At 35.8% G+C, this 214336-nt stretch overlaps 1 protein-coding gene and 1 non-coding gene across 4 annotated transcripts; both read left to right on the plus strand.

Annotated features, from left to right (window-relative positions):
* Positions 1-45940: 45940 nt before the first annotated feature.
* KIFAP3 (kinesin associated protein 3) lies at positions 45941-195901 on the plus strand. Of its 3 annotated transcripts, XM_020874136.2 has the most exons (22): positions 45942-46193; positions 47117-47229; positions 73691-73822; positions 81476-81630; positions 84587-84642; positions 85214-85355; positions 92112-92211; positions 93478-93602; positions 95436-95534; positions 100544-100722; positions 109554-109716; positions 132143-132243; positions 139855-139963; positions 141157-141269; positions 141714-141879; positions 142500-142625; positions 146397-146495; positions 148269-148354; positions 159142-159331; positions 167607-167706; positions 191580-191648; positions 195446-195534. In XM_020874136.2, exons 2-21 carry the CDS (start codon positions 47150-47152, stop codon positions 191623-191625), a joined length of 2367 nt encoding a protein of 788 aa, XP_020729795.1. In that variant the 5' UTR covers positions 45942-46193; positions 47117-47149; the 3' UTR covers positions 191626-191648; positions 195446-195534. The 3 variants fall into 3 exon arrangements, with proteins under 3 accessions (XP_020729793.2, XP_020729795.1, XP_020729794.2); XM_020874134.2 differs by lacking the exon at positions 191580-191648 and having other exon boundaries at positions 45941-46193; positions 195446-195901; XM_020874135.2 differs by lacking the exons at positions 45942-46193; positions 47117-47229; positions 191580-191648 and adding an exon at positions 55870-56136 and having other exon boundaries at positions 195446-195901.
* Positions 53125-53232, plus strand: LOC139037632 (U6 spliceosomal RNA). Its single transcript, XR_011490507.1, has one exon. It is a non-coding gene; the product is annotated as a U6 spliceosomal RNA (small nuclear RNA).
* Positions 195902-214336: the final 18435 nt, after the last annotated feature.

Below are 214336 nucleotides of genomic sequence, written 5' to 3' on the forward strand. Positions count from 1 at the left end.
GAGGTGATGGGACCAGATGCCATGATCTTAGTTTTCTGAATGTTAAGCTTTAAGCCAACTTTTTCACTCTCCTCTTTCACTTTCAGCAGGAGGCTTTTTAGTTCCTCTTCACTTTCTGCCATAAGGGTGGTGTCATCTGCATATCTGAGGTTATTAATATTTCTCCTGGCAATCTTGATTCCAGATTGTGCTTCTTCCAGCCCAGCCTTTCTCATGCTGTACTCTGCATATAAGTTAAATAAGCAGGGTGACAATATACAGCCTTGACGTACTCCTTTTCCTATTTGGAACCAGTCTGTTGTTCCATGTCCAGTTCTAACTGTTGCTTTCTGACCTGCATACAGGTTTCTCAGGAGGCAGGTCAGGTGGTCTGGTATTCACATCTTTTTCAGAATTTTCCACAGTTTATTGTGATCCCCACAGCCAAAGGCTTTGGCATAGTCAATAAAGCAGAAATAGATGTTTTTCTGGAACTCTCTTGCTTTTTTGACGATCCAGCAGATATTGGCAATTTGATCTCTGGTTCCTCTGCCTTTTCTAAAACCAGCTTGAACATCTGGAAGTTCTCAGTTCACGTATTGCTGAAGCCTGGCTTGGAGAATTTTGAGTATTACTTTACTAGTGTGTGAGATGAGTGCAATTGTGTGGTAGTTTGAGCATTCTTTGGGATTGCCTTTCTTAGGGATTGGAATGAAAACTGACCTTTTCCAGTCCTGTGGCCACTGCTGAGTTTTCCAAATTTGCTGGCATATTGAGTGCAGCACTTTCACAGCATCATCTTTCAGGTTTTGAAATAGCTCACCTGGAATTCCATCACATACACTAGGTTTGTTCATCATGATGCTTGAAATCTGTACTGGGTATCTTCTCACTGTCCTCCTAGTCTGCTCTCTGCTGTTCTCACATTACTGTGTGTGGTTGGAGACTGGGCTGTATTGACCATAATAGTGGATGTCTTGCCTTCTGGCTTCTTGTTGAGTTCTGCCAGTGGGTGATACCAGCAGAAGGGTGGAGGAGAGTGATTCAGTGTATTTATTCCCCTGGCACCCTCCCTGTTGAGATGCCATTGGCTGACTGCTTCATAAGGTGAAAAGTCATGGCTTCTGTCTTGGGGTCTTCTCATACAAAACCCTCTCCCAGTTCTGGTAACCGCTCCTTCCTCATGCTGCTTCAGACCTCAGGAGAGTGATACACCAAGCTGTCTCAACCTCTCGGGTAATGCACTATTCCTTGTAATTTCTCTGTACCTAACTTACCACACCTTTGGAAAGAGTCACTTTATTAAGCTGGCTCAAATTCTCAATTTGTGGATGTCATATATTTCCTGTAGGGACAACTACCATTTTAACTCTCCACTACTCTTAACAGGAAAATTCATAAGAACTCTTACTCTTTTGGCCCATACCATGTGCAACCACTGGCTGCCCACCATCCCTAAAACACACATACACACCCACCCACCCACATACAAATGAGCACATTATGTTTGCTTTTTTTTTTTTCAGTCAATAAGTCATGTCTGATTCTTTTTGCGGCCCCACAGATAGTAGCCCTGTAAGGTTCCTCTGTCTGTGGGACTTCCCAGGCAAGAATACTGGAGTGGGTTGCCATTTCCTTCTCCAAGGAATCTTCACAACCCAAAGATCGAACTCCCGTCTCTTTCTTTGGCAGACGGATTCTTTATCACTGAGCCACCTGGGAAGCCCACACATAGTATGCAGCTTCTAAGATGGCCCCATATATTCCCACCTTATGATTGATTTTCACATGTCTCTCTCTCTCTTCTTTCCTGGGAAAAGGATAGACTTACTGACTCACTTCTAAAGAATAAAATACAGTGGAAGCAATAGGATGTCACTTCCAAGATTAGGTTATAAAAAGACTGTCCTGGACATTTTCCTTGGCTCTCTTCCTTGCTTATTCTCAGGGAAGCCAGCTGCCTGCTGTGAGCTGCCCTAATGAGAAGCCCACGTGATAAGAAACTGCCTCAGTGCAACAGCCCAGGAAAAGCTAAATTCCACCAACAACCATGAGTGAGCTTGGAAGATCTTTCCCAGCAACCCGATAAAAAACACTGAGCCAGCTAAGCCACACTCAGGTTACTGACTCACAGAAGTAAGTGCTTCTTTGAAGCAGCCAAAATTTGGAATAATTTGTTACAATGCAGCTGTGCTGTCCTTCGTCCCTCAGTTCAGCTCAGTTCAGTTGCTCAGTCCTGTCTGGCTCTTTGAGACCCCGTGAATTGCAGCACGCCAGGCCTCCCTGTCCACCACCAACTCCCGGAGTTTACTCAAACTCATGCCCATCGAGTTGGTGATGCCATCCAGCCATCTCATCCTCTGTCGTCCCCTTCTCCTCCTGCCCCCAATCCCTCCCAGCATCAGGGTCTTTTCTAATGAGTCAACTCTTCCCATGAGGTGGCCAAAGTATTGGAGTTTCAGCTTCAGCATCAGTCCCTTCAATGAACACCCAAGACTGATATCCTTTAGGATGGATTGATTGGATCTCCTTGCAGTCCAAGGGAATCTCAAGAGTCTTCTCCACCACCACAGTTCAAAAGCATCAATTTTTCAGCACTCAGCTTTCTTCACAGTCCAACTCTCACATCCATACATGACCACTGGAAAAACGATAGCCTTGACTAGATGGACCTTTGTTGGCAAAGTAATGTCTCTGCTTTTTAATATACTATCTAGGTTGGTCATAACTTTCCTTCCAAGGAGTAAGTGTCTTTTAAGTTCATGGCTGCAGTCACCATCTGCAGTGATTTTGGAGCCCAAAAAAATTAAGTCTGACACTGTTTCCACTGTCACCCCATCTATTTCCAATGAGGTGATGGGACCAGATGCCAGGATCTTAGTTTTCTGAATGTTAAGCTTTAAGCCAACTTTTTCACTCTCCTCTTTCACTTTCATCAAGAGGCTTTTTAGTTCCTCTTCACTTTCTGCCATAAGGGTGGTGTCATCTGCATATCTGAGGTTATTGATATTTCTCCTGGCAATCTTGATTCCAGCTTGTGCATCTTCCAGCCCAGCGTTTCTCATGATGTACTCTGCATATAAGTTAAATAAGCAGGGTGACAATATACAGCCTTGACGTACTCCTTTTCCTATTTGGAACCAGTCTGTTGTTCCATGTCCAGTTCTAACTGTTGCTTTCTGACCTGCATACAGGTTTCTCAAGAGGCAAGTCAGGTGGTCTGGTATTCCCACCTCTTTCAGAATTTTCCACAGCTTGTGGTGATCCACACAGTCGAAGGCTTTAGCATAGTCAATAAAGCAGAAATAGATGTTTTTCTGGAACTGTCTTGTTTAGTCTCTCAGTCATGTCCAACTCTTTGTGACCCCATGGACTGTAGCCCACCTGGCTCCTCTGTCCAGGCAAAAATTCTCCAGGCAAGAATACTGGAGTGGGTTGCCATTTCCTTCTCTAGGGGATCGTCCCAACCCAGGGATCGAACCCAGGTCTCCCATATTGCAGGCAGATTCTTTACTGTCTGAGCTACAGAGAAGGCCACAATGCAGCTAGTGGAGAGCTAATTCACACATTGTCAGTGGAATTCTTTTAAGATTTGGGATCTAACCATGATCTTTCGTTCAGTTTAATGTATGTGTTAACCTTTTAGTGGGAAAGGAACTAAGGATACCCTTTGTTTGACTTAGTTTTCTTCATTTCCCTGTGCTTCTATATTCCCATTTCCCCTCTCTCCACCTCAAGGGGCAGACATTCAATTTCAATGGTATTTTTCCCATCCCTGACTTCAGGAATTGACTAAACTGCAATCTCAGTTATCCATTTTCCCCTTGCCTCAGTGTGTGGTTCATGGATGGGTATATATCATCCTGTTCTGAGCCAATGTTGTTCCCCCAGCTCCAGTTTTCATGTGCAAGTAGGCACATTATCTAAATCTGTTATTAATGCCAGCTTGAGCCAGGCTTTCTGTGCTAGCAATATGGAATCTCATCTAGCACAAATATCATCCTGCCTCATTTTACTCAATTCTCATGAGGACAGAGATAAAGTAGATGATATTAAACAGAACAGGGAAACTTCAAGTGAGAGTATTTCATGGTATTAAGAAGGAAGGCTCTTCTTAACTATAGTTCAATATATTTGACTCTAAGTTAGAAACCCATTTCCACCACTTACATATCTGGAAAACTTAACAAATTCTTAGTCTTTCTGAGCCTCACATTTTTCTTGGGCAATATGAGGGTATTAATAATAATATACACCTCATATGATGTATACTGTGAGAACTAAATATACTCCATGTAAAACACCTCAGTGCCTGGAACACACTCCATGTTCAATAAGTGCAAGCTATTATCATTACAATCTTCAGAGGAAAGTTGATAAGTTATACATCCTAAAAATGCTTCCTGTTGTCTGGCTCTTTTAGGGTTATATTTAATGTGACGTCTCTTACTGTGAAATTTCACTGTATATCCAGGAGACTTAAAAGTTGAAAAGAAAAGAAACCCAAATTAAACATGCTGTTGGAATTCATTTATCTATCCTTCAGAATTTTCTGTTGTTGTGGGAAAAACTAAGCAGCAGAAGAAGACAACTCAGGGAAGCTCCTTCGTTACTTGACTTGTCAATGCATCTAACAGAAGGCAGGTTCTTAACCTCAACATTTTAGTAGTGTTTTGATAACAGCTCAGATATTGAAAAGGTTAGAATGTATGGTCCTAGGAGACGGCTGGCAATCACTGACTCCAGCTCCTCAGTATTCTTTATTTAGCAATGTTACTAGAAATTCCTCCATCTTTCAGTTCAGTTCAGTCACTCAGTCATGTCCAGCTCTTTGTGACCCCATGGACTGCAGCACGCCAGGCTTCCCTGTCCATCACCCACTTCTAGAGCTTACTCAAACTCATGTCCATCGAGTTGGTGATGCCATCCAACCATCTCATCCTCTATCCCCTTCTCCTCTTGCCTTCAATCTTTCCCAGCATCACGGTCTTTTCCAATGAGTCAGTTCTTCACATCAGGTGGCCAAAGTATTGGAGCTTCAGCTTCAGCATCAGTCCTCCCAATGAACATTCAGGATTGCTTTCCTTTAGGATTGATTGTTTTGATTTACTTGTAGTCAAAGAGACTTATTAGCATAAAAATAGCTTTAAAAGATTTCTGAAGCAGAATACAGAGCCCCTAAACAGGTCTTTTCACATACGTTAAGTTGATGTAAGATAAAGATAATATTACAGTAGAAAAAAGATACTTTCAATAAGACCCCTGTTGTTGGCACAATTGGGTCCCCACCTCATATCCTACACAAATCAGTTCCAGGTGGATTGAAGACATAACTGTGAAAAGCACAATTCTAAAACTCTTTGAACAAGTTACAGGAAAATATATTTATGATACCAGGGTAAAAGAAAGATATTTTTTAAGATGCAAAAAACAAAAACATAAAGAAAGAGAGCTAATTAATTTGACTGAATTAATATTATAATAATAAATTTCTGGCCATCGGAAATACATGAAGAAAGTGAGAAGTCAATGAATAAAAAGATAAATGCTTAGGGCATCTATAATCAACAAAATTTGTGTGATAAATCCTGAATAGTTCCTATAAATGAATAACAATACCAACAATCCTATAGAAAAATGGAGATTTAAAAGTATATTGTTGTTCAGTCCCTAAGTTGTGTCCGATTCTTTGTGATCCCATGGACTGCAGCATGCCAGGCTTCCGTGTCCTTCACTATGTCCCAGAGTTTGCTCAAACTCATGTCCATTGAGTCAATGAAAACAAAAAATATAGAGACATAGAAAACAAACTTATGGTTACCAAAAGGGAAAGAGTGGAGAGGAGGGATAAATTTGGAGTGTGGGAGCAACAGACACAAACTACTATACATAAAATAGATAAGTAACAAGGATTTACTGTATAGCACAATAAACTATATTCAATATCTTGTAATAATCTGTAATGAGAATAATTTGAAAATATAGATACATACACATATATAACTGAATCACTTTGCTGTATACCTAAAACTAACACAATATTGTCAATCCACAATATTTCTATTTTTTAAAAATTCTAAATATAGAATTGGGGCTAAAACAAGACTGAAATAAAAGTACCTGGCTCAACATTCCCAATTCCAATCCAGGGAGGTAGATCTAAAAGACTAAAATAATAGGCCAAAATCAGCTGAATTAAATTTAGGATAAAATCAATATATTTTATTGTATACAGGTTTTAATGAAAATTAGCACTGAGAATACAGAATGAGTAATTATTGCCTGATAAATTCAGTGTATCTTTGTACTAAAATAGACTTTTAAGTAGACTTTAAGCTTAGAATGAGACTTTAAGCTTAGTGTGAAAAATGGTAGAAATAGGTTTCAATGAGCAGACCACCAGCTCTCACATCATTCTATACTTATAACCTCATATGAAGTGTTTGCTTCCTTATCCTATTGTGTTTAAAAAACAGGTACCCAATCAAGATTACCTCTGATTATAACTTGGAAATCATTAAGAGAGTTTATTACCCTATATGGGGCTTCAGCTGATACAGCAGTAAAAAATCCACCTGCAATGCAGGAGATATAGGTTTGATCCCTGGGTTGGAAAGATTCCGTGGAGAAGGAAATGGCAATCCACTCCAGTATTCTTGCCTGGAAATTTCCATGGACAAAGGAGCCTGGCGGGCTACAGTCCATGAGGTTGCAGAGTCAGACATGACTGAGCATGCATCATATACATTACCCTAAATGTGCTTAGAATTTATGGTTCGAGAGGAAGTTTGGATAACTATTTTCATCCACTGCAGTGCTTCATGTGGTACAGAAAAGCCATCCATTGGATGTATGAACCAATTAGATTCAAGGCCAACAATCAGATTTCAACTTAACAGTCATTATTAAACAAAAATGTGGCTTAATGTAAATGACCTTCACAGCTGAAGAAATATTTAAACTCATAATTTTCAGGTTAAGTCATACAGTTAAACAGACAGAAAGGCTGGAGTAGGCTCCTTCCTCTTGTACTGAGGAGGAGAGAATTTAATTGGGAGGCTTGGTTCTAATTAGGGGTTTGATTCCCCAAGCATTTAGATTTAAAAAAATACATTCACATCTCTAACTAGGGGAAATATGCTCTTACCTAAAACATCTGTGTGTGTGTGTGTGTGTGTGTGTGTGTGCGTGTGTGTACTTTTATCATTTCTCATTTATGTTAATTTAAGAAATTACAGGGCTTCCCAGGTGGTCCGGTGAAGTCTACCTGCCAGTGCAGGAGATGTCAGTTTGATCCCCGGTCTGGGAAGATCCCGCATGCCACGTGGCGGCTGGGCCCACAAGCCACAACTGCTGAGCCCACGCACCCCACAGCCCCGTGCTCTGCCACAAGGAAGGCACGGCAATGAGAAGCCCGTGCACCGCAACTGGAGAGTAACCCGGGGTCCCTGCAGCTAGAGAAAACCCAAGCACAGCAACGAAGATCCAGCACAGCCAAAAATAAGAAAAATTCTTTTTTTAATTAAAAAAATTATAAAACATTTAACTTCACATTCTCCTTTTAAAAGATAACAAAGCTTGATTTCACATAATTTCCATAATACAATATTTCAATATGATTTCCAATAGCTAAAAGTGCACACGTAGAACACTACCTAGGCAAATTAACTTTTGCATGTTTTCCCTATTTAAAAGATATCAGACAATTATTAATAAAAGAAAATCAGATTATCTTTTTGTAATCTTAAACAATTAAGAAGTATGATGAAGTCTCAGGTTGCTATTTTAATATTTCAGTTTTCCCTTCAGTGTCTCAACTCTTATTTTCCTTTTCAGTAGAAAGGAAGATTGAGGGAAGAGAGAGAAATGTGAGTTGAAATGTAAAGAGAGTAAGCCTTATCAGTTCTACTCAGTCTCTGTAGATAGGGGCAGAGGATGATAAGGTGAACAAGCAGGGAGGCTCTGGCCTTCCCCGCTCACATTGGCCAGAGGGGTAGATTATAATTTTTATATAGAATTCTGCATAGATTTTCACTTGAAAATTCAGTGTTCGGCCCCATCCTTTCCTTTCATCCTGTGCATGTGTGCTAAGTTGCTTCAGCCGTGTCCAACTCTGCAACCTATGGACTGTAACCCGCCAGGCTCCTGCGTCCATGGGGATTCTCCAGGCAAGAATACTAGAGTAGGTTGCCTTGCCCTCCCCCAGGGAATCTTCCCAACCCAGGGATGGAGCCCGTGTCTCCTGCGGCTCTTATATTGTACGTGGATTCTTTACCGCTGAGCACTAGGGAAGCCCTCCTTTCACGCCTCTGCTTTAACTGATATCTTGGCTCTTGCTCAGTTGTCCTTGGCTTTCTCCTCAACAATATTTTCATATGTATATAGCCTCTACAATTACCCTATTGGGCATTTCACAAGCTAAATTTTGGGATAAGTATTCTATTCTCTTCTGTTTTATGGAGAAGGAAATGGCAACCCACTCCAGTATTCTTGCTTGGTAAATCCCGTGGACAGAGGAGCCTGGCAGGCTACAGTTTAAGGCATTGCAAAAGAGTCAGACTCAACTCAATGACTAAATAGCAAACTGATTTCAGCTGAAACTGAACATGTATCAGTAGCAGGTATAATTTTTTAAGAGCTGTAAGTAAAAGAATATGCTGTCCAACCCACAATATGTAATACAAAATAAAGTCGCCTCTGTTCTGTCTCTCAATTTCAATCTCTACCCCCCTCCACCCTCTCTTTTTCTTTCTCTCCCCAGTGTCCTGCCACCCCTCAAGCCTGGAAACTTGTATTCTTGGTGTCCTTTGGATAACCCGGCATTGATAACAGAGCTTCTCAAAGTGTGAACCTCACCCAGCAAGCTTCAAAAACTTCTGGGGCGTTTATTTGTTCCAACTAAAAGCTGGAAAAATAGATGCTTTCTTCTCTGCCACTGTTATGTTTTTTATTTCCTCATTTACTGGATTTTGAAAAATTTGAGATTTACAAAACAAGCATTCATGTTACCATCAAATGTTAACAAATGCTTTATTATGCTATATAAGATTGAGATTTGTTTGTCTTTCTAAGAATCAAGCAGTCCCACAAATACAGTTGGGAGCTCTTCCCTACCAGGATTTCTCCACTGCCTTTCTGAGAAAGTGGAATTCGCTCAGTTGTGTCTGACTCTGTGCGACCCCATGGACTGTAGCCTACCAGGTTCCTCCCTCCATGGGATTTTCCAGGCAAGAATACTGGAGTGGGTTGCCATTTCCTTCTCTAGGAGACCTTCCCAACCCAGGGATTGAACCTGGGTCTCCCACATTGTAGGAAGATGCTTTACCATCTGAGCCACCAGGAAAGTCTGCTTTTCTCAGAAAACACATGACCATTTGAGGTATGCATTCTTCCTATCTAGGTGTTCGTATTTTCAGTATATATGTACTTAGCCATAAATTGTCTTGCTAATTTTTAAATGGATACAAGTTGGTATTCTGCAACTCACTTTACTGAGTCAACTATATGTTCTTGATATTTTATCCAGGACCTTACATATTCAGTGCACAATGGGGAGAGGGGGAGCCAATACCCACACATTCATTCATTCATTCATTCATTTTAACTACAATATAGTATTCCATTATATAACTGTACCACTTTTAATCTTTCCCTATTAATGAACATTTAGGTTGCTTCCAATCTTTTACTTTACCACTATTCTTCTAAAAGTCTCCTGGTGCACAGGTGTGAGAGTTGCTTTAGAGAGTGTGCTCTAGTCAAATTTGTGGGTTGTAGATTATGCACTTCTTTAACTTTGCTACACATTGCAAAGCTGCTTTCCAATCTGAATACACACATTTATCATCCACCAGCAGTGTGAGACTGTCAAATCCCCTATATTCTTCCTAAACTTTGTGATACTAAAAAGTTTTTCTAATTTGCTTTTATGGGCATTTCACTAATTTTGTTGTTTAGTTGCTAAGTCCTGTCAACTCTTTGCAACCTCATGGACTGCAGCATGCCAGACTTCTCTGTCTTTCACTGTCTCTTGGAATTTGCTCAAACTCACTGATAATACTAAGGAAACATTTATAGAACACATAAATTATTCCAGGCATTGTTCTATATACCTCTTTGAGAAGGTTCTTCTTTAAACTCCCACCCTATAAATCAGGAAATTGATGCATAGAGAGGTTGTATAATATGTTCAAGGTCACACAGTTGATAAATTGTAGGATTAGGAGTTTGAACTTAGGTAGCCTAGCTCAAAAGTGCATTCTCTTAAGTCTCTGCATCAAATTACGAAGGCCTAGGAAGTCATTGCTAAGGATGTCAGGGCATTACAGGTCCTTCCTTCTGTTTCTAGGGTGTATGCTAAGTCACTTCTAGGGTATATGCTAAGTCACTACGCAAAGAGTCAGTTGTATCTGACTCTTTGTGACCAGATGGACTGTAGTCTGCCAGGTTCCTCTGTCCATGGGATTCTCCAAGCAAGAATGCTGGAGTTTCCTCCTCCAGGGGATGGTCCCAATCCAGGGATCGAACCCACATCTGTTATGTCTCCTGCATTGACAGGTAGGTTCTTTACCACCCAAGCCACATCGGAAGCTCATACGTGTGTATGTATGTGTGTGTGTGTGTGTGTGTGTGTGTGTGTGTGTTTGTGTATCCCCTAGATGCTCTTCCCAGGTGATTCTAGTGGTAAAAAACTCCCCTGCCAATACAGGAGACATGAGACATGGGTACTATCCCTAGGTCGGGAAGATCCCCTGGAGGAGGGTGTGACAACCCACTCCAGTATCCTTGTCTGGAGAACCCCATGGACAGAGGAGCCTGGCAGGCTATAGACTATGGGGTCTCAAACAGTCAGACACGACTGAAGTGACTGAGCATGAATGTGTGTGAATATATGTATATTTAAAATATTACTGTGTTTTCTTTTTGTCTCATTGCTGGATGTTCCTTCGCTGTGATGGGAGCAAGGGGAAAGAAGAATGAAAAACAAACAAACAAACAAACTTTCTTCTTGCATAAGCAGATGTGATGACACTGACCAAAGATGATGGTGAAAATTTATCCACATACTCGGGGTTGGGGGAGGCTGAGGCCAGACTGCAGTTAACCTTGGATGGAAGTACATTCCAATGCCTGGAACAGCCTATCATGAAGAGAGAGGAATCCATTCCTTTGCTGCCAGTTGTCCCATGTCCAGGGAAGTCGGAGAAAAATGTTACAGGTCTTGCTCCGGATGCCCCAACCACTGCCCACCCACTATGACTGAACAGAGAAATGCACGCTGGGAGGGTCTGGCTGCCCTGTGCTCCCAATGTGGGCAGTGGCCCCACTGGACTGTGGAGTTGTCCCAGGCTCTGTATGAACCAGTGCCAGGGAACTGTGTTTGGACTGTACCCCACCAGGCTCTTCTGTCCATGGGATTCTTCAGGCAAGAGTATTGGAGTGGGTTGTCATTTCCTTCTCCAGGGGACCTTCCCCACCGAGAGATCTAACCCCACATCCTGCAAATCTCCTGCATTGGCAGGCAGATTCTTTACCACTGAGCCGGAAGCCGTAGGGTCTGTATAATAATCAGCTAATCCCATAGGATGCCATGGTATCAATTCCAAGTTTTCATTCTGGCTTTGAGTTCCCTTTTTGTTTTTGGTGCCTAGAAATTTCCACATCATTTTTAAGTACAAGAAAGTATTTTAAATTTTTAGTTGTTGTCTTAGCTAAGATTGCTATTAACAAATTACCACAGACTGGGTAGTTTAAACATAGACATTTATTTCTCACAGTTCTAGAGGCTGGGAAGTCCAAGGTTAAGGTGTGAATTGGTAGACCCATTCTCTATTTCCAGTAATTACTATTCTACCATTTAATCATTATTATTTCAATTTTCCATCTCATATTATTTCAATGAGGTTCTTCTGTGAAAGAAGAAAAGAAATATCTTCAGTTGTACAAGCTGCCCCAGGCCCTGGGAAAGCAGACATGAAATGGTTGAGATGGCCAAAAGTTGTCACTGGGGACTAGGGATTAGAACCTGGTCAAAGCAGCAAATAAAAAAAATTTAAAAAGCTCTTAAAGGAATCTGACAAGGGAAGCTTAAATCTTATTTAAAGGGTTGGATTGTACTAAGCCTTGAAAAATTCAATCCTCTGGGGGACTATATCTCACTAAGAAAGCTCCATGTAAGTTTATCATGTATCCAACACCTAGACATTGGACCTTGGAGACCACTAGGATAATATTTCCTCTGGATTAGCACTGAAGCTTGGAAGTGACATTTGTGCGAGGCATACTTTAAACTCCAGGGCTTTTCTGATTACAGAATGATAATTCTGAAGGGGAAAAAGTGCTTACTGCAGAGAGAAGTGACCATGATTTATATGTTTTGGACAGTCTTCCTTTTTCACACAGAATAACTTGTTAGACCAAGTATGTTTTGCTTTTACTTTTGTTTTTAACTAAAGCTGTCTTTTGATTGATATTAAGGGGAGAGCATATTCGTTTTAGTGTGTTTTTATATTTATAGTTCCACCATTCCAAAAGAATGATTGTATAAATGCTAGTTACAGGTGACACTGGCAATTAAGCTGTACATACACCACAGAAACATTACTATGAAATGCCAGTGTTAGGCCAGGGTAACCTCTGAAGCTTCACTGACTGGTCCTTCTCTGTGCAGACTCAATGGATCACTCTCCAACTGCTCTGGCTCTCTGACGAAAGCCAGACAAGAATAAAGTGAGCCTGAAATGCTGTCCTTCCTTTACTGTTGGTGCATCTATCAAGATCTCTGGAATCATTGTAAAAATCTCCTATCATTCCAGTTATAAAGGGTGCTTTGAATGAATTAAATATCTAGTGACAGCCAAGGTCATAAACTGCTTGATTCTCTTGGGTCATTTTTCTGGGCTGATTTTAATCATATTTTGGCCAGCGTGTTATGTTTTGTGCAGTTGTGAATACTGATGGATTCAGTGACATAATTTAAAATAATACATCTCTTTATTGTCACTTGCATGTATATATCCAGGGTACCTAGAGAGTAAGACAGACAGACTTGCATTTGAAGCCAGATGGAGCCTTCTAACTTTTGTTCCATTTCTTAACTGCCCAGGCCAGATCCCTAATTGACTCATCTCTTTTATAAATCTGTGAAACTTGCCAGAGTGGGACTGCATAACAGATTATGACTAGGTCACAGCAAATCCATCACTTCTGGTAGAAAAACAACTCCTAGACTTGCTGACGAGGTCAGTAAAATCATCATTATACAGGGAATTCTTCCCTCTCTAACCTAAAATGAAACTTGAAGCCAAATGTCAGAAGCCAAGTATCAGAGGACAATAACTTTTTTACACCTCCACATATTCTATAGAAAGATTTAGAAACCTGGTGTGAAAAACTTCCTGGCTTCACTTTGCTAATCCACCCTGTGTTCACCTTGCTTTTTCTTTTTTTTTCATCATTCATTCCCTATTCCTAGGCTCACCTCCAACACTTCTTTTATCTGGATTTTGAAAGTTTTTATTAAGGTCTGAAAGGTATAATATGAAAGTTCCACACACAATCAGAGCAATCTAACCACATTTTTTAAAAGTTGGAGTACACACACTTTTAGAATTGGTGGTTCTTAAAGTTAGACAACTTTAGAACCACATTTAAAATCGACTTTAGCCGAAGTGAGCCCAGAAAAATATAAAATTAATATTCAAGTACAGTGATTGACATCAAGATTCTAATTTTAAAGGGCCACATGAGGCAATTATTAAGAACTCAAGGAAGACCAACAGAAGAGCAGATATACAGACCTGCTGTGACTTTGTTGAATGTAGTGCATGTCACTAGTTGGAGAAAGCAAGTTTTAAAGTTTAGAGCACTAATAATCTGGAAGAATCATGGAACATTGGTGATTCAATAGGATCTAATATAGAATGAAAGTCATGGCTAAACAGACAATTTTACACCCATGCATCCATTTTAAAACAATTTTTGGATGGAATTTCCTGGTAGCTCAGGGGTTAGGACATGGCCCTTTTGTTGCCAGTACCCAAACTTAATCTTCAACTGGGAAACTATGATCCTGCAAGCTACACGGCACAGCCAAAGAAAAAAACTTTTAGTAATGATTTTTTGATCACCTACCTTGATCACCTACTAGGCACTGAGGTCAAATACTGAACAAAAATTAATCTCAGTCCCTTATCCTCATGAAGCTTAGAGTCTAGCTCAAGCAATAGAAAGTAGCCAGGTAATCACAGGCTTGTGAAAGCAAACATCTCTCTGGTGAGTGCTAAGGAGAGAGCCTCCCAAAGGTGGAGATGGTCTCTTTAGGGAACACTGCCCTGAGAAAGTCACCCCCGAGCTGAGACCCGAGGAATAAGCAGGAGTTAATGAGAAGGGACGCCCACTCCAGTGTTCTTGCCTGGAGAATCCCAGGGACGGGGGAGCCTGGTGGGCTGCCGTCTACGGGATCACACAGAGCCGGACACGACTGAAGTGACTTAGCAGCAGCAGCAAGAGCAGATGCTTCTCATTAGAGTAAATTGGACAGTGTTTCTGGCTTTTTTGTTTTTATTTTTAGCATAACTAATCTATTTAATAGTTTTTAGAACCAGGACTAAAAGATATTAGAAGAAGCAGTGTGAACTAGTGGTAACTGTTTTCTCCCCCTGAGTTTTACTGAGGTGTTGGTGATGGTGGTTTAGTAGCTCAGTCCTGTGGGTCTTTTTTGTGACCCCTGACTGTAGCCGGCTCTTCTGACCATGTGATTTCCCAGGCAAGAATATGGAATGGGTTGTCATTTCCTTCCTGGGTCTCCTGCATGGCAGGCAGATTCTACACCGCTGAGCCACAAGGGAAGCCCTTATTGAGGTCCAATTGACCAATAAAAGTGGTATATTTTTAAGGTGTACAGTGCAATGCTTACATATACATATATGTTGTGAAATGTTTATTAATTAACATATCCTTCACCTCACAGTTATCTTTTTTTTATAAGAATGGTTAAAATCCACTTTTTGCAAATTTCAAATACACAATAATTTTTTTCTTTTTTTCACTGTGCTTCACAGCTTGTGGGGTTTTATTTCCCTGATCAGGGGTTGAATTCAGGTACTGAATCCTAACCACTGGACCACCAGGTAATTCCCTACAACACAATTGTATTAACTATAGTCTTCTTGTTATATATTTGATCACCAGAATTTATTTATCCTGAATATCTGAAACTTAAATTTTTTATAAATAAAAGGAACCTGCTCAGGCCCCTTGCCTGGTCCTGTTTCTAGGCTCTTTCCTCCACTGTTAGATGTGGCTTTGATCATGGAGATAATTAAGCAAAGAAAAGAGGGAAAAGCATTCCAAGAAGAGGGAACAGCTTGTACAAAGACCCTCTGACTTAGATTGCAAGAAGCAATCTGTGCAGAGCTTTATAAACTGTGTCAAAGACTTCTGCCAAACCTAAAAATGCAGAAAGCCATTTAGCACACCTTAAGCAGAAGGGAAGAAGGTGGAAATGGGGCTAACATAACCAGGTTTGCATTTTGGAAAGATTATTTTATCTACAATATGGAAAACAGATGGAAGGAGTAAAATGATGAAAAGTTTGATTGTATATATAACCTCTGCCTCAGAAATGTTTCTAAAATGAATGGCCTCTGTCATATTATATGGAAGAAGACTATAATCATCAGTCCTGTTTATTCATTCGAATGACATTTACTGTGCACCAACTCTTTACTGATTTAGAACTGGGGCTGTATGCATGACACAATAGATGAAGTTCTATGCCCTCCTAGGGCCTAGGAAATAGACAAAATATAAAAGCAAATAATATAGCTTGTTAGAAATTGAAAATGCCACAAAGAAAGAAAAACAGAGCAGGATAATATGATCTGGAGTCAAAAGAGAGGAAAATGACATGTAGTTTTAAACGGGATAATCAGGATAGTTTTCCTTCACCAGGTGTGTTTTAGTAAAGACTTGAAGGAAGTGAAGGCATCCGCCTTGCAGATGTCTGGGTGAAGAGCTTTCCTGGCCAAGGGGCAGCCAGTGAAAAAGTGGTAATGTATCTGGCATGTTTATATAGCAACTGGGTGGCCAGCGTGCCTGGAGCAGAGTAAACGTGGAGGAGGACAGTAAAGATGAGAACTGGGATCACAGGGCCTGGAAGGACACTGGCAGTGCTCTGAGTGAGGGCAGAAGTCATTCTAAGGTTTTGAACAGAGAGTCTCATGATAGGACTTCTTTTTTAAATTTATTTTTAAAATAATAATGTTGTACTTACTGTGTTACAAGCTTTACAATGTTGTGTTGGTATCTACCATGCAACAATGTAAATCAGCCATAATTATATATACATCACTTCCCTCTTGAGCCTTCCTCCCCTCCCCGACCCTAGGTCATCACAGAGCACAGCCTGGGTTCCCTGTGCTATAGAGTGACTTCTCACCAGCTGTCTTTTTTACACATGGCAGTATATATATGTAAAATAGTATTGATGAGCCTATTTGTAGGGATGGAATGGAGATGCAGATACAGAGAACAGGCTTGTGGACACAGTGGGGGAAGGAAAGAGAGACAAAGGATGTCTTTTTTAAAAGGATCACCCTGCTGCTACGCTGAGAATGTACTATAGTGAGGCAAGACTGGAAGCAGGGCGACTACTTAGGAGGTTTCTGCAATAGCCAGATGAGTGATGATGATGGCTCAGACCATTAACGGGGCTTCCCAGGTGGCTCAGTGGTAAAGAATCACCTGTCAGTTCATCAGATGTGAGTTCGATCTCTGGGTCCAAAAGATCCCCTGGAGGAGGAAATGGAAATCCACTCCAGTGTTCTTGCCTGAAAAATCCCATGAACAGAGGAGCCTAATGGTCTACAGTCCATGGGGCCACAAAGAGTCGAACATGACTGAGCACGCACACACCACACCACAGACCATCACCAGACTTTTGAATGGCAGCAGTGGCAGCAACATAGCAATAACAGGAAGATTTACAAAATTGTGAAAAAATATTATTTCAATCCTAAAATATGAATATTCCACCAAACTGTCCGTTATGACATGTAGGAAAAACAACAACATTTTTTTGACATGGAAGCAGGTACTAAAAATTACCTCCCATGCACCATTTTACTAAAAGAAGATACTAAAGAACGTACTACACCAAAATGAGAGTGTAAAACCAAGAGGGAGACATGTGATTGTTGATGCTATATGAGACAAAACTCTAACAATTTTGACTGTATAAAGAACACAGCAGTATCATGGAAGTTTTTCATTTATGATCTTTTTCTAGCGCAACAAATAAACTTCAGAAGTATTTATAGTTTTCACCCCAAAAGACATGTCCATTTGAATATTATTTGAGTAATATTACTGAATATTATTATTATTCAAATCTTATTTTCAAGTCAAAAATTAGTAAATAAGACAACCAGTCAGATCTTCAGAATTTGGAAGAATATAGTATATATAATAGGACATAGCAATAAATTCTATCTGGGTGTCTTTAAGATTTTTTTCTGCAAATGACACTTCTAAGAAGTTTTAAATGAATAACATAGTAAGCAAATTTATACTTAAGACTGGACAAGAGTATAAAAATTGAGATTTTTGTAAACTTCTCTGATCGTCATTTTACCAGGGTGAGTTTTACAATATGGAGATTATCTCTCTTACATAAATGTGAAGAATGAGGGAGCATTTTCTCCTGTTGGTTTTCCTCAGTTTTTTTCATCGTTAGGAAGACCTGAAATTTTTAAGGTTAAAAATTGAAATTGTACTAACACTAAAAAAAAAAGAAATTAGCAGACCCCTGAAGCTCAAAGTTTATATTATAAAAATTAATGGGCAGAATGTGATTATTGAAAAAAAAAAAAGAACAATGGGGCATGAAGTATTTTGAATCTACAGAATCAAGGAAAATAAGGAATACATGATCTAAAAAAAAGAAAGCCTCAGGGTTCTAGTGAAAGAAATCTCCAGAAGAGCAGTATTCTGCAGTTCTAGATAATCACCAACCAGTTTAGAGCAAGACAGTAGAGGTCTCTGGGAAGAAATAAATGCCTTACCTGATATCTTGGATATAATAGGAAGAGACCAACAGAGTATAGGGAGAAATATGTAATAGGTACATAGAACTCTAAGGAAATAGAAAAGGAGGTTTTTAATATTGATTCCAGAGAAAATCAAAAGTTATAAAAGAATAAAAAGTGTAAGTTACTCTAACTCCATAGGCTTCCCCAGTGGCTCAGCAGTAAGACTCTACCATGCAGGAGATGCAAGAGACACAAGTTCAATCCCTGGGTCAGGAAGATCCCCTAGAGGAGAAAATGGCAACCCACTCCAGTATTATTGCTTGGAAAATCCCATGGGCAGAGGAGCCTGGTAGGCTACAGTTCATAGGGTTGCAAAGAGTCAGACATGACTAAGTACACATGCATACTATAACTGCATAGCATAGCTATGAATATTATTCATAATACTGAATATGGTTTTAACAAAAATTATGATTTAATGGTTTGAAAAATGTAGAAGTGAAGTGGGGATAAGAGGCAGGGGTGTAAGAAACCTAAATGTTCATTTTTCACTATGAGTATGTCAGTACATAATATCTGAAACTGGACAATATCAATAAATAGAAGAGAAGCATATTATTTAGAAATAAGCTGGTAAATGCAGAAGAAACAGCTAAAAAAGTAACTTTGGGGTAGTTGGGCTGAGGCTGGGGACCAAGGGACCTTTAATGAGCACCACTATCTGTCATCATGATCCTTCAGCTCTCAGGGTCTAAGATGATGCAAAAACTTAAAGGCTATACAGGTCAGGTTTGTGGTTCATCAATGCAAAAAATATACTTAGGATTGGGGAGGGGATTAGTACGGCAAATTTGGGCAGGTGCTTGATGACCTTATTTCCTTTCCTTTCCCATGAAGTTTCAGGGAAATGTGGTGGTAGTTTAGTCACTAAGTCATGTCCAACCCTGGCAACCCTACGGACTATAGCCCACCAGGTTCCTCTGTCCATGGGATTTTCCAGGCAAGAATATTGGAGTGGATTGCCATTTCCTTCTTGGGGGGATCTTCCTGACCCAGTGATTGAACTCAGGTCTCCTGCCTTGCAGGCAGATTCTTTACTAACTAAGTCACTAGGAAAGCTGGCAAGTTTGAAACAAGATAGGATAAGGGACAGACAATGTTACCTGGAGGTATAATCAAGTTTTAAGGTTTGGATGTAATGTTAGTTTTACCAGTGACCTACCTCCTTGACTCTGTACAGATCTTGACTGGAAATCTGAATCAACAGGTTTTCATCCTCCCTGAAGTTGACCTACAGTTTTCTGACCTTGGCTTAACAATTCACCTCATTTGTCCCATTTTCTGATTTTTCTGTGGTCCTCTTCTTGCCTTAACAACTCTGCTCTTATCATTAATGTTCCTAACTTTGGCTTGGAAAACTGATATGATTTTCTGCATTCTTGATTTTCCTCCAGTTTGCTGCATCTGTCACTTCCTTCATACTAATCTATTTCTCAGGCCAACCTAGTAACCTGAACTTGATTCTTTGGTTGCCCCGTCTGATTCAGGATTTGGTTAAGAACTCATGACACTATTTCTGATTAATGCTGCCATATGTTCCAGACTTTTCTCCTGACTGCAGTGTTACTGTGCCAGTATTGGTTGGCTACTTCTTACAAGTGCTAGTGGCCAAACCAGGCTTATGCAGCTAAACCAGATGACTGGACAAGTTAGATCAGGTGCTGACAATGCAGAAATTAAAAATAGAATGAACAAAGCACAATAGGACACCCTTAGACCTAGACAGATCCAGACAGAGTTGCTCTTTGAGTCCCTCCACCCCCTCTCCATAGCCAGGGGAGAAACTTGCAGAGGAAGAAAAAAGTCCAAAGAAAGAGCTGGAAATGTCATAGCAGGACTTCTGCTTTCAGAGGAATTCCCTGAGTTTATTTTAGAGTTAGGAGGTTTAACTCTCAGGCTTCCCACCGTGTCTATAAACCTAACTTTGTGTTGAAATTTTATAAAACAAAGGATTCTTAAGCCTCTGGATAGTGCACAATCTCTCTAAATATCAGTACCACCTCAAAGTGGATAAAATTGTTCTTGCCTGATTAAATTTCAGTAGATTAATATTGATATACTCATATTTGACATTAGCAATTCTTTCTTGACTTTCTTTTACCGTGTTGGATTCAATAACCCCTGAACACATTAATTAAAATAAGTCTAAAAAAATAAAATAAAATAAGTCTAAAAAAAGGAAAGAAGAGAAGGAATAAAAGAAGCAATTTAATGATATACTGACTCTAGCAGAAGGAAATACACATAATTGCTTATTCCTTCTTAGAGAGTCCTTTTAATGGGTGATAATTCTCATCCCTTCTTGGAATAACAACAAAAAAAGAACAAGACAGTAGTGAAGACAATACTTAACCATTTCTGAGCATGTAAAGTGAAGTGAAGTGAAGTTACTCAGTCATGTCCAACTCTTTGCAACCCCATGGACTGTAGCCCACCAGGCTTCTCAGTCCATGGGATTTTCCAGGCAAGAATACTGGAGTGGGCTGCCATTTCCCACTGCATATGGGAAATACATACATATGGGTAGGTGCTAGGTCTTTATACACATTAATTCAATTAATTCTTATATCAACTCAATGAGATGGGTAACATTTATTAATGAGGAAAGTGAGATTCTGAGCCATTAAGTAGCTTGCCCAAGGTAATTTATCTGCTAGGGAAAGAGATGGGACACAAAACAGACCAGATGATGCCAGCAACCATAGTCCTAATTTCAAAGACATACATGCCCTTCCCAGCAATGTTGGGAATAAAAAGAAATGATCATTCCAACTGTTAGAGGATCAATGAGGATTCAGATGATGTTCAAATCCAAAAAGAAATGATCTCCCCTCCTCTGTCATTCAGTCAGGAACTCAAAATATCTCACAGGAAATCAAGTGAGAATTCAGTTCTACTAATACTTTTTTGAGTACCTACTAATATCAAACTCTTTACTAGGATTTGGGATACATAAGAATGAGTTAAGACAGGCATAATATCTGCTTTCAAGAATGCTGCAGACATTTTGGAAGTAAAATAATATATAATAGCTATTAACAAAAGGGCTTCCCAGTTGGTGCTATTGGTAAAGAACATGCTTGTCAATGCAGGAGACCTAAGAGACATAGATTCAATCACTGGGTTGGGAAGATACCCTGAAAAAGGGCATGGTAACCCACTCCAGGAATCTTGCCTAGATAATCCTATGGACAGAGGAGCCTGGCTGACTATAGTTCATAGAGTCACAAAGAGCTGGACGTGACTGAAGCAACTTAGTTAGCACACATGCATGCATTAACAATGAAGAGGAACAAAACTCTGTGGGGAGGAAAAGTAAGGGTATTTTATGGCCTAGAACATAGAAGCTCTTGATTAGAAAATGAAGGTTGAGCTAACATGTAAATGATAATATGAGTTAACTAAGTAATGGCTTCAATCTGATATCACAAGATAATTTAATGAACTAGAATCAGAAGACTGACAAGCTCTTCTCAGGAGAGACAGCACTCAACTACTGTGTCTCCTTTGACAGAGCAGCAGAAAGAGAAGGACATCAACCCAGCCACGGGTAAAAAGAAAAGAGTTGAAATCTTAATAAATATTAAAAGGCTATGTGTGGGCTGGCATGATAGTGGAGAATCCTGAGAGTCCCAGGCAGGAGGAGAGTCTGAAATATTCATCAAGTGAGAAAAAAGTTCACAGTTCAGTTCTTTTCATAGTCCTTAACTGAGAACTCATGCAAAAGACTGAGAGCAAAAAAAAAAAAAAAAAGACTGAGAGCAGGCCTGGAGAATTGAGAGAGTCATCTGCTAAATCACACACATGCAGGGCACCCCTAAGGCTGAGGACAGAGCAGAAAGACTGAGAGAAATGCTCTGTGCTCTGGCCCCTGCGCTATGTACGAGATAGCAGCTGTCTGCTGCTGGAGAAGAAAGGAGACCAGAGAGTTTCCTCTGAGGCCCATGCAAGCAGAAGCTTTTGAGTCAAGGGCAGAGATGGAAAACCAAGTGAAATCCTCTCTGCCTCCCCACCAACTCTACACACACACACTCTAAGTCTTGCACCAAACACTAAGCAACAGCAGTGTGAAGCGAAGGGAAGTAAAGGAGCATTGAATGAGATTCCATTATGAAAACACAAGTACCCACGTTTCCCTAAATCTGAGGGAGAAGCTGAAGAACTGAGAATACCCTTCTGGGTTGCCATATATGTGCTAAATTGTTTCAGTCTTGTCCAACTCTTTGCAACACCATGGACTGTAGCCCATGACTTCTCTGTCCATGGGATCCTTCAGGCAAGAACACTGGAGTGGGTTGCTATGCCTTTCTCCAGGGAATTTTTCCATCCCAGGGATTGAACCCACATCTCTTACATCTCCTTCATTGGCAGGTGGGTTCTTTACCACTACCACAACCTGGGAAGCCCATGGGTTGCCATAGATGAAGCAATAGAAGTCTAATTCTGGAGAAAAAGAAAGATCTTTGAGAGAGGACTACCTTTTGGTGAAGACTTGCTAAATTTTGTGAACTGAGGTACATATTTGGCACTCCATGCTTTATAGTAAGGCAGCATCAGATGACAACTGGGAAAATGTGAAGGCTATGTTTCCGTGAACATACTTAAAGCACTCACAAAATCTGGACTTAATTCAGTTACAGACTAATCATTTCATGATCTCTCAGAAGAAAACAAACACATTTTTCAGAGAGTAAATGTTTTTTACCTTACAATCTACTATACTTATACTCAGAGTGTCTTGCATTCAATCAAAAATTATGAGACACAGTAAAAAAATATGAGAAGATAACCCATCATGAAATTACAAAATAGAGCAAACATAGAGATGGCCCAGATAATCATGATGGTGTGATCACTCACCTAGAGCCAGACATACTGGAATGTGAAGTCAAGTGGGCCTTAGGAAGCATCACTACGAACAAAGCTAGTGGAGGTGATGGAATTCCAGTTGAGCTATTTCAAATCCTAAAAGATGAAGCTGTGAAAGTGCTGCACTCAATATGCCAGCAAATCTGGAAAACTCAGCAGTGGCCACAGAACTGGAAAAGGTCAATTTTCATTCTAATCCAAAAGAAAGGCAATGCCAAAAAATGCTCAAACTACCGCACAATTGCACTCACTTCACATGCTAGTAAAGTAATGCTCAAAATTCTCCAAACCAGGCTTCAGCAACACATGAACCGTGAACTTCCAGATTTTTCAAGCTGGTTTTAGAAAAAGCAGAGGAAACAGAGATCAAATAACCAACATCTGCTGGATCATCAAAAAAGCAAGAGAGTTCCAGAAAAACATCTATTTCTGCTTTACACTATGCCAAAGCCTTTGACTGTGTGGATCACAATACACTGTGGAAAATTCTGAAAGAGATGGGAATATCAAACCACCTGATCTGCCTCTTGAGAAACCTGTATGCAGGTCAGGAAGCAACAGTTAGAACTGGACATGGAACAACAGACTGGCTTCCAAATAGGAAAAGGAGTATGTCAAGGCTGCATATTGTAACCTTGCTTATTTAACTTATATGTAGAATACATCATGAGAAATGCTGGGCTGGAAGAAGCACAAGCTGGAATCAAGACTGCCATGAGAAATAGCAACAACCTCAGATATGCAGATGACACCACCCTTAAGGCAGAAAGTGAAGAAGAACTAAAGAGCCTCTTGATGAAAGTGAAAGAGGAGAGTGAAAAAGTTGGCTTAAAGCTCAACATTCAGAAAACTAAGATCATGGCATCTGGTCCCATCACTTCATGGCAAATAGATGGGGAAACAGTGGAAACAGTGGCTGACTTTATTTTTTGGGCTCCAAGATCACTGCTGATGGTGATTGCAGCCATGAAATTAAAAGATGCTTGCTCCTTGGAAGGAAAGTTATGACCAACCTAGACAGCATATTAAAAAGCACAGACATTACTTTGTCAACAAAGGTCCGTCTAGTCAAGGCTATGGTTTTTCCAGTAGTCATGTATGGATGTGAGAGTTGGACTATAAAGAAAATTGAGCACTGAAGAACTGATGCTTTTGAACCGTGGTGTTAGAGAAGATTCTTGAGATACCTTGGACTGCAAGGAGATCCAACCAGTCTACCCTAGTCCTGGGTGTTCATTGGAAGGACTGAGGTTGAAGCTGAAACTCCAATACTTTGGCCACCTGATGCGAACTGCTGACTCATTTGAAAGGACCCTGATGCTGGAAAAGATTGAGGGCAGGAGGAGAAGGGGACGACAAAAGATGAGATGGTTGGATAGCATCACTGACTCAATGGACATGTGTTTGGATAAACTCTGGGACTTGGTGATGGACAGGGAGGCCTGGCGTGCTGCGGTTCATGGGGTCACAAAGAGTCGGACATGACTGAGCGACTGAACTGAACTGAACTGAGAGATGGCTCAGATGTTGGAATTATCAAACTGGGATTTTATTTTTTTTTAATTGGGATTTTAAAATAAGTATGATAAAAAGGTTTTTGAAATATAATGAAGAAATTGACAACTTATATGAGCAGATGGGGAATTTTAACAAAAAGATTGATATTATCCAAAAGAGTCTAATGGAAAATCTAAACATGAAGAAAACAAAATATTGGGGATAGAGAATACTTTCAGTAAGTTTATAAGCAAAATGGACACAGTAGAGAAAGGAATCATGGAACAAACTCAGAAGGATGTATTGGTAAATTCTATGAAACATTTAAAAAAGAAATAATATCAGTATTGTACAAAAAATAGAGGAGGAGGGAACACTTAGAAACCAGCTTTATGAGGCTAGTATTACCCTGATACTAAAAACCAGGCAGAGAAAAATGTAAAGCAAAAAAGAAATAAAAACTGAGACCAATATACCTTATGAACATAGATGTAAAATTCCTTAACACAACACTAGCAAATTGAAACCAGTAATACATGAAGAGGATAATACACCATGACAAATTGGATTTGGCACCAGAATGTGAAGTTTATTTAACATTTGAAAATTACTCAGTATAATTCACTACATCAGCAAATTAAAGAAGAAAAATCTTATTATTATTTCAGTAGATGCAGAAAAGGCATTTCTCACATTTATGATAAAACTTTCAGCAAGCTAATAATAGAAGAAAATATCTGCAACCTTATAAAATTCATCTACAAAAAGCTTACAGTTACTATTTACCTACCAGTGAAAGAGTAAATCCTTTTGCCCTAAAAAGAAAACAAACCCTGTTTACTAAACAAAACAAAAATGTTCACTTTAATCACTTATGTTGAACTTTATCCTGGATCTTCTAGCTTGTGCAAGAAGACAGAAGAAAAAAATAATTGAAATTGGAAAAAGGAAAAATCATCTTTATTTGCAGATGACATGATAATACATGTAAAAGCTCCTAAGGTAGCTCTAAGAAAATAGCTAGAAATAATAGGTGATTTTAATAATGTTTTATGATACAAAGTCAATATACAAAAATTGAGCATTTCTATATAGTAGCAATGAACAAAAATTTTTAAGCAGTACCATTTATAATAACATCAGGAACTGAGACATGAGTGGGAGCCAGTTTTGCACTCTCAGGCTACTTTTTTAAATGCTGCCACTGGCTGGGCATGATCTTGAAATTCTCCCTCCAACCTGTTAGTGCCAGAGGGCACACACCACTGAGAGCCCTGCCCACTCCTACACCTTGGCTGAACCTCATAGTCGGCCCGCACCCACCAGTGGTCCACAGCAGCAACTGCAGGTCCAGCAGCCTGTTCTGAAAGCCAACCACACAATGGCATGCAATAGCAGCTCTGACCCCACCACAACAGGAGGACAAGCATGGCCCATATACGGGATCTCCCTGGAGCACCCAGCTCCGGTGGCCAGGCAGGATTTCACTTCTGAGACCCATAAGACCTCTTCTAAAATATGCTACTTCTCAAGACTGGGAGAAACAGGATTTACAGAAAGCACAAAGGACGTACAAGCTCATGAAGACATTCTCAACATCATTTGTCATTAGGGAGATGCAAAATAAAATGACAATGACATTGTGGTTCTCATATAACAATGGATAAAAGAAAAGAAATTTACATCACATTTTGGAGAGGAGGAGGAGTAACTGGGATGCTAATACATTGCTGCTAGAAATACAAAATAATGCAGCCTCTTCAGACAGCTCTTTGGCAGTTCCTCAAAAGGTTAAACATGCATCTACTATGTAACATAGAAATTCTATTCCTGGGTATTCAAGCAAGAAAAATGAAAACATATGCTCACAAACAGCCTTGCTTATAGCAGTTCTAACACTAAAGGCCATAATATGCGTGCATGCTAAGTCGCTTCAGTCATATCCAACCCTGTGGACCCCGTGGACTGCAGCCTGCCAGGTTCCTTTGTCCATGGGACTCTCCAAGCAAAAATACTGGATTGGGTTACCATGCCCTTCTCCAGGGGATCTTCCCGAGCCAGAGATCGAACCCACATCTCTTATGTCTTCTACATTGACAAGCGGGTTCTGTACCACTAGTGCCACCTGGGAAGCCCTAAGTAAAGGCACTTCATACCTAATCATGTGAGACACACAAAACTAGCTGTCATCTGCCATTCTGAATGCCCCAAATCCATGAAAGCCAATTTTTTAAGACCTGATGTAATTTGAGGCTTAGTCTTTATTATCTCAATGTATATGAATAGAGAGTATTAGCACAGATCTCACTGGGGATTTTTTCCCCTTTTTATTTTGGTTGAGGTATAGCCAATTAACAAACAAGAGAAACTAAAGGCAAAGGAGAAAAGGAAAGATACACGCATCTGAATGCAGAGTTCCAAAGAACAGCGAGGAGAGAAAAGAAAGCCTTCCTCAGTGATGAATGCAAAGAAATAGAGGCAAACAATAGAATGGGAAAGACTAGAGATCTCTTCAGTAAAATCAGAGATACCAAGGGAACATTTCATGCAAAGGTGGACACAATAAAGGAAAAAAATGGTATGGACCTAACAGAAGCAGAAGATATTAAGAAGAGGTGGAAAGAATACACAGAAGAACTGTACAAAAAAGATCTTCATGACCCAAATAACCATGATGGTGTGATCTCTCACCTAGAGCCAGACATCCTGGAATGGGAAGTCAAGTGGGCCGTAGGAAGCATCACCACGAACAAAGCTAGTGGAAGTGATGGAATTCTAGTTGAGCTATTTCAAATCCTAAAAGATGATGCTGTGAAAGTGCTGCACTCAATATGCCAGCAAATTTGGAAAACTCAGCAGTGGCCACAGGACTGGAAAAGGTCCATTTTCATTCCAATCCCAAAGAAAGGCAATGCCAAAGAATGTTCAAACTACCACACAACTGCACTCATCTCACACACTAGCAAAGTGATGCTCAAAATTCTGCAAGCCAGGCTTCAACAGCACGTGAGCCGTGAACTTCTAGATGTTCAAACTGGATTTAGAAAAGTCAGAGGAATCAGAGATCGAATTGCCAACATCCACTGGATCATCAAAAAAGCAAGAGAGTTCCAGAAAAACATCTACTTCTGCTTTATTGACTATGCCAAAGCCTTTGACTGCGTGGATCACAACAAACTGTGAAAAATTCTTCTTGAGATGGAAATAACAGACCATCTGACCTGCCTCCTGAGAAATCTGTATGCAGATCAAGAAACAACAATTAGAATTGGACATAGAACAACAGACTGGTTCCAAATAGGGAAAGGAGTACATCAAGGCTGTATATTGTCACCCTGTTTATTTAACTTCTATGCAGAGTACATCATGCAAAATGCCGGGCTGGATGAAGCAGACACTGGAATCAAGATCACCAGGAGAAATATCAATAACCTCAGATATGCAGATAATACGACCCTTAAGGCAGAAAGTAAGAAGTCAAAACATAATTATTAAGATCTCATAAATAATTTTTAAATAAAAGGAAATTTTTATTGGAAAAGTATCTTTTAAGAAGATAGACTGGATCTGGTATTTTCACATACATAATGTATCTATAAATAAACAATTGACTAGTACAATGAGACAGAAAAGTGAAAGTGAAAGTCACTCAGTCGTGTCTGACGCTTTGTGACCCCGTGGACTGTACAGTCCATGGAATTCTCCAGGCCAGAAAATGGGAGTAGTTGCCATGCCCTTCTCCAGGGGATCTTCCCAAACCAGGGACCGAACCCAGGTCTCCCACATTGCAGGCAGATTCTTTACCAGCTGAGACACAAGGGAAGGGAAAGAATACTGGAGTGGGGAACCTATCCCTTCTCCAGGGGATCTTACCAACCCAGGAATCGAGCCAGGGTCTCTTGTATTGCAGGCAGATTTCCTGATAACTCAGTCAGTAAAGAATCTGCCTGTAATGTGGGAGACCTGGGTTCGATCCTGGGTTGGGAAGATTCCCCGGGAGAAGAGAAAGGCTACCCACTCCAGTATTCTGGCCTGGATAATTCCATGGAATCACAAAGAGTTGGACATGACTGAGTGACTTTCACAATGAGATAGGGCTGATCAAAATTTTATTTGTTTTAATAGGTATAGACACTGAGAAACAGTCTTCATAGTATGAGAATGAAAGTATTATTAAATTATATCTAACATTTTATTTATATTTATGATTTTTATGTCAAAAATCCTGTATGACCTATTCTCTTTTAATTAGATATCAGCTAATAGTTAAATTATATCTTCTTTCTGCTTTGTTGAAAACAAAGAAGTGGAAATTTATTTGCAAATACAACTGTAGCCTACAAGCAACCATTTATCAGTACCACATTAATATTTCAAATTGTCCTATTGGAGCCACAGAGGTTTTTTTACACCTCAGAAAAATGTATCATAGTAATATCTTAAATGGGATATCCTGAATGTAAAGTGGAGAACAAACAACTGAGAAAAAGAAGGTGAGAAGGTAATACTTGCTCCTTCAAAACAGGTACTTTGTCTAGGCAGATCAATTTGGGGGACAGGTTTATACATAAGTCAAATGTCTGGATATTTATTCCTTTAACCTACTTCAGACATTTTATTTCTGAGAAAGTCTTTACCACCCAAGATTTGTGTACCTTAGTTTGAAAAGTAGGATAAAAGATGAAAGTCAGAATCAAAATCAAGTTTGAAATAGCAATAATAAAATCTTGTATTTGGATAGGAAGTTTTAGTTTACAAAATGTGTTTATTGCCATTATTTCTATTTACTCCTTCAACAGTCATATGAGATAAGTAAGAAAAAAGCACAGAACAACAACAAAAAACACCTCACCATGTGGAAATACATTGCCTTTAAAAATGTGTTAACAACAGTATTTGAAAGATTTGTTATTTTATTCCTTCTCCTTTATATTCAGATAATATTTTCCAGTGACCTTCACCTAAACAAGCTTTGAAAGGAGTATACATAGTAACACTTCTGCACTTCCACATTTAGTTTTCATTAAGGCCTACTCTACACACACATAAAAATATTAATCCACAGGTAAATCTTACATAGAAGGAAAACAATATTGTACACCCAATCTTTCTCAAGATTTAAGTCATCATACCTGCTAAATTTTAAACCTCCCTGTTGTAATAAATTTTTCCTCATTTCTTACTATAAGTATTAAGACAATGTCTGGAAACAAAAACTTGTCCAATAGGTAAATTTAAAGGTGAATATCTCAGTAAATCTGATTTTCTTCAGTGAAAGTTCCTGCCTGACATGTTTACTTATTGATAACTTGTATCTTGATTTGGTTAAGTGTCTTAATTTTATAGATCCCTCCATAATACTTCCACAAGGAATTTTTTATGAGCATGAGAGATAAATACACTCACACTTTAAGTCCCTGAAAAAAATGAAATGATTCATGAGTGATTTGCTTCAATCTACCCTGTATTCAGTAATACTAGTAAAATTGGTAAGTGTTGTGGGCATTGATATCGTTATATATGCACTCAGTCGTGTCCGACTCTTTGCGACTGTATGGAGCTTAGCCCACAGGCTCTTCTGTCCTTGGAATTTTTCAGGCAAGAATGCTGGAATGGGTTGCCATTTCCTCCTCCTCCAGGGGAATCTTCTTGACCCAGCACTTGAACCTGTGTCTCCTGCATTGGCAGGCTGATTCTTTACCCCTGAGCCACCTGGAGAGCCACAATCATTAAATACAGGCATACTTTAAAATCAAATCTATTGCATGAGACAAATGCTCGGGCCTGGTGCACTGGGAAGACCCAGAGGGATCGGGTGGAGAGGGAGGTGGGAGGGGGGACCGGGATGGGGAATACATGTAAATCCATGGCTAATTCATTTCAATGTATGACAAAAACCACTGCAATGATGTAAAGTAATTAGCCTCCAACTAATAAAAATAAATGGAAAAAAATAAATAAATAAAATCTATAAAATAAACTAAATTTGTGCTAGACTGGCACTGATTTGATTTTTACTCTGTTGTGTAAAACCCTTATGGCTAAGAGATAATCATATGTAATTCAAATCTTCAGCACCACGGCCAGCATCTACTTAGTCTAAAAACTTCTGCTTAAGCTAGTAATGAAAATCACAGGTATCATTTAATTTCAGAGATTAAGGAATCCTTAGGTCAAAAAATCAACCATCCATTTAATCCCTGCTCCTCCTCCACTGCCATCCAGACTCTCGCTTGAATGACCAGCATCACCCTATGGTTATAGTAATATATACAGTTCACTTTGCTAATGCCATTAACACAAATGAAACAAAAAAAAAAAAAAAAAACAAGGCTGAAACAGTCCTATAGCTCTGAAAAAGAAAGTTTATTCTTAATATATATAACTTTATTTTAGTGTCCAGTATATGCTGGTTCAATTGATTTACTGACTTTACTTATTACTACATCCTTCCATCAAGTATAAGTATATATTGTTCTAAGTTTCTGGGAACTGAAATGGGTTGAGAAGGGAGAAAAAAAAATTTGAGGAAGACACAAACCTTTATCTCAAAGAATTCATATTTCAGTGGGTAATATTCACGAGGATACAGTAAACTCCAACACTATAATACATTCTATAATCTAGACAAAATTATTAGAGGAGATAGAAGAAGGAGCAATTCATTCTATTTAAAAATCAATCACTAGTTCTTAGGAGAGTTGGAAATGAACGATGAGTCAAAATGTTAAAGGGAGATAAGCAAGAGAAGAGGAATTCAGAGAAAACAAACTACATGAGCTAAGCTATAAAATAGTGAAAAAACATAGTAGTTTTGTGTTTTAGAAACAGTCTCATATAACTGGAGAAGAGGCTATGTGGTGGGTGGACTGAGAACATAATGAGAAGCCAGAATGAAAAATTCTTCAGATGGAATGCTAATGTATTGAGGTTCAATTCTGGCAATTCTGTGTGCAGAGCTGGGGAAGAAATCTGTATGATAATCAATCAATATCCTAAATAGTAAACATTAAATAAATTGAGAAATTACCATATCAAATTCGTGTTGGACACGTTGGAGGTATTTGAGTTCAATATCTCTCAATTAAAAGGAAATTTTTATTATGTTTAGCCAACATTTCTCCAAACTGAATTTAGTCATAATGAGATGTTTGGTCAAATGGGAAGAACTCACACTGAAGAGATCTGTGGAATTCCAAGATTATTTAATTATAGGGTAAAGAGCTATATGAAGTAGGGGCATATTTACTATAATTTAACCAGAACTGGAAAGTCTCATGCCCACCAAAATAAATACCCCCTAAACAGGTGTCTTGGTGTCAAAAATAACATGATTAATTCCTTTGGTATATCCCTCAGTAACATTTTAGTATTATAAAACTATAAGAGACATATTCTTAATCATGAGATAAGTGCTGGAAAAGCATGAAGACAATCCAGTATGCATTAAAAGTTAGGAAGAAAAGAGATTATAGCAGAAGAATACGAGAGACAAACTTTATATTATCTGTGTAGTGCCAGCCCTGAAAATATATTTGTTGTAAAAAATAAATATGTTAAGAATCAAAATCCAATAATTCCAAGAAACATTTACTAAGAAGCTACTGTGTTTCAGGAACTGAAATAAAATACTTTCATAAGGACTTCCCTGGTGGTCCAGTGGTTAAGAATTCACCTGCCAATGCAGGGGACACAGGTTCGATCACTGGCCCAGGAAGATTCCATATGCCATGGAGCAACTAAGCTTGCATGCTGCAACTAAGCCCCAGCACCACAACTACTGACCCTGCTTGCAAACTGCAACTTCTGAAGCCTGCATATCCTAGAGCCTGTGCTCTGCAACAAGAGAAGCCATTGCAATGAGAAGACTGTGCACTGCAACTAGAGAAAGCAATGAAGATTCAGCACAGTCAGAAATAAATATTTATATTATAAATAAATAAGCAGAACTCTTCCTGGGCCAGCTGGCTCAGATGGTAAAGAATCTGCTTACAATAGAGGAGACCTGGGTTAGATCCCTGGATCAGGAAGTTCCCCTAGAGAAGGGCTTGGCAACCCACTCCAGTATTCTTGCCTGCAGACTCCCATGGATAGAGGAGCCTCGTGGAGTTGCAAAGAGTCAGAGACGACTGAGTGACTAACACTTTCATGATCGTAAATAAATAAATAAAAATATTTTTAAAAAACATTAATAAAACATGCATACTTTCTTGAGGAATTTACTCTCAACTGGGAAAGACAGCGGGTGAAAAGATAATTTTGACGTGATTTGGAGTGTGCTGTTTTTAAGATAAAAACAGGATTCTGTGGATACTTATTCTAACTCTAACAGGAGACTTAGGAAGTGCCTCATGAGGAGGCAGTAATAAAACTGGTTCTTAAAGAGTGATTTTTTGAAAGATTTTATTGGAGTCTAGTTGATTTACAATGTTGTGTTAGTTTCAGGTGTGCAGCAAAGTGATTCAGTTATGTATACACTTATATTCATTTTTATGTTCATATCTCATATAGGTTATCACAGATTATTGAGTAGAGTTCCTTGTGATATACAATAGGTCCTTGTTGGTTATCTAATATATAGTAGTATGTGTGTGTTCATACCAAGCCCTGATTTATCCCTCTCCACCACATTTTCCCTTTGGTAACCATAAGCTTGTTTTCAATATCTGTAAGTCTGTTTATGTTTTGCCAGTATTCATTTGTATCATTTCTTTTAAAAAATAGATACCACATATGAATGATATCATATGATATTTGTCTTTGTCTGATTTACTTAGTATGATAATCTCCAAGTCCATCCATGTTGCTGCAACTGCATTATTTCATTCCCTTTTGTGTCTGAGTAATATTCCATTGAAAATATGTACCACATCTTTATCCGTTCCTCTGTCAATGGTCATTGAAGGTGCTTCCATTTGTTGGCTACTGTAAATAGTGTTGCAGTGAATATTGGGGTGCATGTGTCCTTTTGGATTATGGTTTTCTCCAGGTATAACTCATTGCAGTTTTGATTTGCATTTCTCTAATGATTAGTGATGTTGAGCATCTTGTCATTGGCTTTTTTGGCCATCTGTATGCCTTCTTTGGAGAAATGTCTATTTAGATTTGCTGCCCATTTTTTTGATTGTGTTGTTTTCTTGATATTGAGCTGCATGAGCTGTTTGTATATTTTGGAGATTGATTCCTTGTTGGTCACTTCATTTGCAAATATTTTCTCCCATTCTGTTGGCTGTCTTTTCGTTTTGTTTATGATTTCCTTTGCTGTGCAGAAGTTTTTAAGTTAATTAAGTCCCATTTGTTTAGTTTTGTTCTTATTTAAATTACTCTAGAAGGTGGATCAAAAAATACATTTTGTGATTTATGTCAAAGAATATTTTGACTATGCTTTCCTCTAAGAGTTTTATAGTGTCTGGCTTGCATTTAGGTCTTTGATCCATTTTTAGCTTATTTTTGTACACAGTGTTAGAGAATGTTCTCCTTTAATTATTTTACATGTAGCTGCCCAGTCTTCCTAGTACCACTTATTGAAGAGACTGTCTGTTCTCCATTATATATTCTTGCCTTCTCTGTCATAGATTAATTGGCCATAGGTGCACGGGATTATTTATGGGCTTTTGATCCTCTTCCATTGGTCTGTACTTCTGTTTTTGTGCCAGTAGTATACTGTTTTTATCGCTATAGCTTGGTAGCATAGTATGAAGTCTGATTCTTCCAGCTCCATTTTTCCTTCTCAGGATTGCTTTGGTTTGGGGGAACTTTTGTGTTTTCATATAAATTTTAAAATTTGGAATGATTAAGTGAGAACATAAATTGGGGGTCCTGATCTGATGAGATTGGTGCTAAGAGAAGACACCAGAAAGCTCTGTTTTATCTCTTCTCAGATGCATGTATTGAAAAGGCCATATGGGGATAAAGTGAGAATGCAATTGTTTACAAGACAGGAAGAGATTCCTTATCAGGAACCAACTTTGAATTACATTGATCTTGAATTTTTAGCCTCCAAAACTGTGAGAAAATAAATTTCTGTTGTCCAAATCACCCAGCCTGTGGTATCATAATATGGAAGTCCAAGTAGACTAATGCAGCTTGTAAGTAAAAAAATTAGCACATGCACTCAAGTCTTCTGACTCCAAATTCCAAGATTTAACAGTGCCAAGTATTTTAAAATCTAAGAATCCAGCTACACAAGAAAAATGCACATGAAATAAAAAGGAAAAGACAACAAATGGCAAAATGTTCAATGAAATATAATCAGATGTAAGGAAAGTGGTATTATTATAGATCTTGGATGTGATAGTTGGACTGTGAAGAAAGCTGAGCACCAAAAATTTGATGCTTTTGAACTATGGTGTTGGAGAAGACGCTTGAGAGTCCCTTGGACTGCAAGGAGATCCAACCAGTCCATCCTAAAGGAGATCAGTCCTGGGTGTTCATTGGAAGGACTGATGCTCAAGCTGAAACTCCAGTACTTTGGCCACCTCATGGGAAGAGTGGACTCATTGGAAAAGACCCTGATGCTGGGAGGGATTGGGAGCAGGAGGAGAAGGGGATGACAGAGGATGAGATGGCTGGATGGCATCACCGACTTGATGGACATGGGTCTGAGTAAGCTCTGGGAGTTGGTGATGGACAGGGAGGCCTGGCGTGCTGCAAGGGGTTTCATGGGGTCACATGGGGTCACAGAGATTGGACACGACTGAGCAACTGAACTGAACTGAACTGAATAAAGGATTTAAGGATCGATATAATTTTGGCTAGATAATAAGATTATTAAGTGGAAATCGTGGAGAAAATAGATAAGAAGGAACAGAAATGAGCCTGGAATATTAAGGCAAAAGGTCCTTACACTCCATGGGAGAACTGGGATCTGAAACATGCTTAGTGAGGTTAGACTAGCTGTGAGCTTGAGGTAATAGCAGAGCCTCGGGCAGGCCCAGCAGAAGTTCATTGCCATTGAAACCATCTCCAGTTCTGAGGCAGCTTTGAAGTCTGGGTTATGCCTGGCAGGACAGAGCACCTTACCTCCAAGCCAGGGGCCTGGCTAATGTTCAACCACCCTTAATTCAAGATACTCCTCTGTGACAGGAGTTTTATGAGAGGATACCTCACCAAAAAGGAGTGTCTAATAATGTTAGACATGGTCCAGAATTAGAAAGCTTTTTAGTAGTAGGAAGCAAAAAGAGCTAGGGGAAAAAAAAAAGGAATCTATGATAGGGATGGGTGCCAAAATGTATTACAATGCACTCAGGACTGAGTTTAATCAAGTGTGGTGAGGCTAACAGACTAGGAACAACTGCTACTGGAAAAAAAAATGGCTTATCGCTGTAGTTCCCAAGAGGCAGGGGCATCCCATGGCCTGCAGGACCACACAAAGAAGCACTTGGGTCAGTCAGGAGCAGAGAGGAGAAGAAGAAATTATGAGGCAGAGTAATTATGAGGTAGGGGTTTTGAGAGGAGGAATGGGTAAGTACACAGTGGATAGTTTAGGATCACATAGTTTGAATAACTTCAGTATGTTCTAGGCTATAGAGGTGATCCCTGGTTGCATGCTAAGCCACTTCAGTTGTGTCTGATTCTTTGTGATCCTGAGGACTGTAGTCTGCCAGGTTTCTCTGTCTATGGAATTCTCCAGGCAACAATACTGGAGTGGGTTGCCATTTCCTACTCCAGGGAATCTTACCCACCCAGGGATTGAACTTGTGTCTCCTGTATTGTAGGTAGGTTCTTAACCACCAGCGCCACCTGGGAAGCCAGATCCCCAGTTATCTGGTACCTAGTCATGGGGACACTACTTGCTTGGTGTGTAAGAATTTGTAATGGATGTGGTTGGAGGTTACAGGCTCTGGTTGGTTGGTTTTCATATCAAAGGTGTGCTCACAGGCAAGTTGTTTGCCATCTCTAGGAACTAGAGAACTGCTGGGAAGGGCAACACTTCCCATGTTCCCCAAGGCACCCAAGATGTCAAATATAGGAAATTAAAGCTATGACTAATATTCAAAACACTGTCCAAAATGTGTAGAATGAAAAAGTGAACTGAAAGAATAGGAAAGGAGTCAGGAGGTGATGTGAGTCTGATATCTGGATCTTGTAATACTTGATTTAGCCACTTGGATTCAGAAATGTAGACAGATGATAGGTAGATAGGTAGATGGGCTTCCCCAGTGGTTCACTGATAAAGAATCCACCTGCAATGCAGGAAACTCAAGAGACATGGGTTCAGTCCCTGGGTTGGGAAGAGCCCCTGGAGGAGGGCATGGCAACCCATTCCACTTTCCTTGCCTGGAGAATCCCATGGACAGAGGAGCCTGGTAGGCTATAGTCTAAGGGGTCACAAAGAATTGGACATGAACAAAACAACTGAGGATGCATGCAGGTAGATAGATACGGTTAGGCCACTGAAGATGGTTGCGCTCTTGCTCTCTGATATCCCTGCCTGACTAGTGCCTGCTTCACATACACCTATTCATATGACTGACCATCCTGCATACTTGCCCCAAGCTCCAGCTAGTGATTACTCTTATCAAAGGGGCAGTGAGGGGCATGCCTCTCTACAGATTTCCCTGGTCACAAATAAACCCATCTGACATCAATTCCCCAATAACTGGTAATCCTCCCTTCCCCCCCACCCCTCCCCGGGAGCAAAGACTGCCACTATGTCCTGCCTACCATCTATAGCACAAGGTGAAATGTTGCTCCAGAACCTTGCTCTAGACATGAAAGCTCCCCCATCCATTAAACCACTGATGTCTCTGTTGCTGATTATGGGTTCTTTCTTCCATCTTGAAGCTGGGCAATACAGGCCTTGCAGGCCTATGGGGTGCAGCCCAACAGAGAGAGGGTTTTCCCCCTCTTTTGTTTTAAAGGGGCTACAACATAACCAGGCTGCATTTGGCAACAGCCTGTAGGTTTCTTAGGTAAACCAGAAATAGATTCAAATAACTGCATTTTTGGAAATTTATGAAGGCATTAAGGCCTAAGAATATTGTGCTGGGTATGACCTTACCAAATCATGCCCTTGTGGGTTGAAACAATTAATGTACCTCCAGATTTACAGTTATGATATTCAGATATCAGCTTACTTAACTTTAAGTCTCTGGCCCAGTAACTTTTAATGTTCTGAACTTTTAATTCTGAACATTAAATATTTAAAACAGACATGATTCTGAACCACATTTCATTAACAGGCTCTGTTTTAAATGAGTTTCTTTGTTTAAGTAGTGCCACTTTGTGCTCGAGTTGTTCAAACGCTATTTAAAATCCCTTGAACCTCAAATGTATTATTATGTTGTAATGCCAATCTCATTTATGGAAATACATGTAAGAGAACAGAAATATTTTAGGTCATTCTTTCTTTGCTTCCCCAGAGGGAGCTGAAAGTGCTTCTTTAGAGCAAAGTGACAATTTCTGATACAGGTTTATTTAATCTTTAAAAAAAATTGCATAGAACAATCAAACATGAGCGTTAATGAGAAACATATGTAAGGTTCCAAATATTCTGTAAATGAATGCAAAGTAACGTTCCAATCAACAAGGGGTCAAGTTTCCTTGGCTGTTTCCGCACATTTGAAATCAGAGAGCATGAGAGTGTGAGTGTAGGTGCATGACCATTCATGATTCCTTGTGTATGTCTGTGTGTGTTGTGAAAGGCCTGCCTCTGCTGTAGCTCCCAGCAGCCTAAAGAAGCAATCTTTTACATGAAGCAAGACACACTCCGGGATATTAACACTCTACCATTTCCAAGGGCCTCTGTTCACACCAACTCCAGAGTAAACACCATGAAAGAAGGAGCCTCAAGCTGCTAAAAAGCACACAAAGCAACAAGGAGAAACAGTTCCAAATCCCATAAAAATGGAAAATGTTTCAAGAACAACTGCTCATTTGTTCAGAGAGTGCCCACAGAGCAGGAGGGTAAATAAAACTCAGTACCTGTTAGATTTACAGGCAAATAACCATTATCTACTATGTGTAGATGAGTGAAGGATAATTTTATGCAAACCACAATAAGTAAATTCAAACAGTAAGAAACAAGCCTGCACAGTAAGAGCAGGAAGTTCAGAAAATAAGGAAATGGCATTTTCTGTTGCTGGATCACCAACCTGGGAAATCCATTATAGAGCCAAAGACTGGAAGAGGATTTTATAAAGGCATTGGCTTGAAATAGAGCTTTGAATCCCTTTGGATTTGTGTGGTGACTTCATATAGGCAAGATTTTGCTCCCCAAGATCTAATTACTAATTGGCCTTACATCGTGGATTATGGAGAATTAGTATATTGGGAGTTATTACATAACAAAGTGCACTGTATAAATTCCCTGGGAGCATTCATGGTGTATCCAATTTTTGAATGAATCAGTTTCAATCAAGTATCATCAGAAGCCAAACACCCTAAGCAAAGGAGCTTGGGATTTTATGGACGTGGGTCCCAGGACAGTATACTTTTCAAATCAAAGTAGTGCTTTTATAAAATTTTTCAAGAGCAGGACATTTGACTTAGTCAAGTTTAAAATCTCCTTAAATTCTGTAGATTTTAAGTTTGAAAGTGAATTCAAAGTGTTTTAGGTTCAGATTTCAATTGTGTGTGTGTGTGTGTGTGTGTGTGTGTGTGTGTGTGCTCAGTCATGTTTTAACTCTTTGCAACACCATGGACTGTAGCCTGAAAGTCTCCTCTGGCCCATGGACTGTAGCCTGAGAGTCTCCTCTGGCCCTGGGATTTTCCTGGGAAGAATACTGGAGTGGATTGCCATGTCCTTTCCCAGGGATCTTCTCAATTTACTTCTCATCAAACGGTGGTTTCCTGGGTGGAGGTGAAAGATGAAAAAGGAAGTTTTTAAAGAGTTACATAAAATGCTTGTAAATATATTCATTAAAATAAGAGCATCAATTTAATTCTAACAAACCATGTTTTAATGAGGCATGTGTCAAAGAATGTGACATTTGTATATCTCAATTGAAAAGTATGTGAATGTAAATCCATGGCTAATTCATTTCAATGAATGACAAAAACCACTGCAATGATGTAAAGTAATTAGCCTCCAACTAATAAAAATAAATGGAAAAAAAACAAAAACAAAAACAAAAAAAAGAAAAGTATGTGAGCATAAAACCAAGAGGAAAATGTTCTTAGAACAAGACGAACATAGGTTTTAGTGAAACTAATTTTATTTAAATGGTTTTGCTGAATTAAAAGCTCCAGTGACTTCACATTATGGGTTAGATGCATAGCATATCAAATAAACTTGCAGAGGCTTTGAAGTCAGACATAACTGGATTTAAATCTATGCTCTGGAGGGAATGAGAAAGAAGTGGAGGCAATGAAGAAAAGAAGAGAGGAAGGGAGAGAAAGAAGTGGGACAGAAAGAGCATGCATTGAGCAGTTTCTCTGTACCACGTCCTAATCAAGATGCTTTAAAATACGTTTACTTTCTGCTGCTAGTTGTGTGATCTTAGGCAAATATTTCTTCTTGAGCCTCGGAAAGGACAAAGGTTGTGAGATTCTAGGAAGATAGTAGTGGCAGCATAGATTTTTAGGTCCTCCCGGATCACCACGTTAAAAAGACAGCACCTAGATAGCAAAAAATGGGCTTCCCTTGTAGCTCAGTCTGTAAAGAGTCTACCTGCAATGCAGGAGACCTGGGTTAGATTCCTGGGTTAGGAAGATCCCCTGGAGAAGGAAATGGCAACCCACTCCAGTATTCTTGCCTAGAGAATCCCATGGACAGAGGAACCTGGAAGGTTACAGTTAATGGGGTTGCAAGAGTTGAACACAAGTGAACGACTAAGCACACAGATAGCAAAAACAAAAATTCAACAAACTGGGTACAAGGCATGACCCAACCTCAAAATAAAAGCAGGTAGAGACAAACTACCAGTAGCCGCAAGACCTGTGTGTCATTGGCATCTGTGTGGGAAAGAAAAACAGTGGAAAATAACAAGGCATTTGATGATCTGAAGAATAAAAGAACAAAGAAACTCCCAATAGATAGTACCTGAAAAGTACAATGTGCCAGTTTGAGAAGAATGGCTGAAACTGAGAAAGGTGTTGTTCCCTCCAGCATCATGTGAATGTAAAAGACCTATTGTCTGTTTCACCCTAGATATACATGGTGCACTGGGAAGACCCAGAGGGATGGGGTGGAGAGGGAGGTGGAAGGGGGGACTGGGATAGGGAATACATGTAAATCCATGGCTAATTCATTTCAATGTATGACAAAAACCACTGCAATGTTGTAAAGTAATTAGCCTCCAACTAATAAAAATAAATGGAAAAAAAAGAAAGAAAGAAAAAAAAAAAAAGACCTATTGTCAGTTCTTTAAAGGTGAAGGAGTCTACTGTCCAGGAATGCTCACACTTGACGTATCATGGCACAACTCTCTATATTGAGGAGACACTTGGAATGCAGGCATGATTTAGGAAGAAAGAGACAAAAAAGGGAGAAGAGACAGACAAAAGTGGAGAAGCAGAAGAGTGAAAATCTCAGAAAGCAAGATGCTATTTTATTTAAATCACTGTGTGCATATAGCAGAAGGGGAAGTACTATGAAGTTAGAAAATCTACTACTACTTTCTAAACATTCAGGAAAAATAATTTTATAAAACATGAACAACTAAAAATGTATCTAGTTCAAACCCATATAATCACAATGAAATCACAGCAGAAAGACATGAAAGAAGAAAATAAAAGATCAAAACTGTAAATTATTATTTCATAAGAACCCAATCTATGTTAATGATATAAAACATGAAATAGTAACATAACACAAAAGTAAGGTAATACAATTCAAAACATAATTAAAAATTATAAATATTTAAGAAATGGAAGTTCTACTAGAATACATGAGTAAATTAATGCAACAAACAATTGAAATTTGAACATCAAGAGGAAAAAATTAAATTATAATGAAAAGAGATGTGACAAAATGAATTTAAGAGAAAATGACAAATATTTAAGATAGGTAAAGAAGTTGCAGTATATGAATATTAGGAATCTCTGAAAATGAAAACCCAAGGAAGAGAACAAAACAAATTTTAAAAATTATAATTCAAGAAAATATTCCTAATATTTTTAAAAAGGATATGAAACTACAAACTGAAAAAGTGAAGTGAAAGTTGCTCAGTTGTGTACAACTCTTTGCAACCCAGAATTCTGAAGAGCCAGAATTAACCTTTCCCTTCTCCAGGGGATCTTCCCAACTCAGGGATAAAATCCATGTCTCCTGCATTTCAGGTGGATTCTTTATCAGCTGAGCCACAAGGGACACCCAAGAATACTGGAGTGGGTAGCCTATCCCTTCTCCAGGAGATCTTCCTGGGCCAGGAATCGAACCAGGGTCTCCTGCATTGCAGGCAAATTATTTACTAACAGACCTATCAGGGGGAAGCCCTACGTATTGAAGAGTAAACCATATAACTGACTCTATCGTTGCAAAATAGCCAACATCAAAACATGGTCCAATAAAATTACTAGACCTTGTGAGAAGAAATATTTGGACTTTTAGGCAAAAAATATGTGTGACTTATAAAGGACAGAAAATTACATTAACAAACATTTAATCAGCAACACTTTATGCCAGAAGAAAATAAAGTAACACATTTAAGACATTTAAGGAAAATAAATGTGAGCCAAGGATTTTATATTTAGTCATACTGAATTTCAAGTATAAAAAACACAGACAACTGTCAGCAATAAACAAGACCTCAAGGAATGTTGTTTCCATGAGCTCTTCCTAAAAAATATAGTAAAGATATACTTCAGACAACCAAAATGATCACAAGACATTGAATAAAGACTGGAGAACAACCTAAAAGAAAAGGACAATCTCCCAAGGCTGAATAAGAAATAGAAAATATGAACAGACGAATTACCAGTAATGAAATTGAATAAAAAACTTTTTTTAAACGCCCAACAAAGAAAAGTATAAGATCAGATGTCTTCACAGGTGAAATTTACTGAACATTTTAAAGATGAGTTAACACCCATCCTTCTCAAGCTATTTCAAAAAATTTCAGAGGAAGGAATGCTTCTGATCTCATTCTACAAAGCCAGCATCACCCTGATACCAAAATCAGCAAAGACACACAAAAAGAAAATTACAGGCCAAAATCCCTGTTCAATATAGATGCGAAAATTCTCAAAAAAATATTAGCAAGCCAAGTCCAACAATACATTAAAAGAGTCATACATTATGATAAAATGAGATTTATCCCATGGAACCAAGAATGGTTTAATATCAACAAATCAGTCAATGTGATACACCTCATCAATAAAGCAAAGAAAAATCAGACAATCATTTCAATAAATGCAGCAAAAGTTGTGACAAATTCAACATTCATTTATGATAAAACTCTCAACAAACTGGATGTAGAGGGAACATACCTCAACATAATAAAGGCCACATATGACAAACTTACAGTTAATATTATACTCAACAATGAAAAGCTAAAAATATTTCCTCTAAGATCTGGAACAAGACAAGGATACCCACTCTCACCATTTTTATTGAATGTAGTACTGGAAGTCCTAGCCACAGCAATTATACACAAAAATAAATACACTAATAAAAGAAATTCAAATTGAATAGGAAGAAGTTAAATCGTCATTGTCTGCAGATGACACAATACTATATATAGAAAATCCTAAAGACACCACCAAAAAACTACTGGAACTAATAAATTAATTCATTAAAGTTGCAGGAAACAAAATTACCATGCAGAAACTACCAGAGAAAAACAATTCCATTTACAATTGCATAAAAAAGAATAAAATACCTAGAAATAAATCTAACCAAGGAAGCAAAAGACCTGTACACAGAAAACTATTAAATACTGATGAAAGAAATTGAAGACTACACAAATGCAAAAATAAAATGTGCTCATGGATTGAAAGAACTAATGTTGTTGAAATGACTCTATTTCCCAAAACAATTTACAAATTCAATTCAATTCCTATGAAAATACCAATGACATTTTTCATAGAACTGGAGCAGATAATTCTAAAAATTGTACAGAAACACAAAAGATTCCAGATAGTTGAAACAATCTTGAGAAAGAACAAAGCTGGAGATATCACACTCCATAATTTCAAACTATACTTCAAAGCTACAAAATCAAAAAAAGTATAGTATTGGCACAAAAACAGACACATAGATCAATAGAACACGATAGAGAGCCCAGAAATAAACCTAAATTTTTATGGTTAATTAATCTATAATGAAGAAGAAAATACAACAGAGAAAGGGCAGTCTTTTCAATAAATGTTGTTTGAAAAACTGGACAGCCACATGCAAGGGAATCATGCTGAATTACTTTCTCAAACCACATACAAAAATAAATTTAAGATAGATTAAATATCTAAATGTAAGGCCTGAAACCATAAAACTCCTAGGAGAAAACACAGGCAATATACTCTTTGATAACAGCCTTAGCTATGTATGTTTAACTAGGTCTCCTTAAGCAAGTGAAACAAAAGCAAAAATTAAAAATAGGACTACATCAAACTAAAAACCTTTTGTACAGCAAAGAAACTATCAACAGAATGAAAAGGTTACCTACTGAATAGAAGATATTTGTAAATGATGCGTCTGATAAGTGATTAATATCCCAAATACAAAGAACTCATACAAATTAACATAAAAACAAATAACCTTATTTAAAATGGGCCCTCCATGCCACTAGATAGTTTTTTAGTACAATAAGATAGATTTATCCTCAGGCCAGCAGCAACCAACAACATAGAGACAAAATAAATGTATACGGAGGTGGAAGTAAATAAAGGACTATCAGCAAGCCTCCCTCTTGTCCACTACTCTCTCCATGAAGAATACTATTATTTAAGAGGAGAAAATGCAAAAGCCCCCAATCCTCTTTACTCTAGTGGCCTACGTGCAAACAGTTAAATGTAGAACTGACTTTGTTGTTTAGTCGCTGTCATTTCTGACTCTTTTGCAACTCCATGGACTGTAGCTCTCCTGGCTCCTCTGTCCATGGGACTTCCCAGGCAAGAATCCTTGAGTAGATTACCATTTCCTTCTCCAGAGAATCTTCTTGACACAAGGATTGAACCCAGTTTCCTGCCTTGGCAAGTGGATTCTTTACCATTGAGCCACTTGGGAAACCCACAGAACCTACTACTTTATGAAAAGCACCAGTAATTTTCATTTTATCTGGTCGTTTCCCCCTTTGTCTATAGATATTCATTCAAAACTTGTTTACTAAACACTTCCTATTGCCTGTTTTACTTTTCCTTTGCTTTGAGTAAATTGATCAGCAAAATGAAAGAGTAGAGTATATGTTCCTTTTAGTTTATATTTGACTTTCCATTTCAGGCTTTTCATATTTGTTCAACTTTAATGATATTATAAACTCAAATGTACTGGCAACAGAATTACCTTGGAATCAATCCTAGCCCAACATCTCAAGGGTTTAAAAAAGAAAGGTATTCTGGGAGCCATGAAAATATTTTCATAAGGTAAAATAAAACCAATCTTGTTTAAAAAAAAATGTTTAGGTTGTTAATGTTTCCTTTGTTCAGATGGAGAAATTTTTACCAGCATGTCCACTTGGTTATGGGGGAGATTATTTGATAGAATTCAGACAAGATAACATTTAAAGTAAAATACACATTACCATGTCCTGAGGAGACAAAATTCTGGTAAGTGGACAAGCAGCATTTTGTTTACATCGTTTTTACTTTATTTTGTTTTCGTGATTGAACAGTAGCATCTTCTACTTAGAGTAATGCTGACATACGCTCAACGGACTCATCTGGAAAGAAAAAGATGTTCATATGCCAATGAATGGAAAAGGCAGGGAGAGGATTGATTTGAGAGAAATATTTTACAATTTGTCAAACTTGGAATAGCAACATCTTATTTTTTTACCTCTCTCACTTAGAAAAAAAAAAGTAATGTGGACAAAGTATTGAAGTATGAACTGAAGCAAAATGAATTTCAAGTACTTTTTGTTACTAACACACACTGGAAAGACTCTGACCTTATTTCAACCATTCCCCATGGTCTTTGATATGTATCTACTGCCTTCCCTGGTATGGTAATGGTTACTTAAAGGGACATCAATTTGGCAGGAATTTTTCCAAATCAGAAAAAATTCTTTTTCCATTATGCTATTATTTTTATGACACATGCTGTCTACACACAAAAAGAAAGAAAAACAAAAGTAAGAGAATGAGGGATAAAGAAGGAAGGAAGAGAAAGGGAAGAAAAGGAGAAAGAAAAGAAAAGTTAAATGTTTTACAGTCAAATACATATTATTTAATTTCAGCCTTATACTTAAAAGGATGGAGTTATGTCACTCATTGGAGCATCATATGTTTCAACCCAGGAAGCACAAATTAATTTCTTATCCAACTTTAAAATTGTTGCTAACTGGCCGTTGCTAGGAACTTATCTGGAATGAACTGGCAGTTCTGGTTCTGTTCTTAGTAACCCAGAGGGTATGTCATAAACACTTTGCCCTAAGTGCTCTGAACATTTTCTAATTCTGCTTCTAAGGTTTCACAGGAGAGGTCTGATTACTAATACAGCCTTTGCCTGAATTTATCCAGCCTACTAACTAGTTCAGCTCTATAGTGTTTCTGGAACATATAATATGCACTAAACAAATGTGTATTTAATGAGAGAGAATTCAATTAATATATCTAACTCAAGTGAAACTTCTGTCATAGTGAAAGATCATGGAATTGAAGCAATAAATTGAAAAGCGATGCTGTGGCATATTCTCTATAGAAAAAAAAACCTAATAGGTAAGAGTAGTTTAAAATAATCTAGGACAAATACAAAACAAAAAAATTTGATGTGGAATGTAGATGTGTGGCAAATAAGGCTGAGACAAAAATTACTTGTTCCCTGATTGCCTATTCATATATTTGAACTCCTTCAAGGTAAGGTCTGTATTTCATTCTCCTTATAGCCTCAATTCTTGGTTGCATGCATTGTGCAGAACAATTAAGTGTGTGAATCCACAGTCATCTCCTCAGTTTCTACAGAGGTAAATTATAGTTCTATCATAGAATGTGTTTTTTTGAAATGTATTCATTTTGTGTGTATCTGTACTGGAAGTAGATACAATTCTTCAAGTCAGGAACTATGTCTATTCATTTTAGCATACTCGAGTTTAAAGTAATGCCTGCTTATAACTTTTGGTTAAGTTAACAAAGCCAGCTGATCTGGCTGGATACACTCAGATCCTCTTCTTCCCTCAACATGTCGTGCACACATCTCCAAAAGTACATACACAAAAGCAGGGAACTTCCAACTGAATATGTACATATATGACTACATGTACAAATTAACAAACACAGTTGTTTGTGTGTGTGCATGAATATGTGTGTCTAAGTGTGACAAAATACATATTCTATTTATACTGGACAATATTCATTTTACTGCATGTCTTTAAGAATCATCAGACTGACATGTATTTTAATAGTTGATACAACTATTTTCTAAAAGTATGGTTCAGGCTGTAAGAGGACATGGGGGAGAAAAAAGCACAAAGATTTATTATTTTCCCTGTGGGCCACTTCCCTCCCTGTTCTGACCCATGGAGAAATCTAATGATGTCATAGATGTTGTCTTACATCACATTAGTTGAAAACAGAGGTTACCACCATCAAAAAGAGAATGTATTTTAAAGGGTCCTTGTAACTTAAATCTCTTTTGCATTAAGATGTGCAACGTGAGCTCAAATTAATTTGAGAAGATGACTGCATTAATAGCCAGTGGATGTGGATTCTTTGGGCCACAATGGCCATTTGATGATATCCCAAAGGCAGTCACAAGGTAAGAAATGATTTTCTCTGAGCTTTTGAAGTCAATCAGTATTGAAGTTTAAAAGCAACTTATATGGAGAATAAAAACTGTAATTCTTACGTCTCTGTTCTATGTTGCTGTGTGGATAAAAATAGAACAATTAATTGCTAAAATAATAAATTTTGATATATAATTTTTCTATATCAAAATGCTTTCATGATTTCTGATGTGTGCAGAGAATATCCAAATACCATATTCTCTTACACCAGGTTTTCCACAATTTTTCCCCTCCTGAATTTTCCTAATTTACTTTTTACTGCTCTCCCATTTGAACCTAATTCCCTAACCATCTCAACTGCTTGCATTTACCTAAATATACAATGATATTTCATATGTTTGTATATATACACTGTGTATATATTGTATGCATGCATGCATGCTAAGTCGTTTCAGTCATGTCTGAGTCTTTGCAACCAAATGGACTATAGCCCGCAAGGCTCCCCTTCCATGGGATTCTTCAGGCAAGAATACTGGAGAGGATTTCCATGCCCTCCTCCAGGGGATCTTCCCAACCAAGGGACTGAACCAGCTCCTCTTACATCTCCTGCATTGGCAGGCAGGTTCTTTACCACTAGTGCCACCTGGCAAGTCCTTTGAAAAATGGGGATTCTCCAGGCAGGAACACTGAAGTGGGTTGCTATACCCTCCTCCAGGAGATCTTTCCCAACCCAGGGATTGACCTCAGGTCCCCCACATTGCAGGTAGATTCTTTACTATCTGAGCCACAGGGAAGCCCAAGAATATTGGAGTGGGTAGCTTATCTCTTCTCCAGGGATCTTCCCAACCCAGGAATTGAACCAGGGTCTCCTGCACCACAGACAGATTCTTTACCAGCTGAGCTACCAGGGAAGTCCCCACATATTATATAGATACTGCGTATAAAGTATTGCCTTTCCCTAGGATATCTCTATTATGCTTTTCTGGTAAGCAATTTTTTATTCATTCTTTGGGAGCTCTACCCTAAGCTTCTATCCGCCATTAGTGGATCATATTCTTCTTGTGTCAACATTTTACTTGTTTCATGCTACCATTATGACATGTCTCACCATGGTAAAGTTATTTGTTTACATACATAGTGAATATTTCATGTGCTTCTTGAAAGCTATAATTATATTTAATAAAGCAGGATTTACCATTTATTAGTTAGCATTATGTGTTAAGAACTGTGATTAGAAATGTAATTGGAAATTCATGATTTTATACCTTTTGAATCACTTATAAACAAATCATGTCCATAAAGTCCAGTAAATGCAGTAGGAGAACAGAGAAACACCTAAGTCTGGATCTTAAGAAAAGCTTCTAGAAGGTACAGTTTTACAGAAGAAGAAAACTGGTATTACAAAGAAGGCTTCCCAAAGCAATGCTGCTCAACTCCTGATGAATATAGGCACAAAAATTCTCAACAAAATACTAGCAAACTGAATTCGAAAGTACGCTGAAAGGACCAAATAACCATGCTCAAGTAAGATTTATTCCTAAGCTGCATGGATGGTTCAATATACACAAATCAATAAGTTTATATCACATTGATAGAAAGATGACAATCATATGATCATCTAAATAGATGCAGAAAAAGCATTTGACAAAATTCAATCCTTTCTAGATACAAATACTCAACAAACTAGGAACAGAAGGAAATTATCATATTTAAGGCCATCTATGAAAAGCCCACTGCTAACATTACACTCAACAGTGAAAAATGGAAGCTTTTATTCTAAAATCAGGGACAAGGCAAGGATGTTCATTCTTGCCACTTCTATTTAACACAGAACTGTAAGTACTAATCAGATCATTTAGGAATGAAAAATAAGTGAAAGTCATCTAAATAGGAAATGAAGAAGTAAAATTATTTCTGTTTGCAGATGACATGTTTTTATATTAAATCCCTGAAGTTTCCACAACAATCTATTAGAATAAATGATTTGATAAAGCTTCAAGATTCAAAATTGATGTACAAAAATCAGTTGTACTTTTATATCCTAACAATTAACTATCAAAAGAAGAAATTTAAAAAGCAATCCCAATAATAACATTATTAAAAAAGGTAGAAATAAACTTCATGGAGGTAAAAATCACATACAATGAAAACTACAAGACACTATAAATGAGAAGAAAGAAGTCAAAAAACAAGGGAAAGACAACCCATCTTAACGGATTAGAAGATTTAATATTGTCAAATTTTCTATACCATTCAAATTTACTTAAAGATTCAATCAAATCTATCAATGCGAATGAGATTCCAATAGCATTTTATTTTACAAAGTAGAAAAGACAATCCTATATTTTATATGGAACCAAATGGGCCTCAAATAGCCAAAACAATCTTGAGAAAAAACAGTATACCTAGAGGCATCTTACATTGTGATACATACACCAATGGGACAGAAGAGACAGCCCAGAAATAAACCCACACAGACATTCTTTATTAGAGTGAGGATGTCATCTCCTATTCTTAGTTTTCTGATAGCTTTTAAAATCATGAAATCTGTCGAATTCATTTTCTGCCTCTGTTGACGTGATCATATGATTATTTACCTTTATATTTTTAGTATGGTAAATTATTGGATTTTCTTATGTTAAATAACCTTGAATTTCCAAGTTAAACCCCATTTTGTCACAGTGTAGTGTATTTTTTAGTATATTGCTGATTTGACTTACTAGTATTTTGTTAAAGATTGTTACATGTGTGGTCACTAAAGAGATTTGTCTGACTAGGAAACCATAATAATGCCGACCCTTTCAAATAGTTGGTAAGTATTCCTCCATTCTTTAATTTCTGCTTGAGTATGTAAGTTGACCTTATTTCTTAGATAGAATTTATCAGTAAAGCTGTGCCTGGAGTGTTCTTTGTGTGAAACATTGTAATGAAGTTTTTTATTTCTTTAAAAAACATAGAGCTTTATCAATTTCTATTTCTTTTTTCAGTGTTAGTGCTGTGTATCTTTCAAATCTAATATCTGTTGCTATCTCTCTGATTAGTTTGGTCAAGCTAGTGAAAACACACACAAAAAAATGAAAAAGATATTTGAACAAAGACTTCAACCAAAATACAAATGGTAAATAAGCACATGAAAATATGCTTATACCATTAATTATCACAGAAATACAACTCCAGTCAAATGAGATATCCCTATACATCTGTTACGATGACTTGATTAAACAAATTAAAAACTTGATAATACCAAGTGCTGGTGAGGATGTTGATGGAGCTATCTGAAGTCATACATTGTTGATGGGAATGCAAAATACCGCAATCACTTTGGAAAACAGCTTTGCAGTTTCATAGAGTTATTCATATATTTGCCATATAACTGAACAATTTTGCTCTTGAGTGCTTTCAGGAGAAAAGAAAACTTTAGTTGACACAGAAACCTGTGTGTAAATATTTATAATGGCTTTAATCATTGCTCCCAAATACTAGAAACAACCCAAACGTGGTGAATGAATGACCTGTGATACATTCATTCGGTGGAATATTACCTAACAGTAAAATAGAATAAATTAATGAAACACTATATGAATGGCCCCCAAATGCTAAGAGAAAGAAACCAGACTTAAAAGGCTATATCAACACACTTACATTTAGGTGAGAGTCTGGAAAAAGGGAAATTATAGGAACAGAAAGCAGATCAGTATTTAACAGAGCTTGGTGTTGGGGGGAGAATAGGATGACTCTAAAGGAACAGAAAGGAACTGAAAGGATGATGGAATTGCTCTATATTTTGAGTATGAGTCATGTGCTTGTCAAAACTCATAGAACTGCACACCAAGAATGTATCTTATTCTATGCAAATTATACCACAGTTTATAAAACACCATACATAATCTGCAATTTACTTTTTCATTCAATATAATGTTTCTAAATACTCATTCATGTTGTCTGTATAGTTCTAGTTCATTCTCTGGTTCAGAGAAATCTGATGCATAATATTGCATCATGTGAATATTTCAGACATATTTACCCATTCTCCTGCAAAACCATCTTGGAGTCCTTTTTCAGTTTTTCTTTTTCTATTATGCACAACACTGCTATGATAGTTCTGGAACAAATCTCATTGTGTACATATGCTAGAATTTTCTGAGTTATATAACTATGGGTAGAAATGCACAAATTTAGAGAATATCTTTATTCAACTTTACAAAACAACAAAGACATTTTATTCTTAAGTGGTAGTCTCAATGAACACTCATACCTTAAATGTTGACTACATCATTTCCAGGATTTCACATTTTCACCAGCATTTGGTATTGTCAGACTTCTTAAATTTTGCACCCTTGTCAGTGTAACATTGTATCTTTTTATGGTCTTAATTGGCATTTTCCTGGTTATTATTGAGATAAAGCATCTTTTCATGTTCTGTTTTACTTCCTATTCCTAATTCTTTTTCTCCTTTGTGCATTTTCCCATTGAGTTGTTTGTGTTTTCCTTTTTGATTTATAGCAGATCTTGAACAGTCGGTTTAATCTTTTATTAGTTTTTATGTGAGGCAAATAGATCACATCATTTTTTAACTTATCTTTTTCACTTTACTTATGGTGGTGTTGTTGATAATCAGAAGTTGTCAAATTTAAAGAAGTGAATTCATCAATATCTTATTTTTAGTGCTTTATGTATCTTGTTTTAAAATGTATCCTTAACTGAATGTCATAAAGATAATTTATATTTTCTTCTGAATGTTTTTAAAATTTTCTCTTCTACACTTAAGATTTATTCAATGTGGAATTAGCTTTTGAATATGGCATGAGGTAGGAATCCAGTTTGGGTTTTCCTGGTGGCTCAATGGCAAAGAATCGACCTGCAATGCAGGAGATTCAGGAGATGTGGGTTTGATCCCTGGGTCAGGAAGATCCCCTGGAAGAGGGCATGGCTACCCACTCCAGTATTCTTGCCTGGAAAATCCCATGGACTAAGGAGCCTGGCTGGCTACAGTCCATGGGATTTGCAAAGAGTTGGACACAACTGAAGCAACTGAGCACGCATGCATGCAGAGATCCAAGTTAATTTGTTATATATGCATAAATAATTGCTTCAAAAACATTTTTTGAAAATGCATTTTTCCAAAAATACATTTTTCCCATAATATCTGAAAATTCACTTCCATCATATTTCAAGTTTACTTATGTGCATGGGTCTTGTTTTCTGTTTCACTCAGGTTCTCTCCCTATGTCAATTCTATACCTTGTAATTATTATTCTGATTTATCTTGATATCCAGTTGGGTACATTCCCCACTCTTTGGGATCATCTTCTTTATTTAGTTATGCATGTGATATCTCTTTACCTGAAACTAATAGACTGCCACATATTTCTTCAGCAAAAATGTGTTTATTTGGGCTCAGCAGACCATTGTAATTTGTGGTCTGAAATTGAGGTGAACCACTTGCAAGTGTCCATTAGACAATGCTTTTATAGAGAGAAAAATTATGGTGGGAGGGCTATAGTAAACAAAGAGTCCATGACTTTTCACTGACTGTGACCTTGCCAGGAAAGAGGTGGAATCCTTCTTCTGTCAAGCTCAGCTATCAACAATGGCCATAAGAGCTCCTCATTCTGCTTCCCAACTCTATTAAATTGAGATTTTCATTTATTAGTCTTCTATGAAAGTGAAAGTGAAAGCCGCTCAGTTGCGTCCGACTCCATGAGACCTCATGGACTTTACAGTTCATGGAATTCTCCAGGTCAGAATACTGGAGTGGGTAGCCTTTCCCTTCTCCAGGGGATCTTCCCAACCCAGGGATTGAACCCAGGTCTCCCACATTGCAGGTTGAGCCACAAGGCAAGCCCTTTTATAGATATAGATTAGTCTTTATAGATAGAACAATTTTAGTTAAATTCAGGTTAATTTTCATCAGGAATACTTAATAGGTGCTCGCTTCGGCAGCACATATACTAAAAATTGGAACAATACAGAGAAGATTAGCATGGCTCCTGTGCAAGGATGACACGCAATTTCGTGAAGCGTTCCATATTTTTAACCACTACAACATTGTAAAGTAATTAGTCTCCAGTTAAAATAAATTTAAAAAACTGAATTTGCATAAGGAAAAAAAAGAATACTTAATAGGTGATCTCGTGTGCTTCCTATTGCATATACTATCAGGGACTATGACTGCTAATGATACCTCATTTACTTATTTGCTTAAAATGCTGATATTCCCATTGTAAAGTAACATATTTTCCCCATTTATAATTATCAGGTAATCTGTGGGTGAAATTTCGCCACATTTTAGATTATTTTATAATAAATCAATGAGGTGTATTATTTCTTGGCATTCACAAAATAGTAACTGTCTATCATGATATTGCTCCAGTACTAGCAGACATTTTCCGTTAAAAAAAAAAAAAAAGCTTTCCCTCATTAAAAGGAGGTAAATTATGGTTTATTTCCAAAAGACTTGGATTAAATGCTTAATTATTTCCTTTAATTACAAATTTTCAGAGTAAGGATTTGATGTAGTCATTACCTTCAATGAAAGTGAGGTTTTGTTTTTCTGTTTTTCTATGAGTCACTGAGTATCATTATGGACTCCTGGATTTTTATTATGTGTTAAATCAACCATGTAATTATTCCTTTTGAGGAAAATTGCCTCAAAATTGACTAGTGTCTTTTGGACACAATCCCATTAATATTTCTTACCCAAGAATAAGATGCCTAGGCTCAAGAATAAGATGCCTACTGTTCCCACTATAGCCTGACAGTTTCTCTAGTTCAGCCCCAATTTCAGTTTATCTTCTTATTGATCTAGTTTTCAGTTCTTCCTGCCTGGCCTCAGGGCATTTCTTCTAGTTTTTTTTTTAAATTTATTTTTAATTGGATGATAATTGCTATACAATGTCATATTGGTTTCTGCCATACAACAGTGGGAATCAGTCATAAGCATACATACGTCCCTTCCCCTTGAGCATCCCTCTCTCCTCTAGATTTTTGTTGTGGTTATTGTTTCAAGATCAGATATGCATTTTTTTCAACTCCAGATATTTATTTGGTGCCAACTATGAGCCAGGTGCTGTCCTAAGGATTCAGCAGTAAGCAAAGCAAAATCTCTGATCTCAAGAAGCTTACATTGCAAGAATGTGCAGGAGATGCATGTTTGATCCCTGGGTTGGGAAGATCCCCTGGAGAAGGAAATGGCAATTGACACTTGTATTGTTGCCTGGGAAATCCCATGGACAGAGGAGCCTGGCAGGCTATATAGTCCATGGGGTCACAAAAGAGTCACACAGGACTTAGAGACTAAACAACAACATACATTTTAACAGATACTGTGATATGGCAATATTAGATATTGTGGAGGTTTTAAGGTAATCTACCTATAAATGATGATTTGTAAAATTTTTATCAGTTATGAGAATGAATACTTTTTTTTGAGAATGAATATTTAAAAAAAACAAACAGAAAATAGGAAAGAACTGCAGTATTCCAAGTATGAAATGATTGGGCTAGTAGGTATAACTGAGAATGGAAAAGAAAGCTGGATTGCAGAAATATCTTGAAGGAAGAAATGATAAGATTTTTAAATAGCTTAATAAGAGGTCATGATACAAAGAAAGCTGTCTAAGTTAGCTTTATAACCTTCCCTGGAAGACTAGAAGAATGACTGAAACACTGATAGTGTAGCCTGTGTGAATGGGTGGGCAATACCATCTCTTACTGGTAGGGACTGTGTCCATACTTGTATATTCCGTGTACTGCATTGCATTAACTTAGTGCATGTGAAAAAGACAGTAGGACAGCGGTGTAGACACAGCCCAAGGTGACTGAAAATACAGAACTAGAGTAAGTGACAGGATTGCAGGTGAGGAGTAGAAATGCCTTCTTCATATCCCTCCTTTGATTCCACATATAAGTGACATCATATGGTATTTGGCTTTCTGACTTCATTTACAATGATGAGAGTGGCACATTATATCAACTCTATTTCAATTAAAAAAAAAAGACAAAACCAAAACAAACAAACAACAGAAAAACGTCCCCTTGTCCTATGGCCTGAATTGCCAAGAGCTGCCTGTCTCAGGGAAAATGAATCCAGAAATATCCAAACTTCAGAATAGTTAGTTGAAGTTGTAATTTCAGGAGCTGTTTTCGTGGGGGGTGGGGTGGGGTGGGGGGAGTGCATTCTAGATTTAGGATATCAAAGTGGAAGAGACAGAATTGCCCTTTGATCAAAGTTGATATTAATTGTATTCATTTTGTACAAGGGCTACACTATGGGCACAAATTCCAACTTATCAGCGCAATCAGTGCTCTTCCCTTTCCACCTTCCTTTTCCACAATGCCCCACGTACATGCCTTTCTTTACAGGTTCTTAGCCGAGGGCTGGACTATTCAAGAGCATTCTCTAATTAAATGGTTAATGGATTTCTTCTCCCTGTTTTGAAGCAAAGGACCAAAAATTCCAATTCGACTGCGCGGGATGACTCTTTCAATTCCCATCCTCAAGGGGGCGGTGAGCACGGAGGCACCCTTTAACTAAGCACGCTGAAATCTGCCGCAAATACTTTCACGTTCAGCTCCAGGGTGCGTCAGATTAGTCCCAAGGGCCAGCCCCGCATACTGAGCCTGCGCATACTGGCTCCGCTGGAGCAGGCGCATGCGCCTTGAGGCGGAGCGCACTCGGGCAGCTGTGGGCGGGTCTGAGTAGCTCCAGTGTTTGGGGGCTCAGGAGTGGTGGGAGGAGCCGGTGGCCTCACCGAGGTAACCACAGCGTCGTAGCTGCCCCGCCTTGCAGGCCTCAGGACTGTCATCGCCTTTGGGTGTGGGGTGCTTTGGCCGGCGTCCCCGGACATAGCCCGGCCGGCCTCTCTCAGACACCCCCATCCTCCCCACGCCGCCGTCGCCGCCGCCATGCAGGGGGAGGACGCCAGATACCTCAAAAGGTGACGACTCCCCAAGGGTCGGTCCCTCCCCTCCTTGCTCGAACCGTGAGGATATTCTTAAGAGGTTCTTGGGTTGGCCGTGAAGTGTCACTGGGCAAAGCCAGAGGCTTAGAAAAGGGATGGGAGACAAAGGAGAAATCACGGAAAGGGAGGGATAAAGGTGAATTGAAAAGAGGAAGGGGCCCTTGTGGGGTGCGGTTTTCTCCAGCCTTCTTCCCTGACTCAGCGGGGCCCTGACAGCATTGAAGATGGTTTCCTCGATACCTCACATTGTTCATGGGAGAGGGGAGAAGGGCGGAGTAAACTGCGTCTTCCTCTTTCCCCCCATCCCATTCTCCGACTGTTTCCCCTTTCTAGATAAATCTTGTGGGTGCTGGCGCCTCTTCTGTGTTCTCCAATATGGGGTTCGCTGCCATGGGGTTTTGAAATAATGAAGAGGAAAGAAGTGGTGGCTTTTAATTCATGGAAGGCTGGATTGAGATGCTGATTATCAGCCTATTTCTGCTCTCCTCATCCATTTCGTCCATTTCACTGCCATGTATAGTGTAATTTTTGTAGGAGGTTCGTTAATTATAAAGAGATTTGTTTGGAGCATGACATGAAACTGGCATTTCTTTAGTTTAAAAATGTTTGTAGTATCAATTACTCCTTAAAGAAAAATGTAATCTCCGATTATTTGACTCAGGTCGTAGATAAGATCATCCCTCAGGAAAAAAAAAAAAAATACCTTTCATTGGGCCAAGAGTTAGTAGTGATCCAAGAGAAAAAAAATTTTAATAAGAACTCTGCATTTTTAGCTAAGGCTTTATCACTGATTGTGTAAATACCCTAGACAGTCACATGTATTTTTTTAGACTCAGTTTCCTTATGTAATCGTGGGGCTATTATTACTTAATGAAAGATATAAGAGCCAAATATAAAAATATTTTTAAAAGATAAAACATACATGTAAGTGGCATCATTTCAATTCATAATATACTTTTACTAAATATATTTATCCTGGCTTGGCGGGCCCTAATCATCATAGAATGATCTAACCTTTAGTAGACTCTTAAAAGTGATTGAAACTATTGTAAAATCAACCAACCAACCAACTGCATTCACCTTCTTTGCCGGCCTAAGGCATATATTGCCTGTCTGTCACATTGTATGGAAATATATCTGAAATTGTTACATAACCAGGGCTTACCAGTAAACATTTCAAAAAAAGAATATGTAATCATAGCAGGTATACAGTCAGCATTTATTTCCTCACTGAATTTTGCTACATCATTCATTTAAAATATCTTGATTGAAAATTTTGTGAAAGAAGAAAACAAGAAATTCTCCTTCACCTTTTAAATTCCAGATTCTTCCAGAGCAAAGAGTTGCTATTACATCATTAGCTTATTTTCACGTAATTGTAGTTGTGCCAGAAGATAGTTTTCTTAGAATTCTTGTACCCTGTGGTCCCTTAGGCATCCTATGACTTGTAATTGTCAACCCATTGCTTACTTTTATATGATGGGGAGTCCAACAAATAAAATCAAATGAGCCACTCTGATATAATGTTTGCAGTAAAATAAGGTCAGAATCTGGAAAGACTGAAATATACACTTCTCCATTTTGTCTAATTTTGACAATATAAATAAAAAGTTTGCATTGCCTGCTTTCAGTTTAGAAATGTGCATCCAACAAATAATCATATAGACTGGATGGCTTATAATATTTTACAGAACATTCCATTTTAATAATTGATTCTCTGATAGTAATTACCTGTATTCCTTTTGTAATAATTTTACTTTTGTTTTTAACGAGAGGGCAGTATGTTTTCAATCTAATTGATTCACTCTAGTTTAAATTAGAGTGATTATTATAATTTCAGTGGTTACAATAGCTATTTCAGATAGCTACAATAGTAGCTATCACTGAGAAATTTCTGGTCTCTTTATATTTACATTTATGTAATAAATTAGAGAATAAAAAATTGGGCTTCATTTTTCTACTGCCAGTTAGTATTTTCATTTGATAATGCTTAATACATACTTACTAAATACTTAGTGCATGCCTAGCATTGTTCTGGTCACTGAGGAAATGATGAAATAGACACAGTTCATATCCTCAATCAGATATGCACACAAATAGATAGTATAGTTAAAATCTACTGGGGATTAAACAATTTTTTTGACTCTTAAAACTCTTTAATGGCTTTCCATTGCTCTTATAGCACCTACCTTTTCAGTTCCGTCTCTCTCTGTTCCCCTCTTGCCCCCAACATTTTCAGAAATTATTTCTTTTAGATCCCTGTATGTTTCAGTGTAAGATTCCAAGTTAGATTTCAGTTCAGTTGCTCAGTCGTGTCCAACTCCTTGCAACCCCATGAATCGCAGCACGCCAGGCCTCCCTGTCCATCACCAACTCCCAGAGTTTACCCAAACTCATGTCCATCGAGTCGGTGATGCCATCCAGCCATCTCAGCCTCTGTCGTCCCATTCTCCTGCCCCCAATCCCTCCCAGCATCAGGGTCTTTTCCAGTGAGTCAACTCTTTGCATGAGGTGGCCAAAGTATTGGAGTTTCAGCTTCAGCTTTCCATAATACCCAATAAATTGTCTTTTCCCACTCTTAACTACTTTGTTGTTATTGTTTGTCTTTCTCTTTGGTCTATAAGCTGCAAAAGGGTAAGAATTTTTGTATATATATTCATAAAGGATATCCATATATTAAAAATATGTTCTGTTTTGATGGTGTCTTTGTCTTTGGTATCAGGATAGACTAGCCTCAGGATGAATTGGGAAGTGTTCCCTTTTTTTTCTAATTTTGGAGGAGTTTGAGAAGGATTGGTGTTAATTTGGTAGAATTTACTGTTGAAATTATCTTTGTTTGACTTCTCTTTGTTGGCAAATTTTTCATCACTGATTCAGTCTCTTTACTTATTTGGGGGGAATTCAGAATTACTATTTCTTTTGAATCAGTTTTGGTAGTTTGTGAGTTTCTAGTAGTTTGACCATTTCATCTAGGTTATCTTCTTCGTTGGTTTAGAGCTCTTAATCTCTATGAGGTCAGAGATAATAGTAGTAATGTCCCACTTTAATTTCCAGTTCTAGTAATTTGAGTCTTAGTTAAACTAAAGGTTTGTCAATTTTTTTTATCTTTTCCAAGAACCAACTTTTGATTTTTTTAATTTCCTCTGTTGTTTTTCTTTTCTCTATTTCTTTTATCTCTGTCTTTATTATTTTCTTCCTTCTAATAGCTTGGTGTTTCATTTGCTCTTTTTCTAGTTCCTCAAAATGTAAAATTAGATCATTGCATTGAAGTCTTTTTTAAAAATTGATATATAATTGACATATACCATTATATTAGTTTCATTATGTACAACATAATGATCTGATATTTATATATATTGTCAAATGATTACCACACTAAGTCTAGTTAACATCCATCACTACACAATAACAATTTTTTTCTTGTGATAAGAACTTTTAAGATTTATTCTCATAGCAGTTTTTATGTTACAGTATAGTATTATTAACCATAGACACCATGCTATACATTGCAACCTCAGGTCTTATCTGTTTTATAACTGTAAGTTCATACCTTTCAACCACCTTCACCCACTCCCCACCCCCACCTTTGGCAACCACCAACTTATCTGTATTTATGAGTTCACTAGCAAGTTTTGTTTTACTTTTAGATTTCACATATTAGTTTGAAAATATGGTATTTGTCTTTCTGAATTATTTCACATAGTATATTGCTCTTAAGATCTGTTCATGTTGTCACAATGATAAAATTTTCCTTTTATTGCTGAGTGTGTGTGTGGAAGTGTACAGAGATGTGTGTTGTGTGTGTGTGTGCGTGCACATGCTTGCACACTCAGGAGTGTCTGACTCTTTGTGACCCCATGAATTGTAGACCACCAGGCTTCTCTCTCCATGGGATTTTCCCAACAAGAATACTAGAGTGGGTTGCCATTTCCTTCTTCAGGGGATCTTTCCAACTCAGAGATCAAACCTGTGTCTCCTGCATCTCCTGCATTGGCAGGCACATTCTTCACTACTGAGCCACCTAGGAAGCCCATACACTTATATACATATATTTTATCTAGTCATCTACTGATAGATACTTAGGTTGCTTCCATGTCTTAGCTATTGTAAATAATGCTGCCATGAACACGGAGATACATAATTCCTTTGAGTTAGTGCTTTCATTTCTATCAGATAAATACCTGGAATAGAATTGCTGGATCATATGGAAGTTCTATTTTCAATTTTTTGAGAAATCTCCATACTGTTTTCCATAGTGGCTGAACCAATATAAATTCCCACCAACTGTGTGGAGTTTCCTTTTCTCCACATCCGCTCTAGCACTTATTTCTTGGCTTTTTGATAGTATCTGTTCTAACAGATGTGAAATGATATATATTGTGATTTTGATTTTATATTACTGATGATTAGTGATGTTGAACACCATTTTATGTAGTTAACTATTGGTCATTTGCATATGTCCTTTGGAAAAATGTCTTTCATATCCTCTGCTCATTTTTTCCTCAGATTGTTTTTTTGACAAGCTGAGTTATTTTGGATATTAACCCCTTATCAGGTACATGATTTGCAAATATCTTCTTCCATTTGGTAGGTTACCTTTTCATTTTGTTCATAATTTTCTTTGCTCTCTAGAAGCTTTTTGGTTTGACGTAGTGCCAGCAGTTTATTTTTGCTTTTGTTGCCTCATCCAAAAAAAAAAATCACCAAGACCAAAGGCAGGGAGCTTCCTGCCTGTATTTTCTTTGAGGAATTTTATGGTTTCAGGTCTTATATTCAAGACTTTAATCCATTTTGAGTTGATTTTTGTGCATAGTGTAAGGTAGCAGAGCATGAGTGCTCAGTTGCTTCAGTTGTGGAGTCTAGCCTGCCAGGCTCCTCTGTCCATGGGATTCTCCAGGCAAGAATACTGGAGTGGGTTACAATGCCCTCCTCCAGGGAATCTTCCTGACCCAGGGATGGAATTCTCATCTCTTACGTCTCTTCCTTTGGCAGTGAGTTGGCTTCCCAGTTAACTCCACTGGTAAAGAATCTGTCTGTGGTGCAGGAGGCCCTGGTTCAATTCCTGGGTCGGGAAGATCTCTTGGAGAAGTGATAGGCTACCCACTCCAATATTCTTGGGCTTCAGACATTAAAGAATGTGGCTTTAGACATTAAAGCTACAGACATTAAAGAATCCGCCTGCAATACAGGAGACCTGGGTTCAGTCCCTGGGTTGAGAAGATCACCTGGAGGAGGGCGTGGCAACCCCTCCAGTATTCTTGCCTGGAGAATCCCACGGACAGACGAGCCTGGCAGGCTACAGTCCGTGGAGTCACAAAGAGTCTAACACCACTGACTAAGCACAGCACAGCACCACCTAGCAAACCCATAAAATAGCAGTTGTTCAGTCACCAGGTCATGCCCGACTCTTCACGACTCTATGAATTATACAGCATGCCAAGCCTCCCTCACAGTTTCATTTTTTCGCATGTGGCCATATAGTTTTCTCAACAGTATTTATTGAAGGGATGGTCTTTTCCCAGGTGTATATGCTTGCTTCCTATGTTGCAAATTGATTGGCCATGTATGTGTGGCTTTCCTTATGGGCTCTCTATTCTGTTCCATTGATCTGTGAGTCTGTTTTTATGCTGATACCTTATGCTGTGATTACTGTAGATTAAATAGATTAGAATTAGGACACATGACACTGCTAACTTTGTTCTTTCTCAGATTGCCTTGGCTATTCAGGATCTTTTGTGGTTCTATACACTTTTAGGATTTTTTGTTCTATTTCTGTGAAAATTGCTATTGAGATTTTCTTGTATTTTTAAATTTATTTTCAGCTGGAGGGTAGTTGGTTTACAGTATTGTGTTGGCTTCTGCTATACAACAGCATGAATCAGCCCCAAGTACACATATGGCCCCTCCCTCTGGAACCTTCCCCCATCCTCCCTTCACCCCATTCCGCTCCTGTCAGGTGTTGCAGAGCAATGGACTGAGCTCCCTGTGCCCATACCGCAGCTTCCCGCTGGCTCTGTCTCACACATGGTAGTGTGTATATTTCAATGCTACTCTCTCAAGTCGTCCCACCCTCTCCTTCCCTCACTGTGTCCAAAGTCTGCTCTCTATGTCTGCGTCTCTATTTCTGCCCTGTTGATTGGTTCATCGGTAGCATATTTCTAGATTCCGTATATATGCATTCATATACGAAATTTGTTTTTCTGTTTTAGACTTACTTCACCTGCGTAACAGGCTCTAGGTTCATCTACCTCACTAGAACTGACTCAGATGTGTTCCTTTTTATGGCTGAGTAATATTTCTTTGTATATATGTACCACAACTACTTTATCCATTCATCTGCCTGCCAATGGACATCTAGGTTGCTTCCATATCCTAGCTATTGTAAATAGTGCTGCTATGAATATTGGGGTACATGTGACTTTTTAGTTATGGTTTTATATGCCCAGTAGTGGGATTGCTGGGTCATATGGTAGTTTTATTCCTAGGTTTTTAAGGAATCTCCATACCATTCTCCATAGTGACTGAATCATTCCCACCAACAGTGCAAAAGGGTTCCCTTTTCTCTGTACACTGGCCCAACATTTATTGTTTGTAGATTTTTTGATGATGGCCATTCTGACAGGTTTGAGGTAATACCTCATTGTAGTTTTGATTTGCATTTTTCTAATAATGAGCCATGCTGAGCCTCTTTTCTTGTGTTGGCCATCTGTATGTCTTCTTTGGAGAAATGTCTGTTTAGGTCTTCCTCCAAATTTTTCATTGGGTGGTTGGTTTTTCTGGTATTGAGCTGCATAAACTGCTTGTATGTTTTGGAGATTAATCCTTTGTCACTTGTTTCATTGGCAGTTGTTTTCTCCCTTTCTGAGGATTGTCTTTTCATTTTGTTTTATGGTTTCCTTTGCTGTGCAAAAGCTTTTAAGTTTAATTAAGTCCTACTTGTTCTTTTTGTTTTAATTTCCATTACTTTAGGAGGTGGGTCAAAGAGGACTTATGCTGTGACTTATGTCAGAGAGTGTTTTGCCTATGTTTTCCTCTAAGACTTTTATAGTTTCTGCATTGAGATTTTGATAAGGATTGCATTTTAATTTTTAGATTGCTTTGGGTAAAGTGGACATTTTAACAATTTTAATTCTTCTAATTCATAAGCATGGACTATATTTCCCTTTATTTGTGTCTTTTTCAGTTTTTTTCATTATTGTCTTGCAGTTTTCATCTCCTTGGTTAAATTTATTTCTTAGGTATTTTTTTCTTTTTGATGCATTTGTAAATGAGAGTGTTTCTTCATATCTCTTTCTGGTAGTTCATATTAATGTAACGAAAGGGAACTAACTTACATATGTTGATTTTATATCTTGCAACTTTACTGAATTTTACTAGTTTTTAACAGTTTTTTTGTGGCGTCTAGGGTTTTCTATGTAGTATCTTGTCATGTGCAAATAGTGATGGCATTTCTTTTTCCTTTCTAATTTGGATGCTTTTTACCTCTTTTTCTTGTTCAATCATTTTGGCTAGCACTTCCAACACTATTTGAATAGAAGTAGCAAGAATTGGCATCCTTGACTTGTTCTTGATCTTTCAGGAAAATCTTTCAATTTTTCACTCAATATAATGTTAGCCATGGGCTTGTCATATACAGCCTATATTGTGTTGAGATTTGTCCCTCTATAACCACTTTATTGACAGTTTTTATCATAAAGGTATATTGAATTTTGTCAAATGCTTTTTCCATGTTTACTGAGATGTTTATGATGACGTTCATTCTTAATTTTGTTTGGGTGTGTTACATTGATAGATTTGTGTTTTGTTGAGCCATCCTCACATCCCTGGAATAAATTTCATTTGATAATTGTTTTAATGTATTGTTGGATTTGGTTTGCTGGTATTTTCTTGAGGATTTTTGCATCTATGTTCATCAGGTTATTTTTCTCCCTTAAGGCGTCTTTGTCTGGTTTTGGTATCATGGTAATGCTGGCCTCATGAAATGAGTTTGGGAATGTTCTTTCCTCTTCAGTTTTTGAGAAGAGTCTGAAAAAGATTGGTGTTGATACTTTAAATATTGGTAAAACTCATCCATGAAGCCATCTGATCCTGATCTTTTGCTTGTTGGTAGGTTTTTTGCTACTGATTTAATTTTTAATCAGTCTATTCTGACTTTCTATTTCTTCATGATTTAGTCTTGGGGGGAGTGGTATATGTTTCTAGGAATTTATCTATTTCCTCTATATTGTCTAATATGTTGGAATATAATTGTTAATAGTTCTTGAGATCTTTTATATTTCTATGATATTAATTATAATGTCTCCTCTTTTATTTCTGGTTTTGTTTATGGACCTATCTCATTTGATTGCACTTTACTCTACTACACTTTGCAGATATTGCATTTTTATAACTTAATGTTGTGGCAACCCTGAGCCAAGCAAGTCTGTCCAGTACCATTTTTCCAATATCATTTGTTCACTTCATGTCGCTGTGCCACATTTGCTGCTTCTCCCAATATTTCAGATTTTTCCATCATTATTATATATGTTATGGTGATCTGCAGTCAGTTATCATTGATATTACTACTGCAAAAGATTATATCTTGCTGAAGATACAGATGGTTAGCATTTTTTAGAAATAAATATTTTAAAATTAAGATGGGTACATTGATTTTTAAACAAAGTGTTATTGCACACTTATATCACAGCATAGTGTAAACAGCATTTATGTGCATTGGGAAACAAATTTACATGACTTGTTTTTTAATGATACTTAATGCTTTATAATGATACTTGCTTTATTGCAGTGGTCTAACAATGAACCCTTAAGATCTCCAAGGTATTTGTACACCTCTGTCTTTCCTGGTTAGCCTAGCTAAAGGTTTATCCATTTTGTTTACTTTTCCAAAGAACCAGCTCTGAGTTTCATTGATCTTTTCTATTGTCCTTATAGTGTCTATTTCATTTATTTCCCCTTTGATCTTTGTCATTTCCTTTCTTTTACTAACTCTGGGTTTTGTTTGTTACATTTTTCTCCAGTAACTTAAGGTGTAAAGTTAGGTTATTTATTTGAGATTTTTTTTTTTAAGATTAATTTATTTTTGGCTGTGCTGGGTCTTCATTGCTACGTGCAGGTTTTCTGTAGCTGTGGTGAGTGGGACTACTCCACTCTTCATTGCGGTGTAAGCCATGGCTTCTCGTTGCAGTGCCTGGGCTCTAAGTGTGCAGGCTTCGGTAGTTGCAGCACATGGGCTCAGTAGTTGTGAATCACAAGCTGTAGAATGTTGGTGTAGTAGTTGTGACGCATAGGCTTAGTTGCTCCGTAGCATGTGGGGTCTTCCCAGATCAGGGATGGGATCCGTGGCCTCTGCATTGGCAAGTGGATTCTTAACCACTGGACCACCAGAAAAGTGGTTTTGTTTGTTTGTTTGTTTTTTGATTCTTGATGTAGGCATTTATCTCTATGAACTTAACCTCCTAGGACTGCTTTTGCAGCATCAAGTTTTGTTTTATGTTTTATTTCCACTTTTATTTGTCTAAAGGTATTGATTTCTTCTTTGACACATTGAGTGTTCAGTATTATGTTGCTGAAGTTTTACATTCAGTATTATGTTTCTAGATGTGTGTGTGTGAAAGATAGCCTGGCTGTGTAGAGTAAAAACTGGCTAATGGTTTTTTCCTTTCACCATTTTGATTATATTCTGCTACTTCTGACCTACAGAATTTCTGTTGAATATCTGCTGATAGTCTTAAGTGGGTTCCCTTGTATGCCACAAGTTGTTTTATTGAATTTAAGATTCTCTCCTTGTCTTTGACTTTTGACATTTATAATATGCCTTGTTGTGGCTTCCTTTGGATTCATCTTATTTGAAACTCTCTGGGCTTCCTGAATCTGATTGTCTGTTTCCTTCAGATTAGTGGAGCTTTCAGCTATTATTTCTTCAAATAAGTGTTCATCCCCTTTCTCTTCTCTTTCTGGGACCCATATATTGGAAATATTGCTCTGCTTGATGTAAGCTTATGAATCCCTTAAGCTATCTTCACTCTTTTTTTCATTATTTTTGCTTCTCTGGGTGCATTGCATTGCCCTATCTTTGAGTTCACTGATCTTTTCCTCTGTTTCTTCAAGTCTGCTGTTGAATGCCTCTGTTGTATATTTAAGTTCTATTATTGTATTCTTCAACTCTGTAACTTCCATTTGGTACTTTAATATTTTCTGTCTCTGTTGAAATTCACACTTTGTTCATCCATTCTTCCTCTGAGCTTGGCAAGCATTTTTGTAACTACTTTTTACTACCATATAAATCACTTATTTCTGTTTCATTACAGTCTTTTTCTGAGGTTTTATCTTATTCTTTCTTGGAACACATTCCTCTATTTCTTCATTTTCCTTGACTCTGATTTGGTTTCTATGCATTAGATAAAATCCACCTCTCCCATTCTGGAAGGAGTAGCCTTGTTTAGGAGATGAACTTTTTCATTCAGCCATGCCTAACTCTTGGTTGTCTTCCAAACCTTTGTGATTATACAAGTAGCCTACTTTATTTTGAGTGCTCTCTCTGAGCTGAGTCCTGGGATAATAGCCAGTTAATAATGTGTGTGGTTTTTTTTTTAATTCCTTTCACTAATGTCCCTTTGAACTCATGAACATTATGATCACTTTGGTGGCAGCCACAAACACACTCCAAATATGTGTACAAACCCCCCTTCGAGAGATACTAGCACTCTAGTGGGACAGAGTGAAGGCTCAAAGATAGCATCTGCCCTCCCAGGTCTCTAGAGAGGATGAGAGTCAGCCTTAGGTGTGGGTTTAATTAGAACCCTTGCCCCCTAAATTCATGACTGTGGAGCTAAGCTAAGAGGTCTCTTTCATGGAAACATTGGTTTCCTCAGTCCGTTGCCTCTCTGCTGTGCCTTGTGAGTGGTAACCAGTTAAGAATTCTTTATCTGTTATGCCCCTGTATACCTGGGAATGTAAGCCCTTTGGGCATCAGAGTCAGGTGATCTAGAGGTGTCCCTGGGCAGCAGTCTGAATAATTGGAGCACCAGACAGGGGTACAAGCTCCTTTTTTTGGGGGGGGAAGGTAGATACTGGTGATCTGGAGAGCATAAAGATGATACCTACTGGCTTCCATCCTGATTATTTCAGTAGACTCATACGTTAAATTAGATGCCAGCCCCTCAGGCTAATCCTTTAAGATGAGCAAATAATCCCTTTTAACAGAAAGTATGGGCACTTTTCAGTCAGGTACTTGTGCACTTGGCTTTAGGGTGAGTGGGCCTGCATGCACAAGCCTTTTAAGAACTGTTTCAGTACTTTGCTATGGCCTTTTGGGTCTCATGGAAGCTAGATATTTTGGGAGCTGGTATCTCAGGTATAGGCCTTAAAAGTTGGGGTGCCAGATGCAGAGTTCAAATCCTTCACTCCTCAGGTGAAAAGCTCAGGTTTGTGAGTTTTTGCCCAATTGTGGGTCTCTATACCAGAGGTGGATTTATGGCAAGACTGTCTCTCAATCTTTCTTATTTGCTTCAGTGTGGGTTTTCTTGTTTGCTCACTGCATAGACATTGCTCAACTAGGGGTGTTTTTTCAGAGGAAATTGTTTCATAGATGATATAGACTCTGTGGGAGGAGGTGAGTTCAGGAGCCTGTTACATCACACTTTGTTTATTTGTTTAAAGAAATAAACATGATCGTTTTCTTTCTTTTTTAAGTTTGTCTGTGCTGGGTCTTAGTTGTGGCATAGGGACTTTTTTTTTTGAAGTCACAGCATGCAGGCTCTTGTTTGCAACATGTGGAATCTAGTTCCCTGAGGTGGTCGTTTAGTCGCTAAGTCATGTCTGACTCTTGGGACCCATGGTCTGTAGCCCACCAGGCTCCTCTGTCCATGAGATTTCCCAGGCAAGAATGCTGGAGTGGGTTGTCGTTCCCTTCTCCAGGGTATCTTCCCTACCTAGGGATTGAACCCATGTCTCCTGCATTGCAGGTGGATGCTTTACTGCTGAGCCACCAGGAAAGTCCCTAGTTCCCTCGCCAGGGATCAAACCTGGGCCCCCTGAATTTGGAGCATGGAATATTCACCACTGAATCACCCTGGAAGTCCCCCTGCATCATGGTCTTAAACAAAAGCATGCAATAAATCCTTTTGACAGGAATAATTTTTCAAAAATAAATACCTGTTTGTTGAAAAATTAAAGGCTAAACTTTTGTTTCTTGAGAAAATTAATGATGAATATGGAGCGCAATGTTAGTGTTTGTTTTCTATTTTAGGAATCATAATGATATCATCATCCATATGAAATCTAGAAACATCAGGATGTACTTTAGAAGTCAGTAATTAAGAATACTTTGCCTGAATGTGACAGTTATCATATGTGAAGGAAGATGTCTCTTGTATCAGTCTGTGAAGCCTGACTTCATATTGAGATTTAAAAAGCACAACTTTTTCTAAGTCAGTTTATTGGTTTTAGTTCTCTTGTACATGTAAAAATAACAAAAACAGAAAACATGAAAATCCTCCATTAATAGAAGAAATTTGCAAAACAGTTAAAAGTTATCAGTTTAATATCAGTGTCATCAGTTCAGTTCAGTCACTCAGTCATGTCCGACTCTTTGCAACCTCATGGACTGAAGCACACCAGGCTTCCCTGTCCATCACCAACTCCCGGAGCTTGCTCAAACTCATGTCCATCAAGTCGGTATTGCCATCCCACCATCTCATCCTCTGTCGTCCCCTTCTCCTCCCGCCCTCAATCCTTCCCAGCATCAGGGTCTTTTCAAATGAGTCAGCTCTTTGCATCAGGTGGCCAAAGTATTGGAGTTTCAGCTTCAGCATCAGTCCTTCCAATGAATATTGAGGACTGATTTCATTTAGGATGGACTGGTTGGATCTCCTTGCTGTCCAAAGGAATCTCAAGAGTTTTCTTCAACACCGTGGTTCAAAAGCATCAATTCTTTGACGCTCAGCTTTCTTCACAGTCCAACCCTCACATCCATACATGACTACTGGAAAAACCATAGCCTTGATTAGATGGACCTTTGTTGGCAAAGCAGTGTCTCTGCTTTTTAATATGCTATCTAGGTTGGGAATAACTTTTCTTCCAAGGAGCAAGCATCTTATAATTTCATGGCAGCAGTCACCATCTGCAGTGATTTTGGAGCCCCAAAAAGGAAATTCTCTCACTGTTTGCATCATTTCCCCATCTATTTACCATGAGTGATGGGACTAGATGCCATGATCTTAGTTTTTTGAATGTTGAGTTTTAAGCCAACTTTTTTCACTCTCCTTTTTCACTTTCATCAAGAGGCTCTTTAGTTCTTCACTTTCTGCCATAAGGGTGGTGTCATCTGTGTATTTGAAGTTATTGGTATTTCTCCTGGCTATCTTGATTCTAGCTTGTGCTTCATCCAGCCCAGCATTTTGCATGATGTACTCTGCATATAAGTTAAATAAGCAGGGTGACAGTATACAGCCTTGACATACTCCTTTCCCTATTTGGAACCAGTTGTTATTTCATGTCCAGTTCTAACTGTTGCTTCTTGACCTGCATACAGATTTCTCAGGTGGCAGGTAAGATGGTCTGGTATTCCCATTTCTTGAAGAATTTTCTATATTTTGTTGTAATCCACACAGTCAAAGGCTTTGATGTAGTCAATAAAGCGGAAGTAAATGTTTTTCTGGAACTCTGTTGCTTTTTTGATGAGCTAACAGATGTTGGGAATTTGATCTCTGGTTCCTCTGCCTTTTCTAAATCCAGTTTGAATATCTGGAAATTCACGATTCATGTACTCTGAAGCCTGGCTTGGAGAATTTTGAGCATTTTTAACTTGTGAGATGAGTACAATTGTGTGGTAGGTTGAACATTCTTTGGCCTTGCCTTTCTTGGGAATTGTAATGAAAACTGACCTTTTCCAGTCCTGTGGCCGCTGCTGAGTTTTCCAAATTTGCTGGCATATTGAGTACAGCACTTTAACAGCATCATCTTTTAGGATTTGAAACACTCAACTGGAATTCCATCACCTCTATTAGCTTTGTTCGTGGTGATGCTTCCTAAGGCCCACTTGACGTCCCATTCCAGGATGTCTGGCTCTAGGTGAGTGATCACACCATCATGATTATCTGGGTCATGAAGATCATTTTTGTATAGTTATTCTCTGTATTTTTGCCACCTCTTCTTAATATCTTCTGCTTCTGTTAGATACATACTGCTTCTGTACTTTATTGTGCCCATCTTTGCATGACATGTTCCTTTGGCCGCTCTAATTTTCTTGAAGAGATCTCTTGTCTTTCCCATTCTGTTGTTTTCCTCTATGTCTTTGCATTGATCGCTGAGAAAGGCTTTCTTTTCACTCCTTGCTTTTCTTTGGAACTCTGCATTCAGATGGGTGTATCTTTGCTTTTCTTCTTTGCCTTTAGTTTCTTTCTCTTCTTTTCTCAGCTATTTGTAAGGCCTCCTCAGACAATCATTTTGCCTTTTTGCATTTGTTTTTCTTGGGGATGGTTTTGATCACTGCCTCCTGTACAGTCTCACAAACCTCCATTCATAGTTCTTCAGGCACTCTGTCTGTCAGATCTAATCCCTTGAATCTATTTGTCACTTCCACTGTATATTTGTATGGGATTTGATTTAGGTCATACCTAAATGAATGGTCTGGTGGTTTTCCCTACTTTCTTCAATTTAAGTCTGAATTTGGCAATAAGGAGCTCATGATCTGAGCCATAGTCAGCTCCTGGTCTTTTTTTTGTTGTTGTTGTTGACTGTATAGAGCTGCTTTAGATGTTACAAATAGTAAATCAGGTAATTCCAATAATGGGCTAAATTATTTCTCACTGATTGATGAATTCCAAGTATTTGGAAGTTCATTCTCTTGATTGTTAAATATCTGTCATCATTATGAATGACATGTTAAATTCAGTTTGGAAGTTTGCATTTAAGATAAAATTATTCATTTTATGGTGATAATACAAGTATATATTTTGATGAGGCGCATTGCTATGGTAAAAGCAAATTACTTATAGACATAATTCTTGATTTTGCCCAAACAAGCTGGAATATTTTACTAACCAAAATAGAATTTGAAACTATGGTCATCAATTGAAAAATGTTTATATCATGCATAAATACAGAGTGACTGAATTATAAAATATTTTGAACCTTTAGAAAAACTACTTTGTAAATCAGCCAAGTGTACTGCAGTGGTTTTGACTGTTTTGTGAGGGAATCCTGTAAATTTTGTGCAGTGTAAGTTAGAAATAAAGAATCAAGGTGTTCAACAAATGGGAATATCTGGTATTTGAGTATATGAAGTATTAAAGACAAGGTTTTTTTTTTTTATTTACTTACGGCTGCACTGGGTCTTTATTGCTACGCGCGGGCTTTCTCTAGTTGAGACGAGCGAGGACGTTTCTCCAGTTGTAATATACAGGCTTCTCAGCGCAGTGGCTTCTCTTGGTGGCGGTGCGCAGGTTCTCAGCGCTCGGACTGCATTAGCTGAAGCGTGTGGGCTTAGTGATTGCGGGTTGCTGGCTCTAGGGCACATGGCCTTCAGGAGTTGGGCCCGTGGGCTCTAGAGTGTTCACTTTCAGTAGTTGTGGCGCACAGGCTTAGTTCCTACACAGCATGTGGGATCTCAGATCAGGAGTCTGACCCGTGTTCCCTGCATCGGGAGGCAGATTCTTACCCACTTCGCCACTGGGGAAGTCCTATGGTAAATTGTTAATGTATTTTTAATACACACTGTTTATAACATGAACTTAGCTTGTAATATGTGTATTTTATATATTCATCAGTAGTGCAAAGGGGAACAGGGGAGAAGTTTATCATACCCATAATCTCCATCAGCCCTCATGTTGATAGAAACAATTAGTACTTGTATCAATCTTATGTCAGTTGCTGTTAAAATATACTTTCAGCCCTACCAAATTGCTACCTTAAGCCTTTTCTTTAAGGAAATTCTAGAGCTAACATTCTCTGGTTATATGTTATTTACATTTAGATAGGAAAATATCTGGATGTATATGTGCTAAAATCGTAACAATTGGTTTTTCCTGTTTTTTTTGGTTTATTTTTTCTGTTTGCTAGTTTGTGTTTTGTTTTTCTCTACAGTAAACAAATTGTACTAGTGGTAAAGAAATAAATAAAATTAATTAGTTTCTTTAAAATCCATGTACAAAAGAAACCCCCCAAACTGAAAAGGAATAGTGACGTTCTTTCAGCTATTTGATTTCCTTGGGAAAGGCAAAATATCAAACCAAGGGAAAACCATTATGCTTTTGTGTCAGTTGTTAATATGTAGAAGACCCACTTTGAAAGTGTAGTATGAGGTTGTTCTTAGGATCTGCAATTATGTTTTATCCTTATGATTCTCTTCAGTTGAATATAGTTACCCCCTCCTGTTTAAGTTCAGTACTGGGGTTGCTGAACTGAAGTGAAAAATTATTTTAAAATTACATTGAAGTATGCATAATAAGCCAGTTAATCCTACTCAAGAAAAAGCTTTGAGTTTCTGATTATTGGAATTTAAGATGTTGTCATAGTTCTCTTCCTTCCCATTAGGCTAAAAGATCCCACCATGCAGATAACCAGCTCTGATTACAGTGAGAAATTTTACTTGCTTCTATTGCAGTCTCTTCAGTCTCTTTTAATAAAACTTGTTTTATCAGCTGCTAAAGTGACCAGTAACAAATAGTGATTAATTCATCATTGTGAGAACATATATGGACCTGGAAGATATTATGATTAGTGAAATAAGGCAGAGAAAGACAAATACTGTATGTTTTCACTTATAGGTAGAATATAAAATAAAACGAATGAACAAGTATAACAACATAAAAACAGACACTGAGGATACAGATAAACTAGTGGTCACCAGAGGGGAGAAGTGTGAGAGGAGAGCCAAAATAGATGAAGGGAATTAGTAGGTACAAACAACTTACAGTAAGTGGCAAGGATGTAATGTACAGCACAGGAATTATAGCTTGCTAATGTCACTATAATTCTGGGCATGTGACTATAGAATATAACCTGTAAATTCTCTTTTGTTACACAATTTATGCATGATTTAGGTACTAATTCAATTTATATAATTATGTTAATTGATAACAGTATTATTTTGCAATTTGGATAATTTCTTCATGTCATTCTGTGATACAGTTAATGGGTTAACTATTGAGCAGGTTTGTTTTTTTTTTTTAATATAAATTTTGGGGCAGCTGCCTTTGGTTTTAGATTGCTGACTTTCAGTTGTTATTCTCTCCAAAACCATCTTAATTTTGTTTTTTATTCAGTGGCTATTATGCATGATTCTTTGGGTAAATGTATTTTTTTTCAGAGCTCTTCATAAAGGTACTTTCTGCAAGACCAAGAATTATATGTATAACATAGAGTTTATAAAATTGGAGAAAAAGAGTTATTTCTTGGCCCAAGTTAAGAGTAAATCTGATTTAAATGCATGTGTTAATCCAACACACATGCTTTTGGAACTAGGAACTAGATAAACACCTTCTATGTTTTGTGAGCTTTTAATGTAGCTATGCCTGTTTTTCTTTTATAGGAAAGTTAAAGGAGGAAATATTGATGTACATCCATCTGAAAAAGCACTTATTGTTCAATATGAAGTGGAAGCTACCATTCTTGGAGAAACGGGAGATCCCATGTTGGGAGAACGAAAGGAATGCCAAAAAATGTAAGTTTTCTTCACTTGTGCATATTTGAAAGTAGTAAACCTTATACGTAGTTTGTAGAAATCTGATATTATTTAAATTTGCGCAGATAATGAATGACTATGGCATTCTTCTCAGCCTACATTATCTTAGTGAAGCAGACTATATTAAACCATAAATACAGAGTATATTCCAGAGAAAATCATGTTTATGAACTTAATTGGAACCTAATGAAAAATGCCTGTTCTTATTAATCCCATTTAGTAAATGCATATAATAGAATATGACTTGTGAAATCAATTATAAGAGATATGTTTATATTAGACATTTTAGCCTAATTTAGCAAGTTTATATTTTAGCTGATACCATATTGTTCTTTCTTCCCTGAAATTACAGAAAGTTATATGAATTCTAGAATTCAGAAATGGGACATGTACCTTGAATTCATCCCTTAAAAATCCAGACCTCTGAAAGATGTTAATAGTAGGACAAGTGCTTTCTGACTCAGTGAATTGACCTTAGATCTCCCAGTATTCTTCACACTTTCCTTTCTGCTTTTGTAGAACTTTCAGGAGTCCCTTGGGAACTGGCCTTTTTCATTATCTTCAATTGTGCTGGCAGTGATCTTGCACTCCTGCCATAATTTTGTGGAAATAGAAAGGGTCTGAGATCACCTAATATTGTTTCCCAACTTTCTTCCCTGCAGAAAAATATTGGACTTGGGAATTAATTAAAAAGTTAGTATGTTTTGGTATATTCAGTGATTAAGTACATAGTGTAGAATATAATGTAGTTAAGTATAGTCAGGATACTAGGAGTGCATGTGATATTATTTAGCTCACTGAGAAGCACTGCAGTTTAAATGCATAGCAGTGGTCCTCAACTGGTTAGAATTTTTTCCTCAGGGAACATTTTGGTTGTCATACTGGAAGGTGCTATTGTTATCTAGTGGATAGAGGCTGAGGTGCTGCTAAGCATCTGCTATGCACAAAATAGCCACCTACTAAGAAAAAACTATTTGACCCCAAACTTTAATTGTGCTTCAGTTAAGAAACTTTATTGCACAGCAGCTTGAAAAGAGAAGCTACCTACTGTCTTAAGATCTCTAGTCTTTCTTCTTATTTGGGTTAGGACACTAAATTTCATAGATAATTCTTTAAAAATAAACAAGTCCTGAGATAATCCACTAGACTGAAGAGGTACACATATGTATACACACATACTTAATGCTGTAGATTTTAACTCACATGCTCAGTTTTTTGTATTCTCTCACACTGTCTTCCATTTGTGTGTTTGCTGCCTAAATTTTATGCATATTGAAAAAATGTGAAATCTCTTGATATTTTTATTCATTTGATTTCCAAAGAAAAGCTAGCAGATTAGGGGTCTTTGCCTTTAGAACCTCACGCATCCACATTTCATAAGTTAAATTTAGATTTTAGTTTCTTAGTAGTGTGGTAGTTTTAGAAAAAGCAGAGGAACCAGAGATCAAATTGCCAACATCTGTTGGATCATTGAAAAAGCAAGAGAGTTCCAGAAAAACATCTATTTCTGCTTTATTAACTATGCCAAAGCCTTTGACTATGTGGATCACAGTAAACTGTGGACAATTCTGAAAGAGATCGGCATACCAGACCACCTGACCCGCCTCTTGAGAAACCTGTATGCAGGTCAGGAAGCAACAGTTAGAACTGGACATGGAACAACAGGCTGGTTCCAAATAGAAAAGGAGTATGTTAAGGCTGTATATTGTCACCCTGCTTATTTAACTTATATGCAGAGTACAGCATGAGAAAGGCTGGGCTGGAAGAAGCACAAGCTGGAATCAAGATTGCTAGGAGAAGGGATTGGATGGGGAGGGAGACAGGAGGGGCGATCGGGATGGGGAACACATGTAAATCCATGGCTGATTCATGTCAATGTATGGCAAAAACCACTACAATATTGTAAAGTAATTAGCCTCCAACTAATAAAAATAAATTTTAAAAAAATTGCCAGGAGAAATATCAATAACCTCAGATATGCAGATGACACCACCCTTATAGCAGAAAGTGAAGAGGAACTAGAAAGCCTCTTGATGAATGTGAAAGAAGAGAGTGAAAAAGTTGGCTTAAAGCTCAACATTCAGAAAACAGATCATGGCATCTGGTCCCATCACTTCATGGGAAGTAGATGGGGAAACAGTGGAAACAGTGTCAGACTGGTTTTTTTTGGGGGGGGAGGCTCCAAAATCACTGCAGATGGTGATTGCAACCATGAAATTAAAAGACGCTTACTCCTTGGAAGGAAAGTTATGACCAATCTAGATAGCATATTAAAAAGCAGACATATTACTTTGCCAACAAAGGTCTAACTAGTCAAGGCTATGGTTTTTCCAGTGGTCATGTATAGATGTGAGAGGGACTGTGAAGAAAGCTGAGCGCTGAAGAATTGATGCTTTTGAACTGTGGTGTTGGAGAAGACTCTTGAGAGTCCCTTGGACTGCAAGGAGATCCAACCAGTCCGTCTTGAAGGAGATCAGTCCTGGGTGTTCATTGGAAGGACTGATGCTGAAGCTGAAACTCTAGTACTTTGGCCACCTTATGTGAAGAGTTGATTCAATGGAAAAGACCCTGATGCCGGGAGGGATTGGGGACAGGAGGAGAAGGGGACGACAGAGGATGAGATGGCTGGATGGCATCACTGACTCGATGGGCATGAGTTTGAGTAAACTCCAGGAGTTGGTGATGGACAGAGAGGCCTGGCACGCTGCAATTCATGGGGTCACAAAGAGTCGGACACAATTGAGCGACTGAACTGACTGAACTGAGTGTAGTAGTAGTCTTATTCAACCAGTGAGAATTGGTTGTTGTTATTTGGAATGAGAATAAGTGAGAATGTTGTTGTTGTTTGAAAATCTGTAGGCTCTCAAGACAAGGGATATATTCACTAGAGAGTCAGCCACCTGGAAAGAGTTACTATAGACTGACTATAGACTGTTTATAGTACCTTAAACATCAGTAAGGAAAAAAACCTCTGTAACCCAACTTTGTGATAGTCATCCTTGGTCACTCAAGATTTGGAGAGGAGTCATATCGTGAGACCAAAAGGAGAATATGGTTTGTTAATAGTTCAAGAGGATTTATCAAGGATGGTGGCTAGGGTGAGGATTTTGAGGGAGAAACTCATATAGATTGAGATAGATGTGAAATTAAGTCATCATTAAATTTCATTGAATATAGTGGCAGTCAGTGCTATGATTCAGCTCCAAAAGATGTATTTCGTTTTCCCTTATTGGATAAAGGAATATATAAGCCCACCTTCAACAGAATCCCTGTTTTCTGAATATTTCTGAGAAACCTACGGTTAGGATCTGAAAATAATATGCACATTTTTGGTGAGTTGTTTGTGTTCTTAATAGACATGGAATGCCTAATGAAGATTATGTTTTTTGATTAAAGAAATAATCAGTAAACACACAGCTAGTCATATATATTTGACATTAAACCCTAGTCATATATATATATATATATATATATATGTGTGTGTGTGTATTTTGTCTCTTCTAATAAGGGAAGGATTTAGGACAAAAATGTACACACTAAGAGAAGAGAGTTTTTCTATTACTTGGAAAGATGATGTTGAATTAGATTGTTTATATATATATAGTAGAAAATAAACCTAAAAATGATTTTAAAAGGTCCGCTTTATTAAATCAAAATACTATTACAGACCTATTTAATGTTTGAAGTCTAAAACACTGGTAGCACTAGACGCTGGTAAGGATGTAGAACAACAGAAACTCACTCATTGCTAATGAAAATATAAAATGGAACAGCTACTTTGGAAGGCATTTTGGCAGTTTCTTTCAAAGCTAAACATACACTTACCATATGATCCAACAGTTTTGCTCTTAGATATTAACCCAAAATGAGTTGAAAATTTATCTCCACACAGAAATCTGCACATGAATCTTAATAGCAGCTTTATAACTGTCAACAGTTGGAAGCAACCAAAATATCCTTCAGTAGGCAAAAGAGTAAGCAAACCATGTTGCATCCATATAGTCAAGTATTATTCAGCACTAAAAGAAATCAACCATCAAGCTAGGAGAAGACATAGAAGAACCTAAATGTATATTACTAAATGAAAGAAGCCAGACTGAAAAAGTTATATATTGTATGATTCTAACTCTGTGACCACCTAGAAAAGGCAAAACTGAAGTAAAAGTAGATTAGAAGTTGTTAGGGGTTATGCCGTGGGGAAGGGGAGAATATGTGGAGCACAGGGCATTTTTAGGGTAGTTGAAACTATTTTGTGTGATACTTTAATGATAGATACGTGAAATTAGGCATTTATTCAAGCCCACAGAACTATACACTACAGACTGAACCCTAATGTAAACTGTATACTTTAGTAAATAGTATATCAAAATGATTCATCAGTTATGACAAAGTTATCACAAGATGGCAATAATAGAAGAAACTGTATTGAGGGAGGGTAGTGAGGACATGGGCTTCCCTGGTGGCTCAGAAGTTAAAGCGTCTGCCTCCAATGCGGGAGACTCGGGTTCAATCCCTGGGTTGGGAAGATCCCCTGGAGAAGGAAATGGTAACCCACTCCAGTATTCTTGCCTGGAGAATCCCATGGACGGAGGAGCCTGGTAGGCTACAGTCCACGGGGTCGCAAAGAGTCGGACACGACTGAGCAACTTCACTTTCTAGTGGAGACATACATGGTAACTGTACTTTCTGTACTATTTTTCTGTAAATCTAAAACTCTTCTAAAAGAGACTAATTAGAAAATTTCCAAAATTATATTTATAGAATTTCTGTTGTGCCTGTTCTCAATCAGATTTATGGAAACTCAAGATTTTCCAGTTTCTTGTTAAAATTAAACATGGAGAGGTCTTTTGAGAGTTTTTCTCAGAATGAGTTCTCATTTATATTTCTACTTTCTGATGTGCAGCTAAAATTATACAAAAATATTCAGTAGTTTAAAAGACTTAAAAGGTAGGAACTTAAAAAACCAAATGTTTGGTTTAATAAAAAGTTTTGGTTTAATGAAAATTTTTTTAGAGAAAAACTAAAATAAAGAGACACAGTACTGCTAGGATTCTTGTTGCAGACAATAGAAACCTCACCAGCAAAGTCAAGCATAAAAGGAATGTATTGAAAGCTATACGGTAGCTTATAGAATCCCAGGAGGACCAGATTTGGGGATGACTGTATAACTGGGAATAATATTCAAATCACTTTACTAGACTTCTTTCAGGAGAGAGCATCTGTATCTGAATAATGACTTCAAAGATGCTGAGTGCAGGACATTTTTCTAAGGTCTCTATCCCTGTTGCCTTTTAATATCTTCAGTCTCTCCCAAACTTGGCCATCTTCAGTTCATTCGCTTAGTCGTGTCCGACTCTTTGCGACCTTATGGACTGCAGCACACCAGGCTTCCCTGTCTGTCACCAACTCCTGGAGTTTACTCAAACTCATGTCCACTGAGTCGAGAATGTCATCCAACCATCTCATCCTCTGTCGTCCCCTTCTCCTCCTGCCCCCAATTCCTCCCAGCATCAGGGTCTTTTCCAATGAGTCAGTTCTTCGCATCAAGTGGCCAAAGTATTGGAGTTTCAGCTTTAGTATCAGTCCTTCCAATGAATATTCAGGACTGATTTCCTTTAGGATGGACTGGTTTGATCTCCTTTCTGTCCAAGGGACTCTCAAGAGTCTTCTCCAACACCATGGTTCAAAAGCATCAATTCTTCAGTGCTCAGCTTTCTTTGTAGTCCAATTGCCACATCCATACATGACTACTGGAAAAATCATAGCTTTGACTAGATGGACCTTTGTTGGCAAAATAATGTCTCTGCTTTTTAATATGCTGTCTAGGTTGTGAATAACTTTTCTTCCAAGGAGTAAGCATCTTATAATTTCATGGTTGCAGTCACCATCTATAGTGATTTTGGAGCCCCCAAAAGTAAAGTGTCTCACTGTTTCCATTGTTTCCCCTTCTATTTCCCATGAAGTAATGGGACCGGATGCCATGATCTTAGTTTTCTGAATGTTGAGTTTTAAACCAACTTTTTCACTCTCCTTTTTCACTTTCATCAAAAGGCTCTTCAGTTCTTCTTCTCTTTATGCCGTGAGTGTGGTATCAGTCCTGAATATTCATTGGAAGGACTGATGCTGAAGCTGAAGCTCCAATACTTTGGCCACCTGATGAGAAAAACTGACTCATTTGAAAAGACCCTGAAGCTGGGAAGGATTGAAGGTGGGAAGAGAAGGGAATGACAGATGATGAGATGGTTGGATGGCATCACCAACTCAATGGACATGAGTTTGAGTAAACTTTGGGAGTTGGTGATGGACAGGGAGGCCTGGCATGCTGCGGTCCATGAGATTGCAGAGAGTTGGACACAACTGAGCGACTGAACTGAACTGTGATGTCATCTGCATATCTGAAGTTATTGATATTTCTCCTGGCAGTATTGATTCCAGCTTGTGCTTTATCCAGGCTAGCACTTCTCATGATATACTCTGCATATAAGTTAAATAAACAGGGTGACAATATACAGCCTTGATGTACTCCTTTCCCTATTTGGAACCAGTCTGTTGTTCCATGTCCAGTTCTAACTGTTGCTTCTTGACCTGCATACAGATTTCTCAAGAGGCAGGTCAGGTTGTCTGGTATTCCCATCTCTTGAAGAATTTTCTACATTTTGTTGTGATCCATACAGTCAAAGGCTTTAGCTTAGTCAATAAAGCAGAAGTAGATGTTTCTTTGGAACTCTCGCTTTTTCAGTGATACAACAAATGTTGGCAGTTTGATCTCTGATTCCTCTGCCTTTTCACTAAGCCATCTTCACTAGCCGTCTTCACTAAGAAGTATTTCAGCATGGTGGCTACTTTCTTAGGTTTCTCTTTTTGAATCTAAGCCTTGCATAAGTGCGTCTGCTTGCAAGAGTCTTTTGCCACCAGTTTGAGTCTTCACCCTGAACCTAATTTTTTGTCCTTACAGCTCTTTTTGGTGTCATGAATCCGTGTAAATTGGCAGTTGTTTCTAGATTTTGAACAACCTTTTCTTACTCATCTTGCAGTGAATCTCCTGGACTAAATTAAAAAGGAGCAAGAACCTGTTTTATTTTTTTTAATGTACTAACAAATATAACTATATTCATTTGTTCCTCAGCATTCCTTATATAAGTTCTAAAATGCATGCTACTTTTCTTTTTCTTCTGCATAATTTCTATCAGAATAATCAAATCTGAATATGTTAATATTGTGTTCTGTCCTTAACAGAAAACTTTGACTGTGAATATGGTCAAGAAAATGATTTATTTATGTCACTATGGATTTTCATATCTAATAATAACTGAAAACTTTCTATAATGTAAATATATATATATGACATCAGAAAGACTGTTTTAAAACTGGTCTCTGGATGTGCTATCCTACCTAGATGAATCAAATGTAGACTTTACCATTCCTTTTGTTATCTCATTTGTCCAATTTGAGGAAAATCATTGTTTTGCATTTTTTTCTAAGTCAGGCTATATCTTATGCTTTATTATATGTTACCAAAAGAGACTATGTCAGGTACATTTAAATGTTTTATAAATTAATTATTTAAAAGAAGTATTATTTAAATTGTTACTTTAATAATAACTGAGTTGGAAAATTCTGATTTGCCTGCAGCATCCGTCTTAAGAGTCTCAATGCCAACACAGATATCACTTCCCTGGCACGGAAAGTGGTTGAGGAATGTAAACTCATTCATCCCTCAAAGCTAAATGAAGTAGAACAGCTGTTGTACTATCTCCAGAACCGCCGTGATTCAGTGTCAGGAAAAGGTAAGTAAAAGAACAGCTAACTTTTTAACGCAAAACCATAGCAAAAACCACCACAATATTGTAAGTAATTAGCCTCCAATTAAAACAAATAAATTAATTTAAAAATGAAAAAACAAAACAAAAGTTGTTTGACTATAGTTTGTACTTTTGATATTTGAAAGGTGATGGTTTTTTTTGTTGTTATTGTTAGTGCTATGACTAAGTGAATGAAAGAATAAACAAACATACTGGTTTCCTACATTCCAGGCTTCCAAAATGATCTATTTTATATTTTGTGTGTGTGTGTGTGTGTGTGTGTGTGTGTGCGTGTGCACACACATGTGCTAAAATAAGGAATAAAAGCAAATATCTATCATATTGATTCTGGAATAATAAAAGGGGAGAATTGAGGCCTGGAAACCTGTTTTCCCCATCCAAGCAACTTATTTATATTTTCTATATTTCTTATTGACAATTAATTGATAATTTGGATTATTGAAGTATTTAAATGTTAAAATATTTGTGATATGCATATGTTTTATGAATCTTTCTTAGGAAAACTTACCTTTTCATTCCTAAACATCTCTATTGTTACTATTCTATCTTTAATTGCCTCATAAAAGAATAAATTCATTAAAATTAGAGCTAAATAATGATTATTTATAGAAGACATTTTCCAATGTCCAAGCTCAAAACAAAAGTACAGGTATTTAAATGGAAAGTTATCTCAGATTAATCAGTGGTTACTTATTCCATTTCGTAGTATTTATTAATGGATAGTCCATGGTGTCGCAAAGAGTCGGACATGACTGAGCGACTTCCACTTCACTTCACTTATTAAGTTTACATATATCTTTCTTTTATCATTATGAGTTCTAGAATATGGCACCCTTGACATAGCTTATACTTCAGTTTTGATTGTATTGAGTAGACAAAATGAAAGAGAAAATTTATTTGCAGTTTTTAAAAAATTAAGCAGTTGTTTCTCTCCATCCATAGCAAATAAAATGCCTTGTGCCTAATATGTACTTTTATTAGTTAGCCTTGTATACAGTATATAGCACACATTATATGATCAATATATATTTGTTGAATGAATTGAATAGCTGTGAATTTATTCAAAAGCAAAAATAAGCATTTCAAACTTGATTGTTTCCAACTGCTTAGCTGACATTCAACTCCAACTACTTAGCTGTATACCTATTAATTATTAATAATAAGTGCTATAAGGAAAATATTATTAAAAATTTTTACTTTGTGATAGACTATTTCTGTAACAGTGTTACTGGATGATAAGAGATAGTATCTTCAATAAACTAAGTTCAAAGTGAGAAAAGTAAATCCTGTGCTTTTAAGATGTGTATGTACTTACTGTAGGTTGTATAATGTAGTTAAAATTAATCTTTCTTAATGCTAAATTAATATAATTCTGAGGACAGTTGTAATAAAATAACGAAATATCTTTAATGAGAACCCTTTCACTGAGTTTTCAAGGTAAATCAGTCTTCTTACGTCCTTCCCCAGAAATTAGAGTAATATGAGGAAATTTCCACATTATCATAAATTAAAATCATTGTTTCTCTATATAGATACTGATGTTTGGAGACATATATGAAATGCTATGCTATAGTGTATCTACATTTATTTTTAGAAATGATTCTATGTTCTTTCTTTTTACTTGATATTCACTATTTCAAAGCCAGAAACCTAGCCCTAAAGGTGGTTGAAATAAAATTATAGTAGTTTTTGATTATGTGATTCTTTACCAAGTCTTTTTTTCTTTATTTATTAAAACTATTGTTGTATTAAGTTATCTGTTTGAAGAAAAATCTAGCTGTTGAGAAAACATAACTTTGTTTAGAATGGCTACCTTCCTCCAAAAACAATCAGGATTAGTTCCTGTTATATGTAAAGCATTTGCTAATTTTATTTTATTTTTTATTTTTTTCCATTTATTTTTATTAGTTTGAGGCTAATTACTTCACAACATTGCAGTGGGTTTTGTCATACATTGACATGAATTAGCCATGGAATTACATGTATTCCCCATCCTGATCCCCTCTCCCACCTCCCTCTCCACCCGATTCCTCTGGATCTTCCCAGTGCACCTGGCCCGAGCACTTGTCTCATGCATCCCACCTGGGCTGGTGATCTGTTTCACTATAGATAATATTCATGCTGTTCTCTCAAAACATCCCACCCTCGCCTTCTCCCACAGAGTCCAAAAGTAATTTTAGAATCAAAAATTTAATATTACTTGAACTTATTTTAATGTACAGTCATTGCTTAGATTTTTGATCCAGACTCAGATCAGTGAAGCATTTTTTATATTTTCTTTTAAGAATATGAAGTTCTGCTATTAGTCAAATAGTTCAACATAACAAATGACTCAAAGTTATGTTCAGCACCATTAATGCCTCTCTAATCCATTTGGGAGCAAGTGAGGATTAAATTAGCACAAATATTAAATATTTGCCTTTTAATTTATGGTCCTAATTTTGTTTAAAAAATCAGCAACTGTATTTTAGCTTCTTAACTTTACCCAGGTTCTTTCTTTTCCATTTTCTTTGTTAATTTTAATTTTAGTCTTTTATTACCTAGTTCATTCATTTTTGATTTTCCTATTCTCTCCTTAAATGTGAATTAGGATAAAAAAGAAAACTTAAAATAGACTTTTTGCTTCTTGTTGGCAAGTCTGGCTATTTACATACCTAACTGTTAAACAAGGAGGAAGCTAAATTGCTACCTAACATGACTTGGAGATTATTTATAGATTTTATTAAACTCTCCTGGATATCCTCATTAGAACAAGTGTATTATAGATGAGCATTTTTTATACATTGGAAAAAGATTACCTTATAAATTACTCATTTTAAGATCCCCAGTTTGGCTAGAATTAAACTCAGCTGCTGAAAGTAAAAATTAGCCAGAAATCCAAAATCCTGGTTATTCTCATTAAAACAAAATCTTTTTACAGAAAAAAAAGAGAAGTCAAGCAAACCTAAAGATCCACCTCCTTTTGAAGGAATGGAGGTAAGACTGTATTTTTATCTGATAGAGAACTGATTGTAAGGTAATGCTTTTACCGTCAATAGTTCATACAGTTATATTAGACAAGTGTGAAATTTTTAGAAATGGTTGAACTTAAAAGTTCCCAAAAAAGATAGAAAACAAATATTTAATACAGGAAAAAATTATTGGGTGTGTGTTTTTTAGACAGTCTATTTTGATAAGTTGTGAAAAGTATTAGCTATTCTTATTGCAGTGTGTTTTAAAATATTGTTTAATATATTATGGTAGATACTATTTTAAATTACATTTAAGATACTTTATTAATATAAATAGGCCAGTTTTAGAGTTTGTGTTCATCCCGTTTTTATCATATGGTTTATGACTGTTTTCATATTGAAGTTCCATCACCCAAAGATCTAATCAGTCTCTCCCTGTACAAAAAAATTGCTACTGTGTACAAAAAGATTGCTACTATGAGTCCTTTGAAAACTTGTCTCATTATCAAGGGCAGTGTATTGATCCCAAAATATCACTCACTCTGTTGAGTGCTTCTGTTCTTTTAGAGTACTTCCTTCCTCTTCCTTTGTTTCAGATTGATGAAGTTGCTAACATTAATGACATGGATGAGTACATTGAGTTATTATATGAAGATATTCCTGACAAGGTTCGGGGTTCTGCTTTGATTCTACAGCTTGCTCGAAATCCTGATAACTTGGAAGAACTACTATTGAATGGTAGAATTTATAGACTTATATCTATAAATAAAGTAAAAAATTATTGTGAAATATGATTTTTAAATTATTATAATAGAGAGGTAAGCTAAAATTATTTATATCAAACTTAGGAAGGTAACTATTTTCTAGCTCTTTATTACTTCCCTTTTTACTCAAATTTCTTAACATGTGGGCATAATGTTTAAATATCCTGTGGAGAATGGACAAATAATTTAAACAAGAAAAATAAGGTCTTAAAGGTACTGAGTGTTTATTTTCTTCTATTCTGGAAGACTTTATTCTTTCTATTAAGATATAAAATCAGACCTTTGACAATTGCACATGTATGCTTTCATTAAATTACAGTTCCAATAATTTTTTAAACAGCACAGCCAAAAATAGTACTCTTGTAAATTTCATTTAGTTTGACTTTGATGCCATGCGTTTGCTTTTTAGTTTGACTTTGATGCCATGCGTTTGCTTTTTTCGCTAGAAGTGCTAGGCAATAAAGAAAAAGGAGATACAATACTCTTAAAACTTTCTTTCTTGGTTATACCACTGAAGAATACCACTATAGAATTATTATAATTTTCTGATTATACTTTTGCCAAAATTAAAATATAGAAGATATCATTATGATCTGATTTCCATCACATGATAATACCTTTTTATCTATTACCAAACTCCTTTTATGGAGGTGGTCCAGTGCACATCAGTACTTTGTAGCTTGGACAAAATATCCTGGGATCTGTCCAGAGAGTCATAGGATATTACCAATATTCCAGTTAGGAAATTTGTACATTCTAAGTATTTTCTAAATTGTGCAACTCATATATTCATATATTCTTTTTAAGGAATTAGAGTATTACAGATAAAACCCCTTTGACCGTTACTCTATAATCTGTTAGGAATTTGGAGTTCATTCTTCCAGATCTTTTCCATATTTTTGCACATATATATGTAGAGGATTTTTTCCTGTGTTAAAATAAAGAGTGAATTTTTATGTTAGTTATATTTCTTACTTGGTAATTTTTTCTCCATGCAGTAATGTTTTGAGATTACATGCATATAGCTATATACAATGTTAATTAGTTTTGAACTACTTTTGATTATTGTATTTTATGAAGTTATATACATATTCTTTAGCCATTCCCCTACTGATAGTTATTAGGCTTTAAAATTATGTCTTAAAATTTCCAAATTTTTTAATAGGAAACTTCAGTGAACATCTTTGTTCTTATTTATATGCACAAAGCAGGGATTTTTTTAGTGTGTGTACACAGAAACAAAGGTTATACAGAAATACAGGTTGTAATGTCTTAAGGATATTGTTGAATTGTCCTCCAAAGTGTTTATGCCACTGTATTTCCAGACCCATGGAATATGAAGGCTATAAAACTTAAACATTTTTGCCATTGTGTTGTTGCTAACAAACAGTATCTCTTTGGTTTAAGTTGTGTTTACCTGTTTTCTAATGAATTCGATCTTTTTCTCATGTCACTAGACTTTTGGAATTCCTACCCTGTGGAGTTTGTATTTATACATACATGTGAATATATGTGTATTTATGTATAAATATACATCCTTTTATATATATATACAGTCATCCCTCAATATCCACAGGGGATTGATTTCAGGGCCTGCCAAAGATACCAAAATCTGCAGATACTCAAGTCCCATAGTTGGTCCTCCATATGCTTTTCTTCTGCATCTGTGGATGCAACCAACCATGGATCATTTACAGGTTACCGTTGAACAACATGAGTTTGAACTGCCTAGGTCGACACATGCATACGTAAATTTAAATCCATGTTCAAGTATAAATGGACCTGTGTCCAGTTCAAACCCATGTTGTTAAAACCCATGTTGTTAAAGTGTCATCTAATGATATATATCCTTTTTCTTTTAAGTACTTACAAATAATTACTTTCAGTCTATGTCTTTTTTTTTTCCTTGACATATCTTTTCCATTCTTTAACTGTCACCCTATTTGTATCTTTGAATTTGAAGTGTTTCTGTTGTAGATTAGATATAGAGTTGGGTCATATTTTTTTTTTTACTATATTTGAATAATCTTCCTTTTGATTGGCATGTTTATTCTATTTACCATTAAAATAATTACTCATAAAGTGGGATTGTCATCTAACATACTGTTTGTTTTCTTTTTATCTTGTTTTGATCTTCTGTCTCTCCATGACTGCCTTCTTTTATGTGAAATATTTTCTTGTATTCCATTTTAATTCTTTTGTTGTTAATTTACTATTATGTGTTTTCCTGAATTAATTTTCTTAGTAGTTACCCTGGGATTACAGATACCAACTTCAATTTTAAAAATCTAGTTTAACTTAATGCCAATATAATTTTAATAGTCCATAAAAACTTTTCTTCAGTATACCTCTGTTCCCACCCCACATCTTTATACTATTAATTCATACTTATTACATCTGTATATATTATCAGCCTGTCAGCAAGAAATATAATTATTGATGTATGCATTTTAAAATCCGAAGAAAATAATACAGTAAAAAATATATTTACAATTCTTTTAGATACAGAGAGAGTTACCTTTACTGGTGTTCTTTATTTCTCTGTGTGGATTTAAGTTACACTCTAATGTCCTTGTACTTCAGCCTGATGGAATCTCTTTTGTATTTCTCATAAAAAAGGTCTGCTAACAACAAATTCTCAAAGGTTTTTTTTTTTTTTTTTCTTTTTTTTAGTAATTTGACTATGTCATCCCTCTGGCTTTATGTCTCTGTGGTTTCTGATGTGAAGCCAGCTGTTAATCTTATTGAGGACCCTTTGAACATGTTGAATTGCTACTTTCACTGTTTGCTTTGCCTTTGGCTTTTGCCAGTTTAACTATGATGTCCGATGCTTTGTGACCCAAGGACTGTAGCCCACCGGGCTCCTCAGTCCATGGAATTCTCCAGGCAAGAATACTGGAGTGGGTAGCCATTCCTTTCTCCAAGGGATCTTTCTGATCTCGAGATCAAACTCGAGTATTCTACATTGCAGGCAGATTCTTTACCATCTGAGCCACCAGGGAAGCCCTATGGTTAAGTGGTGGTATCTTTTAGATGATCTTGCTTGGAGTTTGTGGAGCTTCTTGGATATGCAGATTATTTTTCATCAGACTTAGAAAGTTTGGGCCATTATTTTGATAAGTATTTATTCAGCTCTTTCCTCTGTATATACTTTTCTCTTGGGACTCCCATGTTAGTAAGCTTGTTGATGTCATATATGTCTTTGAAGCTCTCTTGATATTTTTCATTTTTTTTTTTCCCTTTCTGTTCAAGACTGGATAATCTTAATCAACTTGCCTTTATACTTGATTTTTTTCTAATTCTCAACTGTAGTTAAGACCTTGTAATGACTTTTTCATTTCAGAGGTTGAACTTTGCAACCTCAGAATTTCTGTTTGGTTTATCTTGTATTGTTTGTATCTCCTTATTGATATTCTTTCGGAGAAGGCAGTGGCAACCCACTCCAGTGTTCTTGCCTGGAGAACCCCAGGGACGGCGGAACCTGGTGGGCTGCCGTCTATGGGGTCTCACAGGGTTGGACACAACTGAAGCGACTTAGCAGCAGCAGCAGCAGCACTGATGTTCTTTGGTGAGACAGCATTCTCATACCTTCTCGTATTTCCTTTAATTCTTTAGACATTATTTCCTTTAGTTCTTTAAATATATTTATAGTGACTTAAAATAATTTAAAATCTTTGACTCATAAATTCAAAATTTGAGCTTCCTCATGGATTGTTTGTATTCAATGCTATATTTTGTGAGTTTGGGATAGATATACTGTCCTTTTTTTCTTCGCATATATTGTGTTTTTGTTATTGTTGTTGAAAGAATATTGTAGCAACTCTGGAAATCAGAATTCCACTCCCTTCTGGGCTTGTTATTTTTACTGTTTGTTTTTTTAATGATTTTTCTGGGTTAATTCTATAAAGTCTGTATTATTTGTCCACTGAAGCCTCTGCTCAGTTAGTTTAGTGGTAACTAATGATTTGATAGAGATTTCTTTAAATGCCTGGAACCAAGTGTCCTAACCTTTGCTGAGGGGCTCTGGGTATGAACGTATGGGCAGGAGGATGTCTTCAGTGCTCAAGCAAGTAGTTTACAAACCTTAGCCTTTAATTGCTGCTTGAATATTGTGTCAGTGTTGGCTAGAGATGAGAGATTAGGCTTTTTTAGGGCTTTCCCTGATATGAGGACATTCCTACACATGTGCCTGACCTTCTAGAGTACCAGGAATATGTTGGAGGCTTGCAAAGACCCTGTGAATATCTTATTTCCCAGTTTTTCTTTTCAAAGTTTCTTGGTCAGCCTCTTGCTAATTCTAGTTGGCTAGGCTGCTGCACGTAGCTATAATGTTGCTACTAGTAGCTTACAGCAAATGCCCTGGTACAGTCTCTGAGTCAGGTTAAATAAAGCCAACCCATAGAAATGGAGCTTTTCAGCAAGCATCCTGGTGTATCAGGTATTGACAGTTCACCAGAGTGCAGACTTGGGGGAGGACCACACTGTTCTCTCTCCTCCAGTTGCTGCTGGCCTACTGTTTTTCACAAATATGATGCTCTTGGTTTTCAAAGTTTCCACAAAGTTGCATGGAGGGGATGGAATTAGGGCAAGTTGAAATGCCAGAGTTCACTGTTTTTACCAAGTCAGCCTATTTCTCAGGTAAATTCTTCTCAAATTGTCACAAAACTACTTAATTTCCAGATCTAAAAAAAAGTTGATTTTGAAAAGTTTTACCAGTATTATATTTGCTTATGGAGGAGTGGATTTTTGGAGGTCCTTAGTCTACTGTTCCAGAAGTGCTTGGCCCCGAAATTCGTTTTTGTTGAAAGTGAGCGATAGAGGTGTAATTTTATTTTATTTTTCCCATGTTGTATAGCCAGTTATTCTGATGTACTTATTGAATACTCCTTCTTTTCCCAAAGATTTGAAATGCCCTTTCTATTATTAATATAGGCTGGCCATTCTTTATTCAGTAGATACTTCTTGAAAGCTTATTCTGTGCCAGGTACAGCTCTGATATTATTCATAGGGGTGTTTTGATGCTCTATTTTCTTTTCTATTGATCTATTTGATCATTTCCATTCCAATATCATACTATTTTTGATACATTTTGTTTTGTACTTTGACTAGAGTTTTAGAATAAGTAGGAGGCATGTTCCAATGTGTTGATTTTTTTTTTTAAGTGTTGTTGCTGGCCTTGTACGTTTTATTATATATTATTTAGTGATCACTTTATTATATTCTCTAAGAAAATCATAATGAAATTTTAATTGTGATTACATTCAGCTTATAAATTACTTTGGGGTTTTTTTTTTTTATATTTTGTAAGCTTTCTATTTTCTTCTGGTTTATTTCTTCATTACCTGTAAATAATTCCCATAGCTGTAGTTTTTTTGAGACATTTTTCTATTCCTCAGTTAAGAAGAAAAATGTTAAATTCAAGACATTATAGCACATCATTTTCCAAAGTGTATTCTAAGAAGTACTGAATCCTCTGGATTAATAATGATGAAATGCCTTTGGTAATACAGGATTAAACAAAGCTAAACCAGATTCTTTATTAAGACTTTTTAAAGCTTTTACATATTATCTATTTATTTGACTTCAGAATAATTTTGTTCAAGGCCTGTATTATACTAGTGCTCTGATAAAGGAATATAAAAATATGAATATGAATAGTATCATGAAATGCTACTATAGGATATTTTTCAGTTTGTAGAAAAAATTCCTCACTAAATAGATTACAATATATAGTGAATTCTTATTGTTCCATAATGTGAATGGCCAAAAAGCTCAAATAAACTACTTTCATTAGCATAATAAATACTGATAATATAGTTCATAGTATATCCTGCATGCCTATTATAGAAAGTTGAATTATGATCTCTATATAATACACAGATATTTCAATTTTTAATGATTTTAAGTCAATCATGAACAATACTAATTTGAAACTATTCGCATTACTTTATGTTTACTTAATGTATAGTAATTCTCATTAATCAATTCATTAATTTGCCATTTTAAAGCAAAAGGCCTAACAGGGATGTTTATCAGTCTAGGCTGAAGTTTTGGGGAAGATTTTTTTGCTCTATTTATGCTTGTTAGCATCAGCTTAACATGACATTAAAATATTAGACTTATTTTTCAGTTTATAAGTTTTGTTTGATTATTAATTTGCTTCAGTGAAGCTAGTGCTATCCTGCTATAAATTGCTCATTAATTTTTTAGACTTAAGCTAGTTTTTTTTCCTTACAAATACATTAAATCAGATTTTAAAAACCTGGCACTGCAGTTGCAAATGGAAATGAAAATTTAGAAATTAATGGTTCTTTTCATTATTTCTTGTCATTAATAGTACTCTTATTTTGTTACTTTATTTATTATAAATTATTTGTTAACTTATTTATTACTTTATTATTATATTTTATTTTTCTGTTTATGATAATAGACTTAAAGTAGCATGTTGTGAGTTTTAGTATTTAAATTTTTTTTTTTTTTTTTTTTTTTGATTTTTCAATATCAGTATTGCAATGTAATATGTATAACCTGATGCTTTAAGCCATCAAACAAGTGCAGACTTTCTTTAAATTTTTAAAATAGCTTTCTGTGTTGGGAAGAAGCATCCTACTTTTTGTCCCAGTTCTATCTTAGCTTTATTATTTATTGATAAGTAGACATTTAATACCAAGTACCCTTTCTATCAGAATTGGTTCTGAGTGATCATTTTTGTTCGTCCCCTTTTCTTTAGATACTGCCCTCGGTGCATTAGCAAGAGTCCTGAGAGAAGACTGGAAACAAAGTGTTGAGTTAGCTACAAACATAATATACATCTTCTTTTGCTTTTCCAGGTAAGTGTGAAAATTAGGAAATAAAAGTTCTGATATATCTCTCTCTCTCTGTCTGTGTCATTGCTTTGAATAGTAGATCACTAGTTTTGTCAGTCTCCTATGTGTCTAACAGTGCTCTGCCTCTCAGTTTCTATTTTCCATCCTCTGTCCCCTTTGTTGTTCTGTCTTTCTTTCAGTCTACATTCACTAAGCATGTGCATGTGGAGTAGGATAATATAATGGTATAAAGTTTAAGAGTTATGGGCTTTGGAAATAGACTCTCTAAATTTGAATCCAAATCCTGCTGTTTTTAGCTGTGTGGTCTTGGTTACAGTACTTAACCTTTCTATGCTCGGTTTCCACATCTGTAATTTTGGAAAGTAATAGTAGCAGCCTCTTCAGATAGGTATTAGAAAAAAGCTTGACCTAGAGTAAGTGCCAGTAAATGTCACTGTTTTATATACAGTTGACCCTTAAACAACATGGGGTTGAACTGCACAGGTCCACTTGTATGTAGTTTTTTTCACTAAATATGTACCACCATATTGTATGAATGGTACTAGTTGAATCTGTGCAGAACCACCAGTATGGAGAACCCACTATAAGTTATATGTACATTTTTGATGACCCAGAGGGTTGACACCCCAGTCACTGCATGATTCAAGGGTCAGCTGTGCTTGTGTACATCCACTATATATGTTTACAGATGCGTTCCTGTTATGTATTCATGTATATCATTTATAGACATTTATTCTTTAGAAGGATGCTTATTGAGGCAATGTTAAAAGTTTCTGACTTTTCAGAAATTCTAGGGAATTTTTGCCTCTGTTCTAAAAATGTGCCAGCATTAGCAAATAAGTATTTACTGAATAAGTACTTGGATGAGTAAAGTGCCTAGGAAACATAAAACGTGATTGTTAATACTTCATTAGTTTATTTCCTGGCATCTATAATAGTACTGTTATATTACTAGTTTTGTTCAGTGGCAGTCTGAAATTTTATTTTGAGGATATCTAAATAGTTAAAATGGTGGTTAGTTGCAAAAATGCATTTTGTTCAATTTTTAACTTAAAAATAATTTCATTTCAAGTAAAGATTGTATTTTAAAATATATTTAAAGTAATCTCACAATTTCAAGTCTTCCTAGTATACTCTAGATATGTTCATTTATTAAAATATGTATATCAAGTCTGTTTTACATTGTTTGTACCAGTGTTTATCCAAAACAGATTTCCTGAAGCCTCAAAATGTATTCTTTAAATACATACTAAAAACTCTTCTTTAAAGCTTTTCTCAGTTTCATGGACTGATCACTCACTATAAAATTGGAGCTCTGTGTATGAATATCATTGATCATGAATTAAAAAGACATGAGCTTTGGCAAGAAGAACTTTCTAAGAAGAAGAAAGCTGATATCCTTTGAAGCAGCATTTCACCCTACTGCTGTTGCCCAGGAGCTTTGGATAGAGGGGATTTTGTTTTGTCACTCACATTACCTGGAAAAATGCAATAGTGTATTGAAGGTTAAGATGAAGATTGAAATTAACAGAATGAATATATTTTCACATATAGTTTTGATCTTTTTTACAACTTTGGTTAGGTGATAAGCTAGAGGAATAAATACTAGTTGTCCTGGATAACTGAATTTGTGAGTTTCTAAGTGGCTGTGCTATTATGTCCCCTAAGACCATTTAGTAAGCTGAAGTCTGGCTCACAACTGTTGGCCTATGTAGTTCTCTCTGTGAAATAAGGTGACTTTGATTGGAATGAGTGTGACTTTGGTGAAGAACATAGTTTTAAATTCTATTTTTCTAATTAAGTGCAAAAATTCTTTTTAAAAATACATACAGATTTGAGCTGCCTGTAGAATCATAGAATCCATGAAAGGAACCTTGAAAAATAATCAGTTTTAACCTATCATTCAATCCTAGAATCTTTTCTGCAACTTCCTTACCAATGGAGTATTAGTCTCTTCTTTAACATGTCACTGCTTATTCTTTAACTCATTCTGTGTTTTAGCATTCTGCTTACTATAATACTCTTTCGCCTAGCGTATCAAGATCTACTTCCCAATAACTTCTATTCTTTGATTCTAGTCTTTCATACTGAAGCAATGTAGAATAAGGATATATATTCTCTTCAATATCCCATTTCTTATATTTAACAATACTGAGCATATTTTCTCTATAACTATAATTCTTTTTTTTTTTTACAACTGTAATTTTTAATTGAAGGCCCAGACTAATTGACATGTCTTCATATGACATGTTTTACAGATGAACAAGCTGTATTGGTCACTTTCTTTTGAACCCAAAATTTATTGATCTCTTTTAAAAACTAAAAATATTGTTTCTGTTGTGCCCAATATCTCGTGTTTTTACCTCCCCTTGGTAGGATCCCCAAGTCACTATAAAAATACAACCCCCCCCACACACAGATTTGACTTTTCTTAATTAGGATCTTTACGGGTTTAGACATTTTCTATGCGTGCTCTAACTTTCTGACATCTAGATTGGTATTGACTTAACCCATGTGGATAACTTAATAATCCTAGAGGCCATAGGTAATTTCTTGAGTCCCAGGTTTACTGAATGTACCTAAAATTTCCAAAAATTGAGGGGAAAACTCTGTTGTCATGCAAGTAGCATTCAACAAAGGGGATGTTTTTTAATGCTTGGGAATCCTGAAGTCATACTGCAGTAATTGGTTATTTCTGCAGGTCTGCAGGGGACTGTCTGGGGTTATAACATATAATTTTAAAGTGTCTTTCTCTCGCTTTGGAATATTTTACTTTTGTATGTAGTCTGAAGAGGGTGCTAACAAGCTTTAGATCTAATCTACATCCTCTGAATATACTAGACATCTGTCTGAAGTAGAAATCACTATCCTTATCAACTGAACCATTCTTCAAGCCTGTAACCTTTTTGGTTCATAGACCCACTTTTTAATCTGGTGAAAGTTGGAGACTTGTGCACATTTATAAAATGCATACAGTTTTTGAGGATTTATGTATTTGGTGAAGCCTAAACATATGGTCACCCAAGGTCTGCAAGCACATCCTTGAACCCTAGGTTAAGAAGTTCTAGTCTAACACAATTATTGTGCAGAGTAGAATATTTTAATTAAACTCATGGTTGCAGAAAATAACTGGATAAAATTGCACATAAAATTTAATGGTTTTTCAAAGTGTTTTTTGGTAGGTTTTCTTTGCTTCATTGGATATGGATGATCCTTAACTTGTTTACTTGATGAAGACCCTGAAAACCAAACCTTGAGAAAAGATTATGAAAAAACATTTAAAAAATACCAAGGGCTTGTGGTAAAACAAGAACAGCTGTTACGAGGTATGAATACCTAAGCAATGAGAATGCAACAGAGTGCTTACTGTACATTTAGTTTGTTTATGTTTGTTAGATGAATAAAGCTAATGTCAGAATAATTGAAAATTCTATGAATCTTAATGTGCTACAAAATCTTCTCTTTAGCATTGATATTAATGTTTCAAATTTCACTCCACTATCTTTCCACCAAAAGGTCCCATCCAGTTCTTAAATGTATAAATTATATTCTTGAAATTGTTTTGATCAGAGTGGATTTTTTAATCCATTGTGTGACCTTTTCAGTAATAAGAATCTTGTCTCTCAAACCCTTCCATATGTTTCTTATATGGTGACAATTTTGTTGCTTTCCTAGGAAACTGATGTAAAACTTTTCAAGATATATCTCTTTAGTAAAAAAAAAAAAGTCTCCTCTTTCTAGGGTTTGTTGACAGATTTAACAGTTTAATAATATGATTTCTCAGCCATTGATAAGATGCAAAATCTTGTATCATTTATAAGAAATTACTGCTTTGTAGCTGACTATTGATTTTTCACCCAGCTTTTATTGAGATATAATTGACATATAACAAACATTGTGTAAGTTTAAGGTATACAGTGTAATGATTTGATACACATATATATAGCAAAATGTTCACCACAATAAGATTACTTAACAAATCCTTCATCTCACATAATTACCATTCTGTTGTTGTTATGGTGAGAACAGTTAACATCTACTGTCATAGCACCATTCAAGTATACAATACAGTATCTTTACCTGTGGTCACCATGCTATATATTAGATCCCAGAACTTATTCATCTTATAATTGAAAGTTTGTATTCTTTGAATACCATCTCCCCATTTCCTCCACAATACAGCTTCTGGTAACCATCAATTTATTTATTTTTGTGAAGTCAAAGTTTTTACATTCCACATAAAAGCATATAAGTGAGAACCTACAATCTTCCTCTGTCTGACTTACTTCACTTAGCACGATGCCCTCAAGATCCATCTTTGTTGACTCAAATAATCAGAATATCATCCCTTTTTATTAACAAATAATATCCTATTCTATATATATATGTTACATATAACATATGTAAGTAATATACAGTATATATTTCATATGTATTATCAGTTCAGTTCAGTTGCTCAATCGTGTCTGACTCTTTGCAACTCCATGGACTGCAGCACGCCAGGCTTCCCTGTCCATCACCAACTCGCTGAGCTTGCTCAGACTCATGTTCATCAAGTTGATGGTGCCATCCAGACATCTCATCCTCTGTCATCCCCTTCTCCTCCTGCCTTCAGTCTTTGCCAACATCAGGGTCTTTTCCAATGAGTCAGCTCTTTGCATCAGGTGGCCAAAGTGTTGGAGTTTCAGCTTCAACATCAGTCCTTCCAACGAATATTCAGGACTGATTTCCTTTAGGATTGACTGGTTTGAACTCCTTGCAGTCCAGGGAACTCTCAAAAGTCTTCTCCAACAGCACAGTTCAAAAGCATCGATTCTCTGGTGCTCAGATTTCTTTATGGAATATATATTTTATATAAATGTGTATTTCATATCTACTCTATCTATTCATTTATCTATAGACACTAGAGTCGCTTCCACATTTCAACTGTTATGAATAATGCTGGAGTGAACATGGGAGTGCAAATCTCTCTTTGAGATCATGATTTTATTTCCTTTGGATGTATACCCAGAAGTAGGATTGCTGGATCATATTGTAGGTCTATTTTTAACTTTTTGATAAACACCATGCTGTTTTCCAGAGTGACTGAACCCAATTTATATTCCTTTCAACAGTACGCCAAGGGTTCACTTTTGTCCACATCTTGTCAGCATTTATCTGTTGTCTTTTTGATAATAGCCATTCTGACAGGTGTGAGGTGTTATCTCAGTGTAGTATTGATTTCATTTGCTTGATGATTAGTGATGTTGAGCTTTTTTCATGTGTCTGTTGGCCATCTGTATGTCTTCTTTGGAAAAATTTCTATTCAAATCCTTTGCCCATTTTTTAATTGAGTTTGATTTTTTGATGTTTAGTTGTGTGAGTTCTTTATATGTTTTGTATATTAATCTCTTATCAGATATGTCATTTGCAAATAACTTCCCTCATTCAGTAGGCTGCCTTTTCATTTTGTTAATAGTATCCAATGGTGTATAAAAAAGCTTTTTAGTTTGATGTAGTCAACTTTGTTTGTTTTTACTTTTGTTTCCCTTGCCTGAAGAGACATATTCAAAAAATTATTGTTAAGGTTGATGTTATAGAGCATCTTACCTGTTTTCTTATAGGAGTTTTATGGTTTCAGGTCTTATATTTAAGCCTTTAATCCATTTTGAGTTTATGTATATGGTGTGAAAAAGTAGTCCGGTTTGATTCTTTTACATGTAGCTGTCTAGTTTTCTTAACACTATTGAAAAAGCCATCTTTAGCACTTGTATATTCTTGCCTTCATTGTCATAGATTGACAATTATTCTTGCACTCTCTACTCTGTTCCATTGATCTGTGTGTCTGTTTTTCGTACTGTACCACACTGTTCTGATTACTGTAACTTTGTAGTATAGTTTGGAATCAGAGTGGAATATCTCCAACTTTGTTCTTTGTCAAGATGTTTTGGCTGTTTGTGGTCTTTGTGTTTCCATGTGCATATGTGTTTAAAATTGTATTTTATTGTTGGAGTGATCCCTTTATCATTATGTTGTGTCCTCCCTTGTTTCTAGTTATAGTCTTTGGCTTAAAGTATATTTATATAAGTATTGCTCCTCCATTTTTCTTTTAGCATTTGCATGGAATAGCTTTTTCCATCCTCTCACTTTCAGTCAGTTTGTGGCTTTAGATCTGAACTGATTATCTTGTAGGCAGCATATGTATAGGTCTTGTTTTTATATACAGTCAGCCACTGCATTTCTTGATTGCAGCTTTTAGTCCATTTGCACTTAAAGTAATTATTGATAGGTATGTAAGTGGCTCAGTGGTAAAGAATCCACCAGCAAATGCAAGAGATGCAAGAGAAGTAGATTCAGTTCCTGGGTCTGGAAGATTCCCTGGAGAAGGAAATGGTAACCCACTCCAGGATTCTTGCCTGGAGAATGCCAAAGACAGAAGAGCCTGGCAGGCTACAGTTTGTAAAGTCACAAAGAGTCAGACGACACAACTCAGCAACTGAGCATTCACATACATACTTTTTGATGTTGTTTTGTTTTGACTAGTTTAATTATATTGTGCTTTGGTGTAGCTGGGCTTCCCTTATAGCTCAGTTGGTTAAGAATCCGAATTCTATGTGGGAGACCTGGCTTCAGTCTCTGGGTTAGGAAGATCCCCTGGAGAAGGGAAAGGCTACCCACTTCCAGTGTTCTGTCCTCGTGAATTCCATGGATGTATAGTCCATGGGGTCACAAAGAGTTGGACACGACTGAGTGAGTTTCACTTTCACTTTGATGTAGCTTTCTTCATGTTTCTTATTCTTGGATTTCACTGACCTTACTGGGAATGTGGATTTATATTTTTTATCAAATTTTTAAAATTACCAATTATTATTTATTCAGGGCTCCAGAATATTCAGTTATATTAGGTCACTTGAAGTTGGTTCCATAGTTCACTGATATCTTTACATTTTTGCTCTTGTAGTTTTCCTTTGTGTGTTTAATTTTGGATAGTTTTTAGTTTTGTCTTTAATTTCAATAATCTGTTCTTCTCCAGTCTCTAAACTACCATCAATTCAATTTAATATACAAATCTCAGGCATTGCAGTTTTCAATGCTAGACATTTGATTTAACTTTATATCTTCCATGTCTCTACTTAACTTGTAGAACATTTGAAATACAGTTATATGACTTTTAATATTCCTGTTCCATAATTATAACTTTGGTGTCAGTTCTGGGATACTTTCAACTGGATGGTTTTTCTTCTCCTTATAGATTGTGTTTTCTTGCTTTTTAAAAAATAATTAGTTAATTAATTAATTTGACTGTGCTGGGTTTTAGTTGTGACTCATGTGATAGTTGGGGCATGCAGGATCTAAGTCCCCACCAGGGATTGAACCGATGCCCCCTGGATTGGGAGCTTGGAATCTTAGCTATTGGACCATCAGGGAAGTCCCTCCTGCTTTTTTTAAATGGTTAATAATCTTTGATTGGAGGTACTATGTGAAATTTCCACTGGTAGGTGATAAATGTTATTTTATTCCTATAAATATTTGTGAGCTTTATTTTGAGGCATAATTAGATTACTTGGTAACAGTTTAATCCTTTTTGGTCTTGCTCTTAAGATTTGTTAGTTTGGACATGAGCGGCATTTAGTCTAAAACTAATTATTCCATACTACTGGGGCAACACCCATATGAATATGAAAAATAGGTTTTAGGATCCTTAAATTCAGGCTTTCCAGGTGGCAGTAGTGATAAGGAACCCACCTGCCAATGCAGGACATGTAAGAGAGGCTAGTTCAGTCCTTGGGTTGGGAAGATTCCCTGGAGGAGGGCATGACAACCCACTCCAGTATTCTTGCCTGAAGAATCCCATGGACAGAGGAGCCTGGTGGACTATAGCCCATAGGGTCTTGGAGTTGACATGACTGAAGCAACTTAGCATGTACATCCTTAAATTCAGCTCTGGCTATACTGTACATTTTTTTAACATAGCAACCCTTGGGTGTTGAAATTTTACCTTTTTTTCCACATGTATAAAATTATTTTTCTCTATTTTCCTGTTTTATTATTTTCTAATATGTACCTTTAATTGATATTTGATTACCATGAAACTTTCAGCTTGAAAATGTAGGAATCATTGTCTTATTTTGGTTATTGTGTCTTTCTCAGCATCATAAAAATGTTATTATATATATGCTGTATTTATTATAGCATATATATCAATGTTAATTTTGTAATGAATAGCTAGTTAAAATTTTCAAGATAACATTATCTTCTTAGAACTACATCTGTCACTTTAGTGAGTAGAAATGATTTATTAAATTGTTGATTCAATGTGCCAGTTATTTAACTCTCATTTATTTTATTTTTCTAGTTGCTCTTTATTTGCTTCTGAATCTTGCTGAGGATACACGTACAGAGCTGAAGATGAGGAACAAGAACATAGTTCACATGCTGGTGAAAGCTCTTGATCGGGACAATTTTGAGCTGCTTATTCTAGTTGTGTCATTTTTGAAGAAACTCAGCATTTTTATGGAGAATAAAAATGACATGGTAACTTATGTTGAAACAGTCCATGTTCACCATTTTCAAATTAGAATCTTTTAATAAAAAGTAAACACATTATCCCCCTATTAAGATAATTCTAAATTAAAAAAATTACAATAGCAGTAATTCACTTAAGTGGCTTCATTAGGAAATATATTTCATATTCCAGATAATTGAACTTTTCTGAATAAAATATTTTCCTAATATATTATACAGAATGAATCTTTCCATATTATACAGAATGAATCTTTCCATATTATACAGAATGAATCTTTCCATATTAAACATAATATATAGAAAGTAATTTTAACTTTAGATTGTGATTCAGAGTTATCTGGCCTTATTATTTTCCCCTAAATTCTTTTTTCTCCTGCATTTCTGGTATTAGTGTGTGGCAATATAGTTTAGCCCAGCCTCCTCCTTATTTATTGTTCCAGTCGGTAGCTGCAGTCTGTTGATTCTGCTTGATAGATCCCTTGAACTATCCTTTCATTCTGTTACCAGAGCCATTGTATTAGTTAACGCCCTCTTTATTTGTACCGTCTTCATTTCCTTTTGTATCATTACAGTAGGTTCCCATTTGCCATCTTGTATTGATGCAGTTATTTTTGATAAATGGTACAAATTGATCATACATTATTTCTCCAGCTTAAAAGTATATGTAATACAGAAAGATGTAAAGATGGAATAGGGAATTCTCTGGTGGTCCAGTGGCTGGGACTCTTCACTTTCACTGCAGGGGTACAGTTCTATCCCTGGTTGGGAAACCTAAGATCCCATATGCCACAAGGCACAACAAAACAGTAAATAAATAAAGACAGAATAAAAATTATCTGCTTTTTTCCATGTCATTAAAGAGTCTTTGTAAGAACGATGTTAGGTTGAAGAGATTATACAATAACCATACCTTGCCTTCAGATGCTTAAGTTGCTTATACTTTCAGCTATTATAAATAAGACTTCAGTGGACACATTTGTACATGCATTTTTTTGTCTATATTCTGTTTGTTTTCTTAGGATAGATTTCTAGGAGTGAAACTATTGGGTCATTGGCTTTAACTTGATTGGAAACTTTTAGAACTATATGCTGTTACAAGTCATTAGGAGACTGTGTCTCCTTCAGGTAGTCTAAACATATAGTATTTCTACCTGTTTTTTTTTTTCCTTCTTTTAAAATCTAATAAGCTAGGAAATAACTTATGCTTATTGAATGACATGGTGTACTCTTTGAATACCTGAGACTGATTAATTAGGTTTATTAAATGTCTTGAATTCTGATACTTGAAATACGTGAAATTTTATTTTACCCAAAAATATTTAGCATGCATCATTTTCATCATTAGTTTTGATGATTATTGAAGATAGCTGTGTGTGATACTGTTTTAGGATTGAATTTACTTAAATTAATCAAAAACATGTTGTTTATTTTCATTGATCTTATATTCTAGAAAAATATGACATGGTGATATATTAATATATACTCCTGAGTATAGTTAGAATGTGTCTAAGTATTTGTTTCCCCTTGCTGTAAGTTGAAATATATTCTTCCATTTATGTGTTTGAAATAAGTTCACCTTTAACAAGTGTGCACAATTCAAATTGAGTTGCCATAAGTATGTATCTGCTATACACTGCTTTTATTTGTATTTAGATAATACTCTTCTTCTTATGTATTTATTCTGTCAAAAGATGATCTCAGAAACATAATGAAAAATCATTTTCTGGTAAAATCATAGATTCAGAAGATACAATATAAATTATCAAATTTCACAAATTATTGGGGAGGAAAAATTGAGGATCAGAAAAGGTAATTCATCCAAAGTCATAAGAATAGTTTGATTGGCAGGAATTTTAGTGTACATGATGTGCATTTCATCTTTCATTGTGGAAAAGAATTCATTTTTCCTAAGTGTATTATATAGAATCAGGATTCTTAGAGCTCAACTAGACCTAATATCTATGTCTGCATTTGTAGATTAACTCTTAATTATAAAGATGAAGTAACAGAGAGTTAGAGAGGTTAGATAATTGGCTCAAGGAAACATCACCAGGATTTGACTTTCTACTCTTCCTCTCTGCCTCCAAGACAAAATTCATTTTATGTTACTTTTTAAAATAACATTTTTAGCAAGATGAAGTATAAGCAATTTTTAAATGTTGACTTTCAGAAACACTGAAAAATAATTACTTAAATGCTGAAATAAATTTGCTTATAAGTGTTTGATAAGCTGTCACTTTGCATAGAATTTTTAATAAAAGTACTAATTAACTATAAATTTCATTTTAGAGGCATCAAATTGAGAGGGCATTATTGAGATAAAATTACTAAATTTAGCTTTGGGGATTGGGCTTTATCAATCAAAAACATGATTAGAAGACTGTGTTTAGTTTGCATAAAAAGACCTTTCAATTAATTATTTAAATTGAGTTTTCATTTTTAATATAAATACAATATGCTTAAAAGGGACTAAGTCATTCTAGAATATGAATTTAAGAACAACATGGTGTCTAGTGTTTAACTATATGATTGTGCTGCTTGGCACGTTTTACATTTCATTCTGTGCAATGGAAATACTAATTAATTAAAAAAAAAACTGTCCAAGTTACTTTATTAAGTTTGCTATAACAACCAGTGTGTATTGTGGCTTTTTTGAAAGAAAAATATTACTTAGTATAATTAGTAACAGATGAAGCCTGTGGCAATTTTATTTAAAAAGAATGGAGGGGAGGGATAACTGATCTGTGAAGTGTTCATTTTACTGTTGAAATGAACTAATATTGACCTTGCTTTTGGGGGTTATGTATTTTAAAGGAAATTTAATTTGCATAAAAAATCTTTCAATTAATGATTTAAATTGAGTTTTAATTTTTTAGTATAAATACAATATGCTTAAAAGGGACTAAGTCATTCTAGAATATAAATTTAAGAACAGAGAGGATATATATTCCTTGGGTTGCATATCTTATTAATTTTTGAGCCTTGTTTTTGTATTTTGAATATAAGTTTTATCAATTATGTTTTAGAAGTATTTACTCCCTTTCTATGGTTCATGTTTTTATTTTCCTGTGAGGAGCAAAGGTTTTAATTGTTAGGAAATCCAATATATAAAAAAACTTCAATGGATTATATTTTGGTGTTGTATCTAAGAAATCTTTACTTAACTTAAGGTCATGGAGATTTTCTTCAAAAAGTTTTGTAGAGTTTGTGGTGGTGGTGGTGTTGCTTTTGTTTTAGTCTGTGATCCATGCATTTTTAGTTAATTTTACATATGGTGCTTACATATGATTAATTAACTTTACATATTAATTTTACATATGATATAATTTTACATATATATCAATAGCCATGTTTTGAATATGGATTTCTTTTTTTTTTCTTTTTTTTTTTTCATTTATTTTTATTAGTTGGAGGCTAATTACTTTATAATACCGCAGTGGGTCTTGTCATACATTGACATGAATCAGCCATGGATTTACATGTATTCCCCATCCCAATACCCCTCCCACCTCCCTCTCTACCCGATCCCTCTGGGTCTTCCCAGTGCACCAGGCCCGAGCACTTGTCTCATGCATCCAACCTGGGCTGGTGATCTGTTTCACTATAGATAATATACATGTTTCAATGCTGTTCTCTCGAAACATCCCACCCTCACCTTCTCCCACAGAGTCCAAAAGTCTGTTCTGTACATCTGTGTCTCTTTTTTCTGTTTTGCATATAGGGTTATCATTACCATCTTTCTAAATTCCATATATATATGTTAGTATGCTGTAATGGTCTTTATCATTCTGGCTTACTTCACTCTGTATAATGGGCTCCAGTTTCATCCATCTCATTAGAACTGATTCAAATGAATTCTTTTTAACGGCTGAGTAATATTCCATGGTGCATATGTACCACAGCTTTCTTATTCATTCATCTGCTGATGGACATCTAGGTTGCTTCTATGTCCTGGCTATTATAAACAGTGCTGCAATGAACATTGGGGTGCACGTGTCTCTTTCAGATCTGGTTTCCTTGGTGTGTATGCCCAGAAGTGGGATTGCTGGGTCATGTGGCAGTTCTATTTCCAGCTCTTTAAGAAATCTCCACACTGTTCTCCATAGTGGCTGTACTAGTTTGCATTCCCACCAACAGTGTAAGAGGGTTCCCTTTTCTCCACACCCTCTCCAGCATTTATTGCTTGTAGACTTTTGGATAGCAGCCATCCTGACTGGCGTGTAATGGTACCTCATTGTGGTTTTGATTTGCATTTCTCTGATGATGAGTGATGTTGAGAATCTTTTCATGTGTTTGTTAGCCATCTCTATGTCTTCTTTGGAGAAATGTCTGTTTAGTTCTTTGGCCCATTTTTTGATTGGGTCACTTATTTTTCTGGAGTTGAGCTGCAGGAGTTGCTTGTATATTTTTGAGATTAATCCTTTGTTGCTTCGTTTGCTATTATTTTCTCCCAATCTGAGGGCTGTCTTTTCACCTTGCTTATAGTTTCCTTTGTTGTGCAAAAGCTTTTAAGTTTCATTAGGTCCCATTTGTTTATTTTTGCTTTTATTTCCAATATTATGGAAGGTGGGTCATAGAGGATCCTGCTGTGATTCATGTAGGAGAGTGTTTTGCCTATGTTCTCTTCTAGGAGTTTTACAGTTTCTGGTCTTACATTTAGATCTTTAATCCATTTTGAGTTTATTTTTGTGTATGGTGTTAGAAAGTGTTCTGGTTTCATTCTTTTACAGGTGGTTGACCAGTTTTCCCAGAACCACTTGTTAAAGAGGTTATCTTTTTTCCATTGTATATCCTTGCCTCCTTTGTCGAAGATAAGGTGTCCATAGGTTCGTGGATTTATCTCTGGGCTTTCTATTCTGTTCCATTGATCTATATTTCTGTCTCTGTGCCAGTACCATACTGTCTTGATGACTGTGGCTTTGTAGTAGAGTCTGAAGTCAGGCAGGTTGATTCCTCCAGCTCCATTCTTCTTTCCCAAGATTACTTTGGCTGTTCGAGGTTTTTTGTATTTCCATACAAATTGTGAAATTATTTGTTCTAGTTCTGTGAAAAATACCGTTGGTAGCTTGAATATGGATTTCTAATTGTCCTTGCACCATTTGTTGAAGAGACTGTCCGTTGTCCACTAAATTGCCTTTGTACCTTATTGAAATGCCTTTGTACTGTTGTTGAAAATCAATTGCCCTATGTAAGTGTGATTTTATTTTTAGATTCTTTTCTGTTCCACTAATTTGCTTCTATGCTTTTGCTGATGCATGTTTGTCTAGATTACTGTAACTTTTGCAATAAATCTTGAAATCAGTTAGAGTGAGCCTCATAAGTTCTTGCTGCTTTTCAGAATTGTTCTGGCTACTTCAAATTCTTTATCTTTCCATATATACTTAGAATCAAGTAGTGTGTTTGTTAAAGAAAACAAAATATCTTGGAATCTTGATTGAGATTGAATTGACTCTATTGGCAGGATACAGTGTGTTAACCATATTAAAGTTCCCAATCCATGAACATGGTATAACTCTCCATTTTTTTAGGTCTTTCTTGATTTCTTTCATGATTTTGTAGTTTTAAGCATACATATTTTGCCCATATTTTGTTAGATCTATACCTAAGTGTTTTACCATTGTAACGATAGTTGCTAAAAAAGAAAGTATCAGTTTCCTGACTGTTGAATGATAGAATATAGATACATAATTTGTGTATTGACCTTCTTATGTCTTGAGCCATTGCTAAATTCATTTTTTACTTGTGACTTTTTGACCTGCCCACCTCTGGGTTTACTTATTCTGGCATTAGCTATATCAAATCTACTAATGAGCCCTTTGAAGATTTCCTACGTATGTGTTTTAAAATTTAATTCTTTTTGTGTCATTTTTTTCTGCGAGATACTCTGTCCATTTACATGTGGTTTTCATCTTTTCCAGTAGGGTCTTTAACATGTTAATCATAGTTATTTTAAATTATCTGTCTAGTAATTATACAAGTCATATCTGAATCTGGTGCTGCTGATGGCATTATCTTATCAGTGGGTTTTTTTCTTGCTGTTTTGTGTATCATAATTTTTTTGTTGTTGAAAGCTGGATACTATGTGTAGATTAGTAGAGAGTGAGATAAATGATATTTATGTATGGAAATGGTCAGACCTTTTTTAGGTTTTTAATGTTGGGACTTAAGTCATTTTTGTCAGGAGTTTAACTGTTTGGTTACCCTCCAGGCATCATCAGCTTCAAATTCATCTAGCATTATTTTGTCTTTGGTAGAATATTGATTGCCAGAGGATTTTTCTCAGGGGTTCATGTTCCACCCTCTACTTCAGGCTTTTGCAGTATGCCTGTACCTCAAAGAGAATCTTCCTCTTCATTTTAACTCTCCTCCAGTAATATACTGCTGTTGTTTGTCACTTGGCCTTGTTAATTTGTGCCAGGAGTGGGGAGGAGGAGAGAAGAAACTTTTTCCATTGTTCTAATTTAGTTTCAGGCTAGTTTTAGGCTTGTCCTGTGTCCATGATTTTCAGCAGTGGGGCTTCCTAAGTCATACTGTCAACTTCTTTCCTCAGGATATTTTTTCTGTTTCCTTGCCCTTGCTGCAGTGGGTCTTCACCAGTGCTTCAGGTGTGACAGGATTTGCCATATTTCCCTGAATCTTAAGTCTTTTGTCTTTTAGGAGAAATAGGAGAAAAAAGATCTGAAGAAGATTTTGTGCGTTTTCCTCATTAACAGTAATGCCTCTTTCTTAGGTCCATGCCTCTGTGTGGAAGTTTTCTACCATCTTCTGTCCTATCCCTAGTATTTCTTGTGACCGTCTAATAAGGTCCTTGGAAAAGAGTTTGCAAGTGGTTGCAAACTCCCTGAGCATATATAGCTTCAGAGTTCTGTAGTCTCAGGCTGCTTCACATTTGGCTAAACTATTTGTTTTAAAACTTTTTGTTCAGTGTTCCTACTGAATTCTGTGGTAGCCCTCTTTTTCTTCTGCCCTCTGCTCCATATAAACCAGTGCTCATGACCCTTATCTCCTTGGGTATGCGTATTTTCCTTATATTTCAAACCAATTGATTTCCTTGCAACCTCAGCTCTGATGCTGTTTTATTTTTTAAGTTGTGATTTTGGAGGGAGGCGGAAGGAGGGATCAGGAAGGGGAACACATATAAATCCATGGCTGATTCATGTCAATGTATGGCAAAAACCACTACAATATTGTAAAGTAATTAGCCTCCAACTAATAAAAATAAATGGGAAAAAAATAAAATTTAAATTAGTTAAATTATGTAAAAAAATAAGTTGTGATTTTGTATTTGGGTTTTTCTTACAGTTAGAGTAAAAACCACATGTCTTCTCAGTTAAGAAACATTTGTTGAATGAATAAATAAACTGAAAAAGAAGTTATTCACTGTAATCATAGAAGCTAGTAATGGAATTACAATTCTGTATAACATGACAAATACTTGTCACTGGCCTAAGTGGGAATTATTGTGTGGCATTAACGACTGAATCCCACAGCCTGTTTGGACGATTAAGCTGGGAGAAAGGGAGAACCAAAGTTAGAGAGTCTTTGGAGACGAACTTGTACTTCTTTATGCAGAGCTCTAGGATATGATTGCAGTGTGTCCATGGAATATAGATACACGTCTGAAGGAAAAATTGTTGTTGGATTGTCAGTTTACCATTAAAAATAATTGTTTACTCCTTGGCTTAGAATGAAAGGAAAAAATTATATTGAGGCCTCAATTATTAATGTGATTTTTATGAGATCATTGAAAATTTGCACTGGAGATATGGGAAGGATAGTATAAATAGATGCTTTCAGTTCACTTCAGTCGCTCAGTCATGTCCGACTCTTTGCAACACCATGGACTGCAGCATGCCAGGCCTCCCTGTCCATCACCAACTCCTGGAGTTTACTCAAACTCATGTCCATTGAGTCAGTGATGCCATCCAACCATCTCATCCTCTGTCGTCCCCTTCTCCTCTCGCCTTCAATCTTTCCCAGCATCAGGGTCTTTGCAAGTGAGTCAGCTCTTCGCATCAGGTGGCCAAAGTATTGGAGCCTGGTGGGCTGCAGTCCCTGGGATCATAAAGAGTAGAAAACAACTCAGCACACAGATACACAGATGATCATTGTCTTTGTTATTGCTGTTTGCTGCTAAGTCCTGTCCAACTCTTTTGCGACCCCAGGGACTGTAACCCAACTAGGCTCCTCTGTCCATCAGATTTACCAGGCAAGAATATGGAGTGGGTTGCCGTTTGCTTCTCCAGGGGATCTGCCTGACCCAGGGATCAAACTCGCATCTCCTGCTTGGCAGTCAGGTTCTTTATCACAGAGCTACTGGGGAAACCCTATCAATGTATTTACCAGAGAACAAATTATTATACATTGTTTAAACCTTGGTTTCAAATTTAGTCTTTTCTAGGTAGCTTATAGTTCCTTCCACATTGTTTCTAGAGTACTTGGTGCATTCCACATTTATCACATTGCATTTTAATTATTTGTTTCATTTCTGCTCTGTTTTTAGACTGGAATCGTTAAAAGCCAAGACAGAATCTGGTTTAATCTAGGACAGGTTCTGGCACTTAGTAGGTGGAATTCATAATGTGCTTTCAAGAACCCAAAGTAATTTGTCTTCCAGTTGATGCCATGAAATAAGAGAAGGAAGGGATGAACTGGAAATATGTATTTTCTCCTCAAAAGTTTGGTTTCAGAGAAGTTTACAGATTAAAATGAGAGAAATAAACCCATATTACTTATACATATTCATGAGGGTGAAAACAATGAAAAGATAATTCTTTGTAATCTTTTTTGTCTTATTGTGTAATAGAGACTGACTGCATTTGTATTATTATTTTCTATAGGTGGAAATGGATATTGTTGAAAAACTGGTAAAAATGATACCTTGTGAGCATGAAGATCTGCTAAATATCACCCTCCGACTTCTACTAAACCTGTCCTTTGACACAGGACTGAGGAATAAGATGGTACAAGTTGGACTGCTTCCCAAACTCACTGCGCTCTTAGGTATGCTTTTTAAAAATTGATAGTGCTGCTTGGAATTTCCAACATCACTGGAAAATTTAAGTCTGTCTTGAAAAGTCTGCTGAAAAAATTGTTCTGTGTATGTTCTTTGATTAGGTACTTAATTATTAAGAATGAATGAAAAATGACCTGTGCTAGGATTTCCATGGTGGTATAGAATGAAATGAAATAGAAACTTTTAGCTGTTTGACTTCATTTACCCCTGTGAAAGTGAAGCCAAAGTGAAAATATACTACCATGGGAGCAAGAAGGAAAAATTACCCTCTCTTCAGCATTTTTTTAAAGTAGATACTCTTTGAGTTCTTATATTTTGCCATACTTTTAAAATACTCATTACCAATACACAAGCCTTTATGGAGCCTTTCTGTCATTAAGTAGAAAAGGTCATTTTTATATAGTGTTAGTTAGAAAGTATTACATTAGAGGATTCCATTTATACATCATTTTCTTTTAGCTTTTAGCAAGATACCTATATAGCAAAGGTGGATTCAAGAATTAATGCTTTTGTGCTCAGACATAATGCTTCTTATACATAATGCCTGTTAGTACATAATGCTTCTTAGCAGAGTATTTAAAAACCCTTTTTGGTCTATTAAGTGTCTGTCTTTATAGGCACCTGCTCCTCCCCAGCATATGCTTTATACCTTGTCCTCCTTACCATTCTCTCAAAAGTTCTTTTATGCCTAAGTGCCTGTCCACCTGCCTTTTTCCTCCACCTGGAATGCCACTGCCTTTTTTAGCTAGAAAGCAAATTTTTACTCAGCTTTCATAACTGTTTCTTTGTTTAGCACTACAGTTTCATTTGTAGCTTTTTCCATATATTCAAATATTTTTAAGTAGTGGAATAGATGGAATGATTTAAAGTTAAGTTTATTCTTAGTTGTCTAAAATCTGTGAATCTACTTTCTCATTGACTTCATCATTATCTTTTTACAACACTAGAAGTAAAATTTATTGAATGTGTACTTTGCCAGCTATTTTGCTTTGTGCTTTATACATTATCTGTGGAACCCTCATCTGAGGATTTACATTTATATCCATTTATATACATTTATTTCCATTTACAGTGGATAAAAGACAAAGCCCAAATTCAAACTCAGGTATATCTGCTGCCAAAGTTGGATTTATTATCTACTATAATAAGCTACTGTGTATAATTATATTAAGTCAACTATGATTAAGTAGATAGGGAACACTATAATTTAAAATCTCAGCTCTCCAAGTCCCTTTGAAAAAAAACGTTTTAAGGAAATTTATTTCTTACTTTCTTTTTCTCAGAAAAGGAAAACTTTTAGTCTGTTGGTCAAAGAACATTTGATCCGTTGGCCATTCCACAAACATTGCACAGAGCTTTGATTATGCATTTTAGAAGAAACTCTTACTGAAGAGCATTTTCAGAAACTGCTTATGGGGAATCAAAGCAATACTACTATTTAGTGAGGAAACAGCAAAACTTTAAAAGTAAAATGGGTGGAACTTGAATTTAATTTATATAATCCTTTTTTATCATAAATTCAGCAGAATTATGTATCAAATATCAGATTAGATTCTTAATGTATGAATATGAATAAGTTACAGTCCCTGTCCTGAGATAATTCATAGTCTGTTTGGCTTGTTCAGTATCCAGTCAACTTACTTCTAGGAAACAAATGATTTAAATGAGATTTTTGGGAAATTACTCATAGGATTCTCATTTCATATTTTATTCAGTTCAGTTCAGTTCAGTCGCTCAGTCATGTCCGACTCTTTACGACACCATGAATCGCAGCACGCCAGGCCTCCCTGTCCATCACAAACTCCCGGAGTTTACTCAAACTCATGCCTATCGAGTCTGTGACGCCATCCAGCCATCTCATCCTCTGTCGTCCCCTTCTCCTCCTGCATATTTTATTAACAAGTAGTAAATTTTGACATGTATAAGATATTCAGTACAAAAAATATTCTTTAATCTCTCCTGGAGCTCATTTCTGGAGTCAGACTGTCTTACTAGAATTGTTACTTTTTTTACTTTTTAAGAATATTACATTGGGCAGGTTACCCAAACTCTGATTTGGTTTCCTCATCTCTAAAATGAGGATAATAATTATAACCAGTTTAAACTTATTTTGAAGATTAAATAAGCTATTGCATGTAAGGTGCTTAGAATGGTACCTGACACATAATATTTTCTTAATAAATATTAGCTATAATCATTTTATTACCAACATCATCATTGTTATCATTTAATATAAAGTGGACATTCTGTAAGTTGCTCACTTACCTTTCTGTAAGCACAAGTTTCTTTCTTACAGATATTAAATCATTATTAACAAACAGGGTAGATTATTTTTACTTCCCTGTGATATACATGTTTATTCAGTTTAAGTCATTAAAATGTTGCTAATCTACTAGGGCAGAGCATAATGCTAAACACTGTAGAAAATATTTTTCAATCTATAGACACTTTGAAATTTAAAAGAAAGAATGCGTCCATATTGTTACTTCATTACAAAGTGCCATTTGAGACAAATATTAATAGACTTATCTCTTTAACAAGATGATATTTACAAAGGAAGGAAGAATAGAGGCTGTAGAAAGAATTTCAGATAAAATGGTCAGTACTACCTAAGGCATAGATGGTGCCAGATAAATATGAGAAACAATGACTCAGTATATAGTGGGAGATAAGTTTGAAAAAATGGGTTCCTATACGTTTATGTGGTAGTATGAAGCTTAAGGCTGTGCTAAGAGTTATACTTAATATAGTTGATGATAGTAATCATTACAGGATTTTGAGCTAGTTGGGTCGTAATCAGAGTATTGCCCTAGGGAAAATAATCTGTCATCATTCTATTAGATACACAAACTAGAGTCTAGAACAATAGCATGTTGTGGTAGCAGGACAAGTGAAGAAAGCCTCAATTAGGGAAGAGGTGATATGTCAGGTATGAGGCAAAAGGAAAGGGTAAAGAGACATAGTATCATCATTCATCATTCAGTCACTCAGTCACGTCCTGCTCTTTGCAACCCCCATGGACTGCAGCAAGCCAGGCTTCCCTATCCTTCACCATCTCCTGGAGCTTGCTCACTCATGTCCATTGAGTCAGTGATGCCATCCAATTATCTCATCCTCTGTCGTCCCCTTCTCCTCCTGCCTTCAGTCTTTCCCAGCATCAGGGTCTTTTCTAATGAATTGGCTCTTCAACAGGTGGCCAAAGTATTGGAACTTCAGCATCAATCCTTCCAATGAATATTCAGGGTTGACTTCCTTCAGGATTGACTGGTTTGATCTCCTTGCAGTCCAAGGGATTCTCAGGAGTCTTCAAAAGCATCAGTTCTTTGGTGCTCAACCTTCTTTATGGTTCGACTGTCACATCCACACATGACTACTGGAAAAACCATAGCTTTGACTATAAAGATCTTTGTTAGCAAAGTAATATCTCTGTTTCTTAATACGCTGTCTAGGTTTGTCATACTTTTTCTTCCAAGGAGTAAGCATCTTATAATTTCATGGCTGCAGTCATCATCTGCAGTGATTTTGGAGCCCGAGAAAAACTCTGTCACTGTTTCCATTGTTTCCCCATCTGTTTGCCATGAAGTGTTGGGACTTGATGCCGAGATCTTAGTTTTTTGAATGTTGAGTTTTAAACCAGCTTTTTCAATATGTAGAGTACATCTTACAAAATGCCAGGCTGGATGAAGCACAAGCTGGAATCAAGACAATTAAGAATTATCAACAACCTCAGATGTGCAGATGACACCACCCTTAAGGCAGAAAACGAAGGTGATGAGGTGAAAGAGGAGAATGGAAAAGGTACCTTAAAACTCATCATTCAAAAAACAAAGATCTTGGCATCCAGTTCCATCACTTCATGGCAAATAAATGGGGAAACAGTGATAGACTTTATTTTCTTTAGCTCTAGAATCACAGCAGATGGTGACTGCAGCCATGAAATTAAAAGACGCTTGCTTCTTGGAAGAAAAGCTATGACAAGTCTAGACAGCGGATTAAAAAACAGAGACATTACTTTGCCAACAAAGGTCCATATAGTCAAAGCTATGGTTTTCCCAGTAGTCATGTATGGATGGGAGAGTTGGACCATAAAAAAACCCTGAATGCTGAAGAATTGATGCTTTTGATCTGTGGTGTTGGAAAAGACTCTTGAGAGTCCCTTGGACTGCAAGGAGATCAAACCAGTCAATCCTGAAGGAAGTCAACCCTGAATATTCATTAGAAAGACTGATGCTGAAGCTGAAGTTCCAATACTTTGGCCACCTGATGCAAAGAGCCGACTCATTAGAAAAGACCCTGATGCTAGAAAAGATTGAAGGCAGGAGGAGAAGGGGACGACAGAGGATGAGATAATTGGATGGCATCACTGACTCAATGGACATGAGTTTGAGCAAGCTCCAGGAGATGGTGAAGGACAGGGAAACCTGCTGTGAGGCAGTCCATGGGCTCTCAGTCAGACATGACTGAGCCGCTGAACAGAAGTTAATAGAACTCTGCATAGAAGATAAATAAGCAGGGTGACACTATACAGTCTTGACTTACTCCTTTCCCCGTTTTGAACCTGTTCGTTGTTCCATGTCCACTTCTGACTGGTACTTCTTGACCTGCATGTAGGTTTCTCAGGAGGCAGGTAAGGTGGTCTGGTATTCCTATCTCTTGAAGAATTTTCCACAGTTTGTTGTGATCCACACAGTTGAAGGCATTAGTGTAGTCAATGAAACAGAAGTAGATGTTTTTCTGTAATTCTCTTGCTTTTTCTATGATCCAGCAGATATTGGCAATTTGATCTGTGCTTCCTCTGCCTTTTCTAAATCCAACTTGTACATCTGGAAGTCCTTTGTTTACATACTGTTGAGCCTGGCTTGAAGGAATTTGAGCTTTACCTTGCTAATATGTGAAATAAGTGCAGTTGTGTGGTAGTTAGAACATGCTTTGGCATTACCCTTCTTTGGGATTGAATGAAAGCTGACCTTTTCCAGTCCTGTGTCCACTGCTGGGTTTTCCAAATATGTTGGCATATTGAATACAGCATTTAAACAGCGTCATATTTTAGGATTTGAAATAGCTCAGACATATCATAGGTAAACTTAATGTGACATGGCTGCTGTTTGGATATGGATAATGATTAACTATTCATAAACACTCAATGACTGTTAGAATGTTACTGCTAGGAACAGAAATAGAGAAGTATAAAAGAAGTAATTTGAGGGCATCAGTGATAGATTTAATTTCAGACATGTTAAAGATATCTTTGACAAAGATGTTTGATGAGCAGATAGAAAAAGGTCTAGCGTTCAGGAGAGGTATGAGATTAAAAAAGGAAAACTTGTCCATTAGATGAATAAAACTGGACAAAGGACACCACCAAATGAGATATAACAGTCAGAAAAATATGATTCAACAAATACATAAAAAACATGTTAAGTTTAGACTGTTACTGAGAAGCAGTTAAGTTCTTGGAATCATCATGAAGTAGAGAAATGAAGAAAATGAATAGGAAGAGCAACTGAAAACTTACTTCCTTTCACTCATTCTTTCAAAGTGTTGCTTCAATATTTTCTTTGAAATATTGTTAATTCCTAGGGCATCGGATTTTGCTACACTAGGGAAAGTGAAGAGCCAGTGTTATTCTAACCTTAACAATACATAGCTAGAAATTGATGATCTTAAAAGTTTCCCCCTCTGTTTTTGGCTCATCTGTAAAAACTGATTGAAAGCAAAATAATTCTGTTGAGATGTTTACAGTTACCTTGCCTTAGTAACTTCTTGGCTTATCTTTCTGGGTAAGTAGAAGATGATGGCTAAAAAGCATTCCTTGTAAAAATATACACAAAATTTTTCTTGTAGAATAAGTTGAAAAATAATATGAAAATATATTGTGATTTGAATAATTATTAAAAGCAAAGAGGAAGTTGGTTACAGCTTGGCTCTTTTGCCATGTGAAGAAACAATATTTATTTATAAACTCATGAAAACTTTTCATCTATCTGAGAACTACTAAATAGGCTCTAAAATCATTCCTATTTAGTCATACTCTCTTTTTTCCCCTTTTTTTCTCTTTCATTGTTCCCATGTCATTAAATTTGAGTAGAAGCAATTTCTCTTCTTTTTCTCAAATGTTCATGTTTTTTGCTTGTTAACTTTCTTTAGTTCCTCCTTTACATTCCACAAAAAGCCATAGAAGCAATGGCAATCATGTGTAGTAAAGAAAGAGAATATCTTCTGATGTTCCAGGATCAAGGAAAGGGAGAAAATGTACATGTTAAAGAGAAATTAAAATATACTAGATAACAGTGCCTTGCAACTTATAGTCTATAAAATGCTTCAAAATATCTACAGGTGTTCGGAATACCCAACAACTGTTTCACAGGCTTTTTATTCAATTGTTTAATGACACTGTTATTTTCAATTCTTTTTCTTTTAAATTGTATGCTAAATAAGCTTATATAGTTGAGCCTATGGGGGAAAAAAATGTTCCAAATTCCAAGTAACTGATTCAATATGAATTTTTTTAATAGAACCCTTTTGTAAATTTTAGAATTGTTTCTATTTTATTAAGTCCCCCAAACAGCCCTTTTATCCATCACTTCCCAGAAAAACAACCCATTTATTAAATGTATTAGGAGGACAAGACTATGATTATTAATAAACAACTGTAAGCTGTCAGTAACTTGAAATAGAAAAAAGTTTTATTTTTTGCTCATGTTTATATCCACTATAAGGAAGTTGAAAGTGGTGGTCCATGTTAGTTAGCATCAGTCAAGGACCCAAATTGACAGAGCCTCCAGGTCACCATGGCACCAGAGAAGGGAGAACAGAGAAAATGGAAAATTGCAAACTTAAAATTGTAAAATGTCATTTTTGTTCACATTTCCATTGATAAAGCAAATCACATAGCTATATAGAACTTTAAGGGGGTGGGCAAATGCTTGAAAGGATTAGAACTGGAACGCTGGTGAGCAAGTAGCCTAATGATCCTGAAAGACACTTTTAAATTTTCCTGAATTTTAGCTGGGTTTCCAGGATTACCAGAATCTCTTGAAAGTACCTCCTGTGACATTATTGCAAATATTACCATAAATAGCATACCTAGCAACTACAGTAGCAGCAGCAGCAGCAACTACAGTAGCACGAAGCACATAGAATAAAAGCTAGAATTCTGGAGCCAGACTACATGACTTTGAGTGTTAGTTTCATCAGTTACTAGCTATGTGATATTGTGCAAATCACTTAACCCATATGTCAGTTTTCTCATCTCCAGTTTGTAGAGAATAATGATATATAATAGGGAAGGTTAAATGATATAGTACAGTAAATATTAGTGAATATTAGCAATATTATATATGAAATTACTCTAAAAGTACATAGAACACAAATAATTGATATCCTGAAATGGGTCTTTATTGATGTTTATTTTTCAGGCTTATACCATTAAGAGTATGTAATCCTTTTGTATTGAAAATTTGATTACATCATTCTTTTCTTAAATATTTCCTTAAATTTACTTTAATACATAAATGTAATTTAAACTTTTATTGAGAAGCAATATAATGTAGTGGTTAAAACCATGGGCTTTGGAGCCAGAGTGCCTGGGCTCAAGTGCTGTATAAGTATTCCCTACTGTTTTTGTTTTCATTGACTAAAATTTGTAATTCTGAAGATAATTTATTATACAGGGCTGTAAATATTAACAACTCAAGTATTCCCCCTTGCTAAATGACCCCAGAATGCCATGTTCTTAATTTTTATATACAGTTTTTCTGTTTTCCTCTCTTGTCCTTGGCTGTCAGTTCTCATTTCTTCTGTACCAACAGCAATTCCATGGCAGCAATTTTCCTTTCCTCTAATGATATATTTCTAATCTCCTTTCGTCTTGGAAACCAACAACTAAACTTACTTGAAATTTATATTTTGTTAAAGCTGAATTCTAAATGAGTGCCCAAATGGTTCTCTTCCTAGTAACATTTATTGCATGGACTTTGTAACATTTCTTTTAACTGTAAAAAGAACCCATTTTGTTTGATCGTGCTCTTTGCTGTGTTCAAAGAAATTATATGTAGTGTAGACAAAATGATTTCCTGATATGTGATTAATAGAATGGTCATTTTTACATTTGTTAATGTGTATGTTATATGTGTGAAAAATTAAATCATTAACTCCTAAAACAATAAAATAAACTTCTCAATTGAGTTTTCAAGATTTTTGGCCACTACTACTATGTATAAACAGAAGTTGGCATTATAGAGAGCACAGATTTTAAAGACATAAGAAATAATTCATCTAGAGCAGTGCCTTTCAAATATCTTTTATCCCAGGCTATAGTATCATACTTTACATTGCAACCCAGTACTCACATGTGCATGTATGTATATATTTGTATGTATATATGTGTGTATATTAATATACATTGTTTTGCAATAAATATTACACATTTTGTTTAATATGTAACTTTTAAATATTCATGAAGCAGTATTTACCATTTCTATGTGCAGTGTGGTATATTTCCTATTTTTTATTCCTTTTATATTCTACTTATGACTTAATTATTGATTTTATGTCCTCTGATTGATTCAATGTTCAGTTAGACAGTTGAACTAGGAAGAGTGATTATACTTCTTTCCCTTCAAATCTTCAGAAATATCAATCTCTTGGATTTTTAATGTGTTAATTAAAAGTTAAGACATTAGTAGATAATCTACATTATTCTAGGTTACTCCTTGGCTGGCACTTGGAATGATTCCATGGAACTGAAATTTTTTTGGAAAGGGGAAAAAACTTTCTGTAAATCAAGTATTTGAAGAACTTGAGTTACATTTTCTTCACTGTAGTTATGAAGAAAGACTTAAAGAGCATTTAGTATATAATATGATATGACTGGTCAGTTTACTTTCTTCATTAGAAATAAATTCTTTATTCAGTATATGTTCAAGTTGACAAATGACTGAATTTAACATTATATATAGAAATTACTTAATTTTTTAAGGAGGCAAAATGCAAAAGCACTTTTGTAAAGTTGTACATCTGGTAGAACTTTTCAGAAGTGATTTTTAAAGGATGCTGTTTCAACTGGAAATGCTATGATTTTAAGTAGGTTTATTTATTATTATTTGGGGACCCCATAACCGAAAAATCTTCGTATGATTAATAATAGATTATTTTAACTAGAGAATAATGAATCATTAATCTTTCAGGCTCTAATAAAGCTGCACTATATGAACATTTAATCCCTTTCCTTTGGATCCTGAAACATTTAACTAGTACATTGCGACCCCTGCTGTTGTGAGAATTGCTGAATAACTGGAAAAAAATATCTACTTGTGGAAGGTTTTGTGATTTGAATAACTATTAAAGGTTGAGGAGAAATTGTGCTATAGGTCAGCTCTTTTGACATGTGAGGCTCTTAATAAAACCAAAAATTTTATTAGTACTGTTTTGTCACATGAGTATTTTTTTTTTAGAAATTCTGAATTTAGCTTTTTCCTTTGACATCAGGGACATATAAAGGGGTTGATAAGGAATTTTAGAAATTATCATTTAAATTGTTGTTTGTTGATTTATCCTGAAATCAATTTTCTTGAATAGTTTTGATCTTTTCCTAGGCATAGAGAAAGAAGGCATTATCTTGCAAAATATTTCAAAACTTTTATTTGGGTCCTTGGAAAACCTAGTTTCCAAACATTGTAAAAATTTATATCTACGTTCCTTTGTTTTATTGCCTAAATACCACCAAAATTATTCACTTATTTGACTTTTTGGTATCTTAATATTTCATAAGGATCTTAAATTTATCTCTACTTAGTTCAGTATCGATTTATAATCTTTTCAGCTCTATTAATCCCTGTACTTGACGTAGTTTCTTATGCTTAGTAACTACGTTACCATCTGGGAGACCTATCATAGCCATTGGTTTCATCAATTGTAATTATATGCAAATTGAATTAGACCTACAAAGTTTAGCTTTATTTAGATAATTGTTAGATAGTTTGTTCGCGTTTCTTATGATATTGAGTTAAGTTTTATAAGGTGTTTAAAGATTTTTGGCTCATCTAGGAATCATATCATTAAAAGAAAAATTCCCTTGTCATAAGTCCTTAAACCATTTGACATTGATACGTCTCAAGAGTGCTTCCTTATGTCATAATATCCTGGGTTGGGAAATGGCAAGGAAATTCCTTGTCATAGTGTATTCTTCAGTTCCCTAGAGAATGCACTGATAGTATTTCAAAAGTAACTTGAAAAGCAAAATTTTAATAGCTTTTTGTCAGATGCACCAGGCAAATAATGTTTTTGTACCTCCTGAGAGGTGCCATAGTTTTGCTGCTTCATACACTGAGTACTGTTTAATGTGCTTGGGGATGGTGTTAGCATAGAAGCAAGCATAAAAATACAACTGAAATGTATTCTTTAGAAGAGCCTAGTTCATTGTGACATTGCTTCGTGCATAAAGCTTAAATATCAGAGAAGCAGTGTATTACAGAGTGCATGCTTAATGATTTCATTAAGAAACTGCCACAGTTCACTGATGAACTCTTTGGGACAGTTTTAAGTTTATTTACACTATTTTTTGCCTTTTGTGAATGACATTGATGTGTATTTTAAATTGAGCAGTGTTCTGCATTTTCATGTCAGTCTTTCAGTTTTAACTTGATTTTCAAAGGCATTTAAACTCCATGGAATAAACTTTACAAAATATACAAGTCTTATGTTATAAACATGAATTTTTGCATGTGTTAAAATAAAAGTAGAATAAGCACAACCAACCTAATGATTAGGCAGATTAGGTAGCTACATGTAAGTTACAGGCAATCACCACTTTCCACACTTTCTCTGCTATTTTGTAAGTTCCCTGTTATTAGGAGATTGCTGGAATTCAATGGTTAGAGCATCAAACTTCAAACTTTTGGTCTCAGGACATTTTTATACTCTTAAAAATAATTAAGGACCCACACTATTTTTGGTTTATGTGGAGTTATGTTTATGGATATTTATTATATTCAAAAATAAAACAAAATGTTACATATTTATTTTAAAATATCCTGCTATATGTTAACATAAATATTTTTATGAAAAAGAACCCTTTTCCAGAAATTTCTGAGAGGAGGGACATAGTTTTACTTTTGCAAATCTTTTTACAGTCAGACAACATCTGGCTTTCATATCTCCCTCAATAATATGTCATATATGTCATATATATTATGTCATGTAGCCTTTTATGAAATAATGAGAGTAAAAAAATGAAAGTAATGTATTAATAGTATTATAAAATGGTGTGACATTGTGGATCCCCTTTGGGGATCCTCAAAACATAGTTTGAAAACCAGTGAATTAGAGCATTCTTTTAAAGCTTTTAATTCATATTAAATGCAAGCACTCCTCATAGTGACAGTATGTCAGGAGTCTCAAATTAGCAGGTTAAATCTAGCTGGAAGACATGTTTGGTTTTGCCAAAATACGTTTTCTTAATCTTATATTTGGATTTCTAGGCAAGACCCAAGCACTCCTATTCCTATAGGATACTCCTGATTTTCTCTTAAATTTAGACATTTACTTATTTCTTGCCTTGCCCTTTGAACATCTAAGTGTTCATCCACTCACATCTTAGTAAGAATCATCTTTACCAGTTTCTTTGGTGCTTCATGAAGGTTTGGAGATACTTGTCACAGTATAGGAAGATGAAAACAGAAGACCCTGAGCTCAGAGGGACAGCACATAAAGATAATCTAGATAATCTATCATCTGGATAATCAATACTAGGCCTTTAATGCTGCCCAGCAGTTATCCTGTTTCCTTTGTCTAATCATTCTCCCATTCTTTTAGGTGAGAATTTGATTCCTCCACCTTCTAAATCCAGCACCTTATCCTCATCTCATTACATTCTTTTGCTTCCTATTTCACTGAGAAAGTAGAAGCGGTAGAAGAGAATTTCCATGAGTTTCTGTTGCCACACTTACCCTCCTGCCTGCATCTGTGTCCACACTTTGCTTCTGTCCCATTGTTACGAACTTGCCCCTACTCTTACCATAAGCCATACTCCCTCCCTATTCCCTTCTCTCTCCTACTCAAGATTCTTGCTCCAGAAGTTCCCTCTGTTGCACATTATTAACTTTCCCTCTCTATTAGATCATGCCCATCAAATACAATTATGCTATCATTTCATCCATCTTAATAAAGATTCTTCTTGACTCTTCACTCATTTACCTTTTAGCTGTCATCCCATTTCTTTTCTTTCCTTTTGATTTCTTTACAGTTGAGGGTCGTGAATCTATGCTAATTTGCTGAAACTAATTTTATTGGTTATGGCAGAAAAATTAGGATTCCTAGATTCAGTAGCACTTTGTCATGCCTGTTTCACAATTACACATGAATCATTTCAAAATGAATCCAAATGTTAGACCATATTCTCTTCAGTTGAAGATAAATTAGTTTCTAGGGTGTTCTAAATGGATATAAATTTTTCTACATTATGTGAGTAGACCCAGAATGGTTTTAAGAGTAAGAATAGCACCTGACTCATCTTGATCTGGATTAATTAGGTGATCTGGGTTTCAGGGCATTTTCCAAGGCTGTAGAAAGATTTTATCAGCATGTAGTGAGTCAGACCAGGTCAAAAGTTAAGTGATAAATGTTTGATTTCTTCCGGTTGAAACAAGTCTGATTTTCCTTATTGTTGGAGATCACCAGAGTACATACTGTTAAACTCTATCACTTAAAAATTAAGGGTTATTTTCTTTGACCATTCTGTCATATGTCCTTAAGATAAAATTTTAAAAGTTAAATTCTAAACACTCCTGAAATTCCCTCATAAAGTTTACTTAACTTTTCATTATATATGAATATGACTTAATTTATAAAGTATCATAAAATGAAGAAATAAGCTTGTCTTTATAAACAGATTAATATTTTATAAATAACCTTTTCTGACTTGTTTATTAAAAACAAAATGGTCAGAAGGTTTTCCAATAGGAACTATTTTTCAGTTTTTAAATACTAAGTTGCCTTTATGATGATTTTTTTAAGAAACTTAAAGTAGTTTTTTTATAACTTTATTTGGCCTGTTTATTACACAACTGTTATGGAATTTCACACATCTATTTCAGTACTTAGCTCCTATAGACTACTACACTGTTTCTCAATTTTAATAGGCCTCATTTATCCTATAAATAAACCTACATTTTCTTACCTGATCAAGTGAGCAAACAATAGGGGTCAGATGTGGCAAACACTTTAACAAAAAGCACATGTCTGGCCGTCAGGGTGAAGTAGAGTCATATCAAGATTGCTTGAAGTTATTAATGGCAGTAAAATTTATGCTTCCTCCTGTTTTCCCAATTAAATCAAGAAGCCTTTTTTCTTAGGATTCTTCTATCACCAGCTGGTTCCAATACTCTGTGTGTGAATATTGCCTGGGGTGTCTCCATTTCTAGGTGGTAAATGCTGACCAAAGCACATTAAGTGAAAGATGTGAGCCTATAGGCTTGAAAGCAGCCATTGTTGAGGGCTTTATTTTGGACCTTATCATTTGTACTACAAGCATGCATGTTTTGTAGTGTATTGGAAATAAGTTGTAGTATGCTCTGGATAAAAGAATACTCCAGACAAGGTAATAAAATAATTGAAACATTGAAAATATTTTAAAAATAAACCACATGGCAAAATGTACAGTTGTACATACTAAAAAGAAAGGGCTTCCCTGATGGTCCAGCTGGCAAAGAATCTGCCTGCAATGCAGAAGACCCAGGGGATGTGGGTTTGATCCCTGGGATGGGCAGATCCCTTGGAGGAGGAAATGGCAAACCACTCCAATATTCTTGCCTAAAAAATCCCATGGACAGAGGAGTCTGGCAGGTTACAATCCAAAAGGTCTCAGAGTTGGGCATGACTGAGCGACTAAGCACAGCACAGCACATAGTAAAAAAGTGTGAAAATATGTCAGAAGTGCTGAATTTTGGAGTACTTATTTTATGAATATGTCTTAATGTGACAGAACTATTAAGCTTAATGGTAGATTTACAATTTAAGTTTTGTTACAATTTTTAAATTAAGTAATTGGGCACAAAAATCTTCCATAAACCATTGTATCACAAAACTATTGTTAAACTTGTTTTCATACTGATCATTGTAACCTATAAATTCTGTCATCCCTCCCCAACTCATGGTTAAAAACTCTTGGCTTTTATCTATTAAGATCAAATCTCTGTTAGAAATGACTGAACAGATCCATTCTAGAAGAGAAGACTATCCAGTAGAGTTGCAATCTTAAAAATTGGTCTCTCCAAATTCAAGTTTTAACTAACACTATCTATCTAGTCATGCTGGTTATGTATCTGCAGTATGTGCTCTAATAAGTTAAACAAAAAATGATATGGAAACATGTACAAAAGAATGTCTAGTATACTTGCAATATATTTTTTAGTGTATTTCAATATAGTCAATATATATGTTCAATAATTGTGGCAGTTATCTTTTAAGTGGTGATTTTCACTGTGACATTTTTCACTATATTGAGAGCATTAAGGGCTCCAACTCTACCATAAATTTAAAGGCACTTATGAATTTTGAAGTATGCTATTCACATAGACTTTCCAGGGGTAATTCATCACCTTAATGCTGTTCTGTTCTAGTAAAGGGGTGTTCATATTCCCACTTCTCTTATCTTTTCATGGACCCTTTGTGACTTCAAAGGGAGTTTTCTGCTTTGAACGAAGACATGGAGTGCAGAAGGGAATCAGAATCTGGCTAATAATGTGGCCCATGACTTGTGTTCTCACTCTGTTTTTACAAAGTGTTGGGCTGGGTCTACTGCAGCAGCGGAAATTTGGCTTTGAGTTCTGGTGTTCAGAACTCATGTTTCTGCTTGACTGAACTGTGAATGAAAAATCCCAAGTGTCTTACAAAATTAGTAGCTAAATGGTGTTTTTACTAATCACTGGAGATGAAAAAAAACTGAAGACATTTTAAAATTCAAAACCCATCAGCATGCGTTTGCCCTTTAATTGTCAGAAAATCAGTCGTGAGAGCAACCAGAGTGGACTTTTTTCCTCCTTCAGCTGCTCCAGCTGAACTACAGCTGCAAATTTCTTTAAAAAGAAAAAAAAAATCTTGAATGTACATTATAAGTGCAGTAATTCCCACAAAATCAGTTGCTGGAGTTAATGACCAGTTTGTTAAGGCATTAACTGCCCTCAGCTGGGAATGACCAATTTTGAGGCGAATGGCTGCACAACTGCTAAGATAATTCAGTAACGCTTTCAAATAATGATCCAGCTAATTAACGGTGGATTCCTGTGGAAATCCTATCGAAGTACTTATGACCTCTGCATTTAATAGCCAGTGAGTTCATCATGATTCATGTTTATTACCATAAATACCAAAGGAATCATAATGACTAGGCTGTTTTTTTTTCATCCTGCGCTTATTACTTGAGCAGATCTGACTAAGCCACCTCTAGTCATTAAGGACCTTAGTTCCCAAAATATTCAATCTTTTCACTGCTCTGCTCAAAATTCACAGAGCCTTTGGTGCTATGCCAGCATAGCAACTATTGGCAGACTGTTTTAACTTGGGATGCCATTAGGGAATAATTGATGTCTGTAAGTCTTAAAGGAACCCTTTTGAAATGTCTGCCATTTGTAGGATGTGGAGAAATAGTTGGTTAGCTAGAGTTTATGGTTCTTAATCATGAGTTCTTATGGGAAAATTGTAACTCCTAGCCCCAGATTCCTTTAGGATATGCAAGAATTTGGGGGGGATTTGTTTTTTAAGAACACATCTTTTCTACTAGCGAGTGAAGAAGACTATTAAGGATAAACCTTAATTTTACTTGGACCATTTAATCTCTCTTAATGGCTGTTTATTGCTATGTGATCTTTAAATTTGTTTTTAAGTAATAGTTAATAATACATGTTGGCTGCCAGAAAGCCTCTACTTTCTGTGTGCAGCTGTGTTTGAAGAGAGGAATTTGGGTTATTTCCAGACACCTTCTCCCTCCAGGTATTCACTTTTTTCCTCCAGTGCTTTGTCCTTCTGCTGTATCTGTCAGATATCTGCTGGATGCCATTAAGGTATAGGCTGTGTTTTTGTCAAGGAGTCAATCATTTGTATAGTCATTTATGATTCAATGAGTAAGATACCTGTGGTTCATATACTGTAATTTTCCTATCTTGCAGTTCTTTAGGGGAGATTAGAAATATGTGATTTGTAACAATAAAATAAGAGTTAGAACCATCAAGGTAATATGTAGGTAACAAGACAATTTATAAAATATTTGCATCATTTTTTAATAAAAGGACAAGTATCACTTTATATCTTTTTTCATTCCCTAAATAAATACAGACTGAGAAGAAAATAAATTTTATAGGTATTTTCAAATCAATTGATTGAACCTTTACCCAGATAAAATCTAGAAGACATATCAGCAAATTGGGTATATAGACCTCTGGGTAGAGTATTGTAGTCCCTTAGATCTGTTGTCACCCTGTTTCATACTTGCGTCAAGGGGAAAAGAAATGTATCTCTAGTATAGTGCTGGTGGTATTTCAGCTTCTATTGTCTAGTTGTGCTCAGCTCAAACAAATGGGAAACACCTATACATTTTATTTGCCTGGCACATGCTACTTAAAGATAAGTGAATTAATATAGTTAATCGTGAGGTTTGTCTTCTGTGTTTTCAGACTTTTCTCTCTGTATCCTTTCATCGTATAGCCCATCACCTCCACAGCTGTTCCCTACTCTAGGAGTGGAATTAAGTTCTGTTACAGGACAGAAGGAAGAAAGGTTCACAGTGTGTTTGTGGTAGTGGTGGTGGAAGAATACATACTGGTGACAGTTATCTCTCCTTTGATAATTTTCTTTTCCCAATTTTTGTTCTGCTTAGGGGTTTATAACCCAATGAGAATGAGAGGCTGATGAAGGGTTCAGATGAAGCAGATAGGGGTCACTGAACAGAACCTTGAGACAGAAGATGACTCTCCTAAGACCGTGCTTTGGGTATAACAGAGCTTTATTGGAAAGTGACTGGGAGCAAGTGGCTCAGCTACAGGGGCAGAATATACCTGTGAACCCTGTATAGCCATCTCAGAGGAATCTTGGCTGCTGCTTAAACCTGCATTACCTCTAAACTACAGTCAAATCTTGAGGATAGAAAACCACAAAGACAGCATATATATTAGGAAAACGTGATACGGCAGAAACCAACACAATATTTTAATTATCTTTCAATTAAAAATAAAGTTGAAATTTTCTGCCAAAAAAATAAATAAATAAATAAATTTAAAAAGAAAATGCAAGAATAGTGTTCTCTCCTTAAACAGAAACATTATTTTCAACATAATAATAGTAAGTAACGACATTTATTGAATCAGTTTATTGTGTATCAGACTCAGTACTAATTGTTTTACCAGGATTCTCTCACCTAATCCTTGCATACCAACTCTATGGGATAGATGCAGTTGTTATTCCAGTTTCACAGATGAAGAAACTGAAGCACAGAAAATTTAAATAACACTCAGAAGGCCATTTTTCCTAGTAAGTGGCAGAGCCACAAATTGAACCCAAGCAGTCAGCCTCTAGGGTCTGGGCTTTGAACAACAATGTTATACTGCCTCTATTTACCAGTTTATTCAACTTTTAAACTTTTAGCACCTTGTTTTTCTCATAAAATCAAGCTCTGCTTGACAGCAGTTCTTGTCCAATTCAGTGAGGATGACTTTCAGAACGGCTTATAGATCTAGTCTCCCATACTGCTCAGGAGACAATGTAAATTTGTCCCTGTCAGGATCTTTCATCCATTGGGAACCTATTGCATCTGGACACAGGTACTCTGATAAATAACTGATTACTTTTCTGCCTTTCATCTCCCTTCTTCCCCTCTTCTATCATCATCTTACCTTTTTTCCCCCAAGACCCCCAGATCCTATAGAGTCCCTTCTTAACTGCATTTCCTTTCTGTACTGTGCCTCTAAGGAATAATGATAATAATTCCTGTTTATTAGGTTTTATTTCACCCTTTCTGCTGTTTCCTGGAAGGCCTACTTAGAGAGTACATACACACAGGCTTTATAGTCAGACCTAGGTTCAAATCTAAGATTCATAGCTGTTTCCTTTTGAAGGATTCATAACCTTAATGAATGTCATTAGCTCATCTCCAAACCAAAGATAATACCTACCTCTTCAGTTGTTGTAAGGGTTAAATGAGAAAATACATGCTTAACATACAGTAGGAACTATCAAGTTTGCTTAATTCTGTCTTCCCCTCTCTCAAAGAATTGTAGTTATGTAAACATTGGCTATCCACCAGTCTTTTGGGATAGCCTCGTATCCCTTAAACTTCTGTTCCCTTCAGTCCTTTCGTTTTAGCACGTTCTGGGATTATGATAATCATTTTAGGTAAAGATTATGGGAAATTAGGGATATATTCAGAGGTTTTTTAAAATAGAAGATCACAGATAAAGAAGAATTAGGAAGGTATAGGAGAACTCAAGGGGCTTTCACCTTTCTCTGTCCCATGAATATGGGGAGAGGAGAAAGAGAAAGCAAGCACAGAAGAACGCAGTTAGAACAGGTAGCACAATGAATCATCCTACTTTTTGAAACTAGAGGGTTTTGCTGTTTTTAAAAAAAAAGTAGTGTATTAATAAGCTATTGTATCTGAGATGTTTCTGGCATATGTTATTTATCTACTTTTTAAAAATGTTATTTTAGGACTACAGACTTTCTATTATATCACATACCCTTTCTCCTGAGTTGTCCTTTGTAAGTGATAAAGATATAGATACATAGTCACATATAATACATATTTGTGTGTGTGTATACACACACACGTATAATTTGCTCTAGAAAACCTCCCTTGCTATCCTATTTATGGGGCACAGATCTCTTAAAGGTGAATCTGTTTCCTCTCGCCTTTCGTAAATGGATGTACCATGAAAATACTGTAGTTTAGGATCTTTTAACTAATACCAGCAGTAGACAGACTCTTCTCAAACAAAATAGCACCCTATTTCATTCTTAGTGCTACTCTGAGTTTTAATGTTTGATGATTTACTTTGATATTAAAATGTCTTTTATTTTGGATATTGAGTTCTCTGTTTCTTTTACCATTTATTTAGTATGGCTTCCCTGGTAGCTCAGAGGGTAAAGCGTCTGCCTGCAATGCAGGAGACCTGGATTTGATCCCTAGGTTGGGAAGATCCCCTGGAGAAGGAAATGGCAACCCACTCCACTACTCTCGCCTGGAAAATGCCACGGATGGAGGAGCCTGCTGGGCTACAGTCCATGGGATCACAAAGAGTCACATATGACTGAGCAAATTCACTTCTTTGTATTTCATTCTTAGTGCCCTTCTGAATTTTAATGTTTGATGATTTACTTTGATGTTGAAGAATCTTTTATTTTGGATATTGATTCCTTTGTTTCTTTTACTATTTATTAAGTTATGTGACTTAGAATCCCACTTATCAGTGAATCTATTACATAGAGAAAAATACCTTCAAATAATATTTTGTAAAAACTAAGTAGGAACTCGCACCTCCTCACAGCTGAACAGCATACAGAAAGAAACTGGAAGAGCAAGGAAAAAGATTGTGCCTTCAGAATATTGAGTTTACTGTTGGAACTTCCTTAAAAAGATTTTTAAATACCTCAACCCCAGATGAAAAGCTAAATACTGTAAAGTATATATACTCTGACCAAAACCCTAAGAGATACTTTTCCTCTCAAGAGAAGAAAGTTGGATTTTTTCATTTTTAATCTGCATATCATGCAAAGCCGAGTCTTTTCTGTTTGGATTGCTCTCATCCCAAGCAGAATAATGAAATTGGGAATACCCAGGTAGTCTCTACTTTTCTCTTTCTTGGAGTTATTTCACAATTTTTGAATTATATTTTCCTCCAAATGTAGGTTCTGCATATATTATATTCCAAGTGGTTGAGTATAGTGGATTCATAGATTTTTAGTCAAGATGAAAGTGTTTACTAGTATGTATTCATCTGACAAGCATATGCTAGATTTTACTGTTTTCGTTTTATGCCAAGAAGTTATTTTTACATTGATATTGAGAGTCCCTGGAAATAGGCTCTAGCCAGACAATTTAAAAAGATGCATAAGTCTTGATTTTTAAAAATTGTTTTAAAAATGTGCTTTATCCTATCATATGTCAGTGTATGTCAGTCTTTTATACCTGCTAGTAATATCTCTTGAAAGACCATTTCACCTTATGATACAAAACTATTTGAGAGATATTGTAACATAACTTTGATGTATATAACTGCACCTCTGGTGAAGATTTTTGAGTCAGAGAGACCTGTGTTTAAACCCTGTTCAGCTGCTTAACATGGCTGTGTAGGAAGTATTTTTCTCTGTTAGGTTCCCCATCTGACACATAAAGATGACAAAATTGATTTGACAGACTGTTTTGAAGATTCACATTGTTCTTTCTTAGCATATGATATATTTTTGTCTAACATATAATAAGCTCCAGGAAAACAAGATGGTAGAGAGAGGCTCACTATATTTCTTAAATTTACCTGTAAAAGACCCTTGGAAATTTTACTTAAAACACTTCTCTGTCACATCTGAAGATCTTGTAAAACCAGTGACGTCTTTGTGCTTATTTTTTCAGTTTTAGCCTCTGATTTTTTTAAACATAACATTGTGTTTTTTCCCAGCTTTATTGAAATCTAATTGATGTAACAATTGTAAGTTTAAGGTGATAACTTGATATATATATATATAGTAAAATATGTTAAGTTTAGATATAAGATTAGTTAACTAGACCACTGTAAGGTAAGTTAAGGTTAGTTACCACATCTATCACCTCACACAATACTTTTTTTCTGGTTGTGAGAACTTTTAAGATATATTCTCTTGGTAGCTTTCAAGTATACAATACAGTATTGTTAACTATAACAGCTTCTCTGGCGGCTCAGACAGTAAAGAATCTGCTGCAGTGCGAGAGACCCAGGTAAATCCTTGGGTTGGGAAGATCGCCTGGAGAAGGGCATTGCAACCCAGTCTAGTATTCTTGCCTGGAGAATTGTTAAGTATAGTCACCTTGCTTCTTAAATATTAAAAATAGAATCAGTCAGCAGATATTTTTTGAGAAAATTACATATAACTAAGCCTGTAAGAATACCAAAGTTTATGTCCTCTCAGAATTGCTAACCACCTTACAAAGATATATCTAATATCTGAAAAATTCAATAAGAATATAAATTAGTATTATTAAAAAATACAAAGTATTTTAGTAATTTTGTACTATAGTAGACACAAGAATAAAGGTGCTGAAATTATCTTCCTTGTTAAAATATATTTAAAATTTTCTCAATACATTAATTAAATGTATGTACATACTTGATTTTTTTTAAATTCCAAGTATCTCCCAGGATTTTCTTATAGCCAAAAATTTTTTTAAAGAATATTATTTTTTGGATAAAACTTTTTAGCGAAACAACTTTTCTAGCTCAAGTTTTGTCACTGACTTTGAGATCATATAAAGATCCTTAAAATATGGTATATGAAAGCATGTAGAAGGATTAAATGACATATTCAAGTTCCATTTTATTTTTCAAATCTATGATACATGATTCACTTTTCCTTTTTTCAGTTTCAAGGTGTATAAAACGAGAATCTTACCTCAAAGTTCTAAGACAATCCTTAGACTATGCTTATTAGTCTATATTATACCCTTTAGCAATTTATAGTCATATATTTTTTTAATGTTGCAAATACTGTTCTACTTTTTATCATTTATGTTATTTTTCCAGTTTCTGATTCATAGACATTAAATAAACTTTTTTGTTTACTATATTTATTGTACATTATCACTGAAATGTGTTAATTACATATTTTGATAAAACAGGAGGGATAGGGAGGCCAGTGACCAAATATATATTTTAGTGGGCTGCTGAGAACAATTCATTCTTCAGTTTGTGATTAACTTTTTTCAAAAGTATACCTTGTAAAATACATGCAGTTTCCTGGAACTTAGTGATATTTCACAGTTGGTGTGCTCCAGACTTTGGAATTCAAATCAGTCCAGTTCAGTTGCTCAGTTGTGTCGAACTCCTTGCAACCCCTCCTTGTAGCATGCAGGCGTCCCCGTCTATCACCAACTCCCGGAGCTTGCTCAACTAACTTTTGGCTGTGCTAGGTCTTCCAGGCTGGGCAGGCTTTTCTCTAGTTGTGGCAAGCAGGGAAATTGAAATAGGAAGCTCGAATTTTTCATATTTTTCTAAATTAGAAAAATTTCATATTTTCTAAATTAGGATTTGTATATGGATTTTTATTGATTCCGTAGTTTAAAAGTTTTAATTCATTAATTTGAGTGTGTTATACAAAAAATTAATTTCTTTGTGGTCATTGCATGCAAGGCATAGCATAATATAAAATCTCACCATATCCATGATGTCTTATTTCCAGGCAATGAAAACTATAAACAAATAGCAATGTGTGTTCTTTACCATATAAGCATGGATGATCGCTTTAAATCAATGTTTGCATATACTGACTGCATACCACAGGTGAGTGGTTTAAGTGTTTTCTTAAAAAGGCATTAAAAAAATATGTTTTTTGCTTTCTTCTCTTGATTTGTCAAATAGCTTTTTTCTTTTAAAAATTCCCTCCTAAAAATAATATAAATTTGTTATATACAATCTGAAAGTACAGACAGTATAAAAATGAAAATAACTTTCTAGCTTATCCCATAAAAGCTGATGTAAGTAAACATATGTAAGCAAATGAAATAATGTGGAGTAAAAATCATACATAGTATATAGAAGCTTAATCATATCTTGATTTTTTATTTAGTTTTAATTCCTAAAAGTAGAATTACTAGGTCAAAAGGTATTTTGTGTATTTAACACAATATGGCCAAGTTACCTTCCAAGAAGACATGAGTTGATTTCTCCCAACTATCATTTCACTTTTATAACAACATTAGATACTATCATTTCTCTAAAAATGGAATGTCTGGGATTTTTTATTTGTATTTCTGTGAATATTGGTGAGGTTGAACATTTTTCACATTTTTATTGTTGACATGTTATAAATCTTTTATTTCTATTGATAATTTTTCCATTGGCATGTCAATATTTTGGGACTAATACATAAGATCTATATATATAATAACTATTTTAATTCTCCTTGTCATATTACAGACATTTCCCAACTTCATCATTTGCCCTTTAATTTTGTTTGTAGTTGACTGTTTTGAATGCTTTGAATGCTCTGATGAAAAAATTCTTCATTGAAATACTTTTGCTTTCTTTTATAGCACTGTTCTCAAGAAAGATTTTTGCTATAACTCAATTGTTTGGTATATTTCATATGTTAGGTTTATTTGTCTTCAAAAAGTTTAGTGATTTTTCTTTCATGGACTCTAAGGGTTGAGATTCATTGTTGTTGTTCAGTCACTAAGTCATCTCTGACTCTTTTTGCAACCCCATGGACTGTAGTCTGCTAGGCTCCCCTGTCCATGAGATTTCTAGGCAAGAATACTCAAGTGGGTTGCCGTTTTCTTCTCCAGGAGATACTCTCGACTCAGGGTCAAATAAATGTCTCCTACATTGACAGGCGGATTGTTTACCACTGAACCACATACATATATGGTTTTACTCCTAGAGAATTTACATTCAAAGTCACTATTGTGCCATTAATTTTTATTAAACTGAGCTCTACTAATTTGATTACTATCTGATGATCAGAATACTAGTTGGCTGATTTTTAATATTATTTTTTATAATATGGCTTTCTAAAGTAGAGAAAGCAGGGATTCCCCGATTGGTCAGTGGTAAAGAATCTGCCTGCCAATGAAACAGACATGGGTTTGATCCCTGATCCAGGAAGATCCCACATGCCTTGGAGCAACTAAGCCCTCGTGCCACAACTCTTGAGCCTGTCCCTAGAGTCTGGGAAGCACAGCTCCTGAGCGAGCCCGTGTTCTGCAGCTTCTGAGGCTCATGCACTCCAGGGCCTGTGCTCCCCAGGACACGCCGCCCCGAGGGGAAGCCACTCACAGCTCGAGAGGAGCCCCCGAGCCCACAGCCAGAGAGAACACAGCGCATCAGTGAAGACCCAGCCCAGCCAGCATAAATAATAAATAAAAGGAAACTTGCAGGATGTATAATATGCAATAAAAATGCAACACTTTTAAAAGATACTTTAGAAGAATATGAGTAGTAAATTGTGCTTGTTAAAGTAATCTTCTTAAGCCTCCTACTAGGTAATTCCTTATTAGCCTAATGTAAGTTATTAAATGTGTATTATATTGGCAAATGATTAATATGTAGTAAAAAATAAGACCATAATTTTTCTTTTTATTAATTCTTCTTAATCCTTCTATTCATCCCAATTAATAAAACAGTTCTAAAAATTGAATTTGTGATTCCAAAATTTTAATACTTTATCCATATATAATTAAAAAGCTGATAAACCCTCAAGGATAATTTCTTAGGCTTTTAAATCAGGGGATAAACTAATTATGCTTGTTTACAGAAACTAGGCATCCTTCAAATATACTGCATATTTTATCTAACATGGCAAGGCTTCTTACAGAGATAATACATGTCAGACTATAGCTGATGCAAAGTGTAATCAAACTCTTTGTCAAACAAGTTTTCAATAAAAGAGGAGCCATGTCGAAGGGAGATTACAAATGATTTACTACAGTCTCACTCCATATGTTCCAAAGGTTTTCCTTCACAATTTCAAAGGGTATCCTTTTCCAAGCCCATTTAGTGTCAGAACTTCATTGACTGCAATATACAAATTGGAAAGCAGTGACAAAAAAATAATATTTTTGTCTAAATTGATTGTTTTTATCCAGGTTAGATTTTAAAGAGAATGACATTAAATAAAAGAGAAATGTAAACTAAGAAGAGATGGAAAACTTATTTTGTTAAATATTTTATTCATTAAATATTTATTTAACCCTTCTCTCTATACCATAGCATTTATAATCTCAAACATAACATATAAAGCTATTTTCAATAAATCAGAAATAAAAGTGTTTAGATTTCTTTTGAGACATTAATATTATTGTAGTTGAAGACTTTGTAGAAAATTCTCCCATAGCTTTTCAACAGCCATATTCATGCATATTTCCTTGCCAGATAATTTTCTAACATCAAGCATTTCTGCAGAGGGATTTTCAGAACATTTATGGTCTGTATTTAATGAACAGAATCTTCCAAAATTCATTCAGCGGTAATTGTTTGGGGGTTTTAATTTATTATATTCTGTTTTTAAAAAGCTCAACCCTGATAAGAATAGTGAAAGTATGTATTCAAGTTATTATGTTGTAGACATCCTGAAACTTTTTAGTATGAAGCCATAGTTTGAGAAAGTAAATGATACTCTAGAGTATGTTTGTTCCTAAAGTGCTATCCAGGCTATAACTTGTACTTTATAAGGCTCAACTTTGACATATTGGGGAAAAATTGACACAGTTTAATTGCCACCCAGTGCCAATTATGAAAGTACATTGTAAAATAAAAGAAAGAAAATTTGGTATTATGTTGAAATTTCCAACCTTCCTTCAGAAATTAAAAAGATACTCCTTTCAGAAATATTGACTTTTCAAAGTAATGTTTATAATACTAGCAGAGCTTTAAACTCATTTGTGACAGCAACTGATTAACCTTCTTCTTAAATAAAACTATATATCTGGGTTTTGGAATATGTTAGAATTAATGTAATACTTTGTTCATTTCAAAATTATGCACATTAATTTTTGTGTGGTAAATATTGTGAAGAATTGCAAATGAATTTTTCAAATGACAAGCCTAAAATAACTTTGAAAGTAGGAATGTTACATGCTCAGTTGTTCAGTCGTGTCCACCTCTTTGCAACCCCATGGACTGTAGCCTGCCGGGCTCCTCTGTCCATGGGATTCTCCAGGCAGAATACTGCAGTGGGTTGCCATTTCCTCCTCCGAGGGATTTTCCCGACCCACGAATCGAACCCACAGATCAAACCTGCATCTCCTGCATTGGCAGGCAGATTCTTTACCACTGAACCACATAGGAAGCCTGAGAGTAGGAAAGCGGTGATTAAATTGTCATTCATATTCATTTCAGCAATCAAAAAAGAATAGGTGGTATGGTCATATTCTTTAATTACATTAGCTATATATGTAAAGAAACTTTATAAACTGTGAAACACTGTACTAAAACAAGATGCCGTTAGTAAATAGTTCTCACTATTTTGGAACCACTCAGAGTCCAATTTAAATGCTCCTTTTCTTAAGTGTGTTTATACTTAAGGAACCTATACTATACTTTTTTAAATTTCTTCAGAATTTTATTAGTCCAAGTAAACAGTGTCTTAACACTGCTCATAGAATAGCATTTCATAAACTAGATTAACCTAAAGAGGTTGTATATGGTGCATGATGATGGTCTTTTGGGGAAAAATTATTCTGTTGATTCTTAAAGAGCTGGACTTTGGTGGAAATAGATTGAGATGCTCTATAATTAGAGTTCACTTTTGTAAATTATTTAACATTCAGAGTAGGTGTTATAAATTCATCATGCCTCATAATCTCTTCCACTATTAGGTTGCTTTTCTTCTTTTGTATTTTATTACCTCTAATTATCCAATATATTCTAATTTTTTCCTCTTCCAGTATTCTATAAAATTTGGGGGTCAGGGCAAGTCTTTCTTCATATACGATCTTAATGGTCTCAGTGGGTGAATTGTTTCAGGTGAGCATACTTGGGGATAACCAGGAGTTAATGGTTGTATTCTAATAATAGTTAAGAGTACACATTAACAGTTCATTGTTATTTAGACCTCTGAGATGCATGTTTTGTTTAAATAGGTGCAAATGCCATCCAGATGCTTATAAAAAGTATTTATTGGTAATAGAATGGCCAAAGTACATGTTTAGGTAATGATGTCATGGTGTTATTTAATATTTTACCCTAGAACAGTGTGCAAGAATCTTCATAGTAATCCACATGTTTTCCACCACAGTTGTCCTATTTGGCCCCTCTTTGATCTACATGCCTCTTTTTAGCTGAATGCTGGTAAACGTCCTTTCTGACAGCCCCCTTTGCTCCTGCCTGCCATTATCTGCTGAAGTTCAGAAACCAGAGCATCACTTCAAACAGCAGAGTTAGGGAGTAGCCAGTCAGAAGAGATTCCTGAGGCATGCAAAGTTCTGCCATAATCATTCAAAGATGTTTGGGGAGGGGGGGTGGTGGTGGTAGAGGTGTATGTGAATATAGCGAGCTGTGGGGGTTGGCCTCTGGTCACTGGTAAATAAGTGAAGTCAGGTGCCAGAGAGTCTAGACACAGTGATTTCAGTCCTGGGTCTTTGGTATCTGATACTCAATATGGGACTTGTCTGATTGAACACTATTGCCTCTTCATTGCAAAGACTGAAGCCCTTTTAGTGCCTTCCTGTTAAATTAGTAAAAGATGACAATGGACATAGTTAAAACAGAACAAATCTAGTTTTAATATTTCCTAGTTGTTAGCAATTACACTTATTTTGAAGCGTTGTAACAATCAAATTAAAGACAATGTTGCATGTGGAGTTTGAACTAAATTAATATTTTAAAATGTGAGGGCTTTAATTAAAATTTAAGTGTCTCTCACTGTGAAAAACTAATTATATATCATGATATGTTTCTTTAACATTTAGTCTTGATTTGGGAATGTGGGTAGTTGGATAAGGTTTTAAACCATCATTATTTTTTAAAAAGCTAGCTCCTGAATATTTCACCACAAAACTTAACATGGAAATTACAAAAACAAGGCAAAACAGAACCCCTCAGCTTCTAACAAATCGCCTACAGTGCCATTTTTAAGGGCAAGTTTCACACTACAAGATTAATTTCAAGTAAATAACAACATAGCTTGCCTTGTTTAAGCGTTACCTTGATGTGACAAACAGACTTTTGTTATTTTTAAAAAGCTTCTTATATCAGGAGAAGTTTGAAAGAAATCTATATATAGTAGGTTTTTAATTAAAGTATGAAAAACATACTGTATTTACAGTACTGTCATCTACATTTTTATTAATTTATAATTTAATTTTAATTGATAGTTAATACATAGGTAGCAGAATCTGTTAAATGTATATCCAGTAATTTAGGATTGTTTTATCTACACCATAGATTTTTTGTTGTTGTTGTTGTTCTGCAACATTTTTAAGTGTTAGTGATGAAAGATTCCACTAGCGGCAATATTTATGTTAAAGAGGTGCTCTCTGAGGAAAGGCATGATACATACTAACCATTTACCGGCTATAGTGTTTTTGTAGTTCACAGCAAATAAATGAATTTTACACACACATACATACATAGATAGATATATGGGCTTCCCCAGTGGCTTAGCTGTGAAGAATCCACCTGCAGCACAAGAGACAAGGGTTTGATCCCTAGGTCGGTAAGATCCCCGGAGGAGGGCATGGCAACCCATGCTAATATTCTGGCCTGATGGATCCCATGGCCTGCAGAGCCTGGCGCTCCATAGGATCACAGAGTGGGACAAGACTGAAGTTGACAGCACACATGTACGTACACACATGTATACATATCGTTTTGTTAGAATGATATCAAAGTATTTTTTGGAGCAGCTGTAAGTGGATTTGTGTTTTTAACTCATTGCTAGTATATAAAAGTAAGATTAATTTTTACAGACACATGATATGTTGACTATGTATCCTTTTTGAAACTTAGAAGTTATTTGGAACTAACATAGAGATTAACCACAAGACTTAACAGAATAAGGTCTAACCCATCAACAAAGACATGTTGATCTTAAAGGTATTGCCTTGAGATAAAACATAAGAAAATTGTACGTTATAAATTTTAGGATTAACATCCATATATTGTTAGCAATTTTACTAAGAGAAAAATATCTTTATATAATATGCATTGAGTAAATTTACTATTTTCCAATAACAGTAGACTAGCTTCTCAAAAGTATGGCATAAGATTTGTCATTTCTCCTTTATTATATAGCAATGACCTCTTATCATGACAAATGTAGATATAGCTAAATGGCATAAGTAGCACATCCTTTCCTTCCTCTTTTTCTGTCTGCTGCTTCCCATACCCATCTTTCTTTCTCTTATTAAGTAGAGTTCTTTCCTTATTTTATATACATTCCCAGATGATTGGGTCAGACCTTGCAAGTTCAGTTATCAACCGTAAATGACAATTCCTAAAATCATACGTTCAGTCTGAACATGTCTTCTAAAATTGTGTTTATAACTTTTATTGACTATCTGCACTAGACTGTCACATAGGCAGCTTAAATTCAACATATCCAAAAGCCACAATTACTGTCTTCCCTTTGAGGTTTTCTCCTATTCTAGTTTCTGTCTTTGGGTAAGCATTGGCACCATTTTTCATGTTGTTCAGGATATAAACCTAGGAGTCATCTTCATTTCTTCTTCTCCCTTAATGCCAACATACAGTCAGTTATTAAATCCTGTTTGACTGTCTTTCCTAAATATATCTCTGAGCTGTCCTTGTTATCTCTATCCCTACTACTCTACCTAATCCAAGCAGCCATCACCATACCTGGACTTTTCTGCTAGCCCTTTAGATGGTCTTACCACATTTTCTTAGACTATTTCAGCCTGTTTTATATACTGGTCAGATCTTCTTGAAACATAAATCTTATTCTGACACTTTCCTTATTTGGAAGCCTTTAACATCTTCCCATTTTCCTTAGAATGAAGCCCCAAATCCTTAACATGTACTTCAAGACCCTGCATTTTCTGGCTTTTACTTTCTTATCTCTTATCACTGTTTCCCTCACTCCAACCATGTTTGCTTTCTTTTAATTCTTCAGAAGAATGACATTTTTTCCTGCCTTTGCACAAGCTGTTTTCTTTGCTCAGAGTCTCTACTTCCTCACAATATTTTAAGTTCCTTTAAAGCAAAATCTTTAATATTTCTGTTACATTCTCCACTGTACTTGGAAGCTTATATTTAATACTGAGCATCTAATAGTTCACTAAGGTATTCAGTAGGAAAAGCCTACTCTATGTTGAAAATGTAATTGTATTATTTCCAACATACATTCTATGATAACATACTGTGATTAAGCATTGCCTATATTTTTCATGTGTTCAGGGGTGTTTTGAATGAAATATGTCTTGTGCTTCTTGCTAGTTAATGAAGATGCTCTTCGAGTGTTCAGATGAACGAATTGACTTGGAACTCATTTCTTTCTGCATTAATCTTGCTGCTAACAAAAGGAATGTACAGCTTATCTGTGAAGGTTAGTGCCTTTGAGCTTCATGGATAATCTCTATCATATGCCAATGGCAAATGATAGATAATAGATAATAAGGAATTAAGAGTTATAGTAAATATGTGAATTACATCTTTCTATAATTTAAAAAAGTATAGCCCAAATCCTTAAACACCAGACTCATAAATATTCTTACATCATGAGCAGACTTACTCTCTAGTAACATTTTATACACTGTTTTGTCAGTTACCCTTAATTGAAATTTGATTTTTAAAAATATTTTCTAGGTGAAACAAAACTTTTTATTTGTAAAGCAGTCTGTTGCAGTGTAAGATGGTGCAGTACAAATGTACTTTCTGTAGTATCTTTGTAAAATGATTTGTCATGCATTTTGGTATTTCAGAGTTTGCTCAGTAGTTTTTACTTGAAAAATATACATGTAAATTATCAAAAAGTACAAACTAGCAATAGGAAAAAATAAAAAATTTTATTTCCACTATCCAGAGATAGTCATAGATAAAACTTTGGTACAGTGCTTCTGCATATTGTAAGTTAAAATGGGATTCTGTATATTTGGTGACATGTTTTTTAAAGTTAATCATATCTGAATATCTTTCCATGTGATTAAATACTTTTATAAAATGTAATTGCTAGTAGCTGAAAAAATAGCTCATTAAAGGATTTTCCATAGTTTAATCTGCTGTTTGGATAGTTTGTGCCTCTTCTTTTCTATTACAGACAATGCTGCAGTAATTTTTCTTTCTCTGAATCTTTCATGTTTCCATTTTTATATTCTTAGGATAAATTCCTGGAAATACTGTTTTTATGGATCAAAAAGTATTTATATTTTACAAATTTGTGGTACACACTTCATATACATACTGTGTTTCCATTTATGTGATATTCTAGAACAGGCAAAATCTGTGTTTAAAAAGAAAATACAAAAAAGAAGAATAAGAGGAGGAGAAAAGAAGAAAAGTAATCGTATTGGGGAGATCAGCTAAGCACAAGGGAACTTTCTGCAGTAAATGGAAATATTCTGTCTTGATATAATATATGAATTATAGAGAGGCATACATTTATTAAAATTAATATATCCTATAAAATTTTTGTATTTTCTGTGTATATATTGGGTTTTCTTGAGAGCTGAAAATTTTAAAGATCATTAAATTTAAATGAACCTTAATTTTATTGGGGAATTTCTCTGTTATTATTATCAGGAAACGGGCTGAAGATGCTCATGAAGAGGGCTCTGAAGTTCAAGGATCCATTGCTGATGAAAATGATTAGGAACATTTCCCAGCATGATGGACCAACTAAAAATTTATTTATTGTAAGTGTTGTCTTTGGCTTTCTGTCTATTAAAATAGCCTGGAACTGAAGTTTTAAAGTGCTGTGTTTGGAAATATAACTCTTCCTTAGCTCCTGTCAAATATTAATTCATGATCCAAGTTGGTTCTTCTTGTTATCAACTTCCTTGGAAGTTTAGCTCCTACAGATTTCAACCTAAGTTTCAATACTGTTTTTGTTTTATGATCCCTGTCCCTAACCTTTTCAACCTCACTCCAGTTTTCTTGTCTTAAACCAATTCCATAGACTCCCTTAGCAAGTTAGCAGTCCATGGGGTTGCAAAGAGTCAGACACGATTGAGCGATTGAAGAACAACAGTTGAAACAAGAGAATCACATTTGATACTTTTTCTTCCTGTGCATTAAATTATTAGATTAGTTCTTCTGTAGAAATATTTTAAGTTTATATTAAATTTTGTTTTATTCAGGATTATGTTGGGGACCTTGCTGCTCAGATCTCTAATGATGAAGAGGAGGAGTTTGTGATTGAATGTTTAGGAACTCTTGCAAATTTGACCATTCCAGACTTAGACTGGGAATTGGTTCTTAAGGAGTATAAGCTGGTTCCATACCTCAAGGATAAACTAAAACCAGGTCTGTGCTAAGTATTTCACTTCTGCATAATCATTATTTCTCTCTTTTGTGGGTAAAGCTACTAGAGCAGTATTTTGTGACCATTATTATACTACATTCCCAGGCCTCTAGTTCTTGCCCTACTTCTAATTTCTTTCTCCCAGAAAAGCAGTCACTCGTTTTCCTCTTATATGTATATACTTTTTTCCCTAACAATATGTTTTCTTAATATTAGTTTCCCTTTCCTATCCTGCCTTACTATTTTTTTATCCTGCTATTTTAAATTACCAAATAACCATCCTGCTCTACATGAGTTTACATGCACACATGAAGTTCTTTGAGGCATTGAAATGACTCTTCTATTTTCTGTGTTTACATTGTCATTCATTTATATTTTCAAAGACTTATTGAAAATACAATACCACCTTTCTACTGCTCCAGAAACCACAAACTGTCATTGTGGAATGGAATTCTCTGAACATGGAACTTTGGGAAAAGGAAAAATTCGTACACATGTTAAAGGTTCATAAAAACTGATTAATAGCTTTCAGTATCTTTTCTGTGAATTGGAATCTTGGAAATATAAAAGGATTTGTATCAGGACATTTCAATGAAAACTTTCTGTGATGTTCTCTTCACAGGTGCTGCAGAAGATGACCTTGTTTTAGAAGTGGTTATAATGATTGGAACTGTATCTATGGATGACTCTTGTGCTGCATTGCTAGCCAAATCTGGGATAATCCCTGCACTCATTGAGTTGCTAAATGGTAAATTATAATTTATCTTATTTTTATGCTAATATATAAACCCATTATCTGCAGTGATAATATATTATTTATCTTGTTGCATTGGTCATCTTATAGCCACTTAAATTATATAGTTAGCAAAATGAATTAAATATACATTATACTAGAATTAGATAGCATAATACCAAATAGCTTTAGGTTGCAAGGTTGAGAATGTTCCTATAAAGTGATTGAGGACCAATTTTATAGATAACTACCCTGCTCTTATCAACCTTGAAAAGCTAAATATTCTGCCATTTATTCTTTCTGTTGAGCTTTGTCTTGGTTGAATTATGTCGCTTTTCTTGCACAAACCCTTATAATAACTTGATTTCTAATCAGAAAGGTTTATTAGGAAGCTAATTCAAATCATCATATTCCCTCCTGGATCCATATATAGTGTTGTCCTCTAAACTTTCTGCAATGAAGAAAATATTCTCTATCTGCACTGTCCAATACATGTGGCTATTGAATACTTGAAATGTGGCTGTTGGGACTGAGAACCTGGATTTTAAATAAAATTTAAATAAATTTAGTTAGCCACATTGGCTAGGATTACAACATAGGGTAGGAGTTCTAGATAGTCTTCCCTTACCTTTATTTTGGTCTTAAGGACCCAGATTCATCATTTTCCACTTCATACAAAATTTGTCTGACTCTAAATATATTTTATTAGGGCCAAGTTCTCTAGGACCTTGTTTTATTAGTCTTCTCGGACTTCCATAATAAAATATCACAGACTGGGTGGCTTAAACAACCAAAATACATTTTCTCATATTTCTGGAGGTTGGGAAGTCTATTGAGGTGCCAGCTAATTTGATTCCTGGTGAGGTCTTTCTTCTTATCTTACACAAGGCCATCTTGTTATATCCTAACATCCTCATATGGTGGGGGCAGTTGGGCAGAGAGGGGGAGTGAGAGAAAGCATAAGCGTACACAAGTGCTCTGGTATCCCTTCTTATAAGGTTACTAATCTTGTAGGATTAGGACCCCAGCTTTATGACCTCGTTTAACCTTAATTACTTCCTTCTAGCCCTATCTCTGAATATAGTCACATTTGGGTTTGGGGCTTCAACATATGAATTTTGGAGGGGTGCACTTTGGCCCATAGCAGATTTACATTAAAAGTAGCTAATTAGTGTAGAAGTTAAATATACTAATATGGAAAGCTTAAAAAGACTCTCTAATCTCAGTCTTTCCTGTACCAGATATAATATATATGTATTTTATATTATTTTAATTGTCTTTTTTTGAAGTGTACATAAAGAAAAACACAAGTTACAGGTATATGTAGAACAGTGAATTTTTAAAGTGAGGGTTCTCATGTTATTCCCACTCGTATCAGGAAATGAATTATTACCAGCACCCTAGAAATCCCCCTTCTGCCATGTCCCAGTCACTGCCACCTCTCCAGAGCAGTTCTGTTTTTCCTCTTATCACCCATAGATGAATTTTGCTTAGTTTTCAACCTTTTAGAAAGAGAATCTAGTTTATTTTGCCCTGTGTTATAACTGTGAGATTCATCTTTGTTGTGTTCTGAAGTGTTTCCATTTATTGCTTTGTAAATAAATATACTACTATTTTTCATTTCTAACTATTGGTTCATAGTAGAGTGGGTTTTCTGTTTGTTTTTTAAGAGAAAGGGGCTTTTATAAGTAATGCTTCTGTAAACATTCTTAAATGTTTCATTTAGTGAACATATTTACTCATTTCTATTAGACACATAGTTAGGAGTAGAGAGAGTATGCATATATTTGACTAAAAATAATGCCAATCTGTTTTCCAAAGTAGTTGTGCCAATTTTCAGTCCCTCTAGCAATGTACAAAAGTTCCAGTCATTCTACATCACCAGTGTATTTCAGCATCCAGCGTCTTTAATTGTAGCCTCCATAGTGGTAGTGCATTTTGATCTTAATTGCCCTTCCTAATAATTAATGTGGAGAAGGAAATGGCAACCCACTCCAGTATTCTTGCCTGGAGAATTCCATGGACAGAGGGGCCTGGTGGGCTACACAGTCCATGGGGTCACAAACAGTTGGACACGACTGAAGGACTAACAATAATTAATGAAATTAGTATCTATTTGTGTTTATTGACTGTTAGATACAGCAGATAAAGTGAGGTGCCTATTTATTCTTTTGCCCAGTTTTCTCTTCTAAATCTTGAAAAGTTTGATATGTAAATTCTTTTACGTAATCATTTTTAATGATCATCTAGAGATAGTGCCTCCATATTTGAAGTATTTCTACAAGTAATATATATGGATTTGCTTTGGTACACTCTTCTCACAGCCAGGAGTTTTCATGTTAGAAGTAATTGAAAGGCTAGGTAATTGGGAGGTGAAACTAAAGACAATGTAGTTGTCATAATGAGAATGAGGATTTTGTAGTGAGCTGGAGAAAGTTGAAACAAAATGACCTGGGTCCTTAAATTGCTGTCACATTGATTATGACTGAGAGATAAGATAACAGAGCCAGCTCAGTGTTTTACCATATGTTGATGTTCTCTGACATGTTATCATAGGCAGAGGCTGTATACTAATATTTTTTGAAAATAAATGGATTTTGAAAATTAAAACCCTTAGGGTTAAGTGAGGGAACATTGTATGCCAACAGAGTAATTAACAAAATTTTAACCCAAATAGTCTGAGTGGTACTTTGGTAAATTAGTGAGGAAAATTATTTGGAATGGCTGGACTTTGAAGGAATCACAGTTTATTTCGCCCAACTAGTCAATGTTGACCTGTAAATATTTGTCTAACAGATATCACTGAACTGTTGCCAAGAGTTGAGGTCAAACTACTAGTAAATCAAATTTCATAGCCAGTACCTATAAATTGTATTTCTATGAGTATTTGCCTTTGCCATTACATAATATTAATTCTTTTAAAGTCATCTTCTTATGATAATAACCATTTCTTAGTTTGTATAAGTGCATAACATTCTTTTTACTAGTATAATTAATTAGAGTGGAGCTAAAGTTACTTTTTTGCTTCATGCCAATAATTGCAGTTTAATTTTGTTAACATTATTCAATGAAGAAAAAACCTGTTTATAATAATCTAATTTCTACCAGAAATTTAGAATTTAGAGGGTGTGATTTTTTTTTAAGAACCAATTTTGTCCTGTGAGGTCAACATTGTAGAGACAAAATAGAACAAGATTTATTTTACAAATTAAAATTATCTGAAGAATTTTTATAAGGGACCAAAACAACCTCCCCACAAGTGGTGGTAAGTTTTGCCATTTCACATTAGAGACTTAGAGGTTAATTTAATGAATTTCTTTATACTTGGTGTCAATGTAGCAAAAATTACTGTTAAAGCACTGTTACTATTCTCTTAAACCTATCTTGTTTCTCATTTCTTCCTAGATAACAGCTTTTTGAGATGAACAGTCTCAAATAGTTTGGTTTGGATTCAGAGATGATATAATTTCTCTCTTCAAAATCTTATTTTTTATTTTTGTTTTACAAAGTCATAACTTATTTAGTTTAACAGCACCCAAACTTAGTAAAACTTATGAAAATATATCATTATGAAATTTTTGACTGATCATCATGTAATTTAGAAAAAAACATTTAAGACATAAATGATGTATGGCAGCCATATATATTAAATAATTTAAACTAACTGTCCTTTACCTGTCTCCTTGTTACCTTTGGTTTTTCTCATTCCCCACTTTTTCCCCTCAATGTTTTTCAGTTTTGTATATAACTTAGTATTTTTATTTGAAGTTTTCTGTTGCCTTTTAGCTCAACAAGAAGATGATGAATTTGTGTGTCAGATAATTTATGTCTTCTACCAAATGGTTTTCCATCAAGCCACAAGAGATGTCATAATCAAGGAAACACGTATCCTTTCAGTGTTCATCATAAGTAATGACACTTCACATATTCAGAAAAGATACATTGTTTGGTATTGGAAATTATAACTTTCTTTACTGCCTCTTTTAGATTCATTGAGGTTTCTATCTTGATTTAAGTTTTCTTTATTTATCCTTCCCTTTTCCCATACTGTTGTTTATACATTCCTTTTCTTTTTATAACATTTTAAAATTAACTATTATTTTGATTATTGCTTTGTAAAAGCCATTGTTTATTTAGGATTTATGGTATGTTAAACCCACTCCAATATTCTTGCCTGGAGAATCCCAGGGACAGAGAAGCCTGGCAGGCTGCAGTTCATAGGGTCGCAAAGAGTGGAACATGACTGAAGCCACTTAGCACACATGCATGGTATGTTAATGCATGTATTTCATCATTTACTGTTTTTTCCTGAATTCAGTTCCTCTGTTTCTCTACATTGATTTGCTTCTTAATTGATTGCATTCTCTTATACTGCTTAGTGAACATCTATAGTAATAAAATGCACCTGTATCTGAAAATAACTAGTTTGTCCTCTTTAAATATAATTTGGCAGAATATGAAATTTCTAGATTGCCCATTATTTTCCTCATCAATTTGAAGGTATTTTTCCACCTTTAATTGCTGCCAATGAGAAGTCTGTAGTCTACTAATTATCTCTCATAAAATCTAATGACAATTTACTTTCCTTTCCTTTATAAGCGACTTGATCTTTCTGCCAGGAAGACCAAAGGATGTTTCTGGGTTTTGTTTAAGCCACTATAGCCACTATAGTTTTATTAGAATTTGAGTTGGTATTCATCACCCTTGCTTGATTTTTCTAAGTATGCAAATATGGTGTTTGTACTTTGTCTTTTTTCTAATCTTAGGAAAGTTTTCTTGAGTTACAGTTTATAGTATTTGTTTCGTTCTATTGCCATGATTGTCTTTAGAATTTCTGTTGTTGGATCCTCTTTGCCTACCTTTAATATCTGTCATTTTCTAATCTTTTTAATCTCTTTTCATCTTTTTAAATTTTACAAATTTTCTTCTTTTTTACCTTATATTTAATTCAGAGTTTATCTGTTGCCTTTATTTATTCTTGTATTACTATAAACTTAGTTTTAATATATCTGAAATGATTTTTAGTTATTTCTTGAATTACCTCTCTGAGTTTTCTAATACTGATTCCTATTATTCTTTCATATATATATATACACACACATATATGTGTATATCTATATATAATATTTTCTTAAATTCTTTCCTTTTTGAAATACTAGAATAATATGAAGTTATCTTATGTTCTGTCTTCCTTATAATAACCACATCCATATATATGATTTTTTTTGTTGACTTGATTGACAGTGATTCTTTTCCTTTATTGTGTGAAATACTTTGTATGTGAGTTTCTGTTGAAATTAATTTTTCTGAACTTTTAGGAGGGTCAAATCAAGCAAGAAAGTTTTACAGCCGTGCAGCTCTAGAGCTTCTTCTCTAGTTACTTTCACAATTTTCATGTTTTCAAAAGTATGACCTTATACATTCCAAGATTTACTGGCTCTTTTTCTTGCCCAGTTTTATCTCATATTTTTCCTTTATCATCCCTGTTTTTAAAATAAATGAAACATTAGATTTTTTGGTCACCTTGTATTAATGATTGTATTTTAAAATTTAAAGTTAGATTTCAGATTAATGTTTGAATTTGGAGAAATGCAGGATTCTCTAACATGATTGAACAACCTCAATATCAGTTTGTATCTTTAACCACTTTTTATATAGAGGCTCCAGCATATCTCATAGATCTGATGCATGATAAAAATAATGAAATCCGAAAAGTCTGTGATAATACATTAGATATTATAGCGGTAAGTAATTTTTCTTCCTACTAAAAGTATAATAGTCTTTACTTTATGGAATAAAAGAGCCATTGTACACCTGTTTAGAACTTTGCATTCAGTATACAGTTAGCACAAATTTGTATTTTGGTACAGCTCAGAAAATGAAGTGATACGGAATTCACTTTTTAATTGACGTATGGCTGATTTACAGTGTTGCATTAATTTCTGCTGTGCAGCAAAGTGATACATATACATACATTCTTTTTTATATTATTTTCCATTATGGTTTATCATAGGATATTGAATATAGTTCCCTGTGCTAAACAGTAGGACCTTGCTGTTTATCCATTCTATGTATACTAGTTTGCATCTGCTAACCCCAAACTCCCACTTTATCCCTCTCCCACCCCTCTTCCCTTTGACAACCACAAGTCTGTTCTCTATGTCTGGGAGTCTATTACCGTTTTGTAGATAAGTTGATTTGTGTCATGGTTTAGATTCCACAAATAAGTTATGTCATATGATATTTGTCTTTCTGTTTTTGACTTACTTTACTTAGTATGATTATCTCTGTCCATTCATGTTGCTGCAAATAGCATTATTATTACATTTTATTTTTTATGGTTGAGTAGTATTCCATTACAGGCTTCCCAGGTGGTGCTGGTGGTAAAGAACCCACCTGCCAATGCAGAAGATATAAGAGATGCGGGTTCAATCCCTGGGTCAGGAAGATCCCCCGGAGGAGGGCATGGCAACCCACTCCAGTATTCTTGCCTGAAGAATCCCCATGGACAGAGGAGCCTAGCAGGCCACAGTCCATAGGGTCACAAAGAATCAGACACGACTGAGCAACCCAGCAGCGGCAGCAGTAGTATTCTAGTGTTTATTTGTACCACATCTTTATCCATTCATCTGTCAATGGATGGATAGGTTATTTTCATGTCTTGGCTATTGTGAATAGTGCTGTTATGAATATGGGGTGCATGTATCTTTTGAATAATAGTTTTGTCCAGATATATGCCCAGGTGTGGAGTAGCTGGATTATATGGCAGCTCAATTTTTGCTTTTTTGAGAAACCTTCATACTGTTCTCCATAGTGACTATACCAGTTTACATTCCCACCAACAGTGTAGGAGAATTCCCTTTTCTCCATACCCTCTCCAGCATTTGTTATTTGTAGATTTTTTTAATGATAGCATTCTGACTGGGGTAAGGTGGTGCTTCATTGTAGTTTTGATTTGCATTTCTCTGATAATTAGTGATGTTGAGGATCTTTTCATTTGCCCATTGGCTATCTGTTTGTCTTAGAGAAATGTCTGTTTAGGTCTTCTGCACATTAAATTCATTGTTTAAGCATTATTAAAACCTTTGGCTTTCTACTTTTGAGTAGAGGTTGTACACTTAAAGAGATTTTCTACATATTCAAAGTTTTAATCTGGTCTGCATGTCATCTCAGAATCACTTGTTTTTCAGAAAAATTATTGCAGAGAAGCAATATTGCAGAGAAGGGGTTGATGACAGTCTTATCAAAACTCAACACCATCAACTTTACAGTTTGGTCATTAAATTTTTTTTTAATAAAATAGAATCTCATTACTATTTTTTAAATCTTTGATAAATTTTGTTGTATACGTTGACTTGTTTTACAAGTTGTTTTGAAGTGATGTTAGTTCACTTCAGTTGCTCAGTCATGTCTGACTCTGTGACCCCATGGACTGCAGCATGCCAGGCTTCCCTGTCAATCAGCAACTCTCAGAACTTGCTCAAACTCATGCCCATCCAGTTGGCGATGCCATTCAACTGTCTCATCCTCTGCTCTTACTTTCAACTCCTGCCTTCAGTGTTTCCCAGCATCAGGGTCTTTTCCAATGAGTCAGTTCTTCGCATCAGGTGCCCAAAGTATTGGAGCTTCAGCATCAGTCCTTCCAATGAATATTCAGGATCTATTTCCTTTAGGATGGACTGGTTTGACCTCTTTGCTGTCCAAGGGACTCTCAACAGTCTTCTCCAACACCACGGTTCAAAAGCATCAATTCTTTGGTGCTCAGCTTTCTTTATGGTCCCAACTCTCATATCCATACATGACTACTGGAAAAACCATAGTTTTGACTATACAGACCTTTGTCGGTAATGCCTCTGCTTTTTAGTATGCTGTCTAGGTTTGTCATAGCTTTTTTCCCCAAGGAGCAAGAGTCTTTTAATTTCATGGCTGCAGTCACCATCTGCAGTGATTTTGGAACCCAGGAAAATAAAGTCTGTCACTGTTTCCATTGTTTCCCCATCTGTTTGCCATGAAGTGATGGGACTGAATGCCATGATGTTAGTTTTTTGAAAGTTGAGTTTTAAACCAGCTTTTTTACTCTCCTCTTTCACTTTCATTAACAGTCTCTTTAGTTCCTCTTCACTTTCTGCCATAAGGGTAGTGTCATCTGCATATCTGAGGTTATTGATATTTTTCCCTGCAGTCTTGATTCCAGCTTATGCTTTATCCAGTCTGGCATTTCACATGTTGTGCTCTGCATATAAGTTCAATAAGCAAGTTGACAATACACAGCTATACTCCTTTCCCAATTTAGAACCAGTTCATTGTGCCATGTCTGATTCTAACTGTTAGAACTGTTTGCAATAATGAAACACCCCCAAATATGTTTCTCATGACTTTATAAGTTTTAAAAGTATATGTCACTGTTAAGAATTTGATTAGAGGGATAATCTGAGTCCTGCATTAGAAACTTGCTCACTTTGCAGACTTTTCTTCAGACTTTGTGCTGCCCTTCCACTTGGACTTGACCCTTGTACCTGAGATGTGCTAGATGCTACATTTCTTTGAATATTTTTTTCACTTGTGGCATACACACGTGGGCAGTCTCATTCCTTCTTTGGACTCTATTTACACTATTTTTTGATTCACCCTGTAAAAAGTTTCTTGAATATAACCTATTCAGTCGTTTTCAACTTAAGTGTTTTAAAAGGATCAGCTGAGCCACCAGAGAAGTCCAAGAATACTGGAGTGGGTAGCCTATCCCTTCTCCAGCAGATCTTCCCAACCCAGGAATCAAACCGGGGTCTTCTGCATCGCAGGCGGATTCTATCAGCTGAGCTAACAGGGAAGCCCCTTAAAAGGATCAGAATAGAAGTTTATAAAGAATCAATTAATAACGTCCTTGAAATCCTCTAGGTTGGCATTTCTGTTAGTGATTTCATTACAAAATCAGATAATCAGCAGGTACTTTCTGGTCAGTCAGAACATTTCAGTTCAGAAATTCTTATTTATTTGGTATCACCTGATTTTTTAATTTGACCAGTATATCTTTACTGGTTTAAAACTAAATCAGCACATGGACATTTTAGCTTTGATATAGGAGTTAAAATAGGGAAGCTTTATTTATTAAACCCTTGTTTAGCCAAGATGTTTCAACACATAAGCCACTGGTCACAGGGTTTATGAACAGTTTCATGGTTCTTGTACTATTTTCTAGATCACTAATGTCATTGTTGTATATAAAGTATATAGTGTAACAGTAAGAAACTCCCTAAAATTCTATATCTGATTATCTTACGTTAAGCAAGAAGAAGAGAGATATCAGTCTGTTATGAATCACCTTTATCATACTTTTAAAATTACCTTATTTTGAGAAGAAGTGATGGAAAGTAAAAATATGTTTAAATGTTTGTATTAGGTAGGTTTGGCTAAGAATGTAAGCTAGTGATAGTTCCAAAAGACCAGCTTAGTCTTTTAAAAATATTTATTGTAAATTATGAATGTTTCTTATTAGATAAAATTCTCATTCCCAGTATTTCTAAGCTCTGGGCTCAAGTCTCTGATCTTAAGTTGAAGTTTTCCCCACCCTGCATCTTCTGTCTTGGCTCTCTCTCTCTCTCTCTAGAATCCACATTTTGAAAAAATCTCTACATATTACTTCCTCCATTTTTTCGTTTCCCTATCTTTTCTACCTTTCCCTTTCTCTTTTCAACCAGTTTTTCCTCTGTATCCATTACGCCATTGAAATGGTGCTTATAGAAGTCATCTGGGCCTTCATGTTTTGAAACCCAGTGAACATTTTTAGTCTTCATTTTACTTTGTTGATCCTATGTTCCTTGCAAGGACTTATAAATTTTGGTCAGAGTTAAAATGTAAACTCACAAAGAAAATTATTTTAGATTATTACATTCATAAAAAATCTTGTGAATAAGAGGACATCCAAGAAGAATCAGTGAAATGAAACTGGTGATATATCAGCTACCTATATATATATTTCCCTAAAATGCTATCTGATCATGTGAGTTAGTATAAAACAAATTCCAACAAGTAATCTGAAGGTTTACCTAATCTCTCTACATCAGACTTATGAAGTATGTATTTGATATGCTGCCAAGCAATTTTAGATTGTTTCATTTCATACTTTGGAAAACTTAAGAGTCTAAAATGTTATTCAGAAATACCAGTTGTTAAACTGAGACCATTTAAAGATATTCACATTTTAATTATTAGTGTGATCTGGAAGTCCTATCCTGTGCTACTCCATCAACTGAGTCATAATTATAGCCGAGTTTCTTAGAAGAGAAGAAGTCCAATACAGTGAATAGATGGACACCAGACTCTGGAAACATCCCATATTCTGTTCGAAGAATGTTTCTTTACCTTTTTGTACTATACACCTACAGGATCCAAGGCCCTGGCTCAATTTTAGCTTGTCAGTAGGGAACTGCACCAGCAGGAGCAGCTTCTTCTTGAAACATTTTTCTCCTCAGTTGAGTAGGGGTTCTGGTCTTAGAGTCAAACTTTGACCTTTCTGAGGTGGCAGCTTGACCCTGTAGAGTATTGCATTTAGAATACAACTGACTCTAGTTCTCTCACCTGCTGAATAATCTCAGACAATTTATTTAACTTTTTGAAGATCTAGTTTACATTGATACTTCTGAGGATTAAAGAAATTAGAGAAAATATACATGAAGCATCTACCACATGATGGTCACTTGATATGTTTTGTTCAGACTAAACCAAAATTCAGTCCTACTTGTGAAGTTTATATATAGATTAAAATCTGGATCAACATTTCCTTACCTTAGTGAATATGAAAGTCATTCAGTCGTGTCCAACTCTTTGTGATCCCACGACCACTCTTTGTGATCTAACCTGCCAGGCTCCTCTATCCATGGAATTCTTCAGGCAAGAATACTGGAGTGGGCTGCTGTTTCCTTCTCCAGGCAATGTTGCTGACCTAGTCGTTGAACCGGGGTCTCCTGCATTGCAGGCAGATTCTTTACCATCTGAGCCACCTGTACAGTTAATCATTTACATTATTTTCTGTTCATTTTGACTGTTAAAATGATATGAGAAGACAATCTGTTCATAGTTTGGATTTTAAGTATGGAAAGTTACTTGGAATATATGTTTTGGCCAGGCATAGTTGTATTTGTAGTTTACTTTAGGATTGTCTTGCCAAATGGCTGAATTTGGCATTTTAAGACTTCATGTCAAAGAAGTTAACTGAATAGTGCGGTTTCCTGAAAGACCTTGATTAGTACAGTGTAGAAAAATAGGAAACTACTTATGCTAGTGTAGAAGTGCTTCATCTGTTCAGTTACCCATGTTCTGAATCTGTGTTGACTAAGTTGAATTTGGACTCAGTTTATCAGCTAACCTCAGACCAAAGTTTTTTCCTGGCTTGCTGGGCCTCCTTATTGGGGAGAAATTTGAGGAGTGGGCCATTTTAATGCATCAGTAAAAGACAGTTTCTCAGGTTCACTTGGGACGTTGCTGCCATTCTTTGGATTTTTGAGCTTAGACTCAATTACTGATCACAACTCAGGGTGCTGTTTGCTTGTCCCAAGTCTTTTTAAAGAGTAAAACAAGAGAGAATGGGCTTAATTTGAAACAGGAGAAACTTTAATTAGACACAGCAAAGATGATGAAACACTGGGAATAGACTGTCAAGGGATAATGTGAAGTCTTGTCCATTTAACATTAATAACAACTAAATAACCAACTTTCTAAAATCGTTTGTTAGAAACCTGCCTAGAATGGAAGTAGATGATCTCTTAAGACTTTTTATCTATAGATTTTGATTCTTGAGTATTTTTAGCATAGCTGTAGTCTATAATAATAAAAAATAAAATAGAGTGGGACTATTTGTAGCTTAAGGCAATTTATCTTTAAGAAAACAAACTTCTTGCACTTAACACAAACATCGTGAAATAATACTAAGAAAAATTAGATGCCATGCAAGCCTTAGGGAAATATGCCATCTGCAGTAAAGTGTTTGTCCCCCAAATTATGCAGATGTTATTTTACACTAGTGGTAAAGTGTTTAATATATAGTATTTAGGCCCAAGCCCTCAATTAGTGAATTAAAACAGATATGTGTTCATAGTACTCTCTCTACCATAGAGGACTACATGGTTGGTGATGCAGTCTCTGGTCTCATCAGCAAATTGTCACAAGTCTGACTAGGCCTTGCATGTAGCTTTGGGAGGCAGGGAATGGGTTAGCTGCAGCAAGGGAAAGAGAAGCAAGGAGAGAGGAGCCTGGCTTTCTCCTCTTCCAAGGCAATTACGCAGCAATTGACGATTGTCTTTTCTCTTCCAAGCCTTGGAAATTATCAAGGGAAGAACAGAATCCTCTATACATAGAGAGCTTCTGAAAACCCAGTTAGATTGTTATACCTCAGTATTCCTTCAGCTTTGTATGAAGTATTTGAGAACCTCAAATTCCTCCCCAATTAATAAATGATTTCCTCCCCTGACATTACTGGGTTGTCAACCATCTAATACATGTTTAGTAAGCACATACTATGTTCAAGATATTAAATTTGACCCTGAAGATTAAAGGCAATATAGAATATAAAAATTTACAATCTGGACACCAGGATACTGTTGTCTAAACATGAACTGACCTTTTAGGAGCAGTACTACCACATGGCCCTATCAATAGATAACTGTGTACTAATGGCAAATTGTATCTACAGGTTGTTTGTGGAAAAGGGAATGTGCCTAGGTTCTCTGGTAAGACTGTTGTCTGTTGTCTTTCCAGCCAGCCACAGGCTACGTGTGGATTGATACTAACAGAGGTTTGTGTCACTGAGATTTTGAATGGCAGTCTTTTACTCTTAATAACTCTTAATTTTGATCATTGGCAAATTGTGTGTATTGTAGTAATCTGGAATTATTTCAAACTAGGAAAACAAGGTGCCTTCTTCATTCTAGGATAGAAATAATTGTATCTAATAAGACTGGCATATTGAAAGGAGATAAACTAATGTATGCTTGCATTAACTTCTAAGACATCAATTGTTTGTTAGAGTTTCCACAAAAATTAGCAGGGCAAGTCTGTGTCAGGCAGGAAAGGTGGGTTTATTAATAAACTTCCATCAAGGAAGACCACTTCTAAAAATGTCATACAACATCTTGAAAAGGAAAGCTATAGAGAAATTTTCATAGGGTTAGCTTTAAAACTCAGGTTATTTCAGGAGAGGATTTCAAAAGCATGGAATGGATAGGAATTGGTAAAATGAATAGAAAGTAGTTACTTTAAATTAGCTTGCAGGTTGGTGATGGGCAGGTTTGAGTGAGTTGTCAGAAACTTCTAAAATGTTCTTTCCAGAGCAGGTAGAGTTCATTCTTGTTTGTTTTACAGTCTTCACAAATTTTCTTTTCTCAGATTTGTAAGTTTGCTGTGTATTCTTAATTCCATACAATCAAATTGGACTTTGTGAGATAAACCCAGTTGGGTTTAGTGTTTAGTCTTCTTTTGGAGTTCTTTTTTATATTGTAGAAATTTATGGTTTTTCTTTGTTAGAATTTACATGTGTGTGTATGTGTGTGTATATATATATATATATACGTGTGTGTGTGTGTGTGTGCACGCACATGCATTCATACTAAGTCACTTCAGTCATGTCCAACTCTTGTGCAACCCTGTGGACTATAGCACGCCATGCTCCTCTGTCCATGGTCTCTCTAGGCAAGAATACTGGAGTGGATTGACATGTCCACACGTGTGTGTGTGTGTGTGTGTGTGTGTGTGTAGTCCCTGCCAGTATTATGCATGTTACTTTATTGGTTTTTTAATTGTCAGCAGTTGGATTTTAAAAAGTATAGTATGAAAGAAGTGTTATGGTTTCTCACTTAAAGAAATTTCCTTTAGTTATGTCTTTCACTTTGTGGGCATAATATTTGAAGTGATATTACACAGATAAGCCTCCTCAGTGCTTTAAACAGAAGTTGAAGAGATAATTTTACTTTGAGGTCTGGTTAGAAAATGCCATAGTCAAGACTAAAGGGCAACTTTTGGGACAGTACTAATGAGAAGTAGGTAGTATGTGCATAAAAATCAACAACTCTTATGTATGTGTGTTTAATTACGTGTATATCTGTGTATACATATCATTGGGAAGAAGTATTTTCTAACATATAAAAGGCATCCTTTTAGCAGCTAATACCATAACCTTAATGAGCAACTCAATTACTCTAGATCTGCTTTAATTTAGTATGAAGAATTGTATTAAATAAACCATATTACATTCTCAATTAGGGGGCTGCCACATTAAAGGAGAAAGAGAAATCTGTTTTCCATCAGTTACATCAGAACACAAAGCAGATCTATATAGTTCTATGTTACCCTATAGTGTGTTAATCAGATACAAGGTGTGACGGAAGCCAGTGACAAAGAGTTTTCCTGATAGTGAACAGGCTCTGATAATAGGCTGGTTAAGGCTTTATAACGTTTCAGTGGTTAAGTAGTAAACAAAATGATATAGGACTTCAAAAAGGATGGCACATTCCACCTAAAATCAAACCATAAGTCTTTAATGATACTGTAGAGTTTTTGAAAACGTGCTTAAGATAATAATGTCACGACCTGAGAAGAAAAAAAAAGATAAAGCATGTTTACCTTTAAATACAAGACAAACTAAAGTTCCATAGCAAGGATGTTAGGGTGCACTCCTTGTGAAAAGAAGCATTTCAAAAACAAAGAAATAAAACTATATTTCTAGAGTATTTCCACAATAGCTTGATAAATTTGGATGACATTTCTTGGCTGTGTTTGAGCTATATGGCATCTGAGTTCCCAGAGTTATTTTCTGATGATGAGGAGGTAGTGGTGTAAGAGGAGAGTAGAGATTTGGGGGAGAGGGGTTAAAGGGAATTGGTTTTAATTGATACATGTTGAATTTAATTTCTTAAATTTCTGACACTGTATATTCATTTAGAATTGCTCTGTAATTTTTAAAAGATGAACTCCGTATATTGCTGCTATTCTTCAATTTGGCAGAGGGATAGTTATTTTGACAGTATTATGAAGTAATGGTATTAATCATAGATTTTTATTTAAAGAACATTAGGACTTCAGTAAATATTAGATTTGATTTATAATTGAAGAATCTGAGACCAAAAGATACTGAAATACTTTTAGAAAGTTGCATACTTCTGGTAGTATCAAACCTAGAAGGAGAACCCAGGATAAGACCTTCATTCTTATCCAATGTGGCTTGTGTTATACCATACCACATGATTAGTATCTATAAATTTAGACTCTGATACATAAAGAAACTATGACTTTGCCATGATTACTAAGCAATATTCATTGAGAATAGATCCAGAAGATAGCTGAGGCTAGGGATTTCAGAATGCTGATCTGTGGGGGTACAAGTTTCAGAGTTGTGCACTATAGAAAGTATGACAGCTGACACTGCTAAGAGATATACCAATAATGTGAAATTTTAAATTTAACAAGAAAAATTTTTACAATAATAATTACATTTATTATAAAATTTCAGACTTATTCTTACATCCCAGAAACTTATTCTGTGATGACAGTTTTTGATTTGAGCCTTACTTAGCTTTGGATGAAAATTGCTCAGCATTTAAAGTTACTGTAATCATTTCAACTACTGGAGGACAGTAGTATTGCCTGGCACCTTTCCAACTTAAAAAAATAAGTATAAACACAAGTGTTAAAGATATGACAGTGGAATTTAATACTAAGGAACCTGTGATTAGAATGACAAGAAATACCAGAAGTCTTTTTTCCAAGTAATCCATGGTACTGTCCAGTGATTTTTAAGTGAATATACTTGTCAGAAGTAGCCACAGCCGGTGAAGCTAGATAGGTTCAGGTGTAGCTTTTCTAATATTTATAACGTGTCTACTTGGCCTTCGAAAACACCCGCCAATGAAGTTCTCTGTGAACAGATGTTATAGATACAGTGAATAAGTCACAATCTTGCTCCTCAGGAGGGCATTGCCAAACAGAAGATACTTAAAAAAAAAATAATGACCAAATAAGACATTATTATTTCGTTGTTGAAACAGAATTGAATTAAATTCTATTTGTTTTTTGTAGTAAACCATTTCAGTTTTTAGGAAAAATACTTTAATGTTGCTTTTTTTTTGCTACTGAAAATGTCATCTAAACAAAAAGATATAGCGAAAGATGTGATTTTAATGCTTAACCACCTGTCATTAGTGCCACATAATTATACTAACAAAACTATTTAGAGATTTAAGTCTGCCTGCTTATGTAAATTCTAGTAATGCTTAGATAAAGAATTTGTGAAATTTGAGCTTTTCCAGTTTTTGCCATTGGCAGTAGCAATTGGTATACAAACAGAGATGTCTTTAATATATGTAATAAATTGATTTTTATTGATTATTGTATACATTATTCCTAAAAGGTAATTTTAATGTTTCCTCTAACCCAAACAAAAGCCCCCTCAAATGTTCTTCTTGTAAGATAAAAGTACTGCTATCTGAGTATCAAAGAAATTCCTTCATAAACTTATAAAAAATAATTGACTATTTGTTTACCATAGGAATATGATGAAGAATGGGCCAAAAAAATTCAGAGTGAGAAGTTTCGCTGGCATAACTCTCAGTGGCTGGAGATGGTAGAAAGTCGTCAGATGGATGAAAGTGAGCAGTACTTGTATGGTGATGATCGAATTGAGCCATACATCCATGAGGGAGATATTCTCGAGAGACCTGACCTTTTCTACAGCTCAGGTAAGATGATAACCAAGACAAAAATAAATCCTTTTAATGTATGCTATAGGGGTTTTTTGTCTGCCACCTTGCTCATTCCCAAGCTTTATAAGCACTTCTTTCAGTATGTAAATGGTCTTCTGCTAATGATTTTAGACATAACATCAGTACACACCGAGCAAACCTATTAACTCATCATTATTTTTTTCCAAGGTAGTCTTTGATGTTATCTCCATTAAAAAGGCTATAACAAGGAAAATTGCTCTTAATTTATTACTTTCTAGAATGTATAACTTAAAATGACATCTTCAGGATTTACTGCTATTTGAAACTGTGGTGTTTTTCTCTATTCTATATTTATTTAAATATATAGCTTACTAATTTATGTTTTGTTTTCCAGTGTATTTCATTTTAACAGTCTCATTTTGCCATGGTTTTGCTTTAGTTGGGGCTTCCCTCATAGCTCAGTTGGTAAAGAATCCGCCTGCAGTGCAGGAGACCCTGGTCCAACTCTTGGGTCGGGAAGATCCCCTGGAGAAGGGATAGGCTACCCACTCCAGTCTTCTTGGGCTTCCCTTGTGGCTCAGCTGGTAAAGAATCCGCCTGCAAGGCGGGAGACCTGGGTTTGATCCCTGAGTTGGGAAGATCCTCTAAAGAACAGAAAGGCTACCCACTCCAGTATTCTGGCTTAAAATTCCATGGACTGTATAGTCCATGAGGTCACAAAGTCGGATATGACTGAGTGACTTTCACTTGCTTTAGTTTTGAAATAGTAACCCCTATTTGATTCTCTGATTGGGAAGATTTAGACAGTTTATAACAATAGCTTTTTTCATTCTACACTCTGCTAGTATTTTCAAGATAAAACTTAATTTTTACATGAATCTTACATTTATTATATCCTTGTTGATTCTCCCATCCTTCCTTTGTCCAGGGATTCTGTACTTAGAGCCTAAGTTGTTGCATATTCTGCCTTCTAATATGTTGTGAAGTGAAGTCACTCAGTCGTGTCTGACTCTTTGCAACCCCATGGACTGTAGCCTACCAGGTTCCTCCGTCCATGGGATTTTCCAGGCAAGAATACTGGAGTGGGTTGCCATTTCCTGCTCCAGGAGATCTTCCCGACCCAGGGATTAAACCCAGGTCTCCTGCATTGTAGGCAGATGCTTTACCATCTGAGCTACCAGGGACTGTTGCCAATATTAATTACTTAATTGAACTCATTTAGTTGAAGAGATGAAGGAAAGGATTTCTAAGATCTGTAGTAGGTTAGAAATAAAAGGCATTGAAAGTAATTGTATCTGAATTAATGGCTCACTTTTTTTCCTACTATGTAGTCATTCATATGTTTTCATAATTGTATGCACTATATATTGCACATAAGGCTGAATTATTTTTATATTTGATTTAAGGTACTTCAATCCTGGAAAGTTGGTGCTTTACTTTGAAAATTAAATAGATTTCTTCCTAAGTGAACTTAACAGTAGTTATGAAATCTGCTTTGTGTTTCAGCCCAGATGGAGTAGATCATTAATTTCAACTAACCAGAATTTCTTAGTTCAGTAATGGCAAGCAGCTGTTCCTTACCTAGTGAGATCTTCATGAAGTAAAATAATGTAAAATATATGTGATATGAATTTTTTGATAATAGAAATCAGAATTTCTTAGAATCAGATTTCTTGCTTTGAAAATTGATAGCTACTTTTCAGTGTGAATCAATGAGCAGTTTCCAAAAACGAATAAAGCTTTTAACCACTTCAGTATTTAACTTTGTTGTTTCAATACAGTTAGCTTCTGAACAGAGTTCTAAAAAATTATTCCTCTTTTCCAAAATCATTTCATTTAAATTAACCTCTTAAAATGAAAATCATAACATTTTTCTGTGAGATACAATTAAAATGTACAATTTAAGCTTTGTGAGAAATCTAAATTATACATCTTTTTATATATCTAAATTTATAAACAGCCACAGCTAATGGAAAGATAAATTTAAGCATTTTAGGAGTGAAATGTTATCATTAGATAGCCTCATTGTGGTTGTTTTTTACACCTGTAGCCTGAATATGGTAGACACTTGACAGCAGGGATTACATTGATATAGTTCTCATATCAAGCCATCTGTACTCTTTTAGTTCATTATTTTATCTACTTTATTTTTCATAAATAGTTCATCAACTAAAAAAATCTCTGTGGTATTCTTGATATGTGTCATGGAAATCCAGATAGTGGTAGTCTCTTATCTTTTATTATGTACAGTTGTATCTTCAGAAACATCAGAAATTTGTAGTACTACAGATTTATTTAGGTGCTTGAGCCATCTTATTTAAGTCTCTGAGTCTCCATGAAACTTTAGGCTGCTTCTGATAAAGGCAACTTTAGTAGTTTTTCAACCACAGAAGTTAAGCTAAATGGACAGTGATACCCTGGGCTTATCTTTTATTAAAAAATGAAATAGCATTTGCTATTTCCTGGTCAATAACCTTAAATGCAGATGACACTACCCTTATGGCAGAAAGTGAGGAGGAACTAAAGAGCCTCTTGATGAAGGTGAAAGAGGAGAGTGAAAAAGCTGGCTTAATACTCAACATTCAAAAAACAAAGATCATGGCATCTGGTCCCATCACTTCATGGCAAATAGATGGGAAACAATGGAAACAGTGACTTAATTTTCTTGGGCTCCAGAATCACTGCAGATGGTGACTGCAAGCCATGAAATTAAGACTCTTGCTCCTTGGGGGAAAAAAGCTATTACAAACCTAGACAGCATATTAAAAAACAGAGATATTACTTTGCAAGAAAGGTCCATCTAGTCAAAGCTGTGGTTTTCCCAGTAGTCATATATGGATGTGAGAGTTGGACCATAAAGAAGGCTGAGCACCGAAGAATTGATGCTTTTGAGCTGTGGTGTTGGAGAAGACTCTTGAGAGTCCCTTGGACTGCAAGGAGATCCAACCAGCCAATCCTAAAGGAAATCAATCTGGAATATTCATTAGAAGGACTGATGCTGAAGCTGAAGCTCCAATACTGATGTGAAGAGCTAACTCATTAGAAAAGACCCTGATGCTGGGAAAGATTAAAGGCAGGAGGAGAAGGGGATGACAGAGGACGAGATGGTTGGATGGCATTACCAACTCAATGGACATGAGTTTGAGCAAGCTCTGGGAGATGGTAAAGGACAGGGAAGCCTGGCATGCTGCAGTCAATGGGGTCTCAAAGAGTCAGACACGACTGAGCAACTGAACAACTTCCTGGTCATTAGTATTGCCTTCTGTATTTTCCAACAGTTAAATATGTCAAAACCTATCCGTTTCCTTCTTGCTATTTTTTTAAAAAATGGATCTTCATTTTGTTATATGAAATAAGAATATATTTAACATCTCCTTATAGTTACATAATTTTTTTTCTTAATCTAAAATATGTGTGATTGTAGCTACTAATTCCCTTTCTATTATGAAATTGCTGCTGTTTGCTTTAATACTTTTACCCACAGAGGAAGTATATTATAATCTGTAAAGCTGTATTGCTATTTTCATTGTTGTTCAGTCTCTAAGTCATGTCCAACTCTTTGCGACTCCATGGACTGTAGCACATTTCTAAATGACTTTTTACTTTTTTGCTGTTCTTCCTTATTAATTGTAGTGAATATTCTTAGCTTTTAATATATAACTATATTACAGAATTTGAACCTTAAAATGGTTAGTTTCTGTCTCAAAATCATTGTAAAACTGTAATTTTCATTTACCTATATGTTTATGTGATGTATCTTATCAAGTGTGGCCAAATAAGTTATGATTTATCTATTTTAGTCATTTCTTTTTGTCACTTTCTCCACTGTTGATATTCATGTTCTCCCGCACAGTCATTTTACTTTTAGCTAGTTCACCAAAGAGCTTAATACTATGTTTTCATTTGACTTTTAGAAATAAATATGTCTCAGTAACTGTATATAAAATGATACTGAGTTTTTGTAAGTTTTTTATTTTTATGCACAATATGTATAAGCCACTTTTTAAATTGAGTTTCAGAAATTACAAAGTTGATAAATGGCAATAAATTTGCTTTGATTTCATTTTTATTCTAGTATATATCCCCATTTTACTCATAACCATATTTATCATCAGTACTTTGTTGTTATTGTTCAGTCACTCAATCTTGTCCAACTCTTTGCAACCCCAGGATTGACTGGTTCATCTTTTTACAGTCCAAGAGATTCTCAAGAGTCTGCTCCAACGCCACAGTTCAAAAGCATCAATTCTTCGGTGCTTAGCCTTCTTCACAGTCCAACTCTCACATCCATACATGACTACTGGAAAAACCATAGCTTTGACTAGATGGACCTTTGTTGGCAAAGTAATGTCTCTGCTTTTTAATACACTGTGTAGGCTTGTCATAGCTTATCTTCCATGGAGCAATCGTCTTTTAATTTCATGGCTTCAGTCACCACCTGCAGTGATTTTGGAGCCCAAGAAAATAACGTCTGTCACTGTTTCCATTGTTTCCCCTTCTATTTGCCGTTAAGTGATAGGACCAGATGCCATGATCTTTGTTTTTTTTAATGTTGAGTTTTAAACCAGCTTTTTCAATCTCCGCTTTCACTTTCATCAAGAGGCTCTTTAGTTTCTCTTCGCTTTCTGCCATAAAGGTGGAGTCATTTGCATATCTGAGGTTATTGATGTTTCTCCCAGCAAACGTGATTCTAGCTTGTGCTTCATGCAGCCGGGCATTTTTCATAATGGACTCCGCATATAAGTTAAATAAGCAGGGTGACAATATACAGCCTTGACATATTCCTTTCCCAAGTTGGAAGCAGTCCATTGTTCCATGTTTGGTTCTAACTCTTGCTTCTTGCCCTGCATTCAGGTTTCTCAGGATGCAGGAAAGGCAGACTAGCATTCCCATCTCTTTGAGAATTTTCCACAGTTTGTTGTGATCCACAGTCAAAGGCTTTAGCATAGTCAGTGAAGCAGAAGTAGATCATCATTACTTAGAGCACCTCAAAAAAGGTGTGTTACATAACTGCTCTAAAAAAAAAAACTGTTTCATATAATTTAATAACCTTAATGTATATAATGCTCTACAGTTTACAAAATGTTTGCTATATATCATCTGTCTTCTCTTTGTTCTCTGGCTATTTAAACATTACATGAAAATCTTTGATTCTTTGTTGCTATCTTTGAACCAGTGAGGTAAAGTAGAAGGCTGAGAAGGACAGTGCTGAATTTATTTGAATACATGATTTCAATCAACAAGGCATAATTCCTTTCCAATATTTCTATAAAAGAATTATTAATTTTGGATACAGAATACTGAGAAACAGATAGTTCCAAAGAAACTAAAGTGCTTGTATTAGAGATTTAAGATATAATTTAACTTCTATACTTCATTCTAATGAAGAATGATTACTCATACATTAGAGTTACCTAAATTTTGTCAAGTCATTAGAGGGCAGTGTACAAGGTGTAGTTTATTGAATGAATTGCAGTGTCTTATAATTATTAGAAATTAAGTTCAGAAGTATAAATTTACCATTTTTTATTCACATAGCATCAGGCTTATTTTATTATAAACTTATTTTATTCTAGGCTTATGAAATTTCTTAAACTTGCTATATTCTGGGTTCATGAAATTTCTGGCTGAATCTTTTAAACTCAGCTTTTTTTTTTTTTTTTAGTATTATCTCTGTTTGATGAAATCGCTGTTTGTAGCTTCCTGTATTCCATTTATCCTTTTTACTCATTTTTCCCTTTGAAGACAATGAGAACTCTGAATCAAAATGAAGATGTTGAGAATTTAACAGTAGTTTTTCATTTAATTTCTTCCTCATCTGGTTCACCTCACTAGATCATGTTTCATGTAATATAAACTTTTAAAGTATAATTCAGGTATTTTTATTTGTTTGTGTTTTTATCTGAGTGTTGTATTTCTGAGTGTTAGAATCTTTTATTCTCTGGCATGCTGAATATCTTTGTATTCATTTTCAACTTGTGGTATACATTTTATTTTGGCATTTTACTTTGCTTTGTTCCTCTAAAATTGGCAGATTTCATAAAACCTGATCTGCGATTATTTGGCTTTAATTGAACAGAGAAACTTGTTGATTTTTGCAGAATTAACCAACAGAGTCTTGGATAGATAGAAAATAATTTTTTTAGCTGCTTAACTCTCAATCTGTGGTGGCTTGGCATTCCTGTAATTTTGTTTTCATAACTTTTTGTGTTTAGCTGGTCTTTTGGTTTATGGAATTTTCAGCTTTTAGAGGGCCCAGAAACTAGACTAAATATTACACACTTTTATGCTTCCTCATGAGTATTTTAACTTTCCTAAAGTAATGAGGTAAACACCAAAGGTATGATTAACAATTCAACAACTAAATACAAGTCTTCAGTATACGGTATACAGCAAATAGTGAAAGTCACTCAGTCATGTCTGACTCTTTGTGACCCCATGGACTGTACAGTCTGTGGAATTCTCCAGGACAGAATCCTGAAGTGGGTAGCCTTTCCCGTCTCCAGGGGATCTTCCCAACCCAGGGATCGAACCCATGTCTCCTGCTTTGCAGGTGGATTGTTTACCAGCTGAGCCCCAAGGGAAGGCTGTATATCCATATTGCAAATGGATAGTATTATGGAAATACAAATTATTTTTATTTATTCATTTGCAAGCTCTATTAATTTTACCATATAATTGATTTTTAATACCCTTACTCTTAAACAGATTTTATCATTAATTCCCAACTGTCTATTGATACTCAAATCAGTTACACCTCTTCCTCCCTTCCTTCCCAACTAGGACTTTCTAACCTCTGCAGAACACAGTAATCCATCTATAGCTTTTTCACCTCCAGCACTCATTTGGCATATAAATCCCTTCCTGTTATATAATCATTTATTAATAAAATATATTATTTAATTGCATCTTAAGTGTCTATTTTATATTTCATTTAACATAAAACTCCTGAAAACAGAAATTGTGTATTGTAATTGTTTCCACAGGACCTAGCAAAGTATTATTGCATGTGGTAAGTGTAAAATGATCATCTCATTACTAAATAACTTGCTTACTATGTGCCAAATTTATAAACAATGTTGTGGATACAACCTAGCCAACATTTGCCTAGAGGTCACTTGCCAACTTGGAATACTTGAAACTTTAGAAAGCCTCAGAGCTTTTCAACTAGTAATTAGAAGAGCCATGTAGGACAGCCCTGAAGCTCTGAGATCTTTTTTCCTCAGATTCTTCTTCTTCTTAACTTATTAATAATTCTATCAAAAATAGGTTATCTCAATTCTTAGATTGGAGCAAATGGGAAAGCAGTATCACTCTAAAATCAGCAAGAAGTAATAATAAATTCTTAGGTTTAGGAAAAGGAGCACTTTATAAGCAAAGAAATAAGTACTCAAAAAGCATGGTAGTGTAACCATTTACTATAGGTAGTCCAATATATCTAATAACCTAGGGCATTACTATATAATGATTGATGTTTATAATGAAGATTGAGTTATCAAGAAGTTTTAAATTATCTTCAGTATACACAGTGAATGTAAAATGTATTTACAAGGGTTTCTAACCAAAGTGTGTGTGTCTGTGTGAAGCATTGCTTATATAAAAATTCACTTATTTGAAATATGTAATTCCCTAATCATGCTACACAAATGAAGCTGCCCAGATATAAAATGTGGAATATATTAGAGTGTTGCTCTTTACCAAAACCATACTATTTCATGTCTGTTCTATTTCCTTACTCATTCTCTTTCTTAGCCTGAAAGGCTTATTGTTCCTCTGTATCCTTTCTCACCCCCATCTTTTGTTGTCTTTTCCACAAAACTATAAGCTCCTTGAAGGCAGAGATCATGTCTTATTCATCTGTATAATAAAATAGTACTGCAACATAGGTAGGTTTAGTCACTCAGTCGTGTCTGACTCTTTGCAACCCCATGGACTGTAGCTTGCCACGCTCCTCTGTCCATGGAATTTTCTAGGCAAGAATACTGGGGTGGGTTGCTATTTCTTTCTCCAGGGGATCTTCCCTATCCAAGATTGAACCTGAGTGTCCTGCATTGCAGGCTGACTCTTCACCGACTGAGCCACCAGGGAAGCCACTGCAACATGGTAGATGCTTAATAAATGTGCAGAACACTTAAGTATGTATGCTGTTCATTCATACTCTCAGAACTGAACATCATGCTAGCATTTTTCTTCTGGATTAAATATACAGGTTATTTTCTATTGTGTTAATATAATAGTTTCCTTTTTATTCCCTACAAAGATGTTTCATTAGTTACTGTTTTCTTTCTAGATGGATTAGTTGCCTCTGAAGGAGCCATGAGTCCAGATTTCTTCAATGATTATCACCTTCAAAATGGAGATGTAGTTGGGCAGCATTCATTTGCTGGCAGGTAAACAGTCTTCCAAGAAAAATCTAGTATATGGTGTTTCCCTTGATTTTAAAAAGCTAAAATTCTCTCATCACTTCCCATTTTTCTTTTTCCATTAAAGAGTAGAAACATTCCTGAATATTTTCAAGAACATGCTTGTTTGATTATAAATTAACTTACAAAGTCACATGAAGATATCACAGTTCTAAGAAAAAAAAAAATATATATATATATATTTTTTTCCCTTAGTTTGGAAAATATAGGCTGTCTGTTGAAATGGGCAGTACTTTTGACAAATTAATGATGCAGGTTATTTCATGTTTTCCAAATCTAATAAAATATAAAATAAGAACACAATACATTCATTTTAACAATTATTCAGACACCACTGTTTTTTAAAAGTTGATGCTCTGATTAAATTAAGGACTTTTCCTCCTTGCATGGCATTCAAATAAAATATTTAAGGAAAAACCCTGACATGCCAGCACTATTGTAGAATTATAATAAAGCTTCCCCCAACATATATTCTGCTTCATTATTGGTCTCATAGATTTTAAAATCTTGCCAGAAAGTGTAAATAATAGTTTTCCCTTCGTATCATTACTAAGATATAATACTTTAATTTAGGATGCCATTGCAATTTCACATTAAATGGTCCAAAGAATAGGTGTAGTCTTTTTACGCTTAAGACTATTTTTTTCTTTAAATTATTGATTTAATTTTCTCTTCTAGAATTATATATTTTATTAACATAAATATTTCTGTTTGGAGAATAAGAATACAGTTGTGTGTTTAAGAATATAGTTGTATGTTCACCTGAAACTATCACAACATTGTTAACTGGCTATACCCCAATGCAAAATGTTTCTGGTGTTAAAAAATTTTTTTTAATTAGATTAAAAAAAATTTTAATAACAGTTGGTGACCAGTGTGTAATAACTCCTGAATCATCATTTTATATTAGCCATTTTAATTCAGTAGTAAAATTCTTAAAATAGCAGTTACTCTTACTGCATGTAATTCACAATGATATGTTCTGCTTTAATCTATTCTATTTTTGAAATGCAGATTGCAACCCACTGTATTGGTTTCACAATTCACTGATGGTCATGTCAAAATTTAAAAGCATAGTGGAAAATACAGGAGTATTTTATGAAATGCAGTATCCTTATATGTAGTTCAGTAGGCTTTAGTGAACTTTAAATAAATAAATAATACTTTTCATTGGTGCACTGGATTGTCATGGTAAAAAACTACTTGCCTTAGGGAAAAAAAGTTAAACATGATTAAATACCAGAAAGCATATGCCTTTTGACTACTTCTGATGTCTCTGTCTATATTAGTTATAATTAGAGATTCTATTTATTATAACATATTCCATTTTGTGACAATTCACTGTACAGATGTTTTCTGAAACATAATTAGAAGAGGATGAAATTATTTTGCTATATAATCCTAAAGTTTATATTGAAGATTTTTTGCTGATAGCATGTAAGATTAATTTTTCTGCCATTTATGTTTCACTATGAACAAAACTTTGCTTTTGTGTCTCCTGCATATACTTCCAGCTTAAAAAAAGCAAACTAACCATGCATCACTTATTTGAGAAAGACTTAATGTTTTGTATAGTTAAGTGATTTTTAAGAACCTGATTGTATGTTTTGAGAGATGGCTACACTCACTGACTAAGTTTTGTACTGTGTCCACAAAGATTTCAGAATTTCATTCCTCAGTTCTGTTAACAAGTTTCTTTTTACAAAAAGACTTTGGGAAAATTCTCTTACTTTTTGCACCTTTAGTTCTTTTTTAAGATTAAAAAAACCTAAGTAGCTTCTTTCACATCATAAGACACGTGACAGTAACGTTGGCTTACAGGATTAGTTAATAAAACTTCATGTAGACTATATATTTTTTCAAATAAAAAAATGGTATACTTATTTATTATAATCATTTTGAATTGAGATTGTTTGCCCTTTAAAAAGAACTTCCCCCGAGAAAGTTGTCTTTCATCTCTTGTCTTTCTTAATTTTTCAGGCCTTAAATATAGTAACTGTATCATTTTATCTTTATATTTCCAGAAGAAATAATTTACATTGAATTTCCTTAGTTTTTTTTGTAGGTAACAAATCAAATAAAAGGGGACTCTAAATTTTATCAACAAGATACAAAGAAACCTTATAATATAGCCAAAAACTCAAAGAGTTGTTCCTTGCTACCTTGTTTTGTTGATCCTCTGTAGAATCATTTGCTCTTCCTGTTACGCAATTATTTTTGGTTGGTTAGGATTGTCTTCTAATAGAATTCCTATGTTGTTCTTTGTAGTAACTATGGATTTAGTCTTAGTTTTTTAATTCTACAAATATTTTATTTTAAATTGCTCCATAATTATTCACATATTTTGGCATGATAATTTTCATGCATAATGTCCCAGATGTGAAATTTTAAACTAATGACTACCTTTAGGTTTCTGAGATCCAATAGGTAAATATAAAACCTATTGGATCAAATATCATTGACTTAAAATAATATTTTTGAAATATTTCATTTTAATTGATTTTAAGCAAAATGGGATTAAAAAAAATGTAAACGAAGATGTTGAACTCTTCATCTCTACTGTTAAAATGAGAATAAACAGACTTAATGAACAACATGAAGAATTTGGGTTAATTATGAAAGAAAAATGTCTTGATTAAATTTTAAATATTGAAAAAGCTGATTTTAAGAACAGGAGATATTATCTATTTTGAGAGGTTTTTTTTCCTTTAAATGAGGAAAATTGTTTACATGACTTAAAAATTCATTCCCTGTTCATCATATGTCTTTGATTAACAAGCAATGTCAAGTTAATTGAAATAGTAATAATTTTTAAAATAATATATAAAATGTGAATGTTTATAATTACAAATGTTTTTAATGATTTGAGAACATGAAAGAGTATGACAGTGCCAAGTGGCATGCTATTCAGCCAGTACTCATGACTTTTCAGTCTTTGTGGGTTTTTAACATGACAGTTTCAGTGGGTTCAGGTGAAGTATATGATCCCAAATTTCTGCAAGGTAAAGAATAAATTTCTAGTTTGTGTGAGGTTTTTTTTAATTGTTCAGAAAAAAATTCTTTAATTTCTTTTTAAAATGACCACATTTCATAATGTGACAAATTTGTTAAAATGGGGAAACTGAGTCAAATTTAGAGAATGATTTAAACAGTTCAAATTGTATGTTTTCTTAAAATCCAAGTCATGGTGCCCTTCTTAATATGAATGTCTACATTTGTGTAATATGGCAAGGCCGTTTAATTGGAAACCAGTGAAAATTCTTAAGCGCATACATCCTATTCTGCAAGAGGCACTGGGTGTTTGATAAAATACATACTGGCAGTTAGTGAATCCTGGATTTTAGACATGTGTCACTATCAGTTTGAACCTCTTGCTACCAAAATTTCCCAACATTTAGGGGGTAATGCAAAATATATTAGGGCTCCAAGGCATTAGCTATTGAGTTGCCATTCCCAGAGGGTCAGATGTAAATCTTGCACTCCCAAAACCTGAACTGGTATTAGAAAGTAAATTGGAACTTGCTATTGAAGCTAATTAAAAATAATAGGAGTAAGACTGGCTTTTTTTCTCCCTTATATACAATGTATCTGTACCATATTTTTGAATCTTTTTTTTTTTTTATAACTCTTACTTTTCAAGACTAACAAGAACCTCATGTTGAGAATTTTTAAACTGTTTCCAGCTTTTACAAATCAGTTTTTGTTGCAGTAAAAATGGTCCATTTTTCTTTTATAGGAATCCAATTTTCGTAAACTGGAAAAAAATTTCAGGGACTGCTTGGATTTTCTTGGGGCTTTGAAAAATATTTTTCAGAGGGCCTGGAGTTCTTTGTGGTTGGCATAATGATGTCACTTACTGATGGTTTCACTAAAGTCGGAGATGAACTAGATGTGTGAATTATCTGAGCCATCTGATTCTCACACTTTCATTTTCTCTGTGTGTGCCTGCCTCTTTTTTCCTCTTTCTTAAAATACTTGGCCATTAACTTTTCTGTTCATTGTATATATTATATGTTTCACACATATATATATTTTATTCTGTTTTCTCTAATTTATTTTCTTTAAAACATTAAATCGTTGTTGAAATGCTAGTCATTTGCACAATTTTAAATGTTAGTCAGTTGTACAATTTTAAAAAGTACTAGATAGGACTAACACATTATTTTGTTAATATGTAAGTAGTTATCTTTTATCAATATTTGTAAATGTATAATTTTTCCTTCATATGAAACTCTACATGTAAAATTTTGACTTATTCTTTAGCTATAAGGTCACTTTCATTATACTCAACTAATTAACTCAGTTATTTCACTGGAGAAAAGCAACCTTAAAATTCATTATTCCCTGTCTAAAAGGCATTGTGTATTATTATTATTTTCTGCCCTTTGTATTATTCCTTGAATTACATATTAGGATATTATGTTAAAGCAGCTATTCAAAAAGTAAATCAAATTATTGTCTATAATACAGCCTTTAATTTGGCAATTGAGAAATTTTCATATATTGAGATAAAATTAAATATGCTTATAAAATCCCTTATTTGATAAGTCCTCTATAAAGTTTTAATTGATTAAACCAAACTCTTCCATTTGTTCTCCTAGTATAAGTTTTAGTGACCTTCATTACTGTGGCAGTAATATAGAAATTATATTGAAGGATCAAAAGAAAGTGAAAAGAACCTCATAGAAACATTTCCTTTGATAGATATTGAGACCAACCATATGCTCTGCAGTATTTTAAGAACTAAATGAATTATTATGAAATACTTATTAAATCTTTAAAGAATAATCATTCAAATCACTGCTTTATTAAGTATGTAGCTTTTTTGTTCCTAATTTCTTTCCCTATAACTTTTTCTCAGAGGAGAACATGCTTCATGAAGTCTTTAAAAAAACTTCTAACTTTAGTAATTTTTCCAGTCATGGTGAATACAAATAAAGCAGCCAGTTTCCATTTTCACCTATCAGTTGCAAAATAATTTTTAATGCTAATATCCACACATGGGAGCAAAGAGGTTTGTGATACACCTTTTGTGGGCATTTAAATGAACAAAACCTCAGTGAACTATATTTGGTAACAGAGAACAGAAGCCTAAAATTCCCTAACTCTGTAATTTCTTTTCTAAGAATTTATCCTCAGGATATAATCAGAGATAAAGACTGAATAAACAATTGTGTGTCAAAGAAAATAGATTCATTGAGTGTAGTGAGATCCACTTCCCTAATTGTGGAATAAATGTTATTTTTGTGAAGTTTTCTAATACTTGATCTTAGCTCTATTGAAGTTGGGATATTTGCAAGAATTGTTTTTCAGCTTAAGTGGAATTTTGTTAAATCATGATTAAAACATATACAGCAGAATCTAAACCATGATCTTGGGTAATAAGACAATATCCTGTTTACTTTTAAAAGTTACTCCTTTTCAGGGTGTATGATTTGATCTAAACATATCCAAATCTGTGCAAATTTTTATATAATTATATTCAGTTGTCCAAATGACATTATTTTAGCATATATAAACATGTTATTTCAGGCTCAGTAATAATTGCTATAGCTGACTATAACCAGTAGAAATAATTTTAAGTTGTTCCCATCTTTATTAACCAATCAGAAATACATGGTAAAATTTCTTGAAATGAATGAAACTATTCATAGGAAATAATACTGTGTGATAGGTAAAATTCCATCTAACGTAATGAAATGGTTTAATTCGTGGAATAGTGAAAACAGACCAAGAGTGGCAATAGCTATGTGACAGTTCTGATGAGAGAAGCAAACCAATGCAAACAAATGGTTTCTTAAGTATGAGACGCTTGCTCTAACAGTCTTTACATTAAATCACATTACATTTTTTTCTCTCTAAATACTCTCAACAATTATGCCAGTTATTTTTTTTTTTATCTCAGGAGATAGGATGTCTTAGGAGCCTTCTAAAAGTTTCAAAGAATAAAATTTAAGGCACTTTTTTGTCTAAATCTTATTATACAAAGATTAATTACTTGCATGTAGCTAACATTTGGGCTTCCCTGGTGGTTCAGTGGTAAGGAATCCACCTCAATCCCTGGGTCAGGAGGCTCCCCTGGAGACAGAAATGGTGACTCCAGTATTCTTGTCTAGGAAATCCCATGGACAGAGAAGCCTGGTGGGCTGCAGTCCATGAGGTTGCAAAAAGAGTTGGATACGACTTAGCAACTAAACTAAACAACAACAACAAAGCTAACATTTATTTCATTGTGTGTCTCATTTGATCATCAACAGTGTGTTAGGTATATAGGGCAAAGTAGTACTGGCCCTATTTTAACAGATGTAGGAATTAAGGCTCAGAGATTTTTAAGGCACTAGTCCAAAACCAGTTAGGTAATATAGTGAGGCCTTTAGGCTTGATAAGAGTCAGCATTTAGTATTACACCACTACTGCCTCCAAATGGCAAGCAGTGTTGTTAGTCTAACAGTGATACGTTAGTCTAACAGTGATATGTTAGTCTAACAGATATGTTAGTCTAACAGTGAACTATGCTTTAGAGAGTTTAGAGTAAATGTTATTAAAATTCAGAGTAAGATATGTAGATTTTATTGTATAATACAGTATATTTGCTTATTTTGCATTAGTACACTGTATATGGTTTACTGAAAATTGGTGTTTAGATTGCTTGGAGACAAATTGCCAAAGTTTATTAACACATCAAGTAACTAGTTCACTACCTTTAAACTGTGTTAAGTAGTTCATTAAGTTCTCTACAGATTAATCCAGTTGAACAAAAAATGAGGATGAAATGAGTGGGATAATCAGTCTACAAGGATTAATGTCTCCAGCAAATCTTTTATTTAGCTAATTAACCAATGTAAAAGTTTATATACATGATGCTATTATATTATGCCTATAATTGAATCCTTATATATTAGTCTTAGTTGACTTCTTTGTTAAGCCTTTTTAATAGAGAAAACTTCTTTTTAACCTTAAAAAAGGCAAAGGAATTCAATTCAGTTCTACTGCTTGGATACTAATGATTTGCATTTCCCAAGGAAAATTGAATTACATTTTATTAGTAAATTGGGCCTGTAACTTTTAAGGCCAGATTTTATTAGATTATCACACATCAGCATTAGCAAATTGTAAACTTTACTGAAATATAGAAATTCAAGCCAAAAATCAAGACTTAAAATACTGGAAACCTGGGAAGATATTTTATCCTAGAAAAAATTATACTGACTTGAAAAAAATATTTTAAGTGATTTGCTTTCCTTTGAAAATTTAGAAGCAAGAGAAGTTGTTTGCAGAACTGCTCTCATCAAACTCCTGTTAATTTTCAGTTTGGTGATCTGAGCTTGGGTTTTGGAGGCATGTGTGTTAGCTGTGTGTAAAATCCAAAGATCCTCCCAAAGAAAACCAACTTTGTTGTCTCTTTATTGGGACTTTCATTTAGGAGAAGAATTTCAGTATAATTGAGTCTATAAATTTAATAAGTAATCTGAAGATGACTAGATCCTATAAAAATGTTAACACATCAAGTACCATGTAGTTTTGTACCAGAAGAAATGACATGGGCGTTCATCCAATCATGACTAGGAACTTAATTATATCACTACCGTTTAAGTGTGATTATCCAGTGTTAAAGTTCATTCATTTTATATGTATTAATAGCATTTTTGTTGGCTGTACAGATATACAGAAATGAGTTATAAATTGAAAAAAGAAAGGAGAAAGTCCTTAAGCATGGATGACTGCTTTTATAATATATTTGACCAATAAAATGCTCTTCTTTTCCAAAAAGATTAATGAGTTTTTTTAAGAGAATAGGATACACATTACAATTATAAAGACTTGCTTATTCATAATCTAATGAGAATTTTAAAATTATAAGCAATTTGGTTGATAAGCACTACCACCCCTCCAGAAAAATAAAAGAGAAAGGAAAGTAGAGCATGTCATTTTTTATTTCCCTTAAGTCTGGATCCAGTGAATCTGAGCTTACTCCTAAACTTAGGGGTCGATTTGTCTAGCCCGTCTGTGTTTTGATTGATTTAACAGTGTGATTTAAGTGTTTATGATTAATTATTTTGAAAGCCCCTGAATTAGAAACGTGAACCAAATGTTTTTTTCTTAAATAATTTTTTAAAATAGATGAGACCTACAGCCTGTAGGTTTTTTAGTGTAATATTAATTAATTCCCATATTCTCCATATTGCCCGTAGACCTTCCAGATGTGCTATTACAAATAGCTCACCCCTCAGATATGAGCCATATGGGTTCTGTAAACTGATTTGCACTTATTTTGAATAGGGATTGTACAGATTACAGATGAATTATTAAAGTAAATGTATATTGCCAAATAAATCTAAGGGCAAAATATTAAACTGTAGTAAATGAGAAAGGAATGTGCAAATGAAGACCTGCCTGTTTTAATAAGTGTAGTGGTTACCTTCTCAGTTTCAACCAAAAGAAAAGAATTTCTTTTTTTGTTTATTTGTTATTGTGTGTGTGTGTTTTTTTTTTAAGTCTATAAAACTGCTTACAGAAGTATCTAAGACAAAAACAAGGAAATATAATGTTCTGAACTCAACCGGTCCAAACCACTTGAGCTGCTATGACAGCTCATAAAACTGAGAGTAGTTTTTAACTGGGCTCTGTTTTACATTGCCAAAGTGAATTTTCCTTGCAGGAAGTAGCCAGAGGGTTTATTTGGTTTCCAGTCCAAGGCTTTGATCTTTCTGCACTGTCACATCTCGGGTTACATAGCCCTTTTTCACTGCAGTAAATCTGCAACCGTTAATGAGAATAAAATTTCCTCCTCCTTACTGATCGCATGCTGTTAAATGCCAAAACACAGCCAACTGCATATTTGCAGATTTCAGCTACAGTGTATGAAAACAGGGCAATCAGTTTAATCTTGTTGTCTTTGTAATTCATTTTATTGGTCGTTCTTCCTTTCTAAGTGACCTGTTTTATCAAGTAAGTGGCTGCAAGGCCAAACCTGGGAGAAAGATTTAGAATGTTAATAAGCTGAGAGGAGAAAGGTGTGCATGTGTTGGGGAGGCAGGGTGAGGGAGTGACTGCACATGCGTATGTACTGCCATCAGTGTTCAAATTAGGTCTAGTTTAATGCTCTTGAAAGCTCAAACCTCTCCTCCTCAAATAAAGAAGCTAGTTTTTTATTTCTTGGATTATGTCATATATTCAGTTTCAACATAAATTTGCACTTAATGAGTTTATTTAATAAGTCAGAACATTATTTTTCACTTTTGACTTCAGAGAAGATTTCATAGTATTTAAAGGATTTCAGAAAACTTGACCTCTGCATTGTAAGAGCTCTTCTTGCATCATTTTAAGTGTCCACCAAACCATCTTACTATATGGGTCCTTACGAATACTGTAAATGCTATAAATATCTGTTGAATAAATCAGTGGAAATTCAAAATCACATTTAAGCAAGCTGAATCTTATACATTGTTAAATATATACATCTTCATAGTGAAGTACAATAAAGTCACATTTATTTTTCGCTACAATGAAACCTCCCAGTTGAAGCATTAATCATTTGAGTCAGTTAATATATGTTGTTAAATTTATTTTTCACTTAAGCTTATTATCTTTATTACTGTCTTATTTTCTGGTTGGTAGCTGGAACTTATCTCTGTCAAGAAATTCACTTTTAGAATGCCAATTTAGATGATGGGCATTGATAAATATATTTTATTAATAATACATGTTTATATAGATCACATTATACATAAATATGAAATGTTCTAAAATATATAAAAGAAATCTACTTCTGGTTTCTCACCATTGAAGTCAGTTTCTGTTATAGCTGTTTGTTTTTGCAAAATAAATTATTTCTATTTTCATCAGCAGTGTGTAATACCAGTTCATTGATTTATATAGCTATCATAAAAACAACAACTGAAAAATATGTTGAAGCACAGAATAAGATTCTAAGTTGGGGAAGTAGAGTCAGATCTTCTGATAAAACAGAGGACCCACTTTGGGTAAAGTGCCTGTTAGTTACCCCAATAAGAGGAGAAGGGTAAGAAAAAAGAATGGCTTGAAAATTTTAAGAGAACGGGATGTACAGCACTACCCTTGCCTTTTCAGAAGATATTTGATATAATGTAGAAATGTTGAACTTTTAGCTTGTGCTTTTAGAATTAGTGTTTCCAAATAAGCCTATCTTCATGTAGTTAGACTGTAACATGAAAGTTTGCATGTAGGAAAAAAAATGATGAAAACTAAAGCAGAATTTTTAGACTTTGTATTTGAGGGTATTGGGGGCTGTTAAATAGTTTATTTCTTTGTTTTTCTACTACTTTTAAATCTGCATCAGACAGTCCATAACCCATTCAAAATTCTGGACATGAAAGTTCACAGAAAATTCCTGCACAAAACAATTTTTTAAAGTTTTTGTTGGTCTTTAAAAAATGAAAGAAAAATCCTAAATGAGTGAAACTGCTCCAAAAAGTTCATTTCTGTAACATAAACCATCCAGTCCAATTTTAAATGAAATTGCTAGAATGGAACAGAAATGTGCAGGCTTCAATGCCATACAGACTTAGTCTTTATTCTAACTGTATTATTTAAAGGGTTATTCTCTAAAGCTGTTTCAAATCTGTCTATAATTTGAGTTATGCTGGTTAATAATAATGTGGCATTTATTGAAATATATTTACTGAGTGCCAGACAGTATGCTAATTGCTATTATTATATCCCTTCTCTAATTTGATCTTCACAACAACTCAGGGAAGGAGACATTAGGAAAACCAAAGCTTATTGAGTTAAGCAGCTTGCCCAAGGTTATCTCCTTACCTCCAGGTGTCTATTCTTATTTTTACTCCACCTCACTCTCTTCCCTCTATTACAGTGAAGAAAGGGCCTTTTTCTTCAAAGTCCAGTTGGTTCACTTTGCTTGGAACCCATCCCTTCTTGCCTTCCTGAGATCTTCTTTCATGTCATCATTCTTCTCCCTTCTACTAAATCATTCCTGTCTGCATATAAACTCAGTATGGAATCTCCAAAGTTAAACTCTTTGCCCCAACATCACATTCCAGCCTCTCCCCATTTCTCATTTCTCTTATACAGTACATCTCAAAAGATGCCCATTCACTCTGCTGTTTCTCCAGTTTTGTCCAGAACACTCCTAAGCTTCAAATTGCCAAATCCATGGACCTTTCTCATCTTTAACTCTCAGCAGTGTTTGACACACATGTCCAGGCCCTGCTTTTTGAAACTGCCCCTTTTTCAGCTTTCAAAGTACCCTATTTTTTTTTAACCTTCCTCCTAGGATCTTCTCCATTCCTTCCCAGTGTTCTCTGCTGGATATTCCACTTCCTTTTCACCATTAAATGCTGGTTATTGTAGAATTTCAACCCCGTTCTCTATCCCTATCATTTTGGAGAGTGTCTTCTCTAACTGCACCCACTAACTAACTAGAGGATTTCATCCAGATCCCATGTCATTAAATGTTAATACTATCTAAAGGCTTGTATTTTTATCTGATACCTCTCCTCTGAGCACCAGCTTTATTCCTCTATTTAACATACCCAATTGAATGTTGAGTAAAATCATGAGACTTAACTTTTGATTTCCCACATGCAAATAGGTGCCTGCTCTAATCTTCCACTTCAGCAAATGTCATCAACAACCAGTAGTTCAAGCCATAAACTTTGGAGTTTCCCCTGGTTCCTCCCTTTTCTTCACCATTACCACTATCTCCAGTGCAAATCATCTTCAAGTCCTGTTGTTTTCATTACTAGACTGTCTCAAACTTGGCCTTTTCTTTGCATATCCACCCTTATTACCCTAGTCCATGCCACTATTATCTGTCACCTGAACCATTCAAAATAGCCTCCTGACTTCCCTGCTTCTATATTTACCTTCTCTTGCAATCCATTTTTTTCCCAGAGTAACCATTGTGATCTTTTTAAAATGTAAATCTGATCATTTCAAATGCACAGTGTGTAGTATTTATTAAATATATACTCAAGATGTATATATAGTATTATGTGCTTGTAATATAAAGTTGTTGGTAGGAGCCTATGCTAAATAGGAAAATTTTTAGTAACCTACATAACATAAAAAACTGCCTTTTTAATTGCAGTGTTTTGTATACATAAAGGTGATTGCCTTCATTGTTATGATTGAGTTAAGAAAATTTAGTGCACATGTCTTACACTACCACATATCCAGTTGAATATACCTATACTGAAAAGTACCATCTATACTGAATATAAGCTTTCTCTAACTTTAAAAAAAGTTATTGTCAAAAGAAACTTGTAATATCCCAATATTACAACTTTTATGTTAGTTTTCATTGTCAAATAGCCTATGTTTGGTAGAAACAAATTTTACCACATACTTAAAATGAATAAAAGGTTTTTTGATCTTGTTACTTTCTTATTATTGGGTCTTAACTAGTTGACCTGTTGATAATCACTTTATCAGAAGTACAGATTATATACTATTAGAGATTATTTTATTTCCAAAAGATACTTTTAATTTTTACTTAAAGTTTCTGTGATGATGAATGAAGATAACTTTATAGAGTATTCAATAAAAATACAATTGAAGTAAGAATGTACATTTAATGTTTTATTTTTAACATTTAAAATTTATTTTATTCAGTAACCTTTTTAATTTAGAAACACTTAATGGGCTCAAGGGTTAGAAATCAGTAAGAAATGATCCCTTTCCCATTGAGAAGGATATATATAAAGTTCAGGGTTAAAATATAATTTTTTGAGATGACTTAAAGTATCCTATTTATTATTCTTTATTTCACTCTTTAAAAAGATTTTTAAAGGTAATAGTTTTATCAGGCTTAGAAAAATAATTAAATAATTAATACTAAGTACAGTGGCAGTTTTTATATATCAGTGGTCTTCTACATGTTCCTGCCAACATTTATATTGTTCTCACACCTTGATTGAATGTGTGTGTGTGTCCCAGTGACATAAATGTCTTAAACATTTTTTATTTGTCCTTAATCTTTAGACGACACCAATTAATCATTAGAGAAGAATGCCATAATATCTTAAACACTTTTTTAAGAGCATGCTATTTGTTAACTTACCTCTGATACAAAAGATTATACCTTTAACATTTTCTTCCAGAAGAAAAAAGATGATCTAATGACAATATTATATGTCAATAATATTTCAAAACCAGAAAAAATAAAAATAATTTTTAAAGATATTGTGATGAATTTTCTTAGATAAATAAGTAAACAGATTGATATTTTTGCATTTTAACCTAAGCAGTGCAATATTTGGCAAAGAATCACATTATTATTAAAATACAACCTCCTGAGTTTTATAGGCTGTTTAATAATACTGCTCCTTAGGTCTGGTGATTCACTAGAATTTAGTTGCTTCATTATAACAGTAAGTACTTTGGAGGGACTGATTCAGACAACAGCTTTTTGTACTTTTGTAATAGAATGCCTCTTAAGAAACATGTCAGTGTCCTACAAAACATAATATGAATATTGAAGAGACATTGTATCAAAGAGCTTAATGTAAATGTTGCTTTCTGATGTCTCCCATCTCATGAGCAAAGGTTTACTCAGTAGAAAGCTTTCATTTTACATAAGAAGGTAGATAGGGAAGGAAGGAAGGAGGTAGGTAGGTAGATAGATATTCCCAAGGAAACGAGAGAGAAAACAGTTTAGTCTTTGAACTTTTTTTAATGCCGATGTCATAGCTGTTGATGAATTCTGAAAAAATTTAATTGAAAGAGTTTTAGATTTGTTACAATGCATTAGATTTTCTCATTTTTAAAAAGCAGTAAGCCTCCATTGAGGGTTATGAAAGGGAACTCTGGAGTTAAGGGGGTTAACTATGAACTATAATCCTGTAAATTTTGTTGTTGTTCAGTCTCTAAGTCATGTCCAGCTCTGCGACCCCACGGGCTACAGCATACCAGGTTTCCCTGTCCTTCGCTAGCTCTCAGAGTTTGCTCAAATTCATGTCCATTGAGTCAGTGATGCCATCCAGCCATCTCATCCTCCGTCACCCCCTTCATTTACTTATAGGAATTGTAGGCCAATATGAAGTTTTTCAGTGGTAGCCCAAATCACTTGGTAATCTCACTAGGTATTCAGTGGCTCTGCCAACTAAATATAACTCAGACCTACTTCAGAGAGACAAATGTGACACTCTGCTATAAAATCTATTTTCAAATGATGCTTTGCTTTTGTATTTGAGAATTATTAATATTTTTCTAAACTTTATACTTTTATCATTAAAGTTAATTATTGGTGAACGTAAAAATCTATGTATGTCTATGTTGGTTTTTACATAAAGACTACATATTTCAGACTAGAGAGGCATAACCAACAAATGCTTTCTTGTGCCTGTAGTCAAGATTAAAGATTTTAAATAGTCTTTTGAATAGATGTATAGAGAGGAGCATAGTTAATGATTTTCTGAATATTGTCTCTTTTGTGGACATAAGTCTGCATTCTGTATCAAATAATATAACATACTTTAATATATTTTTAGGCCAGTCTTCTTTGTTTAGCTTTATCTAAAGTTGATACATCCCACTTTTTCAGAAATTCTTTCCATTTCAGGTTTTACCAGCCAAAAACAAAGCACCTTTATGTTGGCCTGTCAGAACTTAAAAGGCCAAGCAATCTTAAAAAGGAATCCAGATTTGTGTGGACAATTTCAAGTGGCTAATTTAGAGCCCCTCAAATGTGAAAGGATGGGAGGAGGCTTCTATGATCATAGTTAGGCAAGTAAATTTTTAAATTACAACTGTAACTTAAACTGATACAAGAAACCCCGTAAAGCTGTATTTACATGGGTGCTTAAACTCCATGCTGAGATCTCTTTTGAGATAGTAAAAAGCAGGAATTCTTAAAAGTTTCAAAAGGTCTTTTTTTTTTTTTTTTAAAGATTTCTGGATTTTAAGGATTTTATAAATATTGGGCAATTATAGCTCAACTCATTCTCTGTATATACTAAGGGAAAACAGAAACTATGTCAGTATCCTACAGTTGCATCTTACCTTTTTCTTCTAAAATCTGGGGGAAGGAAGTAATATTTTCCGTCAGGAGGTGGGCACCATCATCATTTTAAATCAATTTTTAATCTTTCCTTGTCCTTTATACGTGAATTAACTAATATAGATACCCATGTGCCCATTGGAAATGCTACTTAAAACCCTCTACTGCCTGTGATCTCAAAACTGTATGGTACGTTTCCATCTCCCTGAAGAATTCTCCTCATAGTTGCCCAGCTTTGCTTCTGTATCCCATATTGTCAGCTTGGCACAATCACAAGACAGCAAACATCACAGAATGAAAATACCCACCCTAAACACTTCTGTAACCCTGTGCCCTTTGCAGAGAAAAGCCAACACTATAGCAATAAAACCTACGTACAGAAATGTATGCAGTGTGTAAAGTGATGATTTGTGTGGAATAACTAAAAACTTTATCCTTGATTTACTATTTTCAAAATAAACTCCCAGAATATAAAATAAGATGAAAAAGTGTGTAAAGAGACGTTCCCCATATATTCATCCCTAAAGGTGCTGTATCATTTGCATCAATCTTGACATAGCATCTGAAGGATTTTGATTGAATAATTTTATTTATATAAGCAGTCCAGTCTCACTATGGTAAAGGAAGGTATGATTGGCCATGGCATTATTTTAGTGCAACAACAATTAGTTGCCTATATGTTGGCATAAATCTTTATGAATTATGTAAGAGCTCTGTAAAGGCAAACAGAAAGCATGTGTAAGAAGCATGCCAAGTATGATAGAGTATCTCTTAACAGTCTGGATTATATGGCAGGAGCCAGAATTTCTTAAGTATTTTTAGGGAAGGCTCTATCATTTTCATATGTCATAACGATAACACCACTAAATACATGCTATAAGAGCCTTTGTACTGTTCTTGTAAGAGACTTGGAAATACAATAATCTCAAGACAGAGAGATGTTAAAAGGGATAGCCATTATTCTTATTTTACCACAAAAAAAAAAAAAAAGAAATCATGACAAAGAAAGTTACAAATATAGACTGAAACAAGTTATATCAGTAGAGACATAAATCATATCCAGATATTCTGGTTTTGAGGTCATCGCACCCGACTAACTTTAATAAAATGCAGGAGTTGTTGATAAGCTCATACTTAAGTTTGTTTTGCTGAATTTGTAAACATAATCACAAGGGAGAAAAATGCCAATTATATCAGTGATAAAAAAAAAAATGTGTTTCCTTATGTTGCTTTGAAAATAATAACTTCAATTTAAAATATAATAAGGGGACACAAGTCAGAAAAGTAATCTTTACAATCGTGTACTTCTGCATTCCAGTCTGCACTGAATTTGCTTGATGTCAGTGCTTGCAAAAGGTGCTTGGCCCCATCTTATGAAGAAAATATTAGAAATACCTTGTTTCATCATCAACCTGGTTGACCAGGATGGCTTCAATCAGGTTGTATCTTGACAACCGAAAATTAACCTTAGACCTAAGTAGAAAATGAATTTACCTTCTTATGTACAGACCTATAATATAATAAATGCATTCTCAGGAACCAAGAAAGTTTATAAAGTTTGAGTAGAGATTTACTTTAGTACCTGTTCTTCTAGTGCTAAATGCAATATTGGTGTATTATGTAATGTACTGAGATCCTCAGTGCTCTAGAAGGCACTGAATAACTATTGAATATTTATCTGACCTGTATTGATTAATGAAACTACTGAGTTAGTGGCTGAAAGTACTTGTATATCACTGCCCAACATATATGTTATAATTATGCTAAGTGAAATAAGTCAGACAGAGAAAAAAGTAAATATTGTATGATATCACTTGTATGCAGAATCTAAGATATACAGCAAACTAGTGAATAAAACGAAAAAGCAGACTAACAGATAGAAAAGACTAGTGGTTACCAATGGGAAGAGGGAAAGGGGAGGGACAAGATATGGGTGGGGGAGAAAGGAGTTTTTATTGGATCATATGAAATCATGTGTATGAAACTTGAAAATTATGAAGCACTATAGAATTTAAAGAATCAATCTTCTTATTAACAAACAGAATGTCATAATAATGTAAGGAAATGCTTATATATTTGGTATTATAAACTCATTTAGAATCAAGTTAAAAACATGCACTTTTAATTTGTTTAAATATAGTTTCTAGTATCCATATTTATGCCCTCAATTTTAGAAAAATATTACTTAGTTTGATTTAGCTATGAAAAAAGGTCTTTATCAATCACCATTTGATTTTTATTAGCCAAAGGTAATTTGAAGGCTGCTTAGCCTAAAAATTACTGAGACAAATAAATAAGTAGACTAGGGCATAAATTGGAAACTTTACATTAACATATATTTGATAAGATTTTTAAGATTTTCTTTTACAACTAGTATTTGCCTCTTATGAAAGGTAGTAAAAGTTAAAAGTTTCAAAACTATATAAAAATATTCCCACACTGTATTATTTATTTAAGGACTTTGGAGACCATGTTTTACCAGAAGCATAACATTAATTTTTAATTTAGAAGAGACTGATATGTCAGTAGGGGTAGCATGCATATTAGATATGATATTACTTTACCTCTTTGGTTATATCTGTATGTTGGGTTTCTGTGTGTTTTATAAAGAATGATGGGGAGTTGACATAGCCCATTAAGTATGGTATTTGTGATAATTTTGGTTCCATCTCTTGAACTTGTTCATTTTGATATAGTGCATTGTCTTTCTAAGATTCTGGTTGGTGTTTAAATTTCAGCAACCGAAGGTCATTATTCATATTTTAAGTGGACTAAAAATTTTTAATGCCAGCATTAACTTTTGAATTACACTCGAGCTCTTAGACTTTACAGCATGTTTAGTTTCTTTTCATTTCTTATTAGTATTTTTCAGTACTTAATAGTCTCCTGCTCCCACCTCCAACAAGAACTCTACTCTCTGTTCAACATCAGAAACATTTTTCTCTTTGGCATGTGCTTTTAGTTCCCCAAGCAGTATAAGCAAATTGGAAAGTTCAGCTGTCATTCTTGGAAGGTCATAGATCACACTAGCAGCCTGAGTAATCCAAGAGGTTTTAAGTATCATAGCATTTAGTTTAAAGTGAAATTTGCTCTGACAGAGCTGGCAGACCAATAGGAAAAAGAAATATTTGTGCTTAGAGAAGTGCATATGTAGAGACCAAGAGCCTAACTGATGGCTGGAAGTGATTTCAGTCTAAAAAAACAAATCATTAAGAGAGTGCATAGGGGTAAAATACACAGTTCATATTTTAAAGAGTCTCAAAATGAACCAGCAACTAAGGTTAGCATTATATAGTAATTAGCTGTGGTGTTCAGGCTTTAACTCACTAGGTACCAGACGGTATGGTCAAACTATCACTGTGAAAACATCGCTACTTAAACTCTCTACTTTAAGCCTACAGCAGTAATTTTTGTACCTTAAAAAAACCAAAGTATTATGACAGATTATATAAATGTTGAGCCAGTAACAGACAGACAATTCTTTAAAAGAGGTGCTAATGACTCAGTTTATTGACCTAGGGGTTACTTAAGCAGCTCAGCAAGTTCCCTTAACATTTGGTGGTGTGAACTGAGGCATTGCTTGATATTATAGAACTGCTAATTTCAAGAAGTCCTTTTACTAAATTGAATAAATTCAAGTTAAAGATTACAGGATGGTATACTTGCATTAAAATATTGCTATAAAAATTTTGAGACCATTATGAAAAGTGAAAGTGAAGTAGCACTTGTGTCCGACTCTTTGCGACCCCGTGGACTGTAGCCTACCAGGCTCCTCCCTCCATGGGATTCTCCATGCAAGAATACTGGAGTGGGTTGCCATTTCCTTCTCCAGGGGATCTTCCCAGCCCAGGGATTGAACCTGGGTCTCCCGCATTGCAGGCAGATGCTTTAATCTCTGAGCCACCAGGGAAGCCTTTGAGACTGTTACAGGTTTCAGTAAGAATTCACTTCAGCATCACAGTCACATCTGACAACTTCTACTAGGCACCTATTAGAGTGCTACCACACCGCTGCAAATAAGAGAAAGAAAACACCTTCTATCAGCTCCAGTTATTTATTTTAAGTCATTGTTCTGTTCAAAAAAGCCAGTTTTGAGTCACAGAAATATAGGACTTATAAATTCTTTCCTTTGATGTGGAAAGCAGATTAATAAGAATAAAGTAGAAGGGACTCCAGCAAGATGGTAGACTGACCTGACTTGGGTACCCCTTCCTATATAGATATAGAAAAGGTAGACAGAATATAACCCTACATGACACACACACAAAAGAACTACCACAAGAATATTGAACTCGGTATAGGTTACATGGTATAGAAAGATAAAACTTAATTCTAAGTTTCCTATATAGAGCCTGGAACTTCAGAGAGCTGCCTTTTTCTCATCAGTTGAAAAGAGGACTAGATGATTTTAATTCACTAGCCCATAAAAGTAACTAAAACTTGTCTTCTGCACTCAGACCCTAGATAGGGTCTTAGATGGGGAAGATAGTCACTCATGAGGAAAGGAATCATACTCTTGCTCCATGCAAACATGTGGGGTCAGAATTTATACTATACATCTAGTTCAGGAAACCCCAAGTCAAGAAATTATCTTTCAAATGGTTTCAGGACAGTGAAATTCCAGGATCTTGATGTTTAATAAATACGGAACCTCTCAGTAGAAGTATTCCCAAGCTCAACAGCTAGCAGACAGGCAAAAAACAAAACAAAAACCTAAAGTTGAATACAGTAAAAAATTATGAAGCTCATGAAGAAAGAGACTGTCATGAAGAAATGTCGGAAGCAATGGCAAAAGACCTAGGATACCCAAGAATGAGAGTTAATATATGAATCTAAATGAGATTGTAAGAGTTTTTTAAAAATAAAAAGGGCTAGATAATATAATATGAAAAAGTACCAATTGTAATATCTCCACATGAAAAATATAATCATTCAACTAGGCTCAATAGATGGGCTAAATAACAAATGAAGATGTATAATAAGTGTAAATTGAATGATATTAGAAGAATGTCCATGAAATGGAGCTTCTTTCCATTTGAAATAAATCAATGACTATTTTACACATGCTTTCTTTATCATTAGTACAAATTGGTTTTTATCTGAAGCATCTCAGTAGAGTAAATTGAAAGGATTTGTCCCTGAGGTGGTATTTTCCCCTTGGAACTGACAGGTGTCTTTTCAAAAAAAATTTTTAGTAAGTTTCAAATTTATACATTACATACAACCTCCCACTCCTACTATCATTTACCCTTAATTTTGAGGAAAATATTACTTAGTTTGATTTCACTAAAAATATGATTTTTTAAAGATTCTCTAGCCATTTAGTTTTATCAGAATAAAGGAAAAAGTGATAATTATGCATATAAAAGATTAAAAGAAAACTAAATGGAAAGTGTCAGCTAAGTGATATATATTGGTGAAACTCATTAAAAGACTGCTTCACTCTACTCATTTTCTCAATAATACAAAGGCTCAAGCCAAAAGCAAAAAGTAACACCTTTGAGCAACCTAAAATATCTATATACTATATATACATTTATAGAAGCAAAGTGTTATTGACGAGTTAAATGATAACAGGATAAAGCTTTCCTGTGACAGTAATACTTTAACATTATAAATGCTGTACATTCTTCAGTGTCCAGGACAATCAGCATCTTTTGTTCTTTTCATAGGCTTCAATCACAAAACTTTTCGTAAATGAATGAGAAGAAATTCGTATTTAACTCAACTGCTTATCTAAATCATATCAAATATATAAATCAAAGACATAAATTATATGAAAAAGCAATAGAAACCACATTCTGTCAATGTTAAATATGCTGAGAAGCTTGAATTTGATAAAGCTTGCTTTCAAACTTTGTAAAAGTGGTACTCAGTGATAAAGCAAGCTCTCCATCTAGTGGTAGATCTGTAAATTGCAAACAATTAGATCCTGATTAAATAATGCATCATTATTTATAATGCATATAAATGTGGCTCAGTGGTAAAGAATCCACTTGCCAGTGCAGGAGACACAAGTTTGATCCCTGGGTCGGGAATATCCCCTGGAGAAGGAAATGGCAACCCACTCCAGTATTCTTGGCCTGAGAATTCCCATGGACAGAGAAGCCTGGTGAGCTACAGTCTATTGGGTCTCAAGAGTTGAACACGGCTTAATGACTGAACAACAACGACATACAATTGTTAGGTATAGTTTTATAGGCATTATCTCATTCAATCCACACTTCTCTTGTTGCTATATATATGAATTTCCAGAAAAAAATATGTTTCTTTCTGCCAGAATAACCCAACTCTTCCATTCAATACAAAGACAGACTTCTTCTACAATCTGATTTCTTCTATCAATACATGGAGTACTACAGCCTGTTGGTTATTTGATGAAACATATTCCCATGTTAAAGGAGTAAAAAATGTTTCATTCCAGTTAACTATAGTGTCAAACGTTTGGCCATTTTTGAAATTCTTTCTCTTCATTCTCAGTTAACAAATAGTAAAGGTATAGCTTAAAAATCCATTTCAAAAGAGAAAAAATACCATTTTGCCATGAAATGTAGCATATCTGATCATAGCGAGTTTTGCCATTGCCTCTGCAGACTTGGATTACTTCACATATGGACAGCCTTAGTATTCTCTTAAATGTTCCCCGTGCTGTTGCTTCTCAACTGCCTGTCACCCCAATTATCTTTCTAAAACACAGAAGTAAGCTGTTTCCCTTCTTAAAAACCACTGACAATTCTCCAGAAGTATTTGATTCTTAGTGTGGCATATGTGGGCTTCGCAGATGATGCTGGTGGTAAAGAACACGCCTGCCAATGCAGGAGATGTAAGAGACACTGGTTCAATCCCTGAGTTGGGAAGATCCCCTGGAGGAAGGCATGGCAACCCACTCCTGTATTCTTGCTGGGAAAATCCCATGGACAGAGAAACCTGGTGAGGTATAATCCATAGGGTCACAAAGAGTCAGACACGACTGAAGTGACTTAGCATGCACACACTCACGTGGCATATGAAGAGCTTTCAAAATCCAGTCTTAAAATTCCCTCCTTCTACCTTTTATCTCCTGCTACTGCTTCCATTGCAAACCTAAGACTTTAACCATAACAAATAGTTTGCTCTTCTTCAGCCTTTTCTCTTGCTCAGGCTGTCACATTACCAGGAATTCTCTTTCCACTTGTGAAATCCTGCTTTTCCTTTAAGATTCATCTATTCATGCACATCAAATGCTTTCTGAAATCCCATTCCATGTCAGACACAATATTAGATGCTAGTGGGAGAGCAATGGATAAGATAGTTCTTACCATTCATGGTGCTTACATTCTAATAGGAGATAAAGACAAAAATAAATTACTATGTCAGGAAGTGATAGATACATTAAAAGGCAAAGTGTTTTCTATAAAGGCTTTCTAGTTCTTGAAATTCTTCTGTAACAATTTGTACAACCTTTAGTATACTCTCACATTATATTAAATATTTGGTCCTATTCTCCGCTGTAGTAATTTATAAATGTACTAGGGTAACAGCATATTACCAGATTTTGGTTCCATGTTAGTTGCCATCAATCCATGGTCAGGGACAATGTCTTGTTTATTTTATTGCCTTCCAAGCACCACATCCTTTGTTTTTAACATTGACTCTCAACACTATATTTAGCACATTATAGAAACTCATGTACTACTTGAGTGGATGGATGTACAAAGGACACAGACATAAACTTCCCATGACAAATCATACTTAAGCTGAAATTATAAATTTATCTGATGATAAATTTACAGTCTACTTAGAAAGAAAGATAAACATACTGATTTTGATTCTATGATCAGTATACAGGAGTATTTAATAAAAAGAATGAGCTGTTCTAGAAGACTATTACTAAATCATACATTTTGGAGCTGTTTCCTCTAAAAAATGCTAAATCCTTTCACATGACAATCCCAAAAGAATTCCAGCCTTCAGTATTATCTTATGGATCACAAAGATAGACAGTTAATATATCACTGTTTCCTACTTATAAATATATTGTCATGAAAGATTTTAGCATAGGGAAAACAGAATCCCCAAAGAAAGAACCAAGCTAAAAAGATGAAATTAAACATGGTTAGTTTTAAGTTAACAATTTCATGTGTGTATTACACACAGTTGTACACACACACATTCAATGTAAGCCATATTGTGGTAATGACACCTTAAAATTTTTGTTCAACACAGTTTGGGCCTATATTAACAAAGAGTCAGAAACAGGATCTCATTTTTATGTTCTATGCTGGTTTCAGACCACAAAAGTACTGCCTTCTTTTCAGCTTATTTTAAGATAAACACTGAAAAAAAATCAAAATGCTTTAGAAAGCAAATGATTTTAGAGATCATGTCATGAGGATTGATTAAATGAGAGTTGTGAAGCAGTCATACTAAAGAATAATTAGACTTCTTGTGTGTTTTGAAAAGGTAATTCTAGGACTAATAGAACCAGATTTCAGCTCACTGTCATAAAGAACTTTCTAATGGTTTGATGTATCTATAGAAGGAGTGAACTGCTTTGACAGTATAGTGTGATGGAGGTGTTATGACAAGAACTGTATAGACCCTGTCAAGGGTGTTGTGAATGAAAGGGTAGAATAGATTATTTCTAAGAATGTTTACAAGTCAAAGATACTATGTGCCTGCCTGTGAAAAGAGAACTTGACTTGAGTGTAGCCTTTTTTTTTTTTTTCCTGCAGTATCCACTAACATATTCCTTATTGGCTTTGCATTCGTTTTGCTGATGTGGAAATTTCAAAGAAGAAAAAACTTGCATTGCTTTTATCTATCATTAATAAAATAATGATAATACTTTTCACTTATGCAGCACTTTTCACCCAAGGATTTCAAAGTGCTTTACAAATACGCACTAACTAAGCCTCACAAACAGCCAGAGGTAGGTGATTTTTCTCTGTTTCTACAGAAATGCCATCTTCTCCGGCACAGAAGTCTCAGCAGCGCCTCGGAGTGCCTAGGACTCCCTGCTGTCTGCCATTCCCCTTGTCATGTGCTGCATGTGAAGCATCACTTGTCATACCTGGATTTCTTTTTTTCCTCCCTCTCTGAATCATCTCAAGTTGAGAATTCTAATGAATGCTGTTGAAAATTTATTCTGAAGCCTTGTAAATATTACAGAAAATTTAGTCTTTTGCTTGCCACATGCTAATTAGATCTCTAAATGTTTGTTTAAAAGTAAAACCTAGGTGTGGTTTTAAGTTGAACTTTAAATATATTTTTTTACTTAGGAAGAACTTACGATTTTTTCTAAGTACCCCAAAATCATTGTTCTTGGGACATGAAACTTAATAGCAAATGGATTGGAGGGGCCCTTACCTTTCCTAGATGTCTTTACACAGCAAACAGTAACCATTTTCTTTAGAATTATATATTTTCAAGAAACATTATTGCATTTTGGTATTTTTCTAATTAAAAGGTCTAAAATACGATACCTGGAATTTGAAGGTAAAGGTTAAATAGCACCACATAATTAGTCTTGTAAAGGAAATGTGGTCTAGTAGTGGCATATTCTAATCTAAAGGAATACACAGCTTTTTTATATAGGTTAGGAGTACCAGGAAGAGAATACCTATGTACAGAAACACCCATGCGAGTGTTGGATTAAATTCCAATATAAACAGCCAAATACACGAACTCTTGTCTGAAGCAGGTTGGTCACATAGGGCAAGAGCAGGTACGGCATATCACAGTAGTCTCTCGGTTTGCAAGGGCCCTGGTGACGGCATGCAAGTGGCTTTAATACTATGTACTCTTAAGTCTTAGTGGGTTAGGAAAAGACAGTTTTTGCTGTGACACTTCCTTTTATTTTCATGTGTCTATCCCTTTCCAGCAGAATTTATATAATCTTATCTGCTTTCTATTCAGAAAACTTACATTAGGCTCTCCTGGTTTTGAACCAAATTCAGCATTAACAAGGCTACATCTTTATGCCAAGGGAGAAAATAAAGTGTCCACATGTCCCAAAAGAATATGTATATCCAGGTTTTAGCATCCCCGGAAGTCTAACTTCCCCACTATATTAGAACCAAATAAGTGACTAAAGAATCAAGCTATTCTGTTTCAGAGTGAATTTTATTTAGAAGATATTAATTGTAGGGATATGATTGATCTTTCATAATACAAAAGGATGTAGGACTTACGTGAGACTATCACCCAAACTAGTTACAATCTTTCAAACATTCTTTAAACAGCAATTTGATCTGTAATACATGATGGATAATTTTGGAAAAACTCATTTTATAAGTTGATTTCAAATTCTCTTATTTGAAAATTTTTCCCAAGTGGTATTTATGGAACTTCAAAAAAATTGGCTTGTATGTTGTCACTGGCTTGAGTGCATAAATAGAAGTTTATCACAGTAAACCTACAGGCTTGGAAACTCAAACTCTGATGTTCAAGGTTTTGTCTTACTTTCACTGACATGGGGATACATAATTCTTATCAAAAAATGTGACTGACATATTAAAAAAAAACAATATTCATTTGTCAATTCAATTTACGATGAAAGTATAACTATTAGTTAGATAAGAGAAACTTAATGTCTTGTTGGCAGGTCATATGAGGAAACAGTAATTAGACGTTTGCTTATTGGTCATAGAAATAAAAAATAATTTTCCAGTTTGAATATATAATAACTTCAGACTCAGAACCTTTGTTAAGGCCCCTTCCTCAATGAGGACAAGCCTGTGAAAATGGTCATATAGTCCTGATGACGTTATATGTCACCCCAAGGAGTTGCTTGGGTTGGTTCTACTGCAGTGTGGCCTCTGAAGAGCTCCTTTTTCTGTGCCAACGTGGCTGACAGACTCTCTTCTCAGTATCATCATCACCTTTTAGATAGAAATGCTGTCATATTGTTCTGTTGTGAGATGTTCTATTTTGAAGGCACTTTTGTGTATATATTCACTGATCAATCATATTCCTCTTGTTTCCAAGTTCTTAAAAGTAATCTCACCACAGCTGCTAGACTGATAAAGACAAAATTAAATCGAGTTTTACCTAAGTCTTCTGCTATTTAGCTTCAGAAAAGATGCTTTAAAATGTAAGGAGGGAGTAGCTGAAAGATGAAAAAGGAAAGGAGCTAAAATCCACAGGCTATATAGTTATCCTTTATGTAAATGACAGTTTTTTAGTTGCATGAGTATTTGTTAGCCTTAGTGCTTCAAGAGAAAATTTTTCAATGGCCAACTTTTCCTGTTTTTAAACTGATACAGATATGTCTAGTCATGGACTCCATTCATTTCTAAAACATTTTTAAAGCTACCTCTAGAGTAATAATTTCCCTTTATCAGAAAATTTAATCTTTCTTTTCATGGGACCAAAGTGGGAAGGGCATACTTACATTTTGGCATTTCAAAATAAAATTCAGACTTAAAAATTTCAAACAGCTTTTAGAAATAACAGACAACTTTTTATATAGAAGGAGCCCAAAAGTTTGATCTGTCCAGGATCTTTCATTACAGATTCTAACGTAAACCTTGTATTTTAGAAATCCCATTCCCCTGCAAGGTAGATTCACATAAATTATTAATATATGCCCTTTATTTTTAGTGTTTAGTCCTAATCCAACACATGCACACAAATTATTTAAAACCTTAACATTTTAATAGTTACTTCTAAAGTGTTTTAACTTAATCTCATGTTGTGAGAGGAAGTTACTGCCTATATGAATATATTTTTTAATCATTGAGATTTTGCTGATAAAGGGGAAAGTGTCTTTCCATTTAGCATAATCTCAAACAATCTTAAATCATTTAAATATATTTATTTTTCAAAGCTTACATTTCTGCATTATGAATAATTTCTTTTGATTGGAAATAAGCTCATTAGCATTCACTGCATGAGCTATGCATGAGCATGTTAGAGCTGCCATATTTGCCTGGCAAAATAAGTATCTTGTCATTTTGCTAAGTGTTTAATAATTCTCTGACTCTTTAAAAGTGCTTTTTCTTCTAAATTTTTTATTAGATAAAAGAATAATTTTTAAGTAATAGTTTATCCATGTTTCAATCTACATTTGTAACTTCATTCTTCCTTTATAATCAGCTTGCTATAACTCAAAACATGCACTATTTAGTCTTTTTTTTTTTTTGCATTGAAGAGTCAGAAGAAGAATTTGCATATCAAATCTGGCTAACTTCCAAATTTTTAAAAATTCTTTATCTTCTATAGTCATGATCTTGTAGTATGATTTGGCTCTGAGTGAGAGATTACTGCTAGAACGCAGTTGCATGTCCTTACTAATAGTGGATTAGTCCTATGGAATAGAGATCTTACTATAAATAGCAAAACTCTACTAGTTTTAATTTTATCATTTCCTAGTAATGTATTCTATTACTGATAATTGCTAACATGTAAAATATTTTCATATTCTGGCATATAAGCCATATATGAGTGTAATTTATTAAAACTTTTCTGATCTCTCTTTCTCTTTGCCCTGAATGATGCCTGGTGATAGAGATTTTCAATATTTTTAACACATTATTAGAATTAAATAGTTATTAATAAACATATTTTTATGGCTGTACTAATTTAAAGAAGAAAAAAAGTTAATAATAGCCAGCCACGTAAGCTGTTTTGCTGCTAGAGAATTTCAGAGGTGTAAATCTCCAGGCCTCTTACTCGACCTGCATTGGGATGAAGAATATAACTGACTATTCTTCCTTCTCTTTTTAGCCTTGGAATGGATGGCTTTGGCCAGTCTGTTGGCATTCTTGGACGCCCTGCCACGGCTTATGGATTCCGCCCTGATGAACCTTACTACTATGGCTGTGGGTCTCGGTAAAGTCATCCCTCTCCCTGTGTGCTTCCAGTTGAGAAGGCATCTGTGTGGGTTGGGTTAACTTTGAATCTTGGCCTAATAATGCATGTTGATACTATTTGCAGGTCTGTGTCTCTTTTTAATATTCCCTGTTGTTAGCTGCAGGTTAACTTCAACCCCTTCTGTCCTATGTTAAGTACAGTTTATGCTTGACCCTGTTTACTCATCAAACCACATCTCAGTGCTGAGTAACATTTACCATGAGACTCAAAAGTGAATGCTGAAAAGCACCTAGACTGGAAAACAAACACTGCATTATGTACATTAATTGACTAATTTAATTTCTATTAAAAAGAAGCATAAAGTACAAATGAATTGGCAAAAATCATGTGTTTCTATTTATTGAGTTTCATTAGGAGTTACATGCTTATATAAAGTGCATATAAATTTTATTTTTTTCCTGCCCCTTTTTCCCCCCTTGTAAACTCTTGAGTATTTCACGTGATACTGCTACCTTTAAAATTTATAAAAAGAATATCACCTTTTTTATTTCATGCCATGTGCCTGAAAGGTTGCTTCCCAAATTTATTAACTATGATTTTTTGATTAATGGTGGAACATATGCCATAATTACATTATTTGTGAGTAGAGTTTCTTCCGCAGTTAGTTCAAATTAATTTTGTCTTTTTGATTTTAATATAGAAAACCTAGAACATATATTAGTATACCTGAAACTAGGTTAGTATTGGGTTTTTAAATTTTACTATTAATGAAGTCTAAAGTATGGAAAAGCTAATAAGTCTCTTTGACAAAAACTAAAGAACAAAATATTTTGCTCACTTAGATACGCATTTCCCATTTGTTCACTTGTTTTTACTAGATAGGTAGAAATGGAAAGATATAATAATGAGTTGTGAAAAGAACTCATTCATGTTATAATATGGAAAAACTTACTTGAAAAACAGAGCAAATAAAATAAATATAATACACAGATATTTCCTTGAGCACCTGCTGTGGAAGAAATTATATGAGACTTTGAAGTGAATTCGTAGATCAAAGACAAGAATTTAAAATCTCATAGGTCTACTATACTATTTATTGGACTTGATTCATATTTTAAGCATAAATTAGTAGAACTGGAAAGAGCCTTTGAAATAATTCAGTCCTCTACTTATTTGTGAAACCAATCACATATAAACTTAAAATATAATCAACAGATATTTTCTTACCACCTGCTACATATAAGAAAGTATATCATGCTCCTTAGGGAATAAATGAATCTAAGACATGATTTGTGTCTTTGAACTCACAACATAATTGATATTTATTTATTTTTGTGTTTATAAAAACATGTATTTATTTGTCTTGGTTTCTGTTTTAACTATAGGATAGTAAAACTGGAAAGGGCCTTAGAAACAACCCTATCAAACTCCTTTCAGTTGGAAAAACCATGCCAAGAGAAATTAAATGACTTTGCCAAACTTATGTATTTTTCTGTGACATAACTTGCTTCCAATGCAGTAGCATCAGTACTAAGTATCATGCCTTAATTACTTGTCATATGTACAAAGTATAAATACAAATAAGAAGTGATATTATTAGAGAGATAAAGCAAACATTCTATAACTTCCCTCATACTATTATAAACTGATTTAGGAAGAATATTCAAAACAATTCATAACACTTCGAGGGTGGGCTCCAGCATTTACATGCACATGCTCATTCTCCCTGTATATATTTTTGTAATTTTTGTTTTAGAAATTTACAGATTTAGAAATTGTGATCTTTCCACTCAGGCTGGACTAATTTATCTTTGCATTATTTATGAAGGAAAGTTTGACTAAAGGAATAAGGAAGAATGTCTAGCATTCTTACATACTTAAGAGAACAAAAGGGTTTTGCCTTGGGCAAAAATACAATACCTTTTATGTGTAAGAAATATAAAAATAGAAATACCTTTTATATGTAAGTCAGATATCCTGGCCTTACCAGATTTTGACTACAAGTTAGAAGTCACATTTACTTTAAGAACTAAATTGCCATGGCCTCAACTCATGGTTTATAGCTGGGAATTATTTCTTCTCAAGAGTTTTCTGCTCTTTCTCAGAGTTCCCTAAAGTGCTTCCTCACATGGGGCCAAGGATAGGTTCCCTGTATTCTGTTCACTCCTCTCGTGTCCACACCGCTCCGTCCAGCGTGGTCATCTTCCTGACATCACAGCTGCCCTCTCCATGGAAGAGCCACCGTTACATTCAGTCAGGACAACTGCTCCACCCTTTGTTTGCCCCTTCCATATATGACACATGCCTATTGCTTAACTCTGCACAGCACAGTAGAACTAGCCATGTGTCCTACCATGACTTCACAGCGACTTCAGAAATGTTGTGAGGCACATCACACAAAATGACGTGCTACCATCACTAGTTGTAGTTGTGATCAGAGCTTACAGTCATTAGGCTCCTACTTGGCCTCATGTGGCAGGGCTTACTCCATGCCACCAGGGATATGCCAAGAAACTTTAGCACTCAAAGACTAAGCCAGATTGTCAGAAGGTCTCACACAAAAGAGAATACCTTTTCTTCAACTCAGTTGAAGGCCTATTTTCAGACTCTTTGTTTCTTGTTACAAGATTTTTTACTAGCTGCCTGGTCTTCAAGGTTTTAAAGACCTCACATATTTTAAGTCATGCAGCCAAGAATAAGAGAAATGCAGATTGATCGTCCTACTTTTTGCCAAGTAGTACCTGAAGGATTTTTTCCAGATCTAGTCAGTTTGTCCTGTTTATTGACACATTTTCCAAAATTCTATCATTGAGGATACATCGACATTTTCAGTGAGGTGAGTTGTGTTCTTTTGGGTCTTTGTTGCTAGCTCAATGAGAGTTTGGAAAATAATGGCGTCATATCTAAAATCCCACATACACATTTTAGCCAGGTACATGACAGCCTACTAAAGTGAAGAGATAACATTAAACTTCAATATATGTTTTCTTTGGAGTATAGCAGAACCTCCCTACTATTTGGGATAAAGACTTGAAATAGAGCTACATTAAAGAATAGAATTTTTAATAATACTGAAAAAAATCAGCAATGGGGAAGGAAAGTTTGATATACTAATATGACAGAGGAAAATAACAGATTAAATAATATGTAAGAAAATAATGTAGAAGATAAAAAGCAGAGCATCAAACATTTGGCTGGGTCATTTTCCAAAAAAAGAGTTGTTTTTTTTTTTTTTAAGGTATAGAAATAATAACCAAAGATAATAGAAGATGATATTTTTCAGCTAAAAAGGATTTTTCCCCTGTAATATGTGAACCATTTTTTAACATGGACCCCTGATGCAAAGAACTGACTCACTGGTAAAGACCCTGATGCTGGGAAAGATTGAAGGCAGGAGGAGAGGGGGATGACAGAGGATAAGATGGTTGAATGGCATCACCAACTTGATGGACATGAGTTTGAGCAAGCTCTGGGAATTGGTGATGGACTGGGAAACCTGGCGTGCTGCCCATGGGCTCGCAAAGAGTTGGACACGACTGAACAACTGAACTGATTGACATCTATTTTGACATACTGCAGGAAAGCTCTTGATAAAAATGAATTAAAATTTCATAAGAATCCTGAAAAGAAAGACAAAATACCTTCCAAAAAATTAACTGCCCTTAGACTTTTGACATCAAGGGGCATAAGATAGTGGAGTCTGATCCATAGAGTTGTTTGGTTTTAGTGATAATTAGAACCCAAAAATACCATACTTAATCAATTTCTTTGGTTTTGGTTTTTCTTTTTTTTTTTTTTTTTAGGTTCTGTTTTTATTTGGTTTTTCTTTTGGCTTTTTTGTTTTGTGAAGGAGATGGATATTCTTAAGTGAGAAAGATCTCATAGGGGAAGCCTATCTGTGAAGAGAGAAAAATCTTCCCTGAAAATTCAAACATGTTTGAATATCTTTGAAACTGGAGTTCAAATTTACACTATCTGTATAGTATTGGCAACTCTGGAGCACATGGCAGAAATAGGCACAAATCTCCTCTTGAAGAATATACCTTCAACCCAGGTTTCACAAGATTCTCACAGAATAAGATCAACTGATAATGAACTCATGGAAAGATTACAAAGCACTGGAGGAAACAAGTCACAGTTAAATAGCAGAAACAATAAAATGAGGCCCCTTCCCCCATCAGATGTTGGAATTTTCATTCAGAGAATATTCAAATGTGTTAAAGTATTTAAAGAAGTAAAGGGGGAATGTAAAGATGAGTAAGAAATAAAAGACAAATGGAAAACTAGAAGTTCTAGAAACTTTGATATTTCAAGTTCAGTAGATGAGTTATAAATAAGTTAGACACAACTGAGGAAGATAATATAAGTTAGATTTTTTTAAAGTTAGCCAGAATACATCACAGAATGATTTATAAATATAAGCAATTATGGGACACAAATATAGGTGGAAAGTTCTAGGAGAAGGGATATGGCAATACTTGAGATAATTTTCTAATATTAAAGATGAATATATCTTCAAAATGAGTGTCTTAGGCTGTTTAAACCACTAAAACAATACTGCAGACTGTATGGGTTATAATCAACAAGCATTTCCTTCTCATAGGAAGTCCAAGATCATGGTGTTGGCAGATTTGGTGTGGTGGCTAATAAGGGCCACTTCCTATTTCATAGATGTTACCTACTCACTGTGTCTTTACATGATGAAATAGACTCTTGTAAAAGGAGCACTAATTCCATTCATGAGGGTCCACCCTTATGTCCTATCCTAAGCACCTTCCAATGACTCCACCTCCTAATATCAACCCACCTTGAGGGTTAGGTTTCAACATATAAATTGTGCAATTGCACAAACATTCAGGTCAAAGCAATGAGGAAGAACTCCAAATCTGAAGACAGGAAACACACAGATTTATCAGCATGAAACTACAGCATATCAAAGAGGAAAAAAAAAAAGGCAAAACTCAGCAGGATATTTGATACTATAATTAGGCTGACAATTATGGAAGCAAATAGCCAGTAGAAAAATATCTTCAGTGAGTTGACAGAAAATAACTGCTGATCTATAATTGTATATTCATCATCAAGTGTACAAGGAGATTGAATAAACATATATAAACTTCTGGTTTTGCCAGCAACCTTTGGCATTCTTTGGCTGGTAAATGCAGCACTCTAGTAGCAACAATGTCCTGGTTTCTCAGGCAGAAGGATTTTTAAATGATACCAGATGAAATATGGATCTCTACAAAAGAATGAAGAACATCAAAAAAGGTAATTAAGGGGAAAACATTCCCTGTCTCCCTGGTCTTAGTCTTAGAAGCTGCTACCATGAATTTCTTATGGCATAGGGGGAGGGAGGAGGGTGATTGACGGGAGGGAAGGAAAGAAAAAGAGGAGGAAAAAGGAGGAGAGGAAGATACAAAAAGAATGTCCGCTTAAGTATTAAGTTAGTGAACAACAATGTGACTCTTCAGAAGAAATCTTAATTTTTCTGGAAGTGTATCAGGCATTTTCTTAGGATAATTAATTTCTTCTCAAAAAAAGCAAATAGTCACATCAGACTACAGAGTTCTGCCCCAGCTCATCCTTGAGATGATTGTGTCTCACCCATTAGTAGAAGTAAAATGATGCTTGCTCAAACTCCATTGAATAATTTTACCAGTTTGGTGGCTCTCAAACATTAGCTTACATGAGAATCACCTGGAGGACTTCCTGGACTACATTTCTAGGCCACATCCCAGTATTTTGGGTGCATAGGTCTAAGATGGGGCCCCAAATTTTGCTTTTACAACAAGTCCCAAGGTGACGATAATGCTTCTGAACCAAGGACCACACCTTGAGAACAATCACATTAGTTCCTAGGGTGGGGTACTATTTTTTGATACTAGTGTGCATTCAGTAGAATTACCTGAGGAGCTTTTTTAGAAATGCAGGTACCCAAACTCCAACTCAATCCAATTAAATAATAATCTCTGGGAATGGAGCCCAAGAATCATTATGGTTTAAAAGTTCCTCTGGGTGATTATAATGTACAGCTAGAATTTATAATTGCTGATTCACAGGAAACCAGTTGGTAAATATGAGCTTCCCAGATGGCTCAGTGGTAAAGAATCCACCTGCAAATGCACAAGATGCAGGTTTGATCCCTGGGTTGGGAAGATCCCCTGGAGGAGGAAATGGCAACCCACTCCAGTATTCTTGCCAGGAAAATCCCATGGATAAAGGAGCCTGGCGGGCTACAGTCCATGGGTTTGCAAGAATCAGACACAATTTTAGTGACTAAACAACAATTGGTAAATATGCAGGAATTCCCACACAGAGCATGTTTTAAATGGCCATATGCATGTCCATTCACCTAAGTTACAGGTTATGTCCAAATTATATGAAGAGTAGTGATACTGTGAGCATGAAATTCCTGTGCTGATAGATCCTGTACCAGTATCCTTTATTGCAGCACATGTCGCAGCTGCTGTTTTGGCATCCCTACAATTATTATATGTAGTTCAGGCACCAGGACACAGGGACCCTGCTTCCACCTGAAGCAGCTACAGCAAAAAGGACCAGGCTGAATACCTGCAAACAGGTATTCACAAGACAACTCAGTACACAAAAGACCAAACATCATAGCTGTCATCACAAATGGGGGTTGGGTTACACAACTGGTCATAAACACACAAATGTAAGGCAGTAAATCAATACTGTCTGTTGTTACTTTGATCAGAAGCCCTATAGAATCCATCTACCTTGTTCCCTGGGAAAGGGTATCCTAGGAACACAGTCCTGCATGTGTGCATGCTAAGTTGCTTCAGTCAAGTCCATCTCTTTGTGATCCTATGGACTTTAGCCCTCCAGTCTCCTCTGTCCATGAGATTCTCCCAGCAAGAATACTGGAGTGAGTTGCCATGCCCCTCATCCAGGGGATCTTCCCAACCCAGGGATCAAACCTGCAGCTCCCGCATTGCAGGTGGATTCTTTACTGCTGAGCCATTGGGGGAACCCCAAGAACACAATCCTAGGACCTATTTATACTGTCCCTAGGACACCAAATTAGAGTGTATTTGATTACCATTCACTAGTTTAGATCCCGATTTGTACATCAGTTACTTATAAGGGTAAGTGCCCGCCTCTCGGAATGTTGTCTAAACCTACCTTCCTAACACTTCCATGAAAAGAATCAGTGATAGATAGAACTCCTGTTGTCTCAGTTTAGGGTTCAGGTTACACCCTCTATTTCACTGTGCTATTTAAAAACCTCTTCCTCAACAACTGAGTATCTACACATAACACCATTGCTTGTGATAGCTCCTTTTCCCACAGTGGTTTGTCATTAATTATCTGGCTATTTTGTTTCCATCTCCTTGACTATATGGTTCCTCCATTAGTTACAGCTCACCAGCTGCTTGGCTTCCTATGCTGCCTGCGCTGAGACGGCCTGGAGCTAAGCATATTGTGCTGAGCAGCTTAGTCCTTTGACAAGGGACTCATCAGATGGAAGGAAGAAGCCTAGCATTTAACCTAATTCCGGGTTGTGGCGGTGTTGCTCTCCTGGACCCACAAGTAGCCTTTGTGTTTCCTCTGTTAGCGCTACCAGTGTGGCTGCTTTTTATCAGAAACCCCAGCTTTGATCTCGGGGGACAGAGCCGTCCCTCAGAACAGGAGAAGGCCAATGTTTGTCTCGCCACCTGCTTGTCAGTGTGATAGTTTAGCCCTTTCCTTGTTTCAATCAGGTCAAGATCTAGGCCATCATTCTGGATTGTTCAGAGTTTTAACAGATCCAAAGTATAATTAGAAGCTTTGCTGTTATGGCTGTAGACAGCAGACCCCTGAGGCCTTTGAACTCACATAGGTTCAACTACATAGAAACTGGTTGTTTTTCTAAGGATATAAATTTGTCTATGTCCCCTGAAATTCCTGGCATCAAAATTCCACTGTTGGCTGCTGCTCTTCTGACCTTACAGGGATCATCCTCAGATCCGAGATCCAAAGCCCACAGTGAGTAATACCACCAAAGAAAATGCTGGGACAGATAGAGTCAGCTATTTTTAATTGGTCTCATATCATTCAGAGTTTGATCAGAAAAACAGAGCCACTCTGAGTGATATAGCATATGGAATTTATCACAGGAATTAGACTTTATGTAATTGTGGGACCAGTAGAGAAGTCTGTGAAAAACTGCTTCTTCTGAGTCGTGTGTGGGGTTTGAAGTTTCTATAGGTCAGCTGAACTAACACCTGGGAATGGAATAGAGAAGATTCACTGGTAGCAAAGCTAGGCCTTAACTAAGGACTGTTCCCTGACCCCAGAGTGAAAGGAATGAGCAAACATGCCCGGCAGGATTTCAGGTTTGCCGTGAACCAGCAGCTCCCACGGCTCCCCTTTTTGACTAGGATTGTCCTTTGCGGTTGTCCCATCCTTGTCTCATCATTGCATGCTGAGTGGGGGAAGCAGGGCGGGGTGTCGAGTAACTTCTTTCAGTGCACAAGTCTCTGAACCAAAAGAAGCTGTAACAGAGGAGAACCTGAAAACCACACCCAGGAGCCTCATTCTCACCCAAATATGATTTTGATGAGAGGCGCCTGCACATCATTCCAGAGCCTGAGGCCATAATGGTAGATGACTTGTCAGGGGTGGGGGTGGGAATTGAGTATATTCTGCATGTGGAGAGAATATAAACAATTGTGGCCATAAGGCCATGTGTACTGGTTGAAAAAGATGTCCATGGTATTCTTCTGCTCTCCTCATCATGAGATGGACTCTTTCTTCACCTCTTGAATTTGGGCTCACTTTGTGTCTTGCTCTGGCCAATTCAATGTGGCAGAAATGATATGTGAGTTCTGGGGTCTGCACCTCAAGAAGGCTTGTAGCTCCTGTCCTTGCCCTTGTAGAATGCTCCCTGAGACTGACATGCTGTGAAAAGACTTAGAGAAGCCCAAACGTCCGGTCTCTCTCAGCTGCGGTGACCCCAGTCCTGCTGACATATCACCCATACTCTGTTACATCAGTGAGACCAGAAGAAGGACCAAACAGTCAACCAAAAACCTGAAAATGATCAACTGATGTTGTTTCAAGCCTCTCAGTTTGGGGTTGCTGTGGCCGATCATGTTTCCCAGTGATGACCACCCCAGCAGACCCCATCCACCCTGCTCATCTCACAGAGTGAAATTGGTACTCCTCCCATCTCGTAATGAGTCCACGTCCCTTCTCCTTGAACCAGATTTTCAATCGATAGGGTTAAGCTGAAATGATGCCACATGACATCCTAGACCAAGTCATAAGAACACTTTCACTTCTGCCTTGTTTTCTGGGAACTAGCTGCCATGCTGTGAGGGGGCCCAGCCATATGGAGATGGTCCCGCCTGAGGTCCCTGTAGATGGGCGGGATTAACAGCTAGGGGTAAATAAGCCTTCAGAAGATTCCAGTCCTCCCCACCCTCAAATCCCCACAGAGGACACCACATGAACCAAGATGATCTGCCCTGCCAAACCCTTACAGATTTGTGAGCAAAAAGGAAAAAAGTTGCTGTTTGAAGCTACTAAACTTGTGATGATTTGTTACATAGCAATTGATAATTGATGTAAATTATATAGAGAACAATATATATATCAAAGCCTATACAAATGTTTCAAATCACAGGTACTAAGCCTTCTTTAAACCTTTCACTTTCTCTTCACATGTACCACCACACAAGTACCGGAAGACTGTGAGTTCATGAGTTATTACCTAAATGAAGAACAATCGAGAAGAATAACGTATCACTCTGTAGAGCAAATACTTTAATTTGTTTCTCAGCAAAATTATCAGTTCCTACAGATCTTGATCTCTCAAGGCCATTTAGAAACATTTGATGACCAGAGTTCCCACACATGGGACTTTGCAGTAAAAAGAAATACTTGTGCTTGATCCTTATGACAGCTCAATATAGAAACCCTGCAGTTAATTAACTTGTGAGAAGAAATTTTGTTTTTTTTAATTTATTTTTAATTGAAGGATAATTTACAATATTCTGTTGGTTTCTATCATAAATCAATATGAATCAGCCGTAGATACATGCATGTCCCTTCCCTCTTGAACCTGCCTCCCACCTCCCACCCTGAGAAGAAATGTTTACCACATACTTGATTGCCGCTACTCTTTCCTGTTCCAGGCATCTTAATCTTGCTGGGTTGGTGGTTTGGGGAACTGAAGTAAGTGAATCTGGAATCTAGATGTTGTAACCGCTACTTCAAAGCAGAATAAACACCTCTAATGAAGTCAGCTCTTTTTCTCCTTATCCACAATTTACCAGTGTCTCAAGTCTGCTTGAGGTGCACCGTCATCGGCACTGGGATAGGGCATGACTGTGAAGTTGAACCCCACAGAGCACGAATGTTATCGTTTGCACCAGATGGGATGTGAAGCTACCCAATAAGGTCTAGACTCTAGGAGGGCAAGTTAAGGAAGAGCTGAAACTTCTCAGTGATCTTAACTTTCACAGCTCATTGATTTCCAATCCTGGGCTGAAGGAATCCATCTTAATTCTGTGATTTTGGAAAGGAGACCCATGTTTTTTGGAGAGGGAGCTCAAACCTGCACACAAATCATAAATGCAGTGAAATACTTTGGAAATGGAAGTGGAACCTGTCAATCTTATCTCATTGAAGTTAAATCTGACTGCTTGTTTGGTTTTTTAACATTCCTAATGTTGTCTTTATGACTAACCCCACTTAATTTTTCTCACACTTGACTTTTAGTAACATAGAATATGACACAAGGCACCACTTAATACAGAGCTCACTTTTGTTACAAATGCTGAACAACTTGGTGAAAATGACATCCATGGTCCTTCAGAGTCATACACATTACATGGACTTTTCATTGATAACTGAGTCTTCTCCAGCGCCACAATTTGAAAGCATCAGTTCTTCAGCGCTCGGCCTTCTTTATGGTCCAGCTCTCACATCTGTACGTGGCTACTGGAAAAAACCATAGTCCATTTGACTACATGGACTTTTGTTGGCAAAGTGATATCTCTTCTTTTAAATATGCTATCTAGGTTTGTCATAGCTTTCCTTCCAAATAGCAAGCATCTTTTAATTTCACGACTGCAGTCACCATCCATAGTGATTTGGGAGGGAGCCCAAGAAAATAAAATCTGTCACTGCTTCCACTTTTTCCCTTTCTATTTGCCATGAAGTGATGGGACCAGATGCCATGGTCTTGTTTTTTTTTATGCTGAGTTTTAAGCCAGCTTTTTCACTCTCTTCTTTCACCCTCAGCAAGAGGCTCTTTAGTTCCTTTACAATTTTGGGCAAAATCATTTAACACAAAGCCTATTTTATAAAGTGTTGAATATATCATGTAATTTATTGAATACTGTACTGAATGTGAAAAAGAATAGCTGTCTGGGTGCAGAATGGTCGTGTGGCTGATGGAGAGCTGTGGCTGCTGCCACTGCCCAGCAGCATGACAGGGTATTACATCACACATCACTAGCCCAGGAAAAGCTCAGATTCAAAGTAACAGTTTCTACTTAATGCATATTGCTCTAGTACCACCTGTGAAGTTGAAAAATCATAAGTCAAACCACCAGAAGTCAGAGACAGCCTGTACTTTATTCCTTTCTATGATCAAATAATATTCCATCCTATGGATAGACCTGTTTTCTTGATCCATTCATCACTCCAGTCCCTCTTTGGGCAGCAATAAAATGCTCAGAATGAAAAGTAAATTTCCAAATGCACACGTCCACTTGAGCAGACATGAGTTTACTACCACGGGGAGCAGAGCACCAGTGAGTCAGCTCTGAGACTTGACCAGACTCACACCTCAGCCCTGCTTTTGTTCTGAGCGTTAATCTCATGGCATGTTCTGTTTTGGTTAATCTCTCCCAAAACCCTCTTACTGTGATCACATTTTTATTGTACTCCCTAACTTCCCTTCCTTGATCTGACTTCTGGTTATGAAAATGCCCTTTTTATTTGGTTCAGGGTTACTCTGATTTCACCACATCCCTACCTAATTCTTTTAGCATTTTCTTGGTTTATTTTCTAGAGAAGGTAAGAAAGGCAAATAAACACTTGCTCTTCCCCTCTTGTCTCTTATCAAAATGATGGGAAGTAGCAGTGGTACCATTCCCTGCACTCTTGTGACACAGGCATCTTTCCTGTCCACTTGTTTGAACACACTGGTGTGGTCTTTTCTGCCCAGAATGTCCCTGGTCTGAAGACTTCATGCCTAATGGATTTGATTTGCTCCATATAGTGGGAAAAAGAAGTAAATAAAAAAAGAAGTAGAAGTTGGAACAGAGAAGTAGATGAAAGAATACAAGGCATTGGTGAAGGGAACAGCTGCCATGAGTAAAAGAAAACATACTTTTTAATAAGCTTTAGTAACAATAGTGAGGACAAAAGCTTGCAAAATCTAAAATCTTTAGGATCATTTATTTGTTAAAATGTTTGCTGACCATTGGACAGACTTTTCACAGAATCCCTTTGTGCTAATTGATTGTGACAGTGTTAGCTGAACTCTTTGCAACCCCATAGACTGTAGCCTCCCAGGCTCCTCTGTCCATGGAATTCTCCAAGCAAGAATACTGGAGTAACTTCTATTACCATATGTAAAACAGATAGCCAACGAGAATTTGCAGTATGTCTCGGAACTCAAACAGGGGCTCTGTATCAACCTAGAGGGGTGGGATGGGGAGGGAGGGTCAAGAGGGAGGGGACATATGTACACCTATGGCTGATTCATGTTGATGTTTGACTGAAAGCAACAAAATTCTGTAAAGCAATTATCCTTTAAAAAGGAAAGAAAGAAGAATAGTGAAGTGGGTTGCCATTTCCTTCTTCAGGGCATCATCCCAACCCAGGAATCAAACCCAGGTCCCCTGCATTGCAGGCAGATTCTTTACCATCCAAGCCACCAGGGAAGCTATTTGTCCTAACAAACTTGCTTCTTCCTCCTCGACTTTGAACTTAGACTGGGGTGGATGTTTGCAAGGAGGAGAAGTATAACTCAGGAGACAAGGCAGCCCTGAGATTCTCAGGGGAGGACTCATGGAGTGCTATGGAGAGGAATGGGGACTTTTTGTTGTTTTAAAGGTAACAGAGCAAATAGTTTTTAACTTGAACTATAGACACAGCTTTGGAGAGAACTGAGAAACTAACAGAGAATCATGTGTTACTATTTCTCACCTTAAGTATGTAACGATAACTTAGCACTTTGTCAGGAAATATGCACATGCTGTATCCCTTCATCTTTCCTGTCAAATGTTTTACAGCTGCTCTTTCAGGTTCTCACACGCCAAGATTGTTAGCACATAATAACGAACTATGGGCACAGCTCAGCTAGTGAAGAATCCACCTGCAATGCAAGTGTTCAATTCCTGGGTCTGGAAGACCCAGGAGAAGGGACAGGCTACCCACTCTAGTATTCTTGGGCTTCCACGGTGGCTCAGATGGTAAAGAATCTGCCTGCAGTGTGAGAGAGCCGGGTTTGATCCCTGGGTTGGGAAGATCTCCTGGAGGAGGGCATGACAACCCACTCCAGTATTCTTGCCTGGAGGTCCCCATGGACAGAGGAACCCGGCAGACTACAATCCATGGGGTCAGAAAGAGTGGGACACGACTGACCGGCTAAGCACAGCACAGAGCACTGTTTTATTAGCTGTAAGACTATAAGAGCTTCCAATCTAAGTTTACATTTCAGTTCCTTATTCCTTTATTAAGTTATCTTTAAAATGACAAAAGTAATCTATGCTTAATGCATCACATAACGTGTTACACACTCAGTCATGTCTGACTCTTTACAACCCCATGGACTGTAGCCCGCCAGGCTCCTTTGTCCATGGGATTCTCCAGGCAGGAATACTGGAGTGAGTAGCCATTTCCTTCTCCAGGGGATCTTCCCGACCCAGGGATCAAACCTTGGTCTCCTGCATTACAGGCAGATTCTTTACCATCTGAACCACCAGGGAGGCCCAGTGTATCACATACAGCACACAATATTCAGGTATATCATGAAAAAAAAAAAAAATGCCCTGCACAGTGACTGTTAACAGACTAGTGTGTAACTTTCCACCCTTTCATTGACCATCCATCTGTAAATGCTTGTTGACAAGCTACAACGAAGTTTAGATCAATAAACAAAGCAAAGATTATTTCCCTTGTGGAACTCATATCACAGCAGAGGAGAAAGAGGTCATTAAAATATAATTGTTTTAAAAAGATAGGGTGGGATCTCTCAGGTAAATGAGTCAGAGGTTAGGGCTTTGCATCCCAAAGGCCATGGAAAAGCAAGGGTTCAAATGAGAACTCTGGTGAATAAAGTCAGGCCCCCTGGGGTCTGGACCAGCCACAGAAGAGCAGTAACAAGATGTAACAATGATGGGATGTTTGGCATGTGGTAGCCCTCCACATGGTTTACCTAGTCTGACCCTCACAGACACAGATAGGTACTACTTTAATCTCTGTTTTGCAGCTGAGAACACAGGTTGAGTAAAATGAATTTGCCCAAGAATACTCCAGACAGTGAGCAGCAAACGTGTACTCAAACCAACCCCTGCTAACTTTGGAACCTGCCATGTTGGAAGGAAATATACGATGAAGTTGAAAATAGTCTTAAAGCAAAATAGGGAAATCGCTAGAAGGGCTCTGGTCAGAAAGTGATGCTGTGATTTTGAAAACAATGCACAGTGAAGATTGTAGAATATGACATGAAAAAGACTTTTATATTTCCCAGACACATCTCTGAAGGGGGGCCACAGGTGATCATGCATGCTAGACTCTAGTGTCTGGTCCTCAGTTTTGCTGGATTGGAATTGAGAGTTTGGACACCAGCTATTATTATTATCCATGATCAGAGGTTATTTACATTTGTATTATCTCTATGGGGCTCCACAGGTGGCACAGTGGTAAAGAATTCACCTGCCAATGCAGGAGACACAAGAGAGGCAGTTTCAATCCCTGGGTCGGAAAGATCACCAGAGAAGGAAATAGCAACCCACTCCAGTCTTCTTGCCTGTAAAGTTCCATGGACAGGGAAGCCTGGTGTGCTACGCAGTCCATGGGGTCGCAAAGAGTCAGAAAGGACTGAGTGACTAAAAAACAAACGATCAATCTTTCCCCAACTCTGCATTCAGTGATGTCATATTGGTACCATGAAGTTCACCATGGTGGGAGTATTTATACTATAGAATTCAGCAAATGCTGCAAATCAGGGCTTTGTGTAACATTTTGTTGACTGTCTAGACTTAATTAAGTGATGAAGAGTGTTAATAACAATGCAAATTAAACTTAAAAGTCCTTCTTGACTGTAGATGTTACATTGTGATAGCAATAAGAATTGAGAAAATATTCTGTTAGAAGCTACATTGGATTCAGCACAGAAGATAACTCATATCATTGATTGAGTGAAGTTCCAACATATGTCCTTGTTGTTTTGTTTTCATTTTAACTGTTACTATAAATGAAAACAGTCACCTCCATTCATATCAGAACACTCATTCACCAACTGTAACCGCAGGTTGACCATGAACACAAGAGTACAGCAAAAATCAATAAAAGCGTATTGTGAGAATCAATTGGCTGTGTGGGATCTACAATAGAGAATATTATGTATTTTATTATTATGTTTGTAAGTTGTGTGCTATGTATCTTTTGATATAATAAACTTTATAGGTTGTTAACCATTTACCAGCACACCACTGAATAGTGGAGAAAGAATCTTACACAGAGAGGCAGTAGTCTCTAAATTCATTTGTTCAGATACTGTCTTGTGCTATAGCTGTTTTATTCTTTTTTTTTTTTCCTTTTTTTATGTGTTAAGTATAACTGAATTATACAGTATATCAGGATATTTGCAACCTATGAGAACATGACATCCACTTTATTATCTCCTGTCTGGAACTTTCCAGTGACTCTTTAAAGCTTTATCAGCTGACTTCACAGTTCCACTTGGATATCTAACAGGTTCTGTGAACTTGTTATGGTTTCACCATGCACCTAATTGCTAGAGCCAAAGCTAAGGCAGCAACTTTGATCCCTTACTTCACTTCTTCTTACCAGCAAATACCATCACTCTGTGTATTAGTGGACTTACACCACCAAAATAAAATACCATAGGCGCAGGGGCTTCACCACCAGACATTTACATCATCACAGTTTTAGTGAGAGCACTCTTCCTGGCTTGCAGATTATTGCCTTCTCACCCTGTCCTCACATGGCAGAGACGGAGAGAGAGGGTAAGCTCTCTGGTGTCTCTTCTTATAAAGGCACTAATCCCATTATGAAGATCGCACCCTCATAACCTCATCTAACCCAAACTGTTGACCAAAGGTCCAATCCCCATTTGGGTTAGGGCTTCAATCCATGATCTAGGGTTTAGGATTTCAACATCTAGATGGTGACGGTGGGTGGGGGTGGCGGTACACCATTCATTCCACAGCCCTCTATTGCATAATATATTTCTGACCACTTAACTCCATCTCTGTTCCTTGTCCTGTAGCCCAAGTCACTATAACTCCCCACATAGACTATTGTTAACTTTGCCTATGCTGTCTCTTTGTTGCATTTCTCTGGTCTTATGATCCGTTCTCCACATAATTGCCAGTATGTTTTTAAAATTGTAGACTAGATTGTTACTTTCTTGCACAGAATCCTCAGTGGTTTCCAAATGCCTTCCCATGACCCTCAAGCCCTAGCCCCAGTGGTCTCATGAACATTCTCCCCATTACTTCCTACCCCTCCAGCCACACTGACCCTCTTCTTGTTCCTTAAACACATCAATCTAGCTCTTGCTTTGGGAACTTCTCCACTGATGTCTCTGTGCCAGGAATGGTTTACACACTGGTCTTCACACAATTGTCATTCAGTGTTCAGATCAAACATCACCTTTACAAAGAGGCCCTCTTTGGAGGGCATGTCCTGTGTCTGCCCCCTCCCCCCACCATTACTCTCTATCACATTAGGGTGGCAGCATTGCATGGTGGTTAAGAAAATGAAATCTGTAGGCAAACTACTCTATGCTGTTACCACTGTGTGACTTTGGTAGAGTTAACCAACCTCTCTGTGCATAAGTTTCCTCATAGAAGTTTCCTCATGGGTAAAGTAGGATTGATATACAGCTTCAGTGAATTAACACTAAACCGTAACAGTAAATACTCAACATGTGTTAGCTGCTATTATTATTACCTTGTTTCATTTTTTCAGAGGATTTACCATTATTCATTTATATGCTTATTGTCTCTCTCTCCCCTTATCCCCACCCCCACCCCACACCGCCCCTCCAGGATGCGAGGTCTGTAGAAGCAGGAAATTTATCTTGTTTTGTTTGCCAGGATGTTTCCCCAGTCTCTAGAGCAGAGGTTGGCATATAATGATCACTTATAAAGTATTTGTTGACTAACTAAATGAACAAAGAGCAATTGTCAGGAAAGCATGAGAGTAACCATGGGCGTGTAGAGTCATTTAGCTCATACCCAGCTTCACACACAGTAGTTTGAAACTTATTTGTTGGTGGTGGGGCAGGTACTTCAAAAAACAAAAATAACATTCCTAGCACCATCACTGCAATCACTTAAAAAGTTTAATTTGGGCCCCTCAAAGAACACACTTTTCTGTAATGACTGTTATCTTCTTTTCTTACTGGTTAGCAGAGTATGTGGCTCAGAAAGGTGTGTCTTAAATATCTATGGGATACACAGTCTGTAACATAAGCTTGTAAGTTCTATAACATTTGTATAGTGTTTACAGTTTACAAAGCAGGCCAATTTTCCTTACAACAGGGGTGCACGATGTCTGTGGTTGACTTTAAATTTCTTCAGGACAGTATAATATTCTCTGTGGGTTATTTGGTTTAAGCCATGCCCTAGAAGCAGCTAGCATTCTAGTAACTAGGAATCCACACTCCGGAAATAGTTAGCTGGCATCATACCAGAAAGGCCACATTCCAGAGATGGAGCTATAAATAATTTAGTCACCTTGATCTCTGATAATACTGGATATTTTGCTAATTATCACAGTGAATGCCTGAAATGGTTTTTAAAGATTAATAATTATCATGATGAATACTAGAGATGAAATCTCAAAAGAATGCTCTCCATTCCTAATAAAACAGGGTTTAAAAATTCTAGTCCTCAACCTTTGCAGATGCCATCTGAGGCTTCACCCCTCTTGGCTCTGGCTTTCCCACCGGTCTGCAAGATTCTCAGTTGCCAGATGCTGACAGTGGAATCCTGCCTCCTCAGCCCTGTGGGTCTCTTCCTCAGGTTGTCAGTACAAGCTGGTGGTCAAACCTACCTACAACTGCACCCTCCAATAGTGTGATCACACTACCTACATGTGAATTTTGAGCATTTATATATGGCTAGTTTAAATTGTAAAAGATACATATCAAATTTTGAAGACAGTACAAAAAATGTAAAGTATCTCACTAATCTTTTCTATTGGGTGCATGTTTAAATGACAATCTTCTGGCCATGTACCCATGCCCCTCAAGTGGGAGGTCAGAGTCTTAATCACTGGACTGCCAGGGAAGCCCCTCTTTTCACTATTTCAGATGTGGCTCCTAGAAAACTTAAAAATACATTTGTGGCTCAAATTCTATTTCTATAGGACAGTGCTGACCTAGGACGGAGAGCACCACTTTCAACCAGCTAATAAGACAGATTAAATACTAACTGTGCCTACTTCATAATAAATATTCATTTCTGAACAAGGGATAAAATTTGGTTTTATATTTGCTTTCACTCACTTAATCTGGTGACGTAACTGTGGGGTCCTTATCCAAACTGTAATAAGCCAGTTTTAAGTGATTGAATGATTTATATC

This window comes from Odocoileus virginianus, chromosome 11, assembly GCF_023699985.2.
Source record: "Odocoileus virginianus isolate 20LAN1187 ecotype Illinois chromosome 11, Ovbor_1.2, whole genome shotgun sequence".
Lineage (NCBI taxonomy): Eukaryota > Metazoa > Chordata > Mammalia > Artiodactyla > Cervidae > Odocoileus > Odocoileus virginianus.

Coding starts and splice junctions, on each gene's coding strand:
- KIFAP3 (XM_020874134.2), top strand. CDS start 47,150: ATGACTGCATTAATAGCCAGTGGATGTGGATTCTTTGGGCCACAATGG. Junction 84,643..85,213: donor CTCCTTTTGAAGGAATGGAG/GTAAGACTGTAT, acceptor CCTTTGTTTCAG/ATTGATGAAGTTGCTAACAT. Junction 85,356..92,111: donor GGAAGAACTACTATTGAATG/GTAGAATTTATA, acceptor CCTTTTCTTTAG/ATACTGCCCTCGGTGCATTA.